The 285,456-nt window shown below is 50.7% G+C and overlaps 3 protein-coding genes, 2 long non-coding RNA genes and 2 other non-coding genes across 9 annotated transcripts; 2 read left to right on the forward strand and 5 right to left on the reverse strand.

Moving 5' to 3' along the window:
* Positions 1-16,883: 16,883 nt before the first annotated feature.
* On the reverse strand, positions 16,884-22,992 carry LOC125136469 (uncharacterized). The gene is made up of 3 exons (XR_007137195.1): positions 22,105-22,992; positions 21,486-21,607; positions 16,884-17,221 (listed from the first exon to the last, which is right to left on the reverse strand). It is a non-coding gene; the product is annotated as an uncharacterized LOC125136469 (long non-coding RNA).
* Positions 22,993-32,779: 9,787 nt separating this feature from the next.
* On the reverse strand, positions 32,780-132,630 carry SYNE3 (spectrin repeat containing nuclear envelope family member 3). Of its 3 annotated transcripts, XM_047794493.1 has the most exons (20): positions 132,527-132,596; positions 105,230-105,341; positions 91,763-91,920; positions 86,076-86,248; positions 84,340-84,649; positions 73,844-74,005; positions 71,708-72,055; positions 68,109-68,245; positions 65,503-65,677; positions 60,894-61,076; positions 59,594-59,737; positions 58,229-58,363; positions 54,407-54,568; positions 54,088-54,260; positions 53,504-53,633; positions 51,829-51,993; positions 47,237-47,386; positions 45,883-45,928; positions 38,808-38,816; positions 34,626-34,810 (listed from the first exon to the last, which is right to left on the reverse strand). In XM_047794493.1, exons 2-20 carry the CDS (start codon positions 105,315-105,317, stop codon positions 34,626-34,628), a joined length of 3,033 nt encoding a protein of 1,010 aa, XP_047650449.1. In that variant the 5' UTR covers positions 105,318-105,341; positions 132,527-132,596. The 3 variants fall into 3 exon arrangements, with proteins under 3 accessions (XP_047650447.1, XP_047650448.1, XP_047650449.1); XM_047794491.1 differs by lacking the exon at positions 38,808-38,816 and having other exon boundaries at positions 32,780-34,825; positions 45,890-45,928; XM_047794492.1 differs by lacking the exons at positions 38,808-38,816; positions 105,230-105,341 and having other exon boundaries at positions 32,780-34,825; positions 45,890-45,928; positions 132,527-132,630.
* A 14,699-nt stretch (positions 132,631-147,329) lies between these two features.
* On the reverse strand, positions 147,330-149,488 carry LOC125135820 (uncharacterized). Its single transcript, XR_007137062.1, has 2 exons — positions 148,878-149,488; positions 147,330-147,537 (listed from the first exon to the last, which is right to left on the reverse strand). It is a non-coding gene; the product is annotated as an uncharacterized LOC125135820 (long non-coding RNA).
* Positions 148,351-148,626, reverse strand: LOC125137035 (small Cajal body-specific RNA 13). Its single transcript, XR_007137344.1, has one exon. It is a non-coding gene; the product is annotated as a small Cajal body-specific RNA 13 (non-coding RNA).
* Positions 149,489-149,766: 278 nt separating the features above from the next.
* On the forward strand, positions 149,767-159,691 carry GLRX5 (glutaredoxin 5). The gene is made up of 2 exons (XM_047796267.1): positions 149,767-150,159; positions 159,063-159,691. The coding sequence occupies exons 1-2, from the start codon at positions 149,871-149,873 to the stop codon at positions 159,239-159,241; spliced, it is 468 nt and encodes a 155-aa protein (XP_047652223.1). The 5' UTR covers positions 149,767-149,870; the 3' UTR covers positions 159,242-159,691.
* A 114,986-nt stretch (positions 159,692-274,677) lies between these two features.
* TCL1B (TCL1 family AKT coactivator B) lies at positions 274,678-278,759 on the forward strand. The gene is made up of 3 exons (XM_047797294.1): positions 274,678-274,907; positions 278,319-278,489; positions 278,682-278,759. The coding sequence occupies exons 1-3, from the start codon at positions 274,746-274,748 to the stop codon at positions 278,733-278,735; spliced, it is 387 nt and encodes a 128-aa protein (XP_047653250.1). The 5' UTR covers positions 274,678-274,745; the 3' UTR covers positions 278,736-278,759.
* Positions 276,289-276,361, reverse strand: TRNAE-UUC (transfer RNA glutamic acid (anticodon UUC)). The gene has a single exon. It is a non-coding gene; the product is annotated as a tRNA-Glu (tRNA).
* Positions 278,760-285,456: the final 6,697 nt, after the last annotated feature.

The following is a 285,456-nucleotide window of genomic DNA, read 5'->3' on the forward strand; positions in this document are numbered from 1 at the left end:
ACTTTTGAGGACTATCAAACTATTAATATAATATAATAAATATAATATAATATAATATAATATAATATAATATAATAACATAAGTTTTCTGCCTCATTACCAAAGACCCCTCTGCAGTCTCAAATGTCTTGTGCTAAATATGGACACCCATGCACACACAGGGTTGCCAGACAAAGCACACAACACCCTCTTCCATTTGGATTTCGGGTTAATAGTGGATAATTTTAGTCTAAGCATGTCCCAGGCAATACTAGGGAATACATATACCCAAAGAGCAGTCATTTATTGTCTACATGTCGAATGTACGTGGGCATCCTCTACACATGTACACATGTATTTAGTAAATCTGGCAATCCCATGTGCACACAAACACACACATTTGTGTATGTGACCCCTCCCACACACACCCCCACTCCGTGCACACAAATATGTGCCCACACACACTGGACTGGTATGTCCAGTGCCCGTGGATTCATGTGTGTACACGCGCACACACACACACACACACACACACACACACACACACACACACACTTCATCCTCCTCGGTCGCTGAGCGCAGCCGGGCCCCCAGGGTCTCCGAGGAGCTGAGTTCACCGCCGCGGGGTCCGCGAGGCCGGCTCCTCCCAACTCTCTCCGGAACCTGCAGTTGCTGGAAGGTCATTACTCCTGCTGGAAGTTCTCGTGGATTTTTACGGCTCTGGCCTGGTTTGGGAGGGGGTCTGGGCAGGGCTGGCGGCCTCCCCTCCTGCCCCCACCTTGGCCTCCTTCCCCAACGGGCTCTCCTTTCCTCTGTGGCCGGTGGGCCGGCTGGCGGGTGGGCCTTCTCCGACCAGCCTCTTCCGCTGCTCCCCAGCTGCCCGGATCCCAGTTTACGGCCCCAGGGCAGAGGCTCGGGGCCTGCAGGCTGGATGCTCTGAGGTTTTTATTGGCCTCTGCGTCAAGACAAGAGCCCTGGGGGTCCTTTGGGCCTTCCGGAGCTGCTTTATTGGAGCCGGCCTTCCAGACAACTTCCAGGGGAATCTGGTTTCTGTACTGGGCTCACACCCGCTTCCCCTGTGTTTGGCTTGGCAGCGCCGGCCCTGGCCCCTTCTGATCCCCAACTCATGTTAGGCCTTTGTGGATGAGGTGGTGTGGGTTAACGGCCTCCCCACTGCCCGGGAACACAGAGGGAGCTCTGAGGCTGCGATGGCAGGTGGAGCCCAAAGACCTCAGACCCCTCCAGGGCTCTGGGAAAATGCTCTGGACTCTGAAGCCATTAAAAGGCAAATAAAACCCACTCCAAACCATCTACACCTTGGGAACCCAAGCCAGCCCGTGAGGAGATTGAATGGCTGGGTCTCTGTTACTTCCAATCCCTGTGGGATCCAGAATAGGAAAAAGAGGCGGGTGGGATGACTGCTCTGCAAGGCGGGGTTGGATTTAAATTTAAGATCCCCCACAGGGAGTTCAGGTCAGGCTCCCTCAAGGCAACCGGGGGCTGGAGTGTCCTTAGCATCTGAGGCAGGGAAGGAAGTGCTATGGAAGAGAGCGCCAGGCCAGGAGACTTCTGGGTAGCCAGCCCTTTCTCCATCTAGTGACACCCCCAAAACGAATGAACCACCTCCAGCTTGCCCTAAGGTGGTCAAGGTTGGTATTAGGGACTGGATGGGACTCGATGGTATTCCTCAAAATTCATATGTTCAAGTCCCACCCGGAGGACCTCACCCCGAGACAGGGCTTTTCAAGAGGCGATTCCATTAAAAAGAGGCCACCAGGATGTGCCCTGATCTGATCTGCCTGGTGTCCTTGTGGGGAGAGGTAATCGGGACACAGACATACACCGGGAGCCTGTGCAAAGACGCAGGGAGAAGCCGGCTGTCTGCAAGCCCAGGAGCCCAAGGAAGCGGCCCTGTGACACCTCGGTCTTGGACTTGCAGCCTCCAGAACCGTGAGGAAGATGCATCTCTGTCATTTAAGCTGCCCCAGGAGACTAGGACAGGGGCCCAGGAGGAAGTCCTCAGGCAGACCCTTGTGTGGTGTACTTGACCAAAGGGAGGGGCAGCGTCTCAGCCCAGGGAGAGCGGGGACACTGGTCCCGGTGCCGGAGGTGGTGACTTTACCTGCCCGCCCCAGATTTGCAGTTCACCCTGGCTGTCCCTTGCTTTCATCACTCACTCCCTTGTAGTTAGGGTCCCTCAGAAAGGGACCCTGAGGGAGTTTCCGCTGTGGCTCAGTGGACATGAACCTGACTAGTGTCCATGAGGACGTGGGCTCAATCTCTGGCCTCGCTCAGCAGGATGAACTGCGGTGTAGGTTGAAGATGTGGCTGGGATCTGGCATTGCTATGGCTGTGGTGCAGGCCGGCAGCTGCAGCTCTGATTCAACCTCTAGCCTGGGAACCTCCATATGCCATGGGTGCGACCCTAAAAAGAAAAAAAAAAGAGGGGGACCCTGAGACTTGGGTGTAAATGGCTTATGGGGGGGGGGGTTCCAGGAAGCACGGGACGGGAGAGAAAAGCCTAATGTAGATGAGTTGGTGAGTGGTGGTTGCTGCGGGCGAGGGGGGGCGCAGTCCTGCTGGGGACCCTCTGAGATGCTATTTGGAGCACGCTTCAGAACCGTCCCAGCAAGGGGCAGGAAGCCAGGGTGTTTCCCCACCATTGGGAAAGGGGTTGAGGGGCAGGAAGGGTCTTCCCAGGGGTGCTGAGGGTGGGTGGGGTACCAAGGGCCTCCGCTGATCCATAGCACCCCCGGACTCCCGTGAGCTCACTGAGCCGAGGCCGCCGCTCATGCTGTTCAGGACACAGTGCGGACCTCTGGCCTCCTCACTCCCCGCTAGGACCCGTGTCTGCTCCCCCAGCACCAGCCTCGCCCGGGACCTTCTTGTTTCCACACTGAGCCCTTGGATCTGGGGACACACGGTTTCCCCAGGACAACCCTTGGTGCTCTCCCTTGGATGGGAGTCCCTTCTTGGGCTGGGAACCCTCCCACTTCCGGACACGCCCCATCACTCACCAGCCCCATGTGACACCTGGTGTCACCCTGAGGCTGTGACATTGCCCCAGGACCAGCCCCTCAGAGGTATAACGCTCTGCCCCCCTCCCTCCCATATGTGTTGAGCATCTGCCTTGCAGTGGATACTGAGTACCCGCTTTGTACCCAGCAAGATGCCAGAGGACACTAAGAGGGTAACTCAGGGTCTCTGCCTTTGAGGGGTTCTCGGTCTCATGGCAAGAGCCAGCTGTGCCCCTCCTTGCACTGAAAATATTGGCCAGCCCAGCCCGAACCACTCTACCTTCTGAAAATCAAGAGCCCCACTCTCGATTCAGTGGCCACTGGAGTCACGCGTGGGGGGTGGGAGCTGGTAGATGAATGTTCCGGCTTTGCTTTCTTCAGGCAGAGTTCTGTGAGTGGAAAACGGCCCCCACACTTACAGCAGCAGCCTGGACATGGGGTCGCGTGCTCGGGCTCCTTCCCCCCGCCTGTCTCACTCTCCCTACCACCCCCTCACCCCTGCATCCTGGGGTCACCTCCCAAAAAAACTGCCTTCACCCAAGTCCATGTCTCAGGCTCAGCCATTAGCAAATCCAAATTAAGACCCTGTCTCTCTGCCCAGTGCCAGGGTTGATGGATGGATGGCATGCTTTCCAGTGTATCTGCTTTGCAAGCTTATGCCGGGTATTAGGGGCCCCAGCTGTGGTCACGTGGCTCAGCTGCCTTCTTTAATCTGGCCATTTCAGTAATAAAGCTGATTTAAAAAAAAATATCTCCATCTGTCTGGTTCCTGAATCTACTTTTCAGTTGTTTCTGAGCACGAAGAGAAAAGAGGTATGATTAATTAGCATTCCTCCAAACCCCAATATTTATACAAATATGGTTTTCTTTGACTTTGTTATTTTATTTTATTTTATTTTATTTTATTTTATTTTATTTTATTTTATTTTATTTTATTGTCTTTTTAGGGCCACACCCACAGCATATGGAGGTTCCCAGGCTAGGGGTCATGTTATTTTATTTTAAATAATTCAATGAATTTTATTTTATTTATAGTTGCACAACCATCAACAAAACCTAATTTTAGAATATTTCCGTTCCAAACTTCCAGTCCACCCCACTGTTCCCCCCCCCCCCGCAGCTGCCCCTGTTGGTAACCCTAAGGTTTTTAATTGACTTTGTTATTTTAAATCAACTTTATGGATACATCCTTCCCATGCACTCAAGTGTATAGTTTGATGAATTTTGACAAATTACGTACCTGAGTGATGCCGACCCCACTCAGGATAGAGCCTGCTTCCATAGAAAGGACGTCTCTCCATACAACCTATATAGAGAACTCCTGTAACTCAATAATAAAGAAATCAGCCACCTGATTTTAACAACAGGCAAGAGACGTGAACAGCAATTTCACAAATGAAGATATAAATGTACAACAGAGAGGAAAGCCCACTGTATGTCCGCTGGACCAGTTGGAATTTTTAATTCTGAAAACGCAAAAGGCAGAAATGACAGGGAGGAAGCAGACGTCTCACAGATGGCTGGGCAAACCCTTTTGGAAAAGAGTTTGGGCATTTCTTGTAAAGTTAAACGTAAACCTACCACATGTGGCAACGATTCTACCCCTGGCTATTTGCTCAAGAGAAATGAAAACATAGCACTGCGTAAAGTCTTCCACAACAGAACACAACTTGGTAATCAAAAGGAAGGAATATTCATGAAAGAGGACGACCTTCTATGTAGTTCCGTACACACGAACCTGCTGTAGAGGCAGAACTATAGGCAGAACTATCCCAGAGAGAGTGAAATCCTTAGAAGTTGCCTGGCTGGGGTGGATGTGGATGTTTGACTGAAACAGGGCATAAAGGAATCTTCCAGTCTTCTTATCCAATCATCATAACCTCAGCAGGGATATGAACAAGCCAGAACATTTATTTATGAATGACATAGATTTATTAGCTGCTAAACATCCATCTTGAAGAGTTCCCTGGTGGCACAGAGGGCTAAGGATTGGGTGTTGTCACTGCTGTAGCGTGGGTTCGATTCCTGGCCCTGGAACTTCCCCATGCTGTGGGCGTGGACAAAGAATTCCAATTGATTATTTTTTTTCTTTGTTGTCAGCACTTTTTGTACTGTACCCTGTCTAAGAAATCTTTTCCTGCCCCAAGGTCAGAAAGATTTTCTTCTATGTTTTTAAGGAGATTTGTGGTTTTAGCTCTTACATTAGGGCTCTGATATAGTTGAGTGAATGTTTGCATATGTTCGCCTTCTCAGGGGACAGAGCTAGGATAGCTATGCTAGATACAAAAAATGTCCCAGGTGTTCGCACGGATGTTTCAAAGTCAAATCAAGAAGACAGGATTTTGTTTTGTGTTTTGTTTGACTTAACTTTTCTATCACACGTCTATCTTCTTTCTTTCGTATGGAGCCCTACTTATCAAAGACACAGGGGATGTTCGGATGAAAATATCCTGTAATTACTCATTTCCATTATCTCATCCTCTCCATAGTCATGACAACAATATTTGTACAACCACCACCAATGGTGATTATTGAAAGGAGTTGAAAATGTTTTTTACGGAAGCATCCCTTTTCTCTTCTCTTTGCTCTGTTGGTGCTGTGCTCTGTCTCTGAGGAGAACATATGGCCAATATCTCTACAATTAAGTGCTCACCACGGTCCCTCCGTTGATGTTGCTCTATTATTTGGATCATCTGAACCTCACTTTCAAGTACAAGGTATTTTCTAGCACCTTCTTATTTGAAAATCAGTGGTTTTTTTTGGAGTTCTCTTTGTGGCGCAGTGGAAACGAATCTGACTAGTATTCATGAGGGTGCAGGTTTGATCCCTGGGATCGCTCAGTGGAAGGATCTGACATTGCCACGAGCTGTGGCGTAGGTCACAGACGTGGCTCGGATCTGGCATTACTGTGGCTGTGGAGTTTGCTGGTGGCTGTACCTCCGATGTGACCCCTAGCCTGGGAACTTCCATATGCCTTGGGCATGGCCCTAAAAAAGCAAAAAAAAAAAAAGAAAAGAAAATCAGTTGTCTTGAATAGAAAATCTTTGACTTGGATTTCCCTTGTGGTACAGCAGGTTAGGGATCTGGTGCCGCTTCAGTGGCTTGGGTCACTGCTATGGCGAGGATTCAATCCCCAGCCTGGGAATTCTCGTACCTCCCAGGCACAGCCAAAATAAATAAATAAATAAATAAATAAAATAAAATCTTTGGCTTACAACTTCTCCTCTTATGTATCTTAACTGAAATATTACACCTTCTGGCATACATGGTTGGTATTAAAAAACTGACAGTAATCTGATTTTCTTTACCTCTTAAGTCACATGCTCTTTATGTCTAAGCTCCCAAAGGACTTTTTCTTTTCCCTTAAAGTCTGTGGGTTTAATAGACTATGTCTTGGTGTTGATTGCTCTTGATCAATGTTCTTAGGTACACGGTGTGATCTTTCATGAAGCCTTCTATCTTTTCTCTAAGGAAAGTGGACCTGAAGTATTGTTTTTAGTATTTCTTCTCTTTTCTTGCTTTGGTTTTCTTTTGGAGGGTCTCCTGTTATCCATATATTGCACCTTCTTTGCCTGTTTTCAGTATTTGTCACTGCCTATCTAAGCTTCTTTGTCTTTTTCTTATTTAAAAACTTGATCTGCTTTTAAGAGCTTCCCTTTCCCTATGTTGTTTGCTATTGTTTCTTCTATTTTTGTCTTCATTTCTAAAATATTTGTTCTTTTGTTTCTAATTTTTGAGTTCTGTCTACTCATTTTTTTCAGTTTTAGAAATATAATTTACACATTTTTATGTTTCTTAGATCATCTTAATAATGACTTTTCACTTTAAAAAAACGGTATGTTTCTGGAGTTCCCGTCGTGGCGCAGCAGTTAATGAATCCGACTAGGAACCATGAGGTTGCGGGTTTGATCCCTGCCCTTGCTCAGTGGGTTAAGGATCCAGCATTGCCGTGAGCTGTGGTGTAGGTGGCAGACACAGCTCGGATCCTGCATTGCTGTGGCTCTGGAGTAGGCTGGCGGCTATAGCTCTGATTAGATCCCTAGCCTGGGAACCTCCATATGCCATGGGAGTGGCCCTAGAAAAGGCATATATGGTATGTTTCAGTTTTGACATATTTTGTGAGCATGTCTGTCTTATTTATTTTTGGCCACACTCTCCACCCTGGGCCAGGGATGGAATCCGAGTGGCAGCTATGACCTGAGCCACTGCAGAGACAATTCTGGGTCCTTAACCCACTGTGCCACAGCAGGAACTCCAGTGAGTCTTTCTCGTATGCTTCATTGTTTGTAGGCATATTATTCTCTTTATCCCCTTTTTTCTGATACTACCTTGGTATAGGGTTTTTTTGTTTGTTTTGCTTTTTAGGGTGGCACCTGTGGCATATGGAGGTTCCCAGGCTGGGGGTCTAATCAGAGCTGTAGCCACCCGCCTTTGCCACAGCAGCATGGGATCTGAGCTACATCTGCGACCTACACCACAGCTCACGGCAACGATGGATCCTCAACCCACTGAGCAAGGCCAGGGATCGAACCTGCAACCTCATGGTTCCTAGTCGGATTCGTTTCCGCTGCGCCACGACGGGAACGCCCCAGATAATTTTTGATTGCCCACTTTAATGTGAATTTAGTTTCCATGAGCTTTTGCAAGGAGCCTCAGTTCTGCTAACTCTTCTCTCCTTTTCCGCTGTTTCATGGACCGTTTGACAATGTGGCGTCTACCTGACTCCGTTTCCTGACTCCGTTCCCCCCCCCCCCCGCCCCCGCATTCTTTCTTTCCCATCACTTTGATTGTTCTGACTCTACTCTGTTTTGATTCCCCATTTAGCAGTTTCTCCCCAGTGTGGGTCCCAATCCTGTGCTTTTTCTAATATGCAGCGAGAAATGGATAGACCTCGGTGAACTTTTCCTGGCAATTTCATAGAGAGAAGGTGAGAATGCCTACCTGTAACTGACAGAGAACAGTTGGGAGGGAACTGCTTCTCCGCGTGCACCGTTCCTCAGAGGAGAAGCGAGGAGTTTCCACTGTGGCTCAGTGCACTGAGAACCTGACGTAGGAGTTCCTGTCCTGGCTCAGGTGTAGTGAACCTGACAAGCATCCATGAGGACACCGGTTTGATCCCTGGCCTTGCTCAGTGGGTTAAGGATCCAGCATTGCTGTGAGCTGTGGCAGAGGCTGGCAGCTACAGCTCTGATTTGAACTAGCCCAGGAACTTCCATATGCTGCACTTGCAGCCCTGGAAAAGACAAAAAACAAACAAACAAACAAAAAAAAACCTGTCATAGTGTTGGTGAGGAGGCAGAGCCTGTCTGTAACCTCGCTCAGTGGGTTAAGGACCCAGCGTTGCTTCATGCTACACCCTAGGTTGCAGATGTGGCTCGGATCCAGTGCTGCTGTGGCTGTGGTATACCCTGGCACTGCAGCTCTGATTGGACCCCTAGCCTTGGAATTTCCATATTCTGCAGGTGCAGCCATAAACGAAAAAGAACAAATGAAAACAAAAAAGAAATGAGAAGACAACTAACACACGGAAGGAAGCATGTTCAGCCTAGGTAGGAGATGAGCAAGAATTGGACTTGGGCTTTCGCAGGAAACAGGCAACGCCAATACTTTCCTGTGGGTGGATGTCTGTTCCGAAGCCCAAACGTCCTGAACTTGAATTGTTTAGGGCTTCCCACTGACATAGGGAGCAAAGTGCACGGTGACTCTAAAAAGGGTGCCAAACTGATTATGATACTTCTCATTGTGGCTTAATTCATCTCTTGTGCAAATACTAGGCGAGCATCTGCTGTGGTCAGGCCTTGTGTCAGGGGCTGGGACTACGGCGACCGGCCAGGCAGATGGTGTCTGCTCAGGGGAATTCCGTCCTCCTGTTCATAAAACTGAAAATAAATATTTCCAAGCCTCTAAACTCACTTTTCTTCTTCTTTTTTTTTTTTTTTTTTTTTTTTGCTGTTGGGAATAATGACTCATGGGTTTGTTGAGAGCAGACACCTCATAGGAGGATATTTGCATTTCTTTCTTTTAAAATGAACAGACGAAAACAAACAAAACAAGACCGTATGTGATAGTCCTGTCTCCATTTCTGGTTTTCATTTTCTCCTTTGGGGCCCACATCAGATGCGCGTCTCTAAGGAAGTTTTATCAGCGGTGGAAGGGAAGTGGGGATTGTACACTGCGTGGAACACTCCCATCGGGAGCCCTTGTTGTGAGCGGGTAGTATCTTCTGCTTTGGAGCAGATGTTTCTATGATCTCCAACCGGCCCATCCGCCCGAGTCCCGCTTGTGTCATGAAATGCGATAAGAGACCAAAGGGTCTCCTTTATTGCTCAGGGGAACACAAAAACTTCACAAGGAAAACGTTTATTATCTGAGGATTTGTTGGCAGGATTTACAACTCTTGGGGACCAGGAGAGGGTCGTCAGAGTTCACTGTCTTAGTTTCTCTACCACTGGGGAAGCAGAGGACTCCAAAACAGGATTCATGTATTGAACTGGGTTCTCTGGGTGGTTTGTGTCCCGGGTCAGTTCAGCGCACCCAGCATCACTCAGCTCCATCCCAGGGCCAGGGACGAGACGGCATCCTCCGGAGCCAAGACTGCCCAGGTTTTAAAGGCAGGCCGGGGCGTGGGGGGAGAGGAAGTTGATGTTTCCCTGTCACTTTCACTGGGCCTGGCACGGGTCTTTGGTTTGTCTTTATGGCATCCCCAGGGGGTGGGGGGGGGACCACGGGTGGGGGAATGGGGGCTCCAAAGGGTGGTCCAAGGTCAAACACAGTGAAGACAGGATTGGATCAGGTCTGCTTGCATCTAGGGCTCTTGCCTAGAAGAGACAGAGGCAGGGGAGCTGAAGCCCCTTCTGTGTGTGTGTGTGTGTGTGTGTGTGTTTTGTCTTTTGTTCTTTTAGGGCTGCACCCTTGGCTTATGGAAGTTCTCAGGCTAGGGGTCTAATTGGAGTTGGCTGGATCAGAGCCGCGCCTGCAACCTACACAATAGCTCCCGGCAACGCCAGATCCTTAACCCACTGAGCGAGGCCAGGAGTCGAACCCGAAACCTCATGGTTCCTTGTTGGATTTCTTTCCGCTGCGCCACAACAGGAACTCCCTGTTTTATTTATTTATTTATTTATTTAATTTTAAGGGTTTTTTTTTTAGGTCCGCTCCCTCAGCATGTGGAAGTTCTCAGGCTAGAGGTGGAACCAGAGCTGTAGCCACCGGCCTACACCACAGCCACAGCAACGCAGGATCAAAGACGTGTCTGTGACCTACACCACAGATCATGGCAACACCAGATCCTTAACCCACTGAGTGGGCCCAAGCATTGAACCCAGGTCCTCATGGATACTAGTTGGGTTCATTACCGCTGAGCCATGGCAGGAACTCCCAATAGCCCCTTCTCAGGCTCAGCTGTTCGTGAAAACACTGGGGCCGAGGGAAAATCTTACCGCAGATCCGTGACCTCTGCTTTAAGGAGTCTGAACCATCCAGCGGTGTGGATGTGATTAAAAGACTGAAGGCTGGGGAGGCACAGAGAGAGTCAGGACCTGGTCCCAAGCATGGATGGCTCTGCAGCTAAAGGCAGAGACCTACTGCTTTTAAAGCCTCTGGGAGGAAGACTCAGTTTCCCTTTCTTGCTCCACCTGCCTCTGTCCCCAGATCCGGGCTTTTCAGAGCAGGGCTCTGTGTCCCCACCCTGCACCTCTCCCAGCTTCTTTGGCTTCACCTCAATGGGTCTGGTTCCGCCCTGGGCCGATGGGTGCCTGCTGGGAGGGAGGCTAGTCTGCCCCCTGCCTCTGCCCGTGCTTCTGAGGGTGCCAGGAGCACCAATGTCCCCTCCAGCCGGACTGCGAGTCTGGCTCTGTGCCCTCAGAGTCCGAGCCCAGCCTGTTGCTCTCTCTCCTGGGCTGTGGGGACAACCTCCTAACAGGCCCCGCCCACTATTTCCCACCTTGCCACACAACCCCCATAGCAGCGGGGGGTGCAGAGGTGGTGGCGGCGGGAGGGGGGGGGCGCTGGTCAATCCCCTGCCCTGGCTCAGGCCTGGAGTGCAGTCACCCCGACCTGCTCCCCGCAACCCTCAAGGGCCTGCGCCCTCTCCCACCAGCCTCCCCAAGAGCAAAGCCTGGAGGCCTGTCACGTGCCAGGTGCTGGGCCAGGCTCAGAGTGTTCATCCCTGAGCAGAACCAAGTCCCTGTCCTCCTGGGGTTGACAGTCTCGCGGGAAGAGAGTAGCAACAGATACACCTGTAAGTCAGGGGGCGACACGAGCGCTAGAAGAGACTCAGCAGGTTGGGGTCTTCTGTGAGATGGGGTGGGGTCAGAAGGCTCCCGGGACACGGGGGCAGTTGGGCAGGGGCCCCAGCGGAGAGAGGACATGAGGCTGGGGGAGCTGGGGACCTACGGCCTGAGGAGCAGCCTTTCGGCTCTTCCTTGCGTCTTCCAAGCCGCCCTCCCCTCCCCACCCAGGGCTCTGCACAGAGGCAGCCTCTGTCTGGTCCTTCGGTGGTCATTGTCCGGCCCCCAGCTGCGTTAGAGAAGACGCAGCTGTGCTCTGGCTCTGTCCCCAGAAAGCCAGCATCTCCCCCCACAGCACCTGAGATGGCAACAGGGTAAACGCCCAGCACTGGAGGACACAGAGAGCCTAGACTGGACGCCTCGCTGGATGATGAGGCAGGTGTTTCTGGAAAGCTCCCCCCCACCCCAACCCCAGGATTTGCACTAAACACCACCAGACCAGCCCATGGCTGAGCCCTCCTGGAGCACCCTGGACCTCTGGGGGCGCCCTGGTCCTGGCCGCCTCCCTGATTGACCCCTTCCTGTCCCCCAGCCCCTTGGGCTGGGCAGGACTTTCTTATGGTGAATGAGAAACTGGTTAAAGTCGAAATGAAGGTGTGTTGGTTTGCGGAACAGAAGTCCCTGAACGGGGCTGGCCTAGGGACCAAGATAATGTCACCGCATCAGGACTGTCTCTCTCTCACTTTGTCTCTCTCTGTCTCTGTCTGTCTCTCACACACACCTGTCTCTTCCACTGTGGGGGATCTAGTTTTTCCTACGCCAGGTGACTGGTTCTGCCCAGTGGGGGGTCGTGGCTGCAGAATGTTCGAGGTGAGCATTAGCCCAGCCGCCTCAAAGTAACGGAGCCCTTCTGCCACCTCCGTTTCTATCCAGAGGATCCCAGCTGCGGACTGGTCAGACTGGGTCCCCTGCATTTCTTGTAGCATCACCTGATGGTGACCAGAGAGGCCGGAGGTGCTGCTTGCCCGGGACGGGGCCATGTGCCCACCACCTTAGCTGGGGCTGGTTCCAGCTGCCCTAGAATCACATGCAGGGAGGACAGCAGGGCAGGGCAGGAAGAGCCTGTTTTAAGAAGACATGCAGGGAGATCCCACTGGGGGGCAGTGGGTTAAGGTTCTGACTGCAGCAGCTTGGGTTGCTGCAGAGGCACGGGTTTGATCCCCGGCTCTGCAGCAGTGGGTTCAAGGATCCGGCACTGCTGCAGCTGCAGCTCGGATTCAATCCCTGGCCTGGGGAGCTTCCATATGCTGTGGGCAGGGCCAGAAAATGAAAACAAAAAAAGAAGCAAGACACGGGGAGGGCTGCTGGGTGGATAAAAACAGCAGGTGATCCTGCTACCTCATCTGGCAGGACTGTGGGTTTTCAGCAATATTTATTTCCCTTCCTCTATCTGTACTTTTCTAGTCTGTCTGTATTTTCTCTGGCAGGTTCTTTTTCTATCTTATGGTCTAGCAATAGAAATGGTACCTTGCCTACCTCCACGAAAGGTGCCAGAATATAAATACAGAAATGCAGAAATACAACAGCAGACAGTGCGGATTGCATTTTTTTCCTTTTTCTTTTTCTTTTTTTTCCTTTTCCTTTCTTTTTAGGGCAGAACTTGTGACATATGGAAGTTTCCAGGCTAGGGATGGAATCGGAGCTGCAGCTGCAGGCCTACACCACAGCCATGGCAAGGCAGGATCTCTGATGCATTTGCAACCTGTGCCACAGCTTGCAGCAATGCTGGATCCTTAACTCCCTGAGTGACTCCAGGGATCGAACCTGCATCTTCATGGATACTAGTCGGGTTCTTAACCCTCTGAGCCACAATGGGAACTCCTGATTGGATTTCTTACGAGGGGGTCCCCCGGCCTCCCTCTAGGCTGGGCTGGGAATACATGAATCCCCTCACCTCTGTTTTCCTTTTCCTGAAGATTCTGTTCATATCGATTCGGCACCTACTAGATGCCCTGACTTTTCACATCTATACCTCCCCTGGGTCATAGCAGAGCGCCCAAGGCTGAGAAGTGACACCTTTGTCCTCATGTCCTAGGGCTGCTGTCCTAAAATGCCACAAACAGGATGGATTAAAATAATGGACTTGTGTCCTCCGAGAGCTCGGGAGGCCAGAGTTGGGTGTCTGCAGGGCTGGGAGGGAGGCTCTTGCTCCCTGCCTCTCTCCACGCCTCTGGGAGTTTCCAGCAACCGCTGGCGTTCCTTAGCTTGTCTCGGCTCCAAGACCTGCTGCATCATCTCATGGCTGTCTTTTTGTGTGTCCTCAAATTGTCACTTTATAAGGAAGCCAGGCACAGTGGATTAAGAGCCCATCCTACCCCAGCGTCAATTTATCCTACTGTCTTCAATGACTCTATTTCCAAAAAAGTCACATTCTGAGGCCCTGAGGGTTAGGACTCCAACACATATTGGGGGGGGGGGTGTGTATGTGTGTGTGTGTGTGTGTGTGCGCGCCCATGTGTGCATAATTTAACCCCTAAAAACTCCAACATATATCAGGGTATGTGTACGTGCACAGTTTAACCCCCCAAAACCATTGAGCAGTGAAGCCAGCCTCAAACCCAGGTCTGACCGCAGAGTTCAAGCTTTTTCTGCCCAAGCTGCTGATCACGACAGCTGGCATTTTCGGGGTATTGTCTTCAGGCGATGCCTTACTTTTCACCATTTTAAAATCCCAACAGCCCCACCAGGTGGGCATCGGGTCCATTTTTCAGTGAGGAAATGAAGGTGGCGAGGTTACATGCTCCAGGTTCCCCGTCTACTTAGGAGCAGTGCTGCGATTTGAGCTGGTTGGCCTGGTGGCCTGGCTCCACTCGGCTGAGATGAAAGGGCACAGTCTAAAGACTGATGGAGTGCCCTGGGGAGCCTGAGTGGATAAAGACCTGGGCTGCCTGCCAATGGTTGGGGAGGGGCTGGCACAGGGGGAAAAGAAATCTCGAAAGTCTTCCTGGAGGAAGTGACATTTTAACAGAGTCCAGAGAATGGATCCGATTCAGTTGCACAGAGATGGCAGGGCAGGGTGTTTTGGACAAGGCAATGGACAAATGTGAGCCCTAAAGGAAGGAAGTACGTGGGGAGGACAGAGGGGTAGATCTGTCTGGCCGGTCCGGAGCCCCAGTATTCCCAGGGGTATAAAGGGAAGCGGGATGCAAATGGAGTGTCCATGTTTACTCTCCAGGTCCTCCTTGTTAATGGACGTCCACGTCCAAAGCTGCTTTCCACCCAAAGTGGGGAATAGGGTCCCCCTTGGGGATCTGTAGGTTGAGGGCCAGATGTTGTCTCTGTGAGGATGTGGCTTTGATCCCTGACCTGGCTCAGTGGGTTAAGGATCCAGCATTGCCACAAGATGTCAGTTGGAAATGTGGCTCGGATCCCAGGTTGCTGTGGCAGTGGTGCAGGCCTCAGCTGCAGCTCTGATTCCACCCCTAGTCTGGGACCTTCCATATGCTGCGGGTGTGGCCAAAAAAAAAAAAAGAAAAAGAAAAGAAAAAGAAAAAGAAAAAGAGCAAAGAAAAGCAGGGAAGATCCCAAGAAGGCAGTGGAATCCCCAACAAACAGAACCAGCCAAGGGGGCCCCTGGGCCGATCCTCCCCAGTACCCACAGCAACCCCACCCAAGCCCAGAAACCAGAGAGCTGTGGTGACACCCACTCGGGCTCCATCGGCAGAAGGCCCAGCCGAGATCCGCTCTAATCCACCCGAGAGAAGAGATTTCCAGTGTGTTTATCCGGTTGCCATGGGTTTGCTTTCTGCGTCAGGCGCTCTGCCTGTCAGACATGACAATTGAATAATATTTTTATTTTTAGGCATGGGTCTTTTCATTGCACTGCCGGGTTCGCCCCCGCACCAGAACTCTGGGGAACTGGGCTCTGGCTGTCTGGGAAGTGAATGGCTGCAGCAGCAAGGGGGCGGGTGCTGTTCTGTCCGAGCTGGACACTGTGTCCCGGAGGGAGAAGATGTCACCCTGGGGGCCGGGGGCGGGGGTGGTGGTGGGCGGACATCTATTTTGTGCAGAGCCTGGTGATTGCAGCTGGTCTTAGCCAAGATCTGGGAGCAGTTGAGCCAATGTGGCAAGCTTGGCACTGGGTCGGGGGGGAGGGCAGGAGGGCGGGGGGACCCACAGAGTCTGTGGCATGTGATGAGGGTGACAGGGAGCAGGGAGCCATGGGGGCAAGTAGTCAGGATCCGCAGAGAACCATGGGATGCCCAAGGATGCAGTCATTGAGTGAAACCGGAAGGAGCTCTCGGGGCCTACTCGAAGCGGGGATTCAGAAGTCAGTCCCGGAGTTCCCTGGTGGGTCATTGGGTTAAGGATCCAGTGTTGTCACTGCTATGGTGAGGGTTCAGTCCCTGGCCTGCAAACTTCCCTTTTTTTCTTTGCACAGCTGCACCCACAGCATATGGAAACTCTTGGGCTAGGTGTCTAATCAGAGCTGTAGCCACTGGCCTACGTCTCAGCCAGAGAAGCACTAGATCCAAGGCACATCCGCCACCTACACCACAGCTTGCGTCAACACCGGATCCTTAACCCACTGAATGAGGCCAGAGATTGGACCCAAATCCTCACAGACACCATGTCAGGTTCTTTTTCGGCTGCCCTGAGGCATATGGAGTTCTCGGGCCAGGGATCAGACGCCAGCCACAACTGTGACATTCACTGCATCTGTGGCAATGTCAGATCCTCTAACCCACAGTGCTGGGCTTGAGCTGGAACCTGCAGAGACGCCACTGATCCAGTGGCACCATAATGGGAACTCCCTATGTTGGGTTCTTAACTGCTAAACGAACACGGGAACTCCTGGCCTGCAAATTTCTGCATGCTGTGGGCATGCCCCGCCCCTGCCCAAAAAAAGTAGTCATTTCCTCTTATTACGGACCAGATACAAGTCAAGCAGAAAGGAGCAGAATTCCTTGACCTGGGCACGGTCAACATTCAGGGCTGGATCCTTCTTCGCTGCAGGGGCTGTGCCGGGCACCCCAGGGTGTTTAGCTACACCCCTGCCCTCCGACCCACTAGATGGCCGTAATACTCATTTTCCGGTTGTGACAACAAAAAATATCTCCAGATAGATATTGTCACATGCTCCCAGGGCAAGGGGGTGGGGCAAAATCGTCTGGGGTTGAGGCTTAGAGGGACCTGGAGACTGAATAGTTGGGGATCAGGGGCCAAAGCCAGATGCTTGATTCCCTGAAACTTGCTGTCTGGGGAGCGGAGCGTGAGGAGCGGCCAATGGAGTGAAGAAGCCAGCCCTTTTCGCCGTAGATGGTGGGGGCTGTTTTCTCGAAGGGTCTTTCATAGCTAAGAGGTGAGAGTTTTAACATCAGAGCCATTAGTGGTGTCAGGAGATTATGGACAGTTACCTGGCCCATCTCCGTACCTGGAAGGGCTGAGGTTGATGACACAACAGTAAAAGGCTTCCTCTCCTTGGTGCGGGGACCATGGGAAGCTGGTCGTGGGGTGAGGGCACAGCCTCCTTCTGTCTGCGAGGATGGGGCCTCCGACCCAGCTGCTGTGCTTCTGTTAAGCCAGCTTTGCATTGAATCTGGACTCAAAAATTTTATGCAAAGAGTAGTCATTGTAGGTAATTAAATATTTATGCTTTTATTTAATACCAATTTCCATTTCTGTAAAGAAAGCTGATATCCTCAATCCTCTGACACTGCTCACCTCTGCCAGGAGCAGGCCCAGCTTCATGTCCAGGGCAGCATCTCTTACTAGTCCCCAGGGGGGACCCCCAGAATGGCCTGGGGCTGTGGGGAGCCAGCCCTTGACCGCAGGGCCGTGTGTGGTGACGGACTGAGAGCCTGTCTTTGATGGTCGTGACACTTGGGTTCAAGTTCTGTCTCCACCTCCGACTCACAAGCTTAATTTCTCTGAGCCTCACGTCCCTTGTCTGTAAAATGGGCATAAGGATCTCTGCCTTGTGGGGAGGCTCTGAAGCTGAAATGAGATAAGGAGGGTTAATGCCTCCCAGATGGCAGGGTGCACAAGAATCCAGGGAGCGAGGGTTAATATGCTGGTTCTCAGGGGCTGAGAAGTAAAACGAAGTTTGGGCTCTGGGGCACTTTTTTTTTTTTTTTTCTTTTTAGGGCCAGACGTGTGGCATATGGAAGTTCGAAGGCTAGGGGTCAAATCAGAGCTGCAGTTGCTGGCCTACCCCACAGCCACCGCCACGATAGATCTGAGCCTCATCCGTGACCTTGCAGCAATGCCAGATCCTTAACCCACTGAGTGAGGCCAGGGATCGAACCTACATCCTCATGGACACTGTGTCAGGTTCTTAACCCACTGAGCCACAAACAGGAACTCCACCCTGGGACATTCTGACAAGCTTCTGGGTGCTTCTCACCCAAGTACCTCAGTGAAAAACATTGATGTTTAAAAAGGACTTTGCACTGAGTCCAGCACGTAATAAGTCCTCAGTAGGTACCACTGGTAGCTGTTGTAATGATTCCTCTGTATCAGTTATCTGTCACAATGAAGGAGCGTGACAAACTATTCCCCAAATCTGACTGATCAAAGTGACAAACATTTATATAGTCGGTGAATATATGGGTTAGCGATTTAGACTGGGTTCAGCTGGGCGATTTCTCTGCTTTTTTTCCTGTCTTTTGTCTTTTTAGGGCCGCACCCGGGCCATATGGAGGTTCCCTACACCACAGCCACAGCAACACCAGATCTGAGCCACGTCACAGGTCCAAGGTCAGCTGACTGTTAACTGGAACCACGCAGAACCCTGACGATACTGGCTAGCCTGGCGGGTCCCCACGGAGATGGCAGATGTTCAGGCACCTCCAGACCTCGGCTATGGTCGTGTCTGCTGCCACCCAGTCACCTGGCCAAGTGGAGAACAAAGCATGGGCAGCAGTTCCTAACCTGGGAACCATAGGAGCTGCAGCCACCGGTCTACACCACAGCTCAGAGCAACACCAGATCCTTAACCCACTGAACGAGGCCAGGGATCAAACCTGAGTCCTCATGGATACTGGTTAGGTTTGTTACTGCTGAGCCACGATGGGAACTCCATGCATTGCATTTTTTTTTTCTTTTTTCTTTTTAGGGTCACACCCACGGCATATGGAGATTCCCAGGCTAGGGGTCTAATTGAGCTGTAGCAGTGAGCTGTGGTATAGGTGGAAGATGTGGCTCAGATCTGGTGTTGCCCAGTTACCTGTATCAATCCTTGTCCAATAGGGGTCTTAGGGGTGGGAATGGCCCCTAAGTGTTATGATGTCTTTGTCTTTCTCTTTCCTTAGACACTAAGTCACCCTCCCTCTCATCCCTTTTCTCTCAGTTGAGGAGAGGGTTAGAGATTAAGGTCCATGAGGGGGGAAGGCACATTTCCCATAGTAAACAAGGCCTGTGGGGAAGGCACACTTCCTATAATAAAACAAGGCCTGTGGGGAATCACGCTCTGGAGCTCTTGAACCACAATTGTGAGTAACAGCCACAGCAAAGGATGCAGGGAAGCCCATGCTCCTACCCTGACGACCCGAGCTAGTATTCTGTCTCACTCTGACACTGCGATTCAGTTTCCTATCGCTGCAAGCATCACCAACTACCAGGTACTTGGTGCCCTAAAATAAGACAGATTTACTGTCTTAATAGTTAGCATAATAATCTTACTAAAATTAATAAAAAGTCTGAAAACAGGGCTAAAGTCAAGATGTCAGCAGGGCTGTGTTCCTCCTGGGGGCCGTAGGAGAGAATTGATTCCTTGTTTTTTCTAGTTTCTAGAGGCCATGTGTATTCCTTGGCTTGTGGTCCCCTTCCAGCAACGGGGATAAAGGATGGAGAGATGGATGAATAGGTGGATGGATGGATGGATGGATGGATGGATGGATGGATGGATGGATAGATGGCTGGCTGAATGGGAAAATGGCATCTAGAAAGTCTTTTGTCTCCCCTAGGTCCATCTCCAAGGCTGAAACCGTTGCAAAGCCTCTCCTCCCCACCCCCATCCTTAGCGATGCCATTTATTTCTACTGTGTCAGCCTCAGTCGGCTTCCCACTCAGCTTTGTGAGCACCTATTCTCCTTCCAAACCCTCTCAAGAACCAGCCCTCTCCTGTTATGGGAAAATAAGATGCTGTTTAATCACCAGCTATGTCAGTCAAGGAACCTTAAACAAAAAGATTAGTTCTGCTTTTATTTGTCGGTACAATGGAGAGCATGAAATATTTAACAGCATCGTAATGCGGACCAGATGGGAAAGATACTGCCTTTCAGGGCCTCCGCGTCTCTCCCACCTTCCACCAGCAGCCAAAACGAGGCGGCCATTTAGGACAATTTATGGGCTGGAAGGCAGCCAAGGGACTGCTTGCCCAGGGGCCTCTGGTCCCCACCCTGCTCTGATATCCCTGCAGGGATATTCGCTGAAGAGGATCAAGTTACAATCCTCTGAGCACTAGAAACGCACAGTGGATCCGGATGGGAAGCCAGGTTCAAGTCCTCACTGGCTTGAGGCAGTTGTCAGTGTTCAGAGAGTGTTTTTCCACCAGTCCTGATTATGTCAGGGAGCTTCCACCCCCACACCCCAAAGCTTTCAAATCACTTGAAAAATCAGAGTAGATTTTAACTTCGTTCTGTGCTGTGCAACCTTGGGCAAGTGGATAACCTTTCTGAGCCTGTGTCTTCTGTCACAAAAATGAGAGAGAAGCCAGCTGGAAGAGAAACTTGAGTAAAATAATGTATGTAAAAGCCTGCTGATAGGCACACAGTAGGTGCTCAAATGGGTCTCAAGCCTAGTGGGTAGATGGCCGGGTTTAGAATGGTGGATCCATTGAGAAACGTGTCACACACACATGGTCTGTGGATCTGCATCCCTCAGAGAATTTTGGAAGTGTTTTTTGTTTTTTGGCTTTTTTTTTAACAGCAGAAATTTATTCTCCCCCAGTTCTGGATACTTAAAGTTCAAAATTAAGGTGTGAGCAGGGCCAGGCTCCTTCTGAGGTGCTGGGCAGAATCTTCCTTGCCTTCTTCTAGCATCTCATGGTAGTGGTTAATTCTTGGCATTTGTTGTAGAAGTTTTATTTATTTTATTTTTGCCTTTGGGGGCCCCACCGGGGGCATGTGGAGGTTCCCAGGTTAGGGGTTGAATCAGAGCTGCAGCTGCTGGCCTACACCACAGCCACAGCAACGTGGGATCCGAGCTGTGTCTGCGACCTACACCACAGCTCATGGCAACGCCAGATCCTTAACCCACTGAGCGAGGCCAGGGATCAAACCAGCAACTTCCTGGTTCCTAGTCAGATTCATTTCTGCTGTGCCACATGGGAATTCCTATTATAGAGGTTTTGAACTAAAAGGAATCTTTGGGGCTGTTTCAAACAAAGGATGCAAAGCAAAGGCCTGGGGCCACATGCAGCCTAAAGACCCACACACAGATTTCCTGGTGGCCTAGTGATCAAGGATCTGAGTCACTGCTGAGGCTCGGGTCACTGCTGTGTGGTGGGGGTTCCTGGCTCAGGAAGTTCCGCGGGCCTCAGGTGCAGCAGAAAAAACCAAAACAAACCAAAAAACAACCAACCAACCAACCTACACACATACACAGTTTGCCCAGGTGTTTTTTAAGTATCCGAATTAGCTGCTACTTAATTGTTCTTCTTTAACTTAATTAAAATCAGAAATCTTAAACTGTCAGAGTCAGGAACCCAAAGCTTGCATATCCACCTGGCAGCAACCCGAGAAGCTGCATACCCCAAAACTTCCTTTAGCGAACTTTTTACATTGTATTGAGCCTCTCACTTCCCATCTGGATTCTGTTTGCACGTGAGTTTATGAGCTCAGATTGAGGGCCATCTCTTTCCTTTCACAGATAAAGAAACTAAGGCCAGGAGTTCCTGCTGTGGTTCAGTGGGTTAAGACCCCGACATAGTGTCCTGGAGGATGTGGGTTCGATCCCTGGCCTTGCTCCATGGGTTAAGGATTCGGGGTAGCCACAAGCTGTGGCTGTGGCGTAGCCTGGCAGCTGCAGCTCTGATTTGACCCCTAGCCTGGGAACTTCTCTATGCCGCAGATGCGGCCGTAAAAAGAAAAGAAAACAAGAAACGAAGGCCATGGAACAGAGTGCAAACATAAGCCCCCTGCCACCCCCCACCCCCCACCCCCCACTCCCCCTTGGAGTTCTTGGCTTAATTAAACCCTCAGAGTCCTTCTTAACCCAGGGCTTTGGGCAGTCATTCAAATAACCTAGAGAGAGGTACCTCTGAGTTAAGAGATTTTGTTCTCGATTCTCCAATTCTGCCTTGTTCACCTGAAGGCCTCGTTCTTTCTTCCGCACCCAATAAACAGCCTGGGGGGTTCGACGCAGTAACTCCTTTGGCGTCTATTGTAAGAAGCAGATGAGGTCAGGTGGACAAAGGTACCCAAGCAAACTGTGAGTATCCCGCTCTCGTTTCCTCAAGCCTGGCCCGCGAGACCCGTCAGATAAAGGGCTCCCTTTCCAACTTCCCCCAACTCCTGGATAAATTCAGGTTTGACGCACACGTTAAACCGTCGCTGGTGGGAGGTATTTTGTGTTCGGCCCCCCGGGCCTTTGGTCAGGGTCAGACATGCCTTTCGGCAAAAGCATGGTTGTGAGAAGATGTTTCCTTAATTAAATGCAATCTCCTTCTTTATAGCCTCTGCATGACTGCCCCCCTCCCTGACCCCAACGGGCGGGCTTGCGGGTGTTCGGATGCTGGCTCCGCTGGCTCAGGGGCCCCCTGCTCCTGACCTTGCCCGCCAAAGCGCTCATTAACCCGCACAAGAGTGTTTTTCTTTTCAAGCCCATTTTTTTAAAAAAAAAAAGCGCGAGAAAAAAGTCCATTCTCTTTTCCTTACCCAGAGTAATCCTCAAATTATGCGCAATATCCGGAGCAGAGAAGTGGCCCCAGATTGAATTTTCTGGTTTCTTGAAGAGCTGACTTAATCGGGCTGAGAGTCAAGAAGGGCTCCCCCAGGATGTGGCCCAGAGGTGCGGTGGGGCTCCTGGTTAAACGACCAGGAACACAGTCACGGAGGCTGGAGAGCAAAGGCCACATTAACTCATGTCCATGAGGGTCTGGGCACCGGTGGTGTGGTCTACACCTCTGCGTGTGCTGCGGGTCTGCACGTGTATGTATCTGTTTGTGGTGTGTGCGTGCATTGTGTGCGTGTGTGTATGTGTGCCTCTAGGTGTGTTGTGTGTTTGGTGGGCACGTGGTATGTGCACGCACTGCCTGCAGGTGTGTGTGGCACGCACGTGCGAGTGTGTGCCTAGATCAAGGGTGTGTAGCGTGTGTGTCTGTGGGTGTGCACGCGTGCCTGCCTGGCTCAGCGTCCACGGCCCCGGCGTGCAGGATGAATCATGGGCTCCCTCCCAAGGGTCTTGGGCCCTGCCTGGAGCACGGCCCTCTCCACGTGAGCCGGTCCCACGGCGTGATGGTCATAGCATCCCGGATTTCACCCGGTTCTCACCGCGTGTTCCTTGTGCTGATGCCGACGAGGGTCTGAGGAGGGTGGATGCTGCTGTGGCCCATCTCCAAAGCAGTCCACACCCACACGCCTTGCTTTGTTTTTTCCGTGATGTTTCATCTTTTATAAAGGTTTATATTTTTATTAGCGTTTATCTGCCATATTCTGTTAATGTCTGCTGTACGGCAAAGGGACCCCGTCATGCATATCTATATCTATACAGCTTCTTTTTCTCACATTATCCTCCACCATGTTCCATCACAAGTGACTAGATACAGGTCCCCGTGCTGCACAGCAGGCAGGGTTTTTTCTCTTTTTGAAAGACGTACTGAAGGGTAGTTGATTTACGAGGTTGTGATGATTTCTGCTGCCCCACACAGTGAGTCAGTCACCGTGTACACACATCCGTTCTCCTGCAGATTCTTTTCCCACACAGATGATCACGGAATCGTGGGGGAGGGTTCTCTGTGCTCTAGAGCAGGTCCCCGTGGGCCAGTCGGTCCGTAGACCTCCGTGTGCCTGTGCCCGTCTCCCACCCCCACCAAACGCCTTACTTGGCAGTGAGGGGATCCGAGAGGCAGAGAGGGAAAGTAATTCACCAAGAGTCACAAAGTGAGTTAGTGGCCATCACTGGGGCGGGAAGCAATTTCTCCTGATGCCCAGTCCAATGGGCTTTCTTCCTGGTCCTCTCCGGGTCGAGGCGGGGGAGGAGGTCCGGGACCAGCCTGCCAGGGAGCTGCTCTTACAGAAGGACCAGGCTGGGATGCGTGTGTATGTGTGAACAGCTCAGATACAAGGAGTGGCTGGGTATGAAGCTGCACAGGTAACATCACGAGCGGGGTTAATAAATGCCTCCCTCCCAGGCCAAAAGGAAAGAAAATATTTTAGAACTTTATAGGCCAAGAGGCAAACTTGAAGATGTTACGTAGGTACATATATAACCATTTAAACATAGAACCATTTAAAGATTTTAAAATCACCATCCCCCCTTGGGCTAGACAAAAACGGGCGCAGCTGAATTTGACTCCCAGGCTAGCCCCTGTTTTGGTGGAAATGAGCCTCAAAACAGACAGACAAATCTGAATTTATGGAACCAGAAACTGGAGCAAAGACAACAGGGTCAGATCCTGTGGAAGAGAGATGAGAACAGGGAGCAAAGCACTGGCGGGCGGTGTGTGACAAGGTGCAAAACCATGGTCATAGGAGTTCCCGTCGTGGCACAGAGGAAATGAATCTGACCAGCATTCATGAGGACGCACGTTTGATCCCTGGCCTTGCTCAGTGGGTTAAGGATCTGGCACTGCTGTGAGCTGTGGTGTAGGTCACAGATGCAGCTTGGATCCCACATTGCTGTGGCTGTGGTGTAGGCTAGCAGCTGCAGCTCTGATTCAACCCCTAGCCTGGGAACCTCCCTATGCTGCAGGTATGGCCCCAAAAAGACAAAAGACAAAAAAATTAAAAAATAAAAAATAAAATTTGAATTTGGAATACTTTTAGAAAAGTTGCAAGGAGTTCCGGTGTGGCGCAGCAGACACGACTCTGACTAGTATCCGTGAGGTTGTGGGTTCAATCCCTGACCCCCGCTCAGTGGGTTAAGGATCCAGCGTTGCCCTGAGCTGTGGTGTCGGCTGCAGACACAGCTCAGATCTGGCATTGCTGTGGCTGTGGTGTAGGCCGGCAGCTGCAGCTCTGATTCGACCCGTAGCCTGGGAACCTCTATATGCCCTGGTTCGAGGCCCTAAAAACAATGAATAAATAAATAAAACAGAAAAGTTGCAGATATTGCACAAACTTCCCCATACACTCTTCACCCGATCTCTTCTAATGCTGGTGTCTCCCATCACCATGGGGCATTTGCAAAACCGAGGTATTACCACTGGCACGATTTTATCAGTGCGACTCCAGACGTCATTAGCATCTCATCCGGTTTCAGGCCGATGTCCCTTGCCTGCACCAGGATGCAATCCAGGATACCACGTTGCACTTAGCTTCCTTTTTACAAACCATTTTGCTTTTCTTTCTGTCATCCCATCACCTCATTCCGAAGCAAAAGAGCCTCAATGACTTGCAGATGCTTGAGGATGGGAAACACAGAGCCTCCAAGGGAGAAGGCTGTGTCGGAGGACAATTTGGAACAATTTCCCTTGAGGTCCGTTGGCAGAGCAGACCTCCTGTTAGAAACTGGCAGCAGAAACCCACAGGGAAGAGGAGGGGAAGCAGGGACCAGGACGCACGCCAGAGGGGCAACGGCGGCCCCAAAATCCCAACACTTGTCTCCTTTTGAGCCTCACTGGGGGAAGCAGGGGACAGAGAGGTCGCCGCAGGAGCGGTTGGAGGCAGCCTTGGTGAGACAGTGACAGAAAAGGCCAAGGCCAAGTAGCTGAATGACGTTCTCACCAAGGGGTTTCCACGGAAAAAGATGAATCTCTCCAATTAAACATGTCACGGCTGGGCTGGGAAGCCACAGATGAAAACAGAGGTAAGATAATTACTTCCATAGCACGGCAGGTTGGGGAGGGGACAGGGGGTGCACAGAGTCATAAAAATGAGTTAATCACCCAGCCAGGAGTGGGAGAAAGAGCTCTATAAAGATTGAGAATCTGTGTGTGTGTGTTTAATGTAACTTTCACAGTGGGCTGTGTTCCCCCAAAAGGTGCAAAATTAAAACGAGGGAAATTGAACCTAGTTTTCCCACTGAAACAGCGTTGCAATGCTGAGGTTTCTGACCCAAGGTTTAATGCCTCTGTTATAGAAATAAATCCACACACCATGCTTCCTAACTATAAATGGTGCCTGGTGCACTATTCCGTTATATGAATTGAGGCTTCTTAAAATCAGCGATGCTAGGACCAGTTCCATATTCACCTAAGGGACAGAGGACCCAGCAGGCAAAGCTCTGTCTTCCTTCACAGGATATGTTTTATTTTATTTGGACAACTAATTAGGAGGAAGGGGCCTCTGTGTTCTTGGCCGCACGATCCCAAATGTTTCATCGAGGGCTTGGAGTCTTACCTGGAGACTCAGGGGGTCCCCAGAGAGCCTGGTGGACTCTCCCAGTTTTATGCTCTTTATAGTGAACAAGCGTTGTTCTTGCTGGCGTGTGACAGTACAGTCATTCTGTCCTTTGTCACACCGGCTGTTCAGCAAGGCTGACCTGTCGACACCAAAGACCCCCTCCCATCAGAAGAGACATTTCCATCTTTTGATCTTTGCAGAGCTGCGCCACTGAGTCAAGAATTCAGAGAGAGATTTCCACAGTGTCACACACCAGGGGATGTGCCATGGAACCAGACCGCAGTTCTAGAACGTTCCAAGTCGTTCTCACTCACAGTTCTGGATGCTGCTTGGGTTAAGGCTGAGGCTAGAGCCTTGTCCTTTTAGCAGCAGGTTAGGAATGAGGGGTTACAAACACGTCGCTTCCCACCTGAGCCAGGCTTCTCTCGCCTCCTGAATGATGAGGATGTTTCCTTAAGATAACAGATTAGAGGAAGTATTACATGCATTATTTTTTAAAATGGCAGATTTTTTAAAATTTGGGAATAAATTATGCAAGAGGCAAAGTCTTTCTGGTTTTTTCCCTTGTTGTTGGGCGTTTTTTTTGGCTGCGCCCATGACATGCAGGAGTTCCCAGTCCAGAGACTTCTCATCATGGCTCAGTGGTAGTGAGCCTGACTAGGAACCATGAGGTTGCAGGTTCCATTCCTGGCCTTGCTCAGCAGGTTAAGGATCCTGCGTGGCTGTGGGTGTGGGTGTGGTGTAAGCCAGCAGCTGCATGCAGTTCCAATTCGACTCCTGGCCTGGGAACCTCCATGTTTCAGGTTTGGCCCTAAATTGCAAAAAAAAAAAAAAGAAGAAGAAGAAGAAGAAGAAGAAGAAGAAGAAGAAGTTCCCAGTCCAGGGATTGAACCTGCACCACAGTGGTGACAATATGGATCTTTTAACTGCTAGGCTACCAGGGAGCTCCAAAGCCTTTCTGTTTTGTTTTATTTTATTTTTTTAATTTATATACTTTTGCTTTTTAGGGCTGCACTTTCAGCACATGGAAGTTGCCAGGCTCAGGGTGGAAAGAGAGCTGCAGCCACAGCGACGGGGGATCCGAGCCACATCTGTGACCTACGCCACTGCTCACGGCAACACCAGATCCTTAGCCCACTGAGCGACACCAGGGATGGAACCCGAGTTGTCATGGATCCTAGTGGCTTTCAGGGCACTGTGGGTGAGGAAACCAGAGCCCCAACGGAAGGACTCTGTTAAACAGGTGCAGTGGGACTTTGACCCAGGGGCTTGGGAGCAAAGTGTGAGAAGGGTCTCCTGTCACCTCCCTGGTGCCTGGATCTGTTCGGGGCCATCTCTCTCCCCAGAATTCATTTTGGAATTTCCAAAATTTGCTTGGCCTGCCGCACAGACACAGTATCTATCCACAGTATCTGCGCGCGCGCGCGCACACACACACACACACACGCACACACACACACGCACACAAGCACACACATGCACACACTCCACCATGTCCTTGCCTGGCTCATCCTGCATTAACCAGACCAGGCACATGAGTATCTGCCCTCACCCCTGAGACTCACCCAGGAGGTCTGCGGAGATGCTGGCGACGTTTTCGAAGATGCTTTGATCCAATGCTCACATCGGATTGGGAGCTGCTATTGCTTTGAGGTCAACCCTCAAAAAATAAACCTCGTTCTGCCCACGAGTTCAAATTTAACGACTGGTCAGCCTTGGTCAGCTGGCTTTCTCTCCTTATAACCTCTTCAGACAACCCCTGCACTTCAGAAAAAGAAGGTGCAAACCACACAATTTTCATAGACCAAAATAGAGATTTTTTTATTTCCAAACATAAAGCAGATAACATCTTGGAAAACATAAAGCGAAGAGCAAACACGTCAAACCATCTCTGAGAACACGCCTGCTTCCAACGCGAACAAGAAGAAGGGGAAGGAAACATCCCGTGACTTTAAAAGGCAGCATCGAGAGGGTAGTGGACAGGCTGGAGCTCCTCCCTCCTGAGCAGAGACGGCGGGAAGGATGCGCTCGGCCGGTTTTGGACTTGATATGAACCCAGATAACACACACATGGTCCAAGACAGCTGTTTGGCTCCCACTCCGCTTGCCTTCCCAGAAAGCTTGATTTATGCCACACACGTGTTTCACAATCACAGACACTATGGCGGGAGTGGGATGGTCCCTGTGCCTACTGTTTACATAAAGAACATTTTACACAATGAGGTTAGTACGCTTTTGACACCAAACCCGCAGACATGGTATCGACACGCACTCACACCCACACCCTCCTCCATGCCCCCGCCCCCAGGCTCACCCGTGTGTTAACCAGACCAGTCCAGCCCCGGGAACAGCGGGTCAGGACGCGGTTAGTGTCGCCAAGGCTTTGAGGGAAAGATGGGGTGACTTGGCCTCTGTGGAGCTGACTGAAGGTGAAGCAGGAAGGTGGCTGCTGCCTCCACGTGGGGTCCTGGGGAGGCGAGGGGCCCTCTGGTTCCCAAGCCCACCCCCCCAGGGAGAGGAGATGAGAGAAACTAACAAATCCATCAGGCTGACCTGCTTTGGGATGACAGGGCTTATCTCCTCGACTTGAAATGGAGGAGAAGAGTAGTCATTTCTCCAGCGCTGGTGCCCTAAACCTGCTGCTTTTCCTGCTTCGGGCACCTTGGGTGCTGAGCAAATTCACCGAACTGTCACTGGTTTCCCTCCCCACCCTTTCCTTCCCCCCCTCTCTCCCGCCCTCCCTTCTGGGGCACTCGGCATGTATATTTTTTACATTAGCCAATCCACTTATTGGTTAAAAATATATTACGCACATCAAGAAACAAGCTATTTCTACCCTCACAATCCTCGCGTTGCCCATGTACACATTCAAATCTTGCCTTCAACGTTTTCTGGAGGAAAACATGGAATAAATATAAACGAAGAAATGAAACGAATAAAAGCTGACACTTCCTCAACGAAGTCCTACAAAATTCGACACAAAGGAGAATGTAGAGCTAGTAATTCCTCACTCACATACATTTAGACCATAAGGAAATAGGGAACCATCAAGACCATTTTATTAAATAGTGGTCGAGAGCAGGGAAATGGACAGCACCCGAGATGTATTTAACTGCGAGCTGTTAAATGATCCAACCCTGGGTCTTTAGCATATTTGAACATCATTGATTTCTGAAACACACAGACAGACAGAGAGAGAGGGAGAGAAATGGGCAAACCAGCTCCCCTGGGGCTAAGTCCTCCTCCACGAGCAGGTCCAGGTCATACGCTGGCCTGAGAAAGAGAGATGCTGGCCTGAGAAAGAGAGATGCTGGCCTGAGAAAGAGAGCACTTGTTTCTGAACCAGCCTGAGGGAGTTTCCAGTTGGCAGAGATCTCAGGGGTCAACAGACCTTCCCTTTGTGTGGGGAACAGCGGTGAGGGGTGGGGTGCGGAAACCAGTTGCTCCTATTAGAGGCATAAAAGCTGGAATCAGGAAATGTCCTGAGGTTCCCAGAGACCCCGGGCTGGTGGTGTCAGTTGTCCGCAAGCCCAGGGAGGGGAACAAGGGCTGCGCAGCTGTGCTAGCAGGTGGAGATAAGCATGTAGTGTAGGCACACACAGGCATGCACACACACGCGTGCACAAGAGTGCATACACACGCACGCACATACACCACATTCACACAAAACTTACTCTGTCCATTTTTTCCTCACCCATAGAACTTCTAGAACATGTAAGGCCACTACCTCTGGAGAGACAATGCCTCTTTTTTTCCCTCCAGTGAAGGCATCAGAACTGTTCCTGAGGCAGAAGTGTCACAAAGCCAACCCTGTCCTGCACAAGAGGTGGCGCTGCCTGTACACGAGGTGGCCTGTTTCTACTTTTTCCGGGGAAGGCAGGCACCTGCCTCTGTCCCCCAGCATGTCGCCTTGGTGGTTCCAACTCCCTGGGGGACTGGGCACCAGAAAGAATTCCCACAGGCCCTGCTGTGGGATGTCACCCCCACCCAGCTAACCAGCTGCCAAAGCAGCGGCAGCCCGCGGCCTGCCAGGGAAAGAAAAGAAGCTGGAGGTGAATTTCCGTGGAGACGCCTGGAGTCCATCACCCCTGGGTTCAAGTCCCAAACTGACCGCTTGCCCACTAGCTGGCTGCTAATGGGCAGGCTGCTAACCTTCCCCGTACTCTGGTTTCAGGGTCTAAAAACAAGACTGTGATGCCATGCGCTTTGGGAAGGAATCAGGGCCACCTGGTCGGTTCTCAATTTGTTTCTTCCCTAGCATTTCCATCAGGACAGGGCTGCCAGCCTTGCTCTGGTTGCTGAGCTCAGAAGTAAGGATTCCTGAAAGCAAGCCCAGGACCCTTCGGAGAAGCCGTGGTCCCTCTGTAAGATTACTCTCCCCTGTCTGCCCAAGGTGGTTGGGTACCAACCTGTAAGCAGCTGTGACGTTACCATGACAACCACTGGAGGATGCGGAATGGGCTGACTGTTCTTTAAGGCTCTGGGTGCTCTACCTTATGATCTGTTTTTAAACCGTAAGCTTTTGTCTTTTTAATTTCCTTTTAAAAATGAATTTCCCCCTTTTCTAATCTGACAGACAAAAAGCCTTTCTCTTGTAATTGAAACCAAGGGAGAAATGATGATTTAAGTCCTTTGAATCTCATCTTCTGCTGGAGGCGCCATGGGCTCTGCTAGCCTAATGCTTTTGAGGCCTCCACGGGCTGCTGAAAAATGGGAGACCAGCCTGGAAAAGCTCAGAGAGACTCTCTTTCCAGGATTTGCACCCAGGAGTAACTCATGTTCCAGAAGAAATTAAAGCAAATATACATTTCCTGGGCTGAATCCAAACACAAGAGTGTTAAAAAAATTTATCCTTGGGTCTACATGGTCAGGATGAGATGGGAGGCGGGGAGATGGGGGTGGGAGGGCTGCCCCCGCATATAGTCTGACCAAGAAAGGAACCTGATTTATTTGAAGTCTTGTAAGAAGGTGGGCCTTGTCTGGTTGTGGCACCTTGGGGAGGGGGAGGGACTCTGGGGAGGCAGTGGTGGAAGATCGTTCTGACCCCTCAATGATAAATGCCTCCAAGTTCAGATGATGGAACATGAGATCAAGACACAGAGGATCAGGATGGCTGCAGCAGAGACATCTAAGTGCCACCCCAATCCTTCCTTCTTGCTAAAAGATGCTCATTTTGTGGGGGGACAAGTTTCCAGACTCCTGGCAGATGGAGAGGAACCATGTGACACAGTTCTGACCAATGAGAGGTCAACACAAGTATCTGGGCGGAGTTTCTGGGAAAGCTGAAAAGTTGAGCCGGTTCACCCAGCCCATTCTCCTTCTTCCAACCTGGAACTCAGATGAAAAATCCGGAGGTAGAGCAAGCATCTTGGGCCATGAGGTAACCACAAGGAAAAGAAAAGAGAGCTGCAGAACCTTGGTCTTGACATTCTAGAGTTGAGAAAATGATGCTAACAACTGCTTGGCTCTCGACCTCTCAGGATAAGGGAAGAGCAATGCCCTGATTTGTTTAAGTCAAGGTTGGGGGGGGGGGGGTGGCTTCTGACACTTGTGGCTGAATCTAGGGGTTCTGCACCAGACAGATGTCCACCATCACCTTCTCCAAATATCTAATATTTCAGGCAGCCCTGAAGATGCTAGGGCTAATGTCCCCTTTACCAGCGGTTAGCGGGGAGGTGGCAGGGGGCTCCCCCAAGGTCCCCCATCTCTTATCAGCAGAGCTGCCTCTCCACCCTGCTCAGCCTGAGCAGTGTCACTCTGTCACCCACTGGGTGCAGAGATCTACTCCCGCCTCTGGAAGGAACACCCTGAATTCACCAAGTGAACAACAGCTGTTGGCACCTCAATTTCCTCACATGTAAAAGGGGCAAGAGGTTGGACCAAGACAGTATGTAAAAACACCGGTCATCGGGAGTTCCCGTCGTGGCGCAGTGGTTAACGAATCCGACTAGAAACCACGAGGTTGCGGGTTCGATCCCTGGCCTCACTCAGTGGGTTGAGGATCCAGCATTGCCGTGAGCTCTGGTGTAGGTCACAGACGTGGCTCAGATCTGGCGCTGCTGTGGCTGTGGTGTGGGCTGGTAACTACAGCTCCGATTCAACCCCTGGGAACCTCCATGTGCCGTGGGAGCGACCCAAGAAATGGCAAAAAAGACAAAAAAGATAAAAAAAACACCGGTCATGTAGCATGTGCTGCTCCATTTTGCTTTCCCTAAATGCCCTATGTGGTAATTCAGCCTATTTCCTGCCTTGGGGGGTTAGTTCGTGTCTCCCAGTCCTACACTGAGGGAAATGATTGGGGAACCCTAATTTTAGAATTTTTTTTTTTTAAAGGAAGAGGCCAGAATTTTCTGAGGGGGCTGGGATTGGGTACAAGGATGTCAAAGAGGTTTTTCTCACATGACAAATGTGATCGATTGGCAGTAGCTGCCTGGACCGACTTTGAGTGAGGACTGCGAGGTCCACTGGGGCTGGAGAGGGGGCGGGGAAGGGCTCGCTGCGCTCATCCGGGTCTGCCGCGGAGGCGGTCACGGGCGCGGATGCTGCCTAATTAGTGCTGGGCCTGCGCTTCCAGTTCATGGCCTCACCCCCTCTCCTCTGCTGCTGAGCCAGCCGGGTGACAATCCTACTGGGGTGAGGGAAGTTGGGGGGAGCCCCTGCTCCATTCGCTGAGTCCCCCTGAGCGCGGGAATTAGGGCATGATCGGGACCTGGGGACACAGGAGGCTCGCTGGGGGGTCACTGGCTGCCACCAGCGAGACACTCGGGTAACAGACTTCAAAGGATGCCACAGGCATCTCAGGATTTGCAGCAGGCAGGGACCTCCCTGCACCCCCACACTGCCCCAGGCACAGCCACTCTCGGGGCTCCCTTATGGACTTGGCGAGAGACACAGCGAAGGAGGGGGACCAGCAGCTTTTCCATCAGGCCCAGGGCATTTCTCTCTCCTCTCTGCCCTCTCCCCATCCCCTCTAGCTCTCTCTCTAGCTCTCTCTCCCTTCCTCTTTTTCTCTCTCTCTCTTCTGCCCCAACTCTCTTACTCTCTCCCCTCCTCTCTTTTCCCTTCCTCTGTCTCCGAGGCCCGCACACACACACACACACACACACACACACACACGCATGCATAGACATAGACTGGGACTGGGCAGTAATGGTTACACGTCTCACCACCTTCCCTGCTCTGGGGCCACAGAGGAAAAATAAACATAGCAAGGTCCCTCTGTGACCCCTTTCTCAAAAGGCACTTTAAAGCTCTTCCAGTTGGCGCTCGGGAAGCTAGAAAATCATAAAAATCATACCTGCCTGCACCCACGTTAAGCAAAAGAGATTACAGTTGAAAAGCACCGTCAGTGGTTGTTATGTCGCAACAGTATTTGCATGAAAGTATGAAAATATCAATTCTCTTTTTTAAAAAAAAAGTGATGCCAACAAGCTCTATGGCATCATTGTCAACGTTTAAAAAATATACGTAGACACTCCCACCTGGCAGCGCTACACCTGTTCCTTAATCCACTGAGTGAGGCCGGGGATCGAACCCGCATCCTCAGGGATACTAGTCAGGTTCTTAACCGACTGAGAGCCACAAGGAGAGCTCCAGCATTTTTTAAAAAGGAAAACTAGTGTCGATTTGGGGAAAATAAGATCCAGTTATGAAGCACTTAGGAACCGTTGCTAATTCCCTGGGGGGAGGAAGACAGTTCCAGCCTCAAAGCGCAAGCGGTCTGTGGGCCTGACTGCCACACCCCGGTCAACAGGGACCTGGGTCCCTTGTAGGTGCACAGGTGGGACATTCTTGGCCCAGAGGACCCACCTCTCTCCAAAGTCCCTTCCGGAGGAGGAGGGACAGACAGGCTCAGCTCCACGGCGGACCTCTCCTCTCTGCCTTGGACCCTCGAGCCCTGGTCCCTGATGCGGCAGATGCTCCCCTCTGTCCCTTCAACCTGAGTCTTAGATGATGAAAAAAAACTCAGCCAAAGAGCAACGGAGGTGACACATCTTGGTGGGCATGTCAGGCGGGTGCTGCACGGACTGCTTACCCTTGGGGATCAAAATCTTAACCATATGATTTCTCTCTGTCACATTCTCCCTGAACAGGGCAAACAACATACGGAGCTCAAGCTAACCATTTCCTGAAGACTCGGCATACCGACCTTGGATGTTCATCGCTGGTCCACGCTATCCGGGCCCCTTGCACTTGATGTCCCCATGTTCTGCGGTGCTCTGGGGTTCTTTTCCTCCCTAACCTCGCCCTATCACATGCCACTTTTCACTGCTGTCACTCAGCTTGCCCGGGATCCGCACCCTCTCCACTCTAATCCACGGCATCTAATTCATTGTCAATTTAAAGACGAGACGAGCATGGCTGTTCTCACTGTGCGTAAAGCAAGAGTTACTGGGCTCTGAGTGAGGGCCAGTGTTGTTCTTCCATGCTGACACCTCGGCGGCCTCTTCCAGAACATCTGGGTGGGGAGCTTGCCTCTTGGGTGGGAGGAGGTGGCTGTAAAAGCGACATGTTATTGCTCCTGCTTTCCAGGGCTGACTGCAGACCAAGGCCAAAAGGCTACAAGATCCCACTGGACAAGTACGCTGCTGGGAATCTTCCCAATGACAAATAGAGGTCATATATGAAATTATACAGACTGAGCATGTGCACACAGAGCATATAAAAATTCTGTGCCTTACCCCCTCATCACACAGGGTACACATTTAGTATAAACAGACTAAGAGGGTATTGTATAAAAGTAACATTCTTCTGAAGACCACAGATACAGTATTTACATGGATGCAGCTCCGCGGGCTCCGCTTGCCCTGTTTCCAGTTTCCCCCGCATCCTCTGGAGGAGCCCCGGGGCTGATGGAAGTTTGGAGAAGAATGTGGCCCGCGTGGTCCGGGGGGCTAAGTGGGTGGGGGGCCGTTGTAGCGGAGCATGAACCTGAAGGAGCGGGCGAAGTTGTTGGCCAGCGAGCAGCTGCGGTGCTCTTCCCCGACAGGGAGCAGGAAGAGCAGCAGGAGCAGCAGCAGCAGCAGCAGCTGCAGGGGGAGCGCCACGCAGCACACCTTCCGGCAGAAGGCGCCCAGCCCTCGCCCCGTGGAGTCTGCAGAACCAGAGAGGAGACGTGAGTGGGCTCAGGGGCTCGGCGTGCGAGGGGCAGAGTGACTCTGGCTGGCTCTCCACGCAAGCCTCAGCTTTCCCATCTGTGAAGTGGGACTGACGTCAATTCTGCCAGAAACAAGGATCTCTAGTTTTCTCAAACCCCTCAGGGTGTGAAAGGAAGGGGAACAAGTTACAGGCTTTGTTACCCCATAGATCTCTTCCTGGGTATAAGAGTCCTGGGTGTGAATCTTTTTTTTTTTTTTTTGTCTTTTCTGAGGCCGCTTCCCACGGCACATGGAGGTTCCCAGGCTAGGGGTCTAATTGGAGCTGCAGCCGCCGGCCTCCGCCAGAGCCACAGCATTGTGGGATCCGAGCTGCATCTGCGACCTACACCACAGCTCACGGCAACGATGGATCCTTCACCCACTGAGCAAGGCCAGGGATTGAACCCGCAACCTCATGGTTCCTAGTCAGATTTGTTACCCACTGTGCCACAAGTGGGAACTCCCTGGGTGTGAGTCTTAAGAAGGTCACTCAAGCTCTCTAAATGTCAGGTGTCTCTTTTATAAACAGGGGGAATAATGGTCCCTGCCTGCAACGTTGTCATGAGGATTCAGTGAGACAGAGCCTGGCACATAATTGATACCAAAAGCTGCTGTCATTATTATTGATATGCATCATTAATGCTGTCATCATCCGTGGTGCCTGTGTTTGGCCGAGGAGCCAATGGGGTGAAGCCACTCTCTGTAGGATTATGACTGAAGGTCTCAAAGTCAGAATCCTGCCTGGGCAGAACCATACAGCAGCACTGTGGGGCCATGGTTGGCCTCGGATAGCCGGTCCCCTCATCGGCCCCACCACATGCCCCAGTGCAAAGTACCCCCCTCTTTCCATGCCCCCTCACCCCTTACATAAGACACATTCTTGTGCTTGGGGAACCTGGTGCTAAACCATTTGAAGATGACCTGCTTTTTTTTTTTTTTTCCTTTTTAGGCTGGAACCTGTGGCATATGGAAGTTCCCAGGCTAGGGGCAAATCACAGCTACAGCTCCATCAGCCACATCAATGCAGATCCGAGCCGCATCTGCAACCTACACCACAGCTCACGGCAACGTCAGATCCTTTACCCACTGAGCGAGGTCAGGAACTGAACCCACATTCTCATGGATACTAGTTGGTACTGGTGAGCCAGCCATGGGAGCTCCAAAGATGACCTACTTCTGGATCAAGGTTTATAAGCAGGAGGGCAAGCTCCCTTGCTGCGATCTATTGAAAGTCAGCCCTCCACAAAAGGGTTTGAAAAAATAATAACAAAAGAAAACAAAAATTATTGTCACCATCTAAATCATGGTCATCATCACCATCATCACCATGATCAGCATCAGCATCAGCACCACCGTGAGCAGCAGCGTCATTATCATCACATGACCTTCATCACCATGATCAGCATCAGCGTCAGCACCACCGCGAGCAGCAGCGTCATTATCATCACATGACCATTATCACCATGATCAGCATCAGCCATCAGCACCACCGCGAGCAGCAGCGTCATTATCATCACCATGACCATTATCACCATGATCAGCATCAGCGTCAGCGTCAGCACCACCGTGAGCAGCAGCGTCATTATCATCACCATGACCATTATCACCATGATCAGCATCAGCATCAGCACCACCGCGAGCAGCAGCGTCATTATCATCACCATGACCATCATCACCATGATCAGCATCAGCATCAGCACCACCGCGAGCAGCAGCGTCATTATCATCACCATGACCATCATCACCATGATCAGCATCAGCATCAGCACCACCGCGAGCAGCAGCGTCACCACCATGATCACCAGCATCATCATGTCCACGTTCATCATCATGTTCTTCACCATCACTTTCTTAATCTCCACCTCCTCTTCCTTGTCCTCCTCCTCCTTGTTCCTCATGACCATCTTCATCATCAACACCCCCAATATCACCTGAAGGTCAGCCTCACAAGTCCAATTTCCTCATGAGCTTCTTTGCTGCAATGTCTACAAAAGAGGCTAAAGGACGTTTCCTAAATTCTAGAGGGACTGGCTGGGTTGCAGCTTCATGAGGTCCAAGATCTAGCCACTTAGTAAGGTAGAGGCTCCGCAGCGAAGATGCAGCATGGTTCAGGACAGGGACCTAGCTCTCAGGAACTTGGTCCACTAGACACCAATGCAAATTCTTTCACACACTAGCTGTATGACTTTGGGCAAGTCAGAAACCTCTCTGAGCCTCAGTTCCCTTCTCTGCTAAATGGGGATAAAACATCCACCCTCATCTGCCAGGTTGTGGTGTGGACTCTAAGCAAAGTACATTTATTCACAGATTAAAAAGTATATGTGCTCTTATTAGTAGTACAATTATTATAGAATATATCTACCAGCTCCCGGAGGAACCAAAAGTTCACCTTCCAGGGCACTGAGTCAAGTGATGATGATGATGACAACAACGACAATACCAATGATGGTGAGGATGATGATGATGAGAATGATGATGTTGAGGATATGATGAGGAGGAGGAGGATGGCAGTGAGGATGATGATGATGGTGAGGATGATGATGGGGATGATGATGATGATGGGTGAGGTATATGGTTGGGATGTGATGGTGAGGATATGATGATGATGGATGATGCTGATGGTGAGGATGATGATGGTGAGGATAATGATGATGATGGGGATGATGATGATGGTGAGGATGATGATGATGGTGATGATGGTGAGGATGATGATGGGGATGATGATGATGGTGAGGATGATGATGGTGAGGATAATGATGATGGTGAGGATGATGATGGGGATGATGATGGTGAGGATGATGATGATGGGGATGATGATGATGATGGTGAGGATGATGATGGTGAGGATGATGATGATGGTGAGGATGATGATGGTGAGGATGATGATGGGGATGATGATGATGATGGTGAGGATGATGATGGTGAGGATGATGATGGGGATGATGATGATGATGGTGAGGATGATGATGGGGATGATGATGATGGTGGTGAGGATGATGATGATGGTGAGGATAATGATGATGGTGAGGATGATGATGGGGATGATGATGGTGAGGATAATGATGATGGTGAGGATGATGATGGGGATGATGATGGTGAGGATGATGATGATGGGGATGATGATGATGATGATGGTGAGGATGATGATGGGGAGGATGATGATGGTGGTGAGGATGATGATGGGGATGATAATGATGATGGTGAGGATGATGATGATGGTGAGGATGATGATGATGGTGAGGATGATGATGATGGTGAGGATGATGATGGGGATGATAATGATGATGGTGAGGATGATGATGGTGGTGAGGATGATGATGGCAGGGATGATGGTGGCAGTGATGGTGGGGATGATAGTGATAGGAAGTGTGCAGGTGTTCCTGGGAAGTTCTGATCTGAGCACTTCAGTCTCTCTGCCTCTCCTTCCTGAATCATCTCACCCACTCTCCTGCCCTCTCCTCTAGATGGATTACACTTGACCCTATGCCTCTAGCTTCGAATGTTCACACTCATCAAAGTCCTTAGATGTGGACTGTGTAAAAACAGACTTCTTATAACCTACACAGTGGAGAATCACTCCTGCCTGCATTTGTTTCAGCAGTGGCTTTAGGATCGGAGCATGATAAAGCCATTTAAACAGCTGAAAGAGCACGAGAGCACAGAAAAGGCAGATCTTCATGCAGCTGCCGGGCTGAGTCAGAGCCGGCTGGTGCGTGCTCCTGCCCACCCACTCGGCTGCCTCGGTCTGTGGGGCTCTAACTTGACTCTTTGACCATTCATATTGACTTCACTCTACTCCACATCTCTGACCCATCCAGAGAGGGCAGACAGTGAGATACCTTGTAGGCTCATCCTGGCCTGGGTTCACGCCCAGCTGAAAGCCTGTCTTTAATGGGCTCCCCCGTGAGATCTGGTTCTAAGGGTCCTACTTCTGTTTGCTTCTCCATCCTCAGAGCCAACACTTTGCTTATTTAAGTGAGGAGTTGGGCCTCAACCACGATCCTCTGGGGACAATATCTCTGATGGTCCAAAGTGTTGACGGGGTGGTCTTTTTCAAGGACACCCGCTGCCTGCCCAGGGTCTGTTCGTTTAGAGCTCACATCCTCATTTGAGCCCTGAATTCTAGAATGCTGTTTAAATGTTTTTTTTGTTTCTGGGCGGCACCTGCTATATATGGAAGTTCTCTTGCTAGGGGTCAAATCGGAGCTGCAGCTGTCATCCTACACCACAGCACAGCAATGCAGGATCTAAACTCCATCTGCGACCCACGCTGCAGCCCACGGCAACACCAGATCTTTAACCCACTGAGTGAGGCCAGGGTTCAAATCAACATCTTCATGGATCCTAGTTGGTTTTTTGACCCCTGAGCCATGATGGGAACTCCTAAAATGCTCTTTAAAATAGAAGGTACATTTTACTAGGAGTTCCCGTCGTGGCGCAGTGGTTAACGAATCCGACTAGGAACCATGAGGTTGCGGGTTCCGTCTCTGCCCTTGCTCAGTGGATTAACGATCCGGCGTTGCCGTGAGCTGTGGTGTAGGTTGCAGACGTGACTCGGATCCCGAGTTGCTGTGGCTCTGGCGTAGGCCGGTGGCTACAGCTCCGATTCAACCCCTAGCCTGGGAACCTCCATATGCCACGGGAGCAGCCCAAGAAATAGCAACAACAACAACAAAAGACAAAAAAAAAAAAAATAGAAGGTACATTTTACTACAATTCTCAAATGATTAGAAAACACCCACATAAGCACACACACAAACACACCTGCACACACAAATAGGCATGAACTCCCTTCTAAGAAGCCAACAAAGAACTTTACAACGCAGCTCTTCCCACATCTGGGTGCTTCTCTGTGCCTCGGTTTCCCCAGAGAAAGTACTACGTGTGTTCTGCCTGATTAGAACTACCCAAAGAGAGAAGGGGCTGCCTCCGGAAGTGATAAGCTCCCCATCCCTTGGGGGGTGGACCAGAGGGCCCACAGCACATGGTGGGTGGGCGGGGGAGGGAACAGGTAATTAAATACCTGAGAGTCCTTCACTATCCCTCACCCCGGACCTGAGCCTCTAGGGTTTTGAGGAGTTCAGGCAAAGTGAGTTTATTGCAGGAATTGTGACTTCATCTTCTGGGTGAGAAGGGATGTGGGGGAAAGAAAAGGTTTGGAGTTCTGGGTTCTAACCTGGTCCTGTCACTTCCTAGCTGTGTGACCTAGGGCAGGTCACTCAGCCTCTCTGAGCTTCAGTGCTTTCATCTGTTGGGGAAAAGGGAGACTGACAGTTGCCTTCCAGAGTCCCAAGGATAAATGGTGCAGGCTACGCTCAACATCACAGCTGGTGCTCGGCAAATACTCCTTTCCTCCTCCAGCTGATGGGTACCAGGGCAGATGGGTAACTCCTCCCAGTCCCTCGAGCTTCCCCCTGCATCCAGATGCCAGGGATCAGATACCATCAACCTCCTCAGCCCCATCACAGAGGAAAACCCGTGCTCCCTAAATGCCATCTCTTGGCCCCTTAAAGGCCCTGCCACGCTCCTGCCACAGGGCCTTTGCACAGGATATCCTGTCTGCTAGAAGACCCATCTTTCTTCAGCGCATCTGGTTCAATCCTACTGATCACTCTAATCTCAGATTATGAGTCACTTCCTCAGGGGGCCCTTCCCTGTCTCTAGACCAAAAAAGCTGTATGACACATTCTCAGTAACCCAATACCTTTCCTTTGGGTTACTGATTTTCTTTTCTTTTCTTTTCTTTTTTTTTTTGGCCGCCCCAGTGTGGTTTATGGAATTCTGAGGCCTGAGATCAAATCCAGGCTGCATCTGTAAGCTACACTGAGGCTGGGGCTTCACAGGATCCTTTAACCTACCAGGCTGGGCTGGGGCTCAAACCTGCATCCTGGGTACTGCAGGGATGCCACAGATCCTGTTGTACCACAGTGGGAACTCCGGGTTACTGACTAAAGTCTGTGTTCCCCTGGCCTCCCTGGAGGCAGGGTCCACATTGGTTTGGTTCATTGCTGTATCCCAGCAATGCTCAAGAAATATTTGTTGAAAGAATGAAATTATGAATAAAAAGCCCGTTTCCCTTCCTGGGTATCTGGCCGCCTGCTCTCCTCTTGGTGCCTGTGGTGACCACGCAGACATTCGCTGATCTGTGAGCTGTCTGCTCGGTCCCCCTGGCTCCCCAGAACATCTGGGCTCCAGGCATTAACAAACGCAGTGAGCGATCATGCCCCAGCCCCGTGCTCAGCTCCCCCCCCTCCCGCCCCCCTGGCTGCTCACAGGCTGTCTGAGCTCCTGGCCAGCTCTGGGAGGTCCCCTGTGCCCATTTCTCAGAGGAAAAAACTGAACCCACAGGACATAACCAGCCCAAGGTCAGAAGGACAGACTCAAATTGCCAGCACAGCTCCACGACCAGGCTCCTTCCATCATCCCACGTGGTGTGTTTTCCCAGCCACAGTGACAAAAGCCTCTGCTGAAGCTGGTCCCACCCTGACCCAGGGCCTCCAGTGTGGAAGTCACGCTGCATCACCACTGGGGCTTTCAGGGTCTTTCCAGGAACTGATCGGGCCTCATTCTCAGCACAAAGATGCTTTCAGGTCAGTGCCAAGAGCTCAGGGTGATGGCCAGGGGCCAGCTTTTCTCTGGCAATTCATGATGGGCCACGTCAATGCTCCCCTCAACTCTCACTTGCAACTCGGACAGATGCTGAGCCAGGTGCTGGCTGGCTCCTTCTCCCAGGGTTTCCTCTAGAACCCCCAGCAGGGGGCGGTGTCTGGGGCCCGCTCCACTTCCCTGCCTGCTGCGGGAAGTCTCCTGGGCGGGGCCTGCCCACAATGCCTTGCGCACCTTCTTCACTAAGTTGTTGGTGCGAAAGCCTTCAGTTAGAGCCGGAGACGCTCTTCCCAGGAGCATCAGAGGCTGCGGACGGGCTCCCACCCGGGGACAGGATGGCAGCGCCTGGGGTGGGGTGGGGGCTGGGTTCATTTGATCTCCTCACTGGGGCAGCTCTACTTTTCCAGCCCCCTGGTTGGTTTCGGAGAGGCCAGGGCTGGGAGGATCTGAGCTGGCCTACAGGAGGTGGTGTGGTTTGTTGATGGGAAGAATCTTTGGATGAAACAAACGGAGTGGGGGGGGGGGGTGACCTTGTCATTCCTCTATCAAGGTCGGGGCCCTGCCCAGTAGCAGATGTGTGGGTACCAGGCTGCCGTGCCTTCCTTCCCTCGCCCTCAATCCATCCATGATCATTAAACAAACAAAAAAAAAAAAAAGAAAGAAAAAGAGGGAGAGAAATCTCAGTGTCCCGGGTGATAGAACATAAACCCCAATCCTCGCTGGAAGAACAACCCCGTTCCAGCGATGGGAAAAACTGAGTTTTAAAACCTGTGAAATATGGGCAAGTGCATAAAATGCCACCCTCGGGTCTCTCAGCATCTCGATCCATCGCTCAGGGGCCACAGCAGGGGACCCACGGGAGGACTTCGTTCTCCATCTCCCCACCCCCACCCCCCCGCAACTCCAGCGCGTGGCCCTGCCTAGGTCACCCCGGCAAATGCAAACATGGGCAAATCCGTTCCACTACACGGCTGTCTGACGCGGGACCACTTCTCTGCCCCAAGGCAGGAATTTCACAGCCCAATGGCAACTTGAAAAGCAATGATATTTCATGCGTCTGAAGGCTGCAGGCAGACGTATCCGGTGGCACTGAGCTGGCAAGTGTGTGGGCAGCTGCAAATTTAATAAATCTTAATTATCCTGTTTATATAAACAAGCAGGCTGAAGGCACTGACGTAGTTGGAGCCTTCAGTGGTTCGGTTCGCGGAGAGGAAAAAAAGCGTGGAGAGCCAACTGCTCATAAATAATTAGCTTTAGGGCAGGGATTTTTTTTTTTTCCCCTTCCCTTCAGACTAAAAATAATATATGGAATGTTTTTAAGTTGGCAAGATTACAGCCTCGGAAGACAGCACCTACTTTCTACCTGCTGGGCCTGCGTGTGTGTGTGTGTGTGTATGTGTGTGTGTGCAGGTGGGCACGCGTGTGCAGACCCAACATACGCATATGCATGCGCACACCTCACCTGGCGGAACGCCAGAACCACACCGTCGGGAGGATCCCCCATCCACCCCCGGAAGTGGCTTTACCCCCCGGCTCTGAGAGAGAGAAGCAGGGGCAGTGTCTGCAGACATCTCCAGGCTCCTCATTTTCATGGCAATTAAGAGCCTGCTTTGCATTAGTTTACAAGGAGAACTTGACTCTTAGTTTGGGGGACCCATATTGTCTTCATTGGAAAACTGTGGTTAAGTGACTCGCCAATGGATCACACACACTAATGGTGGATCCTGGATTCAAATCCAGAGCATAAAGCAGCGGTCCTCAAAGCCTGGTCCCCAAGCCAGAAGTGGCCACATCACCTTGGGAACTTACTGGAAATACAGATCCTAGGGCCACCCCAGACCTAAGGCATCTGAAACTCCGGGGGTGGGGACCAGAAACCTGTGCTTAATCAAACTGTCATATTAAGGAGCCCTGGAAGGCCTCTGCATAGTGGCCTCTGGGTGGCTTGCTTCCTCACAGGAGGCTGAGACCCATTAGCTCAAAAGCCAGCCCCAAACTCAAACTCTCACACCTCCATTTGTTTTCAATCCAAAGAAGCAGATTCTTTTTTTAAGCTATTTAGAGCCTGCCTGCTTTGCATACCCCCCGAAGCTGTGCCCAACATCTGCCATAGATAAGATCCACCTTGCAGCTGTAAAGACCACAGGCGCCTGCTGTCCTTGGGCGCTCTCTGACCAGAGCAACGCCAGCCCAGCTGGGCATGTGACCCTCTCTCTCCCATGTCCCCCCACCCCTTAGGCTCCATAGGCCCCATAGGCAGCATGTGCAGCCCACCTGGGCAATGATACATCTCAAGTAGCTAAACCAGTGCTTGGCACAAAGTCGGCACTCGGTAAGTATTTGTGGAATGAATGAATGAGACGATACTGAACATACGGCTGTGAACACTCCACGTTAACCGGCTCTCAGGCCCCCAGGAACCTGAGTCGCGCTGCAGGGCTGGTATCAGCCAGTCAGGTGTCCCCCTACTCAAAACCACCAGGGCACCCCCAGACATGACTCCCCGCTGGACTCTGGTCTGGGAGCTACAGGCCAGAGAGGGGCTTAAAGTGCGGGAACTGGAGGCAGCCTAGACACCTGGCCCTGGGCCCCCCAAGTGCCACCAGGAGTCGCAGCCTGGGCTGAGTGGGCCACCCTGCCCTTCCTGAGGTTCTCCCCTGTTTCTCAAGAGCCCCTTGTTTTTCTAAATGGGGGGGGGGCAGTGGACCAGGGCTTTCAGCTCTTCTCTAAAGAATGAATGGTAGGAGTTCCCATCATGGCTCAGCGGAAACGAATCTGACTAGCATCCATGAGGATGAAGGGTCGAACACTGGCCCCATTCAGTGGGTTAAGAATCTGGCTTTGCTGTGGCTGTTGTGTAGGCCATCAGCTACAGTTCCATTCGACCCCTAGCCTGAGAACCTCCATATGCCCTGGGTGTGGCCTTAAAAAGACAAAACAAAAACAAAAACAAAAACAAAAACATGAACAGTAGGAGTTCCCGTTGTGGTTCAGTGGAACTGAATCTGACTAGGATCCATGAGGGTGTGGGTTTGATCCCTGGCCTCACTCAGTGGATCAGGGATCTGGCATTGCCATGAGCTGTGGTGTAGGTCACAGATGTGGCTCAGATCTGGCATTGCTGTGGCTGTGGTGTAGGCCAGCAGCTGCAGCTTCAACCGGACCCCTAGCCTGGGAAGTCCACATGCTGCACCTGTGGCTCTAAATTAAAAAAGAAAAGAGAATGAATAGTTCACATGAGCTTCAAAATTTGTTCATGGTATAAAGTCAGCATTGATGGTTCCATTTTACAGATGGGGAAAGTAAGCCGCAGGAGTCAAAGCAACTTGCCCAAGACCTCACAGCTGGTGGATGCGGGGCTCAGAGCACAGCGCTGGCCTCCTGACTCTGGTTCTCCCCCACCCCCACTCCAGCCCTGGGACACCTCTTGTCCTGTAGATGGAGACACGAATATGAGCTGGAGACCAAGAAGTGTGGGTGTACAGAGGCCTTGGGGACCCGACCACAGCACAAGGGGGCTGGAGGCCCCGGGGCTCTTTGGAACAGAGCCTACCAGAGGCACACGTCATCAGGAACCAACACTCGGCAGGACAACCAGCGCGCTCTCAGAAAAGGTGGCACTGGGGATTCAGTTTCCACGAGGCTTTTGCAGAAGTGAAGAGAGCCGTCAGGCCCCGGGCATGCTTGTTCCAAGGCACAGTGAGGAAGGTAGGCATGGGCTGAGGACTCAGAGGCCAGGGCCCTCTCAGGAGTCCTGTGCCTTCCCTGAATATGTCCCTCCAATCTGGCCGTGTCTGGCTTTCCTCATGCATAACACTGCGGCAGTGACACCTCCTGGGTGTCAATGGAACGCCCTAACCACGATTTGGCAGACTCCTGGCACACAGTGAATGATCAACACACAGCATCTAGAGTAATAATTATTATTCCTAATTATTGCTGTGATTACTGCTGCTAGTGTCATTGCTTTGCCCTGCAAGCCCTGCTCGTCACAGAAGGCCGAAGTGGAAACGCCGGCTGGTGGAACACAACGGACACAGCCACCCCCTCCTCTGTGTCCCCCCTGAGCCCCCTATGCCGTCTACTACTCAGGTGGCCTGGAACCCTCCAGGGTGCCTGGGACAGTCCTGGTTTAGGCCTGTCATCACAGATAATTATTAACAGGGTCCTGGATATTATCCAGGATGCTCACGTCTCCCAGGTCCTGTCACAGCCAAGTACATTTTGTGTGTCCCCGGGAGTCAGGGCCCTGGGGCCCAGGACAGTGCAGCCCAGAGCCAACGCCTCATACACCTTCCTCGGACTTCACGGAACCTTCCAGAAAGCCCAGGGGTCCTGCCCCAGCGACGCAGCCACCCCCCCTCCCCCAGACGCCCTGCCCTCTAGCTGAGCGGAGCAGATGGCAGACGCCGTACCTTTTGGAATCCAGTCGGCTCCCCTGGAGAACTCCCCGTCTGTTATTTTAGGGAAGGAGAGGAAACGGGGAAAAAAACGAAGTTAAGTGAGTGAAACTTAAATCCCAACAGAGCCTGTAATGGAATATTCATTTTGTCAGGGGAGTGTTTCTTTAAAACTCCTGGTCATCTGGACAGGCTGAACCAGCAGGTGATTCAATTTAATGAGCTTTTTAACGCACTTTGGGCCCAGGTGGGATTCCGTCTGGGAAGGCCTGGGCCAAGGCCACGGGCGTGCCGACCTGGCTGGGGCTGGGCTGACACCTAGTGGCTGACTTGGCTGCTTCAGGGCCAGCAAAGCTGGAGCCCCAGAGCTTGCAGCTCCAGGAGGCCACCCCCCACCCACCCACCCCCTCCTTGGGTGAAACCGTGTGCCTCAGTGTCCCTATCAGTTTTCAGGCAATAATAACAGCACCTCCTTTATAAAGCTGTAATGAGGACATAGCATTTAATAAAGGCCATTATTAATGTGGCTGTTACCATTATTTTGTGTGAGACCCAGGGGCCCAAAGGGAGAAGGTGTTTCCTCAATGTCACGAAGCAGGTTAGTGGAGGAGGGGCCCTAGATTTTAGGGGTCCCAGCGTCCACTCCAGGGTTCCCACCACCGTGCTTCCAACACCAGGGTGTGTCTGAAGCTGGCTTTGCCCCTTACTAGCCCAGTGAACTTGGCTGAGTTTTTTAATTCCTCAGAGTCTCAGCTCCCATCTGCAGGCTGGAGAGGCAATTACTCTGGTCAAGGGCTGCAGGAAGCACTAAATGGCAGTGCTTCCACCACTGACCCACGCAGGCACCAGCAAGTTTTTTTTCTTTGTCTTTTTACAGCTGCACCTGCAGCATATGGAGGTTCCCAGGCTGGGCATTGAATTGGAGCTGCAACTGCCGGCCTACTTCACAGCCACTGCAATACCAGATCCAAGCTGCATCTGCCACCTACACTGCAGCTTGTGACAACACCAGATCTTAAACTCACTGAGTGAGGAGGCCAGGGATCAAACCCTCAGCCTCACAGAGACTATGCCGGGTCCATGACCCGCTGAACCACAACAGGAGCTCCTGGAAACACTAAATGGGACGATACACATTCAGGTTTCAGGTGGGAAGGTAGCAAACCTGTCCTGATTGGAGCTCCTGTCTCTCTGAGTGGCAGGAAGGCCAATGACAAATTGCAAGTCAAGTGCCCAGGACCCATGAGTCTCCATGTGCTCTGAGTGTGTCTCAGCCTGGTCTGCAGAGACACAGGGTGGAGTGGATGTGGGCGGAGCTGTGTCTCCCCCGGGGCCTGGTCCCCGTGCATCCTGGGCACCTACCAGCAGGAGGCTGGAGTCCTTGAGTTTGGACTTGTACAGCATCCACCGGTAGCGCAAATCCTCCAGCTCATCCAAAGCCCCCCTCGCTGGTCCAAGACGAAGGAGGTTTTCAAAGAGATGCTGACCTTCTGGGACCCGAGCTTCCAGCTCCTAGAGGGAAAAGACAGGCTCGAGTGTAACTTCCAAACGGCCAAGGTGGCCCCACCTGGTTGGTCAGGAGGAGCCAGTCAACTGTCACTTAAGAAGCAGCCCACAGATCACATAAAGTGAGAATCCTCTCCATGCAAATGGAAGCCAAGGCCAGGCAGCTGCTCTCTGGGATGTTAGAGAGTGGACTCCAGTGTGAAAGGGGAGCTGTGGTGTCCACCGCCACGGTCACTTCCAGCTCTGGCAGTCTAGAACCAAGTCCTCCCATTAGCATCATTACAAAGTTCCCATTGTGACTCAGCGGTAATGAGCCCAGCAAGTATCCATGAAGTTGTGGGTTCGATCCCTGGCCTCCGTCAGTGGGTTAAGGATCTGGCATTGCCATGAGCCGTGGTGTAGGTCACAGACATGGCTTGGATCCTGCGTTGCTGTGGCTGTGGTGTAGGCCGGCAGCTGCAGCTCTGATTGGACCCCTAGCCTGGGAACTTCCATATGCCATAGGTGCGGCCCTAAAAAGCAAAAAAAAAAAAAAAAAAGAGTTACCATCATTATAAAAGCTACTGTTGTTGAACATGTCTCTCTGTTGGCCTTTTTACTCCGGGCAGAGTGATGTTGCGACTGGATGGATTTTTCTATCAAAATACAGTAACTTGTTCCCTAAGATGGCATCGTGGCATCTTGTGTCCTCAGGACTCTTGGGAGGTAGTGATGTGGGGATGCGGGGATGTGGTCTGGGCTCTAAATCTAAGAGCCTGAGCTTAAGTTCTGGCCTGAGGTCCTGGCTCTCTCCCATCCTGCCAGCTTCATGATTCAGGCACAAGCTTAGCTTCTCAGACCCCCCTAGAATAGGGGGTTCCACCCGAGCAAGGGAGCTTCCTCTGGGGAACTAAGTCACCTCTGATGTGCCTCAAGCCGGGTGGTGGTGGCAGGAGATAAAAGGAGTGGCTGCCATAGGAGGTAGGACACAGGGAGGAAGGACTTTGGCCAACTAGGTAATGGGAATTAAAGCTCTCGCCGAGGACAAAATATTAGAAACATCTTTAAGGCTTCAAAGAGTGAACAAAAGAGTGAGGCCAAACCAGGGAAAGGTTAAGATCCAGAGAAGTAAGCCTGGTGTCCAGACCCACTTTTGCCCGTAGGGCATTTGCCAGTCTGCACCAAGCAGCTGTGAAACACATCAGCCTCGTGGGGCTTGGGAGACAAGGTCAAATTCTGGACCCTGCAGAGGTGAAGCCTCTGGAGAAGCATCTCCTCTGGCTGACACACCTCAAGGGGAATCAGAAGTCACCTCAGACCTTGTTTGGGGTTGCAGCCCAGCTCCAAGTCATTTCAGGGGTCCAGGAAGCCTCACGTTTTGAAATTGGATTCAGTGGTTCCAGAATGATAAAGCCCGGCTTGCCTGGCCATCACAAACAGCCCTCTCTGGAGAACAGATTACCCTAAATCTCCAATTACTCTTATACGTATTTGTCAAGGACAAAGTCCAGCACACACTCAAAGCAGTCACACCCAGATACAAGACACCAAGAACAAGAAGAGGCAGACACAATACTTGACATTCCTAAAATGATGTGAGAGGCAATTATTACACACCCTGTGATAACAACTATGTCTACTGTGTTCAAAGAATTAAAAGACAAGCCTAGGAGTTCCCGCTGTGGCACAGTAGGTTAAGGACCTGGCATTGCTGCAGCTGTGGTGTAGGTCACAGCTGAGGCTCAGATTGGATCCCCTGCCCAGGAACTTCCCATATGCCCTGGGTGCAGCCGAAAAAAAAAAAAAATGATAAACCTAAAAATTTCAGCAAGGACCCAGAAGCTATAAAAAGTGGCAGAGAAGATTTTTTTAAAAAACCGAGTAGAATTTCTAGAACAGATAAATACAATATGCAGAGTTAAGAACATAACACATACAATAGCAAATGCGACACAGCTAAATCGAGTGGAAGATTGGCTAGGAAAAAACTACCTAGAAGACAATATGAAAAGATAAGAGGATGAAAAAACATACAAGGCAGGGTAAAGCATGTATGAGAAGAAATAATGTATGTTTATTAAAAAAAAAATTTTTTTTCTTTTTAGGGCTGCACCCATGGCATATGGAGGTTCCCAGGCTAGGGATCCAATCAGAGATGTGGCTTCCGGCCTACACCACAGCCACAGCAACGCCAGATCCGAGACGTGTCTGCGACCCACACCACAGCTCACGGCAACGCTGGATCCTTAACCCGTTGATCGAGGCTAGGGATTGAACCTGCAACCTCCTGGATATCAGCTGGGTTCCTTAACTGCTGAGCCGTGATGGGAGCTCCGAGAAGAAATAACATATGTTTAAATGGCATCTCAAAAGGTGAGAAGAAAGGGAGAGGCCGTGTTTTGACAGAATTTTCCAGAAAGACCCTAGGCCACAGATGCAAGAATCCAGATGCTTGACTCTCAGGCCAGAAAAATAAAAAGAAATCCAAACCTCTAATGTATCACGGTAAAATCACAGACAAATAAGGAAAAAGGGAGGTAGGCTTGGACTTGATTGAGAAAGGCCACGTGTGATATAAACTTGGCAGGCTCACACTGTGCTGAAAGGGTTTCCACTGGGGGGAGGACAAAGCCATGTTTAGGATTCTGAAGGACCACTCTGGCTATAGCGTGAGCATTATTGAGATGAGGAGCCAACAGGTAGGAGGCGGGCCAGTGGGAGGCCATTGCCACAATCAAAGTCAAAATAGATAAAAGCCTAGATTAAGACAGTGGTAGTGGGGGAAACAGCCCACGAATATTCAGGAGGTGGAATCAAGAAAGGTTGGCTACTAATTAGGTGTGGGAGTTAGACTGTCCCCTCGTGGTAGCTAGATTATTCCCTCAACCTGCCACATCCACGCCCTTTGCAATGTGATCTTGCAATACTTCCCATCAAGCGGCAGAGTCTATTTTCTCTCCCCTTGAATCTGGGCTGATCTTGTGACTTTCTTTGTCCACCAGGAAGCAGGGGAAGTGATGCTGTGCCAGTTCCTAGTCTAAGACTGAAAAGCACTTTTTTTAAAAAAAGTTTTTTCATTATAGTTGATTTATAGTGTTTGTCAATTTCTGCTGGACAGCAAAGTGGCCCAGCTATACATATATATACATATTTCTTTTTCTCACATTATCCTCCATCATGCTCCATCACAAGTGACTAGACAGAGTTCCCTGTGCTATACAGCAGGATCTCATTGCTTATCCACTCCAAATGCAGTAGTTTGCATCTACGAACCCCAAACTCCCAGTCCACCCCTCCCCCTCCCCCTCCCCCTTGGCAGCTACAAGTCTGTTCTCCACGTCTATGAGTTTTGGGGGGTTTTTTTTGTACATAGTTCATTTGTGCTATATAGATTCCAGATACAAGTGACATTGAAAAGGTTTTTGAGGCATTCTCCCACTCCCTCTCTGACCCTTCCTCTGCTCCGAGAAGCCCCGGCTGTCGTGCAGGAGAATAAGAGATGTGTAGTCCAACTCATCTCAAATAGCCCACCAGCCCCCGGAAGCACAGCCACCCTGCTCATCTACAAACAAAGGAGCTCAGCTAAGGTCAGAAGCACTGCCCGGCTGACCTCAGCCTCAATTACTGAACTTCAGAATCAAGAGCTAAATAAACAGTTGTTCTTTTAAGCTATAAACGGATGGAATGGCTTGTTACACAGCAAGAGTCAAGTGATAAGCGAGTCATGATTAGCGGTAATATTTTCCAAAGTCGGTGAATATAGCAGTAGGCTGCATGGAGGGATCAAGGGTTCTTTGAAAATATTTTGGGCGAGTTCCATTGTGGAGCAGCGGAAATGAACCCAACTAGGAACCATGAAGTTGCAGGTTCCATCCCTGGTCTCGCTCAGTGGGTTAAGGATCCGGCATTGCCATGAGTTGTGGTGTAGGTCGCAGACACGGCTCAGATCCCATGTTGCTGTGGCTGTGGTGTAGGCCAGCAAAAATAGCTCCGATTAGACCCCTAGCCTGGGAACCTCCATATGCCGCGGGTGCAGCCCTAAAAAAAGACAAAAGACAAAAAAAAATTGGTGTGGAGTTCCCTCTGCAGTGCAGTGGGGTAAGAATACAATTGCAGTGGCTCTGGTTGTTTCAGAAGCAAGGATTTGACACCCAGCAGCATAGGTTTGACACCCAGCCTGGTGCAGTGGATTAAAGGATCCAGCGTTGCCATAGCTGCGGCATAGGTCGTGGCTGGGGCTTGGATTCAAACCCTGGCCAGGGGAACTTCCATATGCCACAGGTGCAGCTGTAAATAAATAAATAAATAATGAAATATTTGAGCCAAAATGTTTAAAAACCATTATTTATGCACAAACCAGGAGAGCTCACCAGCTATGCATATGCTCCCTTTCTGGGAGGGCTCCCTGGCAGCAGTGTATCTTTGGGGGCAAAACCCGGGGAAAAGGGCGTTTTTCCTTGGGAACAAACCTGCAACTTTGTTTCTCTGGTCCTCAAGTCCTCGGCGGTGGCAGCTTTCATGGCGATGATTCTAACCAGCTTGGAATTTTCCACCTGCAACCAGAGCTCAAAGTTCCTCAGGAGCTGGGAGAAATCTTCGCGGCTGCCTTCTCCCTCCCGGAGCAGCGGACGTGCCTGCAGGAGCGCAGAGTGCGACCAAAGACTCAGAGCTTCTGCAAACAGCCCCCTGGGTGGAGTCCAACCCAGCAGATGGGTGGGGATGAGGAGGCCCCAGTGGTGAAGAGAGGCAGCTGGGGTGGCGGGGTAGGGTGGGGGGGGTGGGGGTGGGGTTTGAGGACTGCACCTCTACTCAATGTGGCCATGGTTAGGGGGCCAGGGATGTCCCTCACTGTCATCTTCCTCCCTGGTCTCCTGGAGGCAGCCAGCATCATCCCTTACAGGGCACCTTCTGCCACTTCTGCCCCCTCCAGGCTACACGGCCAGAGTGCTCTGTCTCAAATGCAAGCCTAGGAGTTCCTGCTGTGGTTCAGCAGAAAAGAATCCGACTAGTATCCATGAGGATGTGGGTGCGATCCCTGGCCTCGCTCAGTGGGTTAAGGATCCGGCGTTGCCGTGACCTGTGGTGTAGGTCGCAGACATGGCTCGGATCCTGTGCTGCTGTGGCTGTGGCGAAAGCTAGTGGTTACAGCTCTGATTTGACCCCTGGCCTGAGAACCTCCATGTGCTGCAGGTGCAGCCCTAAAAAGACTAAATAAATACATACATACATAAATAAATAAATAAAATGCGAGTCCATTTAGGTGAGCCTCATTCATACACTGTGGCGTCTCACACTCCTGGATGTGACTCCAGGGTCTCGGGTTCTGGCTCTGCCTGGCTCCACAGCCCGTGTCACCCGCCCCATCCTCGGAGCCCACAGCGGCGACCCGGCCCCCGTCCCGGTGCTCTCGCCCCCAGGTCTTTGCACACACCCGTCCTCTCCTCTCCTCGACCCCCGCTCAGCCGTGGGCCTCCCCCTGATGGTTCACCTCTTCTGGGAGGGCCGCGTTACCCCGGGACCAGCTCACAGTGCTCAGCCACAGGCCGCCGTGGCACCTACTGCCACGAACTGCCCGTCCCGGAAACCCTGATTCTATTCCCTTGGTTCCCGGCTCCTTGGTCCTCAAAATGTGCCCTGAGGCCCAGCAGCGGAGATAATGTGGGGCCCTTAACCCACTGAGCCACAATGGGAACTCCCTGATTCTATTCTTTTAAAGCTAGTCAAGGGAAGGGATATATGATACTAGGTAGTTAGGTTAGTTCTTTTTACAAAATACAGCGTAGGGCACAAGCAAGTCCCATCTTGGGTGCTTTCCGTTTGCAATCCGGGGTGGCAGGAAGCTTCCAACCTTGACACCCTCCTCCCTTCAAGGAGAGCACGCAGGATTTCTGTGGGTGAGGCTGGTCTGTCCAAAGGATGCCTTCCCTGTGTGAACCCTGGGTCTGGGGTCTCTGGGACCCTCTGTCCGGTGGCACACGGAGCCCCAGTACCACAGCCGGGCAAGCTCCCCTGAGATGGGAGGTGGCCCAGTCCTGAGCTGAGCAAGGGGTCCCAGGCAGGGAGGCTACTTTGCTGGAGACACTTTCCAACCATCAACTGACTCGGGACCTGGTCCCTCCCCGGAAGCCCCACTGGACGACTCACCCGACGGTGATGTCGGGAAATGAGATCCGTGGGGGTGATGAGAAACCCAGTCTTTGGAATGTTGTTGGTGAAAATCATTTTCTTCCCTGAATCCACTTCCGTCCTCTGCAGCTGCTGGTTTCTGATGAGGCTGAGAAGACAAATCAGCCGAGTTCAACATGATGAAGTGATGAGGACTCCCAGGTCACGGGAGAAGTCACAGCAGGAGCTGACTTCTGCTCGGGACAGTCTGTGCCCGTCCTTTAGCTTCGTTGGAACATCCCAGGGCACCTGCATTTCCAGTTTCCTCCTCGGGACACACAGGACCACCATCGAGGTGTATAGACCCACCGACACAGGTGAGGCCCAAGCCCGAAGGGGCTGGAGGCTAACTCCCAAGCTGGGACATGTCCCTGCTCCTAGTGCACCTGCTACAATTGCCTGGAGATGCCTGGAGGCACTTGGCACCATACCTGGCACCACGCCTGGCACGCAGCAGAACCCCAGCCAGCCATCTCTTCTGGAGGCACGACTGAGCTCTCCCTGGATGGGAAGGGCAGGGGGGATTGTCTGGGACCAGGCTCAGAGCCAAGAGGTCATCTTACCTCAGCAGGCTTTCCTCCAGCAGCCTCAGGGCCCCCCACGACTCCGCCAGCTCCGCCAGCTCCTCCTGGACCATGGCGGCCCCCTCCGGAGAAGACTTCTCCATCACCAGCCGCCCGAGGGCTTCGATCAGGGGCAGCTGGGCCTCCTTCTCTGGGAGCTTGGCCAGCAGTCTCTGAAGGACACACGGACACACAGACACAATATGGTGTTAAGGAAGGGGGCCTCTGGTCCCCAGTAGGAGAGCACTAGCCCCCAGACCTGCTTTTGGGGGGTGCAGGGAGGGAATCTGCCCCCTGGGGGTGAGAAGAGCCACCTTACCTCGGCCTCAGCCTCTCGGGACTGAGCATCCCACGGACCCAGGTACCCCCGGTGGGCCTCCAGCTTCTGAGTGAGCACGGCGAGCCAGTGCCGCAGCTCCAGCAGCTGGTGGCTGAAGGTGCAATGCTCCCGTACGCTCTGCTGGCACCTGTCCACGAGGTCCTGCAGCAAGCACAGCCCCAGGGGCCCAGGCTGAGACCTTGGGCCACCCCACCCTGCAGAGCCCCCAGCTCTGCCCAAGCCCAGAGGCACCATGGTCCACCAGGACCTCACCCAGCTGGCCCTCCTTTCTGCACGGTGCCAGGAACTTAACCCTGAAAGACCAACTCGGGTATAAAGCGCCTCTCAGAAAGTACCAAGTCTGCACGAGGATGTGGGCAGTGGGAACTCCCGGCCACACCCCATGGGGTGTAAACTGGTACCACCACCTGGGAAGACTGAGGTTGGCATCTAATAAAACCGGATACAGGCATCCCTATGAATGAACCATTTCACCCCTGGGTGTAAACCAATAGATGCGAACACACCTTCACCAAAAGGCATGCGTGTGCTGTTGCCCACAAGAACTCCAAACTGGAAACGACCCAAGTGCCATCAGTAGTTGGATAAATGCACTATGATACTTGCACGTGATGGACTATTTCGCCACAGCAAGAATGAGCAATCTACATAGAATCTAGTGCGACGCTACAGAAGGATTTACAACCACACGTGGAGACCTAAGAGCTGGACACAAAATAAAACATTCTGCCTGATTCCATTGAAGTCACATATACAACAGGCAAATTCAATCAAGGCTGTGCCAAGTCGAAGGTCAGGGTTACCTTCAGGAGTGGGCAATAACTAGAAGGGGCACGAAGGGAGGTATTTTTCTGTGTCTCGGTGCTGGTAATGCAGACGTGTTGTTTTTAAAAACATATCAAGCTGCATACTTAGATGTTCACTTTTCTGTCTATGATTATACAGACGCTGGCTGACAGCACTGGATGCCAGGCCCACTTGGAGCTGGGGACTCTCCTGCACTCTCACTGCCACTGTCCTCTCCTATCCCTTGTGCACCAACATTGGACCCAGTGCTTAAATGGCCACTCCCTTGCTTGGTGGGGTACGTACCCCCTGGGGGTTGGGGGGGGTAGGAATATCACCTGGGCTGAGCTGAGCCGGAAGTGCTTATTAGAACTTATTAGACCTAGGCGTTCCCGTCGTGGCGCAGTGGTTAACGAATCTGACTGGGAACCATGAGGTTGCGGGTTCGGTCCCTGCCCTTGCTCAGTGGGTTAAGGATCCGGCGTTGCCGTGAGCTGTGGTGTAGGTGGCAGATGCAGCTCGGATCTCATGTTGCTGTAGCTCTGGTGCAGGCTGGAGGCTACAGCTCCGATCTGACCCCTAGCCTGGGAATCTCCATATGCCGCGGGAGCGGCCCAAGAAATAGCAAAAAAAAAAAAAGACAAAAAAAAGAACTTATTAGACCTAAAAAGCACTGAGCACCAACATAATAAAAGAGAGGCATACTTCTTTGAAGAAGTATTTAAACAATTAATACAGGAGTTTCCATTGTAGATCAGCAGGTCGCATCCATTAGGATACCTGACTAGTGTCCATTAGGATGCGGGTTCAATCCCTGGCCTCGCTCAGTGGGTTAAGGATCTGGCGTTGCCACAAGCTGCAGTGCAGGTCACAGCTGCGGCTCAGATCTGGCGTTGCTGTGGCTGTGGCGTGGACCTGCAACTGCTGCTCTGATTTGATCCCAACCCCAGGAACTTCCACACGCTGCAGGTGTGGGCCTAAGAGGGAGAAAAACCAAACCAAACCAACAAAACCAAAATAAAAAACGCCAGACCAATAACTAAAGAAGTATGAAAGAATTAGAATAGCACCATTTTGCCACCCTTACGATGCTCAGCTAATGCCGTTTCTAATTATTATAACGATCCCTGAGCTCACCACTTGCGCGTCCGCATGAAAACTGCTGTCTGCTGCTTCTGCGGGCTCTGTGGCCCCTGAGCAAGGGCAGTGATTCCTATTTCCTGACCTCCAGGGCCTCACCCTTGAGACCCCCTCGCTGCTAATTTATGAAATGGAATGAAATGTATTCATCTAGACCTAGTGCCTCATTCAAGACCAACGACACAGAACGGCCCCACATCCCAGAAGGTCGTCCCCTGTCCTGCCAACATCCGCAAAGGCAGAAACCTGTTTATCGTGACCAGAGCTTAGACTCTGACTCCAGTAATTTCATCACTAGAGGCATTTGTGGCTACCAAGCCCATTCTGACCACCTCCTAATGTCTCTGGCCATCTTAGAGCGCTTCTTTATTGAAAGGCATTATTTTATTTTTAAACTGAGGTATAGTTGATTTACAATGTTTTGCGTGTACAGCAAAGCAAGTCAGTTATCTATTTATCCATCTATCTGTATTCTTTTTTCAGATTCTTTTCTATTAGAGTTGTAATAACAATGCATTATTTTATTATAATTACTCTCCTTTTACTTCTCTTTTTGATGAGACAGAAAGCATTATATTAAATTTTAAAATTATGAATTTCAGGATGGCAAAGAGGATGTCAGGAATATTGGTTATTAATAGGGCATGGGAGTTCCCGTTGTAGCACAATGGTTGGCAAATCCGACTAGGAACCATGAGGTTGCGGGTTCGGTCCCTGCCCTTGCTCAGTGGGTTAACGATCCGGCGTTGTGGCTGTGAGCTGTGGTGTAGGTTGCAGGCGCGGCTCGGGTCCTGCGTTGCTGTGGCTCTGGCGTAGGCTGGTGGCTACAGCTCCGATTAGACCCCTAGCCTGGGAACCTCCATATGCCGTGGGAGTGGCCCAAGAAATAGCAAAAAGACAAAAAAAAAAAAATAGGGCATGCAAAAAAAAAAAAAAGACATTCCCATTGTGTGGCGCTGTGGAAATGAATCCAACCAGCATCCATGAGGATGTGGGTTCGATCCCTGGCCCCGCTCAATGGGGTCGGTGATCCGGTGTTGCCATGAGCTGTGGCATAGGTCGCAGACACGACTCAGATCTGGTGTTGCTGTGGCTGTGGTGTGGGCCAGCCAGTGGCTACAGCTCCGATTCAACCCCTAGCCTGGGAACGTCCATGCCATGGTGGGTGTGGTCCTAAAAAGCAATAAATAATTTTTTTAAATAAAAATAAAATAAAATAGGGCATGCAGGATCCGGAAGGGTGGCAAATTCTGCCTTTGATGAGTTTTCTTGAGGCGTGACTGCCTGAGAGCCAGCTTTGCACACCTGGGCCACTCATTACAAATCAGACCCAGGACGCCATTTGAATCAGTACTAGGGTGGGGCCTGGAGCGTACATTTCAGCTTGTCCTCAGGCCAGTCTGAAGGACCCATCCCTACCACATCCACATCCCACGACCATAGCGGCATCCATCCCGTGCAGACGCCAGAAAAGATCTAGGCGGCCACTAGAGGGCACTGCAGACACAGCCACCAGGACCCACCTTTCCACCTGGTACAGCAAACATGTGATGGGGCTCCTGCATGTACAGCCTGGTGGCTCTTTGGCCTCCTGGCACATGCGGAATTGTGTATTTAACATGTCGCTGATTTGTTGTCCTGCCCACTAGAACTTAAACTCCAGGAAAGCAGGAGCCTTGGCTGTCCTGCTCATGCTGCCTGCATCCTTAGGGCCCAGAGCACTGCCTGGCATACAGGAGGCACTCGATAATTGCTGAATGGATGAGGAAGGGAAGAAAAGAAGGGAGGAAGAAGAAGAAGGGTTGGAAGGAACAAAGGATGCAAAGAGGGACAGTGTCAGATTCCAGGAGCACAGACCCTCGGCCAGCTCCTCACCTCCAGGGACCTGTGCAGGGCCTGGTAGTCGGCAGAAAGCTGGTCCATTTTGTGCTGGTGGTTGGGGTTGTCCTGGATCAGAGACCGCGTGGCCTCCACCTGCGCCCCCAGGTCCAGCCCCTCCTCCTGCAGCCCCTGCAGTAGAGGAAGGAACGAGTGGGGAGGCTGGTGGGGGAGGGGTGGGGGAGGGGCTCGGAGTGGGAGAAACTACTTGGGAGGGTCCAGGGGTGGCGGGACCCCTCCGCTCCATCCACTGGACCACATGGCTGTCTGTCTGATGGGCCCACTCTCAGGACTGGCGAGAATCTTTAAAATGAGATGAAAATACTCTTGAGACACCACGGAAATAAGCTGCTTAAGACCAGAAGGTGTCTTTGGGGGACAGACTTGCGTCTGGACTCATACTTGAATGGTTATGAATGATCCTATTCCAGCTGTAGTTTTAAAGCCCCAAATGCACCACTTTTAATGTCTTTCAAAGAACACTCCCAGATTATGTATGAACCGTGCCTGGATTTTAAAAAGATAATTGTTTGAGTTCCCGCTGTGGCTCAGCAGGTTAAGAACCTGACTAGTATCCCTGAGGACGCGGGTTCGATCCCTGGCCTTGCTCAGTGGGTTAAGAATCTGGCATTGCTATGAGCTGTGGCCTAAGTCTCAGATGCAACTTGGATCCAGAGTTGCTGTGGCTGTGGCGTAGGCCAGCAGCTGCAGTTCTGATTCAGTCCCTAGCCTGGGAACCTCCATATGCCACGGGTGCAGCCCTAAAAATAAAAAATAAATATATAAAAAGATAATTGCTGTTTCACATACATTTTAAAAATCAGCAAGCTCCTTATCCAGCCAACAACGACTGGTGATGTATAGTTCCTGTGTTTTAAAACAGCTTTTTTTTTTTTTTTTTTTTGCTGCGCCCATGACAAGTGGAAGTTCCCAGGCCAGGGATCGACCTCATGCCAACATAACCCGCTACACCTCAAGAAAACTCTTAAAACAGTTATTTTTAATCCCCAAGTTGTTTATTTAACTGAAGGCTAAATTAGGACTCACTAGGAACACCTAGCAAAGCAACGCTGAAAACAAATATCCACGTTAGACTTTGGAACCATAGAGCAGGAAAAGCAGAGCTTATCATTTTTTTAGGCTCCAGGATCAGCTGTTTGGAGGTGCTAAAGGCCTCGCAGAAGCCGGGAACTAACAGGTACATCTATCAGCAGCGGTTCAGTTTAGCTAAAAGGTCAGATCTCAAGGAAGGTCTAGATTTCTGGCTGGGGCCGGCTCTGCTGGGTACCGTTACTGCAGGGGGCGGGGGCAGCTTCTAGGTGCACCTGAGCAGAGGTGACTCAGGCCCCACAGACCTCTTACCTGCAACCTTGAAAGCTGGGCCTGTTTTCCAGGAAGATCCCGCTGAAGCCCATTCTCGGCCTGGATCCTGATTCGGAGGTCCAAGAGCTTTTTCTGCAGGGGTTCAAAAGCCGCCCCGAAATCTTTGTGCTGAGCGAGCGAGCTCTGCGGGGACAGAACAGGCAGTAGGCTCATCAGTTTTCCTGCAGGGCTCCCTGTGATCCAGACTGGACTGACCTTCACAGACCTGCGGCTCTTTCACCAGCCTACCCCTGACCGGCTCAGAATCACTCGGGCATCACCCCCTCCAGGAAGCCTTCCTGGAGCCCTCAAGGGGGAGGGATGCCCCTCTTTAGAGTCACCCTGCTGTCCTCACCTGACAGTTGTTCTGCCTCTAGAACAGGGGCTGGCAAACTACATCTAGTACCACACACCCCAAGACCCAGCAGAGGCCTGTGTTTGTAAATAAAGTTTTATTGGCACATAGCCACACCCATGCACTTACAGTGGCTTTCATGCTGCAAGGGTAGAAGCTGCAACAGAGACCATCTGTCCTGCAAACCCTAAGATGTTTGCTAAATATTTGCTACGTATAGACTGGTTGAGGCCAAGGATGCGATGCTCTTCGTGGGTGCAGGGCCCCTGGTCAGCGTGTCCACAGGTCGCTGCCTTCATCAGCCTTATCACCACCAGATGCTCAGCAAACATTTGCTACGTAAAGGAATAAACTAGCCACAGTATCCTATGCGACGTCTTTGATTTCCTGTGGCCATTTAGTAGTGTGTCCCTAATAATACTGGCTTCCAGCTCTCCGGGGTTTAAAGTTTGCAAGTGTTTTTCTCTGTACGCCCCCCCCCAGCCCCGCCTTTTTTTTTTTTTTTTTGGCTACACTCAATGGCATACGGAAGTTCTGGGGCCAGAAATCAAGTGTCTGGATCCTTTAACTCACTGTGCCGGGCCGGAGATCAAACCCATGCCTCAGCAGCAACCCGAGCCACTGCAGAGACAATGCCAGATCCTTAACCCCCGGTGCACAGCGGTAACTCCTGGCTGCGTCTTCTTATCTGACAGCCCCCAGCTCTCTGGGGGAGACAGTCCGATTTGATCTGTGTAGAAGGGTGTTGGGGGACAGAGGCAGGAGGCAGACAGGCGAGAAGGCGGGGTGGTAATCCTACTCAGATTAGAGGGGAGGGGCCTGGGGTGGTGGGGACCAAGAGCCATGGCCAGGGCTGTGGCTGCCGGTGGAGCTGGGGCCAGAAGGCACAGCTGGCCCTCTCTGGAAGGCCAGGCCGAGGGCAGAGGGCCAGCCGGCCGTGCTCACCTGCAGTTTGCTCTTCCTCTGAAGGAGACGGTTGTGCAGCAAGTCCCTGTCCCTCACGGAGGTGGCCACCTGCTCCAGGAGGGCCGTGGCTCTCTCTTGGCCAAAGACACCGCCCAGCAGGTCTTTCTTCAGCTGCAGTATCGTCAGCTGCTCCTTCAGGCGGGAGCTTTCTGCCAGGGCCGCCTGCGGGCGACAAGGTCTCCGTCAACTGCAGAATACGGGGAAGGGGGAGGCGGGGCCAGAAGTGCACCTGTTCAGGCTGCACCTGCACAGGAGGCTGGGCCTTGGTGCTGGTTTCCAAGGAAGCAGCAAACATAAGGAGAAACAGGCTGGCAGGAATGCGGTGGGAGGCCCCGAAGGTCGGGGTCATTCCGATTCCTCTTTCATCCCCCACATCCATCTTATGACCAAAGCCCGAGCAAGAATTCTACCTCCTACGTGCCTCGGAAATCCATCCCGTCTCCATCCCACCGCCACTGACTGTGACACACCCCCAGCCTTGCTCACCTGGACCCCAGCTGCTCCTGACCGCCTGCTGGAACGAGCAAGGCCTCTTGACACCCTGACTTTGGATGTTTAGCTTCTAGAACTTTGGATTTTTTTGGCCTGCTTTTTGTTTGTTTGTTTTTCCTTTTTAGGGTGGCATGTGTGACATATGGAGGTTCCCGGGCTAAAGGTCAAATCAGAGCGGCAGCTGCCGGCCTACACCACAGCCACAGCAACACTGGATCCGAGACACATGTGTGATCTCAGCTACAGCTCACGGCAACGCTGGATCCTTAGCCCACTGAGTGAGGCCAGGGATCGAACCTGCATCCTCATGGATACTAGCCAAGTTCTAAACCCGCTGAGCCACAACAGGAACTCCCTAGCTTCGAGAATGTTGAAAGAATGAACGTCTGTTGCCAGGTTTGGGTGCTTTGTTACGGCGGCTCGCAGGAATGGGTACACCAGCTATGCCCAGCTTTTGGCTGGATGTTGCAGACCCAGAGGCCGCTCCGAGATTAGATGCCCGAGCTGAGTCAAGAAATGAGAAGGCTGGCAAGTGGCAGCTCCGGCCTGTGAAATCTGTCCTGCCCGGGTGATGCAAGATGCACTCCCAACCAGCCAACAGTGTTCACATGGGCACAAAGTCCTGGGCCCACGTGTTCCAACCCGCTGCTCCGTGATGTTCCCGAACAGAGTCCTGGGTCAAGTCCTAGAAAAACAGGAACTCCATCCTGCCTCAGGGAGGCCCTGGTTTGCCTTCTGCCCCAGAAAGGACAGGACGAAACAGAATGGTGACAAGGTAAGGAAAATCAGACAAGTTTTTTGTTTTTGTTTTTTGGGGTTTTTTTTTTTTTTTTTTTTTGCTTTTTAGAGCCGCACCTGCGGCATATAGAGGTTCCCAGGCTAGGGGTCTAATCGGAGCTACAACTGCCGGCCCACACCACAGCCACAGCAATGTCAGGATCCAAGCTGAGTCTGCAACCTACACCACAGCTCACGGCAATGCCGGATCCCTGACCCACTGAGCGAGGCTGGGGATCAAACCCGCATCCTCATGGATTCTAGTCAGATTCGTTTCCACTGCACCATGAAGGGAACTCCCCAGACAAGATTTTGACAGGAGGTCAAAGCCAGCCCTGTTACTTAATGGCTGTGTGACCTTGAGCCAGTGGCTTCCCCTCTGGGAGACTCGGTTTCCTCAATGGTCAAATGAGAATAATTATTCTGCTGCCCCCCAAAGCTGTTTCCAGGAGGCAAAGTGAAAATGGAGGAGAGCATTAGGTCTGGCCCTGGCTCTGCCTGCCTTGAGCAGCCTGACCTTGAACAAGCACCTTAACTTCTTCTGGTTCCTCATCAGTAAAATGAGGAAAAGGTAGAAATGGAAACAAAAATCCGTGAACACAGATTTTCAACATGTTAATTATGACCATGAAAACTGGAAACAATCTAGGAGTTCCCTCTGTGGCTCAGTGGAATTGAACCTGACTGGTATCCATGAGGATGCGGGTTCGATCCCTGACTTCACTCAGTGGGTTAAGGATCCAGCGTTGCAGACTCGGCTCTGATGTTGCTGTGGCTGTGGTGCAGGCCAGCAGCTGTAGCTCCGATTCCACCCCTAGCCTGGGAACCTTGATATGCCACAGGTACAGCCCTAAAAACTAAAGAAAGAAAGCAAGAAAAGAAGGAAGGAAGGAAAAGAAAAGAAAATTGGAAATGATCTAAACAATCTAATTGCAGATCTTTTAAAAAAATAATGTCATGGAGTTCCCGTCGTGGCGCAGTGGTTAACGAATCCGACTAGGAACCATGAGGTTGCGGGTTCGGTCCCTACCCTTGCTCAGTGGGTTAAGGATCCGGCGTTGCCGTGAGCTGTGGTGTAGGTTGCAGCAGCGGCTCGGATCCCGCGTTGCTGTGGCTCTGGCGTAGGCCAGTGGCTACAGCTCCGATTCGACCCCTAGCCTGGGAACCTCCATATGCCACGGGAGCGGCCCAAAAAATAGCAAAAAAAAAAAATAATAATAATAATAATGTCATGCCCCCAAACGGAATATTCTGCCACCATTTGAAGTGACAACTTTATTGACCCATTTTAAAAGATGCTGAGAGTTCCCGTCATGGCTCAGTGGTTAACGGACCTGACTAGCAACCATGAGGACGCGGGTTCAATTCCTGGCCTCGCTCAGTGGATTAAGGATCTGGCATTGCCATGAGCTGTGGTGCAGGTTGCAGAGCAGCTTGGATCTGGTGTTGCTGTGGCTGTGGTGTAGGCCGGCAGCTACAGTTCTGACTCAACCTCTAGCCTGGGAACCTTCATATGCCTTGGGTTTGGCCCTTACAAAAAAAAAAAAAAAAGGAAAGAAAGAAAGGAAAATTCTCTAAAAGATGCTGAGAAAAAGTTCCTATGTGTCAACTGAAAATATCAGAACATAGAGCTCTATGTCATGAGCCCAACTGCATAAAAACAGTAAGGAATCCATTAAAGCTTCTGCCCACAGGTGACCCTATGTCATGGGATTTTCATCAAATATAAAGGGTATATTTGGGGTTATCTGACCTACAACTGAGGTTTGTGCACACATGAAATTCACTCTGGGGAGCCCTGAGGAATATCTCAAAAAGAGAGACCATCATTCTTGGGAGCACAGGGGAGGTGAGCCCACAGCCCCCCGTGGAGGGAAAGATGAGGCCACGGCCTTTAAGAGCTATGGAGACAGAAACCAAACTCTTGTTCCCACATGAACCCCAAGTGGAAAAGCAAGGTTATCTTGAGCTCTTCCACAAAACGGAACCCCAACAAATGGAAGACATTGATGAAGCCTTCTTCACCAATGAAGTTCAGACCCTCCAGAATGCAGACACTGCTCTGTGGCTGAGTGCTCACGGGGGGCGGGGGGGTGTACCCCCGGTAACACTAAGCTGGACAGAAAAAGTGATGGAGAAAGCGCCCCAACATGTTAGCAGTGGGTCCTGTGGCTTGTGGGATGGGAAGTGCCTTTTGTTTCCTTCTTTTTTTTTTTTGTCTTTTTAGGGCTGCATCTGTGGCATATGGAGGCTCCCAGGCTAGGGGTCAAATCGGAGCTACAGCTGCCGGCCTACACCACAGCCACAGCAACGTGGGATCTGAGCTGCGTCTGTGACCTACACTGCAGCTTATGGCAACACCGGGTCCTTAACCCACTGAGTGAGGCCAGGGACTGAATTGCATCCTCATAGATACTATGTCGGAACCCACTGAGCCACAATGGGAACTCCTATTTTTCTCTTTCTTATTGTTTAATTCTTTATTCTGTAAAACCGTCCTGCCTTCGGCCCATTTGTCAGTTCTCCAAAAGGACTGTTCACTTCCTAAAGTATGAAATAAATTGTCTTCTCTAATCATTTCTTAACACAAAGTTGTGTCTATAATTGGTACAAGCCAGGGGTGGCAATCCCATCATCCTCAGCCAGGGACTAGTCCAGGGATGGTCACGTGACCTGGTCTGGCCAATAAGGTGTAAGGAGAATCTACTGGGGCTTCCGGGATGGAGGGTGTGCCTCCGTGTTGGAAATGGTGGGTAGAGAAAGCCCCTTTGTCCCCACGCCGTTCCTTCCTCAACAAACTCTTGTTCACGTAAAGACGCATGTTTGCAAAAGCGACAGCCATCTTCAGGCCATAAAGGAGCCTGGGTCCTGGATGATACTGCTGAGCTTTCAAGTCAGCTCTTGGACCACCTGAGAGACTCCGTGTCTTAAGCCACCACGGCTCAGGGTTTCTGTCGCTTGTCACATGCGTCCCAGTTGATACACAATAAAGGTGATGCCTGACATCCTGCTGTCAGCACCGCTCACGCCTCCACCAGACGAGTGCCTGCTGCGGGATCCTGAAGAGAAGGGGTGCGTGTGGGGGGGTCAGTGCAGAATCCTGGGGTCACACCTTCTACCAAGAACTGATGGGGTGACTTACTTTCGTCACCAATAACTACAAGTGCTGACATTTCCTGTGCACTTAGAACTCTCCAGGTGGTTCACTGAGCTCTCCCCTGATGGCTGGAGGACCAGTGACCTGCCTTTCCCTGCGGGGGTGACTGACACATCATGCCTGGCAGGTGCCCTCCAGCCCTCTAGACGGAACCCTGGTTACCTCAATCTGCGGCAGGAAGGTGTGGATGGAGGGCGGGTCTGGCAGGCTGGCGGTGACATCCAGGAGCCTCTGGGCCAGAGCCCTCCACAGCTGCAGGTCCTGCAGGGGCCGCTGGAGACGCTGCCACAGCTCCACATCCGCGGCATTGCATAGCCTGCTGCTCTTCGCCTTCAGCCTGCCAGCGCCGGGGAGGGGGAACCCGAGAGAGGGGAGAGAGGGTCAGTCCAGGGGTGAGGCCTTTGCCTGGAGCCCCAGAGAGCCTGGCTCGGGCTGCTCCCAGGGAGGGCACTCTCCTGGTCCACAGGCTGATGGAGTGTCCTGGTCCCCAGAGGCCTACACTTTCCGGATATAAGGACACTGAACGTAAGCCAGTCTCCAAACAGACTTGCAGCCCAGCTTCCGGACCAGGAAAGTCAAGCCTTGAAGAGGAATTGTGGAGACCCCACACTGCCACTGCCTGGCCCTGGCATCTCGCAGAGGCAAACAAAATCCTTTCTTAAGATACCATCCCTTGGAGTTCCCATTGTGGTGCAGCAGAAGAAACGAATCCAGCTAGTATCCATGAAGATGCGGGTTTGATCCCTGGCCTTGCTCAGTGGGTTGGGGACCCAGTCACAGAGGCAGCTTGGATCCCAGGTTGCTGTGGCTGTGGCTGTGGCTGTGCCCGGCAGCTATAGCTCTGGTTGGATTTGACCCCTAGCTGGGGAACTTCCATATGCCACGGGTGCAGCCCTAAAAATCAGAAAAGAAAAAAGAAAGAAAGAAAAAGATACCATCACTCCAGGCCCAAATCAATTCTACAAGTAACTTTGCAAATATAGTGTCCATTGCCCAGCCCCGGGAACCCTACTCAGGAACTTGTCATAACCTGTAATGGAAAAGAATCTGAGAAAGAATATGCAGGTATGACTGAATCACTTTGCTGTGTGTCCCAACTAACTCGATCTTGTAAGTCAGCTATACTCCAGTTGTCCCCTGTCACAGATAACCAGCGCCTGGCAGCTTCACAAGGGCAACGGGGGCAAGGGAGAGCTCTACCACCCCATCCCACTGCCCACTTTGTGCACAGGTGATTCACCCCCCACCTAAGCCGGCCACCGACTCAGCATCCCCTGGGGGGACCCAGGCCCCTGCTCTGAATGTACAGATGGGGGATGAGAGACACCCAGCAAGGGGAGAGCTCCCTGGATCAAGCAGGGGGGTGAGAGGTATCACAGAGACATGGACAGCTGGGCTGGGTTCTGAGCACCTCTGAGCCTCGGCAGTAACAATAGTAGCGATTCAAAGGTACACGGTGCTCAATTCCACACAAGGGCGGATATTTGATCTGCTGGTCTTGGCTGAGCTAAGAAGCTGGAGGCCTGGCCTTCAGGAGTGGAGGCCGAGGGGAGGTGGCGGCTGGCTGAAGTCAGGCCCCGGTGCTGACATCAGCACCAGCAGCCTGCTGGGCAGGTGCCGGCCCATTGAAAAGCCGACCCTTGGACCATGACCTAGTGGGCCAGTGGCCCCTGCAAAGCCGCACGGGGAGACTTAATGGCAGTGAGTGTGAGGGCACTTAGCAAGGAAGAAAAGCAAAGTGCTGGCCTCGTTCTGGGAGCAAAATGCAGGATACTGTGAAAAGAGATCAATTCCATCCCTGTAAATCAACTATACTTCAATACAACTTCAAAAAATGAAAAAATGACACTTTTTTTTTGTCTTTTTGCCTTTTCTAGGGCTGCTCCCGTGGCATATGGAGGTTCCCAGGCTAAGGGTCAAATCAGAGCTGTAGACGCCGGCCTACGCCAGAGCCACAGCAACGCGGGATCCAAGCCGCGTCTGCGACCTGCACCACAGCTCAGGGCAACGCCAGATCCTTAACCCACTGAGTGAGGCCAGGGATCGAACCCGCAACCTCATGGTTCCTAGTCAGGTTCGTTAACCACTGCGCCACGACGGGAACTCCAAAAAAAAAAAGAAATTTTTGCTCTTGTGCACAGGTACAGGTACAAGGGTATTCATCGCAAAGCAATTTGTGTGAGTTCCTGATGTGGCTCAGTGGTAGTATCCATGAGGACATAGGTTCGATTCCTGGCCCTGCTTAGTGGGTTAAGAATTGGGAGTTGTAAGCTGCAGGGTAGGTCACAGCCTCAGCTCGAATCCAGCCAGCAGCTGCAGCTCTGATTAAATCCCTAGCCTGGGAACTTCCATATGCCTTGGGTGAGGCCCTAAAAAGACCAAAACAGAAAAAATCAATTTGAGCAAGGCTTGGCAATAACCCTCCACCAGAGGGAAATAAATAAAAGATGGGGCTTATCAATGGAACGAGATAATGTGCCAGTGTTCAAACAAATTAACTAGATCTAAACCATGGATGAATATTAAAAATATAATATTATATGAATCAAGAAGTTGTAGCATAAAAAAATTAAAAATAAAAAAATGTTTAATGAAAAAAAAAAAAGGGATCAGCGCCTGAGCCCAGAGAGGCCCTGGGACGACCCGGCGTTGAGAGGAGAAGAGTTATTTGTTAGCAGGTAGCAGGAGGCACAAGCCTCCTCTGGGGCTGGTGTCAGATGGGCAGAGGCCCCTGGGAGGGGAGTCTGGGGTCCGGGCCCGCCCAGTACCTCTGGAACTCCTGGATGGTGGCCACCACGCTGTCCGAGAGTGGCTGTGGGTCCTGGGGGAAAGCGATGAGCTTCTTCAGCTGGGCCTGCAGCCTGTCCACCCTCGGCTCCTCCGCGGCCAGAGCCGCCCGCATCACCTGCAGCAACAGAGCCCATCCCAGGGGGCCGGTGAGGTTCCATGCCCGGGCAGGCATGTGAGCTCAGCAGGATGAGCATGGCCCGTGGAGGTGGACCAGCCTGGGAGAAAGCTGTCACCCCAGGCGGGTCTGGGACCCCCTGCGCCCCGCCCCTGCTCTCCCCGCCCCGCTCCCTGACCCCACACAGGATGTTCACTCCAGATGAGCTGGGTTCCCTCTTTATCGTCACCTGCCCCATAGCGAGGCACTGACGGGTACCGAGTACCAGCTACTAGTCTCACGAATAACTACTATCTAGGAACGGTGACACCATGCTGAGTGCGCTGGAGTCTCATTGATGTAGCCCCACAGAGAACCTGGAAGGGAAGTCTCTGTGTCCCCGTTTTATACACAAGGAAACTCCGGCTAAGCATTTTCTTAAGGTTCCAGAGCTGGGAAGCGGTGACCCTGACATCAGAGCCAGGCCCTCTGGCTCTTAACTGCCTCTTCAGCACCAAAGGGAACACTAATTTAAAAGTGCTCTGTGGGAGTTCCCTTTGTGGCTCAGCGGGTTAAGAACCTAACTAGGATCCATGAGGATGAAGGTTCAATCCCTGGCCTCACTAAGCAGGTTAGGGATCTGGCGTTGCCACGATGCCCATCCATGGTGTATGCTGTGGATGCGGTTTGGATCTGGCATTGCTGTGGCTGTGGTATAGGCTGGCAGCTATGGCTCCGACTCAACCCCTTGCCTAGGAACTTCCATGTGCCACAGCTGAGGCCCACAAAATAAAAGAAACTAACAAAAGAAAATAAAACAGTGCTTTGTGGATCCCGTTCTTGTTGACAGGCTGAGAGGCTGTGTGCACCCAGCGCCCTGACCACATCCAGGCACTTTGGAGGCATCCCTTCCCTGCTATCCGGGGAGGTGGGGAATTTGATCTTGACTTTGACTCTTCCAGGGCCCACACTCCATAGGAGGCAGAGCGGGGAAGTGGAAATTGCCTGGAAACCCACCTCCAGCCCTTCCCAACAGCGCAGCCGGGGGCCAGTCCCTGGTGGCAAAATGGGGCCCCCCGCATTTAACAAGGCTCTGTGTACCAAGCAGAAGCACTTCTTACTATGGAAATGCTGGTTTAAGAACAAAAGTCTGTCTGTCTATAGCACAGAAACGGATCACAGACATGGAGAGCAGACGTGTGTGTGGTGGTCGAGGGGGACGAGGGACGGAGCGGGAAGCACGGGGAGTTTGGGGTTGGTCGATGCCAACGATTCCATTTACGCTGGATGGGCATGATGGGAAAAATAAAAATCATTAAAGTGAGAGAAAAATGGCTGGGCAATGGGGTCCTGCTGCTCAGCACACGGAACTATATTCGATCACTTGTGATAGAATGTGATGGAGGATGATACGGAAAAAGAACAGCTGTGTGTGTAAGACGGTCACTTTGCTGTGCGGCGGAAACGGGCACAACACTGTAAATCAGCTATACTTCAATTTAAAAAATAGAAAAGGGAGTTCCTGTTATGGCCCAGTGATAATGACCCCGATGAGTATCCATGAGGATGCAGGATCGATCCCTGGCCTCACTCAGTGGGTTAAGGATCCGGCGTTGCTGTGAGCTGTGGTGTAGGCTGTCGGCTATAGCTTTGATTCGACCCCTAGCCTGGGAACTTCCACATGCTGCAGATGCATAAAAAGACAATCAATCAACCAATCAATCAATCAATACATAGAAAGGCTAAGAAAAAAATAAAATGTATTTTCACATTACAGAAAAAAACAAAGAACAAAACTGTTCAGTAAGATCTGGAATTCCCTTTCACTGATTTCTGGTCAGTCCTATCTTGGTCTCTGGGTCGGAACTGACATCTCAATCGAGTGGACAGACAGCAGGGTTTGTGGTCAGTCTCCTGCCTCAGGAAAGCTTTCCTGGAACACAGCCAGGCCCCGTGCAGGTAGCTGCTGGGACAGGGGAGTGTTGGCAGGGCTCTCCAGACCTTGGCCCTAACCCACCCTGAGTCTACACCCTGTGACGTGTGTGTCTCTCCTGAACGCCTGGTAAAACCGTATAATGTCTAAGTGCTCTTGGCAGATGCTGTTCTAAGCACTTTTCGTTTTGTTTTGTTTCTTGTTTGTCTTTTTAGGGCCGAACCCGCGGCATATGGAGGTTCCCAGGCTAGAGGTCGAATCGGAGCTGTACCTGCCAGCCTACACCATAGCCACAACAACGTGGGATCCGCATCTGTGACCTATACCACAGCTCAGGGTAACACTGGATCCGTGACCCACTGAGCGAGGCCAGGGATCGAACCTGCATCCTCATGGATACGCGTCAGATTCATTTCCTCTGAGCCACAACAGGAACTCATGATGGTTTTCTATTTTTTCTAAGCACATTTTGTTGTCACACGCTCATAAGGAATGTAGGAGGTAGATCCTATTAGCATCTCTGCCCATGTCACATTCAGCTGAGGTTAAATAATTCTCGCAAAGCTGGTCAGGTAGTGTGGAGAGGAGCCAGGATTTGCAGCTGAGCAGCCTGATCCAGACGTCCCCGCCCTTCATCTCTGCACCACGCCACCCCGACCTTTGTCCTAAAGGACAAACAATTCCCTTGTGCCAAGTGGATCGCTGCAGGGGAATCTGAGCTCTTACAAGGCTCAGTGCTAAAGAGAGTGTGAGCTTTATTTCTGCTGACACCCAAATATTTCTGCGTGTGGGTCGAATCAGATCCACAGCCACTGGCCTACGCCGCAGCAGCAGCAATGCCAGGTCCAAGCCACATCTTCAACTTACACCTCAGCTTGCAGCAACGCCAGATCATTAAACTCACTGAGTGAGGCCAGGGATCGAACCCACATCCTCATGGATACTAGTTGTGTTCCTAACCTGCTGAGCTGCAACAGGAACTCCCCAATCCAACTCTTTTTTTTTTTTTTTTGCTTTTTGCTTTTATAGGGCCACATGTGCAGCATTTGGAGGTTCCCAGGCTAGGGGTCGAATCAGAGCTTTGCTGCTGATACACCAGAGCCACAGCAACACGGTATCTGAATCTCATCTGTGACCTACACCACAGCTCACAGCAATGCCAGATCTCTAACCCCCTAACCCACTGAGCAAAGCCAGGGATTGAACTTACTTCCTCATGAATACTAGTTGGGTTCATTACTGCTGAGCCACAATGGGAACTCCCAATCTACCTCTTGATTACCTACCATCTCAAGGTATGGTCCTGGGAGTGTTAGGGAGGGAAAAAAAAAAATCTCTCCAGGCCTCAGTTTCCCAATCCAGAAGATGGGTACAAACACCCCACTTGTCTACAATACTCAGGGAACCTAGATTATCAAAATCCAGGAAAACCAGATCGAGTGTGCTTGAGACTTAGCGTGGTCCTCCCACTACCCGGAGGAGCTCCAAGCTGGATGCCGAGGCACACGCAGAACCTGGACTGGGTCTTCGCTTCTCCGAGCTCTGCTCACCGAGTAGAGTCTCCAGCGGGCCACCAGCTCGTCCTCAGTGCTGGCCTTGGTCTCGGGCTCCAGGTCCTCCTCTGCCAGCCTCTGAAGGTCCTTCCTGAACTCTGCCAGCTCGGCCTCCAGCTGCCTCCTCTGCTGCTCATAGGCTCCGTTGGACTTGAGCAGACCCTGCAGGCGCCCCTCCTCCTCCTCCTGGAGCACACGCAGCTTCTCCAGAACGTTCCGCATCTCCTCCAGTTCTCTGGTGATCTTCTCCGCACCCAAAGGAGAGGTGTTCTGGATGACGCCCACAGCCTGCTCCTCCAGCCTCTTCAAAGACTCCTTACCCCTGGGAAAATCGCTGGCGATGTCCTAAAGCGGGCGGGGAGCATGAGGACAAAGAGAAGAATTTTGCTGAATGTCCAGGGCCCCTGGGACCATCACGCCAAACACCAACTCCTAGATTCCTGGGCTAAAGTCAGGAATCCAGCAGTTTCCAAGGAATGAACGGTCTGCCTCTATAACACTGACTCACAGTGCAAGAGGTAACTCCCCAGGTCTTTTATGAGCCATTTGATGAAGTCAGGGGGTGGGGGGGAGTCCCTATTGGGTGGTTCTCTGTCTTTAACGCTCTCTGACATCTGTTAATCTTCCTTTTTTACAAAGAGGAGGCAGGCAGCCTCCGGCTTGGAGCCTTCTGCTAGCAAAAGCGTGGAGCCAAAGATAAGGTGATTCCAGGTTAGGGCTATTCTAAGAAAGGGGGCTGTGACCATTCCATGCATGAACAGATACCCCGTGTTTCAGAGTTCACTTTATTCCACTTGGCTTCATTCCATCTATGTCTGTGGTCATCTACTAATTGCAAATGAGACAGGTATTCCATGTAAGACAAACATATAAATGTTTTTTTTTAAAATAAACGCCCTGGAGTTCCCGTCGTGGCGCAGTGGTTAACGAATCCGACTAGGAACCATGAGGTTGCGGGTTCGGTCCCTGCCCTTGCTCAGTGGGTTAACACGATCCGGCGTTGCCGTGAGCTGTGGTGTAGGTTGCAGACGCGGCTCGGATCCTGCGTTGCTGTGGCTCTGGCTTAAGCCGGTGGCTGTAGCTCCGATTTGACCCCTAGCCTGGGAACTCCATGTGCCGCGGGAGCGGCCCAAGAAGTGGCAAAAAAAAAAAAAGACCAAAATGAATAAATAAATAAATAAATAAAATAAAATAAACGCCTAGCATCATGAGAGAGTAGTGTGCTGTGTATCACTAGCTTAGGAAAAGATCAGCTCGCTTTGCTTTCAGGAAAGACTCGCATTAATAATACGTTTCCCCACTTACTGAAAGAAATCAAAGAGGATTTTCGCTTTTGCAAGAAAAGGTAATCGCTTCCCCACTTTACACTATTTCAGCTCATAAACGTGTTCATTATAAAAACCTTCTCCTTTCGGACAGGGAGACAAAACTTACAAGTCATATAAGGTATTTTGTGGTCATCGGTCACTGTTTTTTTTTTTTTAAGACAGTCAGTTTAAATACAAATATTACATAAATGGTCCAGGTGCTGTACAGCTGTGGCATACATTATAAAGAGGTCCTTGGATTATGGGAGATAACTGACCCACTCACTTGACAGAGGCAGACAGAAGCTCGATCAAGGTCACAGCAAGTCAGGAAGGCCAGAGTGGCCCCCGCGTCTCCCCGCTGCAGGTCTGGTGCCCGCAGTGGGTCCCTTATCCTCACATACGGACCCTGGGGCCACACAGCTCTTTGTCATTGTGGGGCTGTCCTGGGCCTTAGAGGATGTACGGCAGCATCTGTGGCCTCCATCCACCCGATGCCAGGAGCATCCCCACCCCCATCTGAAACATCTCCAGATGTTGCCAAATGTCCCCCTTTTGAGACCCACTGGTCTAGACCAAGCTGCAGTGGCCTTGGGTTTCCAGATGCCTTGGGGGCTCAGAGATTTCCACAAAGCAGAGGTTTTCCCAGGCATTCGACACCAGATCCCACGCTCCTCCCCACACAGGGTCTGGGCCTCGAGGTCGGGGATGTGGGCCTGTCCCAGGGCCTCCCAGCCCCATCCTTTTAAATAAACCCTGACCGAGACCCACCACACGTGAGCACTCCCTCTGCAGACCCCTCTGGCAGAGGCTGGCGGGGCGTTACCTGCAGCGCCGAGAGACGGTCCTTGGTGCTCAGCTGGCTCTTGTGCCCCACGCAGCTGCTCACCCTCTCCACCACTGCCTTCAGCCACAGCTGGAACTCGTCCACGCTCGCCTGGAAATGCGCGTGCTCCCGGGTCACCCGCTCCAGCAGGTTCACTCTGTCCTGTGGGAGGCGAGGTGCGTCACCAGCCATGAAGGTCCCCAGCCTGGGCTGGCCCTGGCCTCCCAGGCCGGACTCTGTGTGTGTGTGTGCGCACGCGCGCAGTGGGTGGAAGACGCAACCAACCCTCAGCACTTTCAAGGAGACGAAGATCCCAGATGCCCTTTTCCACCTTATTAGCAATTAACCAAGAGGCTCTTGGCTTTGGAGACCAAAGTGTGTCAGCTCTGGGCCTGTCAAGCATACAGCTGGGGTTTTTTCCTGCCATGTCCTGGAAATGGCACTTAGGACCCGGACCTGGTGACAATTCCGCAACACTATCATTTGACCGCTTACCCAGACGCCGGCACTGCTCCAGGAAGTTCAGGTGCCTCATCATCCCACTGAAGCCTCCCGCCCAGCCACCGAGTGGCACCATTATTATCCGAGTTTGATAGACGGAGACACCGAGGTGTAGAGCGGTGAGGTGACTAGTCCGAGGTCAACCGGCTAAGAAAGCACCAAGATTTCAAACCCAGGAGGCCAAGCTGGGCCGACACAGCTCCGTTCCATTACAGCTGTGTCCACAGGGTGCCAGGAAACGGCAGGCTGCCCCCATCTCCTCGTGAGTGACACGATTTGCTGCAGGAGCTGGAATCGCCCCTATATTCAGACAATCCCACTGAAGTTTGAAACACACGGGGGCAAGGTGGTATCCTGAGGGTGGGTGACATTTGGGGAATTACAGTGTCCCTGCTACAAGCCCTACTGTGTGCCTGGAGATTCTGATTTTCAAAACACACCTCTGATCACAGCACCAGCGCTTTAAACCCTTGCAGGGCTCCCCACTGCTCACAGGCCCAGGTCCAAGCATCGCAGGCCCAGGTCCAAGCATTGCAGCGGTCAAGGATAGGACCCCACAACACAGCTCTGTGGACCATTGGTCAAGATCCTGGGCTTTCGAGGCTGCTGAATCCTGGCTCCCCTCAAGCATTTAATTACACCTCTGTGCCTGAGTCTCCCCATCTTGATGGTGTGGCTGCAAACAGCACCTGCCTCATGGGATTAAATGAGTCAGAGCTCACAACCCCAGACCATTACTAGTAAGTGCTTCATAACTCGTAATTGTCACCTGCTGTCCCCTGTGCTCTTGTCACACCCAGTCAAGTGAGCGCGTGCCCACCTGGCAATGCTCATCCCCAGGCCCCACCTCCTCTGAAGCTTTGTCCACAGCCCATAGTTTCATCTATTGCATTATAACCTGCAGGGACCAAGTGCTCCCTATGGACAAAGGGGCTGATTTCTCAGGGATGTGCTTCCTGAATGGCTGAAAGCGAGTGAGGGCCAGCGGAGGGGTCTTTCTGAGGAGAGTCAAGAAAAAGGAAAGAGGGGAGTTCCCATTGTGGCTCAGCAGGTTAAGGACCCAACTAGTATCTCTGACGGTGTGGATTTTTATTGCTGTGGATGTGCGGTAGGTCAGCAGCTGTGGCTCCAGTTGGAACCCCCAGCCCGGGAACTTCTGTATCCTGCAGGTTCTGCCATAAAAAGGAAAAAAAAAAAAAAGAAAAGGGAAAGAGGGGAGTTTGCTGTTGGCTCAGCGGGTTAAGGATCTGGCATTGTCACTGCAGCAGTTTGGGTCACGGCTTGTGGCGTGCGTTTTATCCCTGGCCGGGGAACTTTCAAATGCTGTGAGCATGGCTGAAATAAAAAAACAAATGAGAGGAGTTCCTATTGTGGCACAGCAGAAACAAATCCAACTAGGATCCATGAGGATGCGGATTCAATCCCTGGCCTTGCTCAGTGCACTGCAGATCCAGCATTGCTGTGAGCTGTGGTGTAGGTCACAGACACAGCTCGGATCCCTCTTTGCCATGGCTGTGGCGTAGGCCAGCAGCTGCAGCTCCGATTCAACCCCTAGCCTGGGGACTCCCACATGTGGGGTATGGCCCTAAAAAGCCAAAAAAAAAGGAAAGTGGTGATTTCCATTTAACAAGCACCTTCTATGTGCCTGGAAATGCACAAGCATTATCTTATTTAGTATCTACGCAAAGATCCCAAACCTCTCCTATTATGCAAATGTCCAAATCGAAGTTGGGAGGTCACTTAACTCTTGCAGGGCCTTACAGACAAGATCTAAACTTGACAAGTTTCAGATGCTAAAATTACTGCTCAGGCCGAGGGAGTGACAGACTGTTGGTGTCACATGGTAGAGGACCTGGGCTTTGCCTGCCACGTGGTTTCTGTTGCAACTTCTCAATCACTTACATTTTACTTATGTTGTAGCACGTAAGGATTCTTGGGGGAGTTCCCTGGTGGTCTAGTGGTTAGGACTCAGTGCTTTCATACCCATGGCCTGGTTCAATCCCTGGTCTGGAAACTGAGCTTCCCCCATCAAAACGCTGTACCCTGTGGCCAAGAAGAAGAGTTGTATTCCAATAAAATAAATCATGGATACTGAAATTTGAATTTCCTATTATTTTCACATGTCGTGAAATATTCTGCTTTTAACTTTTTCCCCCAATCATTGAAAAACGTAAGAACTATGTCTAGTTTGCAGGTCATAAAAAAGCCAGGAGTTGGGCTGGATTGACCCCATGGGCCGTGGTTTGCTGACCTCAGCTCTCAGCCACGGAGTCAGGCCATGTCCAGGAGGGCCCTGACCTTCTACGAAGCTAAGTCAACACTTCTCAACTGGAAGGGGCAGACAGACAGACACGGGGATGTGATAAACCTCCCTGGCTATTTATACGTGCCCTCCCCTCCCCGGACAAACGCCTCACCAAGTCTATAAGGACTAATTCATTTAAAGCTTTGCAACAACCATTACAAGGAGGAGACGTTATCTCCATTTTCGAGATGGGGAAACCAAGGCACAGGACCCAGACCTGCAGTGAAGAGCCGAGAATCCTCTCGCTCATGGGAGTGAGGCTCCGAGGGTCAACTGCGGGGCACGGCGGACAGAACACGTGAGGCGGCTCGAATCCAGAAAGTGGGCCGAGCGACAGGGACCATCTCCCTCACGTTCCCCTGGCTGGCTCGCCCTCCCCCCTGCAGGATCATTTGCATCCATCAACATCCTCCCCGAGCTTCCTCCATCCACGGGAAGATTAGCTGATGAAACAAAGTGGGTCAAGAATAATAAGCAGAGAACAGAGGCTGGGGCCCCTGGTTGACACTGATGGTGATACGTGTGGGAGCGAAGCAAACTCTCCAACGAAAGCGCCGGCTGGCGGCTCCGCGCGTGTGAAGGATGAGGTGCCAGCACTCGGGGAAATCCAGAGTAAATAACAGCCTCCGTGAGTGTGAGCAGGCGCCGGGAGAGGGACGACGCCCAGCAGGGCAGGCATCCAGTGCGCTCTGTGCCAGGCATAACGCGATCACAGAACGCAGTGCAGCCGGGGGACCACATCGCAGGAGTATGGGTGACGAGTGGGCCAGGGCTCCACCTCCTCGCCTTAGCACAAACAATTAAACGGTCTGTGCTGGCAGAGTTGTCAGGAATGTCAAAACCCAACCAATTAACAAGGGCGGCGTGGGTTTGTGTCTCCGCAAAGGGCTGCGGGAAGGGCTCTGACTCCTGGCCAAGATGCCCGACAAACCACGGGAAGCAGGGAAGAGGAAGATGCTATGTGCCTGGCCCTTCAGAACACAGACTCATTAGATGAAAAACAAACAAGCGGGCCCCTCCTACTGGCAACCAGCCCACTCTATTCTGGACTTTGAATTGCTTTCAGCCGACAGTGTGCTATTGCTCAACCCAGGCCTGGCCATTTGCCTGGCATCAGAATCTCCCTCCAGGCGGTGGCCACAAGGCCCGTCCAGAGGTGGCCCCCACTCTGCTTCTGTGGTCCTGTCCCCATGGACACCAGAGGCTTTGCTAATTAACATATTGGAAGTCAAAACCGATTATTTTTTTTTTTTTAGGGCCGCACCTGTGGCATATGGAAGTTTCCAGGCTAGGGGTCAAATCAGGGTGGCAGCTAGGCAGGCCCACAGCCATGGCAACACTGGATCGGAGCCGCATCTTCAACGTATAGCATAGCTTGCTGCAATGCTGGATCCTTAGGCCACTGAGAAAGGCCAGGGATCGAACTCGCATCCTTGTGGATCCTAGCTGGGTTCTTAACCCACTGAGCCACAACAGAAATTCCCAAAACTGGATCTTTAGAGGTGAAAGTATGGACTTCCCCTATAGGGGAAGTGATGAACTGGGCTCTCCTTGGTGAAAGCTGAGGTATGACTACACATAACGTTTTCCACAGGCTGAGGGGCACCCCCCAGGCCCCCCCCCCACCTTCTCCTGCCAAAGCCCTAACCCTCCATGTGATGGAATTTGGAGGCGGGGCCTTTGGGAGGTAATTGGGGTGACAAGAGGTCATGAGGGTGGAGGGTCACAATGGGATCAGTACCCCGATAAGGACAGACACCAGACAGCTCTCTGGCCCTTTCTCTTAACTGTGTGGGGACACAGCAAGAAGAAGGCAGCCCTCTGCAAGCCAAGAAGAGGCCTCTCATGGAGAGCCGAGCCGGCTGGCACCCTGAGCTCAGACCTCCAGCCTCCCAGAAGTGTGAGAAATGAGTTTCACCCAGTCTAGGGCATTCTGTCCACTTGGAAAGAGACTAAGACCACAGCCCTGGGCCCTCCCCACCCTGTGAACAGGCCTGGACCTCTAGGGAGGCTTGCAGGGCCCTGAGATATTCCCTAGGGAAGGAGGATTTCAGATGCCTGCCCCAGGGGGGCTTTCTCAGCTGCCTTGCCTTGGACACAAGGCGAGGCTTCATCAAATGCACACAGCAGGCGATTGGGAGGCAGGTGGGGGCTACTGGACGTGCAGCGTCCTCCACCTGCTTAGGATGGAGCCTGTGTGTTTGCCTTTCCTCTGGGGCTGGGAGGCCCCGGACGGGGTATGCCCGGGAGGCTCATGCCTAGGGCTCTATCCTAGTTTACTAATCAGGACGCTTGCTAAGGGCAATGTAAAAGTCCCTCTCGGGAGATTCTGTCCTCTGAAGGTCACGGCTCTGTCCAGAATGTGATGGAAGCTATGGCTGTTCTCTCCAGCAAAATGCACATCCACATAACAGTCTGAATAGCACTTCAGAGACTCCAGGGGCCTCCCTTGGCCACTCCCCACCTCCCGCCTCTCCATCTTCTCCAGCCAGCTCTGGGAGAGGCCAGAAAGAGCCCTGCGATTGCCACCCCCCACCCCCCAACCAAGAGCTGAGAGGCTCCCTGTGATCCAGCAGAGCTCCCATCCCAGCAGCCAGGAAGAGAAAGCCAAGCTTCTGCAAGCTTTGGTCACCAGCAAAAAGGGCCGAAACGAACTGACTTCTCTCTTAGGGTTCAGTCATCCCGCAAACCCCGGTTTCCACGTGGCGGTCAGAACTGACAGCTCATCTGGCAACTGCAAGGGCTCTGCCAGGGTAGCAGCTTCCCCCCGACAACCATACTCACAGGCAGAGCCCGCACGCTTCTGCCCCAAGGACACTGCCAGCTGGGCTTTGCCTCGGAAAAACCTTGGAGGCAACGCTCCCCCTTATCCAGGGGCTTGAAACGTTCCGTGTACTGCTGCCTCCACTTTCTCAGCCTGACAGGCAGGAGCTCCGGCAGCCCCCCTCTCCCCATGGGCACAGGTGCAAAGACTCACTCACCCAGGACCTGGGGCACAACCAAGGGCACAGCCCACGTAGGGAGCCACCTAGAATTTCTGGTGGGCCAGTGGTATCCAATCCTTAGGTTATTTTTTTAATGATAAAGAAGATGTGGTACACATGGAAACAACCTACATGTCCATCGACAGATGATTGGATGAAGAAGATGTACATACACACAATGGAATACTACTCGGCCATAAAAAAGAACAAACTAATGCCGTCTGCAGCAACATGGATGGAACTAGAGACTCTCATACTAAGTGAAGTCAGTCAGAAAGAGAAAGACAAATACCATATGATATCACTTACATCTGCAATCTAATATATGACACAAAGGAATCTTTCCACAGAAAAGAAACTCATGGACTTGAACAGACCTGTGGTTGCCAAGAGGGAGGGGGAGGGAGTGGGATGGATTGCGAATTTGGGGTTAATAGATGAAAACTATTGCCTTTGGAATGGATAAGCAATGAGATCCTGCTGTGTAGCACTGGGAACCATATCTAGTCACTTATGATGGAGCATGATAATGTGAGAAAAAAGAATGTATACATGTATGTGTGATGGGGTCACCTTGCTGTACAGTAGAAAATAGACAACACTGTAAACCAGCTATAGTGGAAAAAATAAAAATCAATATTTACATGAAAAAAAGATGTGGTACAGATATGTGATGCAATATTTAGCCATAAAAAAGAATGAAAACATTCTCAGCAACACATATGGACCTAGAGATGACCATGCTAGGTGAAGGAAGTCAAACATCGTATGATATCACTTACATGTGAAATCTAGTAAAAGTGATACAAAAACTTATAAAACAGAAACAAACAGATTTCAAAATCAGAATTATGCTTACCTAAGGGGAAACGTGGGGGGGGGGATAAATTAGGAAGTTGGGATTAACATATATGCGCGACTATATGTAAAATAGGTAACTATGGAGTTCCCGCTGTGGCACAGCAGAAACAAATCCGACTAGGAACCATGAGGTTGTGGGTTCGATCCCTGGCCTCGCTCAGAGGGTTAAGGATCTGGCATTGCCGTGAGCTGTGGTGTAGGTTGCAGATTTGGTTCAGATCCTGTGTTGCTGTGGCTGTGGTGCAGGCCGGCAGCTATAGCTCTGATTCGACCCCTAGCCTGGGAACCTCCATATGTCGCAGGTGTGGCCCTAAAAAGCAAACAAAACAAAACAAAACAACAACAACAACAAAACAAAGATAACTAACAAGGTGTAGTACAGGGAAATCTACTCAATACTCTAATAACCTAGCTAGGAAAAGGATCTGAGAAAGAATGGATATATATGTATGTATAACCAAACCACTTTGCTATACACCTGAAACTAACACATTATAAGTCAATTATACGCCAATAAAATCTTTAAAAAATAAAAATAAAAAAAATAAAAAAGGGAGTTCCCGTTGCAGCTCAGAGGTAATGAACCCGACTAGTATCCATGAGGACGGGGGTTCCATCCCTGGCCTCGCTCAGTGGGTTAAGGATCTGGCATTGCTGTGAGCTGTGGTGTAGGTCACAGCGACTTCAATCCTGTGTTCCTGTGGCTGTGGTGTCCGCTGGCAGTTGCAGCTCTGATTGAACCCCTAGCCTGGGAACTTCCATGTGCCTCAGGTGCAGCCCTAAAAAGACAAAAAGAAAAAAGAAAAAAGGCCCAGTCACACTTTCTCTATTTACCATATAAGAAAACTGGAAGGATCAAATGAGGTCAGACAGGAAGGGACTTAGAAAAGACAGCAGTCGCCCGCAGGAGTTGTGATCTCTAGGATTTTTGGATCTAGGGAGGGGAGGGTCCCTTTTCATTGATGAGCATCTCAGGCGACCATTTCTCATCTGGGTCAGAAGGAGTGCTCCCAGGCACGCCCTGTCCACACACATGCGCGTATGAGGATACACACACACACACACACACACACACACACACTTTCCATTTCCTGCACCAGGCACTCTCTGCTGATTGACACAAGCACCTGTTTCCTGTAAAGTCACCATAAGGAGGCCAGGGTGCAGGCCCCTCCCCTGCCTGGGTTGGCGGGGCAGGCCCGGAGAAAGAATTGCTGTTAGGCGGACTCTAGACCCTTGGACTTGGTGAGGGCAGCCGACTGGCTACCTCTGCAGGAGCCCAGCTCCTCCCCTCAGCCTGTCCTCAGGTCCCGGTGAGCCTCCAAGCTGCAGGGTGGGGTCCCCATTCACTCAGCAAGCTCCCAGCACCTGCTGTGTGTCAGAGGCCCTTGTTGTGGCTATTTATTCTGTTACTGAGAGCGGAAGTCATCCTTTATCTCGGGAACACGCTCACCAGTCTTCAAGGAACTCACCTGTGAGCTCATTTAGACTTCACAACCTGGCTACAGGCAAGGCGGAGCCGCCCCGAGGCCACACAGCTGGCAAGCTGCAGAGCCTGGTTGGAACCCAGGTTCCTTCCCGTGCGTTCTCTCCCTGCAAATGGATTCCCAGATCTCTGCTTATTAGGGAATGACCTCCCTTAACTTGGGAGTTCCCTGGTGGCCTAGTGCGTTAAGGATCTGGTGTTGTCACTGCTGTGGCTTGGGTCCCTGCTGTGGCTCAAGTTTTAAACCTGGCTCGGGAACTTCTGCGTGCTCAGGGCGTGGCCAAAAAAAGAAGACTGTTTCCTTTTTATTTTTCTTTTCTTTTTTTCTTTTTAGGACCTCACCTGCAGCATGTGGAAATTCCCAGGCTAGGGGTCAAATCGGAGCTGCAGCTGCTAGCCTGCACCACAGCCACAGCAACGCCAGGTCCAAGCCACAGCTGTGACCTACACCACAGCTCATGGCAATGCCAGATCCTTAACCCACTGAGCGAGGCCGGGGATTGAACCCGCATCCTCATGGATACTAGTTGGGTTCTTAACCTGCTGAGTCACAAGGGGAACTCCAAGAACCACTTCTCTTAACCTGAAGGACTCAGGAGGCTTCCAGCTCCAGCAAGATGGAAGGAGACTAGATAGCCTGCCTATCCGTCCACCGCAGTCAGCAGAAACGCTAGATGAAATGATACAAGCATTGCTTAAATGCAGACCCATGCAGACACCAAGGAAAGGGATAATTCATGGACCAGATGCAAAGATGCTACAGAAAGCAGGTTGCTAAACTCAAATGTGTGCTTGACGTCTTCTTGGGTTTAATGCTTCGGCGGGGGGGAGAAGGTAAGACTACTCTGGGCCCAAGGGGGCAGAGACCACAGCAAAAAGGCAGAAATCCTCGGGGGGCTCCCCCTCTATCAAAGGGTAAACTAGAGAAAAAGCCCTTCCCACCAGCACAATACAAGAAAGGTATGTGTTTCCGCCAGGGCTCTGGCTAAAAAACCAAATGAAGAAACAGTCACCTTTCAGAGCCTGGAGCCAGGAGTCTCTTGAATAATTTTGGCTTGGGGTTCAAGTGTAGAAAATCCGTTTAATTTAGGAACCCCTAAGACCATCTAGTAACATGGAAATAGGAATCCCAAGGGTAAATTCCCCAGGAAATCCTGGCTGAAGCCGACGCAAGTACGCTGAGGCCGGGCTCAGCCATGGGTTCCGCAGGTAAAGCCCCTCTCAGGATAAATAAGTCCACAGCTCAGGACCACGAAGCCCCGAGGAAACAATTCACGTCAGAAGACCCAAGAGACACAGCACCAGGCGTGGAGCCCTGGCTGCCGGAGCGGTCTGATGGCTGCAAAATGTGTGTGCTTAGAATGATTACAGGGAGAATCCATATCTGAGTGGGGTACGAAGGTGACGGGAAAAAGGACACCGAAAAGAAGGATGAAGAACAAAATACAAACCCAAACAGAATTTCTCGAAACCACACTGAACTTAAAATCTCAATGAACTGTTTAAATCCAGGCAAGAATGAGGTGAGAGCTGGAGATAAAGGATGGGGAGGGGGCTTGGGGGAAGGGCAGGAGGGAGCAGAGGAGGAGGACTAAAGGGGCAGGAGGAGGGAGGGAAGGAAGAAGGGGGGGTGTCAGGTGGAAGCGAACCTCACAGTCCATCAGTCAGTCAACACACACATGTATTAAGTACCCAAACATATCAAGCCTGAGCAACCCTGGCCTTATGGCTGGTAGATGACAGGTCAATGGGTGGATGGATATGGAGGGGTAGGTGGATGGGTCGGTGGAAGATGGCTGGATGGGTAGTTATATAATGCTTGGGTGGGTGAAGAGATGGGACAGGTAGGTAGTGAGTGAGTGGGTAGGTGGGTGAAGGGGTAGACGGTGGGTGGGTAGCTGAGACTGGAGAAACGGATGGGTCCATGGGTGGGTGAAGAGTCCATGGGCGGGTTGATGAGTAGGGGAATGAAGAGATGGATGGGAAGGTGACTAAGCGGTTGGGTAGAGGAGTCGGAGATTTGGTTGGGTTGGTGGGGGAGGGTAGATGAATGAGTGAGTAAACAGATGACAAGGAGGCTGGGTGGACCGAGAGGAGGCTGGGGACTCGGATGACGGCGTGGTGAGTGGGTAGACAGTGAATGGGAGATGTGGTCATTCACTGGGGAGATAGAGGTGCGAGTGGGTAGATGAATAGGAGGGTGGGGTCACGGAAGGAGGGCGGTGGCGAGTGGGTGTTGGGTGGTGGACAGTAGCTCTCACCGTGGAGATGGATGGATGGAGGGTAGGGAGCAAACGATGGCTGGATGGGTAGAGAAATGGATGGATGGGTGAAGACAGAGCCCCTCGCCCTCACCCACCTGGGCTTTGGCCTTCACTGCGTCGTACTCAGCCTTCATCCTCTTCTGGGCATCTTCGTCCACACTGGGGTCCCCGATCCTGTTGAGCAGGGAGGCCGCCTCCTCCAGCAGCCGGTCCAGGAGCACAGCCTGGTTGTCCACGTTGTGGAGCAGCACCTGGGCGTGGCTCAGCTGCCACTGTTTCTCCTTCAGGCCCAGCTGCAGCTCCACGGGGGGCTCGAGCGCCACCGTCATCTTCTGGAACCAGCGGTAGAACTCGTCCCGGGCCAGCAGGTACTCGCTCCAGTGCAGCCACACCCACTCGATACGGCTGCGCAGAGAGCACGGCCGTGAGCATCCCCCACCTGGCTGGGGTGCCGGGAGACTGTGCCGCTGCCCCCTCCCCACCGAGGGGGGCACTATGACATCCTCTCTGGTCCTCACCCCAGTCCTTCTAGACAAGACCCTCCTGTCTTTGGTAAACAAGCCCCAGGGGGCTAAAGATCAGGGTGGCTCAGCTTCCAGACCTGCTCTGAGGACCACCAGCCTGCTGATGCCCTGAGCCTCTAGGACCCCAAATTCTAGCCCCAAACTCCCATCATTGATGCTCGATGCCCCTTGTCGTTTCTCTCTGGTGTTGGGACTCGGCACACAGCCAGCCTGGGTCTTAGGACAGGGTCACATGAGCCGTCACGAGAAGACTGCCACAGGGAGTGTCTCATCATTTGCAGAGTGCAATGGTCTGTGGGCTTGTCCCTGCTCTGTGGGGACTGAGGGCTGGGGGCCTGTGCCTGGGTTCCAGGCCGGCCTCCTTGCCTGCCTCAGTTTCCCCATCTGCATGTAACACAGAGATGGCCCTCTTCATCCAGCCAACTTCAAGCCAGTCTTTTTGGAATTCCAAGCCAAAGAGTTTGCCGAGTAGAAAGCCACCAGGCCACTCAAAAATCTGGTTCTCTAAAGATGGAAAGAATGGAGTTCCCGTTATGGCTCAGAGGGTTACAAACTCGACTGGTATCCCTGAGGATGTGGGCTTGATCCCTGGCCTTGCTCAGTGGGTTAAGGATCTGGGTGTTGCTTGGGCTGTGGCGCAGGCCCACAGCAGCAGCTCTGATTCAACCCCTAGCCTGGGAACTTCCATATGCTGCAGATGCAGCCCTAAAACCAAAAAAAAAAAAAAAGGAAAAAAAAGAAAAAAAAAAGAAAGAAAGAAAGAAAGAAAGAAAAATGGAAAGGATGCCACAGCTCTCCCCGCCATCCACCTGACAACCTTCAAAAAACACCTGATTATACCCATTGTCCAGATGAGGTGCCTGAGGCTCAGAGAGGTCAAGTAACTTTCCTAAGGCCACGCAGCAAGGAACCAGCAGAGAAGAGGCAATCCTAGGTCAGTCTAAGCCCCCGCCCCTCCTGGCTCCCTGGTACAAGCAGAGACTCTGGACGAAAGTGCTGGCAAGGCAACGGGCCTTCTTACGCCAGACCCATTGGGCCGTTCTGCTGGTGGATGCGCACAGGGTGAGTCTCCCAAGAATCAATTGTTGGCAAAACACGATGGGCTCCCACTGTATCATCCTCATTAAGCTTGACTGTAATGAGAACGCAGCAGGCAGGGCTGGCCCACATCCCAAGAACATCCTGTTCTGAGCAATCCCAGGCCCGGAGAAACGTCCCAAAGGCAGAGGCCCCGGGCCAGCGCGGTGGCAGGCATGGAGTCAGCAGCCGCGGCAGACGGAGCCTGGCCAGGTCCCGGGCCGCCCTACCTGTGACAGTGGGTCATGTAAGTGACCGTCTCCTCCCACTGGGCCTTGACGTCCCTCAGCCGGGCCAGGATCCGGGGCTTCTGGTCCTCATGGCAGCGCGCCAGCAGGGCTTCGGCCGCCCGCAGCACCACGTCCACCTTCACGCGGCCCTCCGGCTCCAGCTGGCATATTTTCTGTCGTGGACACAAAAGCCAGTTTCCGGGGATGAGACAGCAGCAAACAGGCAGGGCCTGGGGAGGACTGTGGCAGGCCGTGGCATTGCCATAACCGGCAGTGTAGGTCACAGATGCAGCATGGATCTGGTATGGCTGTGGCTGTGGCAGTGGCATAGGTCAGTGGCTGCAGCTCTGATTCAACCCCCAGCCTGGGAACGTCCATGTGCTACAAGAGCGGCTATTAAAAAAAAAACAAAAAAAGACCAAGTCCTAGGGAATGCGGCATGTCTCTGACCACAGAGGGGCCCGGAAACCAGTTAGGAAGCAGACTGGCTGAGGCCGCAAGTGTAGAGCCGAGGAGGAGTCTGGGAGCCAGAGGGCAAAGAGACACAACGCTGGGACCTGGGAGGCCAGCGCCTGGAGGCCCGGGGCACGGGCTGGGAAAGCCCCAGGCCCATGTCCCTGGGTTGAAACCATGAGAAACAATCCTCTCTCCTGGGCAGCTCTGCCAGTGTGCCCTGCATGTCACCAAGTGTGCAGTAAGTCCTCAGTCCTCCTTCCCTCCTTGCACGGCAGCGACTAGCACTTTCCCTCGGGAGCAAAGCTAAGCTTTAGCGGACATGGGACACCCTCTCCAGGTGCCACGGCATAGTGGGGATTTGAACCCAGGCTTGCGGCTCGGGACTCCAAGCTTTCAGCCTCTGTGAGTCCTGCTGCCCTGGAGCAACGCTCTCTCCAGCCTCCCCGCACAGAAGGCTTCCACCTCTGGAAGGGACCCTGAGCCCCCACAGCCCCTTGGCACACCCAGGCCAGGGGCTCTTCCTGCATGTCATAGCTGGCACATGAGATGGCAGGGGGACACAGGACTTTTTCCCAGGCACACAGCTATTCAGCTTCAGAGGTGGGTGGAAACTCACATCTGATCACTCTGGAAAATAAGCCCCCAGAAACGTGCATCGCTCTCGAGGTGGAAGGACCTTAAAGGAGACACCAGACCCCACCCCCCGGGGCAGGGGTACCCCAGACCCGCAGGTGGAAGGGATAGTAGCTGCTCCCTTTCACCAGATAGCAGGAGGGAAGTTTTTTCTTTTCTTTTCTTTTCTTTTTCGGCCGTTCCCGTGTCAGGGATCAGATCCAAAGTGCTGTGGCCATGCCGGATCCTTGAACCCACTGTGCCAAACAGGGATTGAACCTGCACCCTGGCGCTGCAGAGATGCCACGATCCTGTGGTGCCACAGCAGGATCTCCAGGAAATGTTTTCTTATTGTCGAATTGATTATGAAGCATCAAAGCCCACAGGAAGCTAGCGTGCTGAGCCCCGTGGGCCAGCAGGGTGGTGGGGCACCCAGGACAGGGCGCTCTCTACCCAGGCTCCAAGCCAAGCCCTTGGGGACTCACTTGATGGAAGTCCTCTCTCAGCTTCCAGCTGGTTCACCTTGGCCTCGATAACAGCTCTTCTTAAGGACCACCCTGGCCTTGGCCTAAGACAGACCCGCCGCGAGGGGGTAAGGAGCTGCCAGCAAACGGTTCAAGGCCCAAAGGGATTAACACCCTAAGACAGCAACTGTCCTGCCGTACAGGGCTGTGATGACCCCAGGCAGAGAAGTCAGGAGCTGGGAGTGGGGAGGGAGTCAGGAAAGACACGTGGACAAGGGGGCGTTCCATTTCACGTGCACACCCAGACCCGAACCAAAGGGCATTCCAAATAGAGGCAACAGGAGTTTCCGTTGTGGCGCAGTGGAAACGAATCCGACTAGGAACCATGAGGTTGCGGGTTCGATCCCAGGCCTCGCTCAGTGGGTTAAGGATCAGGCATTGCCGGGAGCTATGGTGTAGGTCGTAGATGCGGTTCAGATCCTGTGTGACTGTGGCTGTGGTGCAGGCCGGCAGCTATAGCTCCGATTTGACCCCTAGCCTGGGAACTTCCATATGCCGCGGATACAGCCCTACAAAGCAAAATAAAAAATAAACAAATTAACAAATAGAGGCAAGAGCATGCACAAAGGCTTGGTGAAAGAAAATCTCTGAGGTTTTCTGCCCGCAGGAGAGGATGTGGCCCCGGAGGTGCGATGGGGAGGAAGCCGAGGCTGGAGAGCACGGGCGCAGAGATAGGCAGCGGAGGACTTGCAATGCCAGCTGAAGCTCTAGGTTTTCTCTGGGGGCCACTGGGGAGCCATGGAAGATTTTAGAGGAGGAGAATAACGAGATCCAAGTTAGGGATGCGCATCATCCTTGAGCCTGTGGCTGCTGGATTACAGGCATGCTTGTCCCCATAATGCCCTGAACCTGAGCCTAGGGTGTGCCTCACCCCCTTCACTGCCCGGACAAGGTCAGTTCCTGGAATTCTGGCCCGTCCCTGTGTCTAGGGATCCATTTCACTATTGAAAAGTGAGGACAATACCCCACAGTCCACAGCGCTTTTGTGAAATTATTATTATTATTTTTGTCTTTTCTTGGGCTGCACCCAAGGCATATGGAGGTTCCCAGCCTAGGGGTCTAATCAGAGCTGCAGCTGCCAGCCTATACCACAGCCACAGCAACGTGGGATCTGAGCCGAGTCTGCGACCTACACCACAGCTCACAGCAACGCCGGATCCTCAACCCACTGAGCGAGGCCAGGAATTGAACCCACAACCTCATGGTTCCTAGTCGGATTCGTTAACCACTGTGCAAGGACAGAAGCATGAAAGCTGCTAGTGCAGCCTTGAGAACATAATAGGTGCTGAATGACCGTCGGATCCCTCCTCCCAGGGACGGCAGAGGCTTGGTAAATGACCATTGGTGACAACAGTAATGACAATGGGACAAAGGTCGTCTGACAGCCAGAGGGGCTTTCGCGGTCAACTCCTCTCCCCGCCGGCCTTGCCCCTTCCCTTCGACTCGGACCTTCCAAATCTCCAACCCGTCATCCCCTCTGTTACAGAAGAGGGGTTCCACCTCCTTGGCTTGAGGTTCCAGGCTGTCACCTCTGACCCTTGCCCACCCTTCTGGCCCTGTCCCCTGCTTCTGCCTCAAGGTCAATGGTACCCCAACACCAACCTCGTTGGGGGACCCCAATGCTAGCCCCATACCCACCTCGTCGGGATGTCCACCTCCAGTGCCCTTCCTATGCTGTTCCTTCTCCCTCCCCATCCCCCTAGCACCCCCTCAAGCTCGCTAACTCCTCATTCAAACCTCCGCAGTAAAGTCACTTGTTCCCAGAGGCTTCTGATCCCTTAGGCCGGGGCACGTGACCTCCTTGGGGCTCCCAGACTGCCCCGGTTCTCTGCTCACTTCACTCCCCAGATGAGCAGCCTCTGACTGGGCCACTCAAGAGCAGCCCCGGCTCCCTTCTGCCGTGATGGGCCCCTGGGCCGGGCTCTAACCAGCGGCATCAAGCATCATGGTTGTTATAACAGACAAGTGGTCCCGGCTGGGACGAGCTCGGATGGCGCCGCACCAGGAGGAGGGCCGAGTGGGGATGGGGGACGTCTCCCCCTGGGGGATGCGGGCCTGCCCTCACCTACCTGGGAGGGGGACCCCGAGGGCAGGGACCAGGCACCATCACCTGACTTCCCAAGGCCCAGGTTCAAGGGCGGGCACAGGGGAGGCAGATGGAAAATGTGACTTAAATGGAGGGGCTCAGACCCACAGGGTCCGGCCAATAAAGCACTGAGGACTATCTGAGGGCAAATGCGATGGCAGGAAATGCCATAAAACGCTGGAGGGGAGTGGGGGTGGGCGGGGGGAGGGGACCAGAGAGGCCGCTATGGTCACTGCCAATGCGGGTCATTTATATCCGCCGTACAGGCTGCACAGGGCTTTCCCTGCCCCAGCACCCATCGGCAACAAAGCCACCCCCTACTGAGCACCTGCTGTGGTTCCCAGACCCCTCAAGTCAGCACCCTGAGAAAATCAGCATCACCAGCTCTAGAAGGGAAGCGAAAGGAGAGCCAGCAGGGTCATAGGGCCAGAAAAAAGCAGAGCTGGGATTTGAACCCAGGACATCCAGACTCCAAAGCCTGTCCTCTCTGCAGTCCAGTGAGTGGTTCTACTGAATGGAATGTCGAAGAAACTGGAACACCCCGTTCCCTGACCCTGGCAGGCGCATTTTACAGAAACACACGATGTTTCAGGGAAGCAGAAAGCTCATCTGATAGGAGTCGGGAGACCGGAATTGCTGGGTGGAATCTCCTACTCAGAGACCTTTTCAACTTGGAGAAGTCACGGGGCCGATCCAAGCCACAGTCTCCCCATTTCAAATGCAGAGCCTGGGTCCCCCTTCAAAATGTTTAAACCATTACCCCAAAAGGTGATATGCATTCTTAATGCTAACTGTCCACTCCCCAAAAGAGCAGTAGTCTTGTCTTGTCTTTTTTTTTCTTTCTTTCTTCCTTTCTTTCTCTCTCTCTCTCTCTCTCTTTCTCTCTCTTTCCCTTCCTTCCTTTCGTTTTTTTTTTTTTTTTTTGGCTTTTTAGGGCCACACTCTCAGCATATGGAGGTTCCCAGGCTAGACATCGCATTGGAGCTGCACCTGCCGGCCTACACCACAGCCATAGCAACGCTGGATCCTTAACCCAATGAGCGAGGCCAGGGATCGAACCCACATCCTTATGGATACTAGTCAGGTTTGTTAACAAGTGAGCCACGACAGGAACTCCAACATTTTCAATAAAATTAAAAAAAAAAAATGACAAAACAGCTCAAAAAAAAAATGAACAAAAGAAAGAAAACACACAGGAAAGTGGCTTTGGGGTCAGCTCTGTTTCCAGCCTGTCAGGGGCTCAGCTTGTGCAGTGGGGGGTAAGGCCCCCCTTAAAGTAAAGCAAGGTGATTGCTAGGTGATAAATCAGAATCGTGGACTGTCCTAATAGATGTGACTCTAGAGACGTGAAGTCAATTGCTTTACCTACAGACGGGACACTGAGGCCCAGAGAGGGACAGGGATGTGGCCAAGGTCACACAGCACTTTAGCATCAGCACCGAGACTATAAGCCAGGTCTCTGACTCTCAGTCCAGTGCTCTCCCCGCCTTGCCCCTGGCCTGGAACCAATGCCCTCGGATGGGGGCACCACGAGGCTGGGCCAGGCACTTCCAGTCAGGATAGCACCACATGCTCTGAGCCGCTGCCTTGCGCCAGATGGCGGGTAGAGCCAGAGTCCAGTCCTGGAAAAGCCAAGGCAGGGACCTCAGCCACAGAGAAGCAGAGAAGGGGCAGGAAGCAGGGCCTGAGCGGGCTGGGGGTGGGGACCGACCTGTCTGCAGGTCCCGTCTGACTCTGATGGAGAGTCAGAGGGCGCGTTCTAGATCCTTAGTATGACAATGCGGTCCTAGGACTGGCAGCAAATGGCCTTGTTGTGAGCGAGTCAGAAATGTCCCATCTCTGGTCCACCCCCCCTCCTGGATCAGAATCTGCATTTAAACCTGAGATTCGAACACATCCAATTTTGGGAAACACTGGTCCAATCCACTTAACAGTTAGGAAACTTGAGGCCTGAGAGGAAGGGACACGGCCAAGGCCATGGGGCATCCAAGGCCGCGGTCTCCGCATACCTCGGTCTCCCGAAGTCTGGCCTCCAGGGCTGCGCGGGGTCCCTGGGTGTTGTCATTGACCTGCAGCCGCTCCTGCACAGCCTTCATCCACTCCCGGGCATCCTCCACGCTCCTGTCGAAGCCCTCCTGGGGCTGCTGAGTCATGGCACCTGCGGGGGCTGAAGACAGGACCACATGAGATCAGGTAGACAGTGGAGCATGAGGGGGAGGGACTGAGAGAGGCCCCAGGCCCACTGATGGGGCTGCGAGGGTGGGGAAGCCTGAGAAGTCCAGCCCCACCCCCAAAACCCGCCTGATGCTCAGATGTTCCGTGCCACAGCCAGAGGCGATTGTGTTTGTCGGAGAGCCAAAGGACTGGGAACGGGCAGAGAAGGAAAACAGGTCTGCCCTCTGCAGGGGCTGAGCAGGGAGAGCCGGCCCGGGGTGCTGGCTTGGCCAAGGTTCACCTTGTCTCAGCTTCCCTGCTCCCCTCCAATGCTACCCTGGCACATGGGGGCAGCTCTCTTCTGTGTCTTTGGTTTGCAATCCCTCCAAAAGCGGTTCCTAAGACACACACAATCTGAGATGTCTCTGACAGGTATACAATCTTGATCTGAATGGATCAAAAAGCCTCAACTTAAGAAAGACAATTGTTTTTAGGGCCACACCCACGGGCATGTAGAGGTTCCCAGGCTAGGGGTCAAATCGGAGCCACAGCTGCTGGCCACAGCCACAGCCATGCCAGGTCCCAGCTGCATCTCCGACCACATACCACAGCTCATGACAATGCCAGACCCTTAACTCACCAACCCAAGCCAGGGATCGAACCTGCATCCTCATGGGTACCAGTTGGATTTGTTTCCCCTGCGCCACAGCGGACACTCCAAGAAACACAATTTTTGGCCATCAGCCCGGCTGACACCAGCCCCTGAACTTCACCTAAAGTTAGTCCCATCTCAGGCTGGGGACGGTCCTGCCAGCCTGGTGTCTTGTCACTACTTCTCCACCAACTGGAGTCCACGGCCATTACTGCTAAGTGTTCCCACTGAACTACGTGCCACCTGCCTCCTGCAGCCAATGACAATCAACTGACTTGGCCTCTACGATGGGACCACCTGCTTCCTGGCACAGGTCCCCCAGCTAAACCAAGCCCTTTGCTCCCTCGCCCCCTCCTCCCTCACCCTTACCTTCTAGCTGCAGGTGCAAAGTCTCAGGTTTTCTCCTGTAACTTTCTTAAAATCCTCTTAAGCCCAGGAAAAACTCTTCTGTGTTTCAGTTCTAGTTGTCTGCTTATGGCAACTATAACTGACTTTGGATTAAAGTTATTTATATCTGCATCTTAAGTGAAGGGATTGCGTCTGGCTTAGCCTCCAATCTCCCATAATGCCTTGCACAGGGTAAGCCCTCCACCAATACCGAAATAGCCCAGAATTGGTATAAAGTTTCATGCACCCAAACCAAGCACAGCCTTGGTTAAAATGGCAAAACAAAACAAAACCAGAACCTGGGAGTTCCCTTGTGGTGCATCAGGTTAAGAATCCGGTGTTGTCACTGCAGCAGCTCGGGTTGCTGCTATGGTACAGGTTTGATCCCTGGCCCACGAACTTTCATATGATGCAGGTACAACCAAAAAAAAAAATGCCCCAATTAAAATAACAAAACAAAACTAAAACCCAGAGATGCCCAATAATAAGAAATTAGTTAAGAATCAGGAGTTCCCGTAGTGGCGCAGTGGTTAACGAATCCGACTAGGAACCATGAGGTTGCGGGTTCGGTCCCTGGCCCTGCTCAGTGGGTTAAGGATCTGGCGTTGCCGTGAGCTATGGTATAGGTTACAGACGCAGCTCAGATCCTGCGTTGCCGTGGCTCTGGCGTAGGCCGGTGGATACAGCTCAGGATTCGACCCCTAGCCTGGGAACCTCTATATGCTGCGGGAGCGGCCCAAGAAATAGCAAAAAGACAAAAAAAAAAAAAAAAGAATCACACATGCTTCTGGTTCAATCCTGGGTTTTGCCACCAAAAAAAAAAAAAAAAAAGAACCACACACACTTGCTCTTGGGAATGTCATGCAGTCAACAAAAAGGGTTGAGAGGAATTTGTGATGTGCTTAGACCATAAAGATAATACCGAAAATGCAACAAAATTTACATTTAGTAGTCACAGCTCTATAGCTAATAAAAACAAAACACAAATGACCACAAAAAAACTAAAATCCTCGAAAAAGGCTGGGAAGTCTTGCCACTGCGATGCCCAAGTGATTGAGCTGGAGAGAGGGGTGTGGACAGGTGGCTGGAGCACCACCCCTGTGGCCTCAGGCCTCTCTTTTCCTGGCATGATACCCTTGGAGTCCCCTTGGTTAAGGACCATTGTCTGGTTAATGAAATCACAGTTGGAGTTATTTCCATTTCCTTCTTTTTCCTCTTAGGCACTTTGTGAATTTCCCAGAAAGGGCAATCATCACTTAAAAAAACAACAAAAAAAAAAACAGGAAAAAACCAACCAATTTCTTAACATTGGCTGAATCTTTTTTGGCCTTTCTTTCTCAGTCCTCAGGTGGGAATCTGGGCCACGCTCTCACCTCCCCAGGCCCCACCCAGGACAGCTCTGCCCTCAGAATGTAGGACTTCGGGGTAAGGATGTCACCAGCAAGAGAAAGGGGCTGGGTGACCCAGGGTGGGCTTCTCTCTGAGACCGGGGCTTGCAGCTCAGAGCTCAGGCTCCCAGCGCGCTGTTTTCCTTCCAGAGCTGTTTTGATGGCCCCTGAAGCCACGCCTCCTGCCTTTGAATGCTTCGTTTGAAAAGCACATGAGCATTTGCAAGCGTTTAAATTGATTCCTTGTGGCTTTAATTTCTTGTCTAGTGTGTGACTTGACTGGTTTCCAAAAGCTCGGCTTTTATTTTTTAACAAAGCCATGAATGGGAGGTGCAGAAAACCGGCGCGCAGGGTTGCAGATGACACGACGCCGAAGCTCTAAGCACCACAAGGCAGCGAGCTTGCGGAGAACCTTCTTCCAGCTGGCAGTGCCCAGGGCCTGGGTTTTGGACCCAGAGGTATGTTGATGGAACACTGGAGTCCAGCGGGGCAGGGCGCAACTCGGGAGGGCTTCAGACCCACGGGTCGGCCTCGGTTCGGGGACCTCTAACCTCAGAGCTGGGGTCACTAACTGTGAGCTTGGCGACTGGGGGCTCTTGGCTGGTTCTGCCAAACCACTTCTTTCCCATTCACTGAAATACACAGGAATGAAGCTCGGCCTCATGCTACAACCACAGTGGCAAATAAGCAGATACCACCCTTGTCTTAAAAACCTCCTAGAAGAGTTCCCATTGTGGCCCAGCGTTAACAAAATCCACTAGTATCCAGGAGGTCTCAGGTTCGATCCCTGGCCTCGCGTAGCAGGTTAAGGATCCGGCATTGCTGTGAGTGTTGTGTAGGTCGCAGACGTTGCTCAGATTTGGTGTGGCTGTGGCTGGGGTGTAGGCCGGCAGCTGCAGCTCCAATTCGACCCCTAGTCTGGGAGCTTCCATATGCCACAGGGGGGGCCCTAAAAAGACCAAAAAAAAAAAAAAAATGAAAACAGAAAGAAAGGAGCTCCTAAAGCAAAGCTGCCCAACAAACACGTGTATGGGCTGCAGGTGGAGGCGCTGCAGGCCAGAGTGGGGGTGTTTGAGGGGAGGGGGTGGTTGCTTAGCTTTTCCCGTGGACCCCCTCCAAACAAAGGCTTTAAATGCAGAGAGTGACGTGTGAGGACTGCAAAGGACACCAATCCCATTAAAACACAGGCATCGCTGAAAGAGAGGGGACAAGTGTGTACAGGACAACTCAATCTCCGTGTCGTGCACTAGAAATCATCACATTCTTGTAAATCAACTAAATTTCAATAAAACTTTAAAAAACAACAAAAAAAAATAGGTATCAACACACAACAAATCAAACTCATGCTACACACACACACTTCCTCGTGAACACAAGAAATCACAAGATCTAATGCAATGGGCCTCACAACTACCAGAATTTTGAAACAGTGACGGGCATAAGCCACATTTCACGGTATTTAAATGGCAAGGTGACATAAAATGTATGTGACATGGAGTTCCTGTCTTGGCTCAGGGGAAATGAATCCGACTAGCATCCGTCTGGATGCAGATTCAATCCCAAGTTGCTGTGGCTCTGTCGTAGGCCAGTGGCTATAGCTCTGATTTGACCTGGGAACCTCTTTATGCCATGGATGCAGCCCTAAAAAGACCAAAAAAAAAAAAATGTATGTGACAACCTTATAGCCACTGCCAACGGCAGAGAGGGCTTGGTTTTGGTTTTGGTTTGACCTCCTGCAAAACTGAAGAAATTGACATCAGTTAGAGATTGGTAGCAACCCTATCTGAAGCCCCCTGTCAGTCCCTGGACCTGGATAAGAATCCTGTATTGAGCCTCAAACAGCCAGAGGAAAGGAGAGTCTGTTTCCTTACACGAGTTTAAAAGCTTAAAGTTAGGGAACTATATCCAGTCACTTGTGATAGAATATGACAGAGGCTAATGTGAGAAAAAGAATATATGTGTACACGTGGGAGTTCCCTTCATGGCTCAGTGGTTAACGAATCCAACTAGGAACCATGAGGTTGTGGGTTCGATCCCTGGCCTTGCTCAGTGGGTTAAGGATCTGGTGTTGCCATGAGCTGTGGTGTAGGTTGCAGATGCGGCTCAGATCTGGTGTGGCTGTGGCTGTGGCGTAGGTCAGAGGCTACAACTCCAATTAGACCCCTAGCCTGGGAACTTCCATATGCTGCAGGTGCTGCCCCCCCCCCCAAAAAAAGCAGCTCAAGAAAAGCCCACTCACAATCGGCTCATGGACCAGGAAGACACCCCCTTAGCATCCCTTGCCAGGAGCCTCGTGGGCTTCCCTCTATGTCCTCAGTGACTCCAGGAGCCCTCTGGCCCTTTTCCCATCCCTCCTCCAGGCAGCCGGGGGGGCTTTCTAAACACAAGTTGAGCCGGCCGTGGCCCTACTGACAAGGCCTGTGGTGGCACAGTCTCCTGAATGGCCCCTAAGCCCCATCATGACTCTGTTTCCAGCCTTGCATTCCCCTGCACCGCCTCACACCCAGTCCCACGGCAGACACACAGATCTTAGCACGCAGCCCCATCTCTGATGCAGCCAAGACTGCGACCTCTGTCCCTCTCTGCAAGAACCAAGCCCCTCCCCAGAGCATCTGTGACCACCAAGTCCATTTTCTGGGTAGGCCCGCCTCCCCTCTTCTGCCTTTCCACTGCTGTACCCAGGGCTGGTGAGTCAGGTCACCAGCCCTTCATTAATGCCCATGGAAGGAACAAATAAGCCAAGGACACAACCTGCAGTGTGGGGTCGAGCCAGGTGGGCAGCCTTCCACAATGTGGCAGGGAAAGTAGGAGATAGAGCCCCTGGCTTGGAATCTGCACATTCATTCTGAGCATGATCCTCTGCCCCGCCCCCCACCCCCGGCCTCAGTTTCCCCATCTGCACACGGTGAGTGTTGAACAGAGGGTCTCTCAGGGCCTTTGAGGTTGTGACTTGAGAGGGTCCTCAGTACTGAGATATCTGAGAGCCCCACCAATCCCAGCCCCAAGCTGGGCCTAGGGACCTGCCTCTGCCCTCAGACTGTCAGCCTAGCCCAGGCCCTGGCCCCCTTCTCTCCCCACGGTGCCCTCCTGGGCCAGCTCAGAGCAGCCATTCCCGCATCGCGGCCCCCCCAAGGCAGACTGAGATCAGTGGCCCCCCAGACCCCATGTAATCTCCAAAGGAGAGGGTCCTGGGAGGTTTTAGATCAGCAGGAGGTATACTTCTTTTGTAAAGGGTGGAGGAATAAATAGCTTTAGACTTTATAGGCCACATACCATCTCTGTTGCATATTCTTTTTAAATTTTACAGCCCTTAAAGGGGTTCCCTGGTTTCTCAGTGGGTTAAGAATCCAGCTAGTATCCAAGGGGATGTGGGTTTGACTCCAGGCCTCGTTCAGTGGGTAAAGGATCTGGAGTTGCTGCCAGCGGTGGTGTAGGTTTCGGATGTAGCTCAGCTCTGGCATTGCTATGGCCATGGCATAGGCCTGTGGCTTTGGCTCCAATTCCACCCCCTAGCCTGAGAACTCCTATATGCCACAGGTGTGGGCCTCAAAAGAAAAAAAAAGGATCCAGCATTGTCACTGCTGTGGCTTGGGTTTGATCCCTGGCCTGAGAATTTCCCCGTGTATGCGTGCAGCCAAAATAATAATAATAATAATAAGATCAATGTCACATTCACTGACTGTACTGAAACAGACCGCTAGTCGGGTGTGGCCTATGGGCTGTAGTTAATTGGCCCCAGTTTTAGATGGTCCAAGCCTACAACTAGCACTGCACGGTGGCCAGCAGGCAAGGCTCGCTGTCTAAGTGACCCACAGACATGGGTCCTGGATTGGATGGCCGTTGAGGCCAGAAGGACCTATAACTGGTGGTCTGGGGTCCACTATTCACTAGCTGTGTGACACCTGACCATCTCCTCTGGAAACAGGCTGGGCGCCCATAATAAAATATCACAGGCTGGGTGGGCTTATAAGTGGCAGAAATTTCCTTCTCACAGTTCTGGAGGCTGGGGGTTGAGATCCGGGTGCCAACATGGTCAGATGACCCTTTTCCTGACTGCAGATTTCTCATTGTATTTTTTTTCCTTTTCTTTCTTTTTAGGGCCACACTTGCAGCATATGGAAGTTCCCAGCCTATGCCACAGCCATAGCAATGATCCGATCCATGTCTGCAACCTACACTGTAGCTTACGGCCATGCCAGATCCTTAACCCACTGAGCGAGGCCAGGGATCGAACCCGAGTCTTCTTGGATACTAGTCAGGTTGTTACCACTGAGCCATGATGGGAAGTCCTCTCCTTGTATCTTCGCGTGGAGGAAGGGGTTAGGAAGCCCTGGGGGGTGTCCTTAATCTCATTCACGAGTGCTCTGCCCTCATGTTCGAATCACCTCCCAAACGCCCTAACTCCTAACAGCATCACAGTGGGACTCAGGATTCCAGCATGTGAATGTGGGGTTGGGGGGCGGGACATAAGCTCAGCCACAGCATGGGAATGACACCTAGACGACCAATGAGAAACCTCCCACCCGGCACCCGGAACACACTCCACACTTGGAAGCAGTTCTTCTTTAACCCAAATTCCTCTGGTGTCAGGGGGAGGACTTTCCTTCCTAGGAACCTGCATCCAGATAGTGGCTCTTGCCCCGTCCCCAGGCTGGGTTTGGCGTAGGAATAGGAGTTACGGGCTGGAGTTAAGGCATCTGAGCGTCTCAACAGCTTTATTCTCTGAGGATTCAGGTGGACCAGGTAGGGCTCTGGCCAGTGGGGCTCCGTGTCCAGTGAGGGGGGCCAAAGAGAGCTTTGAGAGAGGGGAGCACAGGCTGAGTTGGGGGGGCTTTGCATACTGAGGGTACCGGGGAGGTTCTGGACACACTTGGGGGATGGGGAGGCTGGAGCAGAGGATGGGGTAGGCAACAGGGGAAGCCAGGGTGGGCAGTAAGAGCCAGATCAGAGCCCCAGAGCCACGTCCAGGAGGCTGGACGGGTCCTGATCGGTAGCCAATATGGGCTCAGGTGGCGGTGTGACAAGACTGTTTCTGAGATTCAGCCCAGTTGCCCTGGCTGGGATTTGTGCAGAATGGAAGGCCTTGCTGGTGGGGGCAGGGGTGTGTGTGTGGAGGGGTGCAGGGGGGTGGGGTGGGGGAAGGGTCAGTCCAGAGACTGAGTTTGCAGCTGCATGAAGGCAGGACCATGAAGGGAGGCTGTGGGAACGGGCGTGGCCAGCCTGCCCCTCTGCGTCGGAGGTGGGTATTCAGTGGCAAGTTTGTTTGTCCATTGGTTGAATGGACATAGGATTTTAAAAATGGAAGGATTAAAAAAAACACAACTACGATTTTTGTTTTGTTTTTGTTCTTGCTTTTTAGGGCCATACTTGTGGCATATGGAAGTTCTCAGGCTAGGGGCTGAATCGGAGCTGCAGCTGCCAGCCTATGCCATGGCCACAGCCACGTGAGATCTGAGCCTTGTCTGCAACCTACATCACAGCTCACAGCAACGCTGGATCCCTAACCCACTGAGGAGGGCCAGGGATTGAGCCTACATCCTCATGGATCCTAGTTGGATTCGTTTCTGCTGTGCCATAACGGGAACTTCCTGGAACTACACGTTTTCCAAACATTTCGGAAAAAAAAAAAAAAAGTGCCCAGGCATTCTTTTAAAATCTGTTTCCATTTCCAGCTTCTTGGGAAGCAGCCCTGGGGTGTGGCAGTGGGCAGTAAGGGAACAGGGCTCCGGGTGTGTCTCTGGACTGTTCCCAAGGAACCAGAGAAAGGATGTAGGCCCTTTCTGGCTCTGGCTGCCCCTGGTCGGCCGGGGGAGACATTTAGAAAGGAAACAGCCTTGGTTTTCAGCCTCCTGTGTGGTTATCGCAAATGACAGCTGGAAGAGAAGTGATCTTTTTTCGCTGATGACAGACTAGCTGGGTCAGGGCAAACGTAGGAGGAAAGAAGCAGACTTGAGACGGAGCATGTGCTCCGATGGGTCCTGTGTCCAAAGCCAGCAGCCTGGAGACTGACATGCCCACGGGAAGCAGACAAAACCCATGGGCACAGAGGGGACATGGCTTCCCCAGAAATGAACTATGAGGCTGCCCTGGGGGGAGGCCCAAAAGCTTCCAGAATCTGAGCTCCAGGCCTGAGCCACAGCATCAAAAGGGGAGAGTTAGAGTCCTAGGGACAGCTCAGGGTAAAATGCTATAAAGAAGTGTGCAGTGGACAGAGGGGACTAGGAAACATGATACAAAGTTAAAAAAAAAAAAAAAAAAAAGGCAGCAAGCAGCCAGGGAAGGGGACTGACATTCCCACAAGGATGAAAGGCCTACGTCACGCTAAGCACGTGTCTACAGGTTACCCATTCTGGGCATCCCCTACCTGAAAGGTAGGTCACGTAGGAGGCAGCAGAGCTCAGGTAGCAGGAACCCCCCTCTTCGGGCTGAGAGCTGTGGCTGATGAGCGGGGCAGTGGGGGAGACATGTGGGGGGACTTCAGAAGAGCTTCCTCCACCCCCCCCAGCACCTTCCTCTTAGAATCTGAGGGGACTTGTCGGGCACCTGCTCAGGATGAGTTGCCCCAGGTGCTCAGTAGTCAGGGCCACCGTCACCGTCCCCAGTTGCAGACAAGACCACTGAGGCAGAGTTCCCGTTGTGGCTCAGTGGGTTAAGAGTCTGACTAGTATCTGAGAGGATGTGGTTAAGGAGCCGGTGTTGCCACGAGCTGTGGTGTAGGTCGAAGACACAGCTTGGATCCTGCGTGGATGTGGCTGTGGTGTAGGCTGGCAGCTGTAGCTCCAAATTGACCCCTGGCCCGGAAACTTCCATATGCCGTATGTGCGGCCCTACAAAGACAAACAAACAAACAAAAAAACCCCAAAGACCACTGAGGCTGGAGTAACCTGTTCAGGGCATGGGGCCACTCTGGGGTTTGAACCTTGTTCTGCTGGATTCCAAAGCCGGCATGCCTATCTCACTGGACCACACTGCCTCCAAAGCCGAGTCCGACTCCACTGCACGTGGGTGCATCTGGCAGAACTACTCAGTGATTCTAACTGGACGGGTCCACGCAGGCAGAGTGAATCCACTCCAAGTCCAACTGCGAACCAGAGGGACCCAGCTCCACGTGGGCGAAGGAGCAGAGAAGCTGCCAGGAGACTAAAGGGGGCACAGAGATCAGACACTTCGACCCCGAGGCTGGACGGAGCAAAGGAGGAGGCGATGGGAGCCTCTGAGCAGCACAAGCTAGAGCCCCGAAGGAGGCATAACCCCTGCTGGGCGAAGAGGCTGTCGCTGGAGAAATCCCAGGGCCAGCAGAGGGGATCCTGGGTGATGCAGCCCGCAGGAGCTGACCCTCCTGTGACCCAGGGGACAGGACGGAAGGAGATTCCCCAGGGGAGGACCACACAGACTGCCCATCTGGAGTTGGCAACAGACACCAGGGCTGTCTTTGCTCCGGGCAGCCTGAACAATGGGCCAAGCTGCAACTTGGTCTGGTGGGGGAAGGAGGGGGTGCCAGCCTTGCAGGACAGAGGACAAGGTACTGGCACCAACAAAAGTGCCTGACACTGACCACCTGCCTGGTCAGCCTCCAGTGGAAGCAAACCCTGTGTCCTGGGGGCTGTAGGACTACAGCCCTCCGCCTCCTCCCTCCTTGCTGGGCCGTCGAGGCTGCAGCTGCAGGGTGGAGTCCCTGCTGCTTGGCTCTGCAGGGCCACTGATGGGGGTAGATACTCCATAAGGAGCAGGCTGGGAAAGCCTCCTGCCTCAGGCCCTCCAGCACCACCACGGCAATTAAAATAATTCTCTGGGATGGTGCAAATACCATGTGCTATTTGGTGATTCACGTGCTCCAAGAATTCTGCCTGGGACCTAACCAAGTCCCATTAGGGGACATGCCTAAAACATGAAACCAAACCCCTCCCTAGCAAAGGGAGGGGCCAAGTCGGGTTGGCAGTGACCTCCGTGGGGCAGTATCACACGCCTTAGTGCCATTTTACAGAGATGGAAACAGACTCAGTGAAGTGAAGAGCCTGCCAGAAAGTGGTGGATCCAGGATTGACAAATTGTCACAGCCCACATGTATCTGACGTTCTGTACGTACCTGACTCTGTGATGAAGGACTTACAATTATAACTCATTTATCCTAGAAAGACCAATGAGATACTTATCCCTGCTTTATAGTTGAGAAAACAGGACCAATGATACTAAGAATACTGACCAAAATCAGACAGATTTAAGTATCAGGTAGTTTTTTGTTTGTTTCTTTTCGGTTTTTTTCTTACGGCCACACCTGTGATACATGGAAGCTCCCGGTCTAGGCGTGGAATCGGAGCTTCCAGCCTACACTACAGCCACAGCAACACTGGATCTGATCCACATCTGGGACCTACGCTGCAGCTGCGGCAACGCCAGATCCTTAACCCACTGAGAGAGGCAAGGGATCAAACCCACATCCTCACGGACACTATGTTGGGTCCTTAACCTACAAGCCACAGAGCTTTTTTTCTCAAACACCACAGTGCCACCTGACTTCTGTGCCCCTGCCTGTGCCCCCCAGAGCCCCACTGAGAGCGGTCCCCTCGATGTGGGAACCTGGGGCAGCCGTCTTCGGCGAGCATCCAAGCTCCAGAAAGGTGGCTGCAGGCTGTAAATCTGGGCCTCAGCCCAAGAATAGAAAATTGGAGACGATGAACTGAGGCCCCAGCTTCCAGGAGCCTCGGTCCAACAGTGTCCAGCCATTCTGGCCCTGTGCCAACCCAGCTGCCCCCCAGGGAATTTTGCTCTGGAGCCCAGAAGCCTTCAAGATCCAGACACCAGTAAACCCCAGCTCCCACGGCAGGCCCCTGTGAGCAGTTACAGCTCTGTGCCCCTGCTCCGCCAACCTGGCTGGGGGGAATCCTGCCACAAACTGACCCAGCACCCTGGCACAGGGTACATCCCCTTTCCTGTGACACGCTTGCCTTTCCCGTGACTCATTTGTGCCCCGCCACACACAGTTTCCACCCTGCTCGTTCCCACCGCGCTCATACACCCAACAGAATTTCAGGAACTGAGCCGGCAGCTGGTTTTAATCCCAAAGCCTATTCCAAGTGCATTCTGGGAACATTCTTGTTCACTTATTAACTGCAGACAATGTTGCAAAGGGGCCTGGCTCAGAGCATCTTCAAGCACCAGGAGGACCCTGGGTGATTCTCTCTTCTCTGGCATTCACAAGAGGGTGGTTCTGAGGGCAAAGTGTGTCAAAAGCAGGGACCAAAACGCCCATCAGCATCTTAATAGTTCATTGGACCAGGAACCCTCAAACCATCTTATTTAATCTTACAACCACCCTCTAAGGTAGCTGAATCTAGAGTTGGGGACAATTATTGGGTTTCATCCCATCAGAGGTAACCACAGGCTTGCAGAGATTAAGGGACCAAACCAAAGCCACACAGACTGCAGGGCGCCCCAGCCCACTTGTTAGTCCACAGGCTTGTAAGTGTGTAAACAAGAAACCCCACTTAGTACCAGTGTTGTGGGGTCCACTTTACAATTCCAGCCACAAAAGGGACAGGGCGTGACTTCTTTCAAGACAAGTGCCCTGAGAGTGACTCTCAAATAGCTCTGCCATCACTGAAAAATTTGTACTTGGTAGTGAAAACCCACTGCTCTCTGGCTGCCTCACTGCTTTCCCCAGAGAGCTGACTATAAAACAGCATTTCTGGTTCAAGGGGATCCACGGAGTCTTGGGAGCTTCTGAGACAAGGGGTTCGATTCCCGCTCCAGCCCAACACAGTGGGTTAGGGATCCGGCATTGCCGCAGCTGCAGATCAGGTCACTAAGGTGGCTCCGACCTGATCCCTGGCCCGGGAGCTCCATAGGCCGCGGGGCGGCCAAAAAATGACAAAAAAAAAAAAAATTAACTGAACACATAGTCTCCATCAAAAGGCTCAATGTGGAAGACGCTAGATTTCCTCCCTGGAAAGACGAGGATTTCTACTCAGGAAACGCTGGCTTTTTTTGCAAAGCACAGTCAGGTATGAATGCCTTGGGAGAAGGGAGGATACACGGGACAACTAGGAGAGAATGAGGGGTGGGACGCAGGTACAGGAGGAGAAGGCCAGCTGCTCCATGGAACAGGCATCCCTGAGGCAGGGCAGGTGTCTCCATGGGGTGGGGCCTCAACTCCTCGGGCCCAAATGTGATTGGTTCAAGCTGCCAGGAGGGCAGCCAATCAGAGGCCACAAAGGGGGAGGGCTCACTGCAGGAGTCCTGAGGCGCTTCCTTCCTGGAGTCCCGGGCTGTAGTCCCAGCGGGTTGCTGGCAGGGTGGTCGGATTGGAGGTAGGGGAGTGGGACTGGCCGTCAGCTGTGGGTCAGAGAGCAGTGGGCAGGGCGTCAGGGGACTCGTCCAGGCCTGGCTGGTGGACCGCGGGTGTGAAGCTGGGCAGGCCAATCAACGATGCCCAGCCGACCTGATCCAGAAACTGTAGGCCCCTGTTGGTTTTTCCCACTGCGGGTCGTGGCCCAAGCCCACGCCTCGGCAGTGGAAACACCAGCCACACTCCCAAACACCTTGTAGATGAAATCTGCAAGGTTCCGGTCCCCACCAGAGAGAATTCCATTTGTCCTGCTCCAGCCTCCAAGACCCCTCCTTGGCCAATGAGGTAGAACTTCCAGGATGGGATGTTGGCCCCTTGTCCCTGTGTCTCCCCTCCTCTTCCTTCCCCAGTGACCCGTGGCAGCATCGTCTGTGACAGCATGATAGTGGCAGATGTCCCCACGCCTCGCCCTCCAGGCCTCTCTCTTATTGGCTCTGGGAATCAGAGGCACATGCCAGGCCCCCAGCCCTTCACATTTTCTCTTCAGGTAGGTATTTTCCCCAGAGGAGTGATCCAGCAGTCACCCCTGAACCCACCAGACCGCCCCTACCTGCCTCAGCAACTCCCATGAAACCAGCACCTCCTCCCTGGACTGACAGCACCTCTGCCCAAGCAGCAGGTTCAACCACCATGACCATGCACACCTCCTGTGGCCTTTGCACCTGAAAAACGTATGAACACACCTTTTTTAAAAGAAAATTATGGCTACACAACAATATATTTTCAGAACCCTTATGATTAGGAAGGACTTCAGAAAGGGGTGCTTTCTACGAGGTAGAAATGTCTTTCAATTCAAAAGCACTTCATCATGGAGCTTCCGTCATGGCTCAGTGGTTAATGAACCCAACTAGTATCCGTGAGGACACTAGTTCGATCCCTGGCCTTGACCAGTGGGTTAAGGATGCGGTGTTGCCATGAGGGTGTGGGTCACAGACGTGGCTCGGATCCTGCATTGCTATGGCTGTGGTGTAGGCTGGCAGCTGCAGTTCCGATTGGACCCCTAGCCTGGGAACCTCCATATGCCATGGGTACAGCCCTAAAAAGACAAAAAAAAAAAAAAAAGCACTGCATCAAAATATAGGGGTGGAGTTCCCATTGTGGCACAGGGGGTTAAAGACCTAGTGTTGCCTCAGTGGTGGCATAGGTCACAGCTGCAGCTTGAATTCGACCCCTGGCCTGAGAACTTCCATATGCTGTGGGTTTGGCCAAATGTGTGTGTGTGTGTATGTGTACACACACACACATATATGCTTTGATTTAATTACATGACAAATTTCAAAATTCCTCCCAGAAGTCCTAGTCCCTAGAGAAATCTTCCTCATATCCCAGTCTGAGAAACCCTGGCCTAGAGGATGAGACCAGCATTCCTTGGGGACCGTCAAGGATGAGGCTCCCATCTAACCTCCCGGCCCTGACTCACCAGGGTGCTCCTGGTCCCCATGTGCCAACTGTACCACACTGCAAAGTGTCTAGAAGCTTAGGGTCTGAGTGCTGCCTCCCCGGCTCAGTTCCGCCTGGTAGGTCCCCCTGCCCCCCCCCCACCTCCTTCTAGACTCTTCCCTGTTCTTTGGAGGTTCAGTTCACAGCCAGCCACTCAGAAGGAAAACCTTTCCAGCTTCCTCCTCTACTCCCAAAGAAATGACCTCTCCCATCCTTGGGTCCCCAAGGGCCCTGGGCCACTTACTCCATATTCCCTAAACCCTCTGAATTTTCCCAGGTTCTCTTCCCAACAACCCTAGGACATAGGTACTATTATCAGTTTCCTCTCAGGAGAAAACTGGGGTTTAGGAGGTGAGGAAAAATGAGTAGTCACAGATCCCAAGGTTTGACCTCCCTGTTCATGGTTTACTGTTAAACAGTATGTTTGCACAAGCAAATTCTCTGAAAAGGGCAGTGTCAGCTTCAGCGTATTGATTGGAGAGGGGGTGGCCTTTATTTTCAGTGGCTTTATTGGGGGTACAAATTGATAAACAATAAACACATTTCAACTGCACAATTTGATGTTTTAACATATATACTCCTAAAGCCATCACCCCAATCAAGATAACATACCCATCACCCCAAAAGTTTTCTGATCCCATTTCTAATCCCTCCCTCCTACCCACACCTGCCCTAGTTAAACTCTGATGTGCTTATTGTCACTTATTGTCATTTGCATTTTCTGGAGGTTTCTACATAAATGGGATAATATGGTGTGTGTGTGTGTGTGTGTGTGTATTTTTTTTTTTTTTGGTGGGGTCCTGGCTTCTGTCACACAACATAATTACTTTGAGACTCACCCATGTCATTGCCTGAATAAATGGTTTATCCCTTTTCGTTGTTGAGTAACATTCCATAGCACGTGGAGGCCAGTGGTTGGTCATCCACTCACCTGCTGATGGACAGTTTTTGGCTATTAGAAACCAAGCTTCTGGAGTTCCTGTAGTGGTTCAGCGGAAATGAATCTGACTAGTATCCATGAGGACACAGGTTCGATCCCTGGCCTCGCTCAGTGGGTTAAGGATCTGGCGTTGCCGTTGCCGTGAGCTGTGGTGTAGGCCAGCAGCTACAGCTCCAAATCGACCCCTAGCCTGGGAACCTCCATATGCCACAAGTGTGGCCCTAAAAAGCATAAAAAGAAAAAAAAACTGCTCTAAACACTAATTTATAGACATAGATGCTTTATTTCTCTTGCAAAAATACCTAGGAGTGGAGTGGCTGGATCAGATGGTAGGTGTATGTTTACATTTTTAAGAAACTGCCAAACCGAAGCTGCCACACCTCTTTTCATTCTGACCAGCAATGGGTGAGCATTCCCATTCCCGCAGACCCCTCTGTGGTCAGTCTTTTTAATGTTTTCCCTCCGCATTTGTACTTTAGGACAATTATTAGATGGCACTCAGCCCTTGCCAGGCACCTCCTCCTTTAGGGCTACGGTGTTGCCCAGCATTGAGCCTGTTGGCTGGAGACTAAGGGAGCAAGAAGCTGAGTGATGGCAAGACACTGGGCCAATAGGAACCTACTCCAATTTCAAGGGCACTGCCAGCAGACTTCTTGAACCATCAGTCAGGAGTGTGTAAAAACAGGAGTTCCCGTCATGGCTCAGCAGTTAACAAATCTGACTAGCATCCCTGAGGATGCAGGTTCGATCCCTGGCCTTGCTCTTGGGGTTAAGAATCCGATGTTGCCATGAGCTGTAATGTAGGTCACAGACATGGCTCGAATCCTGCGCTGCTGTGGCTGTGGTGTAGGCCCGCAGGTACAGCTCCAATTAGACCCCTAGCCTGGGAACCTCCATATGCCGCGGGTACAGCCCTGGGAAAAAAAAAAAAAAAAGAGGGGGTAAAAACAGATAAACCAAAGGAGTCCCTGACACGTGGGTGGAGCTCTCTGAGCTCCCAAAGTGTGGTTCCATGAGGCCCTTAGGCCATGCTCCTGCAGGGCCCTGGTTCAGAGGGGGCCCGGATATCTGCTCAACAACTCGTGTGGCTGCTGCCAGGTCTCCTAGCATCAGGAAAGGAAATCAACAATTCTGAGTCAGCGGTTGCCACGGAGCCCTCAGACGGCTCCTCTCATTTGAGTATGAACTGCATCCAGACTGGTCCTTGCCCGTTGTGATCACTGCTAGCTTGATCAAGGTACCCGGGACAGGTACTGACACATAGTAGGTGCTCGCAAACAGAAAGACTCATATTTTCCCTCAATGGCACTTTGTAGGTACTTTATACTTGTTAGTTTGGTTCCTTTTTTTTTAAGTTTTTATTTTAAAATTTTTATTTTAGTTGATTCGTAATAGTTCTGTTCTCTTTTATGAAAAGGAAGACGTGTGGAGCCAGAAAGAGCATCTCTCTAGCCTTATTTGGCCCTTGATACACACATGCTGCAGGTGCAGGGAAACTTGAGGAAGGCGGGGATGGGGGCGGGGCGGTTGACATCAGCACAGACTCTGTTAACCCCCAAAGCAGAGCCTTCCTTCAGGCAGAGGGTTGGGGCCGGAGCGTGCCCCAGAATGTGCTGAAGGAGGATGGATGCCAGTGCAGGCTCTGCTATGAACTGGCTCTCAAACTCCAATCTCCTTGGTCCAGTGAGAGCAAGAATTACCACCTGACTTGCATGGCCTCTGAGATGGAGGGGCCTTACATTAGAAGGTTGTTTTGAAGAGAAGGGGCACATCTGATTCACCTCCAGACTTTTTTTTTTTTTTCTTTAAACAGAATGGCTGTCAGGAAGCCCTGCCTCATTCAAATGCACAGAACTACAAAGATCCCCCGGCAACCTAACGGCTAATTGCATCATGTTACAACGTGTAATAGCCATGGGCTATAATAACCAATTGTGGAGCAGCCCTAACACACTGGAGTGAGTGCTACACTCCTCCGAGCTACAATTCCAACCTGTAATAACCAGAGACCTTCACAAGAGCCGGTTCTTTGTGCCAGGCTATCCTCTAAAGCACTTCATAGTGCTTTAGAAACAAATACCCTGGGCAGGGGAGTTGCCTGATGGTCTGGTGGTTAAGATTCGGCGCTTTTACTACTGCAGCCCGGGTTCAATCCGTGGCCTGGGCACTGAGATCCCACATCAAGCCGCAGCAGGCCACGGCCAAGAAAAACAAAAAAAAAAAGAGACACAAATATCCTACCAGGTGGGTGTTATAATCAGCCTCGTATTATAGAGAAGGAAGCAAAACACAGAGAGGTTAAGTAACTTTGCCCAAAGAATGCAAAGCTGGGATGGAATGCGGGAAGGCTGGCTCCAGAGCCCTCCCTTCATGCACGGTGTTTTACCTGGAGACAGGTGATGAGCAGCCACCTGGTCAGCACATTAGGGCTGGTTGGATGTGAGTCAGAAAGAGCTGGCGCTGGATGGCAGATGCAAGAGCTGTCAGTTCTCTGCGGGGGCTCGATTATGCAGCTCAACGTACCATCCTCCCAATACCACCCAGAGCAAGGGTTCACATCTGGGCCAGGCCTGTGGTCCTATCAGCAAAGCTGAGTTTTGCCATCCGCCCCCTTGCACCTGCAGCCCTTGGTAGCCAGGGCCACCCAGCACACCCCAACGGGCTCCATGATTGTTGCTGATGTGTTTGTCTTGCCATTAGACTGTTGCTCTCAAGGGCAGGGGCTGTGTCTCATCTGCTCTTTTACCCAGGCCTGGAGCCAGCTGGCCTGGAGAAGGACAGCAGCGAGGCTACAACATAGGTGAACTTTGAAAATATGATGCTAAGTGAAAGAAGCCAATCACAAAGGACCACGTTTTATATGATTCTGCTTAAATGGAACGTGTAGAACAGGCAGATCTGTAGAGACAGAAAGTAAATCTATTGAGGTAGCCTAGGACTGGGGGGTGGGGGGCAGGGGCCGTGGGAGGATCGGGCATTGTGCAGGCTTTGGGGGCAGTAATTAAAATGTGCTAAACATATTGTGGTCTTTGAAAAACTTACGGTTTCCAAAGGAGATAGTCTGGGGGTGGGGGACACGCTGGGGTTGTGGGATGGAAATCCTATAAAACTGGATTGTGATGGTCATTGTTCCACTATAAATGTAATACATTCATTGAGTAATAAAAAAAATAAAGTTATGGGTAGTTATAACAACATGAAAAAGTAAAAAATATCATGGTACAACTATAAATGTAATACATTCATTGGGTAATAAAAAAATAAAGTTATGGGTAGTTATAACAACATGAAAAAGTAAGAAATATCATTGTATAACTACAAATGTAATACATTCATTGAGTAATAAAAAATAATAAAATAAAATAAAATATGAAAAAAAATTTTAATGAAAAATTTTACTGAAGGAAAAAAAGAGAAAAAAAGAAAAATGATGGTGGTGATGTTTGTGCAACCCTGTGAATACACTAAAAGGCATTTTGAATTGTACACTTTCAACAGGTGAACTGCATATTGTGACTTATATCTCAATAGAGCTATTTTTTAAAAAAAGAAACAAAATCCCCAAACCAAGAGAGTCATTCAAACAGACCTATAGAAACAGCCATCCCTGTGAGAAACAAATACTCCCCCTGAGAAGCTCAGCACTTCATTTCAACAGCACTTGCTAAGTTAATTGTAAAATTATTTTTTACACTTGAGCAACAGGCCGTAATATTCATTTCCATTTCCCAGATGAGGACACGGAGATGGGGGAGTTTTGTGCTATGCCCAAGGTCCAAGTAGTTAAGAGATAAGGAGTCAAGTCCAAGACCATTGGACTTTTAACATCTGGACCTGCCCAGGGCTGAGCCAGGTGCAGGCTGCGGGCTACGAAGACGGTCTGCGTGGCCACAGACCCTGACTGAGGCTGTTACGTGCGCATACGGAGCGGCACAGGAGAAGCTCTCGGAGCCTTGAGAATTGAGCAATGATTCTGATTAGGGATCCAACGAGAGGTTCAGTGCCAAGGTTAACAGGCTGGCTGAGACGTGCAGGGTGAGCACGGTCTGGATAAGAAGACAAGAGGGAAAGGGCATAAGAAGCTGCTGGACCAGCAGGCGCAAGAGCTGGCAGGTGGACAAGAGCAAGGCCAAGTTCAGGCTGCAGCCTGGGCTTGGGAATCGTTAAAGGAAACTGTGTCAGAGAGGCAAGAGGGGAGCCTGAGCAGCACAGGATTCAAAGGGGCGGGTTGACTTAACTCTGTGGGTGCCAGGGAGCCAGCGGGGGTCTGTGAGCAAGGGAGTGGCATGCCCTGGTCAGCGACAGCCCCACAAGCAAAGAGGGCAGTGTCTGACCAATTGTCTGGAACTAACACGGAGCTGTAAAGGCTTCTAGCGACCTGGCCCCTTTGGTCATAGAACGCCTTGTAAAGTGCCGTTTAATCCCAAGGCATCCTTTTTATTGGAAACCTGCACTTCAACAAACAAACCAGAGTTCACGTCCAGGGAGTTTTCTCAACAGCTGACTAAACATGCAAACATCTGATGAGCTGTGGGGAGCAGCCTCCATTCCTCCCCACGGTGTCTGCACTGGCAGCTGTGCCCCGCCGCGCATGGCGCCAACGATTGGTGGGTAAGGAGGGTTCTGCTGGCTCCTAGCCTGTCCCCACCCCCATCATCTGTGATGCTATGATTGCCCTGGGTGGGAGTCAAGGTCATCATGAGTCTTGACCTCTAGCTGTCAAAGGAGGCCCCTGCGGGTTGGGAAAATGTCACCCAAAGTTCCCACGTAGGAGGCTACCTGCTGTGTGGCAGGTGCTGGGTAGGTGTGGTTCATTCATTATCCACCAGCCATCAAGGCAGGAGCGACGCTGCCACCTTACAGATGGGGAAACTGAGGCTCAGAGGAGCCGGCTCTCCTGCCCAGGTCAGACAGCTACTGTCTAAGCAAGCCCAGGACTGTCTGGTTCCGGCGCCCGTGCCATGCTGCAGAACGGCAGCTAAATGAGGAAGTGAGTCAGGAAAGCAAAAGGAGGGGGTTCCTTTCTGAGTCAGAACAGGATGTCCCATCCCACACCCGACTGATGCAGAGGCCGGGGTGGGGGTGAACCCCAGAGGGTCAGACTGAGGAGGCACCCAACTCAGCCCAGCCCAGCCCAGGCCTCTGCAGGTAGTGCGCCTGAAATGGGGGACCAGCCGAGGGACAAGCCCAGCACAGGGTGACTACATGGGCCTGGTGACACCAGGCCTCTCGAGGTACAGCTCGAAATGAATCAGGCCACATGGGGACACCAAGCCCAGCTGCGGGGCCCTGGCCCGGGGTTTCCAGGAACTGACAGCTGAGAAAAACCCAGTTCAGTCTCATTTCTGTGTCTCTCTCTCACCATCACCCACCAGGCCAGGCGAAGATGAAGGATGCGCCTTCCCTGGACCTGAGGGAACAGGCCCGTCTCATCTTCTGAGAGGCAGCTACCGGCCTACGCCACAGCCACAGCAATGCCAGATCTGAGCCGCATCTGCGACCCACACCACAGCTCAAGGCAAGGCCAGCTCCTTAACCCGCTGAGAGATGCCAGGGATCAAACCCACATCATCATGGATACTAGTCGGGTGTGTTATCGCTGAGCCACAAAGGGAAGTCCCATCCCATCTTCTTTTTTTTTTTTTTGAGCTCTTTGTGGTTTTTTTTTTTTTTTTTTGGTCTTTTGTTGTTGTAGTTGTTGTTGTTGCTGTTGCTATTTCTTGGGCCGCTCCCGCGGCATATGGAGGTTCCCAGGCCAGGGGTCTAATCGGAGCTGTAGCCGCCAGCCTACGCCAGAGCCACAGCAACGCGGGATCCGAGCCGCCGCTGCAACCTACACCACAGCTAACGGCAACGCCGGATCGTTAACCCACTGAGCAAGGGTAGGGACCGAACCCGCAACCTCATGGTTCCTAGTCGGATTCGTTAACCACTGCGCCACGACGGGAACTTCCCATCCCATCTTCTAACCCGGAACCACACCGACTTCCCTCTGCTGCAGGGCTTGGGAGACACTTATTTCATCTAATGACAGATCTTGTTTCCGTGCCCACTCTACACCAGACGCTGTGGTCCCAGAGGTGAACAGAACCGACCAGATCCCGTGCCCTTGGCTGACCTGACAGCTCAGGCTCCCTTTCCTCTGCTGGAAGATGGACACAGCATCCAGCGTCTATTCAACACCCCTGCTCTCCCTCCCACCCCCAGTCTCTACACGGCATCATCTCTCGACCTGAGACCCTCTGAAATCCCCCATGTGCAGCACTCGCTAAATTCATTTTTCAAAATGTCCCTGTGAGCCAGGGACATTAACCTGTCCCCCTACCCCCACCGACAATGTGTGGGACCCCTGGGTTGGGCTTCGCGGAGCTCCATGAGCTCCCTGAAATCTCGTGCAGCATTTTGTGTGTATGCGTGCTCCTCTGGGGAGGCCTGTAGGTCGCATCCGGTTCCCAAAGCCCCCCTGACCAGGGCTACACGAAACCCACGATGTGAATGATGCCCATTTCTCATTGTGAACGACCCAGAATAGCCCCTGGGATGGAGGCCACCAATCACCCTGCACCATTTCCCTTCTGCTGGACACTTATGTCACATTTTGGTTGTTGTTTTTCTCAATCCCACTAGAACATTTGCAAATGTATCACGCAAGCTCCGTCTCCCGCCGGCTGCAAAGCAGAGCCCCTGATGGACGCTTGTTATTATTCCGCCTAAATGGTATTTTTCTGACCAAGAGACATCCTTTTTCTCTTTAGCATCAGCAGCTGGCCTTCTTTTCAGGGCTGTTTTCCACAAAGAAACCAAGTGTGTGGTCACGTGGCCTAGCTGCTGGGCTTGTAAACCAGAGACCAACCAAATCTGGGTGCTGTGGGCGGTCGGTCAGGCCGGGCTGGGCTGGGCAGGGTGGGACTCACTCCTGGTGAGTCACTGTGCTGGACGCCCATCCACAGGCACACGCAGTCACAGCCACAAAGGCCTGCCTCTTCTAGGATTCTTCCCAACAGCTGCTCAGAGCACACGGACCCTGGAGCCAGCCAGGCGAGCAGACTCAGATGCAACTTGGCTGCTGAAAAACCAGGCAGCCTTTGCCAAGGGAAACGAACGCCTCTGACTTCTCTTTCTGTAAAATGGGAGTAATAATAGTAATAGTACAGTAACAATAGTAATAATAGCAATGTAGTAACATACTACACTATTTTACTATTACTATATTACTATTCACTCTTACTATGTTACTATTGTACTCTTACTAGTAAAGCAATCTGATCTAAGTAGGTTACATTGCTAGACGGTGCTGGTAAGCAGTCAGCGTTATCTCAGGGTTTTACATAAATATAAATTTGCACGTGACGTTCTACTGAGAAAAAAAAAAACGCCATTTAACTGTGCAGCAAAAAGGAAATGGTTAAGGTAAGTTGGTGACATCCATTCCGTAGACTCTCCTTGGCCATTTACACGAAGAAACAGGATATTCACACTATGGAATAATGCTGTGTCTGCAGGGAAAAAAGATCACGCTGTACACTCCTTCCAAGTGTCAAGAAATAGAGACACGCTGGGCTTCCTGTGTGGCTCACAAGAAATAGAATCACCCTAAGTGTCCACGCGCAGAGGAACAGATAAAGAAGATGTGGTACACACACACACACCCCACACACACACACACCCCACACACAAACACTGTTATATACTCAGCGATAAAAAGAGGTAAATAATGCTATTTGCAGCAACATGAAGTGAAGAAAGTCAGATGATATCACTTACATGTGGGATCTAAAATATGATACAAATGAACTTATTTACAAAACAGAAAAGATGCACAGACATAGAAAATGAATTTACAGTTACCAAAAGGGGAAGGGGTGCGGGGAGGGGTAATTTAGGAGTTTGGAATTCGTAGAAACAAATCACTAAACATAAAATAGAGAAAAACAAAGACCTACTAGTATATAGCACAGGGAACTATATTCAATATCTCGTAATAAACTATAATGGAAAAGAACATGAAAAAGAACATGGAGATATAATGCCTAACTAATTCACCTTGCTGTACACCAGAAACTAACACAACACTGAAAATCAACTATACTCCAATTACAAAAAAAACAATCATGCGCAAAACTCTTTGCCCTCTAGACCAGGGGTTGACACTTTTTTCCGGAATGAGTCAGATAGTAAATATTTTAGGTTTGGCACGCCCACTGGTGCCTGTCACAGCTCTTCAAATCTGCAGTTGTAGCGCGAAGACAGCCACAGCCAGTATGTAAATGATGAGCCTGGCAGTGTTCCAGGAAAAGCTTGTTTACAAAATTGTGTGGCGTTTTGGACAGCGGGCTGCAGCTGCCAATCTGTCCTGTGAAAACTACAAAAACTGGGTCAAAAAAGATAAAGATTGAAAGGAACATTGGAAAAAGTAAAAAGTTTTCTTGGAGCATTGGAATCACATATATATATTTTTTTCTTTTCTTTTCTTTTCTTTTCCTTTCTTTTCCTTTCTTTTCTTTTTAGGGCTGCACCTACAGCACACGGAAGTTCCCAGGCTAGAGGTCGAATCAGCATTGCAGCTGCCAGCTGACATCACAGACACAGCAAAGCAGGATCGGAGCCGTGTCTGCGACCTCCACTGCAGCTTATGGCAACACAGGATCCTTAACCCACTGAGCAAGGCCAAGGATCAAACCCGCATCCTCATGGATACTAGTCAGGCTCTTAACCCACTAAGCCACAGTGGGAACTCCCATAGGTACATTTCTTAAATGTCAGTTTCTTTAAGGTGGTAGTGGCAATTAAAAAAAAAATTAGAGGACTTTAAAGCTGCATACATTCCAATAACAAATGAAGAGATTTCACAGTTCCATTAGATTTTAAAATTAGGAAGCCCAGCTTTCACATTATGCTCTAAAAAAAAGGTAGTCTGTGAAGTATAGCCAGTGTGGGACTGAATCTGGCTTCTCCATCAAATAGCTATGTGACCCTGAGCAAGTGTATTAACCTCTCTGTTCCTCAGTTTCCTTGTTTGTAAAGTGAGGATACCAATGGCACCAGGAAGCATGCAAGGGCCTGGCAGGGAGCCTGGCGTACACCAGGCCCTTGATACAAAGATGGGCCTCTCAGACCCACTGAAGCCAGATCTTGCTGACCCAGGGTCTGTGTCATGGCTGGAATAAGACAGACTAGAAAACCCAGCACACTTTACTTCCCAGCTTAAAAAAAAAAAAAAAAAAAAGTGCTCCCGTGGTTTTCAGGTTTGGTTTATAAAAGGACACAGAACTACTCTTATTAAATAAATGAATCCCAGCAGTGAGAGCAGTCTAAGACAGGCAGGGTTTGTTCCAAATGGGAGTGTGGGGAGCAAGTGAGTTTCCGGCGCTGCGCTTGCTGAACCGCTGGGGAGACCCACGGCCCCGCAGAGCCAAATCCACGCCCGGGTCCAGGGTCGCAGGCACCAGCGAGCTTCAACTTGCCTCCAGTCTTGCAGGAGGCAGAGACCAGAGTCCTCTCTCTTTGGCAGAAAGGGGCAGTTAGGTTCAGAGTCAAAGGTCCATCTGACTCAATCCCTCCACAGCTCCATGGCCTGCCCCTGAGAAAGTCCACAAAGCGTACTGGGCAGTGGCCGTCCTTCTCCATCCACCTCTGCAGGTTTACCTCCCACCTCTTCCCACCTCTTCTTCCTGAGCCAGACCTCCCCAGGGCTCCCAGTACACACCAAGTGGCTTCTCCCCTCAATGCTCTTCTTTGCCTGCCTGCATTCACTCATCAGTGCTAGCATCACTGCCTCCAGGAAGCCCTCCAGGATTTTTCAGGGGGTAATGGCTAGGAACTAACATCTTTAAGCACCTACTAGGTGTCAGTTCCTGTATTAGGTGCTTACACACACTACCTCATTGAGGTCTCCCTTCTCCAGTTAAAATAGGAATGATTGCCTTTTTTTTTTTTTTTCCTGTCTTTTAGGGCTGCACCCATAGCATATAAAGATTCTCAGGCTAGGGGTCAAATCAGAGCAGTAGCTGCTGGCCTATACCACAGCCACAGCAACTGGGGATCCGAGCCGCTTCTGTGATCTACGCCACAGCTTGCGGCAATGCCGGATTCCTAATTCACTGAGCAAGGCCAGAGATCGAACCTGTATCCTCAATGGATACTAGTCAGATTTGTTTCCACTGAGCCACGAAGGGAACTCCGGCCTTCTTTTTATAGGTGAAGAAGTCAAGGTCCAAAGTGGTTACGTGACCTGCCTGACTTGTCTCCCAACAGTCCCCCGGCCGAGTCCAAAGGGCGCCCCTGGCAGAGTCCAAGGGGCGCAAAACCATCTCCCTTCTGCCAAAGCTTCAAGTAGCGTCCACCGAGCTACCCAAGAGCCCATCCTCTGAGTCACAGAAGGCCCTGCCTTGTATCTGGAGGCCTCAGAGCACCCCTAAGGCCTCCCCCCTGGAGCCTTCGCCTCCTTGGAGTCCAAGGTCAATGGTTAACAGGCCGTGTAAATTATAATTAGCACATGCCCGTTCCTGCCAGGGCTTCGAGACGCCAGGTTTACGATGTGCCTGTGTGAAGCCAAGGGCACCAGCCTGGGGACTGACTTGTTCCTGGCTCTCCAGGGGTGGCAACATGACGGTGTCACCAGCAGGGGTGAGCCATGTCCTTTACAGATGCAGAGGTGCCTCCCCGAGCCCCCTGGGCCTCAGCACCAGGGGCCACCTGCATTCAGGCAGCAAAGAGAAGCCGTGTGGGGCTCTGGGGAGCAGCATGTTTTCTGGGCACAGGGCACCCGGCCCTGCTGGATGCTACCCCATCCCTCCCCAAAGGGCCTGTGTCTGGGGGTGAGCTCCCCGTCAGTCACAGTGGACAATACCCCACTGTTGTGTGCAGCCTAGAAGCTGACCAAGCACTGTCACCCTCCTTCTCCCCCTTGACCTAATGGCAGGGGGGCGTATCCCTTTCCCCCTGGAGGGACCTGGGCTCCCCAGCCATCACTTAGTGGAGCCCGAGCCCTCCTGCTACTGCCTGGAAAGGTCACCCACCCACTGGGGAACAGGGGCAGCCAGCACGTGAGCCCCATTCTTTGCAATCTGGTCCCAGGGGGCCAGGGGCACAGACATACTCTGGGCCTCCCACACCAGGCACCAACACCATGTGACCTTCAAAAATGTGATTTCTGCCTTCTCTTGCACAATACTGGCTTTAATGGATTTCCTCGCAGGGACTTTGCACGACAGGCAAATGCCACCCTCCCCAAGTTGGCCACACTCAACAGCGGGGCTGCCACCACCCAGGGGAAGGTATGTGCTGGCTGCGTCCAGGGGAAGGGAGCCACATGTGCTGGGCCTGAATCACTTCCCCTCCAGGGAGCTGTGGCCTCCGCCTCAGCCTGCCAGCACCTGGCAAGGACTCGGACGCCTGCCTTCTCCTTTGCATCGCCTTCAGCGCACTGGACCTTCTGATACAGTCTGTTGACTTATTGCTTGTTCATTGGATCTAGATGCTTCTAGAACCATCTAGAATGTAAGTTCTATCAGAGCAAAGATTTTGTTAGTCATATCCACTGCTCCTGCCCCTGTCCCTAGGACAGTGCCTGGCCTGCAGCAGGCCCTCGGCCAGAAGTTGGCGAGTGAATGAATCTTTGCTCTACGTAGTCAGCGCCATTCATCTGCTCAAGAAAGCTTTACGGCACCTCCAGGCGCCAAGGGCAGCAGAGCAAATACTAAGCTGGGGGCAGGGGGCAGAAGCATGAACAGAGCAAGCCCATCAGGGAGTTAAGGTTTGGCTCAGAGGGGACACGTGTGGTCAGGGACTGTCAAGGGAGGGAAGGGCATGTAGGAGAGGGAACAGCATGTACAAAGTAGCAAAGAATGAACCAGCACCTGAGTAATTTGGCAGAGGCCCTCAACCCTCATTCCTTCATCCTCCAGCGTTTACTAAATGTTCTGTGCTTGGGGACAGGAGCTGGCCCGAGGATAGGGTGGTTTCTGCCATCCTGTGCTCACAGACTTGGGGGACAGCAGAGTCACGGATTCTTCGTGCAATCAAGTCTGAGGGGACACTGAGCCTCAAGCGGCCCCCTCTTACAGGTCCATCATGACCCAGCCTGCCCAGTGCCACAGCTGGGGTGGCAGGACTCTGCTTGACTAGGGTGACCAACTGGTCCCGATTTGCCTGGGGCTTTCCCATTTTAGCCCCCAAATCCCACGTCCCAGGAGACCCCTTCATCTTGGTCACACTTACTTCCACCTTCCTCTCCCCTCTGCACAACCCTCCCTGCCTTCTGATCCCCCCCACCACCACCCAATCTCTGAGCCACTCACCTGCGGGGCTGGGCTTCCAGGAGCCCTCTGTGTCAGGGGGCGGGGAGGTGGGGGCAGCTTTTTCTCAGGTAACAGAGAGGGAGACGCTCCAGGTTATAAAGGGCACAGTGATGGGTGAGTCTACAGGCTGCGTGCCCTCCCTTCTCTGATAAAGTCTTCGGACAAGCACAGGGGCTGCAGCAAACACCAGCTCAGCCCACTGTCCCGGCTGGCAATCAGCCATGGAAGCTGCGCAGGCTCCCGATCCCTTGTCTGAGCTTTATCTCCCGAGGCCTCCCTGAGCCAAGGTCAGGCTTCCTCCCCAGCCTCCCTTTGTGCATTCAGAGCAGGCCCCTTGCAGGCCACCAAAAGATGAGGGCTGGGCTCAAGCAGCAGGCAGCCAATGGTGACCTTTTCATTTCCATGGGACAGAGAGAAAACCAAGGCATAAAACTGGGCAGGAACTCACTACTTATTTCCCAAGACCCTCATGATTCCATTCTTCAAAAGCAGCAGCCTTGAATCCTATCTTCTAGAACCTTCCTCACTAGCCCTGGAGAGACTCACACCACAGATGCTCTCTCCCAAGAGGACTCAGAAAGTCTTGCCTGGGTGCCTGTTTTCAGGCTGAGGCTCCTAATTCAGAACTCCAGGCAAGGCAACCAAGTTCCTGCTAAGATAGTCACAGAAACCCCTCAGCCTGGTACCTCCCCAAGGTGCCGAGGGCTGTGAGGTCCCCCAGATATTGCTGGTCTCCCTCTGAATCTGAGCCTGGCTTTTCAGGGAAAGATGCGGAGCTCCCTGGTGGTCTGGTGGTTAAGGAGCCAGCATTGTCACTGCAGTGGCATGGGTTCGATCCATTGTCTGAGAACTTCTGCATGCTGCAGGCACAGCCAAATAAATAAATAAATAAAGTGGAAGATGCTAATGATTAAGTTACCTCCCTCCACAAGTCCCCAGAGAAACTGTGTTTCTTCTCCACTCTTGCCACCTGCAAGAGCATCAACTAGAAAAGGCGAGGTCTTTTATCACGGTCTTCTAACTCTACCATTTATTATTAGCTTGTGTCCTTGGACAAGCTTGGTAATTTCTCTGGGTTGCCTTCTCCATAAAATGCTAGATAAGATCTACTGTGCAGGGCTGATGGATAAAGGGAGAAGGCATCTCCAGCCACCTATACCCTTGAACTCTATGGAAGTGAGAGGGAATGACTAATAACCCTCGGGAAGGGTGTGCTATGTGCCAGGTCTGACTTAAGTTTCGCATTGCTTGTTTAATGACATGGTCAATTACAGATAAACAAAATGAGGCTCAGAGAAGCTAAATCACCTGTCCAAGGTGCCCCAGCCAGCCCAGAACCAGTGTTCTCCCCAGTTTCCGCCCCTCTTCACCACCAAACCCAACATTTGCTGATAAGTGAACTAAGTAATGAACACCAGGCTTTCTTTGAAACAGCAGGCACAAGATTGAGAACTGTCTCAGAACTCCATTTTTTTGGCCGCACCCACAGCATGTGTAAATTCCCAGATCAGGGATCAAACCCGTACCACAGCAGTAACCAGAGTCGCAGCAGTGACAACGCTGGATCCTTAACCCACTGAGCCACCAGGGAACTCCAGAATTCCATTTTTAAGAACCAACATGATTTAAACAGTGTCACCTCTGCAAGGCTTACCCTCTGCCACAGAGAACGCTCTGGAACAGGGGATTGCAAAACCACAGTCCCCTGCCTGTTTCTGCACAGCTCTCTAACTAAGAGTGATGTTTACATTTTTAAATGGTTGGGAACAACTCAAAAGAAGAGTTATCTTTCATGACAGGTGAACATTACACGAAAGACAAATTCCACTGTCCCCAAGTAGTTTTATCGGAACATAGGCAGCCCATTCATTTCCAGAGTCTACAGCTGCTTTCTGGGTACAACGGGAGAAATGAATGACAGAGACAGAGACCATATGGCCCCTGAAACCAAGAATATTTGCCATCTGTCCCTTTACAGAAGAAGTTTGCTGACCTCTGTTCTATCAGCTCAAGGGAAACAGCTCATCCCAGCCCTACCTATCAGCACAGCATTCGTCCAGGTCTGGGAATCCAGAAGATTCCCTACTATTCTTTCAGCAAAAGCACGCAGTCCCTGATATCCAGAATGGGCTGACCAGGCCACATTTTCTAAAGGCTGAGAGCTGTGGAGTTCCCATTGTGGCTCATTGGTAATGAACCTGACTAGTATGCATGAAGACATGGGTTGGATCCCTGGCTTTGCTCAGTGGGCTAAGGTTCTGGTGTTGCCGTGAGCTGTGGTGTGCGTCACAGACCTGGCTCAGACCTGGCGTTGCTGTGTCTGTGGCTGTGGTATAGGCCGGCAGCTGTAGCTCTGATTGGACCCCTAGCCTGGGAACCTCCATATGCTGCAGGTGCGGCCCTAATAAGACAAAATAAATCATTAAAGGCTGAGAGCTGTGTCTTCGTCAGGGTTTTCCCTCTGGAGTCCCCCTTCCTTAGAGGCCCAGGTGGTGGCTGCCATTAAGGCGAGGTCTTCCAGCGCCATCAGGGATGTTGGTGGAGCCACCTGCCCACAGCCTCCACGATGGTACTGGCATCTTGGCTGGATGCTGGATTGGGTTCCACCCTCACCAGGGGGGCCGTGGTGCCAATCCCAAGAAGACAGCTCCAGTTCAAAGGTAACAGGAACCTCACAGTCACTCCCCAAGAAGGCACCCAGGCCAGCTCTCCAGGAATAATAGATGGGTGCCCACAGGGATACAGGCAAAAAAAAAAAGCCAGCCAGTCTCAGGCAGGGTTTGTTCACCTGAAGTTCTGTTTCTGTTCCTCTTCTGGGGAGTTTAAGCTCTGGGGGCGGGGGTGGGGGGGCCTTACTCCATCTGGGAAGTCAAGCCAGCACGGCAGGGTGCTACACCAGGATGGCAAGCCCCTCACTTCCCTCCGTGACCTGATCTGCTGGGGTGCCAGCGGGGGGTGCCAGGGCTCTGTAGACACTGAGATGGTCATGGAGCAGCGCCCTCTGGGACAGGCCACCCCTCCCCCCGTGTCCTCCACCTGCCTCTTGTCTCTAGAAGAACTTTAGCCAAAGAATAAAATTAATCAGAGAAGTGAAAGAAATGCAGACACAAAGAAAAGCAGTCTAACATACAAAATAATAAGAGTTAGCCATTAAACAAAGTCCAGGACCTTAAAGTTCCTTCTCAAGGGTTACAGATAATATTCTGAGCCAAATCCCTTGAGCTTTTTTAAGATACTGAAACCCCTACCAGGCGGAAAAAGTGAACTCTATGATGACCAGATGGTAGCCATGACATAAGCTGCCACAATTCTGGGAACGGAGTTCAAGAAAATGGGAACGAATGGATCCTGGAACTAAAGATTAACTGTACTTACAAAGATGGTGCTGCCCAGACCATCACAGGGCAGATTTCAAGATGACTGTGGGCGCTGTCTGTGCTGTGCAGCACAGAGGCACCCCAACCCCAGCCCAGGCACACCTGAAACTCCCCTTTAAAAGCTCCTGCCCCTGCAGAAGATCTAAACAGACAATTCTCCGAAGAAGACATACAGATGGCCAAAAAACACATGAAAAGATGTTCAACATCACTCATCATTGGAGAAATGCACATCAAAACCACCATGAGGTACCACCTACACCAGCCAGAACGGCCATCATCCAAAAGTCTACAAACAATAAGTGCCGGAGAGGGTGTGGAGGAAAGGGAACCCCATTACACTGTTGGTGGGAATGTAAATTGGTGCAACCACTGTGGAAAACAGTATGGAGATTCCTCAGAAAACTAAAACTAGAACTACCATTTGACCCAGCAATCCCACTCCTGGGCATCTATCCAGGGAAAACCACGACTCGCAAAGACACATGTACTCCACTGTTCACTGCAGCTCTATGTGCAATAGCCAAGACATGGAAACAACCGAAATGGCCATCAACAGAGGAGTGGATCAAGAAGATGTGGTACATATACATAATGGAATATGACTCAGCCATTAAAAGGAAAGATATACGGGCATTTGTAGCAACATGGATGGACCTAGAAATTATCATGCTAAGTGAAGTCAGTCAGACAATGAGACACCAACATCAAATGCTATTACTTACCTGTGGAATCTAAAAAAAGGACACAATGAACTTCTTTGCAGAACAGATACTGACTCACAGATTTTCAAAAACTTATGGTTTCCAAATGAGACAGGTTGGGGGTGGGGGGATGCGCTGAGGGTTTGGGATGGAAATGCTGTAAAATTTGGTTGTGATGATTGTTGTACACCTATAAATGTAATAAAATTCATTAAGTAATTTAAAAAAAAAAAAAAGGCAGGGAGTTCCCGTCGTGGCGCAGTAGTTAACAAATCCGACTAGGAACCATGAGGTTGTGGGTTCGATCCCTGGCCTTGCTCAGTGGGTTAAGGATCCGGCATTGCCATGAGCTGTGGTGTAGGTTGCAGATGCAGCTTGGATCCCGTGTTGCTGTGGCTCTGGCGTAGGCTGGTGGCTACAGCTCTGATTGGACCCCTAGCCTGGGAACCTCCATGTCATAGGAGCAGCCCTAGAAAAGGCAAAAAAAAAAGACAAAAAAAGAAGGCAGATGGGCAAATTAGGAAAATACCAAATCTTCTGGCATCTTGATCTTGGACTTCCTAGCCTCTAAAAATGTGAGAAGTAAATGTTTGTTGCTTAAGCAAAAAAAAAAAAAAAAAGAAGTCTAAGATCTAACTGTCCTTTGCACAGGGAGACAGGTGACACTTTGCTCTGTGGCCTAAACTAGCAATTAACAACCCCTTCTTTCCAGGCTCTCCCAGCGGGGGCTTGAGGTTCATGACACGTGTTCACACATCCCCAGCGGGGGGAGGAGGTTAGCGCATGTCCCCCACGTTACAGAGAAGGGAACCGAAGTCCAGAAAGACAAAGTCAAAGGGTGCTTCCTGGGGCCCTTACAGCATCCTGAGCTTTGCTGTCTCTAAGCCATCATGCCTGGGATGGGACAGTCTGTGCAAAGCACCCAAATCCCCCACCAGACTCCCCCCACTCAAAGCAGGGACAGGACAAGTCCAGCTCAGTCAGCCCTGTCGAAGGAATACAGTTGCCCAAGGAGTGAAGCTTTCAGCGCAGAAGGGCCCAGATCCCAGCCGCAAGCATGTGCTGCTATGGCTCTGGCAGCAAATCGGCTCCAGCCGGGAGCTGCTTCCTGCAGGAACAAGTGGGGCGGCGGGGGGGTGGGAGGGGGAAGGCCTCCCCTCCTCATCAGGGGAGCACACCCACAAGCAGAGACCCAAGCCTTCAAGTGGCTTTTACCCCGAAGGCAGCGGGAACCAGAGACATTACACGGTGGAATTTTTAAAGAATCCATTTTCTAAAATTATTTCCAAGCAAAGTTGAGCACGAAAGCAACAAACAGATAAACAGGCAAATTATGGAAACCAGCTCCATCACTGCCCGATGCCGGGTAAAGGAATTTACCCTGGCAACCCCAGCTGGCTCATGCCCAACCTACAACGCCGGCTTGTGGTCACTAAGCTCTCGATGAGCAAGCCGCAGGTGGGGCTCCTTGGGTCCAAAGTGGAAAAGGGTGTGGGCAGGGCAGGGCCCTCTGGGGTGGCCCCAGAAGCCTCTGGCCACACAGAGAGGGTTTCCTTTGAGGACTGACCTGTGAGAGCTTTCGGGGGCTGCAGAGAAAGAACTAGAAGCCTGGTACGGAGACCTGAGTGCTTGGTCCGGCTCAGGGCACTTGCCGCACTGAAGGCGGAGGCAGGCTGCTGGTTACCTGCATGAACTCTGTTCAGGACACCGGAGTTCAGTTCCTCACTCCGCGGTTAACTAGCCGAGGACAGGTTTGCTAACCTCACTGTAAATGGAAGTAACAGAGCCCATGTCACCAAGTCGCTGCGAAGATAAAGGGAGGAAAGGCAGGGAGCCTTCAGGACCTGCGGGACAGATGCTAGCTGACATGGTACCCAAGGAATCTTCCATGGCAGCCTGATCTGGCAGTGTAGACACTGATACATTCCTTTGCTCATCCATTCATTCCTTCACGCTGTAAATACAGGTTGAGCAGCTCCTAGGGCCAGGATGCTCTGGGGACAGGGAAAGAAATCTCACCCTGATGGAGTTTGTGTTCTAGCCGAGGAGATGGGTGATACAGTCAATGGTAAATAACTCAGATAAGCTCAGGTGAGGATAGGTGCTAGAGGGACAATGAGATGGGGAGATAGGACAGGGCGTGGTGGCCAGGTGGGGGCTTGGGGCTTAATCCTTAGAGCAAGGAGGAGCCAGATAAGCGGGAAAGGACCAGCTTAAGTGACCTGGCCCCTCCTGGTGGGGGACGTGTTCAGACAAGAGCAGCCAGACTGAAGGTCCCCAAACACCTACAGTGAGGCTGAAGTTCTGGGAGGAGAGGAAACATCCAGACTTCCAGGCACCTTAGAGATCTCCTAATTCCAACCTCCCATTTTAAAGGGCAGGAAAGGGAGACCAGCCGGCGGGCGAAGGTCAAAAGAGTCTGTGGAACGAAGCAAGGACTCCTCCCATCATTGTCGAAAGGCCTTCTCTTCGCACCAAGAGGCTACTCCAGTGAGTCAGCCTGCTGCGTTATTTTCGCAAATGTCACTCGGGAGGGGCTCAGCCCTTTCCAGATCTCAAATAAGACTTTTGACCTAGAGTTCAACCAGAGACAGCAGCCCACCCTGTTCCATCCGAGCTGTGCTGACGACCGGGTGGACTAACCCAGTAACCCAGCCCAGCACCGCCCCCCATCTTCCTCGAGCAACCACCCCAGATTGTGTTACACCCCAGACTTTTAGGGAAGGTTGTTGGAGGGGAACGGGTACTGGCCCAGGGGCCAGAAGACACTGTCTCAGGTCCCAGATGGGCTCCAAGTCACCTAAGAGACTTGGGCCAGTCTTTTCTGTCTGTGCAGACTCAGTTTACCCCAAAGGTAAAATGACAGGCTCCAATGAGAGCATCTCTGCAGCTCCAATTCGACCCCTAGCCCGGGAACGTCCATATGCTGAAGGTGCAGCCATTAAAAAAAAAAAAAAAAAAAAAAAAGGAAGAAATATTTTGGAGTGATGGTTGGTTCTCACATTCTCTTACTCTCCTCTTCAACCATCATTCCAAAATATTTTTCTTACTTTTTCTTTAACAGCTGCACCTGCGGCATATGGAGGTTCCCAGGCTAGGGGTCGAATCAGAGCTGCAGATGCCATCCTATACCACAGCACACAGCCACACCAGATCCAAGCTGCCTCTGTGCCCTACACTGCAGGTGTGGCAACACCGGATCCTGAACCCACTGAGCGAGGCCAGGGATCGAACCCACATCCTCATGGATACTAGTTGGGGTTCTTAACCTACAGAGCCACGAGGGGAACTCCTGAACTCTTGAACATTGCACACACCATCTCTCCAGGCACATACAGCAAGGGCGTGTTTCCTAGTCCCTGAAGGCTCCCTTACTTGTATAAAATTCTCTCTCACTGGGTCCTCCCATCAGCTTGGCCCTATGGGGAGGTATCACCAGCCCCATCAGACAAATGAAGTGGCTTCACAGTGCTGCCTCTGGCCCCAGGCCACAGAGCAGGGCTGCCCCTGGCCCCAGGGCCCCAACACCCAACTGAGCATAGGCACAGGGGCACAATGGCTCCCTCCCTCCGTGCCCACCGAGCCTGAGAAAACCACCGCCTAAAGTGACAGTCCTGGGACACCCACCCTTTGGGTCCTGTTGGATGGGAAGACAGCTTTGCAGAGGATAGGACACCTTTGATTTGGGCAAAGGGAAGGTGGCCAGGAGTCAGAGTGAGCCCTGCAGGCACCAGGGCCAAAAATGGGCTGGGCTCACCCCCATTCTCAGTGCCCTGCAGTCCTTGTCACCAACAGAGCAAGCCCCGTGGCGAGGGGGGAAGCCTGGCGCTTAGAGCCCTCAGCATTCAGAGCTTCCAGGATGTGACAGCCCACCAGGCTGGGCCACCAAGGGCTTGGCTTCTGGGGAGGGAAGGCTGTGCCCACACACCGCACACTTAAGACCGTTGTCGTCTCTCAGTTCTCCCTCTGGGTGAAACTCCTGCCCCACCACTTACGCGCCATGGGATTTGGGGCGAGAGGGTTAGCCCCTCTGAACCTGCTGCCCCATCTAAAAATGAAATGGGGAGCACCGCATCCGTGACACTAGCTTGCTTTGCTAACTTATAAATCTATCGCGCATGCCCTGCGGAGGAGGAGGAGTCAGAGGAGCCCCAGGAGGGCTTCCAGGAGGAAGGGAGGGTCTAGGTACTGCTTGTCTATCTCCTTTGATGATGTTTCTATCATGCAAGTTCTGGAAGTGCGTGGTCCTGGCATGTTGTAGTTCCCTTCTGCTACTTTTTTTTTTTTTCATTTTGGCCACACCCACCACATGAGGAAGTTCCCCAGGCGGGGGATCAAACCCATGCCACAGCTGTAACCAGAGCCACAGCAGTGACAACCCAGATCCTCACCTCCCTGCGCCACCAGGGAACTCCCTCTTCGGATTTTTTTAAAAAATTAAAATGATTCCATTTAGTCTCAGGGGTACCACCACTTCCCCGCCTGTTCCGAGGAAGAGGGAGCCCGGCCCTTGCAATTGTAGTAGCACAGGTGTGGTGGGCGGTGTCCTCAGAGTCACACAGGTGTGGCGGCACAGGGCAGACAGTTTTCTCTAACTCTGCACGTCATGTTTCCTCGACTGTAAAACCACAGGATTGGTCCCGGGGATCTGGGATTCCTCCCAGCTCAGACAGGTCCATATTCTCTGATTCAGAAGCATAAATCATGAGCCCAGGACTTTAAAAAATCCTGTTGATAATCTGAGATGGTAGCGTGTGAAAGTCATTTTCTCATTGTATGACTTCAGAAGAGGGAGATGATTTCTCCTGAATGAGAAACCACGTGTCTGTTACACAACAGGATTTGTGTCTGTTTTATTTTTTAAATCCAGCCAGATTAGCATTTGAATCTGTGGGAAGAGTATGATTTTCTAAGAGAGCTTTGTGAGCATGCTCTGTATGATCTTCCAATTGTATTAGTATGTCAGAGTTAATGTGTCCATATAATGGGATGCACATTGTATTACATTATACGTATTATATTTATGTGTTATATACATTGGACATATACGTATTTCTTATTTATAAGAAATGAAGTATAAAAGTATTTTAGGAGTTCCCTGGTGGCTCAACGAGTTCAGCATCCAGTGTTGTCATTTCACTGCTGTGGCGCAGGTTTGATCCCTGGCCCGACGACTTTCACGTGCCACGGGAGAGGCCAAAAAACACCAATATTTTTTTTATTTTTTGGCCGCCCCAAGGTATATGGAGTTCCCAGGTGAGGGATCAGATGGAAGCCACGACTATAACCTACACAGCAGCTGTGGCAACCCTGGATCCTAAACCCACGGAGTGAGGCCAGGGATCAAATCTGCATCCTCAGAGACACCATGTTGGGTTCTTAACCTACTGAGTCACAATGGGACCTCCAATGCTGGATCCTTTAAAGCAGCATGCCAGGCAGGGATAGAACCTGCATCCTGGCGCTGCAGAGATGCCACTGATCCCATTACGCCACAGTGGGAACTAAAAACTCTTTTCAAATGATGCCCATGGAGCCTATGACCCCACAGAGAGTGCAGCAGGCTGATCCTATACCCTCTCACTTATCAAAGATAACCACCCTGATTTTGCATTATTGTTCCCTTGGTTTTTTTTTTTTAAACCTGCTCAAATTTGTGAACCAGGATCTATGTCTGGAGGTGTGCATGAAACATACCTGTACTCACAATTTACAAGGTGACCTCCCTTGCAATGCCGCCCCCCCTCGCCGCCCCCCTCCCCCCCCCAACCCCAGCCATGACCCTCTGAATCCCAATCTCCTCTCCCCAAAACCTGAGATGATACTGGACTTTTACGTAAGGTAATCACCTTCTTACTTTTTGCCATCATTTTATATCTCAGGTGCATATCACTAAACAACGTGCTGTTCCTATGCTTGTGTTTTTGAGCTTCCTCATTTCCTGAGCGGCTCTCTGCCTTTCCCCTGAGTCTTTCAAAGTATTTCAGGGAAGGTGGGATTCCTTTTGCCAAATCTGGAGCCTAGAAATCCAGGCAAGAGGTGGTGCAGGCCACACTACATTGTCACAATTACACTAGGAGGATTGGTAATGAGAAAAACCATGCTGGCGCCTCTTTCTGGTGTGGCCCCGGCCCATGCTGGGCGTTCTGCTGAGCACTGTCCCTCGACCAGTCACAGCAACCCTCCAGGGAGGTGCGGGGCCTCTAAACTCTGTTTTAGAGATGACAAAGTCGGGGCTTCAGCTTCCTAGCTGCTCATTCCCAGAGGTTTCATCTCTAAGACTTTCTTTCTTTTTTCTTTTTACAGCCACACCCATGGCATATGGAAGTTCCCGGACTAGGGGTTGCATTGGAGCCGTAGCTACCAGCCTACGCCGCAGCAACCCCAGATCCGAGCAGTGTGTGCAACCTATGCCACAGCTTGTAGCAACGTCAGGTCCTTAACCCACTAAGGACCCAACGTCAGGTCCCCCATCCCTAAATCCTGAAGCCAAGATTCCTTGAGGGACGGGCAGGAGTGGGGAGGGTCGGCAGACACGTCCCTGACTCCCAGGTTCCTCTCCTGGTGACCCAGTTGGGCTACTTTTAGATGTTAAAGGGGGAAAAAATGCTTGGACTCCACTTCTTCCAGCAAATGCCGACATCTAATGATGACTGGGTCCTGCCTCGCCAGTACTGTTCTCCGATAATTAACATATAACACAGTCCTTGAGTCGTCTGAGAGGCTCTGTAGTGGCGTGAAGAGCATCGCCAAATGCCCTGGGTCCATGTCCTAACTCCACGACTCCCGGCCTCTGAATCGCTCTCCTCCATTGTACCCAGGCCGACAGTGGCAGCCTTGCCTAAGGTCACCTAGGAGGTGAGAGACAGGGGATGCTCCACCGCAGGCCCCTCTCAAAATCTCTCACCTGGGGTCAAGGACCAGCCTTCAGTCCCAGAAAGAGCCCAGAGCGAGAGGATGCAAAGCCACCCACCATTTGACAGGCATGGGGACATCAAGGCTGGGGGCAGGGATGGGGAGGCAGAACTGAGAGAGAGGACACTCAGGTGTCCCAACCAGACCCCGTCACCCCAAACTGTGACAGCTGCTCCCACATGCTGAGCCTGACACCGCACAGAGTGCGGTTGATGGGCCGTCCCACGTCATTCTCAGGGCAAGTCCTAGGGTCGTCACCTTTCCGGGGGAAGGAAACTGAAGCTCTGAAAGGCGACGTGACTTTTCCTTGATCTCACAGCTGGGAAGAGGCTGTATGGCACGGCTGGTCTGACCTGGCCACCCCCATCTCTAACGGCTGAGCAACACTGGAGGGCCCCATGCCTGCTGGACTCCCGGGGGCTCCTGGGTGCTTTGGAGGTTGTGCTGGAACTGCCCACTCCAGCCTCCCCAGAATGGAGGTCACCCCACCATCAAGCCAAGGTCCCCCAACAGCCCTACCCCATCACATGGCAGAGTGGCCACCCAGGCAGGACAAGTCCGAGGCTGCAGGAGAATGTGCTTGGTTCCCACGGAGACAGAAGGGAACTCAAACTTCCCCCTGAAGAGTGCCTCAGGGGTAGAGGCCAGCCCGCATCCTGGGGCAGAAACCTGAGCCCGATCCTCACCACTCCCCTCTATGCCACCAGCAAATCCTCAAGTCCCCTCCCCAGGACCCCTAGCAAGAGAGGAATGAGTTCCTAAAATAAGCCTCCCTGGCCCACACCCACTCCAGCTGCCCTCTGAGGGGCCTCTCAGCCATAAAGGACGCCCCGGGGCCAGCAGGCTTGGCACAGCTGTGGCGTCTGCCCGAGCGCGGTCCTGCCCGAGGAATGTGCAGACCCACACGTGTCCGAGGGCCCGCTGGGGCGCAGTTTCAGCAACAGTGCAAAACAGCCCGTAGGCACAGCCCTCTGCCTCCCCGCTCCTGACCCCTGATAGCGGTTGGCAGTCCCAGTGGAGCAAGAGGCACAGCTGAACCCTTCAGGAGTCAAGTTCAGTTCTTGGCTGTGTGGCTCTGGGCAAAACACTCCCTCTCTCTGGACCTGTTTCCCCGCTGCTGCAGATGAAGGAGGCTGTCCTGTCAAGCTCAGAAGGGCAGCGATTTTGCGACATGCTCCCTTCTCCCCACTGTCCCCTCTTGCCCTCGTTCATGTGAGATGAGGGATGCCCGCTGGACGCATCAGGCTCCCCGACTGGCAGCCCTTGGCTGTACCCTTCACTAGTGCCATAAGGAAGCTGGGAGAGGGCCCAGGGCAGCCTTGGGCCAGAGCTTCAGGGCCAAAGTAGTAAAATCGTAACATTCATTATCACCCAGCCCAGTGGAGTCCCCTGTCTTAAGAGCCCTGAAGCGGAGGTCAGTGGGTTTTGAGAGCACTCACTGCTCCTGGGTTGACCAACGGCCAGGTCCACCAGCTCCACTGTTTGCAGTCAAGTTCTGAAGTTTATAAGGGGAGTCAGCATCCATAGGGGGCCCCCTCAGGCCCCGCAGGAGAATTTCGGCCTCACTACCACGACCTTTAGAGACGTGGATGAGGCTCAGAGAGGGCGAGAAGCTTGCCCAAGGCTGCACAGCCAGAGATGGGTTCTAAATGAAACTGACGCTGCCTGCGGATGCGACTTCCTCTTCCTACTGAGAGCTCTGAGCCCTCAGGCACTACCGAGCGAGCTCGTGGTCGCCGGGAGGGGGTACTCCTGCCGGTGTTTACTGCCCCGGCCGGGGACACGCGGCGGCGCGAGCCTGCATGACTGACTGGTCCGCTCGTCCCAGGAGGAGGCAGAGCGAAGACTCGAGGCGGTGCCCGTTAGGGACGCGCTGCCCGGGGCTTATGGGCTTTTTCTTGGGGACTGTACCCGCAGGGCTGGGGAGCGGAAAGGCTCGGGGATTTTGCACACTGCAAGGAACTGTTGGGTTTAAACTAAAAATACCCGCCCGCCCGCCCGCAGCTGTCACTCCAGGGCCCCCGCCCCCGGCGCGCCTCCCCAGGTCCCCTTGACTTTCGGCGACTCCGATCCCTGGGGGACGTGCCAGGGCTGGGCGGGGGACTGAGGACCCGACCCTCCCAGCCCCCGGCCCGGCCACCCAGCCCCGGCACCCAGCCCCGAGCCACTTACCCGGCCGGGAGCGTGCGGGAGCGCGGCGCCGCGGGCAGTGCTGGCCGAGCCGCCCTCCTCCTCCCTGCGTCCCGGGCGGCTCCGGAGCGGGGCGGGGCCGGGGCGGGGCCCGGACACTCGCCCCCGCCCCGCCCAGTCCCCTCCGGACCCGCCGCGGGAGCCGCCCCTGGCCCCGCCACCTCGGCGGGTGGGAGAAGGACGATCCTGGCTCTGCCCTCTTGGCAAAGGGCCGAGGAGCCCGGCCTCAGCCCGGTGGGCACCCCATCGCGGACCCCCTCCCCCGGGGCAGGGGGGGAGCGCTGTCGTGGGGGCTCCGCACCCTCACCCCTGTCACCCCTGGCCCCGGGCCCACAACTGCCCTCTCCGCTCAGTAGCTTCCCCGAGCCTCGGCCCCCCCCCGCGCCTGCCTCGGCCCGGGTCTCATCCTCGGGGATGGCACGTTGCTGCCTCTACTCAGGGGGAAGTTGAATCTGGGGAGTTCCTCTGTGTGTCCCGCCTTGGGGAGGGGGCTAGGGGCCTGGCGGGTCTTGCTCTCTCAGAGCCCAAGTGGGGATAAAAGAAGGGGCACCCTTCCCGGAGGCGCGAAATCCAAGGAGGAAGTGACACCTATCAGCCAGCCTGAGAGTGGAGGCGCCCCATCCGGCCCCTCCCACCCCACAGTCCCCGGAGCCACCACGCAAGGCATCTTCGGGCCCCAGGCTTGGATGGGAGACCCCCAGGATGCCAAGCGGAGGACATGGGGGCGGAGGGTGAGTCACGAGGAATGTGGGTCCCACCTATAATCAACCGCCCACCAACCCAAGGGCCAAGAATGTGCCTGCCCTCCTCGTCCCCGCGCGCCCCGCCCCCCAGCGGACACTTCCTCCCACGCGTCCTCAACCCCTGATCGGGGGATTCCACCAACTCTTTAACCTTACAGCTGAAAATTTAAATGTGACCTGCCTCTGCCTTTGTCCTCCCAGCCCATTCAGGCCTCGGACTACCCGCCACCACAGCGCTGAGCTTTGCCCGCGTAATTACAGGTTTGCATGATGGGTTCCGCCTCCTTTGGATGGGGCTGGGAGCCTCACGAAGGCTACAACTTGCAGAACTCTGTACCACGTGGACTCCGCTCTTCACAATTTAGCTGTGGTTACGCCCATTTTGCAGATAAGGAGTGAAGCAGCTGCTCCAAATCTCCAGCAACCCGGAGGGTGTTTTCCTCTTTGGTTCCTTAGTGAGGCTGGCAGTTTGATGAATAAATCCGCGTAGAAATGAGTGTCCAAAGAGAGATTAAATTGGAAGTGCCTGTTGTGGCGCAGTGGAAACGAATCTGACTAGTATCCAAGAGGATGGCCCTGGCCTTGCTCATTGCATGAACTGTGGTGTGGGCGGCAGACTCAGCTCCGATCTCGCATTGCTGTGGCTGTGGTGTAAACTGGCAGCCATAGCTCCGATTCAGATTCAGCCCCCTAGCCTGGGAACTTCCATATGCAGCAGGTGCGGCCCTTAAAAAAAAAAAAGACCAAAAAAAATGAGATATTAAATTGTAAAATAGGACCACGTAGTAATTGTGTGTGTGTGTGTGTGTGTGTGTGTGTGTGTTTTCCATACAGGGAGCAAGGTAGAAGGATACCAAAGCTTAGAATTAACACTGTGGGTAGACCTAGCCTGGGTTAAAGAGCTCAGTGTCAGCCACACCTCCTAACTTGAACCAATTTAGTAAGTTATAATTATTCACAGATGCAGAGGTGATACTCAAAAGGGCCTCTTTCATCCTTGCCTTTTGATTGTTCTAGGTGTCCAGTTATATTTCTCATTATCATCCTGACTCTAGCAGGGGTACTGCTGCAGGCTTTGGGGTTTCAACCGTTTAGCTGAGGGTACGGACAGCCATCAACAATGACAATAATTCCGGGCATTCGGAGAATGCACTTTGCTTCTCCAAATGTCTTCCTGAGTATCTCCTCTTAAGTCTCTGCAGCGATGCTCCAGGTAGTTAACAACAGTTTGCGTTCTCTTATGACCGGAAATTAAAGCAGCAACAGGTCAGGTGGCTTGCAGGTCAGGTGACTTGCAGGAGCGTCACACCTGCTGGCCTGTCTCCGGAGAGGCTGGCGGCTCTCAAGTCAGTCTTCTGCAGTGAGAGATGGTTTGTTTGGTGCAGTGGGGCGTGAAGAGCTCACGCTCAGGTGCCAAACTGCCCAAGCTTTTGACTTTCAGCTCATTGCTCATTTCCTCTTCTGTTAAATGGGTCTAATAACAGCGACGTCTCTAGAGTGGTTTTGTGCCTGGTATTGTGAGCACCCAGCTCATGTGAACTGTTCTGGGGCTAGTCGGCCTGGCTAAGAGCTCCCTTGCACACAGTCCTTCAGTCCTGTATCACAGATGTCCTGAGCACCTACTATGCGCTAGAGCCCCCCCCCCCCGGAGGTCACAGGGCAATGATCCTGTGCCCGAGGGGCTGAGGCCTCTCTCTACAGAGCACCTGTCATCACTGAGACTCCCCATCCCAGACCCAGCTCTGCTGCTTGACTGAGGGAACTTCGGCAAGCCGTGTAACCTCTTGGCACCTTGATTTTCTCATCCATTAAACGGGGAGAGCAATAATATTTCATAAGTGAGACTATATGGGATAAAAATGTTTTATCAACTGCAAAATACCACGCAGATATTATTAGTTTTCTTGTCATTACCAGCTTGAGCTTTACAGGGCAGAGTACTTTTCAAAACACACTCCCATTGCTTCCCCTAAGCCTGACATAAAAAACAGGGCCTGGAGTTCCCCTCGTGTTGCAGCAGAAACAAATCTGACTAGGAACCATGAGGTTTCGGGTTCGATGCCTGGCTTCACTCAGTGGGTCAAGGATCTGGTGTTGCCATGATCTGTGGTGTAGGTCGAAGATGCGGCTTGGATCCTGCGTTGCTGTGGCTGTGGTGTAGGCCGGCAGCTGTAGCTCTGATTAGAGCCCTAGCCTGGGAATCTCCACATGCTACGAGTATGGCTCTAAAAAGCAAAAAAATAAAAAATAAATAACAATAAAAATAACGGCTTTAAAAAGCAAAAAACAAACAAACAAAAAAACAGGACCTTACTTTTTTTCTGTTTTTTTGTGGGGTTTTTTTTTTCCCCTTTTCTTTTTGTCTTTTTAAGGCAGCACCAGTGGCATATGGAGGTTCCCAGGCTAGGGGTCAAACTGGAGCTGTAGCTGCCAGCCTACACCACAGTCACAGCAACACTGGATATGGGCTGGGTCTGCAGCCTACAAGGCAGCTCATGGCAGCACCAGATCCTTAACCCACTGAGCAAGGCCAGGGATCGAACCTGCATCCTCTTGGATACTAGTTGGGTTCTTAACCTACTGAGCCACAATGGGAACTGCAGGACCTTATTTTTCATTAATTATGTGGCAGCTGTTTGCAACTCCAACCTAGTTCACATGGAAGGGAAGAGAGTTGAATAAGCAATGCAGGAGGAAGGGGGAGTTTGTCCGGAGGGAGGCTACGAAAACTTCAGTTCGTCTTCAGCGATGCCCACTGCTACAGAAAGGAGTGGAAATGAAAGCTTATCCGGAAAGAAAGTTCTGGCAAAGGAAGCCGGGAGAGCCCCTCTGTCATCTCTGGAACTGAGCACAGGAAACCCGCCCCCCCCCCCCCGCCTCCCTTTCAGAAGTGGCCCAGAGAGGGAACCACAAGGAGGCCCTAAAATGATGCCATTTGGAAATTCTGACTCATTTGGCAGTGGGGGTTGTTTGCTCAACGTCCAAAAGGTCTCCCAAAGAGGGAAATTTGTATGTTCTTTCCCCATGTCTCTTCCCAGGGCAGCATCTCCATCACCCTGGGGGGAAGCAGGGGCCAGTTCTATCAGCCTGCAGAAGTACGGCTTCAAGTCTGTTTCATGTTTGCCTGGGCCAGCTCGCTTCAACGATGATCCTGTGCGAGTCTTATTTTGTATGATTTTTAGTTGTTGGTCTGTGTGTTCAGTCTCTGCAGAAAGATCCCAGCAAAAGCTGGAATGCCTCTTCTGGCTTATCCACTCCCATCCCTGGGTGTGAATGGGTAAACTGAGGCCAGGGGGCAGGAAGAAGGGGCCCTGCCCAGGGTCCCAGGATGGTAATTGGTGTTCTGGAAATTGATTTTCCCATTTCTCCATCCCTCGCCTGGCTTTCGCCTTAGGGATGACTTACATGAGTGCTCATGGCTAAGCGCAGATGCAAAGCTTGCACTGGGGTTGCTGTTTTCCGTTTTCCGGAAATGGAGCTCAATGGAGCTGTCCTGATCTGGGCGTGGAGGGCTGGTTCTCACCTCGACTCTGCTCTCAGCTGCTGCTTTCTTTGTTTCCTCTTTTGCCAGTCCTCAGGGTGTTAGTCTGTCCTTTGACCCTCTGGTTCCACTGTGAGCTCGGAGGGTGAGGGATCCACCAGCCCGCTTGGTTAAGGGCTCTGGAGTCGGTCGCCTTCTCCCCGGGGCAGCTGCCGCCCAGTAACTGAGCAGAGGCACCCCCTCTGGATGGCAGAGGCACCCCCGCTGGATGGCAGAGGCACCCCCTCTGGATGGCAGAGGCACCCCCGCTGGATGGCAGAGTCCTGTCAAGCACCAGGCATGGGAACTGGAGTGATTCGAGCGAGTCCTGTAGATGCACGAACAGTGCTGCTTTTAGTAAATTGAAATATAACACGTGTGGGAAGCGCAGGACTGGAACCTGGGGTGACTGGGATCTAGCCCTCATTAGTGCTGCTGATGAGCTGTGGAACTGTGGGTCACTTCTGAGTCTCTGAATCTGTGAAATGAGAAAATTGGAAAAGGCCATCTCTACGTTACCCTCCCAGTTACCGCTCCCCATCCAATAAAACGCTATGCGAATTTGGCAGTGTTAGATAATAACATCATTTAGCATGACTAAACCCTACTGTGTGCGTTCCCACTGTGGCTCAGAGGGTTAAGAGCCAGACTAGTATCCATGAGGATGTGGGTTCGATCCCTGGCCTCACTTGGTGGGTTAAGGATCCGATGTTGCCATGAGCTGCAGCGTAGGTCACAAATGCCACTCGGATCTGGTGTTGCTGTGGCTGTGGCGTAGGACAGCAGCCGTAACTCACACTCAACCCCTAGCCTGGGAACTTCCATATGCTGCAGGTACAGCCCTAAAAAAACCCACAAACAAACAAACAAAGAACACTATTGTGACTATACTGCAGGAAGTAAGTACAAACAGAAATCAAAATGTTAAGGTACCATCAACAAACTTTATTCCTAAAAAATAAAATCCTTTAAAAGAGCCTGGCTGTATTTCTCCATCTACTGTCTCTGCTTCTGCTTAAGGAGCAGCCTTAGTGGTTTTTTTAAATTACATGAGGTAGTTGTAGATTACGTAGTTGTAATAAATCACTCGGAGAGATCCCTGGACCTTTGACCCGGTTTCCTCCAATGGTCACGTCTTGCACAAGTAGCTAGGGCAATGTCACAACTAGGATATTGACACTGTTGCCATCGGATGCAGAACATCTCCAAACCCCCGCCCCTGCTTGCCGCTCCCTCCTGCTGCTCCTCCCTCCAGCCCTCACCCCCTCCTTAACCCCTGACACCAATTAATCTGTTCTCATTTCTATAATTTTGCCATTTCAAGGCTGTTATATATATGAATGGAATCATAAAGTGTGTCACCTTTGGGGATTGGCTATTTTCACTCAGTATTGTTCACTGGTGATTCATGCAGGTCGTTGCTGTATCAGGAGTTGATACTTCTTTATTGCTGAGTAGTTTTCCATAGTGTAGCGAGATCATAGTTTATCTAACCATTTACCTGGTGAAGGACGTCAAGGTTGTTTCCAGTTTGGGGCTATTTATTTCTATTTAAAATTTTTTTTTTAAATTTTTTTCACCCTTCTCTTTTTTACTTTATAATTGTTTAACACTTTTTATTACTCAATGAATTTATTGTTGTACAATGATCGTCACCATCCAGTTTTATAGGATTTCCATCCCACACCCCCAGTGCATCCCCCCTATTTATTTTTATTTTTATGGCCATGCCTCTGGTGTATGGAAGTTCCTGCCCAGGTGTCGAATCGGGACCGCAGCTGCAGCCTATACCCCAGCCACAGCAACACCGGATCCGAGTTGCATCTGCCACCTACTCCACAGCTTATGGCCACAGCAGCTCCTTAACCCACTAAGCCAGTTCAGGGATGGAACCAGCATCCTCACAGAGACAACGCTAAGTCCTTAACCTGCTGAGCCACAACGGGAACTCCTGGGGCTTTGAATAAAGCGGCTGTAAACATTTAGTACAGGTTTCTGTGTCAATGAAAGTCTTCACACGTTAGGTGTTAACTGCTAGTTACAGTACCCCTATACTAACCAGCACCAGATTTTTTTGATATTTATTTATAGGGATGAACACACTCCGAGGATGTCGAAATGTCTACTAAGTTGCCCAGGACCGGGCTGTGAGTTGTGGAAATCTAACAGAAGCAAACCACGTGGTTCCTGCCCTCGGGAATTTACATTTGAAATAACAAGACAGCACTCCATGTCATCTGATGCTAGACTGCTCAGTGTAGAATTGGCTCTTGGAGGAATCCAGAAATCGGGGAGAGGAGTGAGGGCTGCAGGGCTTGGGAGGAGCTGTTGTGGATAAGATGAGATGTGAGTTACATCCTGAATGATGGAGAAGAATAATGATATTTAACATTTATTAAGGGGTTACTTTATGCCAAGCACAGTCCCAAGCTTTATCTATAGTGACACATGTAGTCCTCATCAGAGAAGCTATTATTATCTAATGTTACAAATAAGGGAACAGAGAGGCCAATGACTACCTATCATCACACAGCTGTCATGTGACTGCCCTGAGGGCACTCTGGTTTCAGCCCTCACTCGTATGTATGTGTATACGTATGTGTGTATGTATGTATTCATTCATTCTTTTTAGGGCCGCATCTGCAGCATATGTAAATTACCAGGCTAGGGGTCAAATTGGAGCTGTAGTGGCTGGACTAAGCCACAGCCACAGCAACTTGGGATCTAAGCCGTGTCTGCGACCTTCATCACAGCTCATGGCAATGCTGGATCCTTAACCCACTAAGACCAGGGATCGAACCCACGTTCTCATGAATCCTAGTTGGGTTTGCTGCTGCTAAGCCACGGTAGGAACTCCTGAGTCTTCACTCTCAATCACTGTGCACTCTGTCACCCTGGTAACAATAGCGGAGGACCATTTTCTGGCCGTGATTAAATTCCCATCTGTTTCTTAGGTTATATTTTTACACGGAGGCTCCCTGAACCCCACATGTTACCAGCTCTGGCTTCATGTATGCGATGAATTCCTTATGGGTCAAGGTTATTGTTGAGAAATTAAAGTACTCTGCAGAGAACAGCACCAGCCTTAGTAACAGGTGAGATGTCTGTGTGTAACGTGGGTACTGAAAGAGGAAAAGGACTGGCCTGGAAGTCTGTCTTGTGTGTGTGTGTGTGTGTGTGTGTGTGTGTGTGTGTGTGTGTGTGTGTAAACAGCAGGGCTTAGCCCCTTGCGTATGCTGATTGCCTGTGCATGCAGTCAGGAAAACATCAGAGGTGCAGCTTTATAAATACTGCGAAACACGCAGGGTTGGCTGAGCCCGATTCGGATTATAACTGTGGTTTTGTCTTCTCCGAACTGCTCTGTACCGGGAAAGTCACAGCTTCGCTCCGCGATTTCCTTGGTCGCTGAACACGTGTGATGTGCGATTACTCTTCTGTCAGAACTTGATGGCTACTCAGCCTTCCAGCTTCATTGCTTTGGCTTAAACTACAGCATACTAGGAACTTGGCTTGTTTGTTTGATTTTGTTTTGAAACCTAAATGCAGCCTTGATAACGTCAGTGTTTTCCGTCTTGGTGGAGGAGGCGGGCAGAGTGAAAAACTCCTGGGACAGAAATCTGACCTCTGACGTGGTACCTCCGAGGCTCTGCATTCACCCCCCCTCCCATGGCTGGGCGGGGCGGGGCGGGGCGGGGCGGGACGGGGGCGCGGGGGTTGGGGGGTGGGCGGCATCTCCCCACCTGTGTCCCCACATCTGGAAAAAAGGGGCCAGGTCATGCCCTTACCTCCTGTAGGAGCTGTTGTGAGGATCACAGAGAATAAGGACCGACCACAAGAATGTTCGGTGCAAACGTGCGCTGTTACGGGAAATGCGATCCTCCAGGGACCATGCATGCCAACGAAAGTGCATGACGGAGACCCACTCAGGAAAAGGCTGTGGGTAAGGCAGAGGTCTCCGCTCAGGAGGAAGAGCAATCTTTCCTTGTTTCTGCTCCCTGGAGGCATGTTTTCGCAGTGTTCTCTCCTTGCTTTTGGTCGGCTCGGCTGTTCTGAACAAGTGATAATCTTAGAAGGGCAGCGTGATAGGCAGTGCGCCCAGAAAGGCGAGGGGAATGGGGAAGCCTCTGATCCTGGCCAGCAGACACTCAGAGGCCAGGCTGAGTGAGGGCAGCGGGACCCAGAAGGGCTTTTCTTATCCCCACCTCCCATCACCATGCACACTGCCCGCTGGACTCTGCTCAGGGGAAGCCCACTCTTGTGGTGCAACTGGCTCCGCCTGCTACTGGAGTGACAGCAGCTTATGTCAAACAGGTCAGACCTGCTGCAGCGCCAGATCTTTTAACCCACTGCACCAGGTGGGGGGTCGAACCTGCACCTCCTCAGCGACCTGAGCTGCTGCAGTCTGATTCTTAACCCATAGCACCACAGCAGGAACCCCTGAAACCTGTTGCTCGACAACTCTTGACGGCCCTGAGATGTTTCCCCAGCAGAAAAGGCCATGCGACTGCAGGGGCCTCTTTCCATCAAAGCTTAGAATCTTGTTGCAAACAACTGGCACCAGACACATGCTTTCCAAACAGACTGCCGCAAGCCTTGCACTGCAAGAGCCCTGGCACCTGGCCTGGAATCGTAAAGAACTTTAATCTTCAGTTTCTTCTTTGATGCTGTTGAGTTAGAGTGCAGAGAAAAACCTCAAGTGCCACCAGATGCGCCTCCTGGCTTTTCAAAAGCCATACTCAACAGATATTAGCAGCCCCCATAAACAGGCAGCACGTACTTCCTGTGTACTTGGGTATTTAAAAGGTCCTTGCTGGCACTACGCCAGTGGGATTAGGCTTCTGCAATCAAGGCTGTTTCATCATCCAGGCTGAAATGTTTGATTTTGTCACTGATGAATCTGGGCAAAGGACTGGACCCTGTGTACTCAGTTCACAGACTCTCAGGTGGCCTAAAACACAGGTGCACACACACACACACAGCAGCCAAAAGGAGTTCCCTTGTGGTGTATCAGATTAAGGATCTGGTGGGAGTTTCTGTCGTGGTGCAGCAGAAAGAAATCCGACTGGGAACCATGAGGTTGCGGGTTCAATCCCTGGCATCGCTCAAGGGGTTAAGGATCTGGTGTTGCCATGAGCTGTGGTGTAGGTCGCAGATGTGGCTTACATCCCGAGTTGCTGTGGCTGTGGTGTAGGCTGGCAGCTATAGCTCTGATTAGACCCCTAGCCTGGGAACCTCCACATGCCATGGGCGCGGCCCTAAAAAAGCAAAAAAAAAAAAAAAAGGGATCTGGTATTGTCACTGCAGCAGTCTGGGTAGCTGCTATAGCACAGGTTTGATCTCTGGGCTGGGCATGTCCACATGCCACAAGCATGGCAGAAAAAAATTTAAATTAAATCGAATTCAATAACAGCAGAAGGCACTTTATAAATGCACTGGCCTGGCTCCTTCATGTTCCAGAGATGATGAGAGGGTCAGAGAGCTGCCAAAAGTCAGGAAATGCCTGGATGGCTTCAGCCCACAGCCAGTTACCTCCACTGCCAAACCCAGGGGACACTTGGGCTCCTAACAGCCCCGCCGGGGCCCCTCTCCTGGAGGCGCTTGCTGCTCCCCCTGCCTCCTTTCCAGTTTTCATGCCTGTCCTTCCTGAGCTGCATTCGGCGCCCAGCTTCCTTGCTCCGCCTGCCCAAGTCTCCTTGCTCATCAGGCCCAGATGTGCAGGAGCAAAGTCATCTGGATCCCTCCCCCGCATGTTTCAGATATAACCTACTGATTTAGACAGATGCCCTTCAGGCTCCTCAGACTCAGAATGACTGCAAGGAATAGGTGACTCTCCCCTTCAATCCTCCTGCCTCGCCTGTGGTCTCGGCCTCAGCAAGCATGTGCCCCAGCTGCTAAGCCAGAAACGGAGGGGGAGCCTGAGTCCCTCCCTCTTCTCCCAGGTCCCCTCCCCACATGGGCCGGTCACCTGATGCTGTCTGTCCTACCCTCAGAGTGTCAAATGTGCATGCCCTTTGCACTGGTGCCCTTCACTCACGGGACACAGGCCAGAGCCCTGGCGTGGTATTTGACGCGGTCTCCTGGCTGGGCTCCCCCTCCCCCGCCCCCATCAGTGCCACCTCCAATTCATCAACGTGCCTACCAGGCCCAACGCTCAGGAACTCTGCAGCTTCTGGGGACCTTCTCTCATCCTGAAGATGAAATCCTACGGCCCTCGGCTGCATTCACTTGCCTGTGTTTCTATTAGACAAACACCCTGGGAGTTCATGTCATGGCTCAGCAGAAACAAATCCGACTAGCATCCATGAGGACACAAGTTTGATCCCTGGCCTCGCTCAGTGGGCTAAAGATCCGGCCATGCCATGAGCTGTGGTGTAGGTCCCAGACACAGCTCTGATCCTATGTTGCTGTGGCTGTGGTATAGGCCAGCAGCTACAGCTCCGATTTCACCCCTAGCCCGGGAACCTCCATATGCCACGGGTGTGGCCATTTAAAGAAAAAAAAGGAAAGAAAAAGAAAAACACTCCGTCTCACCCCCTCCCCCGCCCCAGGATGCCTGGGCCTTTGTGCCTCTGCAGTGTTGTTTCCTCTCCCTGGAATGTCCTTCCCTTTTATTTATTTATTTTTTTTCTTTTTAAAAATTAAAATTTTTTTTTTTTTTGGTTTTTAGGGCTGCACCCACGGCATATGGAGATTCCCAGGCTAGGGGTGAAATTGGAGCTGTAGCCACCGGCCTTCACCACAACCACAGCAATATAGGATCCGAGCTGAGTCTGCGACCTACACCACAGCTCACGGCAACGCCGGATCCTTAACCCACTGAGCAAGGCCAGGGATCGAACCCGCAACCTCATGGTTCCTAATTGGATTTGTTAACCACTGCACCACGACGGGAACTCCTAGGCCAATATAGTTCACCACCTAAATTTATTAACTGTTTCTAAGGTGCTCATCATGCATTAATATGAGCTACATGACAGGAGTGGAATAAAACCCTGCTTATCAGGCATAACAAGGGAAAAAAGTATTCCTCGGAAGTTTATTTTTTAACATTACCCACTTCGGCCATATTTTGGTTGGCAATCTAATAACCCTGACTTCTTAACCCAAGCACGTGGAATATCATTTCCTTTTCTTGGTGACTGGGAATTGTTACACAGGGTTCTAGGGCTCACAGAGTTGTGACCTGTGAGAGCTCTTCGCTACTGCTCATGTCAAATGCTCCCAGAATGCAGCTCTAAAAAGAAAAAAAGAAAAATCCCAGAATATCTGCTTCACAATTTTTAAAATCTCCTACTAACCTGTTAGTCATTGCGTCGTCCTGCTTTTCTGTTGGCCTTTTAAATTTATTGCTTCTAATATGTTTTCTAATATTAGTAAACTAAACAAGGAAACCATTCCCTAAAGTAAGAACAGGCTTGGATGCGAACTGAGTCTCCCTAGAATCCGGCCAGCTGATTCCTTCCCAGGCCCTGAATGCAGGGACAGTACAGCACTGACTGGCTCTAGGTGCCCCTGCTTCCTAAGTAAGATGGACGAGCGCCCCCTACCTACCTCACGGGGTAAGGCGGACTCCTTAGGAAATACTCCAAGTTTCTCAAAAGACCTAAGATTTTGAAAGTTTTTTTTTTTTTTGGCTTTTTAGGGCTACCGCCCTACACCACAGCCACAGCCACACGGGATCCAAGCCTTTGACCTAGGCAGCAGCATGGGGCAACACCAGAACCTTTAACCCACTCAACGAGGCCAGGGACAGAACCCGCATCCTCATGGATACTAGTCGGGTTCTTAACCCACTGAGCCACAATGAGAACTCCTGACAGTGAGATTTTAAAAAATGCTTGTGAAGGTAATAAAACTTAGGAACCCAAAGTGCTCAGATCTGTCAAAAAGATACTATCACCAAAGAGGGAGTGAACAGAGAATTTAATTTAGGGACTAAAATGCCTGAGAACTCTTATTCTCGGGCTAATGCAGGTTTAAAATGAATTATTCGTGTACGCATGCATGGCAATATTCCAGGGGTAAACGTGTGGGAGCAGAGGAATAGAGCAGAGAAGGATTCATCTCCACTCCACAGCTGTTATACAAAGACATCTTGAAAGAGGCGTTTTGCAGATATTACAAGTACAGTTTTCATAAATTCAGGAAGGGGAAGAAGTGAGGGGTGGAAAATTCCAAGGAAAATCCCAGAGATATCCTAACTATTTAGTGATGCTTAGGACTAGAAGCCTGGCCCCACACCTCTACATTCTAAATCCCAGAGCAGAATCAGCTCTGGTGTGGCAGCCAGCCTCTTCCTAAATTCTTCTTCGGGACTGCATGTTAACCTGCATCTCCCACAGTCTGTTCTAGACTGAACTAACCCAAGTTAGAGCGTATCATTTGGCTTCCTCTTGCCCGGGAGAGCAGGACCTTTGTGATAGAGTGGAAGGGGGCCCAAAGGAGGCCTCCCTCCCGGCCTCTAGGCTGAGCCCACGTGATGAGAGTAACGGAGATTAGCCGAACTGAGGCCACTCCTGTGGCTGGAGAAGTATTTATAAAACCAGCTGTCTTGGCAGAGAGAGGTAGCAGAGATCCCACAGCCATTTCTATCTTTGCATTACGGACTGGCAAAAAGTCTCTCAATTCTCTCCAAGGGCTGGGCATTGTCTTGTTCTCTCTGTTACATCATTTTTAGGGACTCAAATTAACTCCAGGGTCGCAGTGATGCCCTAAAATTACTGAGTAGCTATGGGCATCGTGGAGAAAGGTCTCAGGTTCCAGCTCAGGTTGATGGAAATCTGGGTGTCAAAGGCTATTTTAGCTCAGGAATGTTTGGCGGCTCAACCCCTCCTGCAACCCAAGCAGCCGCTTTTCTCTTAAAATGACACTTACCTAGTGCTCTGGCCAGTTAGGACCCAGACATCTCTGGGGGTGCGTCCCTATGTACATTAGCCACACCCACTTGTCAGAACCCAGCATGGGAGTTCCTTTGCAGCTCAGTGAGTTATGAACCCGACTCGTCCCCTTGAGGATGTAGGTTCAATCCCTGGCCTCACTCAGTGGGTTAAGGATCCAACGTTGCTGAAAGCAGGGGCATAGGTCATGGATGCAGCTCCGATCCAGTGTTGCTACGGCTGTGGTATAGGCAGGCAGCTGCAGCTCCAATTCAACCCCCAGCCTGGGTGTGCCACAGGTGTGGCCCTAAAAAGAAAGAAAGAAACAAACAAAAAAACAAAAACAAAACACAGCATGGATTTTGGGGCTGAAGCTAGGGTATGAAAACACGGACCAGCTGAGAGTTCGAATAAGGCTCAACAACCCGCTCTCTTCGTTTAGGGCTGATACATAGGAGGAAACAATCTCAAATGCCCAAGGCCTCGACTATGGGTTCCATGGTGAATTTGCTTTCGGAGGAGTGGGTAGAAAGGAGAAATTTTTCTAAATATAGTGAAGCTGTCTCTATAAATAAACAGAGGGAAGAAAAACATTTTTAGAATGTCCCAGTCAGCATGTGTACGTGGGATGATTTGTTTGGAGTCTAACTACATTTTATGATCCAAGTCTCAGGATTCTCATAAATTTCTGTGTACTTCCCACCCCCACCTCCCCATCAATGTCCTCATGAGAGAGATCACAACTTTTGCTACACGTCTGCGATAGAATTTCTAATGAGAAGACTCAAACCTCACATGCCAAATCATCTATCTGAGTTGGGCGCTTTGAGAGAAATATTTTGTACTGTTTCCTTGACTCTTTAAATCGCTGATGTTTGGTGCCAATACTTGATGAGTGGTTTTTTAAATCAAAGACAGAAAGGAATATGTTCAACATTTGACATTTTTGGTTGTTTTATTAAAACCTTAAATTTAGGTCTGTTGTTTCTATTTGGGGGGTTTAGATACCTGAGCTGCTTTCCTGGCCTTGATCAGGGTGTCAAAGCCATCTCACTTAGCTCCTTGAAAGAGCCCTGAGATGCCGTCCATATCCCTGCATTCCAGACACACGTACTATACTTGACTGGACACAGCAACTCTACTGTCGGTTTGGACAACACAGCCTTTGATTCTCTGGCCCAATGATCATGCTTAAACTTTAATGACGGCTGTATTCTCAATTTAACAAAATGTCTAACAATACTTGCATGACTCCCCATGACTAGCTTAAAGGATCTAGCCCAAGACTAGCTCTACAACTCTGGATCCTCAGATTTTTTGTCCTTTCGCCTTTTCTAGGGCTACGCCACGGCATATGGAGGTTCCCAGACTAGTGGTTCAGTCAGAGCTGTAGCCACCGGCCTACACCACAGCCCACAGCAACACCAGATCTGAGTCACATCTGCGACCTACACCACAGCTCATGGCAACGCCGGATCCTCAACCCACTGAGCAAGGCCTTATGGTTCCTAGTTGGATTCGTTAACCACTGAGCCACCACGGAACTCCTGGATCCTCAGATCTTAAGCTTGCAAATACTCTTCCCTATTCCAGTTGACACAAGAGCAGAATTAGACAGTTTAGGGTAGGCAATGAACAATTCAGGCTTTCAAGAACAAATTGTCAGTATTTATTTTTTTAAAAATTACTATATAATACAAGTAAAAGCGTGGTGATTTTGCAAATAATATAGTTTCTGCTGTTAAGAGCACCAGATACCAGACTTCTGAAATAAGCGTTAAGCTTCAGCATCACATCACTTCCTGTATATTTCTGTTCAGGTTTGTTCCTCTGATTTACCTGGAATCCAGGAATCTGGGGGATGAAAAAACAATAGGATTCTTTAAGAAGCTGGTCAATTTTGGGTCCTACATTAGAAAACTACTACACATCAATAACATCGATGGGGATAAAATACGTATGTCACCGAGGAGCACTTCTGAGTAACGTCTTCAGTTTATTTTCAGTTTACTGAACTCGAGTTTCCTGCTAAATGCGTATTTGGAGAACTCACTGGCTGAGAGCACATGTACTAATTTTCCGATGTTTAAATGGGAGTGCCTCCGAAGCAGATCACCTCCAGCAACAACTTATAAACTACTTTAAATTTAAAAAAAATAATGTGAGGGGCGGGAGAGGGATGGAGTGGGAATTTGAGATTAGCAGCTGCTAACTAGTCTGCATAGAATGGATAAACAACAACGTCCTGCTATATAGCACAGGCAACTATATTCAATATCCTGTGATAAGCCATAATGGAAAAGAATATATATGTATAAATGAATCACTTTGATGTACAGCAGAAATTAACACAACATTGTAAATCAACTACATTTCAGTAACAAAAAAAAATTTTTTTTTTTTTGGTCTTTTTAGGGCCGAATCCGCAGTATATGGAGGTTCCAGGCTAGGGATCGAATCCTAGCTGTAGCCCCTGGCCTACACCACAGCTACAGCAACACCAGTTCCGAGCTGGTCTGCGACCTACACCACAGCTCTCATGGCAACCGGGATTCCTTAGCCCACTGAGCAAGGCCAGGGATCAAAACTGCATCGTCATGGATGCTAGGGAGATTCGTTTCCGCTTAGTCACAACAGAAACTCCTAAAATAATTTTTTAAACAAGTAATTTGTAGCAGTACTTAGTGTCCAACAGAAACCACTCCATCTGTTAAACAATATCTGACTGCAAAAAGCTGCTCTTACTGTCGGTTGATAGATAATGGCACTGGCACAGCCATTATCACCGTGGCAACAGTACCCAGGAACTATCAGAGGAAAATTGCACATCGTACTGCTGGCTCTTGAGCAGTTATGCCTCAGCTTCCTCTGAGTCTGCTTTCTCTGCAAGTCTGGTGTGCTCTAGGGTACCACCAACCCAGGGCGGCTCCAAGACTACAGATCACTTGGCGATTTCGCTGAGCCCCGCTCTCCCGGGAATCGTTCTTTCCACCAACATGTGCACCCGCCACGTTCCAAGCACTGTTCTACGTACTGAGAATACAGCAGTGAATGAAGTCGAGGGTCCGGGAGAGAAGTCAACAAACAAGTTAGCAAACACGTGTCAAGGTGTAATAAGTACAATGGAGACTAGAGAAAGCAGTGGGCCTAAGGAAATTGCCTTTCCCTCCTCTGCACCCCACATTGCTTTGTACCTGCTTCTCATTCCTCAAGCTTTGGGCACAGGTCTCTCTGGAGGTCCCGCACCGGCCCCGTGCCTTGCACGCCACAGCTGCGCAGAAAACGTTTATCGAACGAGCCAATTCCCTTCTTAGCTCCCCGTTCAACAAACCCTTCCTGGGCCTAGGCCCAGGGGCTTAAGTAGGCCGGAAAGTCAGCGAAGCCCCGATCACACAGACGAGAGCGCTTTACAGTATTTTAAAATAAAAGCTGTTTTAGTGAAGTAATCGCGGCCCATGGGCGGAAACCAGGCCTCTGCTCTCACATGGGCGGCGGGACCGCGAGAGGCTCCGAGACACAGGGCCAGGTCGGACGCGGTAGCCCTCGGCAGGCCTGGCCGCCAGAGCCCGGCTTGGTCCACGCTCCCGCCGCGAACGGCTGCGGCATTACAGACGCTCCGGGCCGCTCTCCTAGACCCAGACCTACTCCAGCGCCGCTACCACCCTTACGGCAAGAACCAGGCACCTACCAACCGCGCTGCCGTAGCAACGCAACCAGCCAGCCACTGCACCGGAACCGGAACCTCCATCTGGCAGTGACCCCCTTCCCCGACTTCCTCGGAACGGCGAAACCCCGCCCAGTGCGTCCCACTCACCCCGGAGTATCCCAGCAGGCCCGCCGGCTCTTGGTGGGGAAGCCGTCTTCCCGCTGGTTTCGCCTCTCCTAGCCTCAAGCGTGACCTTGATGGACATCCACTCTCTCCAATCAACTGATAGAGAGTTGCCGACCGCCAATGGTAAGGCGTCAAGCTAAGGACCGCCTCCAAGCTATCGGGGCGGGACAAGTAATATGATTGGTAGAACCCAGTAATTGCCGGCCAGCGTTGTCCAATCATGCAGAGCTATTCGGAGCCGGTCCAATGAGGGTCTCCGGGGGACGGGGTGGGCCGCCGCTGGCCAGGCCCCAGCGAGGCTCCTGCTGTCTAAGTCAGGTCCCGAGCAGTCCAGGGCTCCCGCGAGCGTACGGGGATGAGCGCGTCCCTGGGCCGGGCGGCGGCGGCGGCTCTGCTCCGCTGGGGGCGCGGCGTAGGCGGTGGTCTGTGGGTCCCGGGCGTGCGGGCGGCGAGCTCGGGCGGGAGCGGCTCAGCGGAGCATCTGGACACGCTGGTGAAGAAGGACAAGGTGGTGGTCTTCCTCAAGGGGACGCCAGAGCAGCCCCAGTGTGGCTTCAGCAACGCCGTGGTGCAGATCCTGCGGCTGCACGGCGTCCGCGACTACGCGGCCTACAACGTGCTGGACGACCCCCAGCTCCGGCAAGGTCAGGGCCGGCGGGGGCGGGGCTGGGGGGGGCGACAGGCCGAGGCCTCTCTGCGGGGAGGAGGGTCTCTCCGCCAAGGTCTCTGCGGAGGTTCAAACGGGGTTAGGGCGCGGGCTTCCACTCCGCGTTGGAGGGTCTGGAGTGGGGGCGTGATCACCTTGAACCGGGTCTTGAGGATTTGGGGCCCTGGGCCAACCTGGGCAATAGGGTAAGTCCTTACTTAGCTGTTCCCCCGAACCTCACTCTGAGCAGAAATAGGCATTCGGGGGCGTTCTCTGGGGCTGAGTCCAAGGATCGTGGTCAGCAGCCTCACTCCTCGCTCTGCAGAGCTGGGAAGATGGGACAAAGAGGGATACAGGGAGAACCACTAAGGGGACACTTTGAAGGCGTGACCTGTCTCGTGGATAAGTGTCCTGTTGATGGTGGAGGGAGGGCCGAGGTTGAGGCCAGGGGTGTTGGAGGCTGGTCTGCTGTGCCTCGAGGCTCGCGGTGTCAGGGACCGGCCTCTTTTGTTGCTGCAAGGAGGGGCTTGACACAGCTTTTGGACTGGTCTTAGCCGGGTTCTGGCGTTGTGGGAGAAAAAGATAGGAAATTCGTTTTTAGGAACTCGAGATGGGGGAAAGCTGGGGGCTAGGGCTTGGAGAGGCTTGTAGGGATGGGACGGAGGGATGACTTTTGGGCCCCGGCTAACTCAGGTTTGGGAGCTCCAGGAGCCCAGGGCCAGGCAGATGGAGGAGGGTCTGGGCCTTTTCCCTGGTCCTAGGGCAAGGTGGAGGGCCTTGGCAGCTAATTAGCGTCTTTCCTGCTGAACTCCAAGCTAAGACCCTTCCCTGCATTCTTCTGTTTATCTGAGTGAAGGCGGAGAAAGAGGAAGAGGCCAGAACCCCTGGGTCTCCCCTTGGCTAGGGTTGATGGCGTTGCTGGAGAAATGGGGAGATGATGCTTGTACCCTCTGAAGGGTGGCATTTACGTTAGACTTTCAGTGTCTGAGTTCCAGCATCGCCCTCGTCTCTGGCTCTTGACAGTATTCTGGAGGGAGTTTGAAGGCACCAGGTTCTCTGGTGTTCTACAAGGAGAATTCTGCTTTTGAAGTTGTCTATCGTAGTCACTCTGACATCGAGGAGCCAGGCCGGTGTCACGGAGAAGCTTTGGGCCAGAGTCCTTCTGCGGCCAGTCAGCCGCAGAGCAAGTCACACAAGTGCATTTTCCTTCTCAGTAGTAGGAGGAGGATGAAACCACACTTGACAACGTTTTTGCGAGGGAAAAAGAGAAAGAAAACCTTTTTCTTTCGAAAGTGCCTGTCATCTTTCCTGGCACACAGAAGACACCCATTAAATGGTCTCTGTTTTATTATTAGCACTTTATGTTTTGAAAAGTTCACCCCCTCCCCCCCAGGTTATCTGATCCTTAGAGAGCTCTTGGTTTTGGTGGTTGGAAAAGAGGAGCGGAGAAGGCAGCTTAGCGTTCCCACGTATATGTCATTACAGTGTATTGTGCTTAGGATCCTCTGTCTTCTTGAAATGCTCCCAGTTGCGGGCTTTTTTTCAAAGACAGGGTGATCTGCAGTCTTCAGCCGGCCTTGGCTTCCCTGCTTGAAAGATTAGATAGGAGAAACTACTCTGCAATCTCCCTGCCGGGACCATGCCTGAGGCCCCTTGCAAATTGCCACTCTGGCCCATAGTAAAAAGTTGTGTCGTTGGTATTTTGCTGACAGTAAAGTCTTGAGTGTCTTTGGTGTGTGAATTGCCATTCTGATTCACAGACCCAGAGATGGTCTGACTTTATCATACACCTGAAACATTGTCAGTCAACTACCCTTCACTTTAGAAAGGTTAAAAAATACACCCAGAGATGGGCTACGCTGGCATACGGGCAGTAAACTGAAAATAGGGGCAGGAATGGAGGAGTGTTAACTGAGAGCCCTTGCACGTCTGGCTTCTGGTCTTCTGTTCTTAAGCGTTCAAGCAACAGACTTTCATCCTTAAATTTCTTGACCGCCGGGTTGCTCAGATTGTTCCTTTGCTTAGTACACGTGTTGCACATAGACTGAACCTAACACGAGTCTTCCGTTGCTTAGAAAGTGTACATTCGTGTACGTATTAACCTCCAGACTGGGGCGGGGTGGTGTAAGCGTGTGGCCGCAGAAGGGCTGGTTTCGCCGGGGTGAGGCTTTCAACCATTAGGATGCCTCGCCTTGCCCTCTGCGCCGTGGAGACCAGCAGGCTGTCTGATGCTTGCTCTTGCCAACTAAAGATACGTCCTTGTGCCCTTCCCAGCCCAAGGTCACTTCTAGTAACAGGAGAGGCATGTCTGCAAAATCGTCTTTCCTGTTTTCTTGTGCCAGGGGAGGCTGAGCTCTACAAAGGGCCCAAGTCAGCGGAAGACCTGCTGACACCATCTCCTAGTTGTGGGTGCTGGGTTCGAGGTGTGTGATGCGGAGGGGTCTCAGCCTGAGATCGCAGAACAAAGGTGACTGTGAGGCCGCTTCGTGTGTTTCGTGTGTTTCGGCCTTCCTCAAGTTTTTTTTTTTTTTCTTTTTTGAAAAATCCGAGGAGGTCCCGTTGTGGCTCAGCGGTAAGCGAGCCTGACTAGTATCCATGAGGACGCAGGTTCAGTCTCTGGCCTCCGATCAGTGGGTTAAAGGATCCGGTGTTGCCATGCGTTGTGGTGTAGGTCGCAGATGCGGCTCGGATCTGACATTGTTGTGGCTGTGGTGTAGGCCGGCAGTTGCAGCTCTGCTTTGACCCCTAGCCTGGGAACTTCCATAAGCCAAACGTGCAGCCCTAAAAAGCAAACAAAACAGAACAAAAATATGGAGCACACACAGAAGACAGAATCGGAAGGGACAGGGTCCCGGTGGATGGATGTCACTATATCCCGCTCCCCTCTTTACAAATAATTAGCCCTAACCCTAACCTTTATTTTCAGTTGCAAAAGTTACACCTGCTCATTGAAGAAACTTGGAAAACACTGAAAAATATGAAGAAAATGAAAGTACCTGTAATTCCATATACATCCATAAACCATTATTAACATTCGGATTTAGTTTCTAACAGTTTTTTGGTTTTTTGTTTAGCAGCGTTGCCATCACGTGTAGCTGTATAGCATTTTGCCCTCCTGAGAGCCGGGAGCACGTCTTCTGTGACTCCCTGAACGCCGTGTGTATTGCTTATGCAAAGCAAGTTCTCACTTGAGTGTTTTAAATGAATAACTGCTTTTTTGTTTATCATTTTCTCATAAACTCTCCTGTGCTCTTAAAAATACTATACACTCCTGGAGTTCCTGCTGTGGCTCAGTGATAGCGAACCTGACTAGTATCCATGAGAACTCGGGTTCGATCCCTGGCTTCACTCAGTGGGTTGGGGATCCGGCATTGCATGAGCTGTGGTGTAGATTGAAGATGTGGCTCAGATCTGGCATTGCTGTGGCTGTGGTGTAGGCCGGCAGCTGTAGCTCTGATTCGACCCCTAGCCTGGGAACTTCCATATGCCGTGGGTGCAGCCCTAAAAAAAAAAAAAAAAAAAAAAAAACCACCCTCGAATTTCTTCCTACTTAGGTCACCATTGTCTTCTTTGCGAGTAGTATCTGTTGAATGAATAATTGTCGTCATTCAACCATGGTTGAATAGTTATTTGGCACTTGAAAATATGCCCCCTGGATGCAGACTTCAGCCCTCCGTGTGCTAGTCTGGTGACACTGGTTAAGTTATTTAATCTCTTTTAGCATTTTTTTCGTCTGTAAAGTAGGGGTAATTACGCATACTTTGTCGGATCTTTGTAAAGATGAAACGTGACTAGATATGTAAAACGTTTAGAGTATGAAACCCAGGAGCCCTTGCTCAGGGAGTGTGGTATTTTGATTACCGCCTGGCATACTCGATGGGCGCTTTTCCTGCATTCTTTCCCTCTGCTCTCCTGGCTGCGGATCTCGTGAAAAGTATTCCTGTGGAGGAGTTCCCGACTTGGCGCAGTGGAAATGAGTCCAACTAAGAACCATGAGGTTGTGGGTTCGATCCCTGCCCTCACGCAGCGGGTCAAGGATCCAGCGTGGCCGTGAGCTGTGGTGTAGGTCGCATATAAGGCTCGGATCTGGTGCTGCTGTGGCTGTGGTGTAGGCCGGCAGCTAGAGCTCCTGTTAGACCCCTAGGCTGGGAACCTCCAAATGCCACAGGCGCAGCCCTAAAAAGACAAAAAAAAAAGCATTACTGTGGCAGGCAGAGGACCCTGAGCATCCACCTTGCATCCGGCACTGGGGCAGCTTCCCAATCTCACCAGTTAGGTCTTACTTATTAACCTTTCGTGATAAATCCGTGAGGCATAGAGTTACTCCCATTTTACAGGAAGGGAGATTGAGGCCCAGCGATGAGGAGATTTGCCTGTGGCTGTATTTACAAGCCAGCCGGCCACAGTCTGCTGACCTCAGTGAGGCCTTGTTCACTCCCGCCACCACGCTTTACTTCTCTTTTGAGGGTCTGCCCTGGTCCATGCTTTTTGCTTATCTCAGGCTGTCCTAACCTCATTGCCTCACGTGAGGGAAGATGAAGAAATATGTAAGTCCAGGAAGCGGTGATGGGACCTGCCCCAGGGACCGAGCCTGGTAATTGGCAGAGCTGGAATTAATTTGCATTAGACTCTGAAGCTCCTGTGGAGTGAAAATCTGCCAGGAAGAAAGGGAACTGTCATCCCAGTGCCCTTATGATCAGCGGTCCAAACCGGGGACGAAGTTCAGGGTTCTGAATTGTGGCGAGTTTTGAAAAGTGCCTCTTGAAAGGTCTGGGAGGCTCCTGGTTTTTTTTTTTTTGGTCTTTTCTTGGGCTGCTCCCGCGGCATAGGGAGGTTCCCAGGCTAGGGGTCAAACTGGAGCTATAGCCGCCCGCCTACACCAGGGCCACAGCAACGCAGGATCTGAGCCGCGTCTGCGACCTACACCACAGCTGACGGCAACGCCGGATCCTTAACCCACTGAGTGAGGTCAGGGATCGAACCCGCAACCTCATGGTTCCTAGTCGGATTCGTTAACCACTGAGCCACGATGGGAACTCCGAGGTTGCTGCTTTTAGGTCTCCTGCTTAGCATAGAGCCAGGCACATAATAAAGACTCAATAAATTGTCGTTCTCTGTATTCATTTTCCTATTCAGGAAGCACTGATTTCGCAACTCAAGTCGAGAACCCTCTGTTTGCTTGTTGAGGTTCTAACTTCTTTCCTGGTCTGAACCTATTAAATCTCTTCCCCTAAAAAAAAAAAAAAAAGAAGGAAAGAAAAGAAAGAAAGTTCTGGGAGGGACTTTTCCAGAACGTTTTCTCCGCTCTGGCTTAATACTTTGGCACATCGAGTCTTTTTGAAGGAGCAGCAAGTGTATGTAGAAGCGATTTTGTAAGACAGCCTCCGGACTCCCAGACCCAGTGTCACCCTGTTACATAACTTCACAGTCAACGTTTTCTGTCCCAAATCGAATCAGTTTGTCATCTGTAAAACAGGTTATCATTAAAATCCAATTTTGGTATGATTTTCTAGTTTGCAAGAGATGCTCTGATTCTGGGTTATTCCATGTGATAGTTGCAAAAACTTTCACTGGTTTTGAAAATTTAAAGCGTGAGGAAAATTAGCCATGTTTAAACAATTGATGGTGCATTGATAATTTGTTTTAGTTTTCAACTTAGGAAGAGTAGTCTTTTATAATTGGAAGTTTCTCAGCCTCACTCTCTAGGAAGCAACTGAGTAGGTCCTTAAATATTTAAATGTGTAATCAGCCATTTAAACATGAAAGATGGCACCCTTTTTATGAAAGATGCCCAAAGCAAGTAAGTTGAATTTTGATGAACTGTCAGCTAGTAGGTACCTTGGATGCTGTCACAGGCCAAGGGGTTTGGAAGGAGTCAGTCTCCCCTGCACGTGACTGTGGGTGTTGGATGCTCAGATGGTTGGAAAGCCCTCTGGGTTTGGTCGCTTTGGTGGTAAAGATGGGCCCCCTTCCTTCCCTTACAGTCGGGATATATGTTCTATGACAATGAGACAAGCCTAAAGCTTTTTTCTTTTTTTTTTTTTTGGCTTTTTAGGGCCATACTCACAGCATATGGAGGTTCCCAGGCTAAGGGTCTAATCAGAGCTACAGCTGCCAGCCTACACCACAGCCACAGCAACATGGGTTCTGAGCTGTGTCTGCGACCTACACCACAGCTCACAGCAATGCTGGATCCTTAACCCACTGAGCGAGGCCAGGGATCAAACCTACAACCTCATGGTTCCCAGTAGGATTTGTTTCCGCTGCACCACGATGATAATGCTTTGAGTGTGGCACCATGAAAGGGAGTGATGAAAGCAAATCATTCTTCCTCTCGGCAAAGATTTTATTTAAAAAAATTATACTTTTAGGATTAAGCATACTTTTGGGGGGGGAAGTACCCCCTCTGCATATGGAGGTCCCAGGCTAGGGGTTGAATTGGAGCTGTAGCTACACCACAGCCCCAGCAACTCATCTGTGACCTACACCACAGCTCACGGCAATGCCGGATCCCTAACGCACAGAGCAAAGCCAGGGATCAAATCTACATCCTCATGAATAAACATACCTCGGGTGGCAAATTTGTTTTCGTTTTTGGAGTGTTTTTCAAAAGTCATAGGCATTCACCAAACGAATGCCTTATTAACCGGTTAATAAAAAAAAATCCCGGATAGAATATCATGAACATAAATGGTTCACGTACAAAAATATAAAAGATGTTTAAGAAAATTCAGGAGGTGTGAAAGAAGTTCGTATTTACCGTAAACATTTTTTTAACCCCCACCCCCACTCCACTCCTGCATCATGAAGGTAAAAAAAGATTTGTACCTGGAACCACACAGAAAGTTCTGATAGATTTTTTATGTTTGAGGATAGAGTTGTTGTTGTTGTTTAATTCAGAACACACAATTTATATGCGAAGTAATTGTTTCTATAGTACCAAATCAGAGGGATGAAAAACCTGAATTTCATCAGGGTGCAAGTACACCTGGGTATTTGGTACTGTGAAGACATCCAGACGGTTCCTCGAATTTGCCCTCTTTTCGTTTTCTCCGAACCTCCTCCGGCTGATTTGTTGTTGTTTAAGAGAAAGCCAGAGTGGCTTAGAAGTGCACTTTTCAGAGTCTGTAATCATGTAACCATTTCTTCATCAGTGAAAACTGTCTGCAGAAGAAAGATAAAGCCGTCTGCTGGGGGCCCGTTTATGCTGCCACTTAGAGCAGAGTCGCTGGTTTTTAGAAGGCAGTGACTCTTAAAAGCGGGAAACACATTGTATCTTGGGACTGTTATTTGTGATGTGACTCAGTTTGGTGAAACTGATGATGATGAGGGATGGGGCATGGAGGAAAAGGTTTTGTATTTTTAGTTTGTTTACATAAAAACCACCATTTGAGCAGTTTTTTGTTTTTTTTTTTTAAACTTGCTCAATACTGTGTTTTGCTTGAAGAGTCTGTTGACTTTTCTGTTTTGGTTGTGTGTTTAAAAAAGTACACTTCAGTTCAACCTTCAAGAAGAAAAGGAGGTAGAAGGCCGAGGAGGACTTTAGAAAAGAATGATCTTTTATGTCTTAAGTTGAAACCACGTTTCTTGTATGTGGTATTTATTTTTTGGCTTCGGTGTACAGCGGCTTGAGTGGGATCCGAGTTTCTGGCCAGGGCAGGCTGTAAGAGTGAAGGTGGCCAGACCTAAGCACTAGGCCCCCAGGGAACTCCCCAGCCACATTTCTTATTTGTTTGTTTGTTTGTTTAGTTATTTCTATTTTTAGAGCTGCACCCACGGCATATGGAAGGTCCCAGGCTAGGGGTCAAATCGGAGCTGCAAGCTGCCAGCCTACACCACAGCCACAGCAATGCAGGATCCAAGCCGCTTCTACCTCCTGGACCACAGCTCACGGCAGCGCCAGATCCTTAACCCACTGAGCAGGGCCAGGGATTGAACCCATGTCCTCATGAATACTAGTCGGATGTGTAGCCCATTGAGCCGCAACGGGAACTCCCCAGCCACATTTCTTTCATAACCCTCGTCCTCCTGGCCCAGGACCAAACAGGGTAATCGCATGGCTGCACCATCCCAGAATGTGCCTCACCACGGTGTTCTTAGCCCTTGGCACCTAGGACCCGTCACGGGTGTGCTGGTTGCTGGTTGGCGTCTTGTCTGCTGTGTACTCTTAGTGCAGGGAGTGGTTCTCACCTGCCCCTGGCCCAGGACACGGGCCTTCGGGGGCTGGACGAAGGCCCTTTCTCATTTAACTCAGTCCTGTGAGTTCTGTGCTGAGCCAAACCATCTGTCCCATGGGGAGTCCATCTGCATGACTGAATGGACAAGGGCTACGGTCCGTAGCCACAGGAAAGGGATTTTTCTTTGGGTAAAAGAATTATTAAAGGTGAAAACCCATGATGAGTGTCCGCAACTGGTGGCCTTTGCCAGCCAAGACAGGCACAGAGAACCTCAGGTGGGGGCTGCCCGATCTGCCAGTGAGCTCCTGTGATGGGTCCAGTGGAACAGGAGCTGTGGCCTTCCTTTTGTTTTTTGTTTTGCTCTGCTGAAAACATGGCCAGCAGGTGCATGGAGAATATAAAATATAACCTTGTATAGCTTGTGTGACTCACACGAACCCATCACGTTCTTTGCCAGGGTCGCGTGTGTGTCGGGTGTCTTATGAGAGCCTTACTTACCTGATGCTCAGATGAACCTCGTGAGATGACGGTGGAAACAGAGGGTGAGGCCTCCCAGTTTGTACCCGGAAGAGCCAGGGTTTCAACAGGGGTTCCATTTGACTCTAAAGCTCATGCTCAGGTTTGGGGAGCAAGGCAGACGAGCTCTTCAAAAGCTTGGGAGTGTTTTGCCCTGCAAGGTCAGCGTTGGCCATCGCAGTGACACCTCTGTGTTCTTCCCTCGTAGGCATTAAAGACTATTCCAACTGGCCCACCATCCCGCAAGTGTACCTCAACGGCGAGTTCGTGGGGGGCTGTGACATTCTTCTGCAGATGCACCAGAACGGGGACCTGGTGGAAGAGCTGAAAAAGCTGGGGATCCGCTCCGCCCTTTTAGATGAAAAGACAGACCAAGACTCGAAGTGAGGGTGGCCCCGGGCGAGGGAGCCCCTGGGGTCAGAGACTCACTGCCAGAAAAGCCTTACCGATTTGGGTGTCCCCCTTCAGACAGCTGCTTTGCACTGATTCTTCCAGTTTGTAAGCAGCCCAGTGATTTTAGGGTGTCTGGGGTTTGGGGCAAAGAATAACTTCTTGTGAACGTAATTGTAACCACTGCACTGTAATTAATCACCAACACTGGCGGTGTTAGGAGATTGCTGTAGACACAATTCCTTCTTGTGTTGTCCTGTGTTCTGTGCCTGATTCCGAATCATTGTTACCATTCACGAGTCTTCTGCAGATGTGTCAGTCCACAGAGATAATAGATCCCTCTCCTCTGATTTTTTGTAACTTGTTCTGTAAGAAAATGATGGACAAGGAAGAACATATGATAACCGGGCTGTTGTTTTTTAAATAAACCAATCCAGGGATACCGTGCGGGAGGTGTCAGTCTGAACAGCCGTAAGTCTGCGTCTTGGTCGGGGCAGAGGCTCCTTTAACGAAATACCTCCGACTGAATGGCTTGTAGCAGATATTTCTCACGGTTCTGGAAGCTACAAGTCCAGGATCACAGCTCTAGGGAGTTCCCATTGGGGCTCAGCAGTAACAAACCTGACTAGTATCCATGAGGACAAGTTTGATCACTGGGTCAAGGATCTGGCATTGCCGTGAGCCATGGTGTAGGTCGCAGATGTGGCTTGGATCTCAACGTGCTGTGGCTGTGGTATAGGCCGGCGGCTACAGCTCTGATTCGACCCCTAGCCTGGGAACCTCCACATGCCACGGGTGAGGTGTATGGAGCGGGTCTGCTCCTGGTTCCCAGATGGCTGTGATGTTCTCACCGTGTCTCACAGAAGGGCTTTGGGGTCCCTTTTATAAAGGCCCCTATCCCGTTTATAAGCGCCCTCCAAAGGCTCCAGCTCTTACAACCACCACTTTGGGTGTTACGTGTCAATACTGGAATTTTGAGGGGACAGATACTCAGTCTCAGCAGCCTGTAAAGTGATTTTTTTATACTCTTCTGTTAAATTTGCCACAAAAATTGCCATCGAGCCGTGCCCTCACTGCTCCAGGGGAGGTGAGTGTCGAGAAGGCCGAGTGGGGTGGACCGTCGGGTCGGAGGCTCGGGGGCTGGAGGTGAAGCCCTGTGCTTGTCAGCGGCGCTGCGGTCGGAGAGCGAGCAGCCACTGCTCGCCCTGCAGAGAACGGCTCGCAGGAGTATTTTATTCCTTAGAAATGGGGCCTTTATAAAAACAGACTTGGTGGGGGGGTCCTAGCCGAGACGTTGCGTGTACGGTGTCTGCCAACAAACCCTTCTCCACCTGGGCTGGAGGGAAGCTTTCGGCCAGCGCGGGGGAAGAAAGCCCATCCTGTCACCAGGTGCCTTTGGGTCCCCAGAAGCCTCCCCTCGTCTCCAGGGCCTTAAACAGGGCATCTGTTTAGAAGCACACCTTAACAGTGGCAGAGTGGGAGGAAGCTGCATATTTTTTAATGAAAAGAGCAAAAATGACAAGGAGAGAAGGATGGCTTATTTTTCCAGAGCCATTTTGGAAGCTTGTTCTGTGTCAATTCTTCTTTTTATTTTATTTTTTGTCTTTTTAGGGCTGTACCCATGGCATATGGAGGTTCCCAGGCTAGGGGTCGAATTGGAGATGTAGCCGCCGGCCTACACCACAGCCACAGCAATGCTGGATCCAAGCCAGGTCTGTGACGTACACCACCACTCATGGCAACGCCGGATCCTTAACCCACTGCATGAGGCCAAGGATCGAACCTGCGACCTCATGGATGCGCGTGAAATTCGTTTCTGCTGCACCACGACGGGAACTCCCTGTGTTGTGTATCGAGTCTGTATGACTCTTCGAAAAGCTCTGAAAACAGGTGTGTTTGGGTGAAGCTTGGTGAGGTAAGGATTGCCTGGCCTGGAGTTTTGAAGCTTGCAGCTCCTGATGCCGCCCTGCCTTCGGTGTTGTGGGTCCCCAGGGGGAAGGAAGGGCACATCGAAGCCCCACCGCTCTTCCCTGAGGACTGTTCTGTCGGGGAAGGGGGGGAGGGGACTGCCACAGAGCTGAGGGAAAGGCGAAGCAGGTTATTGTCAGAAAAATGGTTTTGTGTTACATGCATTACCCGCCCCCGTCAGTACCTTCTGTGTCTGCTCTAAGCCGGGAGCTCACACAGCCTTGGAGCAGGGTGGGGCTCGTTTGCTGGAAGCAGTTTGCTTTACAGATAAAGCAAGGGCCCTGGAAGGAAGCCCGTTCTCTGAGCTGTCTCTGCCGCCACGTGGTGGCCAGGCCAATGTGGTGACCTTGCCCCTGGGAGAGAATGCCGTCAACAAATGGCTTTTTACTGTCCCTGGACGAGGACCAGGGGCACACACGGGAGCCTGCAGAATTGGCCTCACGTCTGGTGTGTAGCAGGGTCCTTGTCCCTAATTCTGCTCCTTTTGGTTTTTCCTGAAATCTGCCCTTAGGGTTCATCTACAAAATGAAACAGTGAGGGATTTATTTGCAGGGTAGCATCAGTGAAGGAAGCGTCCCTGGAATATTAGCATTCGGGCAGAGCTGCCAAGTGAATCATTCAACTCAGACGCCTATGAAGCAGAGTGAGAGCGTGTATCAGTCACCAGAGAGCTTAAAAGTTTAAGGCGTCCCTGAGCTCTACATAAACAGGGATGTTCTTTCCAGAAGTTAATTGATACCTTTTTTTTTTCCCCCTCTATGCTTGGCAAGTCTCTGCCAAGTGGGACTTTGGAGATGCTCTCTGATGCCAGTCTGAATGATTTTAATGATCTGTATAATTAGAATTCGATGTGATAATTAGAACAGTGACACCATCTTTCCTTGTGCAAACAGCCATGTCACACCTCGTCTATTTAAAAATGCAAGGTCTGCTTCACAGCTGTCCACTGGGGGACGTGGACTTGATTTGACTTATTAGAGTTTTGTCACAACTTCAGAGTCACTGTTACTAAATAGACCCTTTCAAAACGGATGAGGCTGTTTTAGAAAATGAAACATTTGTATGAATTGAGGTAGTCTTTGTCTCAAAAGCTGGTAGTTACATAAATGTCATTAAACTTCATTTAAGCTATGAGGTTTGAAGATATTCTAGAGCAGAAGGTAAGTTTTAAGAGGTCTTGGGTTGGAGTTCCTGGTATGGTTCAGAGGGATAAGAACCCAGCTAGTATCCATGAGGTTGTGGGTTCGATCTCTGGCCTCGCTCAGTGGGTTAAAAGATCCAGTGTTGCTGCAAGCTTCAGTGTAGGTCACAGATGGGGCTCGGACCCAGCATGACTGTGGCTGTGGCCAGCAGCTGCAGCTCCGATTCAACCCCTAGCCTGAGAACTTCCATATGCCTTGGGCGGGGCCCTTAAAAGGACCGAAAAAAAGGAAAAGAGGTCTTAGGTTTCTTGTTCTTGGCCCTACTGAACTGACTTGCGGACTTGCATAGAATCTGGGACCTGAAGCTTTGCTGTAATTAAAGCCACAACAGCTAGCTTGAGAGACAATATTTATAAATGCATTAAAGAGCTTAGATAGTAACAAAAACTGTATCTGTATCTTGAAAAGCTGGGTCCCTTGTTATTTGTGACAAGAGAGATTGCGCTAAGGGATCAGAGGAGCAATCTTTGTCTTGGCAAAGTTGGAGTAAATTTAAACCAGAGGCGAGGAAGCTTCCCAATTTGTTCCTGAGAGTCACTGACAGGCAAAAATAGATCTTGGTGGATGGTTGCACAAAAAAGGGCTGACCTGATAGCTATTAAAAAAAAAAAAAAGATTTCTGGGAGTTCCCTTGTGGTGCAGTGGGTTAAGGATCAGGTGTTGCCACAGCTGTGGCACAGGCTGCCACTGTGGCTTAGATTCCATCCCTGACCAGGAACCTCTATGTGCTATGAGTGCAACCAAAAAAAAAAAAAAGTGGTTAGTGAATCTCAAAAATGGTGGGTTTTTGCTTTTTAGGGCCACACCCCATGGCATATGGAAGTTCCCAGGCTAGGGGTCTAATCAGAGCTACAGCTGCCAGCCTACGGCACAGCCACAGCAACATGGGATCCAAGCCGTGTCTGAAACCTACACCACAGCTCATAGCAATGCCAGATCCCCAAACCAGTGAGTGAGGGCAGGGTTTGAACGTGCATCCTCATGGATACTAGTCGGATTTGTTTCCACTGCGCCACAGCTGAGAACTCCCTCAAAAATAGTTTTAAGTGATATCTAAGAATTCTAGGATCCCTAATTGGAGGGAGAGGGGAGGACAGTGAAAGGAAGAAGAGCTGGCTTCAAGTCCAGGTGCCCAGACGCCCACAAAGTGTCCGAAATGGACGTGTAGGAAGTCACAGCCTGTCCCGGTTCCTGAGAATAGCATCACCGCGGGTCTTAAAGCCGCGTGGGCCAAGCACAGTTGAGCCGGGAGCAGATCCAGCCTGAGCCGAAGAAGTCACCTTGCTTCAAAGGTCTCTTCTCTGGAGTTGTCTTGTGGCACAGTGGGTTGAGAATCTGGCAATCCGGTGTTGTCACTGCAGTGGCTGGGGGTACTCCTGTGGCCTTTTCACCCCCACTTACAAACCCCTTGGGGTTGGGTGGCTGCCTCTGCCCCAGAAGGCCCTCCTGACTTCCCTCTCTGCCCCTTGGCCCATTTCTCGGTCTATCACTCCAGGAGGTAATTGCTCCTTCTCTAGGCTTCACTCAAGGATCCCCTGTAGCTAGCTAGCATATATAGTGCCCAGAAAAATATGTAAAAAATGAGCAAAGAATTCTCTCTTGCTGTGGATGAGTCCCAAGAAGCGTTAAGTCGTTCAGTTTACCAGGCTGGTAGCACAGGGCAGCCGCTAGGAGCTTGGGTTTGGATCAAGCTTCCCGAATCCCCATCCCTGCTCTTCTCATGTGTGCACTGGGCTCAGACACGTTAATAACCCCCTTCCCTACTCTGCCGAACTGGGCAGTGGCGAGTGTCAGGCTTGCTGTGCGACGAGAGACTCCAGGTCAAGAGCCTATCCCACCATGAGCTCCCGGAATAGTTTAACCTCCATGGGTACCTTGGACTAGATCTGAACTTCATTGCAGCAGATTATTCACCAGCATTGTTAGATTTTAGGGAGTAGAGATAGGTCCATATATATATATTTTTTTTGTCTTTTTTTGTCTTCTTAGGGCCACACCCACAGCATATGGATGTTCCCAGGCTACAGGTCCAATCAGAGCTGCAGCCGATGGCCTGTGCCACAGCCACAGCAACACCAGATCCGAGCCTCGTCTTCGACCTACACCACAGCTCTCAGGGCAATGCCAGATCCTTCGCCCACTGAGCAAGGCCAGGGAGCGAACCCTCGTCCTCATGGATGCTAGTCAGGTTCGTTAACTGCTGAGCCACAGTGGGAACTCCAAGGTCCATATTTATTGAAGGGTCACTGTTTGGTTGTCCCCAAGAGCATGGAGACTCATCTTTGACTATAAATGATAGCACTGAATACTTGTGATGATCTCAGCAGAGGGTACCAATTACTTACCTGCTTTTGGAGCTGGGCTGGAGGTGGGGATGAAGGATCAGAGAGAAAGAATTCCCTGTAAATTACTTTCCTAAGACTCTAGTTTGACCCGAGGGGGAGGAGGGAAGGACGTGGGATGGACGGGGAGCTTGGGGTTAGTAGGTGCAAACTTACATTTAGGCTGGATCAGCAATGAGGTCCTGCTGTCCAGCACAGGGAACTATACCCAATCTCTTAGACAGACCGTGATAGAAAATATTTTCTTCTGACTGAATCACTTTGCTGTACAGGAGAAATTGACAGAACACTGTAAATCAACTACAATGGAAAAAATAGTTAAAAAAAAGAGATAATGTTAAAATATGGCACAGATAACCGATCTACAGAAGAGAGACAGACTCAGGGACATAGAGAGCAGACTTGTGGTTGCCAAGGGGGTTGGGGAGGGAATGGGGTGGATGGGAGTTTGGGGTTGGTAGATGCAAACTATGACATTTAGGCTGGATCAGCAATGAGGTCCTGCTGTCCAGCACAGGGAACTATACCCAATCTCTTGGGACAGACCATGATAGGAGACAATATAAGAAAGAACATATATATATATATGACTCTAGTACTTTGCTGTACAGCAGAAAGTGGCAAAACATTGTAAACTAACTATACTTCCATAAAACTTTACAAAATGAAAAAAAAAAAAAGACTCTAGTTTGACTTACTGCCACAGACTGTTAATTTTTTTTCTAATATGACTTCTATTTCATACAGTGGGATGTCTTCACTGCTAGATTAGAATAGGTTTTACTGTGTGTGGAGATATGCTTGAAAGAACACGGTGTAACCTTGAGTTAATTCTGATTCATCAGGAACAAGGATTGTGATACTGGCTCCTGCTGTACCTCAGTAATGATTTTCGCAGGGGTTTTATTTTATTTATTTATTTCTAGTCTTTTTGCCTTTTCTAGGGCCGTTCCCTCGGCACATGGAGGTTCCCAGGCTAGGGGTCGAATCGGAGCCATAGCCTCCGGCCTACACCGCAGCCACAGCAACACCAGATCTGAGCCGTGTCTGGGACCTACACCACAGCTCATGGCAACACCAGATCCTTAGCCCACTGACGAGGCCTGGGATGATACCTGCATCCTCATGGATGCTAGTTGGATTCGTTTCCACTGAGCCACGACGGGAATTCCACCTTATTACTCTTGGTCTCTCCTCAGGTCTTCCCCGGGTTAGAGTCTCTGTTCCTCAGGTCCTGTGTCCTTGTCTTTTTTAGTTTATCCCTTTGCGCTGCTGGAGCACATCCTGCAAAGTCTTCCTTAAAGAAGATGCATAGAAGGCCTCTTTTGGAGACCACCTTGTCTGAGAAGATTTTATTATGGGAGTTCCTGTCATGGCACAGCGGAAACAAATCCAACTAGGAGCCATGAGGTTGTGGGTTCGATCCCTGGCCTCACTCAGTGGGTTAAGGATCTGGTGGCTTTGTGGTGAGCTGTGGTGTAGGTCGCAGACGCAGCTCGGATCCCACATTTCTGTGGCTCTGGCGTAGGCCGGCAGCTGTAGCTCCAGTTAGACCCCTAGCCTGAAAACTTCCACATGCCACGGGTGCGGCCCTAAAAAGACAAAAAATAAAATAAAACCAAAAAACATTGTATTATGCCTGTGTGCCAGATTTGGTAGTTTGTCTAGGTCAAAAGAGATTTTCCCTCCAAATTTTGATGGCATTGCTTCATTGCCATCCAGCTTCTGGTTCAGCTGGAGGAAGTCTGATGCTATTCTTTTTTTTTTTTTTTTTTTGCCTGCATCATGCAGCAGCTTAATGTAGGATCCGAGCTCCCACACCAGGCATGGAACTCAGGACGCAGCGGTAAAAGTTCTGCGTTTTAGACCAACAGGTGGCCCTAGACCCCCAGGGACCTGATGCTATTTTGATTCCTGATTTTTTTTTTTACCTTTTTAGGAAAAATCCTCTTTTTGGATATTTTCTTTATCCCTGGTGAATGTGCCTTCGTGTGAATCTTTTCCCCCGCTGTTCACTGGCGTTCAATCTAGAGAGTCTTGCTTTTCAGTTCTGAGACGAATTCTCACTACTTCTTTGGGCATCCCCCTACCTGGTTTTTCCAGTTTCATGTTCTCATTCCTATTTGCCAGATGTTGCATCTGCTAGAATGACCCATAGTTTTCTTATCTTTTCTCTACTATTTTCAAATTCCTTATCTTTTCATTCTACCCTGGGAGATTTCCCTGACTCTCTTTTTTCTGTCTCTCCCATGAATGTTTGCTGTCTGTTTGTCCTGGTTCAGGCACTGGCCCAAGTGTTGGGGATGGAGCTGGGAAAATGCAGAATGTGTTTCTCTGTTCTCACAAGGCTCTTCTTCCAGCAGGAGAGAGAGAGAAACACCAACTAATTAATGGATCACAAATTGGTTAGTGGGCTAAGAGCTAAGAAGAAAACAAATCAGCGTAAGGGTGTAGAAAGGGGTCTTTTTTTGATTGGGTCCTTAGGGGAAGGCCTCTCTTCTGAGGTAACCCTAGAGTTGAGGTCTTCCACCCTTTAATTCTGTTCCCTGTGAATCAAATTTATTTCCAGAGTTCCCGCTGTGGTGCAGTGGAAATGAATCTGACTAGTATCCTTGAGGATGTGGGTTCGATCCTTGGCCTTGCTCAGTGGATTAGGGATCTAGCATTATACGGTGAGCTATGGTGTAGGTCGCAGATGCAACTCAGATCCTGCATTGCTGTGGCTGTGGTGTAGGGCAGCAGCTGCAGCTCCAGTTGGACCCCTAGTCTGGGAACTTCCATATGCTGCGGGTGCAGCCCTGAAAAGCAAAAAAAATAAAAAATAAATAAAAATAAAAAATTTGTTTCTAAGAGCTCTTTTAAAATTAAAGTGTATCTTCTTAACCATTCTTAAATAGATCAGCATTCTTAAATAGATCCGCATATCCAGAATTCTTTTCATGTGATAAAACTGAAACTGTCCACCCAACAAACAAGTCCCCAGTCCCCCGCCCTCCGCCCTGGCAGCCGCCCGTCTACCTTCTGTCTCTATGAACTTGACCGCTCTTGGTAGCTCACACAAGTGGAATTATATACTGTTTGTCCTTTGGTGACTGGTTCATTTCACACAGAATAACGTCCTTGAAGCCTGTGTCACCCTTTTTTAAGGCTGAGTGATATTACATAGTGTGTCTGTATGACGTTTGTTTGTTTATTTATCCACGAATGGACACTTTGGTTGCTTCCATTTCTTGTGAAAAATGCTGCTACGGACATGGGTGTGTAAGATACACTCTTTGAGATCCTGCTTTCACTTCTTTATATACCCAGCAGTGGAATTGCTGTATTTTACGGTAATTTTGTTTGATTTTTTGAGGAACTGCCACACTGTTTTTCACAGTGTCTGCACTATTTTTTTTTCTTTTGCTTTTTTTAGGGCCAAACCTGAGGCATATGGAGGTTCCCAGGCTAGGGGTCACAGTGGAGCTGCAGCTGCCGGCCTGCACCACAGCCACAGCAACGCCAGATCCTTAACCCACTGAGCGAGGCCAAGAATCGAACCCAAAACCTCATGGTTCCTGGTCGGATCCTTTTTCCACTGTGCCATGAGGGGAACTCCTGTCTGCCCTATTTTGCCTTCCCATCCCCCACACAGTGCACAATTTCCCCACATCCTTGCCAACACTTGTTATTTTCTGGGCTTTTGTTTTCTTTTGTTTTTGTTTTTAGCCATCCTAATGAGTTTGAATTAATCCTTTTTATAGATACTTATGCTACCTTTATCCTTCATGGATGTAGTACCTGAACTCTGAGAATGTTACTTACAGCTTTAGAAAAAAACTTTTTCATGAGTTTTATTTTTTCCATTATAGTTAGTTTACAATGTCTGTCAATTTCTATTGTACAGCAAAGTGACCTAGTCTCTCTCTCTCTCTCTCACACACACACATTCTTTTCCTTACATTATCATCCATCATGTTCCATCATAAATGACTAGATATAGTTCCCTGTGTTATACAGGGAAAAGAAACTCATGGATTTGGAGAACAGATGTGTGGTTGCCAAGGGGGAGGGGGAGGGAGTGGGATGGACTGGCAGTCTGGGGTGAATAGATGCAAACTATTGCATTGGAGTGGATAAGCAGCTTTTTGGGGGGGTCTTTTTAGGGCCGCACTCATGGCACATGGAGGTTCCCAGGCTAGGGGTCGAATCAGAGCTGTAGCCTCTGGCCTACACCACAGCCACAGCAACACAGGATCCAAGCCACATCTGTGACCTACACCATAGCTCTTGGCAATGCCAGATGTTGGATCCTTAACCCACTGAGCAAGGCCAGGGATTGAACATGCGTCCTCATGGATGCTGCTCAGATTCATTTCCCTGGAGCTATGTCGGGAACTCCTTTTTTTTTTTTTTTAACTGCTCTCTCTTTTAAAACATTTCTGCCCTCTCTGGGTATCCAGGTTTCTTCTTCATCTGTCTGTTCAGGCCTCTCTTTTGTGTTGGACACTCATGGATACTAGTTGAGTTCGTTTCTACTGAGCCACAATGGGAACTCCCAACATTTTTTTTCTTTTTATGGCTGCACCCATGGCATGTGGAAGTTCCTGGCTAGGGGTCGAACTGGAGCTGCACCCGAGGCCTACGCCACAGTGGATCCAAGCTGCATCTGCACCCTCCGCAGCTTGCATGGCAATGCCAGATCCTTAACCCACTGAGCGAGGCCAGGGATTGAACCCACATCCTCACGGAGACTGCGTCAGCTTCTTAACCCGCCGAGCCATAACAGAAACCCCAGCAAATGTCAACATCTGAATGCCTCTTCCCTGAGGCCATTCAGTGTCTCCCGAGAATCTTCCATCCCACCAGGAGGTCTGAGCCTGTCATCCTTGGGAGCAGAAGTCTGGCGGCTTGCTCACTGAGTGCACACTTCCACCGGCCTCTCTGGTTTTCAGCCCCAGGACTTTCACCCCCTACACTGGACCCCTTGTTCCCCAGTCCCCAGGGAGGGAGGTGGGGCCCCCCTGGGTGGGGAGTGGAGGGGAGGGGTTCCTGCAGTCTCCTGCTTCACACCCTCACCCTCCAGCTGCACCTGCTGTTAGCCCGGGCAGCCCATCCCAGGGTGTGGTGCCTGGAGCTCCACCTCCCCATGCACTTCCCAGCCCCTCAAAGGTGGCCGATTTCTCTCTTTCTCCTTGTCCTTGTGCCTTCATATCACTTATCATTTTTATCTATTTTATATCTTTTAAAAATTCCTTTGTTTTCCTTTTAGTTTTGAACAAAATTTTCTCAAAACTCTTTCAGGTCATAAAAACAATGTGTGGGCCTTCAGAAAACACAGAGGACTAGGAAGAAGGAAAAAGAGGCCGGTCTTCCCACTCACGGAGGAGAAATACTTTCCACAAGGCACATTTCCTTCTGCTTATTATTCTTCGAGGCATTTTGCATATTTTGAATCAGGCAGTGAAGAAAATTTTAGAGTCTGCTTTTTCTTTTTTTTAATTACTCAATGAATTTATTACATTTCTAGTTGTAATAATTGTAACCATTCCAATCCAATTAGTCTGCTTTTTCTGCTTAGACTATTACAGTATAAGCATTTCCCATGTTATGAAACTGGAAATGTTTTTAATGGCTATGACAACAATTGATCTTGTCCTTGCTTACTTTTCTATTGTGTAACTGCTGGGCCGCTTTCAATTAGAAGTTTAATACCATACCAGAGATTTTTGTGCACACACTTTAACTTTTTCTACTGGGAGAGGTTTTGCCATATAGAGTAATGTAGAAGTTTGATTCCCCCCAAAATATGTCACATCCTGATGCCTGGAATTTGTGAATGTGACCTCATCTGGAAAAGGGACTTGGCAGATGTAACTGGGGACCTCAAGATGGGGGAGATTATCCTGGGTTATCTGGCGGAGTCCTTAATCCAATGACAAGTGTCCTTACCTGAGACCGGGACGCAGACAGAGAGGAGAAGGTGACGTCAAGAAAGAGGCGGAGACTGGCCTGATGCAGCCACAAGCCAAGGGATCCAGCAAATGCCAGAAGCTGGAGAAGCAAAGGACAGACCCTCCCCCAGAGCTGCGGGGTCAGCCCTTCCCACACTCTGAGCGCAGACTTCCAGCCTCCAGAACCGTGAGAGAATACATTTCTATTGTTTTATTTATTTATTTATTTTGTAATTTTTGCTTTTGAGGGCCGCACCAGGCTAGGGCGCGAATTGGAGCTACAGCTGCCTGCCTACACCACAACCACAGCAATGCCAGATCCGAGCCGGGTCTGCAACCTACACCACGGCTCACGGCAACGCTGGATCCTTCACCCACTGAGCAAGGCCAGGGATTGAACCTGCAAGCTCATGGTTCCTAGTCGGATTCGTTTCCACCGCACCACAATGGGAACTCCCCATTTCTGCTTTTTTAAGCCACTGGGTTTATGTTGCTTTGTCATGGTGGCCCCAGGATACAGGTAGAGTCTAAGAAATGATGAGAGATGAAAAATATGAAAATTCACAGGTTGTCAAATGAAGCCTAAAAAAGCAGTTTACACCCCCACTCCTGTCCTAACACACTGGTCTTTGCTTTGGTGTTTTTCTTTCTCAGCCTTTACTGAGTGCCCGCCACAGCACAGCAGTTGGACGCTTCCTGAGGGCTGGTGCCTCTGCTTCGGTCCCTGTCGTGACCCAAGGGCCGACACTCACACCCGACATGGACGTACCTTTGACTCTTACAGGACGGATGGATTGGTGACGGGGTACAACTCTGAGGAAGACTTAGCTCCTGCAAAGTCTCGTGAGAGCCATGGTCGAGCACCAGGAGATCCTGGCGGGAGAACAGAATCTTCACGGATGCCCGGGAGGCGCAGAGCAGCGGGTCCCCGGGGCTGGGGTCATTGAAGAGGTGGTGCTTGCGCAGAATCTTGGCTGACAGTGACCTTGGTGGCCGGCAGCCAGCACCAGACAGCCCTCCTTGGCAGGTCATCTTTGCTGCCCCTGAGTCTCATCAAGGCCAGACTCTGGTGATGCTAGTGCCAGGCGGTGGAGGTGGGCCCGTCTGAGTGGCCGGGGTCCCCGTGGGGTCTAGCGTTGTGCTCAGCAATGAGTGCACCTGCAAGCTCTGTACTTTGGCCCCGAGTGTGTGGCAGGCCCAGGTGGGTACACACGCACACACACACATATGCACACACGCACATGCAGGCGGTATTCTCTTGCAGCCAGAGACGCTGCTGAGCTCCTGGCAGCCCCTCTTAGATGCTGTACCCACACCCCCAAGGGAGGACAGTGCCATCGCGGCAGTGGGTGGATGGGTCCCCTCCTCCAAGGATGTGGATGGAGCCTGAACACACAGCTCCACACTCAGGCCCCCCAAGTGCTGGATAAAGATGGAGCGTGTCAGGGGCTGCTGGGCACTCTGTCCCCACCTGCTCCTGTTTGAGGTGACTCGCACTGCCCCAGGCACGGGGACATGTAGCAGGCCACCGGGGGTCCCAGATTTAGGCAGCAGCTTCCTGCCAGATGGGCTTGTCTCCATCTCCTCCGGGATCTCCCGGCTGGGGTCTGTGGGGCTGGGCTCTGTGTGGGGCAGGACATTAACCACATGGTGTAGCGGCCACCGGGGTGTCTCAGGCCCCATCACGGCTGCCCCAGGCGGGGGAGGGCATTTCAGTGCAAAAGGCAGCCTGCAGCGAGGCCGGAAGGGAGCGTCCATTTGATGACTGGTGTGTAGCCTGCAGAGATCCAGGGGCACGGGAGGGGTGGGGTGAAGCGGGGTGTGTGTGTGGCTGGGGGGAGCGGGATGTGGAGCCTGGAGGGGTCCCAGGGGCAGACGTTTCACTGGGAATGGAGCGGAGTGCTCGGAAGCCCCAGGCGGATGGTCTCATTGAAACCGGACGCTCACCTGGGCATCAGCACAGCTGTTCTGTGGACGGAGACCATTTCGGGGAGCTGAGAAAGTCGAGAGTGAGTTCCTGCTGTGGCTCAATGGGATCAGCAGCATCTCTGAAGCACTGGGAGGAAGGTTGGATTCCCCAGCCGGGCACAGTGGGTTAAGCATCCAGTGTTGCTTGGATCTGATCCCTGGCCCCAGAACTCCATAAGCCGTCTCCCGCTGTTTCTGGGGCGAGTATTTGCGATTGAAGGGCAGCTGGAAGGGACGGACTGATGGATGGGAGGGCTGTGGGGAGCCCGCTGGGTTAACCTTCCCTCTCTGGGCTAATATCCCTCGGTCGTTCTGTGCCCAGAACCAGCCTCAGCATAAATAGAGCTGCCTGGGAGCTCCAGGAGGGCACGGGCGGCACAGGACGGGCATAGAGCCTGAGGGCAGATGGCTCCCCTTCAGCATATGCACCTGCTAGGCTCTGCAAGTGACCTTGGGATTGGAGCATCGATTCGCTGTCTGTCACACCAACTGTCTCTTCTGCCTCCCATAAACAGCACAGCCACCCATGCTGTTTAGTCACCTTCTGTCTTCCTGAATGAATGAAAAAAGGGGAGCCTTTGAACTTGGCGTGTGGGGTATGTGGGAAAGCCTTGGAGTGCTCAAAACTCTGCTCATCTCAACGGAAGGACTGGCCTTTGAACGGCTGAGCCTCCTGCCCGAGAGTGAGGTCTCTGAACAACCCAGGCCCTGGCCACCCTAGGTCCGTTGACCTCTGGGGGCTGGGGGCTGAATAGCTAGATAGGAGGCACCCCCCCAACTGCCTCCAATAAAGACCCTGGACACCACGACCTGGACAAGCTTCTCTGTGGCATCACTTGGCACATGTCACATCCATGTGGGAAAGTTAATTGCGGTTGGTGTGGCTCCATGGGGGAGGGGCAGCTGGGAGGTCTGCCAGTCTCTCCTGGACTCTGTGCACCTTCTATCTTTTTTTTTGGAGAGGGGGTGGCACACCCATGGCACAGGAAGTTCCCAGACTGGGAGTCATACTGGAGCTGCAGCTACAGGCCTGTGCCACAGCCATGCTGGATCTGAGCTGATCTGCAACCCACGCCGCAGCTTGCAGTAATGCTGGATCCTTAACCCACAGAGAGGTCAGGGATCAAACCCACATCCTCATGGATGCTAGTCAGGTTCTTATGGCACTGAGCCACAACGGTGACTCCAGCACCTTTTATCTTTGCTTTAAAATAGTCTGTACTGGGGAGTTCCTGTAGTGGTGCAGTGGTTACCAAATCTGACTAGGAACCATGAGGTTGCGGGTTCGGTCCCTGGCCTTGCTCAGTGGGTTGAGGATCCGGTGTTGTCGTGAGCTGTGGTGTAGGTCGCGGACACGGCTGGGATCCCGCGTTGCTGTGGCTCTGGCGTAGGCTGGCAGCTGTAGCTCCAATTCGACCCCTAGCCTGGGAACCTCCATATGCCATGGGAGCAGCCCAAGAAATGGCAAAAAGACCAAAAAAAAAAAAAAGTCTGTACCCTTTCCCTGTAATAAACCATGGGACAACTTTTCTGAGTCCTGTGATTCCTTCTGAGGGGGTCTCGGGGACCCCAAACACAGGAAGGGGGTGAACTCAACCTGGATAGACCCTGGAACCCCTACATTTTTCTCTAAGAGTGACCCCCCTTTTTTTTTGCTTTTTAGGGCCGCACCTGCAGCATATGGAGGTTCCCAGGCTAGGGGTCTAATCGGAGCTGTAGCTGCCAGTCTACACTACAGCCATGGCAATGCTGGATCCAAGCCGAGTCTTCAACCTACACCATAGCTCATGGTAATGCTGGATCCTTACTTAACCCACTGAGCAAGGCCTGGGATCGAACCTGCATCCTCAGGGATACTAATTGGGTTTGTTACTGCTGAGCCACATCGGGAGCTCCAAAAGTCACTTGCATTTTCATCTGTTTGTGTAATCCCATTTACCTTCCCAGACTTTTCTCAAGTGTTTACTGAGGTTAGCAGAGTAGATCAGCAGAGATCCCGGTGTAAAGCGGGGACCCGAGCTGAATCCAGGCAAGAATGAAGAGGTGAACTCCCCTAGCGGGTTGAGTCCAATGCAGAATCACCTTGGTTCTAAATATAAATGGAGCCACCTTTTCCCATGGTTCTCCGTGAAAGGACTTTTTTTCTTTTGGCTGAGACTACAGCATGGGGACGTCCCCTGGCCAGGGATGGAACCCATGTGACCTGAGCCACAGCAGTGATGGTGCCAGATCCTTAACCCACTGAGCCACTAAGGAAATTCAAGAAGACTTTTTAAAAAATGTTTTGATGGTTTTAACACAAAAACTGGTACAGATGTACATAACCATAAAAAACAAACTTATGGTTACCAAAGGGGAAAACAGCATCAGAAGGGTAAATTAGAAGAGGTTGGGATTAACATATATGCACTACTACATAGAAAACAGGAAACTACCAAGGACCTACTTTACAGCACAGGGAACTCTACTCAGTATTTTGTAATAACCTATAAGGGCAAAGAATCTGAAAAAAAGAGGAGTTCCTGTCATGGCCCAGTGGTTAACGGATACAACTAGGAACCAGGAGGTTGAGGGTTCGATCCCTGGCTTCGCTCAGTGGGTTAAAGATCCGGCGTTACCATGAGCTGTGGTGTACGTTGCAGACCAGGCTCGGATCTGGCATCGCTGTGGCTGTGGTGTAGGCCGGCAGCTACAGCTCTGATTTGATCCCTAGCCTGGGAACCTCCATATGCCGTAGGAGCGGCTCTAGAAAAGGCAAAAAGAAGGAAAAAAAAAAGGATCTGAGAAAAATAGATATATATGTGTGTATAACTGCATCATTTCATGATTCCCCACTTTGAACAAGCTCCGGTGTTGCTGCTGTTGCAAGGACAGCAGAATGAGAAGCAAGTTCTAAGAGCCCATTTCTTTAATCTTTATTTACATGGTCTGAGATGGAGCAGGATTTATTTTATTTTATTAATTTTATTGACAGAACTTGCAGCATATGGAAATTACTGGGCCAGGGACTGAATCTGAGCTGCAGCTGCAACCCAGGTCCTTAACCCACTGTGCTGGGCTGGGGATTGAACCCAAGCCTCAGCAGTGACCAGAGCTGCTGCAGAGACAAAGTCAGGTTCTCAACCCACTGTGCCACATGGGGAACTCCACGAAGCACTTTTGAGTCTATGTGTGAGCACCTCTGTGAGAATTTTGTCTTAAGCATATTCAGACCCTTTCCCACTCCCCCAGGTTTTAACCGTGGTCTCTATGACATAATCACCTACTGTTTTGCTCTTTGACGTGATGTTCAAAGACTTGTTTATAATGACGTTCAGCAGTCCAGCGGGACTGTAGATTGCATCTGGCTTCAATGCTCTGGCCAAACCTGCCTGCAGTGAGGTCATTTCAGGCTCCTGTGGCTTCCCCAGCTAGAACGCAGTGACTCAAGTATTGGTTGGAGTGCCCTGCAGTGTGAGAATCTGGGAAAACGTCAACTAACAGAAAGGATGCTTTTTTATTTTTTTAAAGAGATAATTTGGGGAAAAATCAATCTCACCAACTCAGGACTTTGGCTTATAGAACTCAGCTGGGAGAAGTGGTCATCGTGCCCCAGACACAGTGGTTTCCTTTGGTCCCTCACACTTGTCAGGCGTGTTCCCAGCCTCCGCCCTCGCTGTTCTTTCTGCTGAAAAAATTCTTCCTGGAGTTCCCGTCGTGGTGCAGTGGTTAACAAATCCCACTAGGAACCAAGAGGTTGCGGGTTCGATCCCTGGCCTTGCTCAGTGGGTTAAGGATCCGGCATTGCCATGAGCTGTGGTGTAGGTCGCAGATGTGGCTCGGATCTGGCGTTGCTGTGGGCTGTGGTGTAGGCCGGCGGCTACAGCTCCGATTCGACCTCTAGCCTGAGAACCTCCATATGCTTCTGGAGCAGCCCTAGAAATAGGCAAAAAGACAAAAAAAAAAAAATTCTTCCTTCCTGAGTGGCCACCTTCTTCTCATGATTCAGAAGGTGTTGGTTCAGAAAAGCCATTTCTACCTCCCTGGCCGGAGAGCAAGTCCTACTTCCTCACCAGAACCCCACTCAGGATCTTTCATCCTTTGTCCTATTCATGACATTCGTTAACACTGAAAACTAGCTTATGTCTGTATGTACGCATGCGTGCATGTAGATGTCTGTGTGTACATAGGGTGTGGGTGTGTGAGTGTGAGTGTGTGATGGTACCCTTTGCCAAATGCAGCCTCCAAAAGGAGAGAAACTATGTCTGTCTTATTTTATTGGGTGTTCAATAGATATTTATGAATAACTAATGAAAGGTTGTTTTGAGTTTTGTCTTATATGCTAAGTGGGTAAAGCCCTTGCATGATCTCAAATTTAACTACAAATAGTAAAACATCAAGGGAGCATTTTATGTCTTTGAGATGCTAGTTTTCCAATGCTTTTGTTCTATGGTCACATAAAGTGTCACACCACAGAGATACAGCAGATGGCGCTGATTCTCCAGGACTGAGCCCTGCCACTTGAGGGTGGCCTCTGCCTGGCTCCTGGTCCTGCCACACACTGTGTGGGCTTAGCCAGACTGGGACCTAATCTTCCCTGAGGAATCTTCTATGTGAAAATCAAATTAGGCGGATTTATATAGGTTCCCAGGTAGAGCCCTGCTTCCCCTACATTCCCCATTTCCCTTCACTGATAGGGGTCTTGCATCTTCCCCTGGCCCTTCAGGGGTTCAAGGGGCGTTTATTTTGGGACCACACAGCCCAAGCATATGGGAAACGCCTGGTATGTTTCAGGTTCATTTCACCCCCCCATGGAAATGCCTCTTTTAACAGGCTAGAAATGGGTGGTTTCTTTTTCTCAACTGGAGGTCTGTTCAGGGGACAGGATGGGGACGGGGGAATTTAAAGACAGAAGACCAGGATCAGAATCTTGGCTCCCATTTACCTTGGAGAAGAGTCTTCAGCTCTCTGAGCCTCGTGTCTTCTTCTGTAAAATGGAGGTAATCAGAGCACCTTCTGTGGAAGAAGAGATCAGACACAAGTAATAATAAACATGTTAACTCACTGCTCTAGAAATTCCCTGGGGGCCTAATGGTTAAAGGATCTGGCGGTGTCCCTGTTTTGGCTCCTGTCACTGCTGTGGTGCAGGTTCAATCCCTGGCCCAGAAACTTCCATGTGCTGTGGGGTGTGGTCAAAAAAATTGTACTTTTTTACGAGGCAACCTAACACTAAATTGATTTCCATGTAGCAAAAGCAACGATAAGATCTATATATGAGACAGAAGAGGGGGGAAGGGAGCGACACCAAGCTTCTGGAGGGGGCCGACTCTCTTCTCATTAGGTGAGATGCTGAGTGGCTGGCATTGCAGAGGCGCTAGGTGGGTATCTGCCCTTCGTCCACAGGTGGGCCACCCAGGAAATCAGTTTGAGTTGTCTGTGGGTCTCCAAAAAACTTGGGGGGTTAACTGCCATATTCAGGATGGGCTGTGCTGTGACTGCCCTCAGGGTCACTGGCCCACCCCTCTCTCCCGTGTTCCAAGTTGGCACCATTTCCTATACCAGGAGTGCCTGTGTCCTTCCTTCAGGGTGGCCATGAGGCTCAAAGAACAGGCGTGACCTTGTGCTGGAAAATGTGACGTTCACGCACCTGTTACGTGACACGATGATGAGGGTCGTTGTCTGAATCCACTGTCCAACCAACTCCAGACAGACACCCTTTGCCTCCCTCCGCCTTCCCATCCAAACAGGAGCTGTTGGTGCCTGCCCCAGTCACCCCTCTGGAGCTGGTGCCCTCTCTCACCCCCCTCCCATGTGCCCCGTGACCTCACTCGCTCTGCCTGTCCATCCTCCAGGCTTAGAACCACAAGCCCTTTGCAGCCACTTCTGGGGCCTCCTGGCTCCGCCCCTCTGGCCACGCCCCCTGTCACTCTCAGGCTCCTCCCCGCTTCCCCACCTCCACCTCTTCCCTTTGTTTTGCAGGCTCCCTATTCCGTCGTCCTTTGGTCTGAGAAATGCCATCCTTGTCTCCGAAGTTCACTCGCTCCCCATGAACCTTGGGCCACGGCAGTAAGCAGAGCCACAGCAGTGACAGTGCCAGATCCTTAAACTGCTGAGCCACCAGGGAACTTCACAAATGTCCCTTCTTATCAGCCACCAAGTCCCCTCATGGATGCCTCATGGGGATGAGCCACCTGGGTGTGTTCCTCAGGCCTTCCAAGGAGCCCCAGCAGAAGCCTGAAGGCAGAGGTTATTGCAGGTCCCAGAGGGCCACTCAGCCCTGGTCAGGCCCCTGGAATCACGTCGGCCCCTCAAACATGGAGATGCCTGCACTGGCTTCTCTCTGCTCCCTCTCCCTGCTGTGTGTTCTAGAATCTGTTTCTACGTGATGCGGCAGTGCCCCTCTGTTCTTGCTTTCTTTTCTTTCTTTTTTGTTTTATTGAGGTACAGTCGATTTGCAATATTATGTAAGTTTTAGGTGTACGACAGAGTGATTCATGATTTTCAAAGGTTATATTTCACTTATAGTTACTATAAGATATTGGCTATTTCTTGGTGCTGTACCAGATACCCTTGGTTTTTATTTATTTTATACATAACAGAGCGCACCTCTTAATCCTCTACCCTTATCTTACACCCCCGCCATTGGTAACAACTAGTTTGTATCTGTGAGTCTGCTTGTTTCTTATTGTCACTAGTTTGTTTTATTTCACTTTTATTTTTATTTATGTTTTTGGCCACACCTGCAGCATGTAGAAGTTCCCGGGCCAGGGATAGAACTCGAGCCACAGTGGACAATGCCGAGTCCTTAACCACTAGGCCACCAGGGAATTCCCTTGTTTTATGATTTAGATTCCACATACAGGTGCTACCATACAGTATTTATCTTTGTCTGTCTGACTTATTCACTATGCCTAATAGCCTCCAAGTCCATCCATATTATTGCCAATGACAATATTTCAGTCTTTATTGTGGCTGAGCAGTATTCCTTTGTGTGTGTGTGTGTGTGTGTGTGTGAATGATGTGGGGAGTGTGTGTATATATACATATATATACACACACACACATATATATTATGTATATATACATAATACTATATATACACACATACATATATATTGATCTGTCGATGGACACTTGGGTTGCTTGCATATCTTGGCGACTTGGTCTTTTCTTGCCTTCTTATCTCCACTGAAACATAAGCCAAGCTCCTGCTTCATCCTTCAAACTCCTCCAGGAGATGCAGGCCCATCTTGAACCAGGCCTACCTTGCTCCTTGCTAGTCTGTTCCTGCACCACAGCTCAGAAAAGCCTTATGGGCTCTGACAGTCTAGACCAGAGGTCTGCAACTATGGCCCAGGGGCCAAATCCAGCCTGCTGCTGGTTTCTGTATACAAGTAAGTTGATCCTTTTCATCAGTTTAAGAACATTCTCCCCTGTTGTCTCTTCAATCTCTTCAAATATTACTTCTGCTCCTGTCTACTTTTTGGTCCTCTGGCTACATATATGTTAGACCATTTGATCATATTCCACACATCTCTTTGATGCTGTTCTTTCTCTTTTTTTTTGTCTTTTTGCCATTTCTTGGGCTGCTCCCAAGGCATATAGAGGTTCCCAGGCTAGTGGTCGAATCGGAGCTGTAGCCACCGGCCTACGCCAGAGTCACAGCAGCACAGGATCCGAGCCGCCTCTGCAACCTACACCACAGCTCATGGCAACACCGGATCCTTAACTCACTGAGCAAGGCCAGGGATCGAACCCACAATCTCATGGTTCCTAGTCGGATTCCTTAACCACTGAGCCACGAAGGGAACTCCAGATGCTGTTCTTTCTACTCTTTTATTTTCCTTATTCCTCATTTTGGATATTTTCTTTTGTTTTCCTTTTTTTTTTTTGGCTATTTCTTGGGCCGCTCCCGCGGCATATGGAGGTTCCCAGGCTAGGGGTCGAATTGGAGATGCAGCCACCAGCCTACGCCAGAGCCACAGCAACGCAGAATCCGAGCCGCGTCTGCAACCTACACCACAGCTCACGGCAACGCCGGATCGTTAACCCACTGAGCAAGGGCAGGGACCGAACCCGCAACCTCATGGTTCCTAGTCGGATTCGTTAACCACTGCGCCACGACGGGAACTCCTCATTTTGGATATTTTCTATTGACCTGTTTTCAAATTCACTAGCTCTGTGTTCTGCTGGGTCCTGTCTGCTGTTAAACCCATTCAACATGTTCTAAAAATTTTTTTTTCCCTTTTGTTTAGGGCCACAACCATGGCATATGGAGGTTTCCAGGCTAGGGATCAATTTGGAACTACAGCTGCCTACCTACAACACAGCCACAGAAACTTGGAATCCAAGCCACATCTGTGACCTATACCATAGCTCAGGGCAACACCAGATCCCCGACCCACTGAGGCCAGGGATCGAACCCACATCCTCATGGATACTAGTCAAATTTGTGCCACAATGGGAACTCCTGTTCTCAATTTTAGATAATGTGTTTCTTAGTTTTAGAATGCTATTTAGTTTTTTTCATAGATTCCAAATTCTTTTTTTTTTTCTTTTTTTGGCTGCCCTATGACATATGGAGTTCCCAGGCCAAGGATCAGATCCAAGCTGCAGTTGTGACCTAAGATGCAGCTGTAGCAACACTGGATCCTTAACCCACTGTGCCAGGCTCAGATGCAACTGGCATCCCAGTGCTCCCAAGATACCACCAATCTTGCTGTGCCACAGTGGGAACTCCATAGATCTTCCAAATTCCTGATTAAAATCCCCCATTTTCATCTTTTGTGCATCATTTCCTTTTTTTTTTAAGTGTATTAATTATAATTACTTAAAAATTCTTGTTGGCTAACTGAAGTTTATGTCATCTATGGGTCTGCTTCTATTGGCTATTTTTTTCTTCTGGTTACAAGTAATGTTTTCTTCCTCTTTGATGGCGTGTGTGTGTGTGTGTGTGTGTGTGTGTGTGTGCTGGTCCTTTTGTAGAAAAGAGCCACCAAAATTACACATGCTGTCATTTCCCACCAGAAGGCCTTCCTCTATCCTTGGCAGTTGAGTAGGATTGTAGCTGGTATGCAGTTTAGTTAGAATTGGTTAACCTCTGGTTGATACCTGGTCTTTGAGCACAGCTCTCCTGGAACCTGCAGGTTCTCTGTCCCCTCAGATCTATGAACAGCTCTGCCCTCTCCAGAACTTTAGCTCACCTTGTCCTTTTGTTGATTCCACAGTTTTCTAATAGCCTTAAAATATACATTTTGTGGTTGTCTCATTTTCCCCCAAATTGTTGCAGCAGGAACCTAGGCTTCTATGACTAACTTACATTTTCTACAGAAGCTGAAATTGGAAGAATCATTTTTGTTGTTGTTGTTCATTGCTATTTTCTCAGCATCTTGCAGAATATTTAGCACATGTTAGATGCTCAATAATTACTTGTTGAATTGAACTGAATTTTTTTGAGTTTTGGGGCCTGTGAAATATCTTCATTCAAGTTCACATGGCACAGAAGATTATTCCCAGCGGTGCATGTGGCCCTAAAAAGACAAAAGTAAATAAATAAAATGGGTTAATCACATTCTCTACCTTATGCAGCTACTGTGAGGATGAAATGAGTTAATATCACGTACAAGTAACAGCAACGTATCTCTCTCATCTTTCATGTTTTTCTTTTTTTTCCCTTTTCCAAACTTTTCTTGGATATTCTTTCTCGCTTCTTCTTGCTGACGCACTTTATTTATTTATTTATTTTTAAATTTATTTTCTCCTTTTTTTATTACTCAAATGAATTTATCACATCTGTAGCTGTATAATGATCATAACAATCTGATTTCACAGGATTTCCATCCCACAGCCCAAGCACATCCCCCACCCCCAAACTGTCTCCTCCAGAGACCGTAAGTTTTTCAATGTCTGTGAGTCAGCATCTGTTCTGCAAAGAAGTTCAGTCTGTCCTTTTTTCAGATTCCACATGGCTGACGCACTTTAGAATCATTTTGTCAACAGATTCCCTTTCAAACATTTGCTCACCTGCCCAGATTCAAAGCATTGAAAAATAGCAGCAATTCTAGCCCTTCCCCAGCTCTGCGAGACATAGATTCCTCCTGGCAGAAAGGTTTTCTCATCCAGTTCCTGGGAGCCGGTGTCCCTGGCCTCACCTCCATGGGCAGCTTTATTTGTCCTTTCAGTTGGTTGTGCAAAGAGCTTGGGCTGATGGTCAAATTCAAGTTGCACTGCTTGTCAGCTGTGTGACCTTGGGCAAGTGGGTCAAGTTCTTGTTGCCTCATCAAAGGGCAGAGACCTATTTCCCTCTGGGCTGTTGTAGGGTCACATGAGGTGGTCAATATCAGGAGCCCAGGCCTGGGGGGACTACCCTTTTTCTGCTTCCTTTTGAGCACCCACTCTGTGCTCCGGCGTTGTCCAAATAATGTTATCCAGCCTTTGTCTATCTCTGGGTAGACGAATGTGAGTTTGATTTATCACATTTGATTATTCTCTCCTTTGCTACAGACAGGCAACTAGCCCACTTGGTTCCCCAGAGAGCTGACCTCATGTAGACTCCTCTCCATGGACCAAGGCCAAGGCTCAGGGCCAGGCATGGAGACTGGCCGGGAGCAGATACAGGACAGGGGTGAGGCTGGGCAAGGTGTCTCTTGGCTGCCCCAGCTGGCACCCCTGTGCACGCTGGCCTTGGGGGACGAGGGGGTGAGCCTCCCACTGGCAATGGCAGGGCGGGAGCAGTACCCTGAGCAGGAGCCTGGCCCACCCCGGCCCAGCAGCCCCATCCCAACAGCCCATCCTAGCAGCTCTCGGAAATGACCTTAATTCGATGGCAGGGAGAACTGCTGACACATACGGTGACATCCCTCTGGGCAGGTGCAAAGGCAGAGAGCTTTTCTCTTTTCTCAGGGCTTAATATTTCTCTCCTGAGTGCAGGACCCAAACCCTGGAGGCAGAAAAGCATGTGTCCCAGCTTCCTGGACATTTAGATTTAGATTCCGATTTCAAGAGGTCCAGTCCTTCCGTTTGTCTTTAACTATTTCTCAATAAATATAGACATGGTTTGTTCCTCCAAAGACGGTCTGAGCAGTGCAGAGGTCGGCAGACTCTCTCTGTGAAGGGCCAGGGAGGAAACACTTTAATGTGGGGGTCAGGGGGCTGCTGTCGCCAGAGATAGCAATGAACAGATGTGACCGTGTTCCCATAAAGCTTTATTTGAGGACACTGCAATTTGAATTTTATTCTATTTTTTATTTTTTTGGTCACACCCACAGCATGTGGAAATTCCCAGGCCGGGGAATCACACCTGAGTCACAGCGGTGACAACGCTGAATCCTTAACCACTGGGCCACCAGGGAACTCCTGGAATGTGAATTTTAGAACATTTTTACTTGTCATGAAATATTATTCTTAAAATTTTTTCCCCACATTAGAAAAAGTGAAAACTGGAGTTCCCATTGCAGCTGAGCAGGTTAAGAACTTGACTAGTATCCATGAAGATGCGGGTGTGATCCCTGGCCTCACACAGTGGGTTACAGTTCACGGCAACACCAGATCTGTAGCATAGGTCAAAGATGTGGCTTGGATGTGGCATCATCATGGATGTGGTGTAGGCTGACAGCTGCAGCTCTGATTTGACCCCCAGCCTGGGGCTTCCATGCTGCAGGTGCAGCCCTAAAAGAAAAAAAAAAGGGAAGAAAGAAAGAAAAGAAAAGAAAAAGAAAGAAAATGTGAAAAGCATTCTTAGCTTGGCGTCGTCTCCTTCTCAGGGGCGTCTCTACTTCCACCCACAATACACAACTGCCTGCTTCTCCCTAGCGGTCACTCACTGTCCCCAGGATGGAGCGCCTTCCCTGGCACTCAAGGCCTTTCAGGTCCAGCCCTGCAGCCTTTTCACCTCCCTGTCTGGCTCTCTCCTCCAGCCACACTGACCCCCTTCAGCTCCTGTATAGGAAGGATCTTCTCCCGCCTCTAGGCCTTCCCCAGGGGCTGGTCCCTCAGCCCCAGTGCTCTTGAAATAGAGTTTTAACTAAAGAACACCCCCCTCCGCCCCTTGGCTAAGAAGGCAGCTGCAAGCCTTTCCAGCTATGCTAGTCACTATACCACCCTTCTTGTAATAATGTAACAACTGTGTCCCTATGTCCAAGCCAGCAGCCCTGCTAATCATGTACCCAGCATTGCTTATCAGTTCCGCTTCTGTAACCTTGCTTGCTCAGTTTCTTAGGGAGGAACACTGCTGCTTGGGGATTGGGGAAGTCCGGGATGCTTACATGGGAAAATCAAGACCTTGTAGTGTATAAAAGTTACTGAGAACAAAGACCTGGTGCTCAGACTCTGGAGGTGACTCCTCTGGGCCCGCGCCGGTGCTGAATAAACCTTGCTTTTCCATATCTCCGAGTGCTGTTTGTCTCCTTCCACTGCCACGGTTTTTGGCCTGTCCCCCTCCCCCAACCCAGATTTCATCAGCAAGTCCCTTTCTCGAAGGCTTCTTCCTCATTCCCGGTTGGGTTAGGCCCCACCACGCATCTCCAGACGTCCCTGGACCTCCTTCCCACAACTGACACCCTTGGAATTGTTTCCTTACTACCCTGCCCTGCACAAGAATAGAGGCCTGTTGAGGGCAAAGCTACGTCTGTCATGCTCCTAGCTGAGGGGTACACAGCAGGGCCTCACCGTTCCCTGGAAGAAAGGCCATTTCCCTGGTGTTCCCTCCTTGGCCCTTGCCTTCTCCCTCTCCCCTCTTCCTGGGCCATCTTGCCCACCTCCAGGCTTCCATATCATCCACCGCAGAGGTTTTCACACGTTCATGGCATTGAAACCACCCGGAGCTGGCTCAACACAGCTTTCTGAGGCCCATTCTCATCAATTCGGGCTTGTTAGGGCGGGTGTGGACCCCAGATATCTGCTTTTATCCACCGACCACCCTGACACCTCCCTGCCCCACCCCGCACATTCGAAACCAAGAGAAGCTAATGCACAGCGTTCATGGAGCAGGTTTTGAGAAATGTTCATCTGTGATAAGCTGATATTAGGCAGAATGAATGAATGAACGAATGAATGAATTAGGGTTCTGCTACGTTTCATCCAAGGACAGAGCTCTATGTGTTTCAGTGGAAATTTGGGTCTTAGTTCTCCCAGAAACTCCCTTGGAGAGGATGGGCAGCTCTATGCCCTGTTCCTTCATTTATTACACAAATACTGTATCTGCTGAGCACCCAGTAAGGACAAGACATCGTGCTAAGTACGGGCAGGCAATGGTGCGTCAAAACAGACAGGGTATCGGCCTTGGTGCAGTCTATGTCTATGGAGAGAGAATAATCAGAGTCAGACACGTGCTTAGTTAGAATGTTAACACGTGCTATGATGAACGGGAAGTGAGGGCGAGGGTTCTCGTCATCTGCTCTCAGACCCACCACGCTGGCCCTTCCCGGTGGTGGTCATTTGCCTCCAGAGAGGGCCACTGTCAATTCCCTTCCTCCTTGTACTCAAACGACGCTACCCATGGGGCGGCGGAGCACATGTCTCTGTCTGATGGAATGTGGGCTAGCTTGTGACTGCTTTGATCTGGAGATTAAAGAATGCAGGGGCAGCGATGGTCAGGGCTAGATCAGAAGTTGTCTTGGATCTTCCCTTGTTTTTTTTGTTTTTTTTGGAAAAGCTTTCTCTTGGGACACCGCTTCTTGGAATCCAGCCATTATACTGCGAGAAGCCCAAGGCTCCTAGAGTGGCCACATGATTCACAGGCCAGCTGCCTTTTTTTTTTTTTTTGTCTTTTTAAGGCGGCACCCTCAGCATATGAAAGTTTCCAGCCTAGGGGTTGAACTGGAGCTGCAGCTGCCGGCCTACACCACAGCCACGTCTGCTGCCTACACCACAGCTCATGGCAACACTGGATCCTTACCTCACTGAGTGAGGCCAGGGATTGAACATGCGTCCTCATGGATACTAGTGGGTTCCTTACTGATGAGCCACAATGGGAACTCCAACCCAGTTGCCATTTGACGCTAACTCTGTGAGAGCCCCCAAGTGAGCTCAGCCGGATGAGACACAATGCATTTGTTTTAAGCTGTTAAGGGCTGGGTTGTTTCTTATAAAGAAGCAGATAAGCCGAGAAGAGATTAGTACTGAGAAATGAGGTGCTGATCTATTTGGGGCTGCATGGCAGATGGGAGCTGGAAGGATTTCAAACAAGGAGACTCTCAATGAAGGTTTGAAGGACAGCAAAGAAATTGTTGTTGGAGACTGGAGGAAAATAGACGTGATTTATATACTAGCAGGACACTTAGTAGATGCTTGCCTGTGTCAACTTGGAACTTAAGAATTGAACCTGATGAACTTGTGGGTCTGGATAAAGAGGCTTCCGGGTGGAATGCGAATGGTGCCAGCTGGCTCCTTTTAGCTGCATGTAAGATATGGATAGAGAGAGATGAGCTAAAAGAAAAAGGGACTGTTTGGTTTTCAAACAGAATTTTGAGGAAATATAGAGAAGTCAGGGCAATCCTTTCAAACGACAAGATGTTTTCAAAGTAAGAAATGATCTTATGGCAAAGGTCAAATCCAGGCACGCCCAGTAAAATGTGACCCCTCCAGGTAAAATGAAGTCCGGGGTGCAGTGATAAGACCCTTTCTTAAGATATCAGGAGGATTTGAGGGTGTGCTTCACAGACCTTCTCTGCTAGACTTGAGGGTTTCTAATACTCTTAGGGGGCTCCTTTTATGCCATTTCTGCTCCTCAGAAATCTAAAAGATTAGATTAGAATCTAAAAGACATCGTCCCATAGCAGCCTTATGGGCAGTCCAAAATATGGAAGAGTATATCCTAGAAAGAAATGGGTATTTTATAATTTGATAATAGGAAACCCACAAGAATTTTAGAGGAAATGTACCAACTTAGACTGTAGGGACAGAGACAGTTCAAAATGACAAACACCTTTTTTGGGTCTGAACATAGTATGGGCAGGAGAGAGGCTGAGAAACTATTTGACTGTGCACACGGGCCATTTCTTGGGAAAAGGAAGGATGACCCAGAGAGCAGAGCTAAGAACCCAGAGTCATGGAGATGCACTCCCAGGGAGTAGGACTGGGCTTTAATCAAGGAACGAGTGATGTGCAGCAAGATGCATTTCAGAATTGCTATGGACCAGGGGCTCCTGGGTGCCTCTCAGTCTCCTGACTTCTTATTTTCCCCACCCCCAATTCCCCTCTATCCTTTTTTTTTTTTGTCTTTTCTAGGGCCACTTCTGCAGCATATGGAGGTTCCCAGGCTAGGGGTTGAATCGGAGCTGAAGCCGCCCGCCTACGCCAGAGCCACAGCCACAGTAACACCAGATCCAAGCCGCATCTGTGACCTACACCACAGCTCACAGCAACGCCGGATCCTTAACCCACTGAGCAAGCCAGGGACCGAACCTGCAACCTCATGGTTCCTAGTCAGATTCTATCCCTTCTCGATAGGGAGTGTTAGTGCATTTATCCCATGCCTGTCTCACGCTAGGTGGAGAGGGGCTATGAATGGGACATAATTTTCTTTTTAATTTTCAGGTCTTCAGATTGTGAGGAACTATGCTTGAGGAGCTGCATGTCTTAGGCTCCTTGGTCTGCTGTAACAAAATATCACAGATTGGGGGGGGCTTATAAACAACAGAAATGTATTTCTCACAGTTATGGAGGTTGGGAAGTCCAAGACCAAGACCCCAGCATGATCATATTCTGGAGAAGGCCTTCTTACTTGTTCATAGCTAGCACCTCCTCACTATGTCCTTACAGAGAAGAAGAGCAGAAGGAGCTCTCTGGCGCCTCTTTTTTTTTTTGGCTGTGCCCATGGCTTGCAGAAGTTCCCAGGCCGGAGATCCAACTCATGCCACAGCAGTGACCTGAGCCACTGCAGTGACAATGCTGGATCCTTAAACTTGCTATGCACAAGGGAACTCCACTGGAGCCTCTTTTATAAGGCACTAATCCCTTCCACCTAGGCGCCTCCCGAGTGCCCCATCCAAATACTATCATCTTTGGGAGTTAAAATTTCAACACATGAATTTTGGAGGGCTACAAACATTTAGATCATAGCAAGCTTCATCCACGCCTGAACCTGATTTATATGATGTGGCCCTGAACCTTCAGCCTGAATTTAATTCTATAATAGGATGAAAGTTTGGGTGTCTTGGCAGAGGATGAATATATTTTGTATGTGGAAGGAATGTGACTTGTTGTGGCTATAGAATGAATAGCAGTAGCTTGCCCCTGGTGGCCACTATTAATTCTTTTCCTCCTGTACACTCATGATTATTTTCCCATTGATCAGTAAAGTCCATTCTTTTAACCTCTCACGTCTAACTTGCGCTTTGACCAAAGGATTCAGCACAGATGATTCCAAGTCTAGATCATAAGAAGCCTTACACCTGCTGCACGGGTCTCCTGGAAAACTTGCTTTGGCTGTACTCTCATTGAGAATCTAGCCCTCATACTGCGAGATATCCCCAATCCCATGGAAAGGACACAGTCAGAGTTCTGCTAGATAGTTCCAGCTGAGCTCCCAGCTGACAGCCAGCATCAAAGAGCAGCCTTGTAAGTGCGCCGTCTTGGATGTCTATCCTAGTTAAGCCTTCAGACAACTGCAGCCCAGCTATCATCCGACTAAACCTGCATGAGATACCACTAAGGCAAACATCCCAGCTGAGGCCAATCGACCCCAGAACCATGAGTGATAATAACAGATTTAAGTCACTAAACTTTGGGGTGGTTTGATGTAACAACAGATTACTGGATCAAGATGATGAATCCAGGGAGTTCCCGTCGTGGCGCAGTGGTTGGCGAATCCGACTAGGAACCATGAGGTTTCAGGTTCAGTCCCTGCCCTTGCTCAGTGGGTTAAGGATCCGGCGTTGCCGTGAGCTGTGGTGTAGGTTGCAGACGCGGCTCGGATCCTGCGTTGCTGTGGCTCTGGCGTAGGCCGGTGGCTACAGCTCCGATTCAACCCCTAGCCTGGGAACCTCCATATGCCTTGGGGGCGGCCCAAAGAAATAGCAAAAAGACAAAAAAAAAAAGATGATGAATCCAATTTCCTAGTCTCCCTTGCCATCTGGGTTCTTGGCAGTCTGGACCAATGGGAGGCGCTGGTGGGAGACTAGAAGATGGAAGGAAGGGAGAAGATGGGGTATTTTTTTCCCCTCTCTCTTGCACTGAGTGGCATCTCCTGCAATGGCTAGAGAGTTCTCTATATTTCCTCAAAATTCGGTTTGAAAACCAAACAATTCCTTTTTTCGTTTAGCTCATCCGTCTATCTATATCCATAGCTTCCTTGCCTCTAACTCTTCTCAGAGACCTTCCCTCTGTGGTCCCAGCTCTCAGGTGGCAGCCTTCACTACATTAAAGCTCTGGCCAAACCGCCCCAGCTTCTGGCTTGTGGTAAATATCTATTATCCCACTGGCACCAAATGTGGTTGCAGCTCCCTACTGCGTCGCCAGTTCCCACATTTAAATTCCTTCTGTTTGAAACAGAAGGGTCTCTGTTTTTTTAGCTGGACCTTTAGATTTACAGCGTGGAAGAGGAAAACACGATCCAGCTTAGCAGGTCAGAAAGGATTCCCTGGAAAGAAATCTGATAAATGGGTAAGATCCTGGACATTGGAGATAAGTGAGAGCAAATGGTGCAAAGGGGAAGGCGGTGGACTTGTGAGAGCTACTGGGAACAAATAAGCATGTGCTGTGTCTCAAAGAAACTGGGAGGGCAGTTCCCGTCGTGGCTGAGCGGAAACCAACCTGACTAGCATCCATGAGGCTGCAGGTTCGATCCCTGGCCTCGCTCAGTGGGTTAAAGATCAGACATTGCTGTGAGCTGTGGTGGAGGTCACAGACTTGGCTCGGATCTGGCATTGCTGTGGCTGTGGTGTAGGCTGGTGGCTATAGCTCTGATTCGACCCCTAGTCTGGGAACCTCCATATACCATGGGTGTGGCCCTAAAAAGACAAAAAGAAAGAAAGAAACTGGGAGGCATGGGGTGAGGTTGCAGAAGTTGGTTGGGCCAAATCAGGGGTTCTCAGTCCTTGGTTCCTGTGAGAATCAATTCACCCCAGAGTGATTGAATCAGAATCTCTAAGGATCGGGCCAGCAGGATTATTATTTCTTTTTATGGCTGCACTGACACATACGGAAGTTCCCAGGCTAGGGGTCAAATGGGAGCTGCAGCAGCCAGCCTATGCCACAGCCACAGCAATGCAGGATCTAAGCCATGTCTGTGACCTACGCCATGACTCACGGCAATGCCGGATCCTTAACCTACTGAGTAAGGCCAGGGATCGAACCCACATCCTCATGGATACTAGTTGGGCTTGTTACTGCTAAAACACAATGGGAACTACAGCAGGATTATTATTATTATTTTTGTCTTTTTAGGGCCACATCCTTGGCATATGGAGGTTCCCAGGCTAGGGGTCGAATCAGAGCTATAGCCACCAGCTTACACCACAGCCACAGCAATGCCAGATCCGAGCCAAGCCTGTGACCTCCACCATAGCTCACGGCAATGCTGGATTCTTAACCCACTGCAAGAGGCCAGGGATCAAACCCGAGTCCTCATGGATGCTAGTCAGGTTCATTAACCATTGAGCCATGACGGGAACTCTCCCCAGCAGGATTATTAATATGCAGTCAAGGCTGAGAACCAGTGGGCAGACCATGCAAGGCCTTGTAAGGTGTGGTCCTATCTTGGCCAATAGGAAGAGCCAGAGGGTGGTGGACCCTCCAGGTGTTGAGTGAGGAAATGATTAGAGAGACCCAGAGTGGAGGCAGGAGGATCTGTCTGGGCCACTGTGAGAGCCCCGGGAGGACAGAGGGATTCTTGGCTTGCAGATGGTGAGCCTGCACAGAGGCAGAGGGTTCAGCACTGGCTGGCCTAGGTTTTCTTTTCTTTCCTTTCCTTTCCTTTCTCTCTTTCTCTGCTTCTTTCTTTCCCTTCCTTCCTTCCTTTGTTTATTGTTTTGGGGGTGTACGGCAGCATATGGAAGTTCCTAGGCTAGGGGTCCAATCGGGGCTACGGCTGCTGGCTTCTGCCACAGCCACAGCCACACAGGATCCCAGGCATGTCTGCGACCTACACCACAGCTCACGGCAATGCTGGATCCTTTACCCACTGAACAAGGCCAGGGATTGAACCTACGTCCTCATGGATACTTGTTGGGTTTGTTACCCACTGAGCCACAACAGGAAATCCTGGCCTAGGTTTTCTGAATTGGCCTCACTCTGGTCATTATGTCTTGTCATCTTGAAATCCGAGCAGGGCCCCTGGGGTTCCTGGGCACAAAAACCTTTGTCTCCCATTTCTTGTTTTTAGGGAATAAGCTTCAGGCTCCAAGACCTTCGCTGAGGTCCAAAGGGCAGGTTCAGAGAGTCGCTCTTCAGGGAAGGGAGGGGATGTAGAGATCAGGGAGGAGCCGTGGAGAGATAATAGCACAGCCTTGGGGTAGGATCCTGGTTCTCCCTCAAGGGATACACAGGACAATATCTTTGAGCTCTTCTGCAGAATTAACCCTCCCAGCAATTGAAAGAGGTTAGTTACTCGGAGCATTCTTCCTTCCAGAAAGAGGACCCCCAGAACCAGTCCCAGGGCCACTAAACACCCCCTTTGAAGAATGCAACCTTGGGAGTTTCCGTCGTGGCTCAGTGGTTAACGAATCCGACTAGGGACCCTGAGGTTGCGGGTTCGATCCTTGGCCTTGCTCAGTGGGTTAAGGATCTTGCGTTGCCGTGAGCTATGGTATAGGCCGCAGATGTGGCTCGGATCTGGCATTGCTGTGGTTCTGGCGAAGGCCGGTGGCTACTGCTCTGATTAGACCCCTAGCCTGGGAACCTCCATGTGCTGCGGGAGCGGCCCTAGAAAAGTCAAAAAAGATAATAAATAATAAAAAAAGAATACAGGCTTGCACCTCCCCCGATCCTTATCTGTGGCCCTGTTTTCCATGCCCAAAGTACAAGACCACCTCCTATTCTCTCCGAAGGAGGGTGCAGTCTTTAAGGCGTTAGCTGCCTGTGGCTTCCTTTGCCTGGCAAAGCAATAAAAGCTATTTGTTTCTCCTTCATCCAAAATTTGGTCCTGAGTTTCTCCTCGGCACCAGTGGACAAAGTTTCAGCAGCAATCTTGCTCTGCATTTTCCTCTCCCTATTGGTTCCTTGTAGGTGGGGCTCTGCATTTACGTCCATCAGCTCCAGACAGCTTCCTTCTATGGGCCCTCCCTGGGGCCACCACGCCTCCTCCTGGGCAGAGGATGCAGCTATCCTAAAGCCCCCCCAGAGAGCTGACTTTGGCAGAACTTGGGGAACCCAACTCCTTAAGGACCTGTCATCTTAAAATAGCTTGAATTTTGATTGTATTTTGGTAGCTTCGATCAGAAATGTGAAGGACATGGAATTAGAACCTTTGGCCAGAGAAGAACCTCAGCGTTTTTAAAGCCCTTGGACATGGCTTCTTCCAAACCCTGAATTTCACAATCAGAAGAGATGCTTCCAAGAGTCCAAGACTCAGGCCCAGCAAAGACTTCTTACTTCCTTGGACTTCTCTTCACATCTTGCTGTCCTGGGGACTGGAGACCGTGAATTTGCAAATACTCTGCCTGAAGTTCATTCTCAAGCTCTGGCGACCTCACCCCCACTCCTAGGGCCAGAAATGTCTTAAGAGGATCCAAAGGATAATCTTTTTGTAAATTTAAAGCAGTGGGTTTTCTTTTCTCTTTCAATCCATTTTCCCTGTAGCGGTTCCCTCCAGGGGAGCCCGGAGGCTTATTGCTTCAAGGCAGGAACCGGTTTTGAAAGCACTGAGGAGGGAGAGAGAGAAAGAGGCTGCGTTAGCCTTCTTTTATCTCTGTCTTTAGCATATCAAGGGCGAGGCCCAGAGGCTCTCAGATTTGGTCTGCATGGGAGGGTCCTGGGAGGGTGAGAAGTAAAAGCCCGGAAAGCAGCTGGCCCCTGGGGGCCTGGAAGATTGTGGGAGAGAGAAAGAAGGCGGTGTGAGAGGCTGGAAGGCAAAGGAGGCAGAAGCCTGCTTTCTGATTTTAATGGCCCGGGCCTCGGCTGGCTGGAAGGTGCCAAGAGGGTTAGCTATGGGGCAACCTGAGTTTGCCCTTTCTCCTGAGTGGCACCAAGGCTGAATGGACAAGAGGGCTGGTCCTGGTTAAGGTGACACTCAGATGTGACTTTCAAGCCAGTGGGCTGACTGGCAGAGGCCAGCCAGGAGTGATGCAGGGTCATTTTTGGACAGTGAACAAACCCCCAAACCAGACCAGGGGTAACCCTGGTCCTTAGAAGCTTTGCTGTTAGAGCCCCTCGGAAACCCACACATGCCAGGGGCACAGCCACGGGCTCAGGAAAGGTCTAGGTCTTTATCCTCCTGTCTCAGTCCGCTTGGCCTCTTATAACAAGATCCCATAGACTGAGTGGCTTATAAACAACCATTTCTCCCAGTTCTGGAGGCTGACAGTTCAAGATAAGGTGTTGACAGGTTCAGTGTTTGGTGACAGCCAACTTCCTTCCTCTTGCTGTGTCCTTGCATAGAGGTGATCTCGGAGGGCCAGCAGTGAGTGATGGCTTGAAGCTCCATCTCTGTTCAGGAATTGAACCTGGGCGGCCTGGGTGAAAACCAGGAACCCTAGCCGAGAGACAAGCTAGAGGCTAGATGTGGAATTGCCCAGATTCTTATCTCCCCCTCCCCCCCTCCCGGGTTGAAAGCAAGAATGTTTCAAGGAGGCAAAGGCTGTAAAAACAAGTACAAAGGTTATTGTTAGAAACGCGATACAGCACGTGGGGAGCACAGGGAGAAGGAGTCTGTTTATCTAAGGCTGAAATAAAGCAGGAATACACACCCAAAGGAGGGCCAGGGCGTGGGCGTGCTCCTGAATAAGGCCTGTGCCAGAGAGGTGGTTTTGTTTTTGTCTGTTTAAGGCTGCACCTGCAGCATATGGAAGTTCCCAGGCTTGGGGGGGTGGGGGGGTGGCTGGGTGGTGGTCTGATCAGAGCTACTAAATGCCAGCCCTACGCTGCAGGCACAGCAACACCAGATCTGAGCCACATCCGCGACCTACACCAAATCACGGCAACGTTGCGCCAGATCCTTTAACCCGCTGAGCGAGGCCAGGTATCGAACCTGCGTCCTCATGGATACGCGTCGGGCTTGTTACTGCTGAGCCACAGTGGGAACGCCCCCAGAGAGGTATTTTAAACCATTTAGATGGGGCAGTTCTTCAGGATCTCTGTCTTCCTTTGACCGATTATCTTGTTCTACCTTCCACACCCGACCAGACTCAGGACCCTCCCGTCTGTGTGTGCATATTTTGGCCAGATGAATTCCAAAGCAAGGCCTTGTGGGGAAGGTTATCTAGGCTTATTATGGCCTGGGGTCCCCTCCATTTCTGACCCAGGGGAGGGGGGGGTCCTCCCTGATCCAGAGGTTGGGAAGTTCATGACCTCTTGATTTTTGGCCCAAGCAGGGCTTAGCCCCTCTTTCGATCCTGTCATTATCATTGCTGAGCAAGTTCACAGAAGACAAGTCTCAATTATTTGCTTTGTGATGGTTATTTCTATCTTGAAGTATAGACAAGAGGTAGGTTGTGAATATCTATCCCGGAGCCCACCCGTCTCCTGCCTCAGCGCCAGGGGCCAGAGACTTCTCTGGGGCCATGTTTGTAAGGATGCTAATTCTGCTCATGAGGGTTCTGCCTCTTAACCCCCACCTCCAAAACCCATCACACTGAGGATTATGTTTCAACATGAGAATTTGGAGGGGGGATGTTCCCGTCTTGGCTCAGTGGTTAACCAACCCAACTAGTATCCATGAGGACCCAGGTTCGATCCCTGGCCTCGCTCAGTGGGTTAAGGGTCCGGTGTTTCTTTGAGCTGTGGTGTAGGTCACAGATGCGGCTTGGATCCCGTGTTGCTGTGGCTGTGGTGTAGGCTGGTGGCTACAGCTTCGATTTGACCCCTAGACTGGGAACTTCCATATGCCGAGGGTTCTGCCCTAAAAAGACAAAAGACAATGAAATAAAATCGAATAGAATAAAAAGAATTTGGAGGGGGGCACAGATGTCCACAGACGTACTCACCCCTACATCTCAGCGTGTGGAGGCTCCTCTGCCCCACTTACCAGACATGGGTTTCTGGAGAGGGCAGAGGGGGGTAAACAAAGAACGTTGCCCACTATTCCAGTTCTCCAAGGACAAAGTCATTCGCCACGGCAGTCAGTGGAATTCAGGATGAAGCATCTGTGTTTTGGATATATAGCTAAAATGCATACCTAGAAGAGATTTTGATGACCCCAGAGTCTTGCATTTTCTCATATATGGAAAAGCACTAAAATCATTATGTGGGATATCTGATCCTTGTGACTAGAAGGGAAACTTTCACCCAAATCTTGACTGCATGAATCCCCTTGCCAATATCCAATACTGATTCTTTCTCTGTCCCTTCATAGCAGTTCCTCCAAGCTATCTGAGAGGCTATCTCCCAGGCTACAGTTCTCAGGGAAATCCTGAATTAAGGTCAATGCACAGAGTTCTCATTGTGGTTCAGCTGTAACGAACCTGACTAATATCTGCGAAGATGCAGGTTCGATCCCCAGCCTTGCTCAGTGGGTTAAGGATCCTGGATTAAATACATAAATAAACCAACAAATAAATAAAGGAAACAACCTCAAGGCACATCTCTTACATTGTGCATTAATTATTATTATTTTTTTCAGTCATCAGAAGGAAGAGGCCAGCTAAGAGACAAGGTAACTAAGATTGAGATGCTAATTGAAGGCTCAGATCTGTGACTCCGATAAATCAGATCCAAATATTTTTGTCTGCTAACCAGGGGGTGGGCCTCAGAAGAAACACCACATTTACTCCACAGTGAAATTATTCCCCCCGCCTCCGGCCCCAGCCCCCCGCACGGCCTGATCACAGTACAAATTAAATTTGTGACCTTGACTCCTTAGCTACTAAAGAGTACTGGAATATGGCACCTCCAGAAATGCCTCTTCTACGTAAGAAATTTTTGTGAGCTGATTGTTTTTGAAAACAACAGACAGAGGAGAAGCTCTGAAAACTGAGTAGAAATACCCTTTTGTAAGGGACATTTCTTTTTTTGTCTTTTTGTTTGTTTTGTTCTTTCTTTTTTGTAAGGGACATTTCTTTTTTTGTTTGTTTTGTTTGGTTTTTTCTCTCTTTCTTTCTTTTCATAAGGGACATTTCTGTCTGCGAAGGAAATCTCCATTTGTAAGAGTGTCTCCTTCTCTGTACCAGGAAGCGGAGGATGATTCTAATGCATAAGGAACTCTTCCTTTCCCATGGCTGCTACACAACACAAATTTATTATCTTAGGGTTCTGGAAGTCAGATGTCTGAAACCAGTTTGCTGTGCTAAAATCAAGGTGTCATCAGAGCTGCATTTTTTTCTGGAAGCTCAAGGGAGGAATCCATTTCCTTACCTTTTCTGCTCCTAGCGACAACCTCTATCCCTTGACTTAAGGCCCCGCCACTCTGACCCACCTCTGCCTCTGTCCTCTGACCCCGACCCTGCTGCCTCCCTCCTACAAAGACCCTTGTTTATAGTGAGCTCGCCCCGAGACTCTAGGATAATCTCCCCATCTTGTAACCCAGCAGGACCCCGGAGCTTCCCGCCCCCCCCCCCCCCCCCCCGGGGCACAAGCCTTTCTGGGTCCTCCTTTTTTTTTTAGGGCCACACCCGTGGCATATGGAAGTTCCCAGGCTCAGGGTCGAATGGGAGCGACAGCTGCTGGCCTGCACCACAGCCACAGCATCGCCAGATCCAAGCCGCATTTTTGACTCACACCACAGCTCACCGCACCACTGGGTCCCGGATCCAATGAGCGAGGCCACGGATCGAACCCACATCCTCATGGATACGAGTTGGATTCGTTTCTGCTGAGCCACGATGGGAATTCCTGTGTCCTCCATTTCCTGTTTTTAGGGAATCAGCTTCAGCATCCATGACCCTCCCCCCACCCCCGCCCCCAGCCTCCCCAAGTTCCAAAGGGCAGCTGCTCCTCAGGGAAGGGAGGGGATGCAGAGACTGGGGAGGAGCCGTCAAGGGACAATTGTGCAGCCTTGGGACAGGGTCCTGGGTCCCCCTCAAGGAATATACAGAACAGTATCTGTGAGCCTTTCTGCAGAACTGAAACCTCCAACAAATGGAAGAACTACTTGATGAAGCTTCTTCATTCTGGGAAGGAGGAGGACCACCAGAACCAGTCCTGGGGCCACGAACCACCAGCTTTGAGAAAACGTGCAAGCTTGCCTCTCCCCTGATCCTTACCTGTGGCCCTATGTTCCACTCCCCAAACTATAAAACAACCTCCTAATCTCTCCCAAGGGGGTGGGGGGTACAGTCTTTAAGGCATTAGCTTCTGTGGCTTCCTTTGCCTGGCAAAGCAATAAAGTTATCTTTTTTTCTTTCACCCAAAACTCTGCCTCCACACTTCTGTTTGGCAACGGCCAACGGAGACCAAATTTTGGCAACAATCTCAAGATCTTCATTTTCATCCCATCGTTGTAGGAAGGTGGGCCCCTTCCAAGGCCCGAGAACGAGCTCTTGTCTAACCCTCAGAAATGAGTTGTCCCAGGAGACACTCGTGCTGACAACGCAAGAAATTTCATTGGGAAGGGAGAGCTGCAGGGGGAGGGAACCCAGGAGAACCGCCCTGCCCTGTGGCTCGCAGTCTCCAGATTTATGGGAATCGTTTATGGGAATTGTTTATGGGAATGGGGTTCGTTTGCGGTTGTCTCTGGCCCGTCGTCTTGCTCTGCCCATTCTTGATCTGGCTCAGAGTCCTATCTGGTGGCAGGTGCCCCTCTCAGCCCAGATGGATTCCAGCGCCAAGGATCCTGGGAGCTTGGTTGTCTCCGCCCCCTCTCGGCCCCTCCCAGATTCTCCCAGTGAGTCTTCAGGGCAGCACCTTGGTCCTTATCAGGGCGTCCTGTTGTGACACAGCTCATGCAAATGGCTGTTATTGTGCCTGGCCAAGGTGGGCCAGGGGGTGTTGTTTTGTTTTTTGTTTTCTTGCTTTGGAAAATAACATATCCCTGGGTTCCGGGGATTACGACGTGGACAACTTTGGAGGGGGGGGGGTTTGAGCATTACTCTTCCTGTCACGTGTCATAAATTTCCTTTTTTTTTTTTTCTGGTCTTTAGGGCTGTACCCAGGGCATATGGAGGTTCACAGGCTAGGGGTCCAATTGGAGCTATAGCCGCCGGCCTACACCACAGCCACAGCAATGCCTGATCTGAGCTTCGTCTTCCGAATGACACCACAGCTCACCCACTGAGCGAGGCCAGGGATCAAACCCATGTCCTCATGGATGCTAGTGAGATTCGTTCCTGCTGAGCCACGAAGGGAACTTTCTATAATTTCTTTAAAAATGCTCCGCTATTGCTTAAGGGATTTGCTTCTGAGAGGCTCACCCATACCCCACAAGCTTTGACCAGCACAAGCAATGGCAAATGCCGCTGGCCACGAGGATTGTAAGATGCATCCTGATCTCGGAGATGTTGGCATGTGAAGACAAATGCCTGCCTGTGAACTGAAGATGCTGGGTCTGCCTCCCATTGGTGCCTCGATGCTGTGCTTCGTTCAGCCTTCCTCTGTGTGTCTGAGCTCTGCCTAAGTGTCAGCAACTGCCTTGTCTATTGGGTTTGCAGAGATAAGACACACAGCCTCTGTTCTTGGTGGTGATGAAACTGAAACACCACTGACTCGATCGAAGCCTAAATCCAGATTGGGACTTGAACCCGCATTTTTTTCCACTTGTTTGTTTTAATGAGAATCACTCACCTGGTGTCTGGACTCACTGGAGCTCAGATTCTTTGTGTCTCTGCGTGGAAGGAATTCAGCGAGAGACAAAGGGATAGGCAAGAAATAGATTTATTAAGATAGGATGTTTGTGAGAGATGCAAGCGGGCAGGCGAGGAAGCTCTGCCACCAGGATTAGGTGGGCAAAGTGGTATAATCCAAGGGGAGTGGGGGCTTGGAAAAGACGGGCTTCTTCCTCGTTCTTCGGTAGCTCCTTCGTAAGAGAGCATCTGACCCTATGCAGGCAAAGGATGAGTGTCGTGGTGCTTCTTCAAATCAGCAGAAGGGGGTGACATCTGCTCAATATGTTGAATCATCTCAGGTTTTCATCTAACGAGGGTCTCCAATGTTGGAAGGTCATCTTTCCCTTAAATTCCTGCCCTCCGTCCTAAGGATCCGTATCTTGCTCAACTTGAATGCAGGGCCTCGTTTTCTCTTTCTCTTAATGAACGGAGGCATAGCTCATGCTTTTTTTTATAGTCTTATTAATTCCAGGATGTTCCTTCCAATAGCTTTCTTTTTTTTCTTTCTTTCTTTCTTTTTTTCTTTTCTTTTTTTTTTTTTAAGGCCACGCTCCTGGCATATGGATGTTCCCAGGCTAGGGGTTGAATCAGATCTTCAGCCACGGCCATGCTAGATCTGAGCTGCATCTTTTTTTTTGTCTTTTTTTTTTTTGTCTTTTCTAGGCATATGGAGGTTCCCAGGCTAGGGGTCGAATCGGAGCTGTAGCCACTAGCCTACGCCAGAGCCACAGCAACGCGGGATCCGAGCCACATCTGCAACCTACACCACAGCTCACGGCAATGCCGGATCGTTAACCCACTGAGCAAGGGCAGGGACCGAACCCGCAACCTCATGGTTCCTAGTCGGATTTGTTAACCACTGCGCCACGACGGGAACTCCCTGAGCTGCATCTTTGACCTACACCACAGCTCACAGCAAAGCCAGATCCTTTAACCCCCTCTGCGAGGCTTGGGATCAAATCCATGCCCTCATGGATATTAGCTGGATTCGTTACCCCTGAGCCGCAGCAGGAATCCCTCTGCTGGCTTTCTTGAGCCATTATGAACTTACAGCGATCTCCCAAATTTCCCCAGGGCTCCCTCTCTATCCACGGCCCCTACTGGGACTTCTACAGCTCCCTGGGTAACTCTCCTATTCCATCCCTACCAGTGGTGGAGTCTGTCTACCTTCCAGTGACAGAAAGAGAGGTGAAAGTCAAAATAGGAGTGATTCAGCAAAGAGGAGAGAAGAGAATGGCAATCAAATTTCCTTATTCCTGAGGGGGTGCTCAGTTGGGAGGGGCTCTGCCAATATCCATCGTGGCAGGCGATGCCAGAGGCTGGGATCTATACCCGGCAAGCTGGCAGCAGAACCCAGAGTTTAGCCACTAAACAGCTGAGAAATAACACCCTGCCTGCCATATCCGTAAACAAAGTCATCAGTGAATGCAGCCGCCTGCAAGGCTGAGCTGGTGAGCTCTGAAGGAACTCCGGAAGGAAACCAAAGAACACCTGCCAACGAGCAGCCACCAGACGGCAGCCACTCCCTAGGGTGAGCTCTGAGGATGTAAAAACACAGAATGCCAGCCCAGAGAGCTGAGGGGCAGATCAAAGGAAGGATTTCAGTGAGCCAAGACTCGTGCCTATTCCCATAGATAGAAAAGCGCTAGGGAATTCCCTCTGGGGTGCAGTGTAAATGAATCCCACCAGGAACCATGAGGTTTCAGGTTCGACCCCTGGCCTCACTCAGCGGGTTAAGGATCTGGTGTAGGTTGCAGATGCAGCTCAGATCTGGCACTGCTGTGGCTTTGGCATAGGTCAGCAGCTGTAGCTTTGATTCCATCATTAGCCTGGGAACCTCCATAAGCCACAGGTGAGGCCCTAAAAAAAGGCACACACACACACACAAATTCCTTAATGAGAGATCTAGGTTTTTTTTTTTTTTTTTTTTTTTAATTAGCAGTGACCTTGTGTTCCTACTCCCTGCCCTTTTTTGCAAAACTCCTACATATCCTGGCTCCCCCTCCCCCTCCTCCCGGGAGTAATATCTCAGCGCTATCTGAAATGCTGCATTTGGGCTGCAGTCTTCATTTTGCCCTACATAAAACTTAACTCACAACTCTCACGTTGTGCAATTTTTTTGAAGTCGACACAGCCATCCTGCTTGGTGGAGCCAAGGTGGAGGAGATTCTTGCAAATACAAAGTGACCTCTGTGGTTCCACGTGAGCTTCAAAATCTTCTGTGCGTCTATTTGCTATTGCTGACAACAGTTCAACTTGATTTCTTTTCGTTTTTCTTCTTTTGTCTTTTTAGGGCCATACCTGCAGCATATGGAAGTTCCCAGGCTAGGGGGCGAAACAGAACTGCAGCTGCTGGTCTACACAAGCCACTGCAATGCCAGATCCTTAGCCCACCGAGTGAACTGAACCGCGTCCTCATGGATACCAGTCAGGTTCATTACTGCTGAGCCACAACAGGAACTCCCTTTATTGCTAATAAATAATAGTACCCTTAATGGGCTGACCCAACATCAACAGTCTGCTGACCAGAGCAATCCCTGCTAACCTTGCGTATTCCTGATCTGTGTTTGTTTTGTATATTTGAGGGGCTCAAATTAGCAGTGGTTCACCAAATCCTGCTTTGAGCCTGGCATGGTGACCTATGCTGGGGTCAGGACAGCCTCCAGGCTACTAAACACCTGTCCCTTCTCAGGCTTGGGGGCCAGATTGACTCCCAAATTCAACTTCTGTAGCTATGTAATATCTATACAGAGCTATGTAATATCTTTATAAGCATATGACAGCTACAGAAATTTATTTTTTTGTCTTTTTAGGGTCGCACCTGTGGTATATGGAGATTCCCAGGCTTGGGGTTGAACGGGAGCTGTAGCTGCTGGTATACAGCACTGCCCCAGCAATGCCAGATCTGAGCCGCGTCTGACGTGACCAACAATGCTGGATCCTTAAGCCACTGAGCGAGGCCAGGGATCGAACCTGCATCCTCATGGATCCTAGTCAGATTTGTTTCCACTGAGCCATGATGGGAACTCCTAACTATAGCAATATTGAGTCACTATGTATACAAAATGCTGTAGGTCAATTTTACTTTAAAAGAAAACAAACAAGCAAACAAACAAGATAATAGGAAAATCAGATTTGTGGTTATGGGGGTGGGGGAGGTAAAAATTGGTTAGTCAAAAGGTACAAAACTCCCAGTTAAAGATAAATAAATACTAGGGAAAGGAGTTCCTGCCAGCGGGTTAGGGACTTGACCTTGTCTCTGTGAGGATGTGGGTTCGATCCCTGGCCTCGCTCAGTGCATTAAGGATCTGCGGTGTAGGTAGCAGAGGCAGCTCAGGTCTGGTGTTGCCGTGGCTGTGGTGAAGGCTGGCAGCTGCAGCTCTGAGTTGACCCTTAGCCTGGGAACTTCCATTTGCCACAGGTCTGGACACAAAAAAAACAAAACAAACCAAAAAAATAGGGATGGATGCACGTGATAAATATAATTAACACTGATGTATGTTACACACAAAAGTTGTTAGGAGTATAAATCCTAAGAGTTCTCATCATGAAGTTTTTTTGTTCTAGTTCTTTCATTTTATATTTATACGAGAGGCTGGATGTTCACTAAAATTATGGTGATTATTTCATGATGTGTGTAAGTCAAACCATTATGCTGGACACCTGAAACACACAGAGCTGTGTGTCGGTTATATCACAATACAACTGGAAGAAGAAGGAAAAAAAGATCCCAAGCAGAACCAGCCTCTTGGTTGAAGCAGCAGCATCTGGGCCATCTCCCTTCGTGCAACCACAAACAGTGGGCACAGCTCATCTTAGAGTCAAGTCAGGAGCCCAGCGCGTGGCTTCCCTTGCTGAGCCCATCTGAGGCCAAGCCCAGCCTCCGCTCCAGAATGCAAATACCGTTTCAAAGTTTCAGAAGCCTTGTCTATCTTGCTGCAAAGATTCCTTTAAAGACCGCTTTCCTTGGGGCGTCCCGCTATGCTGTGGGCGTCCACGTGTCCGAACTTGTGGGGAATGCAAGACATGACAGGAACAAGAGGTCTGGTTATTTACCCTGGGCCAGCACGCGATGCAGGGCTGAGGGTCTTTCTCATTTAAAGCTCTCGGTGTCCCCCAGTTGTGTCCTTTCCCAGCCTGTTATACAGATCCCACTGCAACTGGGGTCCGGGCCCCCAGACTCACATCTCAAGCTGCCTCCTCTCTTCCTGGACCCCTCACACCTTCCCTCTCAAGGAGTTTTAAGATCCATTCCTCACCCGGGAAGGGGAGAGGGAAGCTGGGCCAGAGGTTCATACCCAGTCCTTCTCCCCAGATTTCCAGGGCCTGCTGTGTGCCAGCCTCCAAGCAATGCATATAGGATATTAGAGCAAACAAAACAAAATACATCTCGCATTGTCTGAGCTCAGAGTGAAGAGTGAGTCGGTGAGGTACAGCAAAGATGACACAGTGAGTGGAGGGCCGAGAGGTGGCCTCATGGGCTGTGGTGATGAGTGGCGAACAGGGAGGTGGCAGGTCTTAATGAAAACATAGGGACGGGTTCCTGTCGTGGCCCAGCAAGTTAGGAACCTGACTAATATCCATGCGGATACAAGTTTGATCCCTGGCCACACTCAGTGGGTTAAGGATCTGGCGTTGCCAAAAGCTGCAGACGTGTTGTAGCTGTGGTGTAGGTTGGCAGCTGCGGCTCTGATGCGACCCGTGGCCTGGGAACTTTCATGTGTGGCAGCTGAGGCCCTAAAAAGCAAAACAAATAGGCAAACAAAATGAAGACACAGGAGCCAAGTGCATAGAAAAGGAGCAAAGCCAGGGCAGAGGAGCCAAAGGAGCCTTGGTCTCAGACCTGCCTCGCGTCTGCTGAGAGTCCTGGTGTGTCCCAGTGGAAGGCTGCTTACACGGATGACATCTCAGGTGGAGCGAGGCAATGAGGATGGTTCGCAACCTGTGGCTTCCAGAGGTCAGGCCCGCCTGCCTCAGTGGATGGTTTCACAAATCTAGAGAACGGGTTCCCACCAAGGAAGATTGAGCGCCTGGTTCTGGCGTCGGCCTTTCTCTGGAAGGGGCATAGCGTCCGGCTTCACCGCCCACAGCTCTTGTCACTGGGACTGGAGTTTGGTCCCACCAGCATCCTCCCAGAACCTGCTGCAGGCTTAAAACATCTGTGGGTGCGACCTCATTGCAGCACGATTTACAACAGCCAAGACACGGAAGCAACCTAAATGTTCATTGAAAAAGGAATGGTTAAAGAAGACATGGTACATACATACAATGGAATATTATTCAGCCGTAAAAAATGATATAATGCCATTTGCAGCAACATGGATGGACCTAGAGATTCTCATACGAAGTAACTCAGACAAATATATGAGATCACTTATATGTGGAACCTAAACGCAAATGATACAAATGAACTTATTTATAGAACAGAAACAGGAGCGCCTGTCATGGCTCAGTGGAAACGAATCTGTCTAGCATCCGTGCAATTGCAGTTCGATCCCTGGCCTCGATCAGTGGGTTAAGGATCCGGTGTTGCTGTGAGCTGTGGTGTAGATCACAGATGCGGCTCGGATCCCGAGTTGCTGTGGCTGTAGTTGTAGGCCAGCAGCTGCAGCTCCGATTTGACCCCTAGCCTGGGAACTTCCATATGCCGTGGGTGTGGCCCTAAAAAAAAAAAAAAAAAAAAAAAAGACGAAAGAGAAACAGACTCACAGACTTTGAAAACAAATTTATGGTTACCAAAGGGGAAAAAATGGGGGGGATGGGGGTGGGGAGAGAGATAAATTAAGAGTTTGGAATTAACATATACACACTACTATGTATAAAATAATCAATAAAGACCTTCCATATAGCATAGGGAACTCTATTCAACATTCTGTAATAACCCATATGGGAAAAGAGTTTGAAAAAGAAAGAATATGTGTATATGTATAGCCGAATCACTTTGCTGTCCACTTAAAACTAATGCCACATTGTAAATCAACTATACACCAATAAAATCATATAATAAATAAATAAAATCTGTGGGGGCAGGAAGAGCTGGCTGGTCTCCCAAGGCAATTTAAATGTTGGTGGATTGAAATCCTGGGCTGCCCCAGTCTGCTAACAAGAGAAATAAATGACCTCTGAGAAACCAGTTAGAGCTCTCTAATGGCAACCCGGGCTGAGCCCCCAATCAAAAAAGCCCACACATGGCTTAAGAGTTTGACATTGGAAAAAAAAAAAAAATGGAGTTCTCGTTGTGGCACAGTGGTTACTGAATCTGACTAGGAACCATGAGGTTGCATGTTCAATTCCTGGCCTCGCTCAGTGGGTTAAGGATCCGGTGTTGCTGTGAGTTGTGGTGTAGGCCGCAGACGCGGCTTGGATCCCCTGTTGCTGTGGCTGTGGTGTAGGCCAGCAGCTGTAGCTCCAATTCAACCCTAGCCTGGGAACCTCCACATGCCACGGGTGTGGCCCTAGAAAAGACAAAAAAAGACAAAAAAAAAGAGAGTTTGACATCGAATTTACTCCCCTGGGTTGATGGAACAAATATTGGTAGAGGACCCCTGCCCTGCCCCCGGCCACCAGCAAGCTGAGCCCTGTATCCCCCGAAGGAGGGGGCCTGCGGACCGTGGGTGGGTGGGCAGGTGAGCACAGACAGTAGGTAACAAGTGGCCCTGAACATTCTTCAATCAAGCGTGCTGGTAATCAGGCTGATGGCTTGATCCCCTTTTGTTGGTTTCCTGTTTCCAGCTTCTCCGTTGGTTCCGAAGACAAGAGCAGGCAGCAGAGTATCCGTATTTCGTACCCACCCCCCCACTTCCATCTTCACCCATATTAGTCCATGAGCTCCTTGGAGACAAGGCTCATGGCTTATTTTTCTCTGCCTTTGCATTGTCCTGCCCCTGGTATTTAAGGTCTGAGTCCCTCCCAGAGCTTGTTACAGTGGGATGATGCCGCAGAGGGCCGGAAGCGATCCTGTCTGGGCTGGTGAGGCTGCCCCCAGGGAGGGGGAGCTGGGGTCCCCTCAGCACAAGGACTGCTGGATGCCCAGAGTCCTCGCTGATATTAGCAAGTGTGGGCCTTTTCTCTCCAAAACCAAAAAGATTCCTGGAGCTCCTTTTTTGCCAGGTCTGCTGGAGGACCAGAAGCCAGGAGGCTGCTTTGTCAGGCAGCCTGCTTCCACAGTGAACAGCTTTGACTGTTAGAGTTCATTCCGAGTCTAAGCTGCAACCTGCCTTGAATAAGTTTCTCCCCGCCCTTTGGTTCTGACTCTGCCTTCTGGAACCACATGGATCAGATCTCAGTTCTGTCCCCATGAGTCTCCTTGAAATCAGCCGAGTCAGCTCGCGTGTCCTGACCCAGCTGTTTGCTGTCTTGCGCTTGGGTACAGAGCTGGGCTCATGTCAGAGCTTGAAAGTGGCCTTTTAAAGTACAGCTTTCAGACACAACTTGTCAGTTGCTTAAAGTCCAAGGAATACAGTGGTAGGAACACAGGAAATCTTTCATGCTCCAGAATTCAACACCACTGCAAATGCTTGGAGAACTTATCCCGGACCAGGCTCTGTGCCAGGTCCTGGATCCGAGAAGAAAGAGCAGACCTTCGGGTTGACCTTGCCTAGAAGCAACCTCGAGCCTTGATGAGGAAGGAACAGCTGCTTTTGTTGGCTGGGTTTATAGCAGGGCCCAGTTTAACTTACCTTCCCCATTAGACTTGCCCTGAAAACAAAACCCATCACCTGGCTGTTTGCACAGAGCTGGTGATTAAGCCGCCTTCCTCTCTGCAGAGCAAGTGTGTGCTTTCAAGCTCTGTTCAAGAAGCAAAAAGGACGGCTCAGCGCTGAGTCTGAGATATCCAACCCGATTCAGGGAGCACATGTGGAGGCCTGCAGGACCCAGACACAACTCCAGCCTGAGGGACTCCGCTGCTCATTCATTTACAAACATCGGGTTAGGGTGTGGTCAGGAGAAAAACACAGTAAGTCTAATTCCAAGTCAGATGGGAGAGTTGCCGGAAGAGACATAGAAATCCACTCTGGTGCAGGTTGGAGGAAGGGAGCTGGCCCCTGAAACTGGAAGAACCAAAAACCTCCTGGAGGGGTCCCCATTGTGGCTCAGCGTGTTAACAACCTGACTAGTACCCATGAAGATGCGAGTTCGATCCTTGGCCTTGCTAAGTGGGTTAAAGATCTGGTGTTGCTGTATGGTAGGTCGCAGATGGGACTCAGATCTGGTGTTGTTGCTGTGGCTGTGGCATAGCTGGCAGCTGCAGCTCTGATTCAGCCCCTAGCCTGGGAAATTCCATATGCCGCAGGTGCAGCCCTAAAAAGAAAAGAAAACAAAAACACAAAAAAACTAAAACTAAAAAGCCTCCTGGAGGAGGTGGCATCAGCTCTAGGCCTGGACAGACTGTGATAGGCAGAGACGGGGGTGGGGGATGAAGTGTTCCCTGCAGGAAAGAGTCACTATGTCCCCACTGCTGTTGGTTTTATTTAATACCAACATTGGAAATGGATTTGGAAATGCTTATTCTGTAAACAGCCTATGAACAGGCACCATACTGCCCATGCTGGCATAGCTGCCAGGGTTGCAATGAAATGTCCCTACCAGGTTATAGGTTCACAGTGTAGTGGGAGGAACTATAAGACGGAATTAGCAGGCCTGGTGACAAGTGCAGCAGCCAAATGGGAGCCTCTATTGTGTCCCTGTCCATGACCATGGATGACCCTTCTCTCCTGGATCGAAGACCAAACCCCCAGCTCATGCTCTGGATCCTGCCCCTCTGGCTTTTTCAAGAACTTCCTTGGGAGTTCCCATTGTGGCTCAGCAGGTTAAGAACGCAACTAGTATCCATGAGGCTTCAGTTCAATCCTTGGGCTCCCTCCGTGGGTTAAGGATCGGGCGTTGCCGTGAGCTACAGCCAAGGTCTCAGATGCATCTCGGATCTGGCACTGCTGTGGCTGGGGTGTCGGCTGGCAGCCGCAGCTCTGATTTGACCCCTAGCCTGGGAACTTTCATATGCAGCAGCTGTGGCTCTAAAAAGAAAAAAAAAAAAAAAGACCCCCCACATACAGTATTCTGTGTCTCCCTGAATTCCTAAACTTCTCCATCTCAGCTGGTTAATCCCATCAAGTGAGAAACCCACTCTAATGTCATAAAAACAAAGAAGTTCTCCCTTGACGCCACCCAGGCCATCCAAGACCGTCTCCCACCTCCGCACCTGCTCAGTGTAGGACTTCTCCTTCGGGGGGCCTGGGTCTCTGTCCGCCCCCATCCCCCAAGCCCCGCACAGCTCCCCATCTTCAGCGCCCTCCCAGCAGTTTCCGCTCACCACCATTCCCGAGTTTGCTCTTGACAAGGACAGTGGTGACCTCTCATCGCCAAATCTGATAATGATTTCTCCGTCCTCATGCTTTTCTGTATCTCGCTGGCAAGTGTCCCTTCTCCATCCTTGAGTTTCTCCCTTCTTGCAGCTTCCATGCTTTCCTGCTTTTCTTCATCGTTGGCTCCTTTCGCTCTCCTTAGACAGCTCCTCCTCTGCTTGACTTCCGGGGCGACTCCCTCCTGGGTCCCCTCTCCCCTTCGCCCTCCCTTGGGAGCCTACCCATTCTCATGGTGTTCTGTCTCCTCCTTTATATGCTAAGCCCTTCCAATCTCTATGTCTTGCTTGACCTCTCTTTGAACGTTAGACATGCCATCCAGCTGTGAAAATGACAGGGGCACATGCAAGTCCAAGGGCACTTCAGATTTTACAAGTCCCCAACGGAGCTTGGACTCCCATGGTCACCTCCAGACCAGCTCCTCCTCCATCCTCCCTGGATCTGAAGCCAATGCTTGGGAGTTCTTCTTCCCTCACCCACCTCTCACACCCAACCCCTGGGCAAGTCCGAGAGGCTTTACCTTTAGCAGCTTTCCTCAGGCGACAAGTTTCTTTCACCTACCTCCTCCAACCCCGACATTCCAAGCCTCTAAGGTGTTCTGGTGGTATCTGCACCAGCATACAGACTGCTCGTCTAAAAACATAAAGTAAATCACATCACACCCTTCCTTCGCTCCCCCATGGAACGCTTTCTGAATATTACTCAGCCGTAAAAAAGAAGGAAATAATGCCATTTGCAGCAACAGGGGCGGACCCAGAGATGATCATACTGAGAAAGACAAATAACATATAATAACACATATTTGGAAGCTAATAAAAATGATACGAAATAACTCATTTATAAAGCAGAAACAAACTCACAGATTTTGAAATCAAACTTAGGGTTCACGAAAGGAAAAGTGGGGCAGGGGAGGGATAAATTGGGAGGATGGGATTCCCAGGTACACACTCCTATATATAAAATAGATAACTAACAAGGATTTCCCGTAGTGCACAGGGAGGTCTACTCAAGGTTCCGTAATAATCTACTGGGAAAAAAGAATGGATATATGTGTACATATAACTGATTCACTTTGCTGTACACCTGAGACCACGGCGGCATTGTAAATCAGCTATACACGAATAAAATTAAAACAAAACAAACCTGAAAGCCTTCCAGTGGCTTCCCAATACATGGAGAACGTATTTCAGCCCCCAGGGCCTGGTGTCTGGACCCTTTGCGGTCTGAGACTGGCTCGCTTGTGTCCTCATCATACACTCACCCCACCACCCACCTCCCAGGAGCGCCCCGGTGTTCTTGCTCTCCCTGCATCCTGTCCAGAGCGCTTTCCAGCCTCCGGGTCTTTGGCAGCTCTGGGCCTTGGCCCTGGAAGGAGCACACACCTGCTCCCTCCCCTCAGTTCGCTGACCCATGACCACGTTGTGACTCTCTCCATTCTCTGTAGGACGGTGACTCCCCTGATCTCTCTCTGTTGCTTGTTTATTTGCTTGTTTATTCTCCACTACGGTTTCCGTAAGAACGCAGAGTTTGCCAATTGTGTCCCAGCTGAATTCGCAGCGTCTTGAGCAGCCCCTGGCCCATGATGGGCGTGCAGTAAGCGTATGTTGAATGAGTAAGTGAATAATGTAATGAGGGGCCTTGCAAACGCGCCTCTGAAAACCTTTGTGGTAAAAATCTACAAGCATAGCGACAGAAATCCTCCTGCCTGCGTCTGTGCCCTTGGATACACACTGATTTGGGGACGGTCACTGGGGCTGGTGAAAATGTGACTTGGAAAGTGTCCCTAGAAAAATGCTGTAGTGGCCCTAGAAAAATGCAAAAATGCAAAAAGACCAAAAAAAAAAAAAAGAAAAGAAAAAGAAAAAAAAAGAAAAGAGAAAAGTGTCAGCTAAGCTCCCCGTGAGAACGTGTCGGGCTCAAGTTGGCTGTCGGAGGGATCCTGTGTCTCCCCCTGGGGTGTGGGTCCAGGCGTGGGACTCACCTCAGTGCAGGCGTGGAGATGGATTCCCGGACACAGCGGCCCAGCGCTGGGGGAGATCAGCTGCCTGTGGCTGGAGGTCTGGGAGGTGCTTTCTCCTGGCCGTCCCACCTGCCTTGGCCACCCAGTCACCAGCCTACCTGCAAGTGATAAGCCACCAAGAACAGCTTGGCCAGCTCCCAGAGTTGTGAGCGAAACACCATGTGTGAGCCAGTAAGCTTTGGGCTGATGTGTTCCCAGCACGAGCTAACCGATAGCATCTCTGATTATTCCCTAGGGTTTGATGCCCCGGTACCCTAAAAGCTCTTAGTACCTATTGCCAAACTGAATTCAGAAAAGCTGTGTCCGGACATAGAGAACAGACGTAGTTGCCAAGGGGTGGGGGAGGGAAAGGCTGCGATTTGGGGATTAGCAGATGCAAACTAGTATATACAGGATGGATAAAACAAGGTGCTACTGGAGTTCCCATCTCGGCTCAGCTGAAATGAAGCTTACGAGTATCCCTGAGGATGTGGGTTCGATCCTTGGCCTTGCTAGGTGGGTTAAGGATCCGGCAGTGCCATGAGCTGTAGTATAGATGGCAGATATAGCTTGGATCCCGCATTGCTGTGGCTGTGGTGTAGGCTCTAGCTGTAGCTCCTATTCGACCCCTAGCCTGGGAACTTCCATATGCCACGGTGCAGCCCTAAAAAGACAAACTAAAACAAACAAAAAACAAACAAACAAATAAACCCAAAAAAGATCCTGCAATACAGCACAGGGAGCTATATTCAATATCCTGTGATAAGCCATAATGCAAAAGAATATGAAAAAGTATATATATACATAATTGAATGACTTGCTGTAGAGCAGAAATTGTACAACACTGTAAATCAACCATACTTAAATAAAATAAATTTTTAAAAAAGAAAGGCTATGTCCCCTTACATCCCTTGGATATAAGATATACATATGATACATCAGATATAGTGGGAGGGACGAAGAGTTTGGGGTTAGGAGATGCAAACTATTCCACTGAGAATGCACAAGCAATGAGCTCCTGCTGCACAGCACAGGGAACTATACCCGGTCTCTTGGGTAGAACGTGGTGGATGATAACATGAAAAAAGGAATGTATGTATGTGTATGACTGGGCCACTTTGTTGTAGAGCAGAAATGGGCACAATACTGTAAATCAACTACACTTTAATAAAAATAAAAACTGTGTATATATACATAAGGAGTTCCTGTCAGGCTCAGTTGTTAACGCATCCGACTAGGAACCATGAGGTTTTGGGTTCCATCCCTGTCCTCGCTCAGTGGGTTAAGGATCCGGCATCGCTGTGAGCTGTGGTGTAGGCTGGAGGCTACAACTCTGATTAGACCCCTAGCCTGGAAACCTCCATATGCCACGGGAGAGGCCCTAGAAAAAGGCAAAAAGACAAAAAAAAAAAATATATATATATACACACACACACACATAAGATATAGACTTCTCAGAGTTCCCATTGTGGTTCAGTGGGCTAAGAAACTGACAGGATGTGGGCTCTATCCCTTGCCTCGCTCAGTGGGTTAAGGATCCAGCATTGCCACAAGCTGTGACATGGGTTGCAGATGCTGCTCAAATCTGGCGTGGCTGCGGCTGTGGCATTGCCGTGGCTGTGGTGTAGGCCAGCAGGTGTAGCTCTGATTTAACCCCTGGCCTGGGAATGTCCATATGCTGCAGGTGCGGCCCTACAGAGAAAAAGGATAGAAACTTCTCATTTCACCCCTTGTCACTCTAGGTATTCTCATTCGTAAAAGTATTGGCGAGCCTCGTGTGTGAAAAAGGGCACATGGTTGTGGCTCCTTTGGGATTTCTGTGTCAATTCCAGGGGTCAACCCTTCTCTTGTATTTATTGGCCATTGGTGATATGTCTCTTCGGATCCCTTTGAAAACCAAAGTTATAGGAATAACCCCCGTGTCTTGCGTCCTTCCTGTGGGGGGTGGGGAGGGTACAGCCCAGAACCCAGAACCCTTCTCCTGGCTTCCACCAGCCTTCCAGGCCGTCCTTCACCTCGGTGGCAATTATCAGCCAATTATCTCCCCAGCGTCCCCACAATACTTGGCCGCTTAATCCCGTGGCTGGAGGGCAGCCTGAGGACATCTTTACAGCCTCGCGCCTCTCTGCTGCATTAAGTCCCAGCCACAGCCACAATGGGGACTGCCCCCTGCTAATGGGTGGGGACTGGGCAGGGTGGCTGCCGCCCGAGGGGGAGAGTCACGCTGTCAGGCCAGGAGGTTTGAGGTGCCCCCAGCTCGTGCGGTTGAAGGAACCCAAGCTCAGAGCCGGGGAGAGGCCATCGAAGGCTGCCGGGGGGGACAGGGCAGCTCTGGGGGCCCTCCTGGGTAGTGGGCCCTGACGCGGTCGGAATTGGGACACACGAGGATGCGTGCAGGTGGACTTCAAAGACCTTAAACTGAAAAATATGTATCTTCTTAATGTTTTTATTTTTTTGTTGCTTTTTAGGGCCACACCGGGCCTACAGAAGATCCCAGGCTAGGGGTCGAATCCGAGGTGCAGCTACAGGCCTACACCACAGCCACAGCCATGCAGGATCCGAGCTGCCTCTGTGACCTACACCACAGCTCACGGCAACGCCGGATCCCTAACTCACTGAGCGAGGCCCGGGGATCGGACCCACATCTTCATGGATACTGGTAGGGTTCCTTACCATTGAACCACAACCAGAGCTTCTTAAAACATTTTTCATACCATTTGGAAAGGTTGTTTTCCACGTACAGCTATTAGAAAATATTGGCTATAGTCCCTGCGTTGTACGGTACATCCTTACAGCCTTGGAGCAGCGCCTTGCAGCCTTAGACCCATCCTCCCATCCCCACCCCAGATTGCCCTGCCCCACTGATAACCACAAGTTTGTTCTCTCTGTCTGGGAGTCTGCCGATGTTTAGTTCTATTTAGCGAACATATATTTTTGTTATATTCACTAGTTTGTTGTCTTTTTTAAAGTCCACCTGTAAGTGTCATCAGAATATTTCTCTTCCTCCGTCTGACTTCCTTCGCTTAGCATAAGGCCCCCCATGTCCATCCGCATTGTTGCAAATGGAAAAATGTGTTTTTAAATGGCTGATTGGTAGTCCAGTGTGTGCGTGTCGTAGCAAATATATAAACTCCATTTTATTTTATTTTATTTTATTTTATTTTTTTGTCTTTTTGTCTTTTTAGGGCTGCACCCTCGGCATATGGAGGTTCCCAGGCTAGGGGTTGAATCAGAGCTGTAGCTGCTGGCCTACACCACAGCCATGGCAACACTGGATCCTTAACCCACTGAGCGAGGCCAGGGATCAAACCCGCGTCCTCATGGATCCTAGTCGGGTTCATTAACCACTGAGCCACCACGGGCAGGAACTCCTTAAGCTACATCTTCTTCATCTATTCATCTGTTCCTGGACCCTTAAAGGTTGTCCCTATCTTGGCAATCATAAGCAATGCTGCTATGAATGTTAGGGTGCATATAGCTTTTTGAATTAGTGTTTTTGTTTTTCTTATATATACCCAGGGGTGGAATTGCTGGGTCACACGGTAGTTCTATTTCGGTTTTTGGAGCAACCTCCGTACCGTTTTCTGCGGTGGCTACCCCATTGCATATGCCTACCAACAGTGTAGGAGAATTCCCTTTTCCTCACGTCTTGGCCAGTACTGGTTATGTGCATTCTTTTGATGACTGCCATTCTGACAGGTGTGAGATGATATCTCCTTGTGTTTTGATCTGCTTTTCCCTGAGGATTAGCGGTTTGGGGCATCTTTTCGTATGCCTGTTGGCCATCTGCATTTCCTCTTTGGAAGAAGGTCTGTTTGGTTTTTCTGCCCATTTAAAACAACTTTATTTTTATTTTTTCATTAAAATTTTTAAATTAAAGTATAGTTGATTTCCAATGTTACGTCCATTTCTGTTACACAGAAAAGTGACCTAGTCATACATATATATATTCTTTTCTCGTACTATCTTCCATCATGTTCTGTCATAAGAGATTGGATATAGTTCCCTGTGCTGTACACTAGCCCTCATTGCTCATCCATTCTTTTTTTTTTTTTTTTAAGGGCCACACCTTCGGCATATGGAAATTCCCAGGCCAGGGGTTGATTTGGAGCTGCAGCTGCCTGCTCACAGCACAGCCACAGCAACACCAGATCTGAGCTGCATCTGCAACCTACACCACAGGTTACGGCAACGACAGATCCTTAACCCACTGATCGAGGCCAGGGATCAAACCCACATCCTCACAGATACTAGTTTCCGCTGCACCCACAACAGAAACTCCCCCTGGAACATTTTAATTTTGCCATCTTATGCTCTGGCACCTATTATGTGTCATGCACACAGCATACAATCTTATTAAATCCGCAGGAGAACGTAGAGACCTGGGAAGAACCATCCTGCCTGCACAGGCTTAGAGGGGCCAAGGAGCTCAGCAAGTCACACTGAGAAGCCGCAGGAGCAGGAAACAATAGGGCTCCAAGCCTCTCTACTGCAGGGCCAGACCCCCCATCAGACACATTCAGTCCCGCTGTGACACCAGGCCCTCACACAGAGGCTGGGAGGAGGCAGGGCAGGGGGCTGCAGTGGGAGATTTCTAAGTGAACTCCACATGGCCGTGTGCAACCGAGCACTGTCCCCCCACGTTCTCACCTCCCAATCACACTGCCTCTGTGGTCAGACCTTGCACTTGGACCCAAATCTCTAAAGATCAAAGAAATCGCAAAGTGATTCCTGCCCGTTATTTCAAGGTATGTACAAACAAAACCTCGCTTGTTCAAGGAAAAAGCAAGTCCCTGAGTGCATGGGACCAGCCCGGGTTCTGATGCTGATTCTGCCTCTTAGCTGTGTAATTCCTGCCTCCTTTTCCCCATTTGTGTGGCGGGGCCCCAACACATGCCTCTGTTATGAGTTAGTGATGCTTGTAAAATGCTGGGCACAGAATAGATGCTCTTAATGTCACATGTCACTTCCTATGCTCTTCCTTTTGAGCAGTGTCTATTTCAAGTTTTCCAACTGCTCAGATTTTCTCTCGAATGATTTCTTAGACAATCTAGATATGGGACAAGCAAGCAAATACAGTCTCTAAGAATAATAAATTATCTAGTGTGCGGCTACTTTTTTACCAATCTTGCATAAAGCTATTTATATGTGTTATGTTGTTTGGCATTTATAGGAACCCAGTGTGTGTGTGTGTGTGTGTGTGTGTGTGTGTGTGTGTGTGAGAGAGTGCATGTGTGTGAGGGGAAACAGAATGGGTGGGGGTTGGGAGATTGACTAGCCCTTGGCCCCAGTGAGTAGCCCAGATTGAAGCGCAGAATGTTCTAATTTCTCCACCTGATACTTGGAGTGATTTGAAGCAATGTCAGTAGAACTTGGGAAGAACAGCTGAAGGGCCTTGGAGAGCATTTAGAAAGAAGTTGGGGATGGAGATTATAAAAGACCATGCGGCCACAAAGCAAGAAATTTGTGTTTCTTGTTCTAAATGAATATTATCCTGGGACTCGAAGGAAAGTACAGACAATGCTGCTTCCACAGAAACATTTGAGATAAAAGATGGCTCTCTGAAAACAGGGAATTGGTGCACCACTTTTCAAAAAAGAAAAAAAAATGTGTGTTTTTCCAATTATAGATGCACCAGCTTAGGTTTTGATCCCAGGGAAGTTCTAGAATATATCCCAAAACACCTTGATGAGGAGGCAGTGAAGTCAAGGATTCAAAATGAGTTCATCAAGAATAAAAATCAGGGGGAGTTCCCGTGGTGGCGCAGTGGTTAACGAATCCGACTAGGAACCATGAGGTTGGGGGTTCGGTCCCTGGCCTTGCTCAGTGGGTTAAGGATCTGGCATTGCTGTGAGCTGTGGTGTAGGTTGCAGATGCGGCTTGGATCCTGCATGGCTGTGGCTCTGGCATAGGCCAGTGGTTACAGCTCTGATTAGACCCCTAGCCTGGGAACCTCCATATGCCGCAGGAGTGGCCCAAGAAAAGGCAAAAAGACAAAAAAAAGACAAAAAAAATAAAAACCATGTTGGACTAACTTCACTTCCTTCCTTGATGGAGTTTCAATAAGGAAATCAAGTCATGGGTTCCTTTGCATACCTCTGTATTTGTTAGCCGTTGCTGTGTAACAAATTATGCCAAACTTTAGTGACTTAAAACTGCCATCAACATTTATTATCAACTCTCAGTTTTTGTGGGTCAGAAATTTGGAAGTGACGTAGTTGGGAATTTCTCATGAGGTTACAGTCAAGATTGCAATTAGGGCTGCAGTTCGTCAAAGGCTTGACTGGGGCTGGAGGCTCCACTTCCGAGGGGCTCATGCATGGTTGGTAAACAGGTACTGAATGTTGGTGGAAGGTTTCTCTTTACATGGGTCTCGGGCCACCTGAGTGTCCTCACAACATGGCCCTTACCTGCACCTGCCTGTGAGTCCTTAGAGCAGTCTTCAGTGCCCCCTCTTCCCTGTCCTTGGGGGGTGATGCAATCCTGAGGTGTTATATACACTGTCCCCCAGAGATGCCCAGTGGAACTGATCCTCAGCTGCCCACCATGTCAACTACTGGTTACTGCACCCAGTATAGGCTGCCTTCCCTCCCTTCCCTCTCTCATACCTCCTCTCCCCAACTAGCGCCTCCAGGGTCACCTCCCTCCTGCACTCAAATCCTCATCTCAGATCCACTTCAGGGCAGGCAGCCAAGATGGCCCTTGGGGTAGGATGTGGTGGCCCCCAGAGCTACGTCACTCGCCCAGGGTGCATGGGGATCCAACCTGCTCTCAGAACTGAACACTGCATCTCTACCAGCATCTCTGAATGAGCCTACTGGGATGAGAGTGTAGGCAGGACCGAGAAGGCAGCCCAGGACCTTCTTTTGGGAAACTCTAACAGTGAGAGGTCAAGCTGGGAGACAGAGCCAGCAGAAGAGAGCAGGAAAGTGAAGCAGCAAGGACACCAGATGCTAGGATGTGAAGCCAAGGGAAGGATGGGTTTTAGGAAGGAGCGTCGACAGGTGTCACTACTGAGAAGTGGAGGAAGACGTGCCCATTCGATTTCATGCCATGAAGGTCAAAGGCAATCCCATGAGACCAGTGTCAGGGGCGCTGAGGATGGAAGACCACTCCCCGTGGTTCAAAAAGACCATGAGGAGAGAAGGAGGCAGTGATCATAGGAATGGGCTCCAGAACTCTCCTAACAAAGGGAAACAAAGACAGGTGGGAGATGGAGGAGCATTTGGGTCAAGGGAGATGGCTTTGTTTCTTGGTTTGAAAATGGAAGCTGCCAGAGCCGTGTGTGTGTGTGTGTGTGTGTGTGTGTGTGTCCACGTGTGCATATGCATGCACACACCTTCGCATATGACTTCACCTCCTGGAACTCAGGTGGCTTATCTGTGAAATGGGGACATGGTGTCTGTGGTGGCATGCCCCAGCCTCTCAGGGGAATCAAGGAGTTTCACTGTGGTCTGAGGAGGACACACAGGAGGGGGCAAGCTGGGAGCAGGGGTGGGGGAGCCGTGTAGCCCTGGTGGGAGCACATGCACTTTCCTGGCCACTCTGTGGGTGGCCTGGCTCTCTTGAGCATTGTCTTTTGGGCTCTCTCTCAGCCTTTCTCCCCTCTCCTCCCCTTCATGGGTGTGGGAAAGGAGACCTGGGGCACATACCTCACACATCGTGCCGAATACACCCTCTTCCCCCATCTAGTCCTTTGCCCTGTAAGCCTTGGGTGGGCAGGAAGCCCCTACTGCTGAGCCCCGTTCTCAAAAAGACCCAAGAACCTCGAAGACTGAAGCAGCCTTCTCACTTCCCTTGTCATGATCTTGGACTTGGGCCTGGGTGGCAAAACACAGAGGCATCTTTTGACACATGGGCTGTAGATCAATACTGTCTGGTGACCTGCAGTACTGCTGGGTGGTTTCAGGAGTGGTATCGCCTACATCAGAAACACCCCAGAGCTACAGGGAAAGAGAAGCAGCCCGAACTCTCACGAAAGTTCGGGGGAGAAGACAGAGCATTGGAAGCAGAAGAAGGCAGTGAAGTGGAGACTCTTCTCGTAGATGCATTTGTCAAAGGAGAGGTGACGACTGAGAGAGAAGGCCAAGCCATGCAGAGGGGGGTCAGGGGGTCTTAGCAATGCCGGACCCATCCTCCAGATGGGGGTACATGGGTCTGAGCTTCTCCATGACCATCTGCTGGTTCCCATCATGACGCAGTGGTTAACGAATCCAACTAGGAACCATGAGGTTGTGGGTTCGATCCCTGGGCCCTCTTAGTGGGTTAAGGATCTGGCGTTGCCATGAGCTGTGGTGTAGGTCGCAGACGCGGCTCGGAGATCCTGCGTTGCTGTGGCTGTGGCATAGGCTGGCAGCTACAGCTCCATTTATACCCCTAGCCTGAGAATCTCCATATGCTCTGAGTGAGGCCCTAGAAAAGACAAAGAGACAAACAAAACAAAACAAAACACAGATGAGATGACGTCTGGATCGGAAGTCTTTTGACAAGTGTTCCTCTGCAACGTGACCTACTCTTACCCTTAGAAATTGTACCCACAGGTGTCGCTTCTACATTAAGCTCACACTCTGTGTTGCGATGAAGTTCACTCAAAGCCCTGCAAGGCCACAGGTCAGCTGCCCGTTTCACTGAAAGGCTCATGAAAGGCATGGGCTGGTCTTGCGCCACCTGGAGGCCAAGTGCTGGTCTGACACCTGAGCCCAGACCTGACGCCAGAGCCCCGGGCCTCTCTCCGTCTTCGGATCTTCAGTTCCCTGTCCTCCTCACCACAGAGTCCAGTGGGCAGACGTGTGCTTCTCTTCACTCCACACCAACCCATCCTTAAAGTCACACCAGCCACAGCGGCAGACAACTTCCACATCCCAGCAGCTCGGCACAATTTAAAAGTTACTTCTCATCCCCAAAGGCCCAAACAAGCATTTCTGATCCACTGGCATCTCTCCTTCATGCATGTTTCAGGACCCCAGGGCCCTTCACTCTTTTTTTTTTTTTCTTCCTTTTTTTAGGGTGGCACCTGAGGCGTATGGAAATTCTCAGGCTAGGCGTAGAATCGGAACTGCAGCTGCCAGCCTCCACCACAGCCACAGCAACGCGAGATCCGAGCCACGTCTGTGACCTACACTGCAGCTCATGGCAGCACTGGATCCTTAATCCACTGAGTGAGGCCAGGGACTGAGCCTGAGGCCTCATGGGTACTAGTCGGGTTTGTAACCCGCTGAGCCTCAACAGGAACTCCAGGGTCCTCCATTCTCGCAGCTCTGTGAGCCTCCCCTGATGGCATCAGGGGGAAAGGGGGAGAGAGCAGGGAGGGTGGTTGTTCCGGGGGGTGAGGCATGGTGGGGGGGGGGCAGGATTTATGGACATGGCCTGGAAACATTCCTCTCACATTCTGAACTTGGTCCCATCTCACCTACGGGTCTGGGAAGGGTCATCCAGCTGTGCCAGGAGAAGGCGAACCCGTTTTGGCCAAGAGGAAGCCTGCCTCTGCCACGCCTGCCTTGGCAAGGCAATAACGTGTTGAGCTGTGCCGCATGAATGCGAAGCTTGCTGCCTGCCCCAGGGTGGAAAGGGGGCACCAGATTCTCTTACAAATCTGGGCCAAAACAAAAGGAAAGGTACATGACAGTGGGCACTAGAGTGGGGCGGGCCTCAGAGCCGCCTCGTTTAACCAGGAGCCTCCCCGGGATCCCAGGATGCTGATGACGCTGACATCCATGCCAAGGCTGGGAGGCTTTGAGCACTGCATCCCCAGGGCCTCAAGGCACCTGACCTTCAGTCGATGTAAGGAACAAAGAACTGAAGTCAAGGTGTACTCGAGGAGTTCCCATCGTCGTGCAGTGGAAACGAATCCGACTAGGAACCATGAGGTTTCGGGTTTGATCTCTGGCCTCACTCAGTGGGCTAAGGATCTGGCGTTGCCATGGGCTGTGGTGTAGGTCGCAGATGTGGCTCGGATCTGGTGTTGCTGTGGCCGTGTTGTAGGCCGGCAGCTGTAGCTCTGATTAGACCCCTAGCTCGGGAACGTCCCTATGCCGTGGGTGCGGCTCTAAAAATGAAAAGAAAAAGAAAAAAAAAAAGATGTATTCGACACACGAATCAGGCATGCACTTAGCGATGCACTTCTAGGTCACATGGAGGCGTGGCCCCTTCGGAGGCTGAAGTGGGATGGGGGCGGCAGAGGGAGTCCCCATGCCCATCATTGATGCCAGGGGGTAAAGACACAAACAGACCCGAGACCCACTCACAGTAGCTCAGATGGTTCCAAACGTTGCTTCTGCTCAGATGTGAACTGATTCCTCTGATTTGAAGCTCAGAGGCCAGCTTTGCTTACAAGCCAGAAAAAGTTCTCTTCTTCTCATGAAATGCTGCTCACTCTGGGCACGTCCGACGGGGTGCTGTACAGTCTTAAGGACAGGTTCTAGAATGCAATGGACTCTATTCTGCTAGGACAGGGTCAAAGCCAGTTCAAAAGCAGCTTGCAGGCTGTTTTGTACAGCTCTCGAACTAAGAATGGTTTCCACATTAAAAAAAAAAGAAGTGTAATTTATCACTCTAACCGTTTTTAAGTGCACAGTCCAGTAGTGTTAAGTTTATTCACATTGTCGAGCAACCAATCTCCAGAACTTTATCTGGCAAAACTGAAAGCCTGGGCTTAATAAATGATTCTCCATCTTCCCCCAGCCCCTGACCACCGCCAGTCTGCTTACTGCTCTATGACTTTGACTATCGTAGATACTTCACATAAGGGGAATCATACAGTCTTTTTTTTTGTGGCTGGGTTATTTCACGTACTATAATGTCCTTAAGGTCCATCCATTCTGTAACATGTATCAGACTTTCCTTCCTTTTTTTTTTTTTGTCTTTTTGTCATTTCTTGGGCCGCTCCTGTGGCATATGGAGGTTCCCAGGCTAGGGGTCCAATCGGAGCTGCAGCCGCCAGCCTACGCCACAGCCACAGCAATGCAGGATCTGAGCCTCGTCTGCAACCTACACCATAGCTCACGGCAACGCCGGATAATTAACCCACTGAGCAAGGGCAGGGACCGAACTCGAAAGCTCATGTCTCCTGGTCAGATTCGTTAACCACTGCACCACGACGGGAGCTCCCCATTTTTTTTTTTAATATTTTTAGGGCCGAACCTGCGGGGTATGGAGGTTCCCAGGCTGGGAGTCGGGGCAGGAATTGGAGCTGAAGCTGCTGGCCTACACCACAGCTATAGCAATGCCAGGTCCAAGCCACATCTGCGACCTATACCACAGCTCACAGCAATGATCGATCCTTAACCCACTGAGCGAGGCCAGGGATTGAACCCGCAACCTCACGGTTCCTAGTCGGATTTGTTAACCACTGAGCCGCGTTGGAAACTCCCTTTTTTGTGTGTGTGTGATTTTTTTGATGGTAGCCTTCCTTATGGGTGTGAGGTGATATCTCTTGGTTTTGATGTGCGTTTCTCTAATCATTAGTGTTCCTGAGCATCTTATCATATGCCCTTTGGCCACTTGTATATCATCTCTGAAAAAATGTCTCAGGTCCTTTATTTTTAAATTGGGTTTACTTATTTGTTATTGAGAGTTTAACATTTTAAAGGTTTAATAAAGAAGGTTTAGCAGTTCCTGTTGTGGCTCAGCGGTAACGAACCCAACTAGTGTCCAAGAGGATGCGGGTTCCATCCCTGGTCTCACTCGTGGGTTAAGGATTCTGTGTTGCCCTTTTCTGTGAGCTGTGGTGTAGGTCGCAAACTCAGCTCAGATCCCGTGTTGCTGTGGCTGTGGGGGAGGCCAACGGCTGCAGCGCCAATACAACCCCTAGCCTGAGAACCTCCATATGCCACAGGTGCGGCCGTAAAAAGCAGAAGAAAAAAAAAAAGATTTCGTGACTTCTGAAAATTTTATGCAATGCAAACTTTAATGTCTGTAATTTAAATTTCATGAGCACACAGCCATGTTCATTTGTTTACCTTTAGTCTGTGGTTGCCTTTGTGCTACAGCAGCAGAGGTAAGTATTTGCGACAAAGACTGTATGTTCTGCACGTCCTGAATGTTTTACTATCTCATCTTTTACAGAAAATGTTTGCTCTTCATGGCCAGTGGGGGGCAGCAGAGAGCCGACATGCTGGAGAATCCCTGCTGGTTCGGCAGCCTGACCACAGGATGGATTCTGCTCTTGGAAACCACCAAAATGGGTCTGAAACTGATCTGAGAGAGAGTAGAATCTTCCGGGCGCCCCCTGCCTCCTGCTTTCCCCTCTCTCCTTTGTGTGGAGGCCAAACTTCTTTTCCCAACAGGCACATCTGGCCGCACCACTTCCGCCTTGACTCTCCTCATTGGTTTTCTCTGGTCTGTGGGGATCAAGTTCAAGCTCCATCAGTCTGGTTCCCAAGGCCCTGTCTCTCTCTGCCTTTATTTCTTGGCTCTATAGCTTGGTTCCATCCCCGTGAGCTGACTCTGAACCTCACTCTCCAGCAAGGCAGATGCCATGCTCCCCCCTGCCTCTTGTGGCATTTTCTGGCCTTTGGATCTTTGCTCACATCCTCTGATGGCTGTTCTCACCCTCATCCCTGGCCCCTCCACCTCTTTCACCCTGATAACTGCCTCTAGCTTTCAGGCTCAGATAAGCTCCACCTCCTCCAGGAAGTCTTCCATGACACCTACTTCCTCCCCAGGCACAGCTAGGTACTCTCTTCTGGCTCCTTTGTTCTCAGCATCTCCCTTCCTAGTACCTCTAACATGGCCACAGCTGAGAAAAGGATCTCTTCTGGTGACTGGGGGATTCCTAACACCTATGAGAGGATCTGGCACATAGCAGCCAGTCAGCAAAAGTTTATCTTTTTTTTTTTGTCTTTTCAAGGGCCTCACCCACAGCACATGGAGATTCTCGGGCTAGGGGTGGAACCAGAGCTGTAACTGCTGGCCTACACTAGAGCCACAGCAACGTGGGATCTGAGCCACACCTGCGACCTACACCACAGCTCACAGAAATGCTGGATCCTTAACCCACTGAGCAAGGCCAGGGATCAAACCCGCAATCTCATGGTTCCTAACTGGATTCATTAACCATTGAGCCATGATGCAAACTCCAGCAAAAATTTAGAATGAATGAATGAATGAGAGAAAGAATGGATGAGCATATAATCCCATCAAGATAAGAGTGAGATTGCTATAGGTTCAAAACCTGCTTTAGGAATTCCTCTCATGGCTCAGCAGAAATGAATCTGACTAGTATCCATGAGGATGCAGTTTCGATCCCTGTCCTCGCTCAATGGGTTTGGGATCTGGTGTTGCCGTGAGCTGTGGTGTAGGTTGCAGACACGGCTTGGATCTTATGTTGCTGTGGCTCTGGCGTAGGCTGGCAGCTACAGCTCCGGTTCCGCCCCTAGCCTGGGAATCTCCACGTGCTCTGGGTGAGGCCCTAAAAAGCAAAGCAAAACAAAACAAAACAAAAACAAAAACAACCAAACCTGCTTTATTGCAAATCCCTGCAGATTTGGTATTTATTTATTTATTTATTTATCTTTTTAAGGCCAGACCTGTGGCACATGGAGATTCCCAGGCTAGGAGTCGAATCAGAGTTACAGCTGCCGGCTTACACCACAGCCACAACACCACCAGATCCGAGCCTCCCCTGCCATCTACACCACAGCTCACAGCAACGCTGGACCCTTAGCCCACTGAGTGAGGCCAGGGATTGAACCTGCGTCCTTATGAACACTGGTCAGATTCGTTTCTGCTGAGCCACATCAGGAACTCCAAATCCCTGCAGATTTGTGAGCTGAACTGATTAAGAAGCATCCCTTCTGCCGCATGAAAATTTCCCCCAGAGAGGTTGATGGCCTGAGGCCCTCCCTGCCCCTTTGCCGTACCAGTCTCAGGTCAGGCGCATTTGGCTTGGGGACCCCAGTGGACACTCCCAACATGGTCCTCTGGAGCTGAGCAAGCTGCTGATGGATGTTCTGTGGCACTGCAAACACCCCTTCTCTAGAGCAGGAGGAAGCGGGGGCTCAGAGGCAGAATAAACTTAGTAGCTCCTCCTCTTATCCCATCCCCCTCCTTGGACCAGGTCCACCAGCCCGGGGTGGCAGGTCAGAGCCAGAAGAACCCTGGAGTTGGCATCAGATGCCATGAGTCTGTGGCTGAGCTCTTCTGGGTGTGGCTCTGTGACTTCGGGGTATTGCTTGCCCTCTCTGAGTCTTGGCTGTGACCTCCTGGGATTACTGGAGGAAGAGCACCCGAAGAATGTCTTTCTACAGTGTTGGTGGTTCTGCAGATATGCAGGTGGCTCCTGGGCAGGCCATACAAGATGCAGCCATGCTTAAAGCCTCTTTAGCAGCCGCCCAGAACCATTTAAAGGAAGAGAATCTTCAAAATACCTGCCAGGTTCTCTGGTGCATCTGTAGACCTAGAGTCTTGCAGAATGCTGCCCGCACAGCTCAGCTCAGAGGCCTCCAACTCATTTTAGAATTCACGGGAGGAATTACTCACTATACACAGAGACTCCTCCTGTCAGATGTGATTGGTAAATATCATTTATAAAAGGAAGTCAATTGAAACTTTCCCCACTGACTCAGGCCTCCGTGCCCCTGCCCTCATCACCCCCCACCACCCAGCAGGATGTCACTCATTATAAAGAGGCGTGTGCCTTTTGGGATTAAGCCTTTGTGAATTCTCCTTTCTTCTGTTAATTAGAGAAGATCTGGGTTTCGTAGAAATCTTTTTATTTTTTATTTTTTTGCTTTTTAGGGCCGAACTTGAGGCATATGGATGTTCCCAGTCTAGGGGTCCAATCTGAGCGGCTGCTGCTGGTCTACACCACAGCCACAGCAACACGGGATCCGAGCCGCATGTAACTGGGACCTACACCACAGCTCATGGCAACGCCAGATCCCCGACCCACTGAGCGAGGCCAGGGGTCGAACCCACATCCTCATGGATACTAGTTGGATTCATTTCCCTTGCGCCACAACGGGAGCTTTGGTTCTTTAGTTCTTCATTCTTTTATTCATTTGTCTATTCAACAAACGGATGCAATCTGCTCATCTCTTTCAAGTTTGTGCTTGAACCTCACCTTCTCTGTGAGTTTCCCAACCATCTGTTTAATTAAAGCTGCAACCTGGTCTCCCCCCAACCTGGTCTCCCCCAACCTGGTCTCCCCCCAACCTGGTCTCCCCCCAACCTAGTCTCCTCCCAGACTGGTCTCCCCTGAGCCCTGCTGGTTCTCTTTGCCCTGCTGTCTCTTCCCCCAGCCCCCATCACCCCTCACAGACAAAACTGTGTACTTACTTATTATGTTCATTGTTTATTTTGTCTCCCTGATTAGATGTTAAGTCCCCTGATGATAGGGGCCTTTGGCTACTTTATTCACACATGGATCCAAATGCTGGGATGGTGCCTGGCAAATAGCAGGGCATCAATGAGTAGGGTTTTTTGGTTCTTTTTTCTTTCTTTTCTTTTTTTTTTTAATGGCTACACCTTCATAGATGGAACTTCCCAGGCCTGGGACTGAATCTGAGCTGAAGCTGGGACATACGGCATGACTGTAGCAACGCTGGATCCTTTAACCCACTGCAACCAGCTGGGGATGGAACCTGTCGGATTCTTAATGGTCTTTTTTTTTTTTTTTGTCTTTTTGCCATTTCTTGGGCTGCTCCTGAGGCATATGGAGGTTCCCAGGCTAGGGGTCTAGTCGGAGCTGTAGCTGCCAGCCTACACCACAGCCACAGCAACGCGGGATCCGAGCTGCGTCTGTGACCTACATCACAGTTCACGGCAACACCGGATCCTTAACCCACCGAGCAAGGCCAGGGATTGAACCCGAGTCCTCATGGGTACTAGCCGGATTTGTTAACTGCTGAGCCATGACAGGAACTCCCCAATAAGTAATTTTTAATGAATAAATGACAAGCTATAGACTTGTAGGAGAAGATCTGGGCTTTCTGCCTAAGATGGATAAGAGAGTGATACAGGCTGATGGAAGGAAGTTCTATTTATTGAGTACTCTCTGTGGTCCTAACCTTTCTATGAGGGATTGCTGTCACTTCATCTTCACAAACAACCCTACAAATTAAGTGACTGTTCTGTTTTCATATAAGAAAGTGACTGTCTAGAGAAATCAGGCTCTTTGCCTGACGTTACACAGCAGCTGGGAGGTGGATTCAGGTTGCAAACCCAGGCTGGTCTTCCTCTAAACCCGCGTGTGTTGGAGCACACACAGAGGAGCAAGTGCCCTGGGGCTTCAGGAAGGCTTCCTGGAGGAGGGGGCAATCTCACCACCTTGAAGACAGAACCCAGTATAGACAAGCAAGGATGAGGTGCTGGGACTGTTCCTTGTGATGGAGAAAAGACTGAGTTGCCAGGAGTTCCCGCCGTGGCGCAGTGGTTAAGGAATCCGACTAGGAACCATGAGGTTGCAGGTTCGGTCCCTGCCCTTGCTCAGTGGGTTAACGATCCGGCGTTGCCGTGAGCTGTGGTGTAGGTTGCAGACGCGGCTCGGATCCCGCGTTGCTGTGGCTCTGGCGTAGGGCGGTGGCTACAGCTCCCATTCGACCCCTAGCCTGGGACCCTCCATATGCCGCAGGAGCGGCCCAAGAAATAGCAAAAAGATTAAAAAAAAAAAAAAAGACTGAGTTGCCAGCCTGGAGAGGGGCTATTCAGGGAGGGGGCAGTGACCAGAGCCCAGGCCACACAAGGAGGACGGTCGTGGCCAAGAAAATTGGAAGGGTGGAGTGGGGTCAGGCCCCAGGTTCAAAGCTACCATTTTAATTTCTAATTTGCCGAGCTTTCGTCTCTGCTACTGAAAGATGTGTCATGCTCTTTCAGGTCCTTCATATAGTCAGAAATCAGCATTTCTCTGCTTTGTGTCCCGCCCAGTGAGGCAGATCTAAGATGTCCTGAAACAAGCTAGAATTACCTTTGAGTCTTCTGGGCCAGAGAGGTTATAAAAAGCCCATTCAGCTTAAAAGTCCAGCTGTTGCCAAACCATTTTTTAAAAAGCCTCCAATGGTCGTGAGTGCCTTCTATGAGCTAGACATTTTGCATCTATTATGTATGATTTAAGGACTCTGGGGCAGGCAGCACGATGAGTGTTGTAAAGATGAGGAGATCGAGGTTCAAAGAGATTAAGTTCCTTTTCTAAAGCCGTGGGCCCCGGGGAGACAGAGGGAAAAGTCGAAGTCTGCGGTCTTACCTGACACTTCTGCCCCTGAAAAAAAAAATGCATGCTGTATCCTTGGAAAAGCTGCTTTAGCAGCTGCCAACAGAGTGTCTACTGCAAAGAAACATTCATTTCAGATCACCCTGCCTCATCCTTTCAGGGAACCGTGGAAATGGTCCCCAGGAGCTCAACTTGATCCATTGAACCGTGGGCCTCCTGCAGGGCTGAGCAGATGAAGGGAGCCGGGAATCTGGGCTCCTATCAGCCTCTATTTGATGGGGCCATCCTGGGAAAACAAATGCTGAGGGAAGCATTACTTACAAGACCAGAAATGTGCACCCAGCTTGCCCTGCCAAAGTCAGAGAGCCCTCTCATCCTTCACGCATCCAACTGGTGTTCATCCACTGGGCTAAGTTCTAGGGGCATAACGATGAATAAGGCACACTGCTGGTACCTTCTAGGAGTGCCCAGCGGAGGAGGGAGAACAGGTGAGTGAAAAGGTCATTGTGGTACAGTTGTGCCCAGACAGGGAAGTGCTGGTGAAAGATGCTCCCAGGGAAGAAATAAAAATTTTAGAAAATTGGAACGTTGAATGGTCCCCCGAACAGCCCTGGTTCTGATCCATTGCTCCACATGGCTCACGCAGGATGGGGTGAATTCTCCCACCTCCACTTTGAGAAGAGTGCTGCGTTCCCGGATCACTTTACTTCCATCCATATGTGAGCTGTTCCTCACACACGATGTACACTAAGGGTTTGGGGACCACCTCATCCTAAGAGGCTCCCAACCACAGACTGTTGTTCCTCAGGGTTTTTTTTTTTTTTTCCTTGTGGATTTCCAGTCTTATAGCATCGTGGTCAGCAAAGATGCTTGATATGATTTCAATTTTCTTAAATTTGCCGAGGCTTGATCTGTGACCCAGAATATGTTCTATCTGAGAGAATGTTCCCTGTGCGCTTGAGAAGAATGTGTATTCTGATGCTTTTGGATGGAATATTCTATAAATATCTATGAGGTCCATCTGTTCTAAATACTGCATATTGTTCTGGTTGAGGGGTTCAGTAAATGATACCTCTCTATCCCACTGAGTTCAGCAGATGGAGAACAAGATAGCACTTTTAAGCATTAGGTCAGAAGATATAGTGGGTTTTTTTTGTTTTTTTTTTGTTTTTTGTTTTTTGTTTTTGCCTTTTCTAGGGCCGCTCCTGTGGCATATGGAGGTTCCCAGCCTGGGGGTTGAATCGGATCTGCAGCCGCCGGTCTACGCCAGAGCCACAGCAACGCAGGATCTGACCCATGTCTGCAACCTACACCACAGCTCACAGCAACGCCGGATCCTTGACCCACTGAGCAAGGCCAGGGATTGAACCTGCAACCTCACGGTTCCTAGTCAGATTCATTAACCACTGTGCCACGACGGGAACTCCTATTTTTAAAATTTTTGTTGTATAACAAATAATCCCCCCTCAAAACTCAGTGGCTGAGGACCAAAAAAAAAAAAAACCGAAACCAAAAATAAATTTATTATTTCTAACTCATGGGCCTGTGACTACTGGGGCAGCTCTGCTTCAGGCTGCAGGGAGAGTTCACCTTTGCCCTGTGAGTTTCTGATTCTGGGACCATAGGAACTGCGGGTGTGCTCTTCTCATGACAGGTGGCAGAAGTATGCAAGGGACCAGCAGAAACATGTGATGCCTCTTTTTTTTTAATTACTAAATGAATTTATTACATTTATAGTTGTACAATGATCATCACAATGTGATGCCTCTTAAAGTCTTAGCATGGAACTGACACTTTCATCCATTTTCCACCGGCCAAAGCAAAGCATGAGGCCAAGGTCAGCATCAGAGGGGGGCGAGTCGATCCAAGAACCGGAAGGAAATTACTCTCCTTCACCTGTGACGTGGCTCGGGCGCGTGAAAACAGAGGAGGTATAGAATCCTTTATCACGGGGTTCCACGCATGCCCATCGGCGCAGCATCCCCACCCAGAGAAGGGCAGCCCCAAACAACACTTCCTGCGGGAACCTGGGTCCCTGAGGAGGAGAAGGAGGGAGGAAGGAGGGGCTGAGCTGGGCACACCCACCTCCCCTTCCCCTCATCAGAATTTAAGGTGCGATAATAGGTTGGCAGGAGGCCAGGAGTGCTACCCGAATTGATGTCCCCCAGAGTGGAAACAGTGAGTGGAAACTAGGTTCCCTCCTGGTACATAGATGAGCATCCTGGGCCCCTGGCCTCCTGCAGTCCGCTGATGTCAGCGTACACTCTCTTGGCCAGGATGGTTCCCTGCAAATGGCTATTATTTTTTGAAGGAAAGGCTGTGTTCATTTATTCACTCAACCCCCATCCGTTGAAAATCTATCATGTGCCACCTGCTCTGTCAGAGATGTTTAAGATGGTAGGAGTTCCCATCGTGGCGCAGGGGAAACAAATCCGACGAGGAAGCATGAGGTTGAGGGTTCGATCCCTGTCCTCGCTCAGTGGGTTAAGGATCCAGTGTTGCCGTGAGCTGTGGTGTAGGTCACAGATGCAGCTCGGATCTGATACTGCTGTGGCTCTGGCGTAGGTCGGCAGCTGTAGCTCCAGTTAGACCCCTAGCCTGGGAACCTCCATGTGCTGCGGGTGTGGCCCTAAAAAGATAGAAAGATTAAAAAAAAAATTTGTAGGTCTCAGACACCCTGGCCTTAGGATGTTCCATTTCTCCTCATTTCAAATATATTGAAATACACTCACCCTATATAACATTTTTCTTTTTGTCCAAGAAGTTTTGAAAGGCTTTTAGATCACTGGCTGTGAGTCATTCAGTGTGATCCTCTATGATTTCTCAGCAACCATTATGCATGTGAGGGATTTTGCAGTTTTTCAATTGAAATGACATTTTCTGCACATTAAGTGGAACAATTAAGGAAGCTGACGTAATGCTATGGCCAATAGACAAACATTAATTAACTGAAATTTGCACTCTGCCCCCCCCCCCACAACCCCAGCTCTTGAAAACTTAGCTGTTCCTAGACACTGGGCTTATTTATCCTTTAAGGACTGGAGAGTGTGAGCATGCCCAGGAGGCTGCGGGAGACGGTGGGGTCTGATCTTCAGGAAACTCTCGGTTTAGACGGTGAAATGGAGATGGAGCAATATAAATGATGATGGCAGGGAGACAAGGAATTCTAGTGAAACTGACAGCACAAATGACCCGAACCCAGCCTGAACCCAGATTGGGACTTGAACCCACGTTCCGGGACTTGAATCCAGCCTACACTCAGAGTGGGGCTTAAACCCATGTTTTTAAAATTAGAATCACTCACCCAGTGTCTGGATTTACTGAGGTTCAGGTTCTCAGTGCCTCCGTGCAGAAGGAATTCAGCCAGAGACGAAGTGATAGGCAAGGAATAGATTTATGAAGACAAGACGCTTGAGAGATGCAAGGGGGCAGGCGAGGAGGCTCTGCCCCGAGGCTCGGGTGGGCAAAGGTTTATAACCCAAGGGGAGTCAGGGCCCGGAAAGACTGCCTCTGCTTTCTTCAAGTAGTGCATTGTAGTAGCTCCTCCTGGATAGCCAGTAAGAGAATGTCTGACCCTATAAGGTCAAACTGGGACTATCAGGGTGCATATTCAAATCAGGAGAAGGGTGTGCTCCTTGTCTGAACCTGAATGCAGGCCTCACCCCAGCCCCAACCCAATGACCTGAGGCATCTCTGTGCCTCCGCTAGTCAAGCAAGGCTGCCTCGTTCTGATGGCCTTGCTGAGCAGTTATTAACGTACAGGCATCTCCCGATGTCCCCTAGGTTCCCACTCTCTCTGGTCCCTTAGCGGGACTTCTCCAACTACCCGTGTACTTCTCCTCCTCCATCCCTATCACTCGGTCTGTGTCCAGGGTGTAGTGGGCACGAGAAAAGGAAGGAGGCAGCCAGGGCAAAGCTTCCCGGAGGCAAAGAAGCTTGGCTGTGACCCGGAGAGGAAGGAGGTCCTGCAAAGATGACAAGAGAGGAAGCGGGGCTTGGGGGAAGCGGGTGCAGAAGGGAGATTGAGAATGGAATGGCAGTCTGAAGAGAGGAGAGGAGGACCAATGAGAAAGCCTGAGAGGGCATGTTGGGGAGATTATTACGGCTGGAGCACCGACTGGGAGGAGGAGAGCAAGCGGGCGGCCGTGGCTTCCTGGCCAGGCCTCATCAATCTGCTGACCTGGCATCATGTTAGGACGAATGTCTAACTTCCGAGAGCTGGAGTTTTTCTTCTGTTAAAGTGCCCCTGCACTTTCTGGTGGGTTTTGGTAAAACTTTTTTTGATGGGTTCATATTCTGCCATTGCTTTTTTTTTTTTTTTTGCTTTTTAGGGCCGCACCAGTGGCATATGGAGGTTCCCAGGCTAGGGGGCGAATCGGAGCTACAGCTGCTGGTCTACACCACAGCCACAGCAATGCCAGATCTGAGCCGTGTCTGAGACCTACACCACAACTCTTGGCAACGCCGGATCCTTAGCCCACTGATCGAGGACAGGGATCGAACCTTTAACCTCATGGTTCCTAGTTGGATTTGTTTCCACTGTGCCACGATGGGAACTCTTGCCATTGCTTTCTTTTCCCATTTTTTTACATTATAAAAATCCCTTATCCTAAGGCACAAAAGGCCAGCTGCAGGGCTGGTTTTACTCTCTCCATCTCTAGGTAAACCCACCGGGGCCGGGATGCTTGCCCAGGCAGCCCAGTCCTTCAGAGCTCTTCTCTCTCCTCTAGAGCTGTTCATTTCTTGACATTTTTATCCCATTATCTTTTCCCTTCACAATTGGAAATAGGAATCTGTATTTGTTTCTCAGGGCTGCTGTAACAAATTACCGTGAACTGAGGGGCTTAAAGCAACAGAAAGCAGTTCAGAAAGCCAGAGTCCCAACGTCAAGGCATCAGCAGGGCCACGCTCCCTCTGAAGCCTCAGGAGGTATTCTTTCTCGCCTTTTCCCCTCGCTTCCCGTGGCTCCTGGTGATGCGTGACATTCCTCATCTTGTCGCTGCGTCATCGTCATTCTGCCCCCATCGTCGCATGGCCTTCTTCCTCTGTGCATGTCTCTGCAACTCCTCTTTTTGCCTCTTCACCAGCCATGGATTTTTGGCTCCACTCTCATCGAGGATAACCTCATCTTAACTAATTACTTCTGCAAAATCTTATTCCAAAAAAGGTCACATCTGAGGTTCTGGGTAGACATGAATTTTGAGGGACACTATTCAACCCCCTCCAGCATCCTTAATTTGCGCTTTGGCTTGGTCAGTCCTGTCTTTAGTGGCTCCGATGTGGATTTCATCTTTGCAGCTGCATCCCGGTGTCCCCGCAGGCTTTCATTCCGCCCCCCCCCTCATCTCTTCATCCCAGCTTGCCATCCCAGAATCTCAGACTCACCTGCGGCTCCTTGACCCGGTTCCAGAGAGGCCACATCTTCTTCTGAGACACCTGAAGATGATTCCTACCTGTTTACTCCTGCTTAAGGGAGAAAATAATTGACAGAGCAATTCCCCTCTCCGGCGATTTCTTTGCAATGTGACCTTTCTCTGCTGCTGCGTATTTTCCCTTGGTCCTCGCCTTCCCCACTCTATGGACCCATTCTTTTTTTTTTTTTTTTTTGCTCAGCTGATGACTACGCCACAGCCACAGCAATGCCAGATCCGAGACACATCTGCAAGCTACGCTGCAGCTTGCAGCACTGACGGATCCTTAACCCGCTGAGGGAGGCCAGGGATCAAACCGGCATCCTCATGGTTGGGTTCATAACCCTCAGAGCCACAAAGGGAGCTCCTTATAGACCCATACTTTACAGAGACAGATTCCATCTACACAGACCTGCCTGTGTCCACAGTGGATGGTGTGGACTGCCTTCGGCAGAGTGTGGGGAGAGCGAAAGCTGCAGGAAGGGGGTACCCAACTCCTCACCCCATCTCTGATATCCAGCCAGCCTCCAGGGGATGCTCTCAGACCTCGTCTTCTTAGCTCTACAGGGAGCAACCTTTGCACTTAGGATCGTGGCTCCCTTTCAGCCTAATCAGAATCATTCAGGGATCTCTCCCCAGTTACAGACGCCTGGATTGCCTCCGTAAGGAGACCGAGTTAGGAAGTCTGGGGAGGGGCTGGGCAATCGGTGTTTGTAACAATTCCCCACGAGATGCTAACACCCAGCCAGGATTGGGGACCACGCTACACCACAATGACTTGCCCAGGAGTGTTTTCCCCGTGGGGCTGAGAGCTCAGAATAATGATAGCTCGTCCTTACCCAGCCCGTTCCTCCGCTGGGCGCTGCCTAAGCACATGCTGTATATTTACTTCTTACCCCAGCCCTGTCAGATAAGTACTACAATTATCCCCATTTTATGGATGGGGAAATTGGGGCACAGAGAGGTTCCCATAGATAATAAAAGGTAGAGCCAGAATCTGAGTGTTTAGTCCCAATATCACTCGGCTTCCCTCTCCATGACGGCAGAGCCTGTGTCTGACTTGCTCATCCTGGAAGTTTCTGTCCCTTCGAGGCAACAGCGGGGCCTCCATAAATGATTGTTGTGTGAATGAGTTTTCCTTCCCCGGAAGAAGACTGATCCTATAACAGGCTTGTAGGACTGAGGATGGTGGGCAGAGCATCTTCAATGTGGCACTACTGGGAGCCACAGGGGTAGGGGTGGCAGGGTGGGTGGGATTCCAAAGAGAAGTCTTGACTAGGGACAGGTGGAGGGTGAGCCAACGGCCATGTTCCAGAAGGACACTGAGAGCCACACACTTGCAGAACCTGGAGAAATGGGGCGAAGGACAGTGGGTGGACAGAGATAGCATGTGAGCTGGTTGGCCAAAGAGTGGAAGCCAGGGGTAGCCTTTGTGATTCCCTGGGCAGGGCGGGGCCCGTTGCTTGACCTCAACAGCTAGAGCTGAACAGAACAAGCCATGTGCCTTTGGACAAATGCCTGAAACTTTCCAAGCTGCAGTTTCCTTGTCTGAACATGCAATTAATGATATCCATTACTTCCTATCTTATCTCATTAAAATGAGCACTTAGATGGCTTCTTTTTAAAAATATTTACATTATAGTTGATTAGCCATGTCTTATCAATTTCTGCTGTACAGCAAAGTGACCCAGTTATACATACATATATACGTCGTTTTTCTCACATTATCCTCCATCATGTTCCATCATAAGTGATTAGAAATAGTTCCCTGTTGGAGTTGCCGCTGTGGCGCAGCACAAACGAATCCGACTAGGAACCATGAGATTTCAGGTTCAATCCCTGGCTTTGCTCAGTGGGTTAAGGATCTGGCGTTACCATGAGCTGTGGTGTAGGTCGCAGACGCGGCTCCGATCTGGCATTGCTGTGACTGTGGTATAGGCCAGCAGTTGTAGTAGCTCTGATTCAACCTCTAGCCTGGGAACCTCCATAAGCCTTGGGTGTAGCCCTAGAAAGACCAAAAATAAAATAAATAAAATAAAATAAAATAGAGAAATAAAATAATAAAAATTTCGTTGGAGTATAGGTGACTTCTGATGTTGTGTTAGTTTCAGGTGTACAGCGATCCATTCTTTCTCAGATTCTTTTCCCATATGGGTTATTACAGAACACCGAATAGAGTTCCCTGTGCTGTGCAGTTAAGTCCTTGTTCCCGTAAGATGGACCTCAATGTTTATTGATTTTAAGTGCTAGCAACTAAGGCACCAAGAGAAATGCTTTGCCAGGAGATAGAGTCTGTTTTCCAGCCACTGAAAACCTAGGGAGTCAATTACAGTTAATTTAATTACCGTGAAGACATTAGTGTGGGAATCTAGGCCTCGCTCTCTTTTCTTATGGTGAGAATGTCCACAAAGAATGAACTCTGCCAAGAAAAACTCGGGAACAAAATCAGACCTCTAGTAAGTTGGAGACAGGCAGCTCCCCTCTGCCCACCTCCTCCTCCTTCTCCCGGAGGCGGGACCCGGGGCTGCAGCCCTTTATCATCTGTCGGACGGGTTTTCCTGGGTCCTCTGACCTAGTTTTCCTCATTTTTTAAACTGTAGTTATAGTTACAATGACCATTTGTTTCTTTCTTTCTTTTCTTTCTTTTTTTTTTTTTGCTTTTTAAGGGCACACCTGTGGCATGGGAAGGTTCCCAGGCCAGGGGTCAAATCAGAGCTGTAGCTTCCAGCCTACACTGCAACTTACGGCGATGCAGGATACTTAACCTACTGACCGAGGCCAGGGGTCCAAGCCCCGTCCTCATGGATACTAGTTGGGCTTGAGTCACAATGGGAACTTCCAGACCATTTGTTTCGTTTCGTTTTGTTTCGTTTCATTTCTTTTCTTTTCTTTTCTCGTCTTTTGTCTTTTTAGGGCCATGCCCACGACATATGGAGGTTCCCAGGCTAGGGGTCAAATCAGAGCTGCAGCTGCCGGCCTGCACCACAGCCACAGAAATGCCAGATCTGAGCCGTGCCTGCTGCGACCTACACCTTAGCTCATGGCAACGCAGGATCCTTAACCCACTTGGTAGGGCCAGGGATTGAACCCATGTCCTCATGGACACTAGTTGGGTTTGTTTCCCCTGAGCTGCGATGGGAACTTCCAGACCACTTGTTTCTTGAAGTGACTTCAATGCAGAGAGAACCCTGGGCTGCAAAGCCCCCAGTTACTTAAACATATGAAGGTGGGGTTCTGTGACTTGGGAAGCTATCTCAGTACCAAAGGTGATCATTCTTTCCTACCTCCGGAAATGATGGGTTCATCACCTCCCCACCTCCCCCTGCAAGAATACGGATCCATCTGTCTAACTTCACCAGGGGCCTGTCAGCAATATTTCACTTTCCAGGTGGTTCCAAAAACTCCACGTCATTCCTGGTGCTATCTTTTTTCTTTTTTTTTCTTTTCAGGGCCGTACCTTCAGCATAGGGAAGCTCCCAGGGTAGGGGTCCAGTCAGGGCTACAGCTGCCGACCTGTACCAAAGCCACAGCAAAGCGGGATCCGAGTCACATCTTTGACCTACGCTGCAACTTGAGGCAATGCTGGATCCTTAATCCACTGACTGAGGCCAGGGATCGAATCTGCATCCTCATGGGTACTAGCTGGGTTCTTAACTTGCTGAGCCACAACAGGAACTCCCTGGTACTGTCTTTATTATTGCCCAAGATTCCTGTTTCCTCCATGGTCCGTGGGGATGGGCACCACTTCTCAGTGATGCCTGGACCTCACAGCGTTCTGGGGAGGGCAGCATTTTTATGTATCTCACCTGCTTCTTCCTGCCTGCTCTACTGTCTGCCCTTGAATTTTCTTCCCCTAAGCCCTATCCATTCTTTTTTTTTTCTTTTCTTTTTAGGGCCACATCCATGGCATATGGAAGTTCCCAAGCTAGGGGTTGAATTAGAGCTGTAGCAGTCTACACCACAGCCATAGCAACTCGGGATCTGAGCCACATCTGTGGCCCACACCACAGCTCATGGCAATGCTAGACCCTTAACCCACTGAGCGAGGCCAGGGATTGAACCCACATCCTTGTGGATACTAGTGGGATTTGTTTCTGATGAGCCATGACGGGAACTCCTGTCCCGCCCTATCCATTCTTGAAGACAATGCAACCATCCCTCCGACAGGAAATGAATGCACGCTATTCAGGTATTCCCTAGTGTTGGTCTGAATTTTTGGAGGGCAAGGAGCTCCCTCCCTGCGGTGGAGTTGAATGTTCTTCAAGGTCAGAGGGTCAGGCTGTCCTTCTCTTGCAGAAGAACACGGCGGAGTAGAAACAGCCAATGGTGCAGGGAAGAAGGCGTGGCCTGTGTAGCGGGGTTTGAATCTGCCCAGGTGACGTCACAAGTAAGGTTGGATAAGTGATTGATAGATTCCCAGGAGGGTGGAGACCAGACCCCCCTCCACCCCCCAAATGTGGCTGTTCCCCTTGGGGACCTGCTGCAGACACCCTCTCCCAGAATGTGGAGGCTCAGGCTGGGCAGCAAGAGACAATGGCCTGTGGAAAACAACCGCCTGCATAGATGAACCACCTACGAGCACTAACTGCCCTCTGTCATGGGACCCCCTACCCCTCCCTTGCCTTCCCCTCCTCCTCCTTCATTGTTGCTGCCACACGTTCCCGCCAGGAACTCCAGCCACAGACCCTTTGTGCGTCTAGCACCTCCCTGCAGTCAGGGCTCGTGCCATCTTGAGCTCATCCCATGCCCCTCCGATGCCTTAATAGATCTCTCTTGCTTTACCAGCTTGGCCTTGCGTGTTTCTCCTTCGGCAAACCTAACAGTGATCAAGCCTGTCTGAGTGGGGTTTCTCCTCTCTAAGCCAAATATCATAATCCCCGTGAGCGGAAGGCAATGAGATAGTCTGTGTCAGGTGTCTGACACCATGACAGGAAGAGCGGGGACACCAGGTGTACTGAGTCCTCCATGTCCCTCCGGTGGGACAGGCTGATGCCCTCAGGGAAATGTCTGTGGAGGGAGGGGAGGAAGAAAAGGAGAGAAAGATGGCAGAGGCGCAAGAAGGAAGGGATGGAGTGGTGAGGAAGGAAGGGGAGGCAGGGGAGGGATGGAAGCAGAGAAGGAGGTGATGGGAGTTCCCACTGTGGTTCTGTGGGTTAAGGACCTGACAGTGTCTCTGTGAGCATGTGGGTTCTATCCCTGGCCCCTCTCTGTGAAGTAAGAATCTCGCACTGCCTTAAGCTGGGGCAGAGTTTGCAGCTGCAGCTCTGATTCGACCCCCGGCCCAGGAACTTCAAATGCCCCAGTGTGGCCAAAAGAAAGAAAGGTAGGTGCTGGAAGGTAGGACCATCAGACATCCAGGCAGCTTCTATTGGACCCTGGGGCCCTGGCCTGCAGGGCTCAGCAGGGCTCAGCCTGGCCGGCAGCTCAGGCCAGGCTGTCAGTGGCATGCAGACGAGGCTGGCACAGCCCAAGAGGAACAGCGCTGTCTCTCCGTAGACAGGAGTCTTGTTCTGAGCTGCTCTGGGTAGAGCTCAGGCAGGCAGGCAGTTTGGACAGAGGCCAGAGGGGGGTCCCTCCTCATAGCTTTGAGGGAAGAGCCCTTGCGGTCCAGAAGCTACAGGTAACCCAGAGCAAAGGCCACTCAGTCTTAAAGGGCCAGGTCTGTTAGGCCAGGACTGCCTCCCCAGAGACAGGGCTGCGCTCCTTAGGGCTCAAAAGTACATTTGTCTCATCCATGCTTACATACTCATTGAATGCCTACTGTTTGCTGTGGAGGTACCAGCAATAAACCCACTGTCGCAGACTTGAAAGAGCTCCTGGTGGGCCACTGTGGCTCAGTGGTTTACAAACCAGATTAGTATCCATGAGGATGAGGGTTCGATCCCTGGCCTTGCTCAGTGGGTTAAGGATCCAGCATTGCCATGAACTGTGGTGTAGGTCGCAGACACGGCTCAGATCCCGAGTTGCTGTGGCTGTGGTGTAGGCCAGCAGCTGCATCTCTGATTCGACCCCTAGCCTGGGAACCTCCATATGCCACAGGTGCGGCCATGAAAAGAAAAAAATAAAGTAAAACCAACAATGTTACAACTTTATGAGGCCACTCTGCTGTCACACCTTTTTCTTTGCCCTTTCTGTCTTATCTCCCTCTTCTACTTTTAAGAACTCTTATTATATTGGATGCGCCTGGATAATCCAAGATAAACTTCCTATATGCTGGTTAGCATCATTAATCCCGTCTGCAAACTTAATTCCCCTTTGCCACATAACCAACATATGCCCAGGCTTTAGAGATTAGGGTTTGGGCATCTTTGTGGAGCGATTGCTTTTGCCTCCCACAGAAATGGATCCTCCAGCCTCGGCCTAGCCTTCAGATGAGAACAGCCTCTTCCAACATCCTGACTGCAAACCTTGTGAAAAACTCTGAGTCTTAATACCTCACCTAAGATGCTTCCTAATTCTTTTTTTTCTATTTATTGTTTGTCTTTTCAGGGCCACACCTGTGGCATATGGAGGTTCCCAGGCTAGGGGTTGAATCGGAGCTGTAGCTGCAGGCCTGCACCACAACCACAGCAATGCAGGATCCAAGCCACACCTGCTACCTACTCCACGGATCACAGCAATGACAGATCCTTAACCCACTGAGCAAGGCCAGGGACTGAACCTACATCCTCGTGGATGCTAGTTGGGTTCATTAACTGCTGTACCATGATGGGAACTTCCAGATGCTTCCCAATTCTTGACCCACAGAGACAGTAAGATGACACATGTTTGCTGTGTTAGGGCACTATGTTTTGGATCTGTTATGCAGGCACAGCTGTCTATTACAGGAAGGTTACTTTTTCAGACTTTCTCATTTATAAAAATGGGGATAGTTTCTGCCTTGCAGAACTACTGCAATGATTGAGTTAATATTTGGAAATCTTGGCATGGAGCAGATGCTCCATGAATGTTAGCTTTTTTTTTTCTTAGTTTCTCTCTTCCTTTCCATAGGGCAGCCTGGAGCGGAGACAACATCTAAGCAGGGATTTGGCATATGGCATCCCACTGACCCACCTCCAGCAGTGTTTGTCATGCAGATTCAATGTCAGGGCAAGGGCCCACGCTCGACTTCAAATCAGACCGTCTCTCCTAAACTTCTGCTCAGAAGTTCTGATGATCAGTTTTGCCCTTGAAGCACTTCTGGGAATCTTATTTTTTTTTTATTTATTTTTATTTTTAACCAAGTCTTTGAGTTGTTTTTTATTATATACATACTAACTTATGGTAAACACTGGGTTTGTTTCTAGCCTCCCTTCCGGTCCATCCAGCTGTGCCCTGTCTCTGCCCCAGGGCTGCACTGCAAGTGGAGGGCCGAATCATGGCCTGGGAATCTTAGAAGCACCAGGGCATAGAGGTGAAAAACCACGAATAGATGCCACTTAGAATATTCACCTTCCAAACAAGAAGCCTGTGTGTCACACAAACTGTGTGTCCCTCTTAGAGGTGTGGCATGGCATGAGGGTGTGTTTTGGAACTTTGTTCTGTAGGAGTTCTCATCAATAACTCCCCAGACACAACCTCTCGAGGTGATTAAAATGATCTTTTGGTTTCCTTTGAGGCTTGACAAGTTAAGGTACAAATACACGACCGGGAGTGGAAATGTTTACAATATTGAATGCCCCTATGAAAAAAATGGTTCCTTTTCCCCCAAAAGGTGATTGTAAATTTCGGAGAGACATGTCAGGAGGGGTCTGAGAGTGTGGGCATGGATTTGTCGGCATGAAGAAAATAAATGTGCCATCTTAAGTACTTTTAAGAGATGTAGCACTGTCAGGCGGAGGGATTTGCCTGTTGAAAATGTCCATGGTGTAGCCAGATACAGGGGCCATCCAGGCTCTCAGGGGGAGGTCGCAGATGGGAAGACAGAGGCAGACCCAGGAAAAGTGGGCTGGGATGGAGGGGGACCCGAGGCCTGGGAGCAGGAGAAGATGCCCGCGTGACAGGCTTAGCACAGTGGGGGAGATACTCTAGGACTGGTCAGTGGAGAGAAAGGAAAGAAGACACTGGGGTTTGATGGACAGAGGGGCGCTGAGGGGTGATCGGATAGTGAAGGTGCTTTCAGACAGAGCAAGGAGGTGGCCTTCCTTCTGTGGGATCAGCGGAGGCATGGGGTCAGGGTTGGGTTTATAGGGATCTCGTCTGGCAGCCTGTGGGGCCCAGACCGAGGGGAGAGGCAGGGAGGTGGGCGAAGCTCTGGAGTAAAGTCTGGGCGGGGGGGAGCCCGCTGGCTCCTGATTCGTTGTGGCAGCCTAGAGCCAGGGAACCACGCAGAGTGCCCTGGGCAAAGCCTGTCCCCAGAAACCCCCTGGTCGTGTTGCGGGGGGGTGGGTGGGGGGGGAAGAACTGGGGCCTCTGCATTGTGCTGCTGGGCGGAACCCCTTGAGGTGGCAGAGAGAGAAGGGACAGGCCGGGGTGGGCCGTGGCTGGGACAAGCCCCCATCCCTTTTCATCCTTGGGGGTGGCAGCGATGAGGAACCCACTGTGGAGCTGGCAGCAGTGCCCGGGAGGTCGAGCTGGGGTGGGAAGCAGGGGGAGGTGGGCAGAGGTCTGGGATGGGGGTAAAGCCTCCCCAACAGAGCCAGGGTCTCAGGAAGGTCAAAGACATGGGAGCCACACAAGGCGGGGGAGTTGGAGGTGCCAGAAGGAGTATCAAGGGCAGGTCCTACAGTCTCAGCCTTGCCATTTTGACCCTGACGATGTTATGATTCTGCCGCTTTGACCTCACCGTGCGGCAAGATTCCAGTTGAACTTGAAAGAAATAATGACTCCCAGAGAAAACCCACTCAGGCCGAAGCCATGATAGAGCAAACAGGGGACCATCGAATCCAAGCTTTGCTGTACAATCGCAGCGACAAGCCACGGTGGGCCCCGCAGCAGCTCTGGGCACAAGTAATTCCTAAGAAAATACTCCCTGAAACTACTGGTGGCAAGTGGGCAAGACTGGACACAGTACCTGCTACAGGGGAAATTGTCGAAGGACTTAAGACAAAGGATTTCATGCCCCCAGTAGTTCTCGACCCCCAAAGTCATTATTCGTATCGTTTTTATTCCAAAGCGCCTGCGGAGAACCCTGAGAAATGCCACTCCCAGGTCACAACTAGAGGCCAGCCTGGACACGGGGCCAAAATGGCAGGGTCCCGGGGTCCTGAGTTCCCAGAAGAGCCTGGGGTTTGGTTGGGGAACAGATACGGCCGTGGGAGGGGACATGTGGGGGAGCAGAGCAGCGAAAATGGGAAAACGGCTGTTGTTCTTTTTCAAGGCGGGAGGAGGTCCCTCCACCCGCAAATGACCTGTGCTTCCTGGCTCTGCCTGTGATGCGGACGCAAAGCGCCTGGGCGGGTGGTCAGGAGCCTTGCGTCCCTTCACTTATAAACAGGAGACCACAGAGGAAGCAGGGCCTGGAAAACTCTGGAGAATCTTTATACCTTTCTCTCTCTTTCTTTTCTTTTCTTTTCTTTCTCTCTCTCTCTCTCTCTCTTCCTTCCTTCCTTCCTTCCTTCCTTCCTTCCTTCCTTCCTTCCTTCCTTCCTTCCTTCCTTCCTTCCTTCCTTCCTTCCTTCCTTTCTTTCTTTCTTTCTTTCTTTCTTTCTTTCTTTCTTTCTTTCTTTCTTTCCTTCTTTCTCTCTCTCTCTCTCTCTCTCTCTCTCTCTCTCTCTCTCTCTCTATCTCTTTCTTTTTTTCCTTTCTTCCTTCTTTCTTTTTTTGTATTTTTACGGCCACACCTGTGGGACATGGACATTCCCAGGCTAGGGATCAAATTGGAGCTGGAGCTGCATCTGCCAGCCTAGACCACAGCCATGGCAACACCAGATCCTTAACCCACTAAGTGAGGCCAGGGATTGAACTCGCATCCTCATGGACACTAGTTGGGTTCATTACCATGGAACCACAGTGGGCACGCTCATCCCTTCTCTTTCTTAGAGGTCGGGAAACTGAGGCCTGAGAGGGTCACTTGCCCAGGATCACGGAGAGGCTGAGGGTGAGCCATAGAGCCGGGACTACCTCCCAGTCCCAGGCACGTCCAGGCCCCTGATCCACCCTCCCTTACCGGGCCTCTGCTAGTGCCCCCTGCAGGGCCTGGGACATGAACCAGATGCCTTGAAAACCTAAGGCCTTATTATTAGAAAGCCCATCTCTGTGGGTCCCTCCCTGTCTTGGGAGGAGGATGTGGCCTCTGTGTGGCAGGTGGCATGGCCTGTGCTTCACCTGATGTGAAAAGGGAGCCCCTGGGAGCAGCAGAGAGGCAGGCGCTGCAAACTTTTAATCTCTTAATGGCCCTGGGATGGTAGGCGCCCCGGGGCGAGCATTGTGGGTTCTGAACTTAAATGGAAAAGCGAGAGAAACCAAAAGCATTCTAGGGCATTTGAAAGGCGAGCCCAGTGCCAAGCCAGCTTTCAGAGTGCACCAATTATAAAAGAGGGGAAAGGGAGGAGCCGAGAGGAGGCAGCCGGTGCTGAGCCTAGAATAGCCATTAATCACCCTGGGAGGAGGCGCTGGCAGTGAGAGAGGCAGCTGAAGTGGGGGTGGGGGGGGGGGCTCAGGGCTGACCCAGCTGCAGGGGCCCCCAGACTCACCCACGGGCTGGGTTGTATGGATGCCGTTTACAGATGAGGAAACTGAGGCTCAGGGATATTCAAGCCTCACTTCTCTGTGTGGCCTGCGGCCCAGAGAAAGGTGGGCATTACTCGTCATTGGCCTGTGGATGCCCGGGACGCGGGTCTTGTGGCAGGAGCCTCGCCACGGAGGAGATGCAACATTTGCGAGAAATGCAAGATATCAGGTCTTGCGCCAGACCTGCTGAGTCAGATGTGCATTTAAAGATGCTTCATTTGAAGGACTTGCCCAAGGTCGTCTCGCTGGGGAGGGACAGCATCATGTCGGGAACCCAGGTCTGTCTGACTCCAAAGTAAGGATGTTTTCCGTTTACGTGGCTTTGCTCTGCAAAGAGTGCCCAGAGAGAATTTTAAACAATGCGAACTCGGTGTTCATCTGCTGCTTAAAATCCTCCCCTGACTCCCCACCACCTTCAGACCCAGCCCTAGCCCCCCAATATAACACTCAAGGTCACAAGGGGGAGGGTAACTGATCCAAGGTCCTGCAGCCAGACTCACTCCCCTGCCCCCGCCTGGGGCAAGAGGCTCTCTGGGAATGGGGCAGCCAGTGAGGGGCTCCCCGCCGCTATGCACTGTGACCTTGACTCCCCAGCAACAGGCTTGCAGAGAGAGACCACATCTGCATCCGACTGAGGAGGCGTGGACGGCACCTGCTCTGAGGGACCCCATCAGCAACAGCGGCTACGGTTTTTGAGACCTTTTCCTATACCTTCATCCATTTCTTGGGTTTGGGGTTTTTTTTGTTTGTTTATTTGTTTGTTTTTCTTGTTATGGCTGCACCTGCAGCATATGGAAATTCCTAGGTTAGGTGTTGAATTGGAGCTTCAGCTGAGACCTACGCCATAGCCACAGCAATACTGGATCCAAGCCACATCTGTGACCTACACCACAGCTTGCGGCAATGCATCCTCACAGACTCTGTCCGGTCCTTAACCCATTGAGCCATAATGGGAACTCCCATTCCTTGGGTTTTTGTAGTGTTTTAATAATAGCCATTCTCTGGGAAAATCTTTACTTTTCTGTACCATTCAGAGGTTTCTTAGGGAAGGAAAAAATGCTGATTTAAGAGAGAGATTATCTGGAGTTCTCGACATGGCTCAGTGGATAATGAACCCGACTAGGATCCATGAGGATGCAGGTTCGATCCCTGGCCTCGCTCAGTGGGTTAAGGATCCAGCATTGCTGTGAGCTGTGGTGTACAACACAGACGTAGCTCGGATCCTGTATTGCTGTGGCTGCGGCGTAGACTGGCAGCTGTAGCTCTGATTGGACCCCTGGCCAGGGAACCTCCATATCCTGTGGGTGCGGCCCTAAAAATAAGAGAGAAAGAGAGAGAGAAAGATTATCTGTGCAAAACAAAATTCATCTTGTGGGTGTCAGAGATGCTTTCATGGGCAGCTAAGATTCCTGGTACTAATTAGCAGGCAAATAGACCCCACACTCAGGGAACAATGAAGAGCACTCCCCCGCCCCATGGCTCTGTGGGTCCTTGCCAACCGTAGGATCCTGGCAGCCTCCAACCTTCTCTTTCCATCTCTCCATGCCCCGGACACGCACTGCTTTCAAACTTCATTCTATTTTGTTTTCGGCTCCGGGAATGTGACAAACTCCCATTTCGGTACCACAGGGCTGAGCCCTTGGGTAAGAGCTGCTCCAGTTCAGACATCTTCCCCGGATGGAGAGGAAAGCAAACAAGTACCTGCTGGCCCCGTTTGGGGCCTCCAGCCCCACAAGCACCTTCTGCTCTCCGGGGAGACTCCCTCTTGGGGATGAGACTTTCTTTTCTTTATTTTTAGCTGCACTTGCGGCATGCAGAAGTTCCCTGGCCAGGGATCGAACCTATGCCACTGCAGTAACCAGAGGCACTGCAGTGACAATGCTGGATCCTTAACCCCCTGAGCCACTAGGGAACTCTGCGACTTTCTTTTAAATTCGTGGAGGCTGCTTGAAACAGAATTTAGACCATGGAGTTCCCATCGTGGCTCCGTGGTTAACGAATCCGACTAGGAACCATGAGGTTGCGGGTTTGATCCCTGGCCTCGCTCAGTGGGTTAAGGATCCAGCGTTGCTCTGAGCTGTGGTGTGGGTCGCAGACGCAGCTCGGATCCTGTGTTGCTGTGGCTCTGGTATAGACCGGTGTCTACAGCTCCGATTGGACCCCTAGCCTAGGAACCTCCATATGCCACGGGTACAGCCCTAGAAAAAGGCAAAAAGACGGGAAAAAAAAAAGAATTTAGACCAGGCTGATGCCACTTTATCATGGGCGGTGTTAAGACTGAGGCACCATCGGGAATGTGAAGCAGCATGATGGGTGCCAGGGGACCATCATTTTACAGGATTAGCGGGTCACTCTCAGGCCTCTCTTGAGAAGAGTCAGCCCACAGAAGAGGCCTAGGGCCAGCTCCCTGGGACAGCGAGGTTTCCCTAAACATATGCCGCTGTCACTGTTGACTTATCCACCTCTCCTCAACCCCTGGGGTCTCACCTGCTTGTAGACTAGAGCCTTGCATACAGTAGGTGCTCGGTAAGCAATTTTTTTTTGTCTTTTGTCTTTTGTTGTTGTTGCTGTTGTTGTTGTTGTTGTTGTTGCTATTTCTTGGGCCGCTCCCACGGCATATGGAGGTTCCCAGGCTAGGGGTCGAATCGGAGCTGTAGCCACCGGCCTACACCAGAGCCACAGCAACGCGGGATCCGAGCTGCGTCTGCAACCTACACCACAGCTCACGGCAACGCCGGATCCTTAACCCACTGAGCAAGGGCAGGGACCGAACCCGCATCGGTAAGCAATTTTGGATCATTGAATGCAATGACCAGTGGACCGAGAGGTGCGTTTCTCTAGTGTCTGCAAGGATGACGCCCACCCTTCTCTGTGTGGTCTCATCTGCAGAGGGAAGAGGTGTGACTTGTTTCTGGCCAAGCCCAGGGAAGCTGAAGAGGCGTGAACACTTGCTCACATTTTGCTAATGGCTTGTGAGTTTATTTCTTTTTCTTTTTTTTTTTTTTCTGTTTTGTCTTTTTAGGGCCACACCCAGGCTAGGGGTGGAATTGGAGCCGAAGCTGCCTCCCTACACCACAGCCACAGCAACGCCAGATCCGAGCCACATCTGTGACCTACACCGCTGCTCATGGCAACGCTGAATCCCTGACCCACTGAACGAGGCCAGGGATCAAACCTGTGTTCTCATGGTTCCTAGTCGGGTTTGTTACTGCTGAACCATGACGGAAACTCCCTGGGTATTTCTTTCTTATGGAAAGATCCACTCTAATTTAGGTAAAAAAGACCTTCATCTTAGCTTTTGCCTTCAGAACTAAAAACAATAATCTCTTAATGAACACTTACGGGAAAGTCTAAGCAATCGTGGCAAAGACCTAATTACTGCCTGTTTCCTGCCCTGATGGAGCAGCTGTGGTGGCGCCACCACCAGGAAGTGCGAGAAAGTAACAAGGACCCATAAAGGTACAGACAGCTGTTCCAGCCACTGGAAGGCAGAAGTGGGATTTCGTCTTCTCTGCTGTTGGGTGGCTTCTTAGAAGAAACCATTGATTCAGAGACGTGTTTGCATTAGTTGTGAAAATCAAATTCATATAGCCTGCATCATAGATGCCTTTATGGGCTTATAAGATCGAAACTGAACTGAACTGAACTGAACTGTTATTTGGAGACTTCATGGTATTATGAACGGTCATGTTAATGCAATGATGACCCAGTAGAGTTAAGTGTTTAGCATTTTCCAGATGTGGCGACCGAAGCTTGGAGAGGCTGAGTCCCCTCTTAGGTTCTAGCTTGCAAGGGGCAGAGCAGGAATTTGAACCTGGCAGAACCATATGCTTTTCAGAAGAGGATGAGGTCACCCTTCCAGTTTGACTCAGAAGACTCAACAAGATAGCGTGAAAGACTTAGTGTTTACAAGACTTAGTGTTTACGAAGTTTCGTTAAGGAAGGCTTTGACCCCTTGGCAGGAAGCCGGCGCCCCCGGGCGGGGGATAGATTGGAGGAACTCCAGGGAAATGAGACCACAGCGACAAGGCTGGAAAGCGTGAAGCATTTTAGATAACCTATGAAAATAATAAATAGTGTTATTAATATTAATGCTGAATAATAAATGGTACTATTAATCTTAATGCTGGCTGCCATGTCTGGGAGCAATTTATGTCCCCAGAAGGTCCCGTGTGCCTTCTTCCATGCTCACACATGTTCTGAGAGGTAGGCGTTACTCCCCACATACAGGTGTGTGACTGAGACCCAGGGAGCAACTCGCTTGGGGTAGGATCCCACACACAGGTACTAAGTGGCGAGCTTGGATGCCTGCCAGCCCCTCCACTGGCACAAAAGGGGGTCCCTGGGGAGCAGCCCCATTATTTTCCGCTGTTCCCTCCCTCCGTTTCCAACTCAGAGACAAAACTGACTTTTAAAGACAAACAGGGCAGTGATCCTTCTGCTGAAGACATCTTGTTTTCCTCAGGGATGTCTTTAGCATGTGGCCCTGCGGAGAGATGGAGGGTGACAAGATGCCCAGCACACGGCCACAGACTTGCCAGACCCAGGTCCTCTCTGCCCAGGATGTTCAGCGGACACGCACACTGAGGGGTGGTCTTGGCTGGGGCTGCAACGGGGATGTAGGCTTGGCCCAAGTGGGGGGCTGGCTTTTGCAACGCAGATACCTGTTTGTCATGTGTGAGTCCTACACACAAATATACACGTGTGTACACACACACACGGGTGCTCACATATTTTTATTTTATTTTTTATTTTTATTTTTGTCTCTTTTTTTGGGGGGGGGGTGGCTGAAACCATGGCATATGGAAGTTCCCATTCCAGGGGTCAAATCAGAGCCGTAGCTGCCAGCCTACACCACAGCCCGAGCAGTGCCGGATCTGAGCTGGGTCTTCGACCCGCAGCGGTGTGGAAAGTAACATCTTTTCCATCAAAGGAAATCTTGGCGACTCCATTTTGCTCCTGTTCCCCTCCTGAGACCGCCCCCCCTCCTTCCCTCTTCTCCCAGTAACAATTTGCTTCAAATTAGCCAACCAGGAAGAATGTGCGCCCTGCCCTGACCCCTGGGAAGGGGACAGGAACATCACCTGGGCTGGAGATCAATAGGGGACGGTCCCTTGTTCGGCGCGCGCGTTTTCTGGAGCACCCACGCCCTTCTGCAGAAGTAAAGAGCCTTGTCGAGATCTCCCCCTGTTCATGTGTCTCATTTTTCCACACCGACGATCTGAGCCACGTCCCCAACAACAGCTCATGGCAACGCTGGATCCTTAACCCACTGAGTGAGGCCAGGGATTGAACCCTCTTCCTCACGGATACTAGTCGGGTTCGCCACCACTGAGGCAGGGAGAGGAGCAAATTGTAACAAGTGGTCTGGTTGTGAGTCTTCTGGAAAAGTCAGGAAAGGGAATTTCCTGGTGAGCCCTGGGTCTCACTCTTGGTGCAGACTGGGAACAATCTTTCCCCTTTGGCCCTAGTCACTCCTCAAAGCTTTTTGTTTGTTTGTTTAAGAGAAAAGAAAGGAAAGTCATGGAATTGCACTGTTTTTCAATCTGCTACCATGGCTGTTGGTCACTGAATGCCAAGCGCTGGCATTTTCAATTTCTCACCAAGGGAGAAATTGAAAAACAAATGAGGCAAAGGCCAGTCCTCGAGGCCCTAGAGCAGGGGCCAACTAACCACGGCCCCCCAGGCCAAATCTGGCCCACTGCCTGTTTTTGTCAATAAAGTTTTATTGGAACGCAGCCATGCCCATTCATTTACACATCCTCTGGGGTTGCTTTTGTGCTCTAAGGGCCAAGCTGAGTAGTTGCTACAGAGACAGTATGGTCCCCAAAGCCTGAAATATTTATCTGTTCCTTTACCAAAAAGGTTTTTGTATCCCAGCCCCGGAGGACTGTGTTGGAGAGAAAATGCATGCACCCCAAAGACAATGACCTTGACCAGACAGCCTGTGCCGGTGCCCTGTGAGCATCATGGATGGTAAGAGGCTTCAGAGTGCCGAGGAGGGGCGTGTGTAGACCCTGGTGATCTGGGAAGGCTGCTCGGCGGAGGCGGGATGTGGGTTTTGAAGGGTGAATAAGTGCATAGGGTGGGGATTGCTGTGGGATGGCCCAGGGCCTGCAGATGTGGGCCTTGGGGTGAGAAAAAGCAGAGAGGTGAGTACGAAGCCCTGGCAGTGAGCATTTGTGGGTTGGAGCCATTCGGCATCCATGTACTCCACTCTCAGCTAAAATCCCGATTCTCTTTGAAGGATCCCCACAACTCAGCTCTGATAGAAGAGACTTTACCCTGTTCCCAGGTGCATGTGACCCAGGCCCAGCCAATCAGGCATCAGTCCCCCCTCTGATAACAGCCACAGGCTCAAGGATGAGCCTGTGGCCCAATTCTGGCCACAGAGACAAAGGGCTCCAACCCCAGATTTGTGTTGTCCCCTGCTCTTTTGTGAACAAGAGAAGACATGACTGTAGCAGCCACCTTGCTGTCATGAAAGCAGAATCCCTGAGAAGGAAGTCAGAGATGGAAGCCAACAGGATGAAGGCAGAGTAAAGGAGGAAAGAATCCAGGACTGTCAACAGGATTTGAACCCTGAACCAGCTAGGCCTGAAGCCGACTCTAACCCTGGAGTTTCAATTTTCCAAACAAACATATTTTCATGTTTGCATATGGCCATTTGGATTGGGCTTTATGTCACTTACAAACAGAAGAGCTAAAACAGATTCAGCATATTTGGGGATTCTAGATTTGTTTTGTTTTGCTTTGCTTTTGTGGGTTGAGGGGAGCCAGCTCAAATCAAGCTCTGAATTGAGAACCTGAAGTCAGCCTCCTGGTGGTGATTTTGGTGAGGCTCCCCAGTTGGGTGGGGTTTTGAGACTTGTCTGAGATTAGGTGAAAGGCCCGCTGGGAAAACAAGAAATGGGCCCAGGGTGGCTGTGGGTGGACAGACCTCATGCTAACTTCTGATGGAACTTTCCCGGGGTAGCGGAACTTGTGGGAAGGACACAGCAGCACAGAGGTCCTAGGTGCGAGTTCTAGTCTCAGGTTCAGCCTGAGATTCCCTCCCAGTCTGACTGCAGGGGGAGAGGGGTCCCCTTAGATGGGGATATTCTGGTTCCCCCAAGAGTATTAGTGTATTAGTGCTTTCCTAAATGGCCCTTCTGGTTTCTTAACGTCACTCCTTTGGGCTACGTGAATGCATGTCTAATGATAGCTGGAAAAATATATTTTTCAAGCACTCAGCACTGAGAATTAGACTCCAGACTGTGAAACCCTGACCAAGGAGGCCTCTTGGGAGACAGCCTGTCAGGCCTTTCCCCAAGTAATGGGCCCCAGAGCTCATCAGCAGGCTTAGCTTCTTACACCGAATTTATTGAGCACCTCCTATTGTGGATGAAATATTTGTGTCTCTCACCCCAAAATTCCCATGTTGAAATTCTAACCCCTATGGCAATGGTGTTAGGGCTTTAGGGGGTGATTAGGTCATGAGTGGGGTTAGGGTCCTTATAACGTGACGTGTGAGGCTCTCTCTTTCTCTCTTTGTTTCTGATGCCTGAGGACAGGGCAAGAAAATGACCCTCTGCATCCAGAAGAGGGTCCTCACCAGAAGCCAACCACACTGGCCCCTGATCTTGGACTTCCGGCCTCTAGGACTGTGAGAAGTAAATTCCTGTTGTTTATAAGCTGCCAGGTCTGCTATCTCTCATAATAGCAGCCTGAGCCAAGGTAGACCCCTACCAGGGCGTTTTGCAAAATTGGCCCACTGTGGAGGGTCCCAAGGGGGGAGGGCTGCCCGTGGGGGAGACCAGGTGGGATGCAGGGCAAGGAAGTGGAAGAATGAGGGTCTGGCGTTGGAATCACCCAGAAGGACTTTCTGTGATGGCCCAGCGCCCTAAGCCTCATTTTGACGTGACCTGTCCTGACTTGGAAGATCAATGGCCCGAAGTGTGTTGCAAGGAAAGTGGGAGGTGAAATATGGCCGCAGCCTTCAAGCTGGATTTCTATTTCCACAGCAAAACCAAGCCCTGGGACGGCGGCTCATAAATCATTCTGTGCATGGCTGGAGCCATTCCTCCCTCGCAGTTACCTGCGCGAGAAGATGGGCAGTGGAGGGACCATATTGGGATGGTCCTGAGCCTGATGGCCGATGGTTCAGGGTCTGCCCTCCATCTTCGGGGCTGATGGATGGGAACCAGACTCCGCTTCCACAGTGCTCGTGCTCCACTCACTGAGACCCCGGCAGCATTGACCTCGCAGGTAAGCCTAGAGACTCCAAACCCTTTAATGTATTTATGCCCAGGAGTGCGGTTGCCAGCAATGGTATAGTAACTCTATCCTTCATTTTCTGAGGAGCCGCCAAACTCTTTTCCATAATGGTTATACCAACTTACTTTCCCCCTGAAAGGCACCTGCACCCCTGTGTTCATAGCAGCACTATTCACAAGAGCTAAGACATGGAAACAAACTAAATATCCACCTACAGATGAAAGGATTAAGAAGATGTGGTACATATATACAGTGGAATACTACTCAGCCATAAAAAAGGATGAAAGAGTGCCATTTGCAGCAACATGGATGGACCTAGAGATGATCATCCTAAGTGAAGTGAGTCAGACAGAGAGAGATAAATACCGTACCGTGAGTCAGACAGAGAGAGATAAATCTGGTATGTGGAATCTAAAAAATGACGCAAAAGAATCTATCTACAAAACAGACAGACTCACAGACATAGAGAACAGACTTGTGGTTGCCAAGGGGCAGGGGATTGAGGGAACAGACTTGTGGTTGCCAAGGGGCAGGGGATGGAATGAGAGGTTGGGTTAGCAGATGTAAGCTATTATACAAGCAGGGGATGATGGACAAGTCCTACTGTATAGCAGAGAACTATATTCAATGTCCTGTTAAACCACAAAGAAAAAGAATATAGAAAGGGTATATACATACATACATACATACATACATACATACATATATATATATATATATGAATCACTTTGCTGTATAGCAGACGTTAACACAACATTGTAAGTCAACTATACTTCAATACAAAAATTCATTAAAAATAAGAAGATGGTACCCTCGGCAAATGAATGAGGAAGGGGATTTCTGGGGACCCTCGGGTCAGGCCTAGGCTTTGTTAACACAGGCATCACCAAGGAGTCGCCGCCCCTCCTCTAAGCCCCTTCCTCACTGTCCTGAGCCAGACCGATTGCCTCCAACTGGCCCCTGCTTCTTCTCCTGCCCCTCCAATTCCTCCTCCAGGTGGCAGCCAGTGTGACCCACTGAAGATATGACTCTGATGCTGATAGCCCTTGAAGCCCTCTCTTTAGAAGCCCCCACAGGAGCTGGCCTCTGCGGCCCCCCTATCCACTGGCCTCCAGCACCCTGAGCCTCACTGGCCATGTCACTTGCTCTTGAGCTGATTACACCTGTTTCTGCCAGGGACCTTGCAATCAGTGTTCCCTGCTGCCAATGCTCTTCCCTAGACTTCACGAGCCTGGGTCTCTTTCCTTTCATCATCTCAGCTTTCTGGTCCCCCTTCAGAGAAGACATTTCTCACTAGGCTGCCTCCCGCCGCCCCCCCCCCCCCCCCCCCCCCCCCCGCCACTCTCTATCCCATCATCTAGAGTCTTCTCAGACTGGCCACCATCCCAAACTCCCCAGTTTATGAGTCCATCCTCTGAGCCTCACCAGAGTGAGAGTAAACTTCATGAGAGCTGGAGTCTGCTTGCCACTGTGTTTGTAGCCCCTGCCATAGTACCTGGAACACAGCAGTCACCCAAGTGCGCGTTGAATGAATAAATGAATGAGTGAGTAAGTGGATGAATGGTGAATTAGTCGTAGGTGTGGGACAGGCAGCAAAAGCCACTGGAGAGCTGCAGGATCACTGGGGTCCTCAAGAGGTGGTGGCATTCGTGTTCAGACAGGGTTTAACCAGACCCGCTAGGAGACAAGGGCTTAATGGGTTGTAATAACTCACTTTCTCTGTTTCAGAGTTTACCCATGATTGTCCCCTGGATGCTCTGATGAGCTTGTGAGCACCGGAGTTGCCTCCCTGGGAAGGACGGCAGCCTCCTTCCTCATTTGGAAAGGAGTGGCCTTACGCTCTGTTTTCCCTTGGAAGTTGCTTGTTGATTTCCTGGTTGACTGTAATCACAGTAACGCCAATTCCCCGGGGCCACGCACCAGCCTTTGCCTTCCCTAAATCCCCCCATCAGCCCTGTCAAGACAGGTGTGATGACATCATTTTTCAGGTAAGAAACCATCTCAGAGGGTGGAGTCACATCGTCAAAGCCACATGGCTGAGGTCAAGCCCAAGGCTTCCTCCCACCCACTGACGGGTCCCCCTTGGATGTGCAGAAAACACCCCCAAGCAGATTTCTGTGGACTATACACCCCTCCCCCACGGTCTAGCAGTTTTTATCCTAGGAAATGAGAATATTTATGTGTGATCTGGGTTTTGATGAACCCAGCCTCAGCCCAGGAGGCAAACTCCTGCTCCTTTGTCCCAGCTGAGGGAGCTGGTCGGAGCCCCGTACTGACTCTTGATGCTCTGGACCCTGGGACAAAAGCTAGAATTTAAGTCCCCCCCACTCCCCACTTCGCATCACCTTAATGATGTGTAGGAAGTGCGCCCTTAATAGTCACTAATATTGGGGGCATTTATGTTGTTCTTTATGTCTTTTCAGAACCTCTGATGGGCTCGACTAAAACATGTAGCTAAATGTAATCTGTAGAAATGTGTCAGAGAATTTTTGTGAGAAAACTAATAAGGAGAAAAATACAGGAGCGACATTTCAGAAAGCTCAGGCTCGGTGAAAAAGTTCTCAGGCTTGACACCAAAAGCATGATCCACAGAAACAGAGAAAATTGGGCCTCATTAAAATAAAAACCTTTTTTCTCTGCAAAAGACACTGTGAAGGGGATGAATGGACAAATTAAGAATGGGAGGAAATAGGAGTTCCCTGGTGGCCTAGCAGTTAAGGATCCGGCTTTGTCCCTGCGAGTGCAGGTTTGATTCTTGCCCACAGGTGTGGCCAAAAAAAAAAAAAAAAAGAATAGGAGAAAATACTGGCACATTACACAGATGAGAAAGGATGTCTAGAGTATATAAAGAATGCTCAAAACTCAGCAGTAGAAAAAGTCAAATACCATTAAAATCACTCTTCCTATTCATCATTAAGGTGCTGTGAAGTGGGGGGGGGCTTAAATTCCAGTTAAAAAATGGGCAAGAGACATAGACATTTCACCAAAGAAATATACAGAAATAGGTATATGTTTGTATGTACACAGAAATACACAAATTTACAGATGGTAAATAAGCACATGACAAGATGTTCACAGCATTAATTGTTAGGGAGTCACAAATTAAAACCATAACAAGATGCTACCACACAGTTATCACAGTGGCTGAAATAAAGAGTCGTGACACCCTCGGTGCTGGTGAGAATGATGGGATGGCCCCTCCTTCACTGGTGGAAATGTGAAATGGTACAGCCACTCTGGAAAAGAGTTTGGCAGTTTCTTGAAAACGAAACACGCAACGACGGTATGACCCAGAAATGAAAACTTGCATGTACACAAAACCTGTACACAAAAGTTCATAGCAGCTTTTATTTATCTGTTTGTTTATTTATTGATTTAATTTTTCTTTTGGCCACACTGAGGCACATGCAAGTTTCTGGGCCAAGGGGTTGAACTGGAGCTGCAGCTGAAGCCTACACAGCAGCCACGGCAATATTGGAGCCAAGCCACATCTGTGACCTACGCTGCGACTTGCGGCAACGAAGGATCCTTAACTCGCTGAGCTTTATTCCTAACAGTCAGAAACTGGAAACAATTCAAATTCTCTTCAAGAGGCGAATGGTTAAACTAACAGGGCATCCATACCATGGGATACTATTTCTCCATAACGGAGAATGAATAAGTAAAACACAAACTTGGATGAATTTCCAGAGAATTATGCAGTGTGAAAAAAGTCAACCTCAAAAGATTACATACTAGGAATTCCCATGGTGGCTCAGTGGAAATGAATCCTCAGTAACCATGAGGATGCAGGTTCGATCCCTGGCCTTACTCAGTGGGTTAAGGATCCAGCGTTGCTGTGAGCTGTGCTGTAGGTCACAGACTTGGCTCGGATCTGGTATTACTGTGGCTGTGGTGTAGACCAGCAGCTGTAGCTCCAAATTGACCCATAGCCTGGGAACCTCCATGTGCCACAGGTGCAACCCTAAAAAGAAAAAAAAAAGATTACATACCGAATAATTCTATTTTATAGCATTCTTGAACTAACAAAATTAGATATCTAGATTTGAAGGCTTGTGATGAAAATTTCAAGTTGCTTTCCAAAGGACGTGATCTAGCATTCACCCCTACTTCATCAACAGAAGGACGAGTGTTTCTTGGTTGATTTTTAAGTATTTGCTGCCTGGGAGATTCTTCTGAAAATGGTGGCATCAAAATAGACCAGTCAAAGGAGATCCAGAGAGATTCCTACTTTCTGCCAACATCTAGAAACCATCCAGATAAAGACAAGGATGATGAAACTGCCCCTATTGTTAAAATAGAAAAACGGGGCATTCCCGTCGTGGCTCAGCAGTAATGAACCCGACTGGTATCCATGAGGACGAGGGTTTGATCCCTGGTCTCGCTCAGTGGGTTAAGGATCTGGCATTGCTCTGAGCTGTGGTGCAGGTTGCAGACCTGGCTCATATCCTGCATTGCTGTGGCTGTGGTGTAGGCTGGCAGCTGTAGCTCCGATTCAACCCCTAGCCTGGGAACTTCCATATGCCACAGGTGGGGGTCTAAAAACCAAAAAAAGGAAAAAGAAAAAGAAAAAAGAAAATTGGACTTTTTGGCCTTAGGCTTGCATCTCTGAGAGGCAGGAGGGAAGCAGGCTGCCGGTGTTAGAAGGTGCTGTGGTAGTCTTTTCTGGCTCCACTGAAAGGCCTCCGTGAGTGGGTGCTCACACATGCACATGTGTGTACACACATGCACGCACACACATGTGCACAGTGCATACATGTACAGAGCAACGCACGTGTGCACACATGCATGAACACACACAACACCAGCATGCACATACACTTATGTGTGCACACATGCGTGCAAGTATGCACACACGCACACGTGCACATAACAATGTATACGTTTGCGCACACATGCACACATATACATAGAACACACATGTGCATACAGGCACAATGCACATGCATAAGCACACATGTGCCTGCACATACACGTGTGTGTACACATGCATACACATATGCACACAAGTGCACATATAGGTACACACATGCACACATGTACACGCACAATTTCACTCACACACACATGTGCACACGCACATGCACCTTGCTTGCAGGCGTCTCCTCTCAGGGCCGCCCTGACCAAGCCTTCCTTGCCACGTTAAAATGAGCACCAGCTTTGGAATAGCTAATAGACTGCGGTACTTCTAGATAAAAATAGAATGCATCTTCTGCCCAGGCACCTGGTGGGCAGGCTCCCAGCCTCCTTCTTTCCCAGATTTCCACGTTACTGCTTTTTGGTGCCCAAAGACAGTCCCCTGCTCCGGGATTCCAGCCTCAGCTCTGCTGGAAGGGCAGGCCCTTCTCAGCTCAACTCCCATCACCCCGGAGCCAGGAGAAGCCTGGTCCTTCCAGGTCTCTCCTTGCTGTGATCCTGCTGCCTCCAGCGGGCACATCTCCTCCCCACCCGTCAGACGAGGCCCCAGTCAGGGTCTGACCATCCCAGCATGAATGTCAGCGGTCAGTCCAGCTGCTCACAGGGGGGACACGGCAGTACCCGGTATCCGCGGGTACTGCCCTCTCTTCCTCCAGCCCTGGGCTTCTGGATGCCTGAGCCACACGGAGACTAAGGAGCAGCTCTTCTGAAGGTGAAAGTCATCTTCTCCGTGGGGCTCTGGTAGGAATAAGAAACAGCACTGTTCCAGCAGCCTGTTGGAGTTCCCGTTGTGGCTCAGCAGTAATGAACCTGACTAGTGTCCATGAGGATGTGGGTTCGATCCCTGGCCTCCCTCAGTGGGTCAGTACCTGGCATTGCCATGAGCTGTGGTAAAGGCCGCAGGCATGGCTCGGACCTGGTGTGGCTGAGGCTGTGGTGTAGACCGGCAGCTGTAGCTCTGATTCGACCCCTAGCCTGGGAATTTCTATATGTCACAGGTGCGGCCCTCAAAAAGCAAAAATAAAATAAAATAAGCCTGTTGCTGGCCTAGGTTTGTGTCTCCAAATCATTCAGAGACCTCAGGAGCACAAAGGGAGCCTGAGGGCACGACAGCAGATGCAGGCAAAGCCGGTTGGAAAGGCTGAGAGCAGGTGATTGTCTGCGATCTGCTTCCTTCTTCCCCGCGCTCCCTGCCTGCCTCCTCCACGCCTCCATTCCAGCCTGAAGGTCCGCTGGGTGGTTGGGAGGCCTTGCGTTTACCCAGGAGTTCCCTCTCTGCCAGCTATAGCTTGCTCATTCAGTGGCTGCTGTTGCACAGCCCCCAATCCTCCTACGGTAAAGAAAACAGCAACCACAGGCAACGGGACCCAAAGGAGTCAGCCCTCAGGTACATCCTGCAACGTTGCCTTTTGTTTCCTTCCAGCCACCGCCTCCTCAGGTTTTTAAAACCCAGTAGAGCTCATACTACAATCAGCTTAAAAAAATCTTTTGTTCTGGGAGTTCCCGTTGTGGCTCAGCCGAAATGAATCTGACTAGCATCCAGGAGGATGCAGGTTTAATCCCTGGCCTCGCTCAGTAGGTTAAGGATCTGGCATTGCTGTGAACTGTGGTGTAGGTTGCAGATGTGGCTTGGATCTGGCATTGCTGTGAGCTGTGGTGTAGGCCAGCAGCTACAGCTCTGATTTGACTCCTAGCCTGGGAACTTTCATATGCCCACTGGTGCAGCCCTAAAATAAAGAAAGAAATAAAATAAAGAAATAAAAGTTTGCCTTTTGCCAAACTCTTCCCTTGAATTTCCTGAAGGCAAATGCTCAACAGTCCGGCAGCCCCCTGCCTAAGTCGGCTCCTCAGGGGGCATCTGGGAAGGAGCCTGACCCCTAGCCAGCTGTGAGAGTTTCCTACGGCCAGGGTAACAAATTACAGCTACTGGCTCCTTCAAAACCATGGGTTTATTGTCTTAGGTCTGGAAGTCAGAGGTAGAAAATGGATTTCAAAGGGTTTAAGCCAACATAGGGCCATGTTCCCCCGGAGGTCTCTGGGGAAGAGTCCACTTCTTTCCCTTTTCCAGCTTTTAGTGCTGTGTTCTGAGGCTCATGGTGCCTCCTTCATGTTCAAGACCAGCAACTTGGCATCTCCAAATCCCCCCCTGCCTCCATTATCCGTAGTCAGGTCTCCCTCTTATAAGGACACTTACGATCGCATTTAGGGGCCACCTGGATAATCCAGGATAATATTTCCATCTCAAGATCCCAAACTTCATTATATCTTCAAGGTTCATTTTGCCCTGAGGTCAGGGTAAGACTCACATGTCCTGGGCACTAGATCCTGGCTATTTCTGGGTGTATCACTCAGCCACCCATCAGCCCTGGGTTCCAGTCTGGAACCATGAGGCTGGCAAGTGTGACCTCAGCCAGCAGCTCTCAGTCCCTCTTGACTGCATCCCCTGTGTTTGTGGCTGGAGTGACTGTCCCCTTGCAGACTATCCTGCCAGATTGCAGGCTACTGCAGGGCAAGGCCACTGACCTGACCTCATCTCCCTTCACCTTCACATCTAGGAAAGGGCTTTGAGCCTTGTGAGTAGATGCTGTATTTGTTAAATAAATAAATGATCATATGATTGATAGGAAGAGCAGATGCAGAGAATAAAAAAGACAGTGGCTAGGGCTCCAGAGTTTTTAGTCTAAAAGCCAGCTGGACACTAGCCAGTGGCTGAGAGATGCGTGAGAAAGCTGTTGGCACTTGTGAGGGCTGACCGACTAGGTCAGGGCTGCACTGGACAAGTTGTTCCATGCCCACACCTGCAGCCAGCGCGGTGGCAATAAGTGGGAGCTGTTGCAGCTCCTCCAGCTGAACTAACCTCCAGATGTGCTTTAACCTACAATTCTCACGCTCCGCATCTCTCGGGGTGGTTCTAACCCGGAACTATGCAGGAAAGGGAATTCTGGGAAATAAGCGACAACAGCACAAATCCACCAGAATCGTTGTCCTCCCTGGTTTCAGGCTGGAGAAAGGAACCACCTCAGGGCTCCTCTGAGTCCCCATGGCCACACTGCTGGACCTCAAGACTTCTGTTTGCTGCATCTCCGGGGCTTTACTGCGGTTGAAACAAATCATTATTCTATATTTGCTTAAAACCACTCCATTCTTATTTGCAAAACAAATATTTGTCTGGAAAAAAAAAATGCCTTTTGTCATGTTCTGTAGGCTCCTGTGGGGCAGGTTGAGTTGATTCCAGCTGAACGTGGGAGGTTTGTGAATAACGAGTCACCAGGAAGGTGGAGTGGACTCCACCGCCTCTGACAAATTGTGTTTTCCACTTAAAGTAAACAAACATGTTTTTCTACCACCATCGTTTTGACAAATGTGGTTTCCAGTCTCAGGTTAGAAGTCAACAGCCCTTGGGGCCACGACATCAAGCCCTTCCCTGTTACTGGAAAGTGCTTTGTCCCTCTTGGCAAGTAGACGGGGACACTTGATTCTGTGATGACACAAGACACAGAACAAGTGGAAACGAACTTAAAGCTTAGGCTCCCAGTGAGGCTGGCTTTGCTTTTCTGTCTCACAAGATGTAAGCCCAGCGCAGGGCGGTCACCCAGCCACCTGTGCCAATCATCCCCCGTCCTTTCCAAGTTTTTAATGATGCTCCCAGCCGAGGTCTGTATCAGTTCCAGCCAAGAATGAGTTATAGCAGAGGCGGCATCTAATTTTCTGTTTCCATTCGAGTTACTTTACTCTCACGTGCTTGCCGGCTCCACCTGTCCATTTAGGCAGATGCCTGTCTGCCTTCCATTATGGCCGTATAACAAGAAAGACAACAGTCAAACTAAAAATACGCCAGGATCTTTACGATTCATTGGAGCATCTGCTAAGTGCTTTTATCACTCAGGCGCTCCTTCTAATGATTCAAATGAAGTGGTAGCCTTATTCCCCTTATACAAATGACAAATTCAAGATCAGAATGGTTAAGGATTTGTTCAACAGTAACTTGGCATTTAGGCATCAGAGGTGGAGTTAGGACTCGGGACCGCTTCTCTCCCCAGACACAACCAGCCCTTCCACACTCCCCTGACACGTTTGTGACTGCAGATGGAGAAGAAAGACTCTCCTAGACCCAGGTGAGCTGAGCGGGGAGGAGGCTTAATGAGAAGCCCCTTTACAGAGGAGAACACTGAAGCCCAGATAAGGATTGCCATGTCCAAGGTCACATAGACAGGTGACATCTGAGCAGCCCTGGCTTTTCTGCTTCAGTGCCCTTTCTGTATCCACTCTGCTCATTTTCTATTTTTGTTTTCTTTTTAGGGCTGTACCTGCGGCATATGCGTGTCCCTGGGCCAGGGATCACATTGAAGCTGCAGCTGCCGGGCTACACCGTAGCCACAGCAACACTGGATCCCAGCCGAATCTGCAAACTACACTGCTGCGTGTGGCAACGCGGGATCCTTAACTCACTGAGCAAGGCCAGGTGTCGAACCTGTATCCTCATGGATACTCATGGGATTCATTTTCTCTGTGCCACAGCAGGAACGCCCAGAGCCAGATTTGAATTCAGGTCCTGCCTGACTCCACATTCACACGGGGGATGGGGCTCTGAGTGACACCCAGAGGGAGACTGGGCTGAGGGGCCCTGGTGAACACATGGGGTGGTAAGACCTGGAGAGGTGAGGTGCCTGAGGTCCCCAGAATGTCCCCACTAGGCCACCCCTCCAGACCCAGCAGATGATCTCCCCAGATGTGGAGCTTCCTGCAGGTGAAGGGAAAGAGAATAGACTCTGCTCGAAGCAACACCCTACTCAGGGAAGCGCCTCCTGGGGTCCCTGGCTATGTGGGCAAAGCTCAGGCTTCCACCTCTAGGTCTCCCCCTAGCGGCGAGGGAGTTACTGTCATACGCCTGGGATGGTGGGTAGATTCAGTTCAGCTCTGCAGTCCCTTCCCTGGCAGTCCCCTCCAGTGCACAGAGCCAGCAGGATGCAGGGAGGCAGGGCTAAAACCTAAGGGGCCCCTCTTACCACACCTCTGCTATCGCGCCCCCGTGTGGCCTGGAACTGGGCCCAGGCACTTCACCTGCTGTCTCTTTTAACCTCAGAGCAACCTTGCCAGGGAGGCCTTACTACTGTCCTTGTGATCCAGACGAGGAAACTGAGTTGGACCTGCGGCTCAGAGAGGTTGAGTGACTCACCCATGGTCACACAGCTAGAGAATGGCGGGACCAAGGTCCGAGTTGGTTCTGCTTTCACCGGTGCCACGCACGCTCTTGCGCTCTGATCCTAACGACTGTGTTTGATCTATTTGATCAGAGAGAATTGGAGAATTCTCCAAAGATTTTCACTTTCTGTCATCTCTCTAAAGCTCAGGCTCAGACGGGGGAGTGACTTGGCCGAGGTCCACTGTGAATCAGGGACAGGCCTCCAGACCTCTGCTCTGTCCCGCGTCCAACTCCCATCAGTCATTCCCTGACCAGAGAGACCCCACAGCCCTGTTCCCCCCCTCCCCCGCCTGCCCCCCGCCCCCCGCCCCCCGCCCCCCGCGTTGCCTTGCCTGCACAGCAGTTCCGGAAGGGCGTGGCGACTCTGGTTAACCCAAGCCTTGCCGGGAACCTCCCAGGTGCCGAACCCACCTGTGATGCTGGGAGGCGGGGTGTGGCCCTAGATGGGCCTTGGCCCGTGTTTCCCCTTCTGAGACTTGCTTTCCTCAGCTACCAAGGGGGCGGTGCCAGTTCCCTTTTCTTGGGTTTGGTGACGATATAATGAGATAATGGATATAAAACATTTAGATCTGAGTCTGGCCTGTAAGAAGCGCTGGATAGATGGACAGTGTAATATTATTGCAGAGTGTGACATGACTACATGATCTGGAACAATGTGTGTATAAAATTGCTAGCTAGATTGTTAGCCACGCTCAGCCCCTCATTTTTGACCTGGCTCATAACCGATGGGGGATACACGCTGATCAAGACAGCTCTCAGGAAGTTCCCGCTGTGTCACAACGGGATTGGCTGTGTCTCTGGAGCACCGGGGCACAGGTTCAATCCCCGGCCCAGCCCAGCACGGTGATTAAGGATCTGATGTAGCCACAGCTGTGGCTCAGATGAGATCCCTAGCCCAGGAATGACATGTGCCATGGGGTGGCCAAAAAAAAAAAAGTTCTCTGTTTTACAGAGGGGACTGAGAAGCCCCAAGGTCTGACCCAGGGGTCTGCAGGCTCCAGGTCCAGCACTCCCACTGCTGTCTGGGCAGCACAGGCCCCATTTTGGGGGTGACAGGCAGGAGCACACCTGTCTACTCCCTTGGCATCTTGGCACAGCCCTGCTGGCTCTGCTCTCCCAGAACAGGGTGGCGGACTTGAAGGCTGGGAGAGGAGAGGGATTATCTGAGGCCTGTGTGGCAAGCTGTCCGATGCCTGGGGGCTCTGGGCTGGGCCAGGGAGAGGACCCGGTTCACACCCAGGAGCCCGTGAGCCATCTTGGAGATGCCCCTGCTGGGTAGCATGCTCAGGGCTGCTGGTTGAGGCCAACCACCTCCTCTCATCCTGTTGGGGTTCACCTAGAACCTGCGACCTCATTCCAGGGACAAGAGACCCCTGGGGACCCCAGGTCACTCTTCCTCTCAATCTGCTCATTCAGAGTTTTTTTGGGGGTGGGAGGGTCATAAAACTTTGATTGTTTAATACTTTAATTTGCTAATACTTGGATAATTTAATGTATTCCCCCCTTTTGTTTTCTTTTTACAGCTGCACCTGCAGCATATGGAAGTTCTTGGGCCTGGAGCCAAATCAGAGCTGCAGGCGAGGCCGGAGCCATTGCCACAGCAACACCAGATCTGAGCCACATCTGCGACCTACACAGCAGCTTGCGCAGTGCTGGGTCTGTAACCCACCGAGCGAGGCCAGGGATCAAACTGGAATCCTCACAGATATAATGTTGTGTCTGGAACTGGCTGAGCCACAATGGGAACTCCCCTTTCCTTGTTTAATACAAAGAGATAAATCTTTTTCAAAATATGGAGACACAGTATACATAAGAAGGTAAGAGAAATCAGGGAGTTCCCATCATGGCTCAGCAGAAAAGAATCTGACTAGTATCCATGAGGACGTAGGTTCGATCCCTGGCCTCAATTAGTGGGTTAAGGATCCAGCGTTGCCATTAGTTGTGGTGTAGGTCGCAACTCGGCTTGGATCTGGCATTGCTGTGGCTGTGGTGTAGGCCAGTGGCTACAGCTCTGATTTAACCCATAGCCTGGGAACTTCCATATGCTGTGGGTGTGGCCCTAAAAAGACAAAAAAAGAGAAAAAGAAAAAAAGAAAAGAAAAATCATAACATACAACCATAGAGCAAAGAGTTGAACAAACATTTTTAAAAATATGTAAGAGTAAAGATGACGTGAAACATTTTTAATGTTTGGAGAATTTTATAATCCACCTGTTGTTGTTAATGATTCTATTCCATCCGTAAAGTCTCTCCAATAGGCTCTAAGTGCTGTGATGACAGATCATCACAGGAATGAATGAATGATCATTTGCGTTATGTATAAGCTATACATCATGTCACCTTTGCCCTGTATTCTGTGGGTTAGAAGTCATAGGACATGCCACTCTCAAGGGGAGGGGACACAGCTAGGGTGGGAACATTGGGAGACAGGGATCAATTTAGAAACTGCCCCCCACACTGTTCGACCCGTATTTCAGTTACATTGTGATCCTAACAACGCCCTGAACCCTGCCATTCTGCCTTCGCACATGCTGTTCCCTCTGCCTGGAACTCCGCCCTCTCCACCTTTGCTCCCCTGAGGCCTCTGCTAAGATATTCTTTTCTTTGAGCTCTTGCCCGCAGCGCCCAAACCAGTCTTACTTTCTTCTATCATAGCATTTATCACCCGGCATTGGAATGTTCCCATTAACTTCTCAATTCTGCGCTGGAATTTTTCAATTAACTTATCAATCCCCTCCCCCCACCCCCATCACCACCGGTGTCGAATCGACTCAGGATCTGGACATCCAATAAACACTTGCTGAATGAATGAGTGAATGAATGAGTGAATGAATGACCAGGCCCCAGCTTGGAACATATGATCCCCGGCTCCCTGTTCTGGGTCCCGTCCTGTCCTGCCCAGGCGCTGTCTGCTTGGTCCTCTCCCGGGAGCCCCTGTGTCATCTCCACAACTAGGCTGGTTCCCCCGACTTTGAAGTACTTCCCCCACCCCGCAGTTCTTAGATGTACTTTCCTGCATCTCTCTTGCTGTTCGGAGCCTCCCTCCCCACCACCTCCTTTAAACGAGGTAGCCCAGCCAGACATCGGAAGCTCATTATTAAACCGGGAGCTGCCTTCTATTATCCCAGAGACCCCAGATGGAAAATATTAGCTTCTGTCTCCACTGAGGACTGACATGGTAAAGGCTATAAGCGGTTGGAGCCATTAGCTGTCACGGAGAGGAAGAAAAGTGTTTCATCTGCAGAGTAATCGTTTCCCGTGTTGTCCGGAGATGACGGATTTACATCCCAGACAGTGTCACACGGGTCGAGGAGCAGCTGCTGTTGCAGAAACTAGGCACGTATTTCTTTCCCCTCCTTCCTTCTTCTCCTTCTTGGAGGTAGTCAGAAGAGAAGGTGGGAGGTGATGGGGAAGAGAGAGGGGCTCTGAAATGTCCAGACTGGGAGGAGGGGAGTCCAGAAGTTTCTAGAACGGTGATGGAGACTGGGCTCAGTGGCTTGGGAAGATGCCCGGGAGGCTGCCTGCCCCTCCCTCTGCCCCCCCCCCACTTCAATCCACCAGCCCGTCTTACCACCTTGACCTCCAAAAAGGGACCAGAATGCAGCCCCTCCTCCTTTCCAGCCCAGACCACACTCCTCTCACCGGGACTCCTGCAACTGTCTCCCAAGAGTCTGTGGGTCCTGCTCTCAAACCCTACAGTCCATTGCTTACACAGCAGCCAGGCTGAGCCTCTTGGATGAGTCCACAGCCAACCCCTGCTTCTCCTTGGCTTCCCATAGCTTTTGGAATGAAACCTTGGCCTTCAGGGACTTGTAGGACCTGCCGCTAAGGCTCACCTCCTAATCTCATCTGAATCCACTCTCCCCTTCTTCAGGCCAAACGTTCTGGTCCTCGAACACCCAGGTTGGCCCTGCCCTTGGCATCTTCAGCCCGTCTGTCTGCCTCCAGGGAAGATGCTTCCCCAGGTCATAGAGGCGCTTCTTCCCAACAGTCTGTCTCTGCTTGAACAACCTCTGGGGAGCGAGTGTCGTGGACCACGGGGTCTGATGTCGTTCCCTCCGCTTCCCCATGTACCCGTTCATTACATGTTTTATTTCCCCATAACTCTTCCAGAATTCTATAACACCATTCAGAATTATATCAGTTGCCTATTTAATTTATTTTTTCTTTTTAGGGCTGCACCTGTGGCGTATGGAAGTTCCCAGGCTAGGAGGTGTTGAATCAGAGCTGCAGCTGCTGGCCTACACCAGAGCCACAGCAACACAAGACCTGAGCTGCGTCTACAACCTACGCTAAAGCTCACAGCAACGCCAGATCATTAACCCACTGAGTGAGGTCAGGGATGGAACCCACATCCTCATGGTTACAAGTCGGGTCCTTAACCTGCTGAATCACAATGGGAACTCCCATCAGTTGCCTTTTGCTTATCATGTGCCGCCCGCTCTAGCGATGGACAGTGATGGAGAGATGCATGGGTTTCATTCACCAATGGCCTTGCAGCACCCAGGGCCATGCCCAGCACCAAGCAGGGGCCCCTAAAATCTTTGTTGAGTGAATTCATGGAAGCTAGGCGATAGAAAGTTAAGGGAGGGGACCAGCAAAGAGGTAAATTTGGCACTTAAGCAGGAGGGGGACTACCGCTGTCTGAGAACAGCCAACTTAGCGGGATTCAGTAAAAATAGTAACAGTAACAATTGCTATGACTGAGTTCTGGGCTGGGCTTTAGGTTCTGAAACTGTCCGGAGCACTTTTATCCATAGCGGCTGGTTACAAACCAATGGGACAGGGAGAATCAGCAGAGAAAGCTGCTCCCTCATCCCCCTGAAGGCAGGTAGACGTATGTATAGCATTGGAGAACCTGGGACCCAGAGTAAGAGGAGAGGCAATTAAAAACAATACAACACAGATCAAATGCGGAAGGCTAACCTCTTAAGCGATTTTGTGTCTCCCCAGAAACCTCCATTTGCCATGCTTTGTATGCCTTGGGCCATAATGTAAAATGTATTTCACAAAGCTTCCAGTCTATACAGTACACAGGGTGCTGATTTATAGTTTACGTATTTATTTATTTTTCTATTTACAGCCATTCCCGTGGCATATGCAAGGTTCCTGGGCTAGGGGTTGAATTGGATATGCAGCTGCAGGCCTATACCATAGCCATAGCAACATCAGGTCCAAACTGCACATGCAACCTACGACACAGTTTGTGGCTATGCTGGATCCTTAATCCACCAAACGAGGCCAGGGATTGAACCCACATCCTCACGGACACTATATTGGGTTCTTAACTTGCTAAGCCAGAATGGGAATTCTTGATGTACACTTTAAAAAGCAATAAAGGAGCTCCTATTGTGATGCAGCAGAAACAAATCCAACTAGTAACCATGAGGTTGCGGGTTGCATCCCTGGCCTCACTCAGTGGGTTAAGGATCTGGCGTTGCTGTGAGCTGTGGTGTAGGTTGCAGACACAGCTCAGATCCCGAGTTGCTGTGGCTGTGATGTAGATTGGCGGCTACAGCTTGGATTTGACCCCTAGCCTGGGAATCTCCATATGCCATGGTGTGGCCCTAAAAAGCAAAAAAAAACCCAAAAAACAAAAAACAAAACAAAACAAAACAAAAAAAACAAAAAAAAAGAAGAAGAAGCAATAAAGACAAATGCTATAAATGCCATATTCAGTAGAGAAATCCCTAACATTCCTAGACTTTGTCTGTCAGGAAACTTAAAGAGAATGAACACCTAGAAGAAAATCTTAGTGGAGTAAAATGCAATCTGAATGGAGATTTGCATTTAGTCCAAAGAGCTCAGCTGACAAGTCTTGTAACCCAGAAGGTCCACAGATACTTCCAAGCAGAGACAACTTTTGGCACTGGATAAACCAAGGTCCAAGTAATGGCTTCCCAGGTTTTTTTTTTTTTTTTTTTAAACTACAGTTCACTCTTTTCCTAAAGGAAAAAGTCTGTTTCTGATTTAGTTCCCTTCTCAAAGCAGCATGGGTGGGGAGTTTCCAATATTAAGTTTCCATGTGACCACTCATCAAGAATAAGCCTCGTCAGGGAGCTCCTGTTGTGGCTCAGTTGGTTAAGAACCCAACTAGTACCCATGAGGATGCAGATTCAGTCCCTGGCTTTGCTCAGTGGATTAAGTATCCAGTGTTGCTTGAGCTGCAATGGAGGTTGCAGATGTGGCTTGGATCCGGCATTGCTGTGGCTGTGGCTGGCAGCTGCAGCTCCGATTTGACTCCTAAACTGGGAACTTCTATATGCTTCAGGTGAGGCTCTAAAAAGCAAAATAAATAAATAGATAGATAGATAGATAGATAGATAGATAGATAGATAGATAGATAGATAGATAGTTGGAAGGGAGTTCTGGAGCACTGGGACACAGGTCCAATCCCTAGCCCAGCATAGTGGGTTAAGGATCCAGTGTTGCCGTAGCTGAGGTTTGCCAAATTCTAGGGGCATGTGTGCCCAGCTCGTGAACACCAGCCTGGTTTCTATCAGTCAATGAATAGCATGAATAGTGTTTGCAGAGTGCCTGCCATGTTCCTGTGGTGTCGTGGAATAGGGTTGGGACTTTGGAAACAGATACCCTGGGGTTCAGATTCCAGCTCCTCCACCCAGCAGCTCCGTGATCTTGACCAAGTGATGATCGCTTTCTGAGTCTCAGTTCCTCATCTCTAGAAGGAGGAGAAGGGACCACACAGCACAGTTCCCATGGAGTGTTCATCACACCATAGCCTCCCGTCCATCATCCCAGCCTTTGGTTGGATGCTTGCGCTTTGCAAAGACCCAATTTCTCCGTCATAAGAAGGCTGCCTCTGGGCTTCAGGGAATGACCCACTTACAGCCAACTGCTTCCTTCTGGGTCATTCTGATGGATTAAATGAAGAACCATTTAAAACCACGGCCCAAAGAGCCAGAGGGAAAGGCTGAGGAGGAATGATACCGGTGAAGTCCCCTGCATGCCGAGGAAGCTTAGTACCACAGGCAGGGAAAGCCCTGGGCACACAAGGGCAGCCCCCATGGCCAATCAGATTGCACGACCCACCTTGGCAATGGTGCTGACCTAACTAGGCCAGGCACAAAGCAGACTTCCCAATGAGACACAGTAATTACAGAGACCCAGGGGCCATCTGTGCAGTGTGGGGCTCATCTATCCTGACCACTCTTTTTTCACTGCAAACTCTCAATACCCAAGGCCTCTGCTGTGCTGCAAACATTTTTCTTTCTAAGCGTATTTTCTATGATGTGTTGGCAGGAAGAGTGTATAAGTTCTATTTCAGCACACCTCTGGGCTCACGTTGGGCTTGGCTGGAGCTCTTTTGAACCAGCAAACAATTTGATTAAAGAACATTTCAAGAATTCCCGTTTGGCTCAAGGGTTAAGAAACTGACTAGTATCTATGAGAGTGTGGGTTTGATCCCTATCCTTGCGCAGTGGATTAAGGATCCGGGGTTGCCGCAAGCTATGGTGTAGGTCCCAGAGTGGCACGGATCCAGCATTCTGTGGCTGTGGTGTAGGCCAGCAGCTACAGCTCCTATTCAGCCCTAGCCTGGGAACTTCCATGTGCTGCAGATGTGGCCCTAAAAAGAAAAGAATAAAAAATTTAAACATTAAAAATAAAAATAAAGAATATTTCAGTCCAACTAATATTAACTGGGTCCTTCCTGTGTTTCCAGCACTGGGTTGGTTTTTTTTTTGTTTTTTGTTTTTTTGTTTGTTTGTTTTGTTTGTTTTTTTTTTTTTAGGGCTGCACTTGTGGCACATGGAGATTCCCAGGCTAGAAGTAGAATTGGAGCTGTAGCCGCTGGCCTATGCCATAGCCACAGCAACATAGCATCCAAGCCCCATCTACGATCTACACCACAGCTCAGGGCAACACCAGAGCCTTAACCCACTGAGAAAGGCCAGGGATTGAACCCTCATTCTCATGGATGTTAGTCGGGTTTGTTAACCACTGAGCCATGACGGGAACTCTTCCAGCACAGAGTTTGATGCTGGAACAGAGACAAAGAAATGGCATCTGCCTTTGGAATGGATAAGCAATGAGATCCTGCTGTGTGACACTGGGAACTATAGCTAGTCACTTATGATGGAGCATGATGGAGGATAATGTGAGAAAAAAGAATCTGTACATTATTATTAATTAATTAAATTAAAGCAATTCCATTGAATTGTTAGTATTGTTAGTCCTTTCTGACTTTGGTCATTCTTTTTTCCCTTAATGCATTGCCAGGAGAAGATTTACTTTTGGGCATCTCAAGATTAACCAGCCCTTTCGTTTGCCTTTTGCTTTGGGCACCATCTCTAAGGAGACTGTCCCTACCTGATCATAAACATATTTTCTGTGATTCCCTCCTAATGATTTCATATATGATATTTATTTCCTAGGGTTAGGTCTCTCCAAGCCATTTGTAATTTTCTTGTGAAAAGTGGAGGAGAGGAATTTACTCCCACCCCCACTAATCTGAAACTCTTACATGTATCTAATCCTGCTTCACCTTCTTACCCCCAGTTACAATGGAAAGCAAGTCCTTCTTCCCCTCAAGGGTAAGCCATCCACTTGGGCTCTCACGTATATGCCTTCCTTTCTCAAGAACTTCCTTCAGTTCATACCTTACCTATCATCATCCCTCCTTTCTCTCCTGGATCATTTCTATCAGTACAAAGACATGGTTTGATTTCTTCCATCTTTGAAAAAAACCCTTCCTCCTGTGGGGTAAGATGAAATAGTTTGGAATGGGACAGTGCTCCAGCAAAGCCTAGACAATCTGGATAAAAATAAAAATTGTATTTTCCAAAGCATCATGGAGCTATGGAGCAACCAGGAACTGAGATTCTGGAGCAGGGGGTACTGCTCAGAAATGAGCATCTGCCAGTGTTTTTCCCTTCTGGTCATTTGATGATTTTGGGCACAGGCTTGAGGCTGAAATCTGGGCTGGGTCACAGGGCTGGGGCAGAATAATAAAACTGGAGGATTGGTGGGGTGGGGAGTGCCCTCACACATCCCACCAGATTCCACTTGAGATACCTGTTGAATTATGAAGTTGTGTGATGTAAGAGGCTAGAGGGCTAAGCCGAAGACCTCTGAAAGCAGAGTGGGATTTTCCAAAGTCTCTTGAGAAGACAAAGACTCACCAGGGTTTGGAGTTCCTGAGGACAACTTGGCAAGAGCTGAAAGCACTGGGAGAGGGCGGTGAACCGACGTTAGCCATCAGGCACTTGTGGCTGTATTTTTCCCGAGGACACTGGCTGATTCTGATGCATCTGGCCAAAAGCAGAGATTGGAGGGACCTCAAACACATGACCAGTGCCTTCTCCCCAAAGGCTTTTTTTTTTTTTTTTTAAACAAATAGAAGCAGCTCAGGACAGGATGCTGAAGGACAAAGCTAAAGCCTCAAAAGGAAGAATCTCTTGCAGTGTCTTTGTGCTGAGACCAAACACTACCAGGCTCTTGACTGAAAGCCACACTCTAGGAACAGGGTAGATTCCTATCCTCTGGTGGGATAGAGCCTGATTCTCACTGAAACTGTAACCAGACCTTGACTCAGTTTTGTCTTTATCAGAATTAAGCTATTCAGTACCTCACTCTATCTGCCCAGCAGAGGAGAGGGTTAATTCTATCTGGGGGAAGACAATATTATCAAGAATTTTTTAGGGCTTTATTACACAATATTCGGTATTCCTTTAAAATTTATCCAAAAGAAAAAACTGCATCACTGAAAACCAAGAGAAAAAGCAGACAGTAGAAGCAGACCCACCAGTAACCCAGAATTATCAGAAAAAAACTGAGTGGTATATCTAAGGATATGGAAAAAATGATGGGCAAAATGGTTTAAAAGGTCAAAATTATCAGAGAAGTTTTGACTCTACAAAAAAGCAGGTCAAATGGATATTCTGAACCTGATAATATAACATTTGTAATTAAGAAATCAACTAATTGTCTTAAGAGCTGATGAGACAAAGCAAAAGGCAGGATTAATGAACTATAAAATAAGCCAACAGGAGACATTGAAATTGAAGCTCAGAGAGGAAAAAATAAATAAACCCAAAATAAAACAGAACAGAGCATAGAAGGCAAGGTACACAGTTTAAAAAGTCTAACAAAGGGAAATTTGAATCACAGACAAGAGGAGAGAGAGAATGAGAGAGGAATAATTGAAGCTATAGCAGCTGAGAATTTCCCAAAATATCAGAAAACTACTAGAATTAAGTAAATTTTGAGATATAAGGACAATGTGCAAAAGTCAGTTGTTTTTTTGCTACCCCAGCAATGAACAACAATAATAAAGTTTAAAATAACAGCATTTAAATTAGCATCAGGGAGTTCCTGTTGTGAGTCAGCAGAAACGAACCCAACTAGTATCCAAGAGGATGCAGGTTTGAGTGGGGCCATGGATTGGACCCACATCCTCATGGATACCAGTTGAGTTTGTTATTGCTGAGCCACAACAGGAACTCCCAGTCTTTTTGTTCTATTCAGGACTTCAACTGATTGAATGAGGCCAACCCAGTCTGGGGAGAGAGCAATTTGTTTACTCAAAGTTCACCGATGTAAACGTTACTCTGGGGGTTGCCAGTGTGGCTCAGTGGAAACAAACCTGATTGATGTCCATGAGGATTCGGGTTTGATCTCTGGCCTTGCTCGGTGAGTTAGGGATTTGGTTTTGCTGTGAGCTGTGGTGTAGGCCAGCAGTTGCAGCTCCAATTTGAGCCCTAGACTGGGAACTTCCATATGCAACGTGTGGCTATATTTATCTATAAAAAGAAGATAAATAAATATTACTGTTATCCCTGAACACCCTTTAAGGTGACACATAAAATTAACCATCACAATAGCCAGGCGATCCAGAAGGAGAATGAAGCTAGGAAATTTATACTGTAAGACATCAATGCCTATTTTAAAGCTATAGTAATTAGCAATGTGCTATTGACACAAGGATTAAAAAAAAAACAACAACAACAGAATAATGGAAGAGAAGGAAATGGAAATAATGTAAAAGAAAGTCCAGAGACAGACCCATACATATATATCCTAGGTTTATGACAGAAATGCTAAGACAGTCCAGGAGAGAAAGGACAGTCTTTTTAATAAATGATATTAAGTGAATTAGATATCCATACAGAAAAAATAATCAAGATCTCTTCTTCACATTATACGTAAAAATAAATTGCATCTAAATTTAAAAAAGTAAAACAATAAAACCTTTAGAAGAAAACAGTATATCTTCATTGCCTTGGAACAGACTAAGCTCCCCTAAGCCCCCCATTCGTCCATTCCAAGGCTGGGTCAAGTTTCTTGTATCAACCTGCCAATTTATTCTGCTGCCCGTGTGAAATAAGCAGAGCTGGAACCTGGATGTTCTTGCGTGTCATACTGTCTGAACCACCTCTATCCAGTCCACTTCTAGTAGGCACTGATTACTGGGTCATTCTTTTGTTTTATCATTAGTAGTGGCATTAAGTGTGTACCTACGCTACTCCCTTTTGTAAACACTGTCATTGCTCCGGACCAACTTGGTCAAAATCAACTAGTTGGACTGGCATTTAAGAGGCTTATAATGACGCATCGGAATCCACCACCCACACATACCACTACCATCTTCTTACCCTTCTCTGATGCGCCCTGTATCCTCAACACAGACTAATCCTTGTTAGTCTCGGATGGTCACGTGACCCCCCCTCCCCCGGCCTGGTTTCCTTCGCCCTTTACAAGATCTGGATTGCAAACGCCCCTGGGGCACGGACTCATTTTCTGAGGACAGTCTTTGGCCAGATACCCCCAGGGACAAGCATCCTGTTGAAGGAATGGCCACAGGGCTGGAGGAACACCAGGGTAGCCCGCAACAACTCAGAATCTGGGGCTTGCTCGGAGGTTTGCCTAAGCCTGGCACCAGCAGAGGATGCAACAGGCTGGGAACGGAGGTGGAGGGTTGATCTCAGGAAGCCATCCTGCCCCCTGCGCAGAGGCCTGGCATGGTCTTGTACCTGGGGAGCCTCTTACCCCGCTCGCCTTTGAAGCTCCTGCCCCTCGTCCCTGCCCCTCGAGGCGGGTGGGTCCAGTTCCTCCACCCTTCCTCTTTGGCTCCACCCGTGCCTGCCCGCTGAGGCTGGGGGCTGCCCCCTCTCTGGTTCCCCGCCTTCACACCTGAGGCTCATTGGCCTGGTTCATCCCTGCCTCCCCGGCCAAGGTTCGCTGGCCCCGCCCTCAGGATCGCTAGCCCCGCCCTACACGGGCCCCCCATCCCACTTAAGGAGGTTGAGTAGCTGGGAAGCGCCATGTGTGCCTTGAGGTTTGTCCGAGGTCCAGCTTTGCAATGGCAGCGGAGGCTTCTCCGCCCCTCGGGTCACCCCCATCCTGCCTGTCGTTCCAGAGGCCCGGCATTTATGAGGATGAGAAGGGGAGGACCTGGGTGACCGTGGTCTTACGAATCAATCCCTCCCACCGAGTCCCGGGCAGGAACTCCCCGGGCAGCACAGTGAGTCCTGGGACCCGAGGGGAGGCAGCAGAAGGGGGGTGTATGGACTCCGGTCCCTGGGGGCTGGCACATTCTGCAATAGCGCCTGCCGGGGGTAGAGGTAAGAGGGTGTGTTTCTCCCTCACTCTAGAAAACTTGGTCTGTGTGAGGTCTAAGCATGCTTAGACCTGCTGGGAGGAGCTCCATGCATGAGCTTATCTACAGGAAATGATGCGGTCCTCTTTGGGGAGGTAGCTCAGATCCTGGTCTGGCCCTAGTGCATGTGGAAAAGGCTTCACAGGTGTGGCAGCTATACAGTTGGTCTCTGTAGGATGAGTAGGAGTTCTCCGGGATTGGAAAGGAGACCGGACCAGCCCAAGCAAAAGCTTTGCAATCTAAAGGCAGCAGGAGGGCCAACTGTGTAAAATTGCCTTCCGGCTCCTAATCTACAAAATGGCAATAATCAACTTCTCTGGTGAGGGTGTCACAGACCCAGCTCACCAACTGAGGGGCCCCCGTGAGCATTTGAGAGGTAACGGATTCCAGAACCCCACCTTGGCAATTGACTCAGGAGGCTTGGGTGGAGTCTAAGAGCCTTTACGTTTTAAAAGCAACCCAGGTGATAAGAATAATCAGTCGGGTTGGAAACAGCTGCCCTGAAGTAGGATTTTGGATCACAGCCTATCTTTGAGTGCTAAAATATAAATAGTTCAAGGTAATACAGTAAACACTCATCCAGGTATTAAATAAACAATTCACTGTCATTTAAACAATAGAACACATTTCCTAGCAATCTTTAAATAGGTTTTCCCTTTCCAGAAATTTTTTTTTTTTTTTGGCTTTTTGCCATTTTCTTGGGCTGCTCCCATGGCATATGGAGGTTCCCAGGCTAGGGGGTCTAATCAGAGCTGTAGCCACCAGCCTACACCAGGGCCACAGCAACTCCGGATCCGAGCCGCCTCTGCAACCTACACCACAGCTCACGGCAACGCCAGATCCCCAACCCACTGAGCAAGGCCAGGGATCGAACCCGCAACCTCATGGTTCCTAGTCAGATTCATTAACCACTGAGCCACGATGTGAACTCCCAGAAAGTTTTTGATGGAGAACATGTAAAGTCTTTTCCGTACCTCCACCAAATAAAGCATGCAGAAAATTCTGAACGAAATAAGTAAGATTAAAAAACAAACCAAAAAAAGTGTTCAGTGGGGAAAAAACGGATTCTTCAAATAACTCAGCCATAGGAGGGGGAGGGGAGTTTGGCACATGAGCATTGTTTTCACAATTTAAAATGATTATTTTTGTTTTTTTGTTTTTAAATTTTATTATTATTATTAGTAGTAGTAGTAGCAGTAGTAGTAGTATTGGCCACAGCATGTGGCAGTTTGATGTGGGATCTCAGTTCCCAGGCCAGGGATCGAACCCTGGGCCACAACAGTGAAAGTGCTGAGTCCTAACCACTAGACCACCAGGGAACTCCCTAAAATGATTATTTCTTCTTAGTAGATCTGGGATTTCACATACACTCTTAGGATGGGAAATGGCTTTCCCAGCGTGAATGCAAGGACCAGGAAACGTTCTGTAAAGGATCTGAGAGTAAAAATTCTCAGCTTTGCAAACCATAAAGACTCCATAGCAACTACTCGATTCTGCCCTCACAGTGCAAAATCAGCCAAAGACAACACACAAAGGAAGAAGAATTTGTTTATTTGCAATAAAGCTTTATTTACAAAAGCAGGTGGTGGGCCAGACTGCATCCATACTTTGCTGATGTCTGCTCTAAAGCCAGAATCCAAAGCGAAAGAGGTTTCATTGCATGATTACAAATATCTTTCTTGTAAAACCAGCCCATCAAAAATTAGGACAATGAACTGAGAAAAATTACCTGTAGCACATATAATTGATAAAGAACTAGATTCTTCACTTGGAAAAATATTCATCGCAAAGAAAAGAAGACAAATGCTCTGATAGAAAAGTCTGTAAAGGAGTTCCCGTCGTGGCTCAGTGGTTAACGAATCAGACTAGGAACCACGAGGTTGCGGGTTCGGTCCCTGCCCCTGCTCAGTGGGTTGACGATCCGGCGTTGCCGTGAGCTATGGTGTAGGTTGCTGACGCGGCTCAGATCCAGCGTTGCTGTGGCTCTGGTGTAGGCCAGTGGCTACAGCTCCGATTTGACCCCTAGCCTGGGAACCTCCATATGCCGCGGGAGTGGCCCAAAGAAATAGCAAAAAGACCAAAAAAAAAAAAGTCTGTAAAGAACTTTCCATTTAGTTCCATGACACATGGAGCTTTGGTTACAGTTGTCTGATGACTTTCCCTCCTTTTTTTTTTTTTTTTTTACTTTTTAGGGCAGCACCCACAGCATATGAAAGTTCCCAGGCTAGGGGTCCAATAGGAGCTACAGCTGCCGGCCTTCACCACAGCCACAGCAACACCAGATCTGAGCTGTGTCTGTGACCTACATCACAGCTCACGGCAACGCTGGATCCTTCACCCACTGAGTGAGGCCAGGGACCAAACCCGCATCCTCATGGATCCTAGTTGGGCTTGTTAACCGCTGAGACACAAAGGGAAGTCCCAACTTGCCCTCATTTTTATACCTTTATGGATTGGCTGAATTTTTTTTTATTGTTCATAACAGGTAGTGATAGCCATGATCAGCACTACAATATACTGATTTTGGGGGGGGAGCCATCACTCCCAAATCCTGAGGTCTATGGATATCTTATTTTATAAAAGAGAATTTGTTTTGGCCACACCCACAGCATGTGGAAGTTCGCAGGTCAGAGATCGAACCCAAACCACAGCAGTGCAACACCAGATCCTTCACCTGTTGAGCCACCAGTGAACTCCTAAAAAAAGGGAGATCTTTTAGAACAACAGAAGTGGCCAAGACAGAGGCCAAGAGAGTCACGAACGTAGGCTCAAGGCTGCTGACAGGCTGTAAACAGAGGCTACCTTTTCAGGGGGCGGTGGGCTGAGGTGGGTGCAGGTCAGCCGGAGGATGGCATCAGAGGATGGCCTGGAGACAACTCGCCATCTCAGGTCCAGGCGGACCCCCCCCGCCCCGCCCCCCGAAGTGGCGGTGCCAAGGTTCTAGGTGAGGGACTCTAAAAGCGGGCCCACCCGGTCCTGCTGTATAGCACAGGGAACCACATCCAATCACATGTGATAGAACATGATGGAAGATAAAGTGAGAAAAAGAATGAGTATACGTGTGTATGTATGACTGGGGCACTTTGCTGTACAGCAGAAATTGACAGAACATTGTAAATTGACTATAATAAACAAATTAAAAAAAAGAAGTAAACACGTGCACATCCGACCCACTGACCCGGGCAGCCCCGCTGGGCCAGGGGATCCAGGACCACAGTTGTGTCTGTGTGCAGCTCAACCATCCCTGATGTGCCCCCTCCTCTCTGGTCCCTTCAGCGTGACACCAGTGTCACTGTCCACATGTGGCAGATGGCAGTGCACCCCCAGATGCCCAGGTTCTCCATCCATCTGCCCGTGACTGGGCTGCCCCTCAAGTGGGAGCTCTGCCCTGGGCGACGCTACCGAGCAGCGGATTCCAGACTCTGGCAAATAGTGGACCATGGCCAGGTAGGTGCGTGGCAACCCAGGTGAGGGGGATGGGCATTGAGGAGTGACTGCGGGGGTGCAGAGTGGGGCGTGGGGTGGGGTGGGGGCCTCCCTTCCCTGGGCTCCTGAAATCCACAAACCCAGGTTCCTGTTTAATTGGACGGAAGATCCTCTCTCTCCCAAGGCCTCTGATCACAGCTCCCCCTTCAGCAGATCGGCTCCAGGGAACAGCTGATCCTAAGGCTTCGGCCGAGAGGGCAGGAGTGAGGATGGGAAGCCGCTGATGGGCTGGTATGTCAGGCTGGGAGCCTCTCAGGGTGGACAGCAGACACCAGCAAGGAGGCCGCTCCTCTCTACAGGAAGGCAGTGCTGGCCGCCGTGCCCCTGTGCTGTTCTCCCAGCTTCTCTTACACACTCAGCACCCCTTAACTTCCCCTCCCAACCCCCTTGGATGTGGCTTGCACCGCGGACAGACCCCCAGTATGTTCACAAAGCGCCGCATAACAGCCATCATTTAATTCTCAAGACTTCCAGGTAATGGGACATATTAATGTCCCATGTTACAGATGGGAAGACACGCTCTCAGAGCTGGAACATTCGAGGTCAAGCCTGAATCCCGTGAGCCTGGATCTCTAGGTCTGCCCGTGGCACCAGGCCACCGCAAGTCCAGTCAATGGCAGTGATCTTCAGAGATCCTGCACCCTTCCCCCCCCCCCCCCCCCCCCGCCCCCTGGGCCTTCTCCCAGAGATTGGCAGCAGCTTGAACTGCACAGAGGCCCGAAGCAGGGCCTGCCCTCCCTTCCTGGCCCTGCCTGGACTGGGCACCCACCCTTTTCCTCCAAGGTTCCCTGACTCTCACCTTTTGTCTTCTGCCAGGTCCTGCTGGCCCTGTGATCTTCGGCGAGGACCTTTCTGCCCCCGCCCTCTGACTGGCACACACAGCGTGGCCTTCCTGGGGGAGCAGGAGGCAGCTGGGCCCATGTCCACTCTGCGTTCTCTGTCTTCCTCGTCTGTGCTCAGGGTGCCCTGCCGTGGCTCCTCTTCCCCCTTTTGTCCCTCAGGTTGTCACTTCCCCAAACCCCTCCCCTGCTTGCCCACCCCATTGCCTGGGCCCCTAGCACAGCCTATGATTGGAAACTTGGCCCGCAGCTCCGCTCTGCCTCAGCCAGGGAGTGGCTCGGAGGGACCCAGGTCTTGGACTCACATGCCCTGTGGACGTCCGTTCTGCTGACACTTCAACCCCAAACAGATCAAGTGCTGAGCAGGCTGTCAAGTCCTGAGCCTCAGTTAGCCCATCAGCACAAGAGGAGGCTTGGCCGGGGGGCGGGGGGATGGACTTGGCCTGTGGTTCTCCTGCTTCATCAGTTGATCGGCTCAGGGAAATGATGCTGGTCCAGGAGGGTTCCCCCCCCAGTCCTGATTAATTAAACTTTGCTGCTCGTTGTCAACTTCTCTGCTGACTCAAAGCTTACCTTAAACTGGCCCCTAGGATTCCCGTCGTGGTGCAGTGGAAATGGATCCGACTAGAGGTTGTGGGTTTGATCCCTGGCCTCGCTCAGTGGGTTAAAGATCTGGCATTGCCGTGAGCTGTGGTGCAGGTCACAGATGCGGCTTGGATTTGGTGTTTCTGTGTCATACACAGGCTGGCAGCTGTAGCTCGGATGAGACCCCTAGTCTGGGAACCTTCATACGCTGCAAGTGCAGCCCTAAAAAGCAAAAAACAAAAACCTGGCTTCTAGTGCAGAAAAGCAGCGGCTGGCACCTAGCATAAAATTATAATTATTGGAGTTCCCGTCGTGGTGCAGCAGAAACGAATCTAAGAACCATGAGGTTGTGGGTTCAATCCCTGGCCTCACTCAGTGGGTTGAGGATCCAGCGTTGCTGTGGCTGTGGCGTAGGCCGGCAGCTATAACTCCGATTCAACCCCTAGCCTGGGACCCTCCATATGCTGTGGATGTGGCCCTTAAAAGACAAATAAAAAAATTTGTAATGATCCCGTTGGTGTTTTTCCACATGGAGAAGGAAGTTGGGACTGGCCCGCTGCAGCAGGAGGCCAGCGGTGGGGGGTCAGGAAGTGGAGACAAGTGTGGGCTCTTTGTGAGGCTCTGCTGTGAAAGGCAAAGACCGTGGCGGCAGCTGCAGAAGAGCCAGCAGGAGGCGTGCGCTGTCGTGCAGGTGACGGTCACCTAGATGTCTTTGCAGGGGAGATGGGATGACAAGGACAGTCCTTGGGCAGGGAGGGCTGCAGGGAGGTGCCGACCGGGTCTTGCCTTTGGAACCAGAGAGAAGGACAGGGCAGACGTAGGGCAGGGTGACAATTTAGTGGCGGCGAAAAGAGGGAACTCGCTCCCACCGTTCACCCGTCACGAGAAGAGATCACCGATGGTTTAAAGTCCTAACCTTAAAGCCGAATCTGTAAAATGACTCAAGAAAGTGCAGAGAAATAGGTTCGTCATCTTGGAGGAGGAAATACCTTAAACGAGACGCAGAAAGTGAAAGGGGGTAAAGCGGACAATTCACTTTCTCAAAGTCAACATTTTCTGGGAGACAAGGTGCTAAGAAGCAAGGCCGGAAATGCCAGGACGAGATACAAAGCCCTAGGATGCAGACTGCGTAGAGGACGCCTCAAAATCCTCAGGAAAAGAAAAAGTGGGCAAATGCCAGGAATTAGCTATTTACAGACCAGGAGACAGGCGAGCGTTGGGAAGTGCAGATTTTAGAAATCAGACATGTGTGTCCTTGATTTCGGCAGAAGCGAAGCCTTGGTGGGCATGTGAGAGGAGCGGCCTGTGGTAGATGCTCTGGAGGCTTGGAGGACCCCTCAGAAGCATTTGTCAAAGTTTTAAATGGGAGTTCCCGTCATGGCTTAGCGGAAACGAATCTCACTAGTATCCATCAGGACGCAGGTTCGATCCCTGGCCTTGCTTAGTGGGTTAAGGATCCAGTGTTACCATGAGCTGTGGTGTAGGTCACAGAGATGGCTCAGATCCTGTGTTGCTGTGGCTGTGGTGTAGGAATGTGGCAGCTCTGATTCCACACCTAGCCTGGGCACCTCCATATGCCACAGGTGCAGCCCTAAAAAGCCCCCCCCCCGCCAAAAAATTGCACAAGGAGCCATAACCTAGAGTATTGACTGAGAGCAGGGTTTCCAAGCGGAGCGCCGAGGACACTTGGGGCCAGATAATTCTTGTCAGGAAAGGCTGTCCTATGTGCCATTGATGTTTGGCTGAGTCCCTGGTTTCCCATGAAGTACAGGTAGCAGCCCCTTGTCCCCATCCCAAGGGTGTGTCCCTTGCTGGGGGGGTGGCGGTGGCAAAATTTCCCCGGTTGGGAACCACTGCCCTAGAAAAACTCTTGCACGAGAGGGAAGGAGAGGGAGTGTGGTGACCAGGCTGAAGCCCACCCTGGAGAGGTGGTTAAGGAAAGGGAGACCCGTGAGCAAGCTTAGAAGCTTGTGTGGTCTGATGAGCTGGCTCCTTAGAAAACCCTTCTCCCCTCAGATCGCCTTCCCCTCCCCGTTGCCCTCCTGTGGGCCTGAGGTGGGTGGCGCATGGGATGCAGGAAGGACCAGGATGGAATCCGGGAGGACAACCTGGTCCAAACTCCCTGCTCCGTCCCAGCAGCAGAGGCGGCAGGCTCTCCTTTGTCTCCCCTACGTCTTTGAGCTCAGTGCCTGAAATGCTCAAGGACCAGAAAAATCTGGAAATCTCTCCACAGGATGGCAGCCCAGCTGGCAGGGGTGCCATCCTGCTGCAGGGTCCAAGCACACATGTCAAAAGCCTTTGATCTCGATCCATTTCCTCAGAACAGAGTCTGCGTCTTCCCACCCCTCCCCTCCAGGAAGTGGATGCCACCTGCCATCAGGGCAGAGGCTTGGTGTGCGGGAAAGCAAGAGAAGCACATCAGAGAGTTAAAACCCTTCCCGGGGCATATCCAGGAGAGCTGCATGGCGATCACGCGGGTGAGTTGTTCAAGGTCGTCCATGTGCCCTCCTTCACCCTCTGTGTGGTTCCCGAACGTGTGTCCTCTGACTTGGGGATGGGGCGGGATCTGTGCAGGTGCCTCCTTAAAGCCTGGACCTAACAAGTCTCACCGTTTGCTTTGGAGCACAGTGAGAAAACACCTCCCAGCTCCACCTGCCGGGAACCAAAGACTAAAAGCAGCTACTAGGGAGCGTAAGGACATTGAGTGATGCCCCAAAGAACACGGGGGTAAATTACTTTTTTTGTAAAGGGTGGTGGGCAGCAACTGGTGGTTTCAAGAGTACGTACAGGAGCCTGGGGGTCGCCCTGTATGTCGGAATCACTGACAGCGAAGGATGCTCTGGGAGGACTGATCCCTCTCCTCGCTGGCCAAAGCCAGAGGCGATGAGGGGAACCCTGCAGGACCCACGTGGCCGATGCACTGACCAATGGGAGCAGATGCTGGGCACAGGCCCCAGACGTCTGCATCCTGGTGAGCCCAGCTCCTCTCAAGCTGTGTCACCCCCTGCACATCACCCCCATGGGGACCTAGACTTTAGGTGCCCTCTTTCCGGGGGCCATTCTGCTCATTGTGTGTCTCTGTCTCCTTGAGTCTGGGAGCATCTTGAGGGCATCTGGCCAAGTTCCATCAACATTTATAGAACCTCAAGTCTGTGCCAGGCCCTATGGTGAGTTTTAGGGAAGAGAAATGGGCAGCAATCCATCTCTGCCCATGGGGTGCCATCTGGCCACAGAAACCAAGCGCCCGCCCAAGGGACTGTGCTTCAGGGCTGGGTTCAAGCGAGGCCAATGGGGGTGCAACGAGAGGAGAAGGGGGTGGGTGCCATGCAGCTGGGGGGACCCAGGGAGGCTTCCTGGAGGAAGAAGCAGGGTAGAAAAATGCCCTTTACACGATGCCCTCCACCCCCACAGCACTTTATGTTACAGATTCAGAGTGAAATGCACAATCTGATGTGAAAGCTTGATCCTGAAAGCGAGCCCGGGAGGCAGGTCGAGCAGAGCTGCCTCTATTGCTCCAGACGAGGAACTCGGGCCTCAGCAATGTGCCCTGGTCCATACTCAGCAGGCAAAGCTGGGGCTGGAGCTCAGGCCTCCTGGCTCCCCATCCCAGCTCTCCTCCTCTGCCCGGCCAGGCAGGGGCTGTGGGAATAGAGAAACAGGCAGGGAGACGGAGATTCAGGGCCAGTAGAGTGATCAGTTGGATTGCGGATGCTGAGCTGCAGGTGCACATGGAATATCCAGTTGGACTTCCCAGTGAGGATGCGCCATGTGGGACCAGAGAAAGATCTGGGCTTGAATCCAAGCCTAGGCCGGGAAGTGGTCATCAGAGCAGAAGAAAGGACTACCTGGGGGCAGAGCCCGGCAAACTCTCTGCACAGAGGCCACGTGGGAAATATTTTTGGCTCTGCAGGCCATGTGGTACGTGTGGCAACTTCACAACCCTGCTGTTGTGGCATGAAAGCAGCCCCACATGACATATCACAAGTAGGCAGGGCCGTGTTCCAGTAAAACTTTACCTACCGAAATACTCAGCAGGGAGTTCCCGTCATGGCTTAGCGGTAATGAACCCGACGACTCGTATCCATGAGGTTGCGGGTTCAATTCTTGGCCTCGCTCAGTGGGTTAAGGATCCGGCATTGCCGTGAGCTATGGTGTAGGTCACAGACGCACCTTGGATCCTGCGTGGCTGTGGCTCTGGTGTAGACGGGCAGCTGCAACGCTGATTTGACCCCTAGCCTGGGAACTTCCATATGCAGCGGGTGTGATCTTGAAAGGACAAGACAAACAAACCAAAAAATCACTCAGCATTCACTAGCCAGAGTGTACTGACCCCTGATCTAGGGAACAAGTACGACAAGCCAAAAGAAAAATGCCAGGTTTTAAGCATGACAGCGGAAGAATCCACAAAGGAAACTAAGTAGAAGAATCAAAAAGATCCACCATGGAAGGCAGCCAGTTGGAAGCAAAAGAAAAATGTCTGAGGGATGTGGAGAATGAGAAAAGGAGTTTAAAAAAGGAAATATAACCTTCCTCATTATTATTATTATTTTTTTGTCTTTTTGCCATTTCTTGGGCCACTCCCTCGACATATGGAGATTCCCAGGCTAGGGGTCGAATTGGAGCTGTGGCTGTCTGCCTATGCCAGAGCCACAGCCACGCAGGATCCGAGCCGCTTCTGCAACCTACACCACAGCTCACAGCAACGCTGGATCCTTCACCCACTGAGCAAGGCCAGGGATCCAACCCGCAACCTCATGGTTCCTAGTCGGAGTCATTAACCACTGAGCCATGATGGGAACTCCTATAACCTTCCTCTTAAAGAGGCCAGATGGCCAAGAAAACAAGGCACCGCCTTAGGCCACAGCCCCAGGGGACATGCCCCACTCGAGGGACGGCGTGGTGCCCCCAGGGCTGTGCATCATGGTGGCCACACTCCCCTCCCCCCATGACATATAATCACACAGAACATAGCCAATAAAAGAGAATGACCAAAGTCGAGAAAACACCCCCACTAAGTCCACAGGGACCTTGTCCCTTGGCATTTCACAGCATGGCGGTCACTACCCTGATGACTTTGTGGACTTGACCTGATGAGCAGGAAATGGTCCAATTTGTAATGTTTCATTTCCTTGTAAGAAAAATGTACTTATGTCACACTTGGGCAAATAAAGCTAATATTAAAGAAGTGGAAAACAACCACTCCCACCGAAAAATAATCACAGACGGCTCTCCACCTACGTTTCATCACTGCCACTACCTTGGCATCGTCCAATTTCCCACCTGGACCAGAGGGTGACAGACTGTAGCCTATGGACCCAGTCCAGCCAGGCACTTTTTTTTAAAAAATGGCTGCACCTGCCACATGGAAGTGTCTGGTTCCCAGGGCCAGGGACTGACCCTAAGCTGCAGCTGCAACCTATGCCACAGCTGTGGCAACACCAGATCTTTTAACCCACTGCGCCAGGCTGGGGAATGAACCCACGGCTCTGCAGCAACCAGAGCCG

Source organism: Phacochoerus africanus, chromosome 9, assembly GCF_016906955.1.
Source record: "Phacochoerus africanus isolate WHEZ1 chromosome 9, ROS_Pafr_v1, whole genome shotgun sequence".
Classification (NCBI taxonomy): Eukaryota; Metazoa; Chordata; class Mammalia; order Artiodactyla; family Suidae; genus Phacochoerus; species Phacochoerus africanus.

What these genes read in the sequence shown, in the direction of transcription:
- SYNE3 (XM_047794491.1), bottom strand. Translation starts at nt 105,317, where the DNA reads ATGGTCATGGTGGTTGAACCTGCTGCTTGGGCAGAGGTGCTGTCAGTC. An exon ending in CAGTGAAGGCCAAAGCCCAG is followed by an intron (nt 74,006 to 84,339) that starts GTGGGTGAGGGC and finishes CGCCTCCCACAG; the next exon opens with GACAGAGTGAACCTGCTGGA. An exon ending in ACCATCCAGGAGTTCCAGAG is followed by an intron (nt 65,678 to 68,108) that starts GTACTGGGCGGG and finishes CGGCGCTGGCAG; the next exon opens with GCTGAAGGCGAAGAGCAGCA.
- GLRX5 (XM_047796267.1), top strand. Translation starts at nt 149,871, where the DNA reads ATGAGCGCGTCCCTGGGCCGGGCGGCGGCGGCGGCTCTGCTCCGCTGG. An exon ending in CGACCCCCAGCTCCGGCAAG is followed by an intron (nt 150,160 to 159,062) that starts GTCAGGGCCGGC and finishes CTTCCCTCGTAG; the next exon opens with GCATTAAAGACTATTCCAAC.
- TCL1B (XM_047797294.1), top strand. Translation starts at nt 274,746, where the DNA reads ATGGCAGCGGAGGCTTCTCCGCCCCTCGGGTCACCCCCATCCTGCCTG. An exon ending in GGAACTCCCCGGGCAGCACA is followed by an intron (nt 274,908 to 278,318) that starts GTGAGTCCTGGG and finishes TGGTCCCTTCAG; the next exon opens with CGTGACACCAGTGTCACTGT. An exon ending in AAATAGTGGACCATGGCCAG is followed by an intron (nt 278,490 to 278,681) that starts GTAGGTGCGTGG and finishes CCCCTTCAGCAG; the next exon opens with ATCGGCTCCAGGGAACAGCT.